Genomic DNA, 246,911 nt, shown 5'->3' with positions numbered 1-246,911 from the left:
TTCCCCAAAAACCACTATAGCTGCTTTAGATATCATTAATTTTTAAGTGATAATAGCGACTTGACTTGTAGAGTACTACAGTTAGAATAATAGAGTGTTGGTAGAGTATTAGTAGACTGGTAGTGTTAGGGTTAGAATAAGTTGACATGTATTTGCTAAGTTACTGATAGTCAGTAGAATGTCTGTTGGGACACCATCTCAAAAAAGAATTAGCAGATATTAATCAGAAAGTCTACTAATACTCTAGTGAGAGTTAGTCGACATATAGGTGCAACGTTACTCATTGTCAACAGAATGTTCAAAAGCAACCATCAAAATAAAGTGTTACCGCATTCCATTCTGAACATAGCCAGTCTTAAAAAGTTTGAAGTGTACTTCATTCAGCACATTTGTTTTTCATCTAGTAGTTTAGAAAATGAATTGTTATCTGCTGATCCCATTCAAAGATTATAAACCACTGTACTAACAAAACTTAACACGTGAGGCTCAAATCATTCAGCCAGCCATCACTTTATTGTGAAGTAGATCCAACTGGTCTTATACAGACTTGAATACAAACTTTGCAAAAGATAAATAGGACAATTCTGAATCTATTCCACTAACTAAAATTCCAGTTTATTGCAGCGACTACATTTTTTTAAACACCTTAGTTCTATAGCATCCAAGGTAGAGATGGCATAGTGCATAACAGAGCAGATATTTATATATGTACACGCATACAATTCACATAGTTCATTTTGACAAGGCTTCAGCATTCACTACAGTCAGTATAGTACACACATTGTCTTTTTTTTTTTTTTTTTTGCTAATCCATTAATCCACTGAGATGAATTCATTTCTGTTACACTTTTAAACCTTTCAATATCATGTTTTTCCCGCATAATTTGTCTGGTGGAAAATGATTATATCCCCACCTATCAAAAAGGAAAAATAAAGAGCAGTGTAGTAAAATATAATTGATCAATCGGACACATCAATATGCTCTTATCAAGTATTACCTGAAGCATTCTGGATCATCATGTTACACGCAAAACAATGTGCTTAAATAGTATCATCCTCCTATTCTATGGATAGATATTATTTTTGAAGGTGTTTATATTTGCAGAACCGCTGACAACATGCCAGTAGTAGCAATTTAGATTATTCATTCAATACAATGTCAAAACAAAAAGAGAGAACTTTAGACATGATGACAGTACATACTGAATATATTAGTGAATGTCGCAAGCTCACCACCTCACAAATAACAGAACACTGAATACACATCAAAGAAAATAACATCTTGCAAGTAATGCAGTTCAAATACAGGTTGATTAGAGTCAGTTGCTCTTTTATAATGAACAGGTCAGTACAGTATGATGTTGATTGCACAGTTATCATATCAGAGCATCTCTACAGATATTATATACACTGTCTCTCTGCTGTCCTTCATGTCGGTTTGTGATTGGACATTTAATATGTCCAAACTTGAATTGGATATTTCAAAAATCTGTCATCTTATTCAGTTTATATGCCAGTTCTTAAAAATGTTTCTCAAAATTAGTGACCAGTCATGCCCTAAAGCTTTTGATAAATGTGGAAAGTAAACATATAATGTCAAGATAATACTGCAATGAAGGAAAAACAATAACTTGTCTACTGGTGCAAAAAATGACAAAATTGCTTCTGAGTGCTTTTAGTACAGAAAACAAAACCATTGTCATCATGTTGTCATTTAGAGGCAAAATGCACTCAGATTCATGTTTGTTCGGGATAAACATGTTTTAACAGCAGACCAGCACTTGATGGATTATTTTTAGCCTGTCCATGATCATGGTTCATAAAACGAGGAGGGTTGCACACACTTCATTTGGCTGTCAGACATTGGCTGTGACATCAGAGCTAAGAGACCTGCTCTTGAACAGGATGCACTTTAGTGGGAAAGCTACATAAAAATGGTGCTCTGTGAAAAGCGGTTGTCGTTGTGTATCCATTAGCTTAACCACAACATTATAAAGCTGAAACATCTGGTATGGAATTGTTTTTTGCATAATTTCTTGTTTCGTGATTTGTGTTTGATCCATACTTGGACCCTATGGAGTCATCAAGATGTCCGGCTATCATGCAAATGGGTTTCCAAATGGGTCTCTGAAAGGATCTAAGCCCACTGTCTTTATGGGAGGGGCACTCTGTAAAGATCAAAGGGAAAAAGAAACAAATATTTAAGAAGGAAGAAGAAGAAGAACAACAACAACAAACATAAATATTCTTGAGGCTCTCAGAAAAACTTAAAATAATGTTATTGTTAGATAAAATGTTTCATAATTTCTTATAAGGATGCACATATACGTACAGTTGCAGGTACAGATGTGCCAAACAGATTTTTTCCAACAGAGTTGTCGAATGGATTCTGGCCTCCAATCTTTAGTTCAACTGAAATCAAATTTAAACTTATTATTAAACATATTTTGTTTCAGCTAGTTGCGAAACAACATTTTTCATTTTAATTTTGTTTAACTTGATGTACTAAAATAATGAATTATACACATATACACATATACATATACATATACATATATATACACACATACATATATATATACACACACATACATATATACATACACATACATATATACATACACATACATATATACATACACATACATTATATATATATATATATATATATATGTGTGTATATATATATATATATATATATATATATATATACACACACACATACATATATATATATACACATACACATACACATATACACAGACTTTAATAAACTAGTAAAATGACAAAAACACAATCAAAATTCCTAAAACTTTAAATAAAATGAAAAAGAACAAAAATAGAAATCTAAAAATAAGTCAAACTATTCATAAAAACTATAATAGTATCTCAATGACACAAAACTATCACTGGTTAATGGTCACATGACATGCAGGTAAACACATTTTTCATGTATATTTAGTTATATCTTTTTATTTGTGATATCATCACAGTCCACATCACATTCACACTGTTTTTAGGAACATAATAATAATAATAATACATTTATTGTATGCATATAATTTTTTAAAAATAATTATAAAAAAATAAAAGACAGAAATATATATATTTCTGTTGCAATATTACAACTGCACAATCATATTTGCTAAAATTACTTATATTTACATCTTAAATGATTTACTTTCAAATATTAAACCCTAAAGCTATTATTTTGGTGTTAAACACTCAAGCTTTTTCTGCAGGGAGACCTCTGTTTAGGTGAGAACAGGTTTATAAATGCTTCTCGTTACAAATCTGGTGAAATGCTGAAAGCTTATTTCTGAAAATTATGCAAATATGAAATAAAATGATGCTGGTGTATGCTGCATTCCCAAATGCACGTTATGAGCAACTCATTATGATATCAGATGCAGAGATGAATTTCATGGCATTGTCATAGATTTTAATTACAAACACATCCATATCTGCTCACCTTTCCTCGCTGGCACATTTGGTGGCTTAGCCATCTGGAAATCCTTAAACATGTCCTTGATATCTCTCTTCTCCTTTTCTCCCAGAGGATCCAGGTCAACAAAAGCATTACTGTCCACTTTTGGAGCTTCTTTGGTGGCTACTGCCCGAGGTGGAACCAGTGGTGGGGGACTGGAACTCTGCTGTTCGTCGGGCACAAGGCTAGGTGGAAATATGCTGGTCTGGAAGGGGTTCCCCAGGGTTGAATGAGGGGTCCAGGATCCATTGGATCCGTTGGAGACTGGGGTGGTGTTCCATGAAGGAATCTGTTGGGTAGCGGTTGAAGGTCCAAAACTTCCAGGAATGTTTCCCCAGGCAGGCGCAGGAGAAGTGGAGAAGGCAGGTGCTTGATTGAAGGGCTGAGAGACACTGGTGGTGCTGGGGAAGATGGAGGAGAGGGGCTGATTCCACAGAGGAGTGGAGACTGCAGGTGGAGCTTGTAGAGACAACCCTTCTTTAAAGAAAATATAGTGTTAATAAAAAGAAGATGAAATATTAAAAAGCTGCACTTATTCAGTGTTCCGCATATGACAAGCATCAAATTGACCATGCATTCCTTTTGAGACAAAGAGCCATTTTCAACATTTTATCAGTTCATGCATTCCCTGAGAACCTTTGGCTCTGCTGTTACAGGAATATACAGGTATGAACAGAACAACACTCATTCTAGACTCAAGCTTTCATTTAAATGAGAATCACTGACATTTTGAAAAAGCATTTTTGGAAGCTCACAAATGTCAAGATATTTATTTATTGTCTCAAACGTCTTACCAAGAGCTGTGAGTGTGTCAGGGGAGGAAGGGCTCCCGCTGAACAGACTGACAGAGTTGACAGGGCAGTTCTCAGGTTGAGGAGGTGGTGATTCTGATTGGTTTGGTGATACAAATGGATCTGTGCCGGGTTTTTCATTGGAAGGGGACTATAAAAGATGATAAAACAAAAATAATTATAAATGGGCTGAATCCCTTTTTCGAACCAAACTGGTTAAATAAAAGTTAAAAAAACAAAACAGTGATTAAACAAGCATATGGTAATAAATTGTAATGTAAAATAATTAGGGGTGCACCGATATGAAAATTTTGGCCGATACCGATAACCGATAATTCTTTATAAATGAAAGCCGATAACCGATATGTTGGCTGATAAATCTAAATACAAATTTTTATATAATTTTTGAGAGCCTGATTACAAAAAAAAGTCTAGTCATTAAATGCCATTAAACACTTCAACATAAATCAAACATAAAGCAGCCTTACAAATAAATAAAACACTGCTTAAATAATGCAAACAAGTCACTGGACAACATTACTTAACGTTATATGTAAAAAATAAAATAAAATCACGTGCCATGGATAAATTAAACGGAATAGCCTCCGCACGACAATTAAATAATTTTAATTAAACCACATTGTTGATGAATATAATAAGATAAAAATAAAAGTGGTGGTTATTATTATTAATATATCAATGATTTTGAAAAAGTATCTTAAATTAATACCACTGTTTCAAATAGCAGCATGCAGTTTTAGCTGTGTGCGCTGCTGAAGAGCTGAATGAACACCGGTAAACTGAAGCGCTTATTATTTATACAACATAAACATAATATTATAACTTATATATGCACAAAAAGACGCAAATGCGCAAGTGATCTTGAACTAAGTTACGTGCTAACCAGAATGTGTAACTTCTGTTGTGGATGCGCTCTCCCCGCAACAACAAGCTGAAACACGACAAATTAAACCAAAGAATTCACAACGTTTTATAATAATATGTCCTCATTATAATATATGATAGTCCCAATCATATAGACCTAGTTATTGATGTTGTGCGCTGCTGTTTGAGCTGCATGCGCTGAGCTAAAGATGATCACAGAAGCGATCTATTAACGCTCTATTAACTCAACCAAATGAATTCTATAGGCCTATGAGATAAATCAGATATATATGCATAAAATAAACACAATATTAAAACCTACAATTGCACAAAAGGCTGCAAATGCACAAGCGAACTTAACTGTGCTAGTCATGAATGTGCTGTTGCCGAAACAACGCGCTAAAACACGGGTGCACAAAGATTCCATTAATTATTTAACAGTAATGTTCTCATTATAATATGACAGACTTGCCCTGCACATGTTGCATTTCACTGTATTTTCCTTTTCGAAGTGATTCCAATAATATTTCAAGCAATTAAAAACCATCATGGCGAACAGTGCGCATCTGAAGTGCCTCTACAGGAAATAATGCATTATTTATCGGCTTTAATATATCGGCCAAAGTTTCTTATCGGTTCAATAACGATAACAGAAAAATGTACATTTATCGGCCGATACCGATATGGTGGCCGATATATCGTGCATCCCCAAATATAATAGATTAAAGGGGTCATGAACTGAGAAATCAAAATCCCCTTGATGTTTTGATATTTAAGAGGTCATCGTGCTATAAAAACATTCTGTAAATTTCAGAACTCAACATTTTCTTGTTAGTCTAAAGACAGCTTATATTGAAGCCAGTCTGCCAAAGCTACAGGTTGTGGAATGTGCCACTTTATGATGTAATAGTGTGGTTAAGCACCCCCTCCGCAGAAGAAGATCAACGCCTGTGTCTACATCAGCGCCTGTTTAGTCCCGCCCACTGATTCACAAGCGTAGTAGGTAAACGACAAGCGCAGGAAATGCAGGTCTACACAGAAACCAAACAATAAACTTTATTTGATTAACTTTATTTTTAATGAAGTTACAGACCGCGTTAGTAAGAACTCTGCCTTTTGTTCACTTCATTTTACTGGGGATTCCTTTACGAACAAGGCACAATTCGATGCAGGATTTTCAGAAAGATTGAAACTAAAAGATGATGCTATGCCGACTTTATTAGATCCAACAGTAATGTCGCACCACACAAGTGTGAGTAACTTACGTGATCACTTTTGCTTTGTCTCTGATTACAGATTGTTTGATATGTACTAAGTATTTATGTGTTTTTCACCTAAAACACAGTAGCATCCATCTGTGAAGGATGTAGGCTGTCAAACATACACAACTGTCAATTATAGTAGTGGGCATTTATGCCTATTTAAACAGAGCGTTCTGATGAGGGGGTCAAAACAGGACAGAAAATTGCATATTACTTCTAAATTATGTTTTCTGATGTAAAAAATCTTGATAACATTACAAGTGGACCTCAGAGAACAGTACAAAATAAAAAACAGAGGTAGTTCATGACCACTTTAAATGAAAACTTTTGTTTAGCAATGATGCATTAAATTGATCAAATGTAACAGTAAATACATTTATAATGTTACAAAAGATGCTTGTTTGAAATAAATGCTGTTCTTTTTAACTTTCGATGTGATGGTATCAAATTGTCATGCTGCGATAATTGCTTAAGCTTTTATCATAGTATAACCACAATATTGAAATAAGTTGGAAAACGTCTTGTCATAATACAGTATAACAGGTTTAATAAATTTTTCTTATATCAAAATGAACAGAACATTTAAATACAATAAAGCAATTCACAAAAAATATATAGAGTAAACAAATGCTTCAAACAGATAGCTACATTTTTTTTATAGAAGTTATTATTCGTAGTTAAAAAAATACAACTTTTAGTTCATATAAGAAGAATAGAATAAGTAGTTTAAATATATTTTAAAAATCTACACATTTTGCCCGGAATACCTATCGTTTCATACCGTCATGTGACCACGATGATATCGAGACAGCTTTGCTATCGCGATACCTTGATATTGATAATATCGTTACATCCCTACTATCTATCTATCTACTTATCTATTCACATGTAGCCTAATGTGATGGGAAAGACATTAGCAAATCCATCCTTACCTTATGAGTACAAATCACTGAAGCATTAAAAATTGAGGCAAACAACATTACCAATCATGAAGTGGTGTTAGATATAGATTAGAGAGCTTAAAGTCACAAGAGACATGAAAGAAAGAAAAAAGAAAGCACTGAGAAGTGAAGTAGAATGTTATTTATCAAATTAAAAAGTAAGAAATAATACAGTGTCATCAATGCAACCGCACCTTTACACTCCTCCTGCCCCTCCCGGCTTTCATGTTGAGTGGTGGAGGGCTTATAATGACCGAATCCTTGGTTTGATTGACAGGTGGCTCTATGCCTCCATTCTCATGTTTCACTCCATTCTGCACCGGCTGCATTTTCTCTGAACCTCCCACAAACGGATTAGGCATCGCTTTCCCATGTCCGTTCTGCTCTTGAACTGGGACAGTATTCTGAGTCCAGCTAGTGGCTTCCGCAGCTCTGCCATCTAAAGGCCAATGGCCATTACTGAGAGCATGGATGATTGTCCTGTTGGAGAGTTGGTCAAACTGCTGGCCTAAGTAGTCAGAGTCACCATTCCTAGGGCCACCATTAAACAAGTTATTAGGGCTGTGGTTGGCTGTGGCAGAGTCGTCTCTGATTGATTGGTCGTCACTTTTGGAAAATGGGTCATCACTGAACGGGTCATGGATAGGGGCGGGGAAGAAGTTGCGTTGAGAAGAGAAGGGGTTCTCAGGCGAGAGGCTGGACGGGGCTCTGGAGACAGAAGATGAGGTGAAGGGGTTTCCTTTAACGCAGTTCTGATTGCTGTCTATCTCAGTGGACAAATCCATCAACAGGATGTCCTCAGACTCCTGAAAGAAGATTTAAGGAATAAAGAATAAATAATAAGCTGATGTCAATAATATAGATGAAGTTACGCATGAAGCAAAATAAACTTTAGGTAGATGCTGTGTTCAAGCAATCAGAAATTTTAACAAGATGGGCATGCATGACCTAAGTGTTGGGCTGCCAACCATCCTGTATGATACATAATTGTTCTGTTTTTAAGGGAAAAAAAATTGCATTCCATTTTCCACACAGGATGCAGTCTGTCCTGAATTTTAGCATCTTATACCCACAAAGTTAAGAACAACATTTTTTCCATCTGAATCAGTTTTACACTACCATTCAAAAGTTTGGGGTCGGTAAGATTTTGGGAGGGAAAAAAAATCAGAAAAGCAGCATTTATTTAAAAATACAGTAATATTGTGAAATGTTATTATAATTTAAAATAACTGTTTTCTATTTGAATATGTTTTAGTTTTTGATCCTGTGATGGCAAAAGGAGAATTTTCAGCAGCTATTACTCCAGTCATCAGTGTCACATGTTCCTTCAGAAATCATTCTAATATGCTGATTTGGTGCTCAAGAAACATTTAATTATTATCTTTGCTGAAAAATGCGGCTTAATATTTTTGTGGTGACTCCACGCTTTTGAATGGTAGGTTACATACAAGTGAAAAAAACAATGAAAAAAAAGTGAAAAACAAATTGCAAAAGATGGATGTGAAACACAGAGCATTGTGAATTACCCTAATAATGGAAATGCTACACAGACGCTACATTTCACAGTAAGCAAAGAATCAAGGAAGAAGAAAGGGCAGCTACTACTAGCTTTTTCTTTAATTCTAAATAAGGAAATCTAAAGACACTTGTCCCTTATCCTCCTCTACTGAAGTTGGCAACCCTGCTTATGCATTTTTCCCCAATATATCATGCTTTTGACAACAAAACACGGGCTGAATAATGGATGACTTAAAACGAATGAATAAACTTGACAGTATATGCACACATTACCTGAACTTGTTCTCTCACAGTGATTGCAGTGTTAGAAGTTAGAAGAATAAGACTCTGCATCAACACCATTTATGAAAAGTTCACCTTGAAAGTAAACTCTAAGCAGAAGATGACGGGCTACGGGAAGACTCATTCTTTTTGTGGAAACTTATATATGTATATATATATATATATATATCTATATATCTATTACATGTAACCTATTTAACACTTTCAAGGGGCAAAAACAGTCTCATACAGCTTTTAAACTTCTCTAAAGAGCAGTGTCTTCAAACAACTGAGCCTTGTTGAGTTTTTAGTGCTTGTTATTTTCGTTGGCCTGAAACCAGGCCTTCTACTCCCCATGACGGCATTTTCTTCATTTGAGGTCAATCAAGCACCAAAGACTAAACAAGGACTATAGCAGGATATGAGACTGAGTGCCACTAGTCTCTTTCAAACAGCGTAATGTCTTATTTGGATAATGTTGCATTGATCTGGTAAATGAGCTGGTATATAAGAGATTTCCATGGAAATAACATTAATAATGTCAGTGTATCTTTTTGTGTTAATAAAGCAGAGTGTTCACGTCAATACAAACCATTAATAAACAAAACTGGAGTGACAAAGTCTCACATTCAGTCTGAATGTGTATGTTTATACATGAGTACGTGTGACTCATTCTTGCCCAACAGTCTTACCGAGGGAGAGTTTAAGTCAGGTGGGGTCGACATGTCTCCAAACAAGTCCAGCTGTTCGACGCCCTGCAGCACAAAGTTGAAAAAGGAAAAACAAGATTCAGACCAGATTATGGAAGCCAAACAGAGTCAGAGTAACCAAAACACCTAAGAGAAGCGCTATTCATACTGTGGGCAGATGAATAGGAGGAAATGAGCAGTGAAGAGAATTGTGTTTTTTTTTTTTCAAAGACTGTGAGTGAAAGGAGTGGAGGAAGAATGGTCAGAGCTGCTATGTGATGCGTCTCAGTTATTTCCTGTCTGCTAACTTCATTAGCTTTCACCCCCTGAGGAGTCTAGTTTAGGTGCTGTGTGCAAATGGTGAACAACAACATGAAGACAAGCCAGCAGGGGGCTTTAGGAACTGGGCCAGAGAGACACAACTCTACTGCTAACTCTGCCTTCAGGTTGGAGACCACTAACAAAATGCTTCCACTGTTGTTTTGCAAGGATCAGAACCATTTGGTAAATGTAAATCATACCACAATAAATCATACTTACTTTTCTGTCATTGTGTGAGCCTTCACTGCCATTCTGTTGAGGTAAGATTGACAGAAATTGAGATACTAGTTGCACTGGCAAAAATATACAGTATGATATGGACATTTGGCAGCTGAATCGTTTAATGTTTCAATACTTACTTCCATCACTTTATTATTTTCATCCTAAAGAGAAAACAAGATCTGATTAGTAGGTCAGAAATAAAAACGGACAAAACACGACAAAAGCAGTATATATACAGAAGAATGCTTGTTTAGGGTGAAAGAGTCACAGAACAAGACTGAAGCACAGCTGAACTAAAAGTCACACTAGATAGCAATCTTCATGTTGTGTCTGAGATAATAGGATTCATAAATTTACATAAATCCTATAGCAAGTATGAAGTTGGTAAGATTTTTTAATGTTTCTGAAAGATGTTTTTTATGCTTAGCAAAGCATTTATTTGACCAAAAATACAGTAAAAACAGTAATAATGTGAGATATTATTACAATTTAAAGTATGTTTTCTATGCTAATATATTTAAAATATATATAATTTATTCATGTGTTAACAAAACCGAATGTTGTTCATCATCTACTACCTCAGTCTGCAGTGCCATGATTCTTCAGAAATCTTTCTAATATGCTGATTTGGTTTTCAAATAAAATTTCTTATTATTTTCAATAATGAATAATATTCTTTGAATAGAAAAAAAGTTCAAAAGAACAGCATTTAAATTGAAATCCTTGTATAATTATAGATGTCTTTACTGTAACTTTTGATCAATTGAATGCATCCTTGCTTAAAAAAACCTCACAATTTTAAACAGTTTGCATTGTTAAAATATTACATTTGATGTACGCATGTGTGTACTGTAAATGTTTCTCAGCAGCTCATACAGCCTAGAATCATCTAAAAATAATTTCAAGAGGTCCCGCACCTTCTTTGAACCCTCAACTTCTTTTTTCTTCATATTGAAGATTAACTGGAAAAGATCCTTCAGGTCAATGACAAGAGGCTCCGCCTGAGTGAAAACACAAACAGTGTGTTAAAAGACATGCTTCCTGCCGGTTTATGGGTGAATGTTTTTAAGTGGGGGGAATGGTTTCTTGTCTTTTTTTTTTATAACAGAGCTACAAAAAAAAGACAGAACGAGTTTGTCTGTGTGTGCCTAAGGCATGAGTGTGTGAGGAAGGAAAGAGCTTTGCTCAATAAAATCTCACTGGACCTGCTGTGCAGTTTTAATGGCGAAGAACTGGTGCTGGCCTTCCGCACCGCACACATAGCCAAACGCTCTGCTGTCAGTGACATCCCGAGCGATGAAGGAGATCTTATTTACTGCATGCTCCAGTATTGTTGCCTGGAGAAGTCAAAACAAAATAACAATGAATACCGTATGTGTATTGAGTATCAAATGATATTTCTGTTGAAGACTTTATACTAGTGAGAAAAACGCACCCCTGTTTTCTCATCAGTAACAGTGATTCCTGAGAGAGAAATGTTCACCCAGACTCTCTGCTTGTGTTTGCCCTGAGACCGAGCTGACACCGCCTTGCCCTGTGATCACAGAGAAAAAAGACAAATCAATGATTACTAAACAATATTTGGACTTCTTGATCCTGGATGTAGTCAGTATCCTGCTAAAAAATGTCTGACAAAGCATTTGGACAATTTAATAAATTGTGTAGGAATAAAATTGGATTTTTCTGTCTCTTAAAGTACCTTTCAGTACAAAGCGAAATAAACTACAAAAGGTCGTAAGAATTACAGTAATATATCTGAAAAACATCGGAAAAACTTGTTGACTCAATTATTCTCTTTCTGCAGAGAAATGGTTCCTTCTGATCTATCTTTCTTCTCAAATCTAACAATCTTGTTTTTTTTTTCTTTTCTACAGTTCACTCTCTGGTGGTATTAAGGCACTATTTTCTATAAAGCCTTAAAACAAGATGCAGTATGAAAGTTTTATATAAATAAGTCCATTTTGTCCTATGTCTCTGACATTAGTTTAGGCTGATGGAATTCACTTAAGATGTGTACTAATAGTTAAACATGCTTGACCTTTCACTGACCTTTAGTTTCATCATGGAGTCTTGGCTCATTTTGTCTCCTCTTGCTTCAGGCACATCATCTACGCCAATCAACTTGGCTTTGTAGCGAACTCCATTACCTTTGAACCTGGCAAGGAGGAACTCATCTGTTTTCTCTGGGCTCGCTGCAGCTAAGAAGAGGAGATAAAGAGAGAGAGATTATAATCTAAAACATAAAATGCAGTACTGTGACAATTAAAAACATTTCATTTAATCATTAGTACAGTGTGTGTTGGCATGTATTAAAGGAGAAAGAATTTAATGCTTTAGAAAAAAAAAGTTAAAATAGTTCAACTGCTATGTGACAGAAGAGTTCTAAATGACACTTGTAGAGAGATTGAGACAACTGATATTAAATTATTATTTTTTATATATATATATATATTTATACTTATATAGTTACGGTAATTCCCAACCAGAGATATGAATACCTTAGAAGGTACATGGACGGATTTTGATTTAGCTTTGTTAAACATAAAACAGAGGCTTAAAAGTATTTGGGCTAAATAACCATAATGACTTTTTTTTTCTTTCAATTCCTGTTTTAAGAAAAGAAAAATATATGTGTGCATATATTTTAATAAATGTGCAAATATACACAAAACATTTTTAAGAAATTAATACTTTTATTTAGAAAGGAAGCATTAAATTGATCAAAAGTGACAATAAGTGCTGTTCTTTTGAACTTCTATTCTTCATCCAGGATTCGGAAATCAGTATCATGGTTTCCACAGAAATATTTAGCAGGACAGAATTTTTTTTTTAGCACCAAATCAGTATATTAGAATGATTTGTGAAGGATCATGTGACACCAAAGACTGGGAAAAAAAAAAAAAAAACGCACGTCTTGGATAGGTTTATCCTTTTGAAAAGAGCTGAAAAAAGCAGGTTCTTCACTCATACATGAAACCACTAATTAAGTGTCCTTTCTGTAGTGCAGGACTAGCCCCTGTCATTTAACCTTTTTAAAATACTGCTCCATGTAATTAACTGATTACAGTTTACAGCCGTCATCACAAATGCAGCTGTCATTCAAAACAAAAGCATCTAAAATGGGAATGAATAGTGCAGTGCAGAATCATTTATGAAATCCTCTATTCTTAGAGGAATGAGAAACGATTCAGCGACATAATTACGGGTGTCACTGGGACCGATTGATGCCATTCGGAAGGAACTGATGGTACCAGCTGTCTGAGAGACAGTTATCTCTAGCAGCTCCGAATCTCAGTCTGAATGTTATTCAATCACTGGAAATGTCAGCAAGTTAGCCAGACGCTCATCAAAATATGTGCGATTGCTCAATGGTGCAAAAAGATCTGAAGGAGGCTGATTAAAACGAACAAAGTGCGTCAGAGAGCCACTGATATGCTGATCATGGTGTTTTATCGGGTTCCTCCCAATGCATGTTTTAATATAACTGTCTGGCCACATTCTAGCCCTGAAATTGTGTTGTTTTGAGTATGTGCCACATTATTTGCACATTATTAGTTTGAGAGTTCATATCAGTCCTTCTTCCTTGGAAGCAACTCCTCTCCTCTTCATTGGGTCTTTTCACTATCATCTAACTCTACTTGCCTTTTGATTCTCTGGAATTTTTGCCATTTATTTTGTCTGTCTGCCCTGTGTCTCAGTTCAAATCCAGAGCTCAGCTGACTATGTGGCGATGTCCCCTTTTGGCCAGTGGCGCTGCTGAGATGGCAGAGGCAGAGAAAGAGGGAGTAAGCCAGACACAGAGAAACAAAAAGAGACTGAGAGAGAACAGCCTGGCGGAGTCCCAGACCTCATGCCTTCTGTGGCCAAGCTGAGGGACAGCATTGACATTCATCCCATGCAGGAACTCTACAGGCTTGAGGTTTCTGCTCTACAACTCCCAACCAACGTGAACATATAATACCTGTAAATATGAGCTTGCTTTAAATAGACACTAAAAAAAGATTGTTCTTTACATGTAGCAACAGTTCTATTTAGAACCATATCATACTGAAGAACCCTTTTACGCTGAAATGGTTCCTTGTGTTAGACTTTTAGGTTCTTTATTCCCGCCTTTTTTGTTTTGTTTTGTTTCAAATCTGTAACTGTTTTCTGGAGCTCAGCCATTCAACTACACAGACGATCACTCTCAACAGGTAAATGATTTCTTTCTTAAAATGGCAATACATTTTAACTTTCAAATTGGTTTCCTAACAATTGTATATTTTGCTCTTTTTAGAACATGCATGTGTGAGCAGCTCTATTCAGTTGAGGATAATTCTCTCTGCTAAGCAAGTAACAGAAATAGTGCATTTATGATCCGTATCGTTAGATTTTTTGCAATTATTACTTGGGTTTATGCATAAACATACCCAGTCACAAATAAACATTAAAGTCATCCCATGACTTTATATCACGTTTACCTTGTTAACAAAAAATGAGATGAAGTGGGCAGAGAAATGACAAACATACTGAAAAAAATGGCTCATTGCTCATAAATGAGCCTGATCATGAAGGAAAGCTATGCCATTTTTGTGCCAGTCTAAATCTAAGAGTTGACTTAAAAGCCAAAAACATATCCATCTATAAAAAAGTTAAAGATATGAAAGAAAAATAGGCCTATACATGAACTGCAATAACGATGGGGTTGAAGGATCAAACGTGATGCTGCAGCATTATATTTTTGTTTCTGTGTCCAACACATGACTATGAAAGACCTCCTTCAACCCCAGATGCACCTCATCACCCAAATCACTGCTGGCTCCTCAGCGTGGGACTGTGGGAATCATTCTGCTTGTTTTCATGCCTGTGGAAAAGGCTCATAAATAGACATGTTAGAGAGTGTCTTGCAGTCGCAGCTGGAAGGTATTGTGGAAACAGCAACAGGACTGTAATGGAATCCATCACTAGTGCTCTCTGTTGGTATGAATGAGCTAGGCAAGACAAACAATACCACTGTGCACCAGGTTCCAGCTTAGAAAAATAAATCCAGAGAAATATTGGGTCAAAGAGGCCCCTGGAGCTCTGGACGGAGGATTTTAAGTTTCTGCAGGTGGCTGTTTGCCAACTTTGCGCTGCGCTACACGACATGTCAAGGAATCTGATGAACTCCAAAAGTCCTCTTGGTGCCTTATTGTACCATAAAGACCTTCATTTGTCAACTGAAATCACTAGGTCATAAATATAATCACATAATCATCATGCTACTACTGCGTCAGCGTTGCATTTAAGTACCAAAAAAGTGATTCAGATTAGGTTTAAATAGAGAATCTCTCATCCAATATCCAAAATTTGCTGAAAATGTGCTAAAGTTACTAGAATACAGAAAACATGGTGCTTGAATTTTGTAATTTGCTTTTACCATTGCAATTAGGCTGCAAATAAGCACAATGTTTCTAACTGTGTTCTATAGAAGAGAAATGGTAATATATTCAAATAGATAAATAAGCTAAACCTGCACATCTGAGATGAGGACATCAAAATATATTAAAATGTCAAAAGGCTTAAAACAATTTCCTGTGAAACTAATAAAAAGCCGACCTATGCTTAACATTCCACAAAAAAAAATAATAAATGTAACCTTCCAAAGAAAGCTAGCATTTTTTAATAAACTGATGAATTTAGGTCAATACATAACTATTAAATCATTTTTATCTGTTTCCAACTGTACAGCCAGAGAACATTATGGCAAATCCTTTGGATTCCAGACTGAACCATAAATCATGGATGTAATCTCAAAATGGTTTTCTTAACCAGCTCTTAACTCCATGTAAATTCTCAGATCAAATCTCCAAACAAGCTGCCTTTTCATTTACAGAGGTGGCAAGTACAATAGAAGTATTTTCAGGTTTCAAAACTCTTATAAGGGCTTAGTTTTACCTCAGAATAGGTTCATTGCATGTTTGTTGTGGATCAAGCATGGTTTTTGTAGGTGCTCTGGAGACGTGGACGCTAGCTCACACACACACACACACACACACACACACACACACACACACACACACAGCAAGAGACTCACAATAAACCTCAGCGGCACACTCACTATACCACTAATGATGTTCTAGTAGACACAAGTAGGTCAGCAAAGACATCTACTAAGTTTTTGTACTTTCTTATAACAATAACATTACATATCATCTTATAATGGAGAAGTTTCACTCACCAATTAAGTAAAAAGAAAAAAAAAAATTGCAGCCTTTTAAACAATGATTGGCAAAGCTGTGCTTGAGAAAAAAAATGATGTAAAAGTATTTGAACCGTTTGAACCCAAGGTCTGGCCTGTATACTAACAAAGCAAGAAACTGAGATGTACCAAGTGAAGACCCCTCCCCTGTCACATACCCTTTTTCTTTTCTTTTTTGGAGGGTGTCTTGAAAGGTGCCTGCTCGACCGTGGGTGTGCTGGATTCCACTTCTGCAGACATGTTTGGAGGCCAGCCTTGTGCAAAACAAGTGTGAAGACAGGATCGGTTGAAGCACTCTTGCTCTCCTCTCTGCAGTGTGTGCACCACAGCTTAACTCAGCAGTGGACCATGCTCAGCTGTGCCCGCACTGAAGAGGAAAGAAAGAGAGAGAAATCAAAACAGGTTTGAAAAGATTTAGTAGCTTTTAGAAGTCCTCAGTAGCTTAGTAGCTATTTTCTACTAGGATGAAACATTTAGGAGCCAGGTTACTTTTTCAGCTGTCAGATTTCAATGATTTAAATTATATAGACTAGTCTATGTTGTTGTATTAAGTATAAATTCATCAATGCTGTGATTCATATGGTGATCCTGATTACATTTGTATCATAACTTATAAACATCACTCTGTTTTGTAAGGGGGGGGATTGTGTGTTTATCATGTTTCCAATATGTCAACCCAACAAAGTTTAAGTTAAAGTCAATTCAACTTTACATTTGGATCACACTGAGCAAACAATAATCAATAGGCTACATTTTGTAAATAATTAAAAGTGTTAAAAAAATTATTTATTACAAAATACATAAACTCTGTTGTGAACATGTATCTTTACTTTACTTTCAGTCAGTAAATAGAATAATTTTCATGGACCTAAAGTACACATCACAGTGACAATTCCTGGTTAATTTTGAATCGTACATAACCGAAACTATAACTTGAGGTTCAGCGATGGAGCCAGTTGTGACGACTCTGAACGACTCGTTAAAAAGAACCAGTTCATAAGAGTCATTTGTTTGCATAACAGCTTGCGCTGTGTTTATTGTTGTATTCAGGAAACACTGGCATGCACTCTAATGACATGATATCTGACGAAAATGCATATGAACACGCATACATTTTCCCGCTCATGTTAGTCACCGCCTGGAGTGCTGACAAGCATTATAGCATGACAACACAATAACTGATGATGAATTCCATGTAAGAAGTTGGTGAATTTTGTTGAGCGTGTGCTGATCACTTGCTCTCTGAACTCGTACTGGTTAGGTAATGTGCTAACTCATACAATACTTTATAATAATATGCTAACCAGCTCTGGTTTCATTCCAGCAAACTGGATAAATACACAGGGAATACTATAAATCAAAGTAGCTATGCTTAAACAGAAGCTGAATAAACATCCTGGACTCTAGAGCATTTTGCTGTGGTGACTGCATTGTTCAGCCATAAATATTATCCGCTGCTGCCTTTAACGCACCACGTGACATTCATGTTTTGAGTTAATACAGATAACTGGCTCTCCTCGAGACTTATCTGAGGTGATAGGTCACTGAGACATTTTTGTATTCTCTAACCTGTCCTTGCTTGGCATATCCATTACAGGACCATAGTACCCTTAGCCTCTATCTCCCGCTGCCTCTGCATTGTAATTATCCTGCCCTGCACCCAAAGACAGGAAGTCAGAGCTTCCCTTCCATCTGGGATCTATTCATTCTCCACCTTCTTCATACCACAGACTGGCTATTTTTGAACATTTGTTTTCAATCAAAAAAAAAAAAAAAAAAATCCAAGCCACTAGTACATAAAAATATTTGGGATGTTTTTACCCTCATCCATCCACTGACTCAAGCTGCCTATAAATATACACACATTTAACAGGCCCTAACACTTTTCCTAGAAATATCTTTCCTGTAGAACATTCAACACAATGTTGCAATAATGTTATGCAATTAAAAACAACTTAGAATGTTAATATTGTTAACAGATTAACCATAATACACTTCTTAACCATCTCCAACTATTAAAACAAACTACTGTTTTTTGAAACAAAGCTGAAAAAATGTAATATAAATAGATGAAAATTTAAACTAAAGGAAAATTTGAAATGTTGCCTTGGCAAATACCTGAAATAAGTTTAAGCACTAAATAAAGCTCTAAAAATTACACATATTTAAGAAAGCACGTGACAAAATTAAGCACTTTACTAAATATTAAACTAAAACGAAAAACTGAAAAATATAAAAAAATAATAGGTTAACTCAATAAATATAAATAATACTAAAATATAAATACAACTAAAAGCTGTCATTTATGAATCAAAGTCCCAAATAAATTCACAGTTTCTAAAACAGGCTACATTCTTTTCCCTGTAATCAAAGTTGTTATCTAGTCCAACACAAAATGCTATGCCTTTGTCTCTCAACATACATAAATAGTTCCTAACCCATAATCAGCTTCACCTCTCACACCGGCGACCCTCATGTGACCCCAGACTTCTGCTGGTCATCTATAACTAGTGAGCAGATTCTATTATAAGAGTAAAGAGTACCAGCTGCCCTTCCCCTGAAAGACAGCTGTTGGCAACTCATGGTAGACAGAGCAACCATGGCACAAAACATCCACAAATGTAGTGTCCTTCCCTTATTCCTGGCAAAAAGGAAGAATGGAAAAAAGGAAGAATGTGTCATGCTGGTGAGCTATTGAGATGTCCTAGACAGGAATAATGTCTTGGTCTCTAGCTGACACCCTGATCCTATTAAGTCTGAAACAGCAGACGAGAGAAAACATACTGTGTTTATATCTAGCACACTGCCACTGTTAGCAGGCACACCTAAATAACAATTCAGATACCAGACTGTGAGAATATCTGCACTAGCTCATACGCTTTTACATCCACATTTACATCCATACAGGTTTAGGAAATATGGTTATACAAAGATATCTTTAAAATTATCATTATCTCAGCATTATCAATTTATGAGCACTAAATTGCTGGAAGGATTTCTAAGCCGTTCAGTACTGAATTCATTCAGGTGTTCAAAGGTGAGTAGTAACAGAAATTGACACAGTTGAGAGATACTGACATGGTGCATCCAATGAAAAGACAAGTGATGGATCATTGTAGTAAACAAGTAATTCTGACTAAAAACTGGAGTAATGGATGGCTACTAAAAATTCAGCTTTGCCATCACAGAAATACATTTTAAAAGATATTAAAACAGAACAAAATCTGACTGGATGATCTGTGCTTCAAGCTGCTGTGAAATGACTGTAAATAAATACTGCAGAATCTAAATGGGCAAGTTGCTACGTTAAGTTAACAGCAAATAGCATAGTTAGGCTACCATTTGTTTTTGTTTTGTTTTCCCCATGTTTTTGAAAGAAGTCCCTCACCCAGACTGCATTTATTCGATCAAAAATACAGTAAAATAGTCATATTGTTTATTGTCATCTCATGAACAGTTGACAATAAACGTGGAACACACAACACTATTATTTACTTAACACACATACTTATTTACATTTCAAATTTGCACATATCATACCTGTACATACATAATTGTCTATATTATATATGTCGTTGTCATTCTGTTGCACTGTGGAGCTTCTGTCACTAAAACAAATTCCTTGTATGTGTAAACATATCTGGCAATAAAACTCATTCTCATATTGTGAAAATTATTACAATTTCAAATAACATTTTAAAATGTATTTCTGTGATGGCAAAGCTAAATTTTCAGCAGGCATTACTCAAGTTTTCAGTGTCACGTGATCCTTAAGAAATCATTTGGATATGCTCATTAGGTGCTCAAGAAACTTTTCTGATTATCAATGATAAATAATGAATAGAAAGTTCAAAAGAAGAGCTTCTATTTTAAATAGAAATCTCTTGTAACATTATAGACTTTACTGTAACTTTTGATCTTGCTGAATCAATGCTTAATTTTTTTTTTCTTGAATGAACAGAAATTCAAAAGAACAGCATACATTTTAAATATACAATTTAGTAACATTGTGAAAGTCTTGGTTTCTTGCTTAATAAAAATATTAATTTCTTAAATAACACCCCAAGCTTAACGGTTTTAACTATACTAAGAGTATAGTTATTTACAAGTGCATTTTGTTGTAATAATTATAATTAATAACATTAATAATAAAACACATCAATTTCACTCAACACGCTTTAATAAACCACACAGTGCGAAAAGCTTTAAAAAGTAAAAGTTGTCACTGTTTATAGTTTCTGCTCATTTTTGGCGCTTGTCCAATGTACAGAAACCATAAGAGAAAAATGTAAACATTTGCAGGAATTAGTGTATCGCTATAGACAGACCTCACACTATGCCTAGTGCAGGGTTTTGTTTTGTTTGCTTTCTACACAAGCAAAACCTCCTAATGTGTTACATCTGAAAAATAAATGTGACAAATTTAATTACAAAAACATATTATCCATTACCACTTCATAAACTGTGGTCTAAATTCTAAAAAGTCTCATTTTACAAAGACTACATGGCCTCAAGCAGAATTGGACCGTTTTGTCTAAACAGACAATCCATGCTCTTCTGCTAGCCAATAAAACTTAGTGAACTCTATATTCCGTCCAACCATATGGTCGCCATATGAGGCATAAGTTGCTGTATATGGGCTCTTGTATCTTGAAAACATTTTTAGCACTCTTCCTCACATGACATTAGTACTTCCTGGTCAAAGCGCAAGAAAAACATCAATATTTGCACTCTCTCGCTGGCCTGAGAAGACCTCTTAGTGTCCATTTTCTCCTCACTGGCATCTCAGCGGGTCTTCAGCGCTGGTGCCGAGAGAGGACTAAGAATGGGTATATAAACACAATCTTTCCTCTTCCCTGTCCCCGGCCCCAAGGCTGTCGCTTAACATAAGCTATGGAGTATGCGTAAATATCCACATGAAAAAAAGGAAAGCCAAGACACATCCTCCCCAGCTCAATGCCAAGAATCTCAGAGCTCCAAGGTAAACACACTGGACAGACAAAATCTCCAGGGGTGTGTTGTCAGTTGTCAACAGGACACTGGATAACTAGACGGAACACACAGTGTACCAGGGACAAAGACCTGATTGTACTCATGCCACATGCAGGACCGATCGATGTATTTAATGTCCTCAGAACCCCTCTGCATTTAAGACTCCTTCAGTTACTGGCTGAGGCTAATGAACTGTTTGAGAATGGAGATCAGAGAAGAAGCAGGAGGCTGAGGTGATAATGATATTGATTCTTGTAACATTTTGCAATTCAAATGTAACATGTGGCTAGCCAATTATTGTATGACCCTTATGGCTTTGGACTGTGAGGGTTGCTATGGCAACCCTTAACAGGTATGGGCAACTCTTTTCATAGCGCTGCACTCGCATGCTGGCTTTGCACAGCAAACACACAATCCATCATCCAAGACACATAATCAAACAAAATGAGGGCAAGGCACACAGTACACACAAAGCCTCCGAAGAAATGTTAACCAATTACAATTCACTTTTCAAAAAGACGAATCAATTACATAGAGAATTCAAAGCAGCACAACTGTTTTCAACACTGCTAATAATATATGTTTCTTGAGCAGAAAATCAGCATATTAGAATGATTTATGAAGGATCGTGTGACATTGAAGACTGGCTGCTGAAAATTCAGTATTTACATCGCAGGATTAAATTGTATTTCATAATATTATGGTTTTTACTGCATTTTTGCAAATAAATGCAGCCTCTGTGAATGTATAGGGTAAACGTACCTACTAAGCTCACCAAAATCTACATCGAGACATCTTTAGTGCACAAAATATTGGTTTCAGTTCAAAAAGTTATGTTAAAATAAAATGCTAATCTCTCACACAAAAATATTAAAATTTTATTTTAAATGACAAAAGCATTTCAATTAAGATATACATCATTAAATTCAAAACGTCTGGCTGTGCTTTACAAGATTTACAGTCTGGAGAAGTTGATGCTAGTTGCCAAAGATCAGAGCCAGTCTGCATATTTGAGTCGACAGAATCCATAGAAAATCGATTAACTTAACTTACAACCATCAGTTAATATTTAAAGTCTGTTTATGAAATATTTACATGGAAGAGCTTAAAGAGAGCACACTGAGCTTAATGGGAGCAGCAAAAATTTTTAATGAATTTCATGTAATATTTATTAAAATGACAGGATTTTTGATAAATAAATAGTCTAGGTCGTGTATTAAGTTCATACATATTTTAATATGAACAACTATTATTAACAATATCTATGAAATTATACTTTTTCTTATTAATGTCACACTGAAGCTGTGTGATTTTCATAGTAGTGCACCCTTTAAGCTCACCTTAAAATAATATGAAATCTTTAAAAATTACAGCACTGTAAAATGAGACCAGCAATAAACTGTTAATTTATAATATTATGGATGTAAACGTACAAGTCAGTAATGCCTGTGAAGTAATATGTTAGCGTAGCACACAATCTTATACAGCTAGTCAGCTAACTGTGTTCTGTAGCATCTGCTCTGTGTTGCTAAAACTATCTTTTGGATCTAATGTAATTATTTCCCACATTCAAGTTCCAGGTTTTAATATACAAAAGTCTGAACATGAATTTCTTAATTTTACAATACGTAGTGAAACTTACCCAAAATAAAGGCTTAAACATCTAAAAAATGCACATTTAAGGGGCTCCTCTTTTGGTGAAAGTTTTTAGACAGATTTCAAAATGGCCGCCAGACAGTGTGAGCACATGGAGACTCATATCTCAGTGTGCAATGATCTGATTGACTTGAAATTATAGGAGGTATATAGTAACAAACATCAATTGGTTAAGACATCAAGTAGGATAATAAATTATTTTTCTCAAAAATGGAAGTGTGCTTAATGGGTATGTGAGCTTAATAGGTATGTTTACCCTAAACCAATCTATTTCACATACAAGTATAAAAGTCTATTGACATTAAAAATTGACACCAAACCTGAAAGCAATAAATTAGTGCAACTGTACCAAATTCCAGTTGAGTACTAGAATAGTACATTATTGTACTACAGGCTAGATACTTTAACTTGTGCTTCAAATAGCACAGCAGAAGGAGACCCAAGCCACTGCTAAAGTGTCATAGAATGATATTCATAGACATCTAGTCAGACTGCCCCTTATTAAACCTCTGGGGTCCTCAAAGTGTAACCGTACTACTAAGGCAGACCCTGTATGTTGATTTCTCAAAATGAAGGTTGAATGTGTCATGTAGGCTTTCCCACAGGAAATCATTATACAATTAATCTTCTCAGCATGAGGTCCCATGATAAGTAGAGGTTTTTAAAAGTAAAAACATTTGAAAAGCGCAGTAACCCATAATTTTAGCTCTCTGCCTGTGTGGTCGTTCAGGTGTTCCAGACCTGCTACAAAAGAAGCATTAAAATGTCTGGTGTACAAACACTGCCTAGCCCATAACACCATAACTAGGGTCATCTAGTGACAAAACAAACACTTTATGGAACACCAAGCAAAGGAAAATCCTCTTTTCACATAATAATTCACTGAAATGATGTTTAAAGAAATGAAATGAAGACAACAGTACAGTAAGCCACAGGATTGCTCAAGAGATACGAAATGAACAGACTACTGTAAATACCTGTGTTTTATACACAAACCTTGGACCTAATGTACTTACAGAGGATTTAAGTATGTAGTTTGTGAAACTATACTGTAAAGCGTTTTGTATAAAAGGTGAAATGGAGTGCTTCAGTAAAGGCAAAAATGCAGCAAAACATCCTAATGATTTCCAAAGTTTCTGTCCTGAACAAGAAGGACAAGGAGAGTTTTTTCTGTCATGGGTCAAAGCCCCTTCCGATAAGCCGAAAGATGGACAGTGTCATTGTAAAAGTCGACTCCATGGAGAAATCTACACCTTATTTATCAGAGACCATGCAGAAAAGAAAGAAAATGGGTTTATAGCCAGATAAGGAAGCATTTGACTCCTGCATTATCTGAGAGGATAAAATGTGACCGTCACACATTTAAAGAGATAGTTCACCCCAAAAAAAACTTAAATTCAAAGTTTTTTTTTAAATTCAATGTTATTCCAAACCTGTATGACTTTCTTCTATGGAACACAAAAAAAGATATTTTAATATCAAATATATAATATATTTGGAGTGTGTAACTTCTGTATATAGATCATACAGAAAATCTTCTGATTGCAGTCCCTGGCTGGCTGATCAGTGCATCTCTTAAATATATCTAATTTATGCACAATTTTTTTTTTTTTTTTGGTGGACTATCCCTTTAAGTGTGTGGAGGTCAAGTGTTATCTCAGCAGATAATGTTGAATGCAAAGGCTTCCACATCTGGCCCTAAACCACTTTTTCTTTCTTGACAAGTATAAAGGAAAAATCCCACTTTCATTCCTTTTTTTTTTTTTTTTTGGAGGGGGAAAGTGCAGTACAAACAAACACTTGGGGCAAAGGTCACTTACCTCAGCATGTGGCCACCACAGTAAAATACCACTCTAAACATAAAAGGGCTGCCATGACTTCTCTGCTGACCTATATATGTCCACAATGAAATACAATAGCAGTCCCTTTTGTCTAATAAAATGTCACAGAGGCAGGAAAAGACAGCAGAGTTAGTGGAGAAGAGTCTTATTGAAGTCCAAAGTGATGGAAAGTTGCCTTTGTTTCTCTCTTTTCTGGACTACTTTCTCCGCTGAAATATGTTGGTCTTTTTATGAAGAGAGAGGGAAGAGGGGAAAGGTGCTGGATAGCATTTGAAGAGTTCGGAATGAGGGACAGAAGAGAAACTACATTGAGTGCCAACATCTGGTTCCAATAAAACAGCACACATTGTACCAACATGAGAAAGAAGAATGTCTTGACGTGAGTCATACCCAGCATCATTTTTAAACAGTAATTCACATTCTAAACTGTTAAAAGAATTGGCTACTCGTCCTTGGTAAAGTCATTTACGCATACTTAAGTAAAAGCACATTTGCTGTTTTCAATAAGATTGAAAGCATCTGTCCATATCCAATGTGAGGAACAAAGATGTTTTCCTTCAACGTTTCAAATAGGTTTTTATTCTCTGACGACATCAAAGTGAGCTCACTATAAAAGAGTTACATGTTCCCTCGACATTTCCAGTTTTGTGAGAGGAACAGGAACGTATTTACTGTGGCATTTCCTCCTCTTAAAGTATTATGGGGGATGGTGAAGCAAAAGAGGATGAAAATGCCATACAGGGAAAGGAAGAAACTGTAGGCCTTACAGTTAAAGTGACTGAAATTTCTCTTGTCCTCTCATCACTCTTACTCTAACGCCACCCCGGCAGTTCTCACGTTTAAAGGCTTAGCTTTTCCAAGTCTTGCACTGTCATTAAGATCTACCAGGACTTAATGATATGCATTCCCTGGAACTGAGATCATACCTGGAACCAAAAGTAAACAGAGTCACCTAAGCTTGTGTGTCGCTTAAAACAGCACAGCATTATTTAAGGTAATAACATAGAAGCCTATATGAGGACATAATCATCCTTGGGCCTCCTGTGATTCTGCTGAGAAGTCTAAAAAATTAGGTTTCAGCGACGATGAAAATACAAAACTAGCCTACTGTATGAGGTTTCACAGTTTAACTTCAGACATGAAGGTGAGGAGGCTGTTTTTAAACATTCAAAACGCTGATTATGCTATTGCATGTTTTATTTTATGCCATAAGCTACACCTCATAAATGCATATGATTGTGGTATCAACATGAAGCTGTTTGACATCGGATGTGGTCACTGTTGATGAATGCAAACATCTGTGAATTAGGTCAGACCAGCAGCCAACATCAGTCGTATAAACCTATTTTTCACGGGATTTTAATAAGAATCGTTTAAAATCAACAGGTTCTATCTGCAAAATAAATAGACGTGGGATAGATTTCATACAGATATTAATAGGAGGTAGCTTATATTCCTCATTTTCCTAAGACCTGTAAATGCCTTAAGATTCAAGAATGTATCGACGACTCAACAGTAAATTAAACATGCAACACTTCTTTTAGGCACGTTAGAATGTCACATTTGTCTGGTCTGTGAGAAAGCATTAGCACGCGTTACTGTGATAACGTTTTCAGTATTTCCGTGGAATCGTAAAAATCTGTAAAAAGCATACAAGACGGCATTGCGAAAGACAATATGAGGACTTCAGACAGTAACAGAGCTCCTGCTGCAGTGAATGGAAACAGACCGCTATTATTAAAAAACATAAAAATGAAATGAAAACCCCAAATTATTTTCCCCTCCCGTTCATTCGTTTGTTTAAAGCACGAGATCCGTTTCGATAGCTGGCAGAAATTGTCAGGTTTTCTGACACAGTAGGCTACTACATTCATTTAGGAAAACGTTATACACACCTACGTTAAGACATTGAGCGGATCCTGGAGCTCGCATACTCCGAACCGGCAGAGAAAACGCGGCTTGACAACAGAGTCGACGCGTGTCCGGTAGTGCAGAAGGTATATTCCCGGGATATGGGGTCTGAGATGTTGACGGTGAAGGTCTTATTCCCGGGATGTTGGCAGCTCTGAGGAATGTGCTCTGATGTTACTGCAGATTCGGTAACTCCCCCTCAAAGTGAAAATTAACCCTCTGAAGACCAGACGGCGATCTCCTTGTATTCACTGCATCACACGACACATGATCGTCTACCAGTGCTTCTAATGCGCTCTCACTGGCTGTTTCTATAGTGCCTAATTCGTCTTTCATCAACTACTGATTCTTTGGAACTCAGACCTATATTTTCGCTAGTCTGTGCACTTTTTTTTTTTTTTTTGTCTTGATGACAAAATATTCATAGGCTGCTTCAGCAGGACATTACACCACTGCTGTTTCCAGTCAAAGAAATTACGCAATAATTTACCGTCAACAAGCTGTACATGCTGTACCATGAACAAAATTCAGTGACCTTTAAAATGTTTATGTAATTTGATTCAATTCATTTAAAGCAATATATTGAGTAATTTGTTCATTTGTGTGTAATGGGATAGTGTAGTTTTTTTTTTAGAGATAGGCCTAAGTCTTACATTTTGTATCTCTTTTCTGTATTTTTTGTTACGTGTTTCAGTTTTTTATTTACTCCCAAAAGAATATATCATGTAAAATATCAGGCCTATCAGAATGCAATTAATATTAGGCTATCATATTATTAAAATAGGCCTATTTATATTATAAATAATACATAGGCCAACTTATTACATATCACCACTAGAAAACATGGGTATTTTAATGGCAATGAAAATGTAGGCTACTTAACAAAAATTCTTATGCCAATTCTTATTTTTGGCCCAACCCGAAATAGCCTAATTGTTTACGATACTCTGGTCCTTCCTTCAATGTAAATCTATGGGTTTTTTACACTTGTATCATCTATGATCATTCACTTTTTGGTTAGTGGGGGATATTCCTACACCATCTGTAGAACAAATTACAGTGTGCCTTGAACAGAGGAGGGCGAGACAGTGATAGTGATAGAGAAGGAAAGTAAGGGAGTATTTTCAGTGCTGCAGATGATTGACAGCTAAATGGACAGTATTTTTAGAGCAGGTTTTGCATTGTTTGAGAGAACATTGCCCTTGTTTTAAAATGGGATCCCTGCTAAAAACAACGATATTACACTGTGAAGTATGTAGAGTCTAACCCTTACGACATGTTGTTTATTCTTTTCAGGTTCTATACATACATTATATATATAGAGAGTGTTTTGTTTCAGTATTTTAGTTTAAAGCATGTTCATTTTTTTACTCCCTATTCAAGTGTCTCTTGAAGAATGTCAGGCCAGGAAACTGTTTACATGTGGCCCAAAAGAGAGCACTGCTGCTTCTGAGGGAATGTTTTTTGTTCCTTGACGTCATATGAATGAACAACATGTACAGTACTACACTGAAAAGAAATGCTTGTGTTCCAGTGTAAGTCAGAGGAAGAAAAAAAAAAACCTTGTTTTGCAAACTAAAATATACTATGTGCCTAAATGTGAACACTGAGAGGAATATATTTCTTGAACCTTGGTGTATAAATTGTAGATATTGTATAGCACATACATAAAGATGCTTACATTGCAAATTTAGACACCGGATTTTGTTAACAGTCATATGATGAACTGTGACACAGGAAAGACACCGAAAGGTGAAAAGGATATGAGTAGTTGTCTCGTTGCCCTTGAAATGACAGACATTCCCTCCTTCTGTCCCTCTCACTTCCCTTTTTTTTTCTGCTGACTCATCAAACATGTGAAAAAGAGCCACATTCATAAAATATTTGGAAAGAGGCATCGAAAAAATAGGCATGTTTGCTCCATATTTGTTGTTGAGCGCAAAACTGTCCTTACTTCGGCTATAGGGCTAAAATAAGGCAAAGGTCTAGATAACTCCCTTATCTAAACAAACTCTTATATAGGGGTTTGCGGATTGGTCCATCTCTAACTAAACTGTCAATGAATAGTAAGATCAGCAGTGGTGTGTTGAGAAAACTGAGCAGATGACACCAGTCGAGAGATATATCATGACATTCTATTAGCATTCAAATAAACAGGCTCTTGTAAACAAAGCAAGTTTAATCCACACCAGACCTGTCTTCAAACACTAAAGCTAAACATCTTCTAAACCCTTTCTTATGGCAGTCTTTATTTGCACTAATATGAAGCTTAGTTACCATAGCGATGGGTCCATAACAGGGCTGAATGCCCAGAGCTTGTTTTGCTATTTGACTTTTCAAATAATGCCAGATATATGAAGGTGTTTTTCTCTGGACAGTATGTCTGGAAAAAAAAAAAAAAAAAGATTTAGAAAGGAAGTGTGGACGGATAAATGGAAAATTCTTTATAGGAAAGTTGGGGGTGTAGATCTTCCGGCTTGAAGTGCCTCGACTCCTCAAAGGCCACTGCGAGCCATTCATCCAAGGCTCCCTGAGTTCAGTGGTCAAATGACGTTACCTCATATTTTACAGGAACCCCTTCAATGGGTTGGGGTTTGCCAAATAAAGGCTACATTCACTGGCTCTGAGGCTCTTGCATTTATGAGAGGAAGAATCCAGTTAATCGTATGTGTGTCGAACAGCCGACACTGATGTGCCTTTGTTGCTGAACTGTATTACACCAAATGTTTGGGTGGTTAAGAATTAAGCAAAACATCAGAGACTTTTCCTTAATAGAGAGGATTCCCATCCCAAAGGATCTATTAATCTCTTATCACTGATCACAAGTTAGCTCTTTGCAGATACTATACTAAGCTTCTCTGCAAACATAGATAAGATAAAACAGATATGTGCAGCACACATTTAATATAAACACAGAAAAATATAAATGTGTGCTGTGTATATCTGTGTTTATATATCATTTATATATCATGTTATATCATGAGACCATTATCCAATTTCAAAGAACTGTGAATATATAGATAGATAGATAGATAGATAGATAGATAGATAGATAGATAGATAGATAGATAGATAGATAGATAGATAGATAGATAGATAGATAGATAGATAGATAGATAGATATACAGTACATACAAAACACTTTAGTAAACACTCTAGTTTAGGGACCAATTCTCACTATTAACTAGTTATTCTCACCATTAACTAAACATTAACTATGATGTTTGCCTGAATAAAATCTGCTTATTAAAATTCTGCTTATTAATCGTTAGGTAGTTAAGTTTAGGAATGTAGAATATGGTCATGTAGAATATGTGTTTTAATAGTAAGAATAAACAGCCAATATGTTAATAACAAGCAACCAGTTAATAGTGAAAATTAGTCCTAAAGTGTTACCCACTAGGCTGTTTATTAGTAGTTACAAAGCACATATTAATGGCTAATTCTGCATGATCGTATTATATCCATATTTTAGACCTTACTAACTATTAATAATAGGAGTTTGTTGAGGCAAAAGTCATAGTTAATAGTTAGTTAATGGTGAGAATTGGTCCCCAAACTAAAGTGTGACCATATACAAGATCAGTCAGTATAGGTCAATAAGATGACAGGATACACATCTAAAAAATAAGGAATATCACAATTTTTATTTTTTATTTTTTTTAAGATGTTAAGATTTCTGACAGTACAGTAGCAGTACAGAAGAGAGCAGAGAAAAAAATACGTAAATAAATAAAATGTATTTACAGGAAATGCCTTTGCGGTTATGCTCTTTAAGAATCAGATAAAAATAAATCCTCCTCACATTTAAGCTATTGAAGCTGCAATACAGTATGTTCTTCTCACTGAGTATTTTGCTTTTCCCAGAATGCTGATTCTTACATTCCAAGAGCCGGTGAGACACAGACATGTGCCAAATTTACACTGTCAGAGTGTGTGTAGGAGGGCGGCAGCTCATAATAAAGAGCGCTTTACATCTAAACACTCGAATCTGACAGTAAACTGCAGTTCAAATCAGAACATGTCATGAAACAATCCCAAGATTGTCAAACAAAGTCATGAACCTTTTCTATTTCGAAGTCTGGCATGAACATGGTAAATTAAAGGACAATAAACAAACTGAAAATCATCATGAGCAATTTGGGTTTTCTTTCTCCATAGTTTTTCCTCCACTTTCAACGTGAGTGACGCAAGCAAGAACAGACCATCATCCATAAACGGACAACAGATGTTTATTCCCCCCACAATGCTCATGATTTTTACAATGAAAGCCTGGAGTGTATTAAATCCCATTCACTGGAGGAAGAAAAAAGTAAGAATGACAGAGAGAGCATTCCCGGAATGTAGGAGTTACATCCTTTCCCAAAATTCAGCTTTCTTACTCATCTCTCAAAGGAGATGTTGTAACAGATGCCTAGAAGTGTTTTCAAACTACTTTTTTGGTACAAGAGAACAGAAAACAGTTTTCCAGTAAATCCAGAGTTGTTTTGCAACACATTTCTGGCATTGTTGTGCATGCATGTGAGTATGTCAGTATGCTCGTGTTTGTTTACCATAGTCTTTCTAAAAAGTCACCTCACCAGTGGACACTGAACAACCACACGCTCGTGCCAAACTGCTGAGGAATGCCTCAGTGGGTTACAGACTTTACATCACAATTTTCCTTCACGAACACGAGCAGAGCAGCACTTTCCAGCCGAAGAGAGGCTCCCCATCTTCACAAGAGTCTTTGAGCGTTCTTGAAGTCACTTAGTGTTTTCATTTCCCTGTCAGAGGAGGAAGCTAGTGGTCTTTGAAGTGAGAGGCCAGGCGGACTGAGAATCCTGGCCCGAGCTCCAGCAGTCTTACACAGCGAGCACAAAGGACTTTAAGCATTTATGTGTTTTTGTGGGTAAGAGTGTGTTCAAATCTAGAGGAGACAATGCTGCCCAAACATGAGCAAAGTACCTTTTTACACCAACTAGTGGCTGTATTAGCGTATTAGGTAGGAAATTCTGGCTTGCTGCCCAAGGTACAACAGAGGCTGCCTTGTCGAATGCTGAATAAAATGTACAACAGTGTGCCGTACCCCTCTCCTTCTTGTCCAGTAAAACATTTCTGTGCTTGATGGAAAAAAAAAAAAAAATCACACAGACCCACATATGGAACTTATTAGTGTGCTAGAAGAAGACTAAAGCCAAGAGAATTGTGGAACTAGGGCACCGATCCACAGAGAGATATTAAAAAACCTGGGGATGTTAACACAGGCTGAGGTGAGGCTGTGATGGTGGTTGGACAAGTGTACATGCACTGTAAAAGATGATTTCATCATTGTGTTTTAATCACATGTATATCGCTAAGTTTAAATACATCTACAGTTAGATGGCTTACTTTCTGAACAACACTGAAACAATGAACTGAAAATCAATACTGTAAAATATACTTTAACTCAAAACATGAACTACAGGTAAGCCTACACTACAGACACTTTCTTAACTAACTTTTCTTATTTAAATAAATTATCGAGTTAATACCCATATGATTTTGTGCTTTCAGGAAGGATGCTGGTTTTCAGCTAGTTCTTTTTTTTTAAACCAATTTATGGGCATATCGGAAACACAGGTCAATCAAGGTTTGTTTTGTACAATTTTAAGTCCATATGGATGGTTTTACAGACAAAAGTGATTAAGAACAACAGTATGCAACAATAAATTTGGTCTGTTTCTCACCCACTGAAGTTACACTCCGTGTTTCAAAGTGTACATTTTTTCCCCCTGTGCTCTTGAGTTCACCCAAAAATGAACATTAGTCATTCTTTACTCACCCTCACGTCATTCCAAACTTGTATGACTTGTTTCTGTGGAACATAAAAGAAGATATTAAGTTGGAAACCAAACTGTTTCAGTTCCCTTTGACTTCCATTCTATGGGCAAAATACAATGGAAATCAAATGGAACCAAAATTTTTCAAAATATCTTCGTTGATGTTACTTTTCTGCAAAAGTAATACAGGTTTGCACCAACATGAGGGTGAGTGAACGATAGCAGAATTTTCATTTTTGGGTGAACTATTACTTTATGTGCATTAGCTTCATTTTATTTTTAAATTTCAAACATATTTATTTACAGAAAGTTATTCCATTTTTTTTAACTGAAGAAAAGCTGGCAGGTGTGCTGTTCGCTTAGACATACTTTATAAATTTTTCTGGACATACATCATCTTCTTGTCAGTGAGTCTTGATGTTAAAACACAGATCAGTTCTGATATGGTGATCACAGTCAACCATAGATATATCGTAGGCCTACCTCAAATAGTTTCTCAAATAGTTTCTGCCACAGATGGTGACAGAGAAGCTAGAATTATATAGTGCATCTTTAAGACAGCAATAAGGGTTCTGAAAGTTTAGTAATTCTGTGGGAAAGGGGATAAAACATCTCTTGTGAAGGTACTCCCATAAATTGCAAATCAAAGCGAGACAGACTGGCTTCTTGTGTTAAGGTGTTCGAGAAATGTGGCAAAAGATTTGTAATGTTTTCTCTGTAGCATTATTGAAAACATCTTGAGCACCAACGTTACCATCTGATTTGGCAAAGAAGCTGTTCAGGATAGAAGAGATCACCCAGAGAGATCTTTGAGACAGATTTATCATCTTTTACAACAACAAGGCCTGCAGCATCATTCAGAACCACATTTATTACAGCTATAGTATGTTCTCACATTCAATCCCAGACACATCTTGCTCTAAAATTGCCCATAGATTCATTAGATCCTGTAAGCAGAATAATGTATAGTCAGCCGGTCATTATTGCAAAATAGACCCTGATAGGTTTGTTTTGCGATAATGATCAGTTGACTGTACATTATCATATATTATAGATTATCATGCTTCTCAAATAATTACATAAATTGCCATGCAATGCTGATTCAAATAGAAATTATTTGATTATATGAGACAAGAGACTGCAGAGTGAACTTTTGCACTCTTGCAAAAATGTTACTAGTCCATAATGGATACACTGTAATCCATATATATCTATTTTTCATTTCATTGAAGAAATGGGAGAACTGCTTTCATGGGAATGATGAAGAACAAATGCTGCATTTGACTCGTCATTAAGTGGCTTTCTGCTCTGGAACACTCTCCAGCTATTCAAAGCCTGCCTGTGTTGTTTGTGGTTAGACTTAGAGTGACATTAAACGGTGCATTGACAATTCGAGGACTCTTCTAACACCATAAGTGGCCCCAGTGCATTCAAAGCAGAAATCTTCATCAAAACCCCCACTTATGTAGTGCTACTGCACTGTTTTCAGAAGGATTATACTCAGCTTGGCAAAAACAGCACTAAATCATAGTGTGAGAAGAAAGTGCATTACTTTTTCTTTTCTCTTGGTGGTCACAATAATTACAGTTTTGAAGAGTCCAAGTGGGATTTATGACACTCTTTTTCTTCATGCTTTCTCTGTGTTTATGACACTCCTTTTCTCCATGCTTTGTATATAATTTTGTCTTGTAGCATTATAGAGTATGATACGATGGAAGCCGGTCATTTCAGGGATGAACTGAAAAAGAAGTTACATGATACTCCAACTTTTTTTTTTCTTTTCTAAAACAGCATGGACTGAATAGTTTTTTTTTTTTTTTTTTTTTAATTGTATGGTCACTTTTGGGAAACAAGGATGTATGTCTCTAGAACATGAAATCACATGAATCACATGCACATGAGTTCCTGAAAGCTACTGACCGCTGATGAAATGGAACATCTTTTTTGTCAGATCAGCTCTTTTCCCTCTCATTCCCTTATCCCTAAAAGAAAAATATGCATTTTTGTAGTGACTCAGTAAAACTGAGTTAGAATGTACAGCCTTTTCTTCAGGATGCACCTGTTATGGTTTCCTGGCACAACTCAAGTTTAGTTTACTGCCCCTTTGACAAAACCACAGAACTTAAGAACTGTATGACCTTACAACACAGGATACTGCCTCTAAAACCTCCTGCTTCAAACATATGTCTGTATAGCTAGAGTAGATGCTGCATTAACATACCAGACAGTGTAATCCCTGTTAAATGTTGTTGTTTTGACTGCACTGAGAATAAAACATTGGTGCTAGTTTCTCAACCAGCAGATTTTGATTGGCATTCCTCTTCGAGAATTGATATGAAATGAAGTATAGATAGGTGGGGACAGAAGTCAGAAGACATCATCTCACACAATTTCAACTTTATTTATAGCACAATTATTTCAAAATTGGACTTTGTCTCACAATGTTACTTTGTATCTCACAAATATGACTTTTTCTCAAATTAAGTAATTTTAAATTTAATCTCACAATTATTAATAAAAATTACATTTTTAAAATGTTTTAAATCTCATATGTTCACTAAGGCTGCATTTATATGTTCAAAATAAACAATAACTGTTTTCTATTTAATATATTATAAATTGTCATTTACTCTTGCAATGGCAAAACTTAATTTTCAGCAGGCATTACTCCAGTCTTCAGTGTCACATGATCATTCAGAAATCCTTCTTATATGCTGATTTGGTGCTCAAGAAACATTTCTTATTATTATGAATGTCGAAAACAGTTGTGCTGCTTAATATTTTTTGTGGAAACAGTGATATATTTTTCAGGATTATTTGATGAATAAAATTTTTAAAAGAACAGCATTTATTTGAAATAGTTGTAACCTTTGACCAATTTATTGCTTCCTTGCTGAAAAAAAATAATTGATTCATTTTATATATATAAAAAAATGTGTTACTGTTTCTTATGAGTCATCAGTTTATAGTCTGAGCAATAGAGGACAAGTCTAGAAAGACCACAAGTGCTGAGTAAGCATGTGGCTAATGTGGGTGGTCCTCCACAAACCCACTCAAACACACACACACACACACACACACACACACACACACACACACGTTTGTTTCTGTGAATTGTGGGGACTTTCCATAGACTTCTATTACTTTTATACTGACCAAACAATATTTTCTATCCCCTAACCCTAAACCTACTCCTTACAGAAAACATGTGTGCATTGTTACACTTTCATATAAACGTCATTTACTATTTTTAATAATTTTTTCCCCCTCGTGGGGACCGAAGGCCGGTCAAATGTCAAAAATTTCAGGTTTTACAATCCTTGCCACAATGTAGCATAAACAAGTACACACACACACACACACTCAGAGTTTCCCCACTGACCTCCATTCCACAGGCTGAATTCATGCAGGTCTGACAGCAGTAACTGTGAACACGTGAGCTTCAGGCAGCTGTAGGGGGGCCAGCTGGTTAAAGTGAAACCGCATGATGGATCCTCGGGCCTATAGAGAGGCATCTGGGAACTATTAAGACTTGTCAAAAACAGTGATGGTGTTTGACAAACGGAAAATTATTCATTATTAAATGCATTCTCAACAAATACATCATTAAACTATAAAAACACACCAAGGGCAACAAAGCAAGAAATATAATTAGGTGACAAAATAAATTGTCTAGAACATGCAATGAAAAACAATACTGGTTTAAGGGAAATTCAATGGCTCTCCCAATACGATTTAACTGTTTTTCAGCTCACAATATGTTCATCATATTTTCCTTATACCATATTTCCTTGATTTATACACAATCTAAAAGCCAAATAAATTGGCTTTCTGTTGATGTATGGTTTGTTAGGACAATATTTGGCCGAGATCTGGAATCTGGAAAATCTGGAATCTGAGGGTGCAAAAAAAAAAAAAAAAGAAAAAAGAAAAAAATGAATAATAATAATAATTTTATTGTGAAAATCGCCTTTAAAGTTGTCCAAATGAAGTTTTTAGCAATGCATATTGCCAATAAAAAAATAAGATTTGACATTTACGGTAGGAAATTTACAAAATACTTTCATGGAACTTGATATCCTAATGATTTTTGGATCATTTTGACCCATACAATGTATTGTTGGCTACTGCTACAAATATATATCCGTGCTTATGACTGGTTTTGTGCTCCAGGGTCACATATGATGAATATCCTGTGGTAATTATAATACACTACCAAAATAGATAATAATTAGCAAATGGAAGAATAGAAAAAAATGTCTGCAAAGGTCCACTAAGTTTGAAATATTTATTCACTTCAGACCATCATTAAAAAGGATGAAGTACAATCCTGTGCCTGGCACTACTGATCAGTGATAGAGTAGGAGCGACATCTAGCGGTAAAAACGAGAAGTGCAGGTTGTGATTGAAAGATGTGTTCATTCGTTTGAGCTTCTGTTCACCTGACTAGCAGACCGTTTGTGGCTGTAATAAACAGTTTTACCAAAGAAATCAGCCTAGCTGAAGGTAAGTGAACTTCAGTTAACTTTCGCTCCTCCTACTCAGGATCACTTTCACACATGAAGAAAAAAAAAAAAAAAAAACATTGTACAGTTGTAGCTTTACAAAGCGTTTGCCGGACAAAATGTGAATTTGGTGGCGTATTTACATTGCAAACGTGGTTTTATCAGTGATTTGAACTGGTCACAATGCAACACTATGCAACATAAATTCACCATTGTGGGGAAAAAAAAGATTAATCTGATATCTGTGTTTTGGAACATGGATGCTGTTTCAAGCTGGTCAGCTGGTCATACCAGTTTAAGGTGGTTAAGCTGGTTTTTGGAGCATGGCTGCTGGTCAGCCAGCTAGAAACTCCCAAAAAACATCGTTTAAATTATGTACATATATTAATACACTGTAAAAGTGTTGATAAGTAAACCAGTGCGTTTAGTTCTTCAGTGGGCTTACTATTCGAGGAGTTCTCGTCAGTCAGCGGCCAATAGATGGCAGTATTGGCCTCCGTCTTCGACAGAGTGACAGGGTCTACGAAATCTAATGAATATTATTATTTCATATGTAACCATATTTCATTACTACAAAATAGTATTATGTTCGGTTTACCTTCAAAATAAAAAATAAATAACGCTATAGTGGCAATTCAAGTAATAAAAGGAGCGCATTCCTCATCATCAAGTAGCTGATGTATTAAATTACAATCTTTAAAAAAAATAATAATAATTATTGGGAATTAAAGGCATGCAACACCATCGCTGTAACTTGGTTCTTGAGGAAGTAAACTTGAAATGCTGCTCATTTGTCGGACAAACCACTCATGTCTCCTACCAGGACAGAGCGAGACGCCAGTCCCTTTGACTGACATTCTCATCAGCCAATCAATTGAATGGATGTGTGGCGAACCTCCAATCACAGCAGAGAAGGGGCGGGGCTTTCTCGGAATAGCCTCTTCACTATTACGTCATGCGCGAACAGCTGGTCCGTTGCAAGAGCTGAAAATGTGGACAAGCGTAGCGATATAAAAATCGCGTCCGTGCCGTCGGGGCGTAAACAGTCAGTTTATCACGATGTGGTGGCTGGAAGGGTTTAGGTCGGGGATGGGCCGCCTGGAGATCCTGTTGCTTGTTTACACCTTGCTCTGCTCTCTCGGAGGTGAGTCGCTCAGTGAGGGTTGAAGTGAGATCTCTATCTTGATGCAGTGGAGCTGTCCTTTGTGCTGGTGCTGAACTACTTCACTGAATGGCTCGGCCGTAGTCTATATCACATTCAATGCTAGTGCACTTTGGCCACACAGCAGGTGGAATGCGTTTCTTCTTTGCGCTGGTGACTTATTTGTGTTGTAGTGTTGTCCTAGGCACATCCCCGAGAATGAAGCACGGACTACAGTGTGCTACATTCTTGAGGAGCTTCGCGCGAGAAGTGGATGCTTCTTTATGTCTAGCAATTATTCTATCATAATCTCGGGGCTAAACTGAGTGCAAAGTAATTATGTATCACGTTCCGCACTTTATTGCCTTGTATCCCAAGTGTACGTTGGCCTATATCGTTTTAACTCAGTTTTATTCTATTGTAGCCAATAATCAGTTTTAGTTCAGCGTGATTCCCATAGTATCGGAATCAGTTGCCTTCGGGAAATATGCCGGCCAATTATCTAGTTATTGCTTTTTAATGTCAGCATGTAACTCTCGAGACTTACCTCTAGTCATCAAACGCTTGATAGCGCTAGAAGAGCGTCGAGTTGTTTCTTGTTTATCTCGAGATGCGTTTGTGTAGATCGCATCGATGAGGAAGTTAATCTGGCTGCCAGAGCAAGACAATACCTGCGCTGCTGTGCCTGAAAGCGCATCTGATGGATGCTGTGCTGCTTTAGTGTCAGCTCTACTTGAGCTCCGACACTGACTTCACATCTCTTGCTGTTCTTAGGAATAACAGGCATTGTGGTCTTCGTGTCTTTTGTGCTCTGTTTTTCTTTAGTCCATCTCGTTATACGAGGGTGATAGTATGATTACGAACAGCACACAAACCTAAATAGTAGCTATTGTTGTATATTTGCTGGTTGGTTTTGGAAGCGTTACAATGTGCAGTTGTTTGTTTGAAAAACAAAAACAACAAAAAAGAGATAATAACTTGTGTTTAGATTTTTTATCACTGTATAATGTGTTGTTGTTATTAAATATTATTATTATATTGTTATAACATTTAAAAAAATTTTTTTTATCAACGTACAATTCCTGTAATTTTTATCTGATTTTCAGAGTTTCAGATTTTTTTTTTTTGAATGCAATGTGGTTGAAAAAGTGTGATGAACCTTCTAACACACACACACACACACACACACATGCACATAGTGGAAAATGTTTTTGTTTTCCTCCTGTGAATATCTTTTTATTATTTGTCTACTTTACTTACTACAGACAAGATTCATAATTCATGAGCAATTCATAAACATCACTTGATTAACAGGGCACCAAATGCGTTGCAAGGAGATACGCCAGTCACAGGACTTGGCTGCGCGCTCGCATTGATCACAGTATTGACAAGCGGCAGGAACGGAGTGATGCTCTGAGGCTAGCACAAAGGAGCAAGACCAATGAGCCATCCAGTCTCATGGGAGAACGAGTCAGAGCACACCAAAGAAAACAGTTCAATGTGACAGACGTAGACAAAGAGCCGGGCTGAGACTCAGTGAGTGAGAGAAGAGTCCCCTAGCCTACCGATTCTGTTTCTGTCTCTGTTGTTCAGTCTGGAATCTGACTGTCGCTCTCACACCCTCTTAATGTTTTGACCGGGTTCGAGCTGATACTCAGTCCCTTTTTTTTTTAGCTGTTACAGTCAATACACACATTTTTCTGGGTCAAAAGAATTAGATAACTATCTATCTATCTATCTATCTATCTATCTATCTATCTATCTATCTATCTATCTATCTATCTTATCTATCTATCTATCTATCTATCTATCTATCTATCTATCTATCTATCTATCTATCTATCTGTCTATCTGTCTGTCTGTCTGTCAACAATGTGTGTTTGTGTGTAACAAACCTTTGTAGTATTTTGAGTATGAGAGTGACTTTTATGTTAAAACGAAGCATGCTTGTGAGATCCCATTATGCTGAGATGTGACCCGTGAAGGGAAGCTTTGCACCGAGTGGTAGTACATTACTTAACACTCACATTTACTGTGTAAGTAGGTGGCGTGTTATTATTGAGTCGAACTCACTTTAACATGAGAATGACAACCATTGTTGAGGCAGCACTGGCTCATCTGAACCAGCAGCTGTAGTTTATATGTTGAATGACCAATTAAGATTTATTCCTGTTGTGAAGCCAATTTGTTGAGATGTTAGTTTGTTGGCCCAACCAGCTAATTTGGGTTGGGAATTTATATATATATATATATATATATATATATAGTTTTACATTTACATTTCATGCATTTAGCAGATGCTTTTATCCAAAACGACTTACAAAAGAAAAAAAAAGTTTTTAGATTGATTTACACATGAATATTAATTGGTTCATAATTATGATTTATGATTTTATTTTATTTTATTTATTTTTTTGGTAAAATATAGTAAAACGTCTGTGGTTAACATTATTTGAAGAGACTTTCATGTTTTGTGTCATACCTAAAATAGTGTAAATTTCAACAAAAGTTGTTAATAAAACAAATAATTTTGGAGTATGTTCATCTGCAAATTTTAGCCATTTTACTTGTTTACTTGCTTTTTCTTTGTAAAATTTACTAGCATTTTCTGGGTGAAAATTGTTTTCTTTTTTGTTTTGTTTTTATCAATGCAGTCATTCCTCATATGTATTATGGAGCCGCTGTGTTTTTAAAAATATAACTTGTTAAACAAAAGCTACAACTACCACAAAGGATGTTAATGTCAATTTATGTGCTTGACAAATTGAACAGTCCTTATGTAGCAAATTGGCTTTCCTTATTGCTAGCAACTTGTTTTTAAATCACACAGCAATTTCAGAATTCCAAACTTTTAGGATTTTTAGCACATATAAAAAAAAGATAGTTTTTATTGCTATGTTGTAAGAAGCCTATTTGTCTATTGTTTGTTTAAAAATACTTTGATATTGCCATTAAAAAGCTGTTGATAATAAAGAAATGAATTAAATGCATGAATTTGTGTCATTTATGTCCCATTAAGTGATGTTAACCACAGATAAATTATGAGTTATTTATTTTACTCAAATAAAAACTACTATTCTAAAAACCCATAGGAAATTCTTGAGTAAACCCATGGCTGTACTGTACAATATTATACAAATATACTATATGTATCAGATATACAAAATTACAAATGTCTCTTCAGTTCTTTTGTGTAAAGCCTCATAGTATATTGACAATGACTACTAACATTTTGTATGCGTTTGAAATAATATTCCACAAATTCTTCACATCCTTGCTTTACACTCCTGTATAACACAGTGCAAACACTGGTTTCATCAGCTGTCCCCATCCAGCAACGCATATCACCTTTACTCACGAGCAAGTCCGAAATCAATTAAAACACTGCAAGATGAACGGCGCCACAACAAACCCACAGGGAGATTTAGGGCTTCATTACTTTGCTCAGTCCGTTGAATGCGCGTCACTGCTCTCTGATTGATGCGACGCCATGGCATAATTCAATATGCGCCGCACCAAGCTGCTAATCTCAAAGTCTCCGGTAACTAATGGAAGTCTGCTTTTGTGATGTCTAAATTGTTGAGCACTGTCAAAAAGTTCTTCAGATGGTTGAGTCAAGTGTGCATCCAAATTGTGGGAAAATTTTACAGTCAGTGATAAAGATGTGGAAAAAATGTTTATAAATAATATATGGAGCCCTGGATAAACTCTTGAGATTTTTACACATGGAAGCCTTCTAGCTTCTCTCTCTGTTCCTTAAGATCTTATGATTGGGGCAGCCTCGTGGCTTCTCCCTTTATTAAGAATATTGTCCTTAGGTGTGTTGCCTTTTATGTAATGAATGCTTAATATCAAATTCTTCTTGCTTTGCCAGAGAAATAGCTAAAAGAACAGCAGTAATCTTCTTCTGAATGTAAGAGCACAATGTGCAGTTGTTAGTTAAAAAGAAAAATCAAAACAAGCTCTTTGAAATGATATTGCATAAAAATATGTTTGCCTGAGAAAGACATATGAAAATGGTCACATGCAATATGAGTGATTTCACTGCTTGTGTTAAAACCATCTTGACTTGATATGTGTATATTCTTGAAAACTGCTGATAACTAATATGTTTTGTGCTTAACACAGCATACAGATGGTAGAGATGCTTTAATCAGGTTGAGTTCAGTACAACAGGATATCATGACTCAAAATGTGCTCCACCGGTTGAGAGGCTTGTTAAAGGGATAAGGAGCTATTTCTACCTGATCTGACACTTAAAAATGAACTACGCTGGTGTATCTAATGTAATCTGGCTAAATTATTTCGATTTTGTTTTTTTACTAAACAAGTTACTTGTTGTGTAGGGATGTGATGTGTTTCCTGTGTATTTGTGCATTTCCTTTTTGACCTCATAATGTTGAATTTTTATATTTATATTTTATATAAATATATTTGTTGTATTTAATATTCAAAAACAGCAGAAAGGTTACTGTATTCACATGTCATAATGTAGATTCATTTAGCTTTATGCTCCATTTTTTGCTCATAACAGGGTTCCTATGCGGTTAGGAAAAAAGAAAGCCGAGTATGAAAAATTATTTGCATTTACAGACTTTTGCCCCTATTTAAGTTTTATAATGAAATAATAAATTTATCATGAAAGAAGTGTGTTTTCCTGGCAGCTGTTCAGTGATCCTTTAGTGATTGTCAAACACGACTGAATAAATTCAAGGTGAACTTTTTAATTATACAAAATGCAGGTTATGAACATTTTAGGTTTCTTCTCACGATATCCTTAGCACCGTTTTACATAGCCTCAAGGACCTCTGCAAAAATGTAAAAAATATACAGACTTTTATGTGTGCACAAGAAACCATTAAACTTTGGTTTCTTGGCCGCCCCTCAGAGTATGTGTTAAAGAGACCTAAGGCCTTGAAATATGACATACTGCCCTAACGAAAGCCAAGTTTTGAACACTTTTTTTACAATACCAGTCTTTTTTATAGACCTTTGAACTTGGCAAATAGGACAATGCACACAGCCGTATTATTCCATCAGCCCATTTCATGTCATGGTTTCTCCGCCGCCACAGAGAATGTGTTAAATTGGACATTAGGTCTTGATATTAGAGGTACTACCTTTACCTACTATCTTTATTAATTCATGTGCATCTTTGCTCTTGTTTTATTCATAGTAAGATGGCAGTGATGCACAAAAGTTAATAGGTTATATAAAACTGTAATGCGTAAGCATGCAAAAAATTCCCATGCGCATGTGAGTAGTTTCTCGAGGGCACAAAAAATTTCTTGTGTGCATGCAGAAGTCTGTATTTTTTATTTTATTTTATGGGCTCTGCATGTTGTCACTTTGAGAAAATGTATACCATATATAAAGCTGAAAATAATGCTGTATGAACTATTTATGTTAAATATGATCTGGAAATCTACTGAAAGGTTTAGAAATTTTAATATAGAAATTTTGAAAATGTGTAGGAACCCTGTCATAACCTTAGTCACAGTGCACTGCTGTTTGCTGAAAATGTGCAGAACAAAATCTGGAACTAAAACCAAGACATTCTCCAGGGTCGCCAATTCATCTTTTTCACTACTATTTAGCAAGGATGAGTCATTATGAATGAATCATCATCGTGGGATAATTTAAGATGCATTTTTTTTATTTTTCCAGTTTGTTTTTAGAAACCTATGAAATAGCTGACAGCTCTAAAGATCAGTTTGGCTGTGGAAATAATGTTCAGCAATTATATACTGTACAAAAATACAGTAGTTCACAAAACATCATTAAAAATGTCCACCAAGTGGGTGAAATGATGTTGTATAACGGAGCTATTGACGTAAAATTTAATTGCCAATCACCTTTCAGCAGTTTGTTCTACCAACATTGCATGTTTGTACATTGCAGTCCTAACATCTATAAAAAACAACCACAAACAAACAAACAAACCAAAAAACATATGTGTGTGTGTGTGTGTGTGTATATATATATATATATATATATATATATATATATATTCAGAGAGGATAAAAACACTCACTGGTATGACTGAGGAAATGCAGCAAGTAATTGATGTAGCCAAAGATGTTCTCGGATTTAGCCTATTGGTGAAGATGACAGTTTTACGACTTGGACTTTATTATATCTGCATCAGACGCCCTGTTTGTCATTTATTACTGCCACACTATCTCTGCCATGAATTACTTTAAGGATCACAAAAAAACAGTCAAAAACAAAATATATTATAAAGCCATCCATTAACTGACACTGACTGCACTTGAGCAAGTGACAGCTGAAGTGATTCTAAACGCTTTTGAGCATAACATCAACATAAAACATATTGAGTAGAGAGGAGGATGGCATTATCAGATTGTATTTGTTTTGAGTGCCACCTTCTGATCCAGCAGCTATATTCAATTTAAACCAGCAATACTCTTCTCTCTGTTGTTGGGATGAGGAGACATACGGTGCGATGTACACGACACCGATGCTTGTGTTCTACTCCAGAGGGCTGGTCTGTCGTCCTCTGCTCTTCTCTGTGTGATTTTGGCATTAGGGCCACTTTGCTAATTGCACTCGGCTCGGCACATCCGTTCCCTTACTGAGACACCAACTGCTACCAGGGGAAAAGAGCTCTCTATCCCTCATCAGGATCTCTTCTGCCTTCTTTTTTTCAATCACACTCTCGCTCCCCATGACACTATATCCTCCAATTCACGGCTTGCTGTGAAAGGTTACCGCGACACATTTCTCTCATCCTCAAGCAAACATTAATTAGCGGAACCGTCTGAAGAGGAAACTTCTCTTTTCGATTTCGAAAGACTCTGTTCTTGATTACAGAATGTGTTGAGTTCAGTGGCTTAGAGAGAAAAAAAAAACACATTGAAAATCGTTAACGAGTGGCTTCGCCTTTCTGTTGTAGAAAAATCAGCCCATAACAAATTTCCAATTCGCGTAAGCTGGGTTTTTGTGATTTCTCTTTCAGTTCTTCATGTTTCAGATGAGAAGGATTGATGGGAATTAGGAGAGATCAGGGCCATTAGGAGCACTAATCCACATGTAATCCAGCACCAGCCAAACTAAAGTTTCCTCTGGGAACTTGTGTTACTCTTGGTGGGGAAAAAGCACCTGCTTTTGGTCTGCATATGACGGAGTTTGTGTGATTATTAAAGTGATAGTTTACCCAACAACAACAACAAAAAAAATGTCATCATTTACTAACCCTTATGTCTTTCCAAACCTGTCTGACTTACTTTCTTCTGTGAAAAACAAAAGAAGAAATTTTGAAAAGAACAACACTGAAACTCGTTGACTTATTGTATGTAACAAAAACATTCTTTAAAATGTCTGCTTTTGTTTTCCACTTGAGAAGTAAAGTCATGCAGGCTTGAACAACATGAGTAAGTAAATAATGACAAAATTAAAATTTTTGGGTCAATTAATCCTTTAATGAAGTAGGAATATGAAGCAAGGCAACCCAAGCTCATTGGCAAAAAATGTCTGTAGCGACATTTCTGGAAAAATACAGAAATTCCCCTCATTTTGTGTCACTTTTAAAGTGAAATGTCTTGTGAGTGGCTTTAAAAGTGTGTTTCGTTTAATTCTAAACAGATGAATGTGATTCTGGCAATGTTTTATTGCGTTGAATGTACAAGTCCGAAATTAAATGTCCGGTGAGGTCAGTGCTCTATTGCATTTGAAAATGACATACACTACACTAAACTCTAAATCCGAAACCGATAGTGTTAACAAAAGCACACATGAGGTAAAACTGCATTTGCTAAAGAAATTATGCAATTTTAGATTTCCTCTACAAGTCTTTGTTGTCTTTTATTGTAACTCATGTTTCACAAGACTCGCAAGGCAATCACAAGGGAAATGCTGTACCGGGTGAGCTACCGAGCAAGTTTACTATACGTCTGAAAAGCTACAAATGGAGCTGGTTATAATGTGAATGTCAAAATGTGTTAGTTTATGAATAATGTATGTACTATAGGAAAAGAGTTTTGGGGTCATAGTATTTTGCTAGGAATTGCACAAATTGTTAATTAATCAATAATTTGCTCTTGCATTCGTAATTTGCGTGAAAAGGAATAATAAGTTGTTGGTATTCTACTTCAGTGTTCATTTCAGTTGGAAACTGCAGTGAATTTTTATGCACTGGTATGTTTTTGGAGTTTTGCGAAAATGTAGGAAGTGGCACGTTTTTCCAATGAGCCTATGTTAAAACCAGTTCCTGTCATTTGACATTTTTTATTAGGATGTCTACGAGCCATACTGTATATTTACTCTGAAACAGCGAGAGAGGAAGCAAGAGGGAGCGTAAATATGAATGCTGAGAAAGTGACAAGGACAGGAGAGAGAAATGGAGAGAGACGAAAGCGAGAGAATGAGGCTGACAGCTGCTTTGCCTGTGGCCATCCAGAGCGGCTGGTGTGCTGAGGAGCTTGTTTGCGCAACTGAGGCCTGACAGATAAAATTGCGGACGGATAGTTTGGATGCCGAGAGGAGAGGAACGAGTCACAGGGAGAAAGAAAAAGCAGAAAACTTTTCTGCTGTGTCTGCTAGCGCAGTAACAACGTCATCCATCATTCCTCTTATTATCATTAATTATTATCAACGCACCAGAGGCCCATTTACATCAAGCTCACAGAGAGGCAGAGAGGGGATTCCTGCACATTCACAGAGCTGCTGCAGTCTGTCTGTGTGTGTGTGTGTGTGTGGGGGCGAGCGTCTTTTTTGTGTCTGCCAACGGTGTTGAGCTTATTTCCAACAGGCCTAGTCTGGGCAGTGACATCTCAGAGTGTGGTATTTTCGGCTTTTTCTTTTTTGATTGCTTATGCAATGCCCAAGTGTCACAGGCATTTTCTGCTGCTCCCTTTTAAAAGGGCAAATCATAATGGCTAAAATGGCCCCACAAGGGCCTTCTGAATTGGCCTGTGTTAAGATAAGGGAAGACCTGCAATATAAATATGTGTGTTTTATTTCTCATTTAATCATTGTCATAATTATAGATCTGTCTTTTGGGCAAATGTCTGGCAGTTTCATGGGGTTTGCTGGTTTTTGTTAACTTTTTTAATACTAATAGTACTAATTAAATTTCAAAAATTTGTACTCAGGTGCAATTGTTTGATCATCAGTTCTAATTATTGGCTGAATATTTTGGAAAGATATTCTCTCCCAGGCTGCATTAATTAAAAAAAAAAATCAGTTAAACATGAATATTGTAAAATATTTTTACAATTTAAAATGAATGTTTTCTATTATAATACGTTATAAAATGTAATTTGTTCCTGATGACAAAGCTGAATTTTCATCTGACATTACTTTAGTCTTCAGTGTCACACGATCTTTAAGAAATCATTCTAATAATCTGATTTGGTGCTCAAGAAACCTTTCTTATTATTATCCATGTTTTTTTTCTTCAGTTCAGTTTAATTTTTTTTTTTTTTTATGTAAAAGTTGTTACTGTCAATTTCATCAAGTTTAATTCATCCTTGCTGAATAAAAGAAAAAAGTATAAAAGTATAAAAAAGTCATATTAATGGTTTCAGTGTTTTAGTTCATTTTTTCCGTGATTTTCATTGCTTTGAAATAAAAATATCTCAGCTAGGCCTAATTAAATGTAAAATTTGTAGTTCAGTAAAAATAGATTGGTACATGCAGACCTGCAATATAAATGTGTTTTATTGCTATAATATAGTACCAGTAATAATGATTACAGATGATATTTGCATATATCTCCATTGTGGGAAGCTTTTGAGTATATTATAAACTTAATCTGGAGACCAGCGGGTTAAACCAGCTTGGCCAGGCTGGGCAACCATCTATAGACCAGTTTAACACAAACATGGCCAGGTTGAGGGACCAGCCAAGACAAACCACCTTAGGCTGGTTGAGGCTAAGTTGTTTGTGTGTATGTTTTTTTTTTTTCTTGCAGGGTTCTCTTCGAATGAATTCAGTTTTACTAAAAGCATTTTTGTTTTTTTGTAAATCCCGTTTTGACAGTTATACAGATATTCCCTTTAAAAGTGGTTTCGGGTGTAAGATCAAAAGTCTGATTCTCCATGTCTTTTTTTAAGCATTTGTACCATACATATCCTCTAAGACATTTATTCTGTGTGCCTAAAAGCAGAGCCAACCTCACTTCCGAACCCGTGCGGTATGTTTGCGCTGCAGTTGCCGTGGGTCTCTATTCAGCAGATGATGCCTTGAATGATTCATGACCTGAGTAAGCTATGGGGGGCACCTGGGCATGAGGAAACTCCCCTCAGGAGGTCTGCCTGTGTCAAAGGAAGGCAAAAAGAAGAAATCAATAGGGGAAGATTTCTGAGCATAAGGGCATTGTAGGCATCAGAAAGTGTCTTAAAATCACTCCAATGCTGCAGTGCACAGCGTTCAGTGGTTTTCAGATGGTAGCGTAGATTCATATTTGATTGTTTTGTTAAAGAAATATTTCAGGTTCAGTTCAAGCTGAGGTCCATCGAGAACACTTGCAGTATGTTGTTTATTGATCTAAGCATTAAAATACTGCTTCTAAAGTATTGCCACAAGGGGTATATGAGTGTTAGCAATTTTATTTTCAGTTTTACAACTTTGTCATCAAGACAACGCAACTCCATAAACTAACTGTAAAATCACTGATTTAAATTTTAATTTCAAAGCTTTACAGCTCAAATAATACTCAAATAATACAAGTAATTCACAAGTAATAACACACAAGTAAAACTACTGTAAAAATGATTTAAAAAGCTTACAGCTCAAATTATACACAAGTAATAACACACAAGTAAATCTGCTATAAAATAATTTTAAAGATTTACAGCTCAATTAATACACAAGTAATGCAAATACATAATAATAATGAAATTAATACTACTGTAAAATGATTTAACGCTTTAAAGCTCAGATAATACACAGGTTTTAACAGAAATTTTTTTTTAGTGCTTTTATAAAATTATAAGCTTTACATTTCCGCATTCACTTCCATTGTAAGTGCCTCCAGTAACCTCTATTTTTTTTGTAGGCAACATTATGCTACAAATTCTGTCAGTTGCTAAACTTGTACTGAGCCCAGAATAATTCCTTTAATATATTTTTAACAGCCTTACATAAAGGCCAAAGCTACATGTCCAATTTACCACATTTGTATTTCAAACACATTTTTATAGCATATTGGATGATTGAAGTGTGTGGGTATTTTTGCACACTTTGCTAGTCCCACAATCTTCAATCAGTCAATAAGACCTCAGCACTCAGCTCACACTCAGAGCTGCACGACCCAGCAGGCAAAGAGTTCTCCAATCTCTAGACCTCGCTGCCATCTCGTTTCATAGCCTCTCTGAGTGCCCTCTCAATTGTTCATACCTGATCCTACGTCTCCATTTTCACCCTTGCTAACATTAATATTAAAACCTCACATCTTCTTTATTACATTCTTTCACCTTTCAGCAAGGCCACACCGAACTTTCACTGCAGCCCTGCCAAGAAGCTGAAATTGGCTCTCGGTCTTTGCCCTGGGTCCTGTCAGGTGCAATATGCCAAACGCCAGAGACATGGCTTCATTTTTGGCAGCAGTAAATGGGCCTGGCAGGCCTGCTCTTTTTATAGGTTTGACAGATGAAGAGAGAACATTAAAGATTTTTTTTTTTCCAGAGGCAAATCCTTCACCTGTGAGCTACTGTAACACTCGAAACAATGCTACAACGCTTGTTTAGAAGGCAATTAGCATACCTCGGCTGAGAGGAAGTGTGCTGTAGAGTGCCAGTGTGCTATTTTGGATTTATGCCGTGCCATTTTCACGCTGGTGGCCTTTTCGTGTAATATATTTGTTCTTTAATGGCTTACAGTTGCTTGAGTTTGAGTCAGCCATTCGTATAAAAAACAAAATTGACATTTGCATGTATATCCAAGTTGAAATCTGTCAAGTACTTTAATTTTTTTTCTTTCAAATCATTACTTAAAGGGATAGTTAACCCAAAAATGAATATTCTGTCATCATTTACTCTTCCCCTTTAGTTTTTCTAAACCTCTATGAGTTTATTTTATCCCCACATGGCAAAAAATATATTTCTTGTGGCCAAAATATACTTGAAATATATAATCTAAGTATATGTTGTAAACAGTGAAGCTCAATGAAATATAATTTTGAAATAGGAGATATATTTAGTTTCAACCTTCATAAAACAAAATAATAATAAATGTATTTCTGGGCAAGAACATGCATTTCCTTGGACTGAAATATACAGAGGTCAAAATATATATTTTAAAATGCTTTAAAAATATAATGTATATTTATATGAAAATATGCAAAAAATGGGCAAAAATAAACTGGCAGAATATATATATATATATATATATATATAAAAGAATTATATATATATATATATATATTTCCATATATATATATTTTTAAATGCTCTATGTGTCTGCTGGACACAAAACAAGATATTCTGAAGAACGTGTATGTGTGCTTCTCCATTTTTCCTCTTAGGAATAAAAACAATAAAATCCTTCTAGAAGAAATGTTGAGGAAGAAATGTTGTCCATGTGTCTGTCGGAGATTAGCAGGTTAGCAGTATATTCAATGAAACCTGTACCACTTTAGGCTACAGAAACTCTAAGAGCAGTAAGCCCCACAACACGGGCAGAGACTTTCCTCATGCTGCTGGAGATCAATGTGACCCCTGGGCTGCTAATCTGCAGACAGCATATCACTGGGCTCTGCAGTGTTTTGTGGGTGTCTTTCTTCCCCAGCAGCTTGAGAACAAATTAGAAAGGCCGTCATAACACCTCTGACAGATCTGCGCCACAGAGACTGATGGGCTTCTCAAGTCATTCGGTTGAAAGCTACTGGATAATAACCAAAAGAAACGTCCCTCATAGTCATCTAATTGCATTTCCGAAATGTTATAAATGCTTAATGACCTGCTCCGAACCCTAATAAAATCCTGTGCTGACCTCCCTCTCGGGAGCTACTTAATTGGATTACTTTTTACCCCCATCATCTGCTTCTCATTTCTGTGAAAAACCCTTGTCCTTGATTATCTCACATCTTATCTTTTAGTCTGCTACCTCGTAATTTTATTTCAAGATGAGATTTGTGCGTCTTTCTGGCGGGTTATTGGCAATTTCATCCGCATGTCTCTACATCAGAGGAGAGAAAGAAATCACACTGTGAGTACCAAAAACCAGCCAGATCTCATTATTCGTTGGTATTTTACAAAACAGTGGATATACAGTGAAATGTACAACATGGACATTTTCACAGAATTTAAAACATATTGCACAGCTTTAGAAATGTAAAAATACTTAGCAATCCTCTATTGTTATTATATATATATATATATATTATCTATATTACAATTTATAAATATTTTTGTATTGTTATATTTTACTGTTTTATAGATATATATATTTTTTAATTTGCTACCAGAAATAGCTCAGAAAGGAATGAAAATTAGATAACTGTGTTGAATAAAATATAGTGTCATCGATTTAAATACAATAAACCCTTTAATTTAATATTCTATTCAATTAATCTAACAGGATTTGTTGACAATTGTATGTCTCTAAAGTTGTTTGTACACAAAATGCTTACATTTTAGATACTGTCAATGCATTAATAATGTATGATTCAGTGTCTATACAAACCTTTGAAAATGCATACACTAAATCTTTACTTTTTCTTTTTTGTAGCTTTAGAAAAAAAAGATACTTCATTAAATTGATCAAAGAAAAATACAATAATAATAATTGGTGAGAATTCGAGACTTCTTTAAAGAATGTCTTACTCCAAAAAATAAAAAATAAAAAATGAAGTAAACTTTAGAACAGTAAAGATGAATGCACACTTTATAGATGAATGCATTACTAATTGAATCACATTTAGGAGCTGCACTTTTGGCTTGTAGAGTTGCCATTCAACCGCAATCACATTAGACAGAAAAGGTTATTGGCTTGTCTCAAAAGTCAAACTAAGGTAAAAGGCTTCTTTTTCCCCACATTTTGATGGTTGCAGTCTATTTTTCAGATGCACAGCTGGAGTATTAAAACCAATTGTGCCATAAAGTTTATTTACAGAGCACTGGGTTAATGCCGGTCATAAATGGCAAATCAAATTTACCCTTGGTTTTACACCAGCTTTGAGAGTACTTATCGACATGTGCTCTCTGCCTCCTCGTTGCAAAGGTATGTTTTAATGAATCACTCTACCATTAGGCATAAAATACCATCCTGTGCTGATCTGTGCATTTAAGGTCTTAAAAAATGTCCTGCCATAAGTACAAATCGATATGTCCTCACCTCCAGTTTTAAACTGTTGCACATCCAATATTATTTCACTGCTTGATACATATTTAAGAAAAAATAACTAAATGACCCTTCCTAACAGCAGGCTTGTGTTAAGTATCTTCTTTGTCTTATAAAACAAAGAAAGGCATTGAAGTCATTTAAAAAGAAGATGTCCTTCATTGAATTGCACATATACTGTAGCAGCTGTTGGCTTTGGAAAAAAAAAAAAAAAGGCTTCCTGTCAAAACATTATAGGTAAAAAGTTTTTTTTTTTTTACAGGTTTTTCCATCTTGTCGATGAGTCCATGTTTTCCTGTGCCCTTATGTTTCCCTTTCGCTGAGTCTATCTTTTTCTTTCATTTAACTCTGGCCATATATCACTACATCAGTTCTGAGCAGGTTGCCATGCAACACAAAGGCACGGATGGTTCCTCTATGTGTACGGCTTTGAGAAACAGGCGATGAAGTGGAGATTCAGAGCTTCTCTGATATGAATGTTGAGTTGTTTCTGTAAGGCCTGCGAACTGAACAATGATGAAGTCATAAACAACTGCGTGGGTGTCATGCGTCGCATCCGTATTTTCATTTTCTTGGCACATGTTTTCTTACTACACTCACTTGCAATTGGCAGTGTTTTGCATATATATATATTTGGATTGTGAAGAAATGGCCACAGTGGTCATAGGACTCAACCTTACAGAATTATCCTGTTATAATTACTCATACTTTTTCTATAATTAATAATATTTATAATAAAATAAAAATATTTATGTGTTTGAAAAGTGTGTAACAAATATGTTTAAGCATATTAACTAATAAATGTAACAATTATACATTTAAGATTAGAAATGATAAATGCCTTAAAAATGTAAGGTTTTATTTTTTCGAGAGAGCAAGGAATCTTAGCTACTGTCTCAACTTTATTGGCAAGTAGAAAAAAAAATCCTTACTGTTGTAATGTGCTTTAACTGTTATGTGCAAAGTTTTCGTATGTTGTAATATGACAAACGTTTTATTTAACAAGCCGAAATTGCATTTAGTGAAGCATCTGTCTTAAAATAAGATAAGATAGAGTTTTATCCTCATTTAAAGATAATCTTTGAAGTCTTGAAGTTTTGAAGTTCTAGTTGCTGAACAAATACAAAGTGAGTTTTTGCTCACTGCTAGGCTGTGCTTTAAAAAAAAAAAAAAAACTCTGTCTCAAAACAATCCGTCTCCAAAATATGATAAAGAATTCAGACGCTGGGAGTGCTTATCTCCTCAACTACTTTGGAACTTCACTTCTCACTTGCCGTTAGTAACTCTCAACTGTTCATCCCGGCCATTATTAATGATTACTTTTCATGTGCAACTTCTTATGAATTTGCATATGCTACAGAAATTCTCCTGGCAGTCACAAACAACTCTTTGTTCTATCATTGTACATCGTTTTTTCTCTCTCTCAATTTATGCATATTTATTTCGATTATTTATTTATTCGATTTTGTTTTCTCTAGGACGATGTTCCAGAGAGAGTAAATTTTTGTCAGTTTTTGTTGTCATTTTATAATGAGCAGACACAGCGTTGATGCCTTCACATTTAATAGAACAGTCTGAATTATTCTACACTGATTTATGGTCCTTTATATATATATATATAGGGTACACACGAAACATGCTTACCGGGCAGATTTTCTATCAGTAATCTGAGCCAGGTGGTGGCCTCGGGCTTGTCCAATCAGAACACTGCAGGGAGACGACGCTGTGTCTTCCCCTCAGCGTAGTGTGTGTTTCTGGGGAAATGGAAACAAGGTTTTGCCAAAGGACAAGAGCTGATATTTGACATATGTTGGCAAGGTCATCGTCTCTCAGGGAAAACGCTGGTGCAAGCCTGGAGTACGAGACAAGCTCGTGCCAAGGTGGAAATGATGTAAAGTAGCTATTTTGGCTTCTGTGCATAACAGGAGCATTCACACTGCCTGACCAGGGATGACACGTGGACTTTCATCCAGGTCCCACAGTTCCTGCTTCTGTCCTTTCTTCTTGTTTTGCTTAATCCTTGTGTGCTCTCTGACCTAGTTTGAAACTCTTGACTCGACTTGATTCATCCCTGCACTCAGTGTGAGCTCCCCTTGCTTGTGGTTTTGTTTATCCTCAAAAAGAGAACAATTTTTTTGGGAAGCAGTGAGAAATAATTACTGGTTTGACAATGTCACTTTTCCTTTCTTTTGCAAAAAGTGAAAATATGCTGCTGTTATTTAAGGAAACGTTTTCTGATTTTCGTTGGTGTAACCTATTGTTGCCAGGTTGTTTCAGTCATATTAAATTACTTTTTTTTAGTAGGAATAAAACCTCTTCAATTAGATGTTCCCCCATGAAGGACATTTTTAGATTACCTGACAAAATGTTTTATGGTAAGATTAAAGACATTCACAATTTACCATTTGGCATGCAAACATCCCCTTTTAAATTAATATGCCTTATAAATTACTCTTTTGTTTCACGCAGCTTAGTGCCATCATTTCAGTCAGATAGTTTGAGCACAGGAATCGAGCACTATTGAGCACACTTGGCGGAATATATCACACCGTGGAGGCGATATTTGCATGATCGATGAGTTCACATGGAAAAAGACTGCCTTTATACTTCTTTGTAGAAATATAACCTCAGGTTTTCAAATTGAGAGTTGATTGGCACATTATTCAAAGGGTTTGCTGCATTACTGTCAGGATTTTAAAGGAATGGTTCACCCAAAAAATTAATTCTGTCATTTACACCCACCTTTGTGCCAAACCTTTATGAATTCTTCCATTTTTTCATTAAACATAAATGTAAATCTCCTAAAATAAAATAATTTAAACAAAAAAACAATACACTCAGTATGTTGTTGGTCTCAAATATTGTAAGTGTAATTTCAGTATGCATTATTCAAATTTGAAAATGTTATCATCCTTTTGAACTCAATTATGGGTGAACTATTCCTTGTGGTGAATAAGGTAAGTTCAGTGAGATAATGAGAAACTACATTATTCAACAGCTGCACTAAAAAAAAGATTCATTGAATTTACTGAATTTTTTTAAGGTAAGTGGTTGCAATCCATTTATTTTAGCCACATTTAAATAAACAAATTTAAATAAATAAATTTTTTTTTATTTAAATGTAGCTAAAATAAATGGTTTGCAACCACTTACCTTAAAACAAATTTGTATAACTTTTTTCAGTGTGTACTGAATAATACTGACAGACTATGAGTCTGTGTATTAGTTGTTATGCCAGATATGATTAAATTATTAAGTTAAACATCAACTTAATTAAATGCATTTTATGCATTCAACAGATTGGTTTAAAAAACACTGATTAATTTAGAATTAATACGCAAAACTGTCTTTTGCTGTCAACAAATTCATTTAAGCAAAAAAAAAAAAAAAAAGTTATATGAACGCAGTAATGATTATTTTAAGAGGAACTCAAACTGAATGAGTTACAGCAGATTTCTAGTTTCCAGCATGCTTTGCTTCAGATTCTGTAAGGAGAGTAAAAGTTGAAATGAAATGTTATTTTAATGCGTTTTTGCACAAGCTTAATATAAGCGGAGATCTGTTGATGTTGGGATTTAAAAGGATTTCAGTTATGTTTGAGTTTTTGGGGGTTACCATTGTGCTATATAGAGTAGAGCCTTTGGTTAGGTTGAGGATGGGCAATGTTAAGACTAACTACTACTTTGTAAGTAGTATTGGCACTTATTGATGCAGCAATAGTCTTGTTGTATTAGCACTGTGTGCCTGCTAGCTAGTAGGTAAATGTAGAAAATAACAGTCAATATTATTAATGTAAGTCATTTTAATTATTACAGCTAGGTTTATATAACGTAAAATAATTGAGTAGAGTTTAAACGTACTTAAGGAAATATTCTTTTAGTGAACTCACTCATAACTATTGGTTTCTAAGCTTGAATGAATCAAGGCATTTAGTTTCCTTAATTTGAAATGAGTTAACTCAGTGGGATTTACAGTGTAGTTACACAATATTAACTTATTTATTATTAATACACGATGTTTACCTTTAATGAAGTGATGCTGAGGTCAGCTATAGTATCTTTATGCTTGGACATTTTGCTTGTCAATAACAAAACCACAACACAACATACTGGCAGAGGCAGCGTGGTGTGTCTTCATGTTTGACTGTTATTATAGTAAGCCACAACCATGGTCATAAATCCTCATGAAGGTGAATATTGATTTGAAGGAGAGATGGAGTGAGACTGATGGCCGTTTTCATGTCAAAGCCCTTGGCTGGGCTCTGCAAGCAGTGCAATAACACGAATGGTCCAGTTTATCAAACCACCCTCCCCCTTCATATCATGGCCTGTTTATCACCTTGGCCAGCCTCATAAAGACAGAGCTTCATCCTCTCTTTCCTGAGCCTGCTCAGTTCAGTGACCTCCAGCTCTCAGCGACAGTCACGTACACTTATCGTCTCATTTGAATAGGTGTTTTTAGAACACTACAGCCAAGCAATCAATGGATGCTGTGTCATATGCACACTTAGATATGATCTTTTACACACAGCAGTAAATACTGCACACGTCACTCACTGTACAAATTTCTTTAAAAAAAGAATAAAATGTTACTGTATTTTTTGTCTGATATCCTGTGAGTAACATCTAAATTGGTATTTATTCAAGTTAAAAACATAGTTAACCTAACTGAATCAACCTTAACACATTAGTGTACATCAGCAAAAATATTTTTCATGGATCAGATCAGGTAGAAAAACCCCCCCAGCTTCTAACAATTTGTATTAGTTATCACCAATTATGTTTATTTTTGGTATCTATATATCAGACTAGTATATGACTATATGGCTGACTTTTATATGAAATAACAATGCATGCACTAGCACTAGAGAATTTCTGTCTCTAGACAACATCTGGTCTGTTTAGGCGGGTTTGATATAGTATACTGTGTTTTATTTGGGTCAAGCAATCCATCTTGAAGTTTTTCAATTCGGGGTGTCTAGCAGTGGTGCAAAAAATCAATTGCTTTTTTTAAGAAGTCAATTCCACCATCCATTTCAGGATATTTGTCGATAATTGAATGGCCATGGACTATTTCCCCACCAAATGGAGGAAGCACTCACCACTAAGTAACCATATAGAGAAGGACAGTCTGTTTGGTTTCTTGTCTATGAAAGCAGATATGTCTGTGCTGCATGATAAGGATATATTAAACCATAGCAACATATTCCAGGAAAGAGCCCCAGCACAGAGACATTACAATCTTATTTTATGTGATCCTCATAATGGAATCACTGTTCAGTGTATGTCTTTGACCACTGGAAAAATTCAACTGCAGGAAAAAAAATATTTTGTATACACTACAAATCTGGACAGTCTTGACCTTTTATTTACTTAATGTAAATGCTTAAATGTTTACACTCTCATAAAAAGGTACAAAAAATATAGATAGCACTTTATTTTAGGGTCTCTTAACTAGTTGCTTATTAGCATGCATATTACTAGAATATTAGCCATTTATTAGTACTAATTAAAGGTGCCAAAGGTGATTGTCTTCAGAAACATTTTTTTGTTATTCTGGTTGAAAGTCTCTTCACATCCTAATAGCAATCATTAAGTTAAGTGGTCTAAATGTATTTATCTGTATTTATATATTTAGTTAACACACTCAGTTCAGATAACCAGCTCGAAGTGAGCTCCATGCATGAACTGTGTTCCCATTGACATGCTCCCTATACAGTGTTCATTGCTCCCTACTCCCTGAGCAAGGGAAATCCGTTTAAGTTTATTTCACTTCGGAAACATTCACTCACGGATTTGCGCTGCGCAGCGTCTTCTCACACAGACGAAACTTACAAGAGAAGTGTGAAGTGTGACATAATATACCTCTGTAAATAAATACAATTTAAATTCACGTCTTGCACACTTTAATGCCTTTTGTATGGAACATACGCTTTGAACTGGAATCATGGCGGAATATCTGGTGATGTCTACTTCGCAGGGAACTTATTACGGTCGAACAGAACAACCGTCGGACGTGATAAGATATACATATGAAAAGTGCAGAGCGGGGAGGGCGCGAGGACTGTAATTGGAAACCGATGATGTAGTAATTTAATGTTGTCTCTGGTATTCTGCTCTTTGAGCGTATGTGTGTTGAGGGGGCGTGGCTTTGGACGGCGATTGCAGGGAGGGTGGGACGTTTGCTTTCAGTGCTATCAGGCTAAAGTTAGCATTTTCCGAGATCTCCTACTGCACCTTTAAGCACATATTAATGCCTTATTCTACATGACCTTATTCTACATCCCTAATCCTACCCAATACCTAAACTTAACAAATACCTTACTAACTATTAATAAGCAGAAATTAGGAATTTATTGAGGGAAAAGTTGTAGTTAATAGTTGTAGTAAATAAGTGTTCCCTATTCTAAAGTGTTACCAAAATATATCATGGGGACAGTAACCTTTCAAAAGGTACTAATAGCCTATATACCATTTAAGTACTAATAATATGAACACTTTAGGTAAATGTACTTTTATGGTACTAATTTACACCCTTTAAAAGTAAATAACTAAAAAAGTGTACCCTATGAAAAGCTACTACCCCAGTAACAATTTTTGTATTTTTTCCCCCCAAGGTAAAATGATTTTTGTAGACACATTGTGGTCAACATGTGGTTGTGTTTAATTACAAAACAGCATTTTTATTATGATTTTAGTTGAATTAATTCCTTTTTATGGATTTATTTACATTTGTGGACTGGATAGGAAGGAAAGCACCCATTTTGACAAGGAATAGTGACTACAAAGGCTAAAATATAAAATCTTTATAAATTAAATTTGTTTCAGTATTGGTCACTACAAATTGAAACCTCAATTTATGTTATTTCATACATTTTTCAATTTACTATTATTCTTAGGAAGTGTAATATATATATATATATATATATATATATATACAGTGAGGAAAATAAGTATTTGAACACCCTGCTATTTTGCAAGTTCTCCCACTTAGAAATCATGGAGGGGTCTGAAATTGTCATCGTAGGTGCATGTCCACTGTGAGAGACATAATCTAAAAAAAATCCAGAAATCACAATGTATGATTTTTAACTATTTATTTGTATGATACAGCTGCAAATAAGTATTTGAACACCTGAGAAAATCAATGTTAATATTTGGTACAGTAGCCTTTGTTTGCAATTACAGAGGTCAAACGTTTCCTGTAGTTTTTCACCAGGTTTGCACACACTGCAGGAGGGATTTTGGCCCACCTCCACACAGATCTTCTCTAGATCAGTCAGGTTTCTGGCCTGTCGCTGAGAAACACGGAGTTTGAGCTCCTCCAAAGATTCTCTATTGGGTTTAGGTCTGAGACTGGCTAGGCCACGCCAGAACCTTGATATGCTTCTTACAGAGCCACTCCTTGGTTATCCTGGCTGTGTGCTTCGGGTCATTGTCATGTTGGAAGACCCAGCCTCGACCCATCTTCAATGCTCTAACTGAGGGAAGGAGGTTGTTCCCCAAAATCTCGCAATACATGGCCCCGGTCATCCTCTCCTTAATACAGTGCAGTCGCCCTTCCATGTGCAGAAAAACACCCCCAAAGCATGATGCTACCACCCCCATGCTTCACAGTAGGGATGGTGTTCTTGGGATGGTACTCATCATTCTTCTTCCTCCAAACACGTTTAGTGGAATTATGACCAAAAAGTTCTATTTTGGTCTCATCTGACCACATGACTTTCTCCCATAACTCCTCTGGATCATCCAAATGGTCATTGGCAAACTTAAGTCGGGCCTGGACATGCGCTGGTTTAAGCAGGGGAACCTTCCGTGCCATGCATGATTTCAAACCATGACGTCTTAGTGTATTACCAACAGTAACCTTGGAAACGGTGGTCCCAGCTCTTTTCAGGTCATTGACCAGCTCCTCCCGTGTAGTTCTGGGCTGATTTCTCACCTTTCTTAGGATCATTGAGACCCCACGAGGTGAGATCTTGCATGGAGCCCCAGTCCGAGGGAGATTGACAGTCATGTTTAGCTTCTTCCATTTTCTAATGATTGCTCCAACAGTGGACCTTTTTCACCAAGCTGCTTGGCAATTTCCCGTAGCCCTTTCCAGCCTTGTGGAGGTGTACAATTTTGTCTCTAGTGTCTTTGGACAGCTCTTTGGTCTTGGTCATGTTAGTAGTTGGATTCTTACTGATTGTATGGGGTGGACAGGTGTCTTTATGCAGATAACGACCTCAAACAGGTGCATCTAATTTAGGATAATAAATGGAGTGGAGGTGGACATTTTAAAGGCAGACTAACAGGTCTTTGAGGGTCAGAATTCTAGCTGATAGACAGGTGTTCAAATACTTATTTGCAGCTGTATCATACAAATAAATAGTTAAAAAATCATACATTGTGATTTCTGGATTTTTTGTTTTTTTAGATTATGTCTCTCACAGTGGACATGCACCTACGATGACAATTTCAGACCCCTCCATGATTTCTAAGTGAGAGAACTTTCAAAATAGCAGGGTGTTCAAATACTTATTTTCCTCACTGTATAAAGAATATCCATTAATACATAAAACCTTTTCACAAACTATATAAACTGTATAATTATTATTTTTTAATTTGTCTTTAAATAAAATGGCACATTACACATCTCATTCTAATTGCTTTTTATGATGGTATATATATATATATATATATATATATGTGTGTATATATATATATATATATATATATATATATATACACAGTATATGCTCTGTACAGACAGATTAATATTACGAGCCTGAACTCGTTTGAAAATTAAACAGGTGTGCTGTGCCCATTTCCACAAATCAATAGGAGACTGTTAAAAATGCATGATCACATTGATCAATAGCAGGAGATGAGAAGAGCTCTCATGCAGGAAACATCATCAATACCTGAGACGAACCAGTTTAATTCAAGAACATGTATGAACACAAATCAAATAGGGTCACTCATTATATTCTCATTTACACAAGGGCTTATTGGCATTTCAAACATAACACAATAGTGCGTATGTTTTGCATCCTGAAAGTAAATACTGTTTGCGGATGGTTACGGCTGGATGAGTCAGTGGCACAATTGTGATTAATGACTACTTCACTGGTACCTATGTATACAGGGCATACAGATAACCATTCAACCCTGAGCGAACAAGCACACACCCACATACACTTGCACACATTCACCCAGACTGAGGTAATAGCTGGGTTTTACAGTGAATGAATACATGTGTGGGGCAGTGTTGTCCATGTCAACACTGCACCGTGGTATGTGATTTCCGTTCCTCTGCAGATGCTCTGAAAGCCTACTCCAAGTTTGAATGCTTTTCCATTGATGCATTATATTTTAAAAGTGACATTTCCTTTAGATTCAGGGACAGTTCTGAAGACCGGTTTTCATGTGAGACTTACATTTAAATGTGTACTTTTAAGTTTACATTTACATTAGTTGAAACTGACAAAGAAAAAAGCTCTTATCAGAAGTACATAGACTTTCTTGTATTATATAAGAAATAAAAATTGAGTGCAAACTTACAATATGCATTTTTTTAGAAGTTACAGCATTCATAAAATGTCAAAAGCAGGAAGAAAAAACATACAAAAATCAGTTTTTTGATAAGAATTACACTTGCACTTTGAGGCCACAATAATTTAGGTTTAGCAGATGGGTGCTCTGTCAGAAGGCTAAACATTAGCTGCCTCCACAAATATCAATCTATCCTATATCACTGCTGCGCCATAATTATACGCTCTGAGTGAGCGCTGCACTATTTTTGGGGTGAGCTAATAAGTAGCACATTAGTAATGATCCATTTACTACCAGACAAGCAAATGTTACTGCGTTAATAGTCGTTAGCACATAGCTGTCGTTTTTAAATGAAATGTTGTTGCTCTGTGTTCAGGGTGAAGACCAGGTGTTTTGTTCTTTTTTTATGTTGTGGCACCATCAGTCATATGACGTTGAGAATAAAAATATCACTAAAAGTGGTTCACACATCAACACATACTGTATCTACATATCATAACAAAATGTGTCCTATAGATGTCATTCAAAAACACATGCAGTTAATGAAAGTAAATTAATTAATTTAAATTATTAGTACCATGCTTTGTGGACATGCTACCATGGCAGTACCATAGTATTTTTTTGAAGTACACTAATGTTCAAAAGTTTTAAAATTGTGAAATATTTGTGCAATTTTAATTAGCTATAATATTTTAATTTATTATAAAATGTAATTTATTCCTGTGATAAATGCAGCCATTACTCCAGTCTTCAGTGCCACACGATCCTTCAGAAATCATTCTAATATGCTGATTATAATACACTGGTGCTCAAGAAACATTTCTTATTATCATCAATGTTGAAAGCAGTTGTGCTGCTTAATATTTTATGGAAACCATGATGGTTTTTATTTCAGGATCATTTGATGAATAGTAAGTTCAAAAGAACAACATTTACTTGCAATAGAATCAATTTTTTGCACTTTTGATCAATTTAATGCATCCTTGCTGAATAAAAGTATTAGTTCTTTTTCAAAGTCTTACTGACCCCAAATTTTTTAATGGTACACTCTTAAAAATAAAGGCGCTTCAAAAGGTTCTTCAAGCGATGCCATAGAAGAACCATTTTTTTGTTCCATAAAGAACCATCTCTTTCTTACCTTTTTATAATCTGAAGAACCTTCTTTCACCACAAAGAACCTTTTGTGAAACAGAATGGTTCTTCAGATGTTAAAGGTTCTTTATGGAACCATTTAGACAAAAAGGCTCTTCTATGGCATCGTGAGGCACCTTTATTTTTAAGAGTGTAGATTTCAAAGTGCCACAATATTATACGATCTGATTTTTAACAGGAAAGTTGAACTCTTTCAACAGAAATACAAGGTATGTCGCGTTATTAGATGGTGTAAGTGGCCTTCCTTTCAAAGTACAACACATTTTTCGCCCTATTTCTCCTCTATTAGACCTGTCATGCCCTTTAAGACTGAAAGTTGTGTGCGTGGAAGAGTTGTTAGCCCACCAGGGTTGCTCCCTTATTCAACATGTGACATTTGTCATTTTGACATGTGCTGATGCCCTTTGGAATTGTGCCATTTTTACTTGCTAGAAGATCTTCATATCCTGACCCCCTTCTGCCACCCTGTAAGACACAAACAAACCACAACAGTTAGGCTCCATCCCCATTGTATTCCCTCATCCCCTGGGATTCTGCACAGGATCGTACAGACGATTACTGAGAAGTTATGGTAATCCCAAGTTACAGGGACCAGTTGTCTTTTCAAGGTTAGTGTGTGAAGCTAGGCATGTCACATTTGCTCAGGCAAGTGTCTGGTTTTGTCAAGGACGGCCTGTGGAAATGCACTGGAGAAAGAGAGTGAGAGACAGAGAGAGGCAAATACCAACCCTGTCTTCAATTCAGAGTCTTGGTCTCTATTCAGTTGCATTAACCTTAAAAGAATGCTCAATAATTAACAATTAAACAGGCTGTTATTCACACATGACATTATCGCTGAGATGTACTATGACCACGAAATGAACTTTAATTACTAGCTTGTTTTTTTTTTCTTTTCAATTCCTGTGCCTCTGAAAGGATATGAAATGGATGATCATACAGCTTAAATTCATTCTAATCTCTCAAATATATCTGTTGTGTTTTCCACAAGCACACATTGTTCCATTTGGATCAATGAAACCATTGTGCATATTAAACCAGAGGAGTCGTGGATACATTAAGGAAATATTGGCTGAAGAGTTGTTAACAGCGGTTAGTTATATCACCCTTCACCCAGTTGCTAGGAAGCTAATTTTAGGTGATTAATCAATTCAGAGAGCATAGAAATGTAATTAGGAGTCTCTTTTGTTTTAAGAGGACGACCTTGAGATGAATGTTTACAGGCAAACCAGTCTCAGGAGACGGTGGTAGACTTAAGACAGTCTGATCTTGAGCAAAGTCATGTTGTATATTTTATGAAGGTTTGTGTATGTGTGTGTGTGTGTTTTTAGGGCTATCAGTTATGTAAATTATGCTAAAATATGTTTTAAGTAAATTAATTTTATGCCAATTAAAGAACTTAATTATACGCATATAAAATTTGTTGGGAAACAAGGACGTGTTATTTTGGCATATGAAAGCATATTATCATTTATTGAATAGATATTTGATGTTTTATGTATAGATTTTAATAGTATTGGCACAGTGATCTTTTTTTCTTTAATCAAAGTATTAACATATCAGCATAATCCACTAACGTTTGACCTACAGTTTGTATGTACTGATATATTAATACATTAACCAATTACAATGCATATGCATATATTGAAGAAGCATGTCTTGGATATTTTAAACTTGAGGTTTGAATGTACGTTCCAGACTCTCTGTCTGTCTGTCTGTCTGTCTGTAGTATCTATCTAAACTTTGCCAGATTTATGGTATTAATAACTCTGGAAACGCATCATCATAGTCTGTGAAAAGGGTCCATTGGACATGTGGACATGCATTTTTTTTCTTTGTGCAGATGTTGAAAAACGGTCTTAAAAATCATAAATTTGATTTGAACTCTGCAGATATCCTGTTAGGGCTAAACTGCCCCCCAAAAGTCTGGTTTACATCCCTGATTAAACACTAGAGTATGACGTCATTATTTGTGGACAGGGCCTTGTCTCGTGGGCCCTGAAATTTGCAGCAAGCTATTATCACATCAGCATAATAAAGAACAGCATGTTACTTGAAAGCTATTTGAGGATGTACGCATATTCTTTTCCTCATCTATTATTAGCGGTGTCCATTTTGCTGTCCATTGTATTTGCCTGATGTTGATAGTAGGATTTGTTTTTCCTCTCTGAGATCTTAGATTGATGAGTGCTAAGATAAGTAGTGAGAGAGAAAGAGGGAGACAGATGCTGAGACAAAGACAGAGACAGAGAGAGTTTGGCAGGCCTGTTTGTTTGCCCTTGCCCGAGCCAAGCCTGGTGTTTACAGCCACTGCTGATCCACTCCACAGCACTGCATAGATGAGCGATATGAGACTCATTAGCCCTGATTGCATTTATCCACTTCTGTGCTCCACTGGCCGGTGACAGCTCAGGCTAGTGATTGATAGAAATACAACAGGGGTCAAAAGCAGAGAAATTAGACCCTGTTGAGTGGAGGATTTAAGTGTTTTGTCGGTACATATTGTGTGGTTGCTGGACTGTGTGTTTGTTAGCAGAATTTTGTGTGAAAAGCCGCTTAAAGTAGTTATTAAAGTCAACATGAAATCAAAATTCACCCTATTTGCATAGTACTTGTTGCTGGCCTTATTGTGCATGCTTAATCTGTACTTGTTATTCTGAAGAACAAAGTATTTTTCATCAAAATGTATGAACTTACTCTCTGAAATGATAAACTAAATGACGTTTGTTTTTTTCTTTGAATATCTTGTTTAACTTTGGGTACTCATGTCACATTGTTGTTTCACAACGACTTTTAAAGACAATAGGGTGAATTCACTAAATTGTTGTTTCTGTTGATTTTCTGTTGATCATGGCAACAATTATTCTTCAAGGTTTGCTACACTTAGAAAAAAAAAAAGGTACAAAAGCTGTCACTGAGGAGGTATCTTTTCAAAAGGTACAAATATGTGACCCTGAAGCACAAAACCAATCATAAGGGTCAATTGTTTGAAACTGAGATTTATACATCACATGAAAGCTGAATAAATAAGATTTCCATTGATGTATGGTTTGTTAGGATAGGAAATTTGGCTGATATACAACTATTTGAAAATCTAGCATCTGAGGGTGCAAAAAAAATAAAATAATAATTCAAAATATTTAGAAAATCATCTTTAAAGTTATCCAAATGAAGTTCTTAGCAATGCATATTACTAAGCAAAAATTAAGTTTTGATATATTTACGGTAGGAAATTTACAAACTATCTTCATGGAACATGATCCTCTCTTAATATCCTAATGATTTTTGGCATAAAAAAAAAAATCAATCATTTTGACACATACAATGTATTGTTGGCTATTGCTACAAATATAGCCATGTGACTTATGACTGGTTTTGTGGTCCAGGGTCACATATGAACATTTTAGGTACCTTATATAGGTACTTTATACCTTTAAGGTACTTTCATTAGGGGTAAATTGGGAATAAAGGTGTACACTCATTGCCAAAAATATCGTCACCCTTGGTAAATATGATCAAAGAAGGCTGTGAAAATTAATCTGTATTGTTGATCCTTTTGATCTTTTATTTAAAAATTCACAAAAATCTAACCTTTCATTGGATAATAAGAATTTAAAATTGAGGGAAATATCATTATGAAATAAATGTTTTTCTCTAATACACATTGGCCACAATTAACATCACCCTTTAATTCAATACTTTTTGAAACCTCCATTTGCCAGTTTAACAGCTCTAGATTTTCTCCTATGATGCCTGATGAGGTCAGAGATCACCTGACAAGAGATCAGAGACCATTCCTTCATCCAGAATCACTCCAGACCCTTTAGATTCCCAGCTCCATGTTGGTGCTTCTTCTCTTCAGTTCACCACTCATTTTCTATAGGGTTCAGGTCAGAGGACTGGAATGGCCGTAGCAGAAGCTTGGTTTTGTGCTCAGTGACCCATTTTTGTGTTGTTTTTGAGGTTTGTGTTTGGATTATTGTACGGTTGGAAGATCCAAACATGGCCCATTATAAGATTTCTAACAGAGTCAGTCACTTATTGATTTTTTTATCTGTTGGTATTTGATAGAATCCATGATGCCATGTGTCTAAACAAGATGTCCAGGAATCATCAAAAATACAGCAGTATATTTCATTGTACACATGGGGTACTTTTTATACCTGTGTTCACCAAACCCATCTTGAGTGTTTGCTGCTAAAAAGCTCATTTTTTAGTTTCATCTGACCATAGAAGCCAGTCCCATTTGAAGTTCCAGTCGTGTCTGATAACTGAATATGCTGGAGTTTGTTTTCGGATGAGTTAGAAGAATTTTTCTTGAAACCCTCCCGAACAACATGTGGTGATGTAGGTGCTGTTTGACAATTTAAAAAAAAAAAGGTTTTCTGACCCCGAGACTCAACTATTTTCTGAAATTCTCCAGCTGTGGTCCTTGGAGAGTCTTTAGTCACTCAAACTCTCCTTCTCACCATGCATTAGGACGATATAGACACACGTCCTCTTCCAGGCAGTTTCGTAACATTTTTATTTTGATTGGAAATTCTTAATTATTGCCCTGATGGTAGAAATGGGAATTTTCACTGCTCTAGCTCTTTTCTTAAAGCCACTTCACTAATTTGTGAAGCTCAATTATCTTTTGCTGCACATCAGAAATATATTGAATATACAGAATATATAGTGCTCAAAATTGTGAATATGAATGAGAATATACTTCAAAGATATTTTACTCATAAGAATTTCTAGGGGTGACAATAATTGTGTCCAATGTGTATTAGAGAAAAACATTTATTTCATAATGATATTTCCCTCCATTTTAAATTCTTATTATCCAATGAAAGGTTAGATTTTTGCGAATTTTTTAAATAAAAGATCAAAAGGATCAACAATACAGATTAATTTTCACAGCCTTCTTTGATCATATTTACCAAGGGTGACAATATTTTTGGCAATGAGTGTATCTTTTGAAAAGGTACCAGCTTAGTGACAGCTTTTGCACTTTTTTTCTGCTGAGAGTGTACTAGTTTGCACGTACACTACTGTTTTGAAAGAATTTAATATTTTTATTCAACAAGGATGCATTAAATTTATCGAAAGTGAAAGTAAAGACATTTATAATGTTACAAATGATTTCTTTTGCAAATAAATGCTGTTCTTTTGTAATTTCCATTCATCAAAGAATCCTGAAAAGAAAAATGTATCCCACAAAAAATATCAGGCAAGACATCTGTTTTTGTTTTCAAGAAATGTCTTAAGCAAAAGCGTAAAGTGCTTTGGATGTACAGCAATACACAATAAAAGCACTATATAAATGCGGCATTCATTCATTCATTCATAAGCAGAAAATAATGGTTGCTAAAAATTCACCTTTACCATCACAGGAATAAATGACATTTTTAAATATATTAAAACAGAAAACAGTTATTTTAAATTTGAATAAGATTTCTTAATTTTTGATCAATGCTTGGTGAACATAAGAGACTTCTTTCCAGAACATTAAGACCCCAGACTTTTGAACAATGACTTATAAGAAGGATGTGCATTAGTGTTGAACTGCATTACATTTTTTGGTGATTTTAAATGGTTTTTTTCCCCCCCCTGTATACATCTGTGGTGTGATGGCTTAACGTTTGGTTTAAGTGTGACCATGTATGACCTCAGAGTAATCCTATATGAAACTCATTAAAACCGGGGATGCGTATTGCATTATCTTGCAAACACTGCTGCAGTACCTCATGGCTTTCAAGCATCTTGACGATGCTCCAGTATTCAAGCTCAGGGCTGGAAACGCATCCTTTCATGTCAGTCTGGATCAGTCATCGCTGCATGTGGAACCTCGGCTGAATGTTGTTATGTCAGGCAGAATGTAAAGGGCAAGTGACAGAGCTGTGGTAAAGAGCTCCAAGGCAGCAGTCTATGCTTTTATCAGGGATACAGGCTCAGAAACACACGCGTGGAAGGAGAAAAGAACTGCTCTCTGCTCACTGCCATTAATTATGGAGCAGACAGCGATGGCGTGTGCAGACAGACTGTGTTTTATGCAGGTAGAATGAGTTGTCAGTCTCGGGGCGGCACATTACCGAAACCCTGGGCATCACTGACAATTCCCAGGATTTCATAAAAAAGCACTTTCCGTTGACTTTAACAAGGAGGTTATATAGCAAGTCGAAAATTGCTGTCGAGGTACAAAGTATCAGGACTGCATGATCAGGGTTCACCAAGGGCAGTGTGACTGATGCTTATGGAGCAGCTTTCATTGCTCTGTCTCACCTTGTGCTCTTCTCTCATTTGGCCTTTAACGAGAGTCTGTGCACTTTTAAAAGTACATGCTGGTCTTCAATATGATAGCCTCCTATTTGACATCTGCTATAGCTTTTTAACTTTGATCGTGTAGGTGACCTGAGACTGACCCATGCCAATTGTAGTCATTTTTCTCGAGATAAACACCCTTCATGTTCCAGCAGGCTTTTTTCTTTCTCACCTCCGGTGTTGACTAGAAGTGGTTTCTGCATCTGGTGAGCCGCCTCGCTGCCTTTAGAAGCATCCTAATTGTCATGGATCATGAATTGGACTGCTCTACATATGCAGCGACTTCACGGAATATTCAGTGTTGCTGACTGTTGACATGACAGTAGATTTCATGCTACGCAAGAGGATCGTATATATAGTCATGGTACTATCGATAATGCGGAGGATGGTAACTTGGAGGTGAAGAATTGTTGAATAAAGTTATACAACAATGATTCTTGTAGCTTTGTAAAATTACGGTTTAACCACTGATGTCACATGGATTATTTTACCAATATCATTACTACGTTTCTGAGCCTGGGAATATTTCAGTTGCATTGCTTTCTATGGAGGGTCAGAAAGCTCTTGGATTTCATCAAAAATATCTTAATTTGTGTTCCAAAGTTTAACAAAGGTCTTACAGGTTTGGAACGACATGAGGGTGAGTAATTAATGACAAAATTTTAATTTTTTGGTGAACTATCCCTATTGAAAAATTTTATACTAAGTATAGTTCAAGTCTATTAACATAATTACTGACATATCACTCGAGACTTACTGATATAAAAATTGTAATTAAACTTTATTTGGAGTACTACTTGTGCACAATGCACATTTCTTAATATTAAGCCTAAAATATGTTTTAATGTCACTATTGATGAAGATTGTCTTTAAATGCAAAATATTTAAAGTGTACCTAAAGTATACTTGCAATAGTTCCACTTCAGCACAATCAGATATACTTAAGTATATCTTTAGCTGGATTTTACCACTACTTCCGTACAATTAAAGTGCATTAAGTACAAAATTAGTCGTTCCAATTTAGCAGACTTTAAATGTTCCAGTTTGGTATACTAAAAGTACAATTGCAGGGTATTTTTATTAAGTGCGTAGTATGTAAATGTATTTGGAGTATACTTAGCATGAAATAAATGTATTTACATATTTATGTGCTTAATAAAAATACCCAGAAATTGTACCTTTAGTATACTAAACTGGTACACTTAAAGTCTGCTAAATTGGAACAACTAATTTTGTACTTAATGCATTTTAATTGTGCAGAAGTAATGCTGAGGTCCAACTAAAGATATACTGAAGTATATTTGATTGTGCTGAAGTGGAACTATTGCAAGTATACTTCAGGTACACTTTAATAAATATCTTGCATTTAAAGACTGATATTATACAGATATCATACAATCCTTATTAATAGTGATATTAAAACATAATATTAAGAAAGTAAGTTTGTGACGATTTTCAGTGAGTCTCTTTCTCTCTGGACAAGAACTGGCACTTAAAATTGATCTCTTACTTTGGTGGCCTGTGGCCATCTCCTTTTGATCTCTGTTTTGAAGTATTTCCTTTCTGTCCAACCACGGGCTAAACAAGCTGCAATGTGTCACCATGATGTATGTGGGTGCTAATTCACAGCTATTAAAACATTTCAAGTAGGGCGATTTCACACAGGCAGATTTTGAGGTCTAAGCTTGCGGTAATTTTCTTAGTCCCCCCCTCTCTGGGACGTGCTGAAATACTAGCGGCCTAGGTAATGATGTTGCCAGAGCAGATTACAGCAGGCTTTGCTTGGAGTGTCTCTGTGAGCATCTCTTTGAAGGTTGTAATCCATGGATTTGGGCACGGATGTGGGAGATGAACGGAGAGGACGCAAATCGAACTCTGAGAAGAGCATCCACCAGGTCAACCTGCCTCGAGAGCTTAGTCTGGGAGATGCAGACATTGCTTGGAGGAAGAGTGTCAGTGTGTGACCCACAAATGCGCGTATTTGTTTGATGCAATTTATAAACCTGATCACCTGGAGCAAAAAGAACAGTTTTGAAAGCACTTTATGTAAAAAATGTAAGTCTGGTGTCATTTTTGGCTACATGCTTGAACTGCAAAGGGAGCTGCTGAGTGTCTGTGACCACTGTTAAAGCTTTCTACATTTTATCTCAGTGAGGTTTCTTTATGAGTTGAATGTTGAATTGGTTCTTGTAAGGCATAAAATTATAATGGCAACAAATTCAATATCAAATCAAATGAAAAGGATGCATGATAATCCACATTGCACTATGGGAAATATGCAGCAAAGAAAATTTGTTTTAACTTTAGCCCATTAAATAAAATATTTTTGTATTTTATGGTAGAGAGTAAATTATAAGAGTCACAAAAGTTTTTTTTCTTTTACAATGCACATTTTTTTGGCTGCATCTCCTCTAGTTGGTTGGGGTTGGTAGGCTTTGCAAAATGTTTTTATGCTGTCCAAGGCTGCTTTGATCAAAAATAAAAGCATTTATATTGTAAAATATTATTGCAAATAAAAAAGGCTCACTTTTTTCACACAATATAAAACTTTTAAACAATTTAATGCATCTGTAATTTAATTACAGATGTAATTACATGCAGGTATTTTAAAAATACAAGTACAATGTAAAAACATGTATGTACACAATAAGTGCATTGTACCAAATGATTAATTTAAATGTAAGTACATAGTAGTTAAGGCCACCTAATATAAAGTGGGACCAAAAAAGTCAGAAATGACCATCGTGGCCACTTCCTGGTTTGATGAATTGAGAAACAGCACAAAAGAATTGCAATTCAGGTTTTTCCCAGTCACTAAAAAGAGCCATGTGCCACCTTTGTCATTTGCACTCAAAACACCAGTTACCTACTTCTCCTTGCATAAATTAGTTATGTTTCTGAATTCTTCTCCACTCTTGTTCCTCCATTACACATGCAGATCCTCTATCCCATATGCTCCCTTAAAACACTTTCTCCTCATCTAGTCTCTGTGTTCTCGCTAAAAGCAACATACTGTAGGCAGTACTGCGGATTCAGGGGTTGGATCACTTTCCCTCTGGAGATGCGATCCGATGGTAATTTTATGATGCACATGTCACAAGTCATCTCTTCATCACAGCATTTCAGCATGATGAAAACTGACGGAACAGCTTCTGCCCTGATATGCTACTCAAGAGATGGAGGAAATTAACGCACCAAAACTGTATAACCTTAGGGAGAAGAATGACGTAGATGCACATATATAGTAGCCTGTCTATGTGTGAGTGGTGTGCAAATGTGTGTGCCTGCTAACTCGCTTTTTCCTGGACTCATTCCCAGCGCGCTTGACTTAAGCAAGCATTTGAGGATTTCTCTCTCAGTCTAAAGCATCCTTCCAAGAACTCCACAAGCTTTCCGTAAAACTCCTCTGCTGCAAGGACACACTCCCTCCATGCTATCCTGATAGCACTAATCCACCTTGTGTCAGCACAGATCACCTCCACTGATGTAGTGAAGCTTCTGGGAGAAACGCTAATGGTTGTAGACATCTGTGCAGGGAGTTTTCAGATTGGCGTGGTACATTGCTTATACACTTTTTCGTTTTTGCTGGAGAGACCAGGTGTGACTGGGAATGACCATGAATATTGTTTTTTTAAAGACTGTATTAAAAAGTTTTTTTTAATATTTATGTTTTTATTTTAATATTAAACAGTAATATTAAAATAATAATACAGTTTGAATAATAATTATTACAAATGTTAAAAAATGTAACAATTTAAAAATAAATATTTATGATAATGAAACTAACAAACTCAGTGGAAGAGATCAATTTTTAAGAAAAATTACAATGAGTTTAGTTTAATGAATAATATTTGTATTTTTAATATTAAATAGTAATATTTAAATAAAACATACAATTTAAATAGTAATTATTACAAATTCTGCAAATAAATTAATTGTAAAAAAAAAAAGAAAAAAAAAAGACTGATAATGAAAGACACAATGTATTTTCTTGTAAAGACACTTTTGTAATAATTTTTTTTTCAATGTGTTTATCATTTCTCAGTAAATATTGTTTTGATTCTAATGAATTTTTAACTGATTTACAGCCCTAGTTTTTTTCCCGCTTCACACTGTGTCCTAATAAGATACAACCGCTATGAGTGACAGGACATTTTGTAGGTCACTTGTTTTTACTTCTGCAGCATCCCAGTTTGTGATATCTCATTGGTACAAAATCACATTCTTCATAACTGTATATCACACATTTTGATTGCCTGCAGTGTTTTACAGCGATTCTGTAGATATGCTTACAGTAGACACCTCATTTGTCTACTCCAGATATGTCAATGCATCCACCACAGGTCAACTTTTCAGATACTGCTCTTAAGTCAAAGTAAACTAATGAATTTTCATTGAAAATGCCACAACATTATGCATCACAGTTGGACAAGCCATAGATATCTAGAGCTTTAACAAGTATTCTTTTCTATTTACCATATGCAGAATTATCTAAAAAAAAAAAAAAAAGGTTAACTAAAGCCTGTGAAAATCAAAGTTAAAGACTGTTGAAGACGAGAACTATACTTGCAAACACACATTCAATTTGCTGCTGTGTTCATTGACAGGCTTTGTCTAATATGGTGGACAGCTTAGATACAGCAGATCTCATATAGATATCTATGGGTTCTGATGCAAACGTAAATAGAGATTTGCTGAAAGGCCTCCATATTTTTGACAAATCGAAGTCTTCAGGCTATAGAGTGTTTTTCATGAAGACATACGGTAAAAGCAATCTGACCTCAATATCTCGGCCTCTCATGTGTAGAAACAATGACAGTGGGGAATATGGGGCTCTACATATGTGAGAGAGAGACATCATTAATTATTGATTCCCCGTCACTGCTGGAGAGGTAACGTGACTGGGAGAAAAAAAGTGATATTAATTTTAATACTCCTCAATCTGAAGGTTAGATTGAAAGAAGGGAACCTGTATTGAGCGGCAGTAAACTTTGTTGTGTGGGGAATATTGACATGAAATGTAATAAAAGGGTTTGTGATTTATTACTTGTCTGGTCCATTGTGAAACATCGTTTGTGGCCTGTGCAGTGGCAGAAAGAAAAAGACACATAGACATGAACAAACTTTACATTCTCCAAAGGACAATCACTTTTCTGTGGTTTCCTTTTAATTAGTGCCCATTTTACATTGTATTTCAAAGATTCCTCAAAGTTATTTAAATACTGATTAAAAACAGTGAGATGCCAGTAATACCAGTTGTTAAAAACAGGGTTTGTGTTCTGTGTGAGAATCAAGAACAAGATGTGCTGTAGGGACAGAATTACTTTATATCCCCATACTAAATACGTTCCCCTTATGTGTTAAAACAAGCTTAAGGTATTTTCTTTGATACGAAGATGTATTCATTGAAAATTAATAAAATAAAAATTGAAATAATAAAAATAATACTATAAAAATAACAAATTAAATCCAATATTTAAAACCAATAAAATAAATGTTTTTCCCTTTTAAAAAAAAAATAAAAAATTTAAAAATATCCAATTTTATATCATTGGCTTGTAGGAGTAAATCACTTTTTTCTTATTCAGGATTATTTAGTGAGATTTCGTGCATAAGTGTCAAGCATGTCTCCAGACCTAAACCCTATTGAGCATCTGTGGGGCATCCTCAAACGGAAGGTGGAGGAGCGCAAGGTCTCTAACATCCACCAGCTCCGTGATGTCGTCATGGAGGAGTGAAAGAGGACTCCAGTGGCAACCTGTGAAGCTCTGGTGAACTCCATGCCCAAGAGGGTTAAAGCAGTGCTGGAAAATAATGGTGGCCACACAAAATATTGACACTTTGGGCCCAATTTGGACATTTTCACTTAGGGGTGTACTCACTCTTGTGGCCAGCGGTTTAGACATTAATGGCTGTGTGTTGAGTTATTTTGAGGGGACAGCAAATTTACACTGTTATACAAGCTGTACACTCACTACTTTACATTGTAGCAAAGTGTCATTTCTTCAGTGTTGTCACATGAAAAGATATAATCAAATATTTACAAAAATGTGAGGGGTGTACTCACTTGTATGAGATACTGTATGCTATCAGTAATATAATGTGTGTGAGTTCACTGCTATTTGACAAGTTTAGTATCATCAAACCCATTACAAATTGTTGCAACAGCAATGGTAATATCAGGCTAAATCATTTAGCACTGAAACATTTTGCTATGTTGTACTAAAATAGATAAATGTTGTTCCCTAAGTGGAGGACAATTGTTACTGAATACTGAGGGAGAATTTCAGTAAAAAGGAATTACGTACACTAATAGTGTTGTTTATTTGCACATGCTGCCTTGTTTTGTTCTCAACCTGTTTCACTTTCATCTGTAAAACACAAAAGAAGATATTTTGAATAATGTTGGTAATTAAACCATTTTGGTGACCAAGTATAGACATCACTCAAAATAAAAAAAACACAAAAGAAAAGAAAGTCATACAGGTTTGGAACAAATTTTCTTTTTGTATCATTTTCATTTGGAAAAATTCTGGTTGCTGATTATACCGTGTGGGATAGCATTGTCTGTTTTTTGTGTATAAGGTTTTAAACCTAATTTGAATAGAAAAGAGGAATGTTTGTGTTGGATAGAATGACACTGATGTGAATTAAATACACATGCCATCGCACAACACTGTATAGACTGCGCCTGGTTAAGCTGTTTGCAAGCTGAGATAAATGTTTAGTGAATTCACCCCACAGTATAAAGGTGTAATTTCTGAACCTTAGTATCCTGCTGCTTTCAAAGCACAAGGATATTCTTGTTTGCTTTGCGGACAAGACATGAGGATGTATTTTGACACACCTGCATTGCATCAGCCAATGTTATGGTCAAACAACATGACACTGCCGTTGTTCCTGATTGACATGAGGGGTAATCAGCCTGTCCACTTCTGACTGGGCCACTAGTAGGGTTTCTATCTGACAGAAATGCTTGCTTGGAGAAGTAAATCACTTTTTGAACTTAGAGTTTCAGTTTGCTGTATAAATTCTGGAATTGTTTACTTTCCTGAAAATTCATTGGATTCATTTTGCTCCTAAGATATTTAAGCTATTAAGGCAGTTGTTATAAATGCTACATTTCAGCCCTGGATGGACATTGTTGCAGTTCATACGGTACCAAATGGTGTGGGTCCATCCGCTATATTTCACTCAGTAATTTTACTCGCACTGTAAGTGATTGCGCGTGAAGCCCATCAGTGGGATGTGCTGTGCTGTCTGAGCTAACAGATGAAGAGGCCATACTGGCGTCATACCTCTGAGAGTCCATCAGCTTAATAAAAGTGTCACAGCGGTTGATTTGTTGTGTCTGTTAATAACAGAAGCAAAGGGTTCGACGGGAAAGAGATTAAACAGACGGCTAGAACTGACATACAGGTGCTGTCATTTGTCTTCACTCATCCGGCTTCCCAACCTTATACATTTCTTCTCATTTTCTCTGTATGTCACACACAAACTATCTCCAGAGATAGTTACACTGCAGTGCTGCTCCTGAGCTTTGGGGATGTACAGTATTGATGGGTATGAGAGTTGAGATCTCCTCAGTCTGGGAGCTTTAGGATGTTCAGGCTCATTCTGGCAACAAACGCAGTATTGAGGGCGACAACTGCATTAATTTTCAGGACTGAATTATATTATTGTTCTGAATGTGTATGGCAATGTTAGGGAAGCTTCAAACTACTCATAATTTAAGTGCTTAAATTTCAGTAATGCTACTCTGTTGAAAAAGTATTTTTTAAATATAATTATATTACATCAGACTGGATCAGGATAAAAATGATTATACATTTATTTTATAATTTAATAAGAAATCTGTCTCACAAACAAAATGGGTTTTGAATGAATCTTGGTTAGGATGAAATTTATACTTTATTCAGCAAGGGCGCATTAAATTGATCAAAAGTAACAATGAATACATTTGTTACAAAAGATAATTATAAATGTTTCTTCAGCATAATAAAATGATTTGTTAAGAATCATGTGACACTGAAGACTGAAGTAATGGCTAATGAAAATACAGCTTTGCCATCACTAAAATAAAATTACATTTTAAAATATGTTCAAATAAAAAGGTTATTTGTAAATTGTAATAATAATTCACAATATTACTGCAATTAATCAATTAAATGCAGCCTTGTTGAGCATAAGAGACTTATTTCAAAACCATTATTTCTGTGGAAACTGTGATACATTTTTGAGATCCTTTGATGAATAGAAAGTTCAAAAGAACAGAAGAAAAACTTACTGACCCCAAACCCTTGGCCATATAGTGTATAGAGAATATTAAGTCTACTGAGTGTCTTGACTGCATAACTGCATTTGCACCTGTGCGTTGAACACACAGGGAATACATGAATATCATGGAAGCAACTGGGCAACTGTTTCCCTCTACAAATCATGAGGAGATTGGAAGCCATTAGGTTCTCTGACGATGGAGCCATAGGAAGCCACGGCTCATTAAGGCAGATTGCAAATGTCATTTTGCTGCTTCCTCCCAGGCCTTGTATTGAGGGATTGCAACGAAATTAATTTTGCATAGAGTCTGGGTTTTTGAATCGAAGCCAAAGCACGCATGACCCACGGCAAGTGTGATTAAATCACTGGTGGAGTTTTCAGAAGGAAGGTCAACCAAACCGCATTAAGACTGATTCCTCCAACCTTCTTCCCACCCAGCTTCTAGCCAATCACCAAAGATCGCCATCTTTTATCTAAATAACTCTCTCCTTGTTCCATTCCCTAGATTGCCTGTTTGTAACTGACTATTTCACCCGGACGCCTCGCAAGCTCAACGCCTACCGCTCTTTTGCCAGCGTGGAGCTGTTCCACTTCAACGTGCCTGAAGACACCGTGGTGGCTGTTTGGAACCTCATCACCTTCAAGGAGCAAGGGGGCACCTTCGGAGACAGCTGCCCAGATCGCAATGTGACAGTGTGAGTTGGCTAAACCTCCAGGTTACATCCATTGAGGGTTGGATGGGGAGGGGGCAGACAAGGACAACAGCGTAATGAGGTCAAATATGTCCAATCAGCATTTTAGATGAGAGGAGGGGATATGTAAAAGCCAAATGTCACATGCGTGAATATAATGACCTTTCTGGCGTGCACACTGAAGAGTACTCGCTGTTTGCCCTGATAAAATAGCTTTTAATCCAAGTCTAAGGATCATTTCCCAGATGCTGATCATTTTCTATGCTCGCCATAAAAAGGCATTTATCAAGTGTGGTGCTGGCAGAATTCACAGCATAACTGCACACTGGAGATCCATAAGCATAAAATACCAAGTGACACAGATAAGATTTAAAATCCAAATCTGACACTTTTACTAATTTCACAGGGTCACATTCAGTAGAATTGTTTTAATCCATTCTAAATGGCCTCTAAAATTAGGATGGCCCTATACTTTTATTAGTCATAAAAGCCATTGAGTCATTTGGTTCTCAGCTCAAGGTTACAAAACAAAAAAATGACCTTTTTTGGTTGATGAGAATATGGGATATTATCAGATTTAGCACATGTTAAGATCAGTTGACAGAATTTGTGGCACAGAAGGTGCACAGTGTCATTCACAAAAATACAGAACACCATTATATTAACACGCATGATTGTAAAATAATGCAATAAACAACAATTTAACGACATTAGATGTCAGATAAAACCCTGATGTACACAACTGATAAGAAAAAAAACAAGTGGACACAGTTATTTCAATGAAAAAACATCAAATGTGAAGTATCATGCAGGGAATTCTGGGAATGTCAATTTATGTCATCCTTGTTGATCCTGGAACGTCATTCCAATCAACCAATCAGAATTGAGGGACAACTTTTCAGGAAATATCTGTTTTAGGCTTATGATCAGGGTTAGGTGCTTCTACACCCTTGTTAATCAGCTATCATTTCACACTGATTTTAGGAATAAATTATGGGTAGGGATTGGGTTAAGTCTATATTTTTGGACAGTAATGTTGATCCAGGATCAACAAAAGATGTTGATCCAGGAACATGTCTTACTTGGCAAAGCCACGGCGACCACCTGATTTTACCAAGTGCGACATGTTCATGGATCAACATCTTTGTTTGACCCTGGAACAACGTTGTGATTAACCAATCAGATTTGAAGAACCAGTTTATAATTTTTGTGAAATTTAGGCTTACAATCAGTGTTTGGTGCTTGTACATCATGTCATTCATTTCCTCTGATTTTAGGGATTACTCATGGTTAAGGTTAGATTTAGGTGTAGGAATAAAATTTTGGATTAAAATGTTGTTCCAGGGTCAACAAAAGCCGCTTTTCCACCGAAATTACCTGGAACAATTTGTCCCAGGAACTTTTTTTACCCCAGACCTGTTGCTGCCTGCGTTTCCATCGCGGTCTAAAGTACCGAGAAGATTAGGCAAATAATCTGGTGATGTAGGTCTGCGCGTGTTTCTCAATACCAAGTACGCAAATTTTGGACTTGCATCCTCAGTAGTTCTGACTTCGCAAGTTCGACTCGGGAGTGTGAACTCCCACGGACGGGGCGACGCAAGTCCGGTAATTCTTCAAAGAGCAGCTTACTTGATAACATCAGTCAATTTACCCTGGCTACTGCAATTTTCCTCACTGCATTTACAATAAGACGAAATATGATATCAAACACCACTGCATCTCTTCGTTTTCATTTAAACATATTAATAGCCGCAGAAATGTAGTTCAGGGAACGTACATTACAATTTAAAATAAATAGGCTATTATATCAAACAGTATTGCCTCTTTTCATTTTCATTTTAACATATTAATAGATTAGTAGAATAAAGACTAAAGATTACCTGTTAGATTTACCCAAAACAAATTATATCTTATGTTTAACCACTACAGAGATACCAGAACCAGCGGCAAATGACAGAAGGACTAGCCGAGTTGAGGCTGCTCTCGTCGGGAAACATGAGCACTGAGTGCCCGCTGATCGTGTGGAGCTCACATCTCCGAAATCAGCGAAGCACATTTTCAAATAGTCACTGTCCTTATAAATAAACTGCAGATTTGAGTTTTAAACAACTACATTCTCGCCTGAAATACTTTTAAAACTACATTTCATGACACAATAACAGTAATATTTTTTAAAATTATGCGGTTGAATGGTTGAAATACAATACTGCTTGAACTCAACCAATCAGCATGCTCAGCTCCCAAGTCCTGCCCCCGAAAGTTCCGGACCTTTGAAAAAGTACTACCTCGCGAGCAGGGACTTTCTGAGGGGCACATTTTTACCCAGAACTTTATTTTTATCCTGGTTCCTGTGGTGGAAACACACTGAGGACCGGCCCAAAGTCGTCTTGGTTACATGGTAACCCTCGTTCCCTGATGGAGGGAACGGAGACGTTGTGTCGAGTGTACGACACTAGGGGTCGCTCTTAGGAGCCCAAACACCTCTGACACCTTTGAGAAAAGGCCAATGAAATTGGGTGTGCAGAATTTGCATAGCTGGCCACACCCGGATATCCGGGTATAAATAGGCTAGCGTAGCATCTGCTCACTCGTTCTGTTCTGAGGAGTCGAGAAGCATCTCAACCCACTCAGAGGCAGTTCGGGGTAGTGGCAAGATGGACACAACGTCTCTGTTCCCTCCATCAGGGAACGAGGGTTACCATACACAACCAAGACGTTCCCCTTCTGTCGTTCACTTTGACGTTGTGTCAAGTGTCCGACACTAGGGGTCCCTATACTAAACTGCCGACCTGCGTCACGAGTCCACAGGGATGCAGATGTTGACAAGCCAGCGTGTCACGACCAAATGCACCTCTCCTCCTCGTAACCTTCCAACGCCCAAGACTTAGGGTGAATCCCATTTCTCTGTCTTACCCCTTCCCCTTACCCCTTCCCCTTAGTTTTGCGCGTTCACATGAGAGTAAGGGCTATCCCAATTCTCGTTTTGATCGAGGGGTAGGGCTAAGGGGAAGTGGTAGATACCCCTTAAAACCAAGAATTTTTGCGAGCTTACTTGAAACCAAGGGGTACCCAGAACACACTGCACAACCGGCAACAATGGCGGCCAGATCATCAAGTATTCAAGTATTTTCGGCTTAAATAATTTATTAAAAAATTACGACAGTCTTGTTTTGTGCTCTAGACAGTCCTGTACATATATATTTGCAACCATGTTCTTAATTGAAACGTTTAAAAAAAAAAAAAAAAAAAAAAAAAAAATCGCTAGATTGCTACGCTAACGTTACATTGCTGATTTGCACAACAGCCCCGCAGACTAGCCTTGAATGGACTCCATGCATGTCTACAGTTTTAACAAGTTTGTAAAACGATCCAAAGTTTGTGATCAACACTTGTCGGCTCTGGTGACGTAGCAGCCAGCTAGCGACGGTGTATGATGACGTAACCGTAACCAAGTGGTGTCTCATTTCATAGGGGTATGTTTTCACCCCTAGCGCTTACATCTCGGTTTCGAGGGACAAGGGCTAGGGGTAAGACGAAGGGGAAGGGGTAAGACAGAGAAATGGGATTAACCCTTAGGACCTCACTCTCCAACATCCGGGAGAGCCACCATAAAGGCAAAGGTCCCCTCAGCCCGGAGCCTTCTCTCTATAGTAATACTCACCATAATATATCAGCTGAAAAGTCTTGGTGGTGAATGTTGGGACAGTGACTATTTCCCCATGGGAGAAAGGCACTACGGAGATCACATCCTACCCAATGGGGAGGTAACGTGAAGATCAACCTATGGACTTACAGAGGAAGTACCACATAGGGAAGATTCTGAGGTGGGCTCACCAAAACTCAGAGCCTGTTGACAGATTGAATGTCTGTCTAGGGGAACACTGAGCCTCAGGGGTTACTCAGTGGAGAATACACACATGGGGCTGCAAGAGGAGCCACTACATGTGGAGTACTAACCCAATACAAGAGTTCACTCGAGGGAACTTAGCAAGTTCCTCCGCCAAACTTGCTAAGAAAAAGTGCTTATGTGATGGAAGGGCAGTCCAGAGTTCATGAAAGGAACCTAAGCTGGACTGAATAAGCGCATAACTACCCTGAGGGGAGTGGCGCTGGTATCAAGCTCTACACTCTGCCAGTCTCCTGAGTTCAGAACTCTAGGAAAAACTGGTTCCATTCGCAGATTATAAATCTAGCAAATGTATTAGGTGTAGCCCAACCTGCAGCTCTACAGATATCTGCTGGAGAGGCCCCGTTTGCCAGGGCTGCTGATGCAGCCATGCCCCTGGTAGAGTGAGCCCTCACTCCCAGTGGGCAAGGTAAGCCTCTGGCCTGATAGGCCGTCAGAATCGCATCCACAATCCAGTGGGAGATCCTTTGTCTGGAGACAGCATTCCCCTTCTGCTGTCCTCCAAGCAGATAAAAAGCGATCAGCCAGGAAATGTGCTTAGGGCTCGCACTGGGCACAACTCTGGCCTGAGTAATGGTAATCCTCGACAGTTTTGAAATGTGTATGAACTAGTCTTTTTGTACTTTTTTGTATTATGTTTTACATTTTTTCAAATAAAACAAACAAACAAACAAACAAACAAACAAACAAACAAACGGAGACAGGTCGGGGTCCCCTTCTTGGAAAGGGATAGCTTGCAATGTCACCACCTGATCCCTGAAGGGAGTGGTGGGAACCTTGGGCACATATCCAGGCTGAGGTCTTAGGACAAGAAGTGAGCGCAGTCAGGAGGGGCGTCTTCATGGAGAGGGCACTGAACTCGACTGACTGAAGGGGCTCAACGGATCTCTCTGTAAGGCCTGTAAGACCACAGAAAGATCCCAAGAGGGAATGAGACGTGGCCTCGGAGGGTTCAACCTCTGGGCGCCTCTGAGGCAGCTAATAACCAGATCGTGCTTCCTCACCGATCTGCCTCCCACAGTGTCATGGTTAGCCGCGATCGCCGCCATGTACACCTTCAGTGTAGAAGCAGACAGGTGCCTGTCCAGGCCTCCTTGGAGGAAGGAGAGTACAGATCCGATGCCACATCTCCGAGGGTCCTTGCCCTGGGAAAAACACCAATTCACGAAAACGTGCCACTTCAGGTCATGCAGCCGCCTCGTCGAGGGGGCTCTGGCCTGAGTAATGGTATTCACCACTGTTGGTAAGAAGGTCTCTGAGTTCCTCCTGGTGGCATCCAGGGACCAACATGAAGGTTCCAGAGATTCGGGCGCGGATGCCAAATTGTGCCCTTCCGATGAGAAAGGAGGTCCTTCCTCAGGGGAATTCGCCAGGGAGGAACTGATGCCATGAGCACGAGCTCCGAGAACCAGGTCCTGTTGGGCCAATAAGGGGCCACAAGCAGGAGCTGTTCTTCGTCCTCCCTGACTTTGCACATTTTCTGTGCAATGTGGCTCACTGGGGGAAATGCATACTTGAGTAGACCCCTGTCCTATCTCGATCCTTCCAAGGCTCAAGCCGTTCTACGGGTTGCCTTCGAAGGGTGGGCATATTAGTATGAGGTTCCTCCCTTTTGGGCTGTCCTGTCTCCTCACATCTTTACCAGAGGCTGATCGCAGAGGCTGTCCTTGCCCCTCTCAGAGAAGTGGGTATTCGCATTCTCAATTACCTCGACGACTGACTGATCCTAGCTCACTCGCGAGAATTGGTTTGCGCACATAGGGACATGGTCCTCGACCGACTAGCCCGATTGGGACTTCGGGTCAACTGGGAAAAGAGCAAAACTCTCCCTTGTGCAGAGTATCTCTTTTCTCGGAGTGGACTCGGTTACGATGACTGCACGCCTCTCAGGATCATGCTTAGTCGGTGCTGAAATGCTTGAGGGCTCTCAAGCAGAGAACAGCGGTCCCTCTCAAGGGGCATATGAGGGGCATACTCCTGACGTGCTTTTGGCCTTGAGGAGGTTTCAACCCTTGATCCCAGGCAAGCACGTGTTGGTCCGCACGACAACACAGCAACGGTTGCATACATCAACCACCAGGCTGGTGTTCGCTCCCATTGCATTGGCATACCAATTGCCTCGAGTTGTTGACGTGCTTTTGGCCTTGAGGAGGTTTCGACCCTTGATCCAAGGCAAGCACGTGTTGGTCCGCACGACAACACAGCAACACGATCCCCCGACGGAACTACTCTCGCTTCCACCTGCTCTCACCCGGCGCACATCGCTGCGGCCTCATATCCGGAAGTAGAAGGACCGGAGCAGGAAGCAGTCGGGGTGACTCACGTTCTTTTAAAAAAGAACGCGAGCCACGAGCGCAACGCGCTTAAGGTCATGTCCTCGCAAGCGGGACATAAACCATCTACGAGCACTGTTTCAGCGTGAGCATGACCCAACGCTGAACACAGCACTCATGCCAGTTGTTTAAGAGAGATGTGAACCCGCACCAGAAGAGGACGGAAAGGTATTTTTGTCAACACACAGTTCCGTCCGTGAAGCTCTTTTAGAGAAATTGCTCTTTTAGAAGAAATTTGCTCTTAAAGATCGCCGCTGAAGCACCCAGGGGTACTCTCACGACACTTATCTGTGTATGAGAGGGAGAGACCGCTGCCTGTGCCGTAGATCCAACGATGAGGAGATAAAGAGATGAATGAGTAATGCTTCTCACGAAGAAACACTGCATCGACTCCAAAAACAGAACAAGTGAGCAGATGCTACGCTAGCCTATTTATACCCGGATATACGGGTGTGGCCCGCTATGCAAATTCTGCACACCCAATTTCATTGGCCTTTTCTCAAAGATGTCAGAGGTGTTTGAGCTCCCAAGAGCGACCCCTAGTGTCATACACTCGACACAACGTCAAAGTGAACGACAGAAGAGGAAACCTAGTTCCTGGGGAAAGTTCCTGCGGTGGAAACGGGGCTAAAATATGTTGACCTAGGAACACATCTAACTCAGCAAAATCAGGACGTGCTTAGACAATGACTTGATGTTTTTCACTTCCAAAAACCGTAATTTTAACAGTGCTTTACTGTAAAATGACATTAAATGTAAGGATAGCTGTATTACAGTTTATTCACTCTATATAGTACGGAAACGTACTGTTGACCAATGTGGCTGTTTTACAGTCTTTTACTGTTAAAATCACAATAATTTTTTTACAGTGAGGGTTTTATGGGTTATCTGTCATGGCAACAAAGTTTGTAAAATTGAATATAACTTTACACAGAAAAGGTTAGTAAGTGATTTTCACACTAAAATATTTGTATTTCTTTGAAACAGTTTTTTTAATGTTTACAGATTTGCTGCATTCACTTGCATTGTAAGTGCCTCACTGTAAACCAGATTCTTGTTTTAAAGAAAAGGACGGTCAAGTTGAAATAACATTTTGTGGTAATCAACACTATGCTGTTGATTAAGCCAAACTTGTATTGAACCCTGAATATATCATTAAACCTGGTCAGATTTTAAGCCAGTTTAAAAAAAAAAAAAAAAAACCCAACAGCATTACCCCATTTCCGCGCTTTGCACAGATGAAGCCAAAAATGTCCTGAAATTAAGTGTGAACACACTCTCTCTTGTACATTTTTCCTCCAATGAGCTCTCAGATACTTCATAAGGTGTTCTTTTAGTCTTTATCTTTCTCTGTCCATTTCTTTCAAGTCATCCTTGAATGATCCCAGTGCACTTTCATAGCCAGCACATGGTGTGCTAGTACAAGAGCTGTTGTTAAAGTTAGTCTTGTCCCTTGGGTAATCAAAATGGAGAATATTATTCACCGAATACTCAGGTCTTCAAATCCCATCACACTGGCTGTCATTAAAGTTCCATCAAAACACTGACCTTGTTATTGCCTGTCACTGAATGTACATCATAAGTGGTGAGAAAGTAACTCCTGGCTTACTTTAATGTGTGACATTATAAAGAGGAGAAGAGACTGTCCTTGAGTCAATGTTCCACTACTGGTTTCTCTGACAAATAGCCCCATCACAGAGGTCCGCTTTTCATGCATTCAGCATTAACATTAGAACATTAGTGTATGCTTTATTTGTTTGCTACTACTTTGCTGCTACCGCTGCTGCTACTTTGACCTTAAAATTAACATAAAAGTAACATTAACTCTAGCATTAAGCACAGGTTATGATGTTTTAAATGCACTCTCTCCACAGATGCTCTTTGGCTCTTATGCTTCTTTGATGTCAGATTTCTTTCAGACTGCACATATAGAAGAACCTTCTCAAGCCTCCTCTTTTATCTTCCAGGGGTATATAATATTGTGAATAAACCTCTCTGGTGGCCTCAAGGGAAAGCTACATGAGAAAGTTGTGGTGTAAACAGTGATCTCAGTGTTTGGGGACGTATTTTAAACTCATAATGTCAGTCATAACTCCAGGGGAACATATTGCCTTTCATAATTACAGTCAGTATGCCTATGTTCCAGTTTGAGCGATAATGAAATATGTGTCTTCGGGGCCTATCAAGTAATATAAATGGCCTCTCTGTGATTTAAATATAAATATATATATATATATATATATATATATATATATATATATATATATATATATTTTTTTTTTTTCCTGCTTTTGACAGGAGTGTACCATATGTTGAGTAAAATAGTGGTATAGATACATCTAACTATCAGACTGGATGGCTGGATAGAAGGATGGCTAGAGAGAAGGAAGGATGGATGACTGGTTGGATGGACATAGATGGATTGAAAGAAAGTTGGATAGATGGATGGATGGACGGACAGAAAGATGGATGGATGGATAGAAAAATGGATGGATGAACAAAGATGGATGGATATATGGATAGGTGGATGGGTGGATGGAAAGAAGAATAGATATAAAGATGGAAACAGAAATATAGATGGATGGATGTATATATGGATGGATGGATGGATGGATGAAGGGAAGATGGATAGAAAGAAAGATAGATGGATGGATGGATAGGTGGATGAATGGATAGAAATATGGATGATAGAATGATGGATAGACAAAGATGGATCGAAAATGGATGCATGGATGGATTTTAGAAAGATGGATGAATATACAGTATATGGATAGGTGGGTGGATGGAAGGAAAGAATGATAGATAAAAAGATGGATAGATAAAGACGGATGGATTTATAGACAGACGACTATGGAAGTTAAGATGGATAGATAGATGTGCCTCCATAGATTGCACTGTTTGTGCGTACAGAACATTTGCCGCACAAGTTTTGCCATGAGGCCCCAGGTCTTCTTGCTGTTTTCATAATGAACAAGGCAGGGCTCCATTCTGTCGATTCAGCTGTCAGATAGCATGCAGGGGGTGCCATAGAGAGATGGTAATTAAAACAGGCTGTACGCGGAGCTGGGGGAGAGATAAAGTGGGAGGATAAGATAAAGAAATGGGAGAAAGCAGGACGACTGGGTCTAGTGGATAACAGCCCTGCGCTACAGCCCGTAGATCAATATGATGCTGCCGGACAGGCTGTGACAACTCTAATTGCGGCCCATACAAACCAGGAGGCCTGGGCAGAAACAGAGCTCCTGAGGTCCTCCCAGCAGTCCCTTTTCGCTGGATCATCCTTCAAACATCAAGCCAATGCTTTTGGGAAGCCTTCTTATGTGAAACTGACACACCACATCAGATAATCAATGTGCAATGTGGGTTTTAGGGATAAGTGATGTAATGTTCAGATTCACATTATAATTGAGGTCACAGATGTGATTCTCCAGTCTGTTTGTGTCTGGCCTCCTGGCTGAAGCCTGGAGTCTTTGCTTTATCTCTCCCTCATCAATAATAAGACAGTGAGTGTCATGCACATTAATGATCTTAAGATCTAATTCATCTCACATGCTCGCTGAGGGACCGGGCACTCAATGCATGAGGCATGGTAATGCGACACAGCAAAACAATGATGGAAATCACCTCACCTCAATTAGTCTCCAGCACTCAATCTGCATTTCATGTCTGTTTGTTTAGACAAATACAAGAACAAGAACAGCAAGATTTATGCCATTCATTTGCATAATGCAGGATCTAGGGGATGAGATTGTCAACAGACCTAATCAAGACATAAACTAGGAGATGAGTGACAAAAACACAAAGGCTGCATGTCAAATTTTTCATTTTAATCTCAAAGTTTACCACAGGTTATATGCAGAAAAAAGTCTGTTTTGAAGACTAAGGCTGTGTGGGTAAAAGTTTTACCCAGCCATCCATTCACAGTGGAGGAGGGACGGGACAGATATCACCAACCATTCACCACGGGTCTAGCTAAACACTTACAAAGTGCTCTCAAGTGCCACAGCTGGGTGTTTTCAAAAGAGCGCCTGGCATTTTCAGCTGGCAAAGAAAAGATTGGACATATGGCCTAAATGTAAACTACTCCTGCTATGTGCCAGCAACACTGAAGTAATGCCTTGATATCTGGAGTATATTAATATCAAGGTTTCAGACCTGCCTCCCAGCAGAACTCTATAACTAAATGTTATGGTGTGCCTCATTTGTCTTTCTGTTCGTCTGCTGTCCATGGTGCTGAAAACAAGGAGAGGCGACAACTCTGATAATTACGTTTTTGTGAAAATGTCACTAAAACTTCATATGAGTGTATGTTCTTTTTTTTTTTTTTTTGGTTACCTGTGAAGAACTTTTTTTTCTTCTTTCTAGGCTTTGACATAGGCTACATGTATTCAAAGGTAGTAACTAGGGCTGTCAATTTAGCATGTTCATTTTGTACACTAAATTATAAAAAGTTTTAAACTATTTATTCTTGCAAAAAAAGCACCTGACATATCAGTGGTCATTACTCATATTTTGTATCCCCAACTGTGCACATTTTAATTGCCTCCTTTCTCTGATGCACTCATTTCTGTTCTTGGAGTCTCTAATATCAAGTTGACGAGTTGAATGAGATGCATTTGATTGAACCCATATTTAAAGATTAAAAAAATATATATATATATATATATATATATATATATATATTGAGTAAAAAAAAACCCATCTAATTGATGTCTATTTAATGTTTTGGGCATGTTACATATCATACACATGATACTTTTCATATCACAATATAATCATTATCACCATATTCAAAATAGCCTTGACCTATAAAACAATAGTGCCATGGACTGAACCTAGATATCTTTTCTGGGCTGGCATGCTTTAGTCCAGATTAAAATGTATAATACAAAAATCTGAATGGCTGTTTAAAAACATGTAAATATTCTTTGACTTCCTTTATTCTCTGTGACAAACTGAGTGTCAGAAACGTATAGTTTTCTTTTCTTCCAGACTATTTTTTCTTTTATATAGAATAAACTTGCATTTGCATTTAGCTTATTGCATCATACACAGTGTTGTAAATATTTGATGAACAAGAAGCTAATTTATGTTCTAAAAGGTAAGGTACCAAGGCTTATTCACTGTATTTTGAAGTGCCTGCGATAATTCTGTGCATAATCATTACCAAAATATACTGTACACGTACTTACAGTATCTTCAAATTACTTTCATGTAGGATCTTTTCTCTGAAAATATTGATAAATGTAATTATTTGCTATTAATTTGATAGATTAATCATCATATGTTTACTTGATTACATTTGTTTTAATGAATTGACATTCATAATACCAATTAATGTCGTTCTTATCTTTGTCTCCCAGCTTTTCTGAGTGCCCATTTGTGTTATTTTTGTAGTCAAACTTGCCTTGTGTTAATTACCAAACCTTGTTTTCACCTTGTTTCAAACTCTCTCCAGCCTAATTGACAACAAGAGATTAATAGAGTGTGACCTTAAACATTGTGAGGAAATGCACTGACTACAGAGCATGTTGATCTGATTATGATGATTTGTTTGCTGAAGGGCCAGTTTACATACAGCTTGGACTCTGATCTTAGGACAGCTCTGTATTGCTTTGATGAGCCTGGCAGTAATATGTTTGGATGTGATTTGCTAACATGTATGGATGTATGACTAATTGGGTCACAACAGAGCACTGCATGCTCTGCAAAGGATAATGAAGCCAGGCCTTTGGAGCAATACATTGCATATGGCATATCATATTTGATATGGCATGTTTTTTTGCACCTTGTGTGAGCTTAAATATTTGAACTGTATAGATAAGAGCGTTAAGGATGCATGGTAGCTTCGTCAAGTAGATGCTAATTTACAGTACATGCTAAGTTAATTAGAAAAAAGTGTCTTTTGCTGTGATCATTTATGTATGTGTATGTAAATCCTGTGTCACAGTATCGCACCATACTCAAAGTTGGCATTGTAGATTATTTTAAGATAAAGAAAATTAAGAATAAAATTGGTAACACTGTACAATAAAGTTCAGATTGTTAATAGATTATTATTAGATTAGAATCATTATTTAGACTCATGAATAACAATGTTTTACTGCTGACTCATTTTTAACATTACAAGATGCATACATTGAAATAAATTACTTAATATATTATAAAAGAATATGAATTAATTTGGAAAAACATGAATTTAGCAGGATTTTATACATTTGAGTCTATATTGTTATAAGTTATATAATAATAGCTTCTGTATTTATATTTTTTTTAACTAACAATAATCAAAATTAATACTGTAAAATTGTTGTTAATTATTGGTAAATAATATCTAATATATTAACTAATGTTCACAAATTGAACCTTATTGTAAAATGTTGCAATTAAAGGCATAGTTTACCCAAAAATGAAAATTTGCTGAAGATTTACTCACCCTCAGGTCTTTCAAGATGTAGATGAGTTTGTTTCTTTATCTGGACAAGATTTTGAGAACTGTAGCATTACATCACTTGCTCACCAGTGGATCCTCTGCAGTGAATGGGTCCTGTCAGAATGAGAGTTCAACAACTGATAAAATGTTGCAGTAATCCACAACATATACACAACAATAATCCTTCAGTTAACATCTTGTGAAGAAAAAGCTGCATGTTTTTAATAAACAATTCCATCATTAAGGTGATTTAACTTTAAACCACTTTTATCGCTTCTGGCCAAAATACAATAATTGATTAACTAGGATTACTTGTGGATTATTGTGATGTTTTTATCATCTATTTAGGCTCTCATTCTGATGGCACCCGTTGACTGCAGAGGATCCACTGGTGAGCAAGTGATGTAATGCTGAATTTCTCCAAATCTGTTCTGATGAGGAACCAAACTCATCTACATCTTAGATGGCAGCATTTTGGGTGATGTTAAAGTTTAACATTAAAAAATAACCTAGCACCATAGCTGACAGTCTGTGCACAGATGTCTTTATAGTTTGAACACTCCCTCAGAACTACAAGGCAGCGTCTTAGTAAAAATCTGGAGCTTCCACTGCCAGCCTCAAAAGAAAAAGTTCATGGCTCAGTGCAATACACAACCCAGATAAAATCATTTCCCTGTGCTGAAAACATCTGTCTGACGGTTCTGAACACAAGCTTGTTCTTCAACAATGTCGTCACATTCACGTAAGCAGTATGGGGTCTCCATCTTGGAATAAGACCCCTGCAGAGCTCTAGCAGAAGTACTTTGAGTTATTACCTGTCAAGGATCCAGGACCTCTGGGCTAGTACGACCATCTCTGAAGATCGCATGTCTGTTTCATGAAAGAGAAACACACAAAGAAATCCAGAGACATTACAAGGCAAGGCCATTCAAAGAAAAATGGGAGAATTTGTAATTGTCCATTTTTAATTGTCAAAATATATTATCGAAACCTTTTCTTGGCAAACAGGTTTCATCCATTCTAGTAGAAGCTCCACTACTACTACCATGCAATAGAAAATAGTTAATAGTTGGCCTTCTTAAAGGAACATATACTGTATAGACAAGAAATCAGTTTTGGCTGGTGAGATTATCTGATATTTTAAAGACTTATGTGTTTTTGTTGAGGTAGTTTATTATATATATATATATATTAGGGGTGTCAATGTCAACGTGCTAACGCATGCGATTAATCAAAACAATTTTACGCGTTAATATTTTTTTAACGCAAATTAATCGTTTGATAAGGTTTGACCCTAACTTCTTCCCATCATCGCAGCGCGGAAGGTTATCTATCATTGTGTGATGAGGGTACAGCGGACCAGTGTTGCCAGGGTAACGGCACAAGTGGGCTATTTTGAAAATACAGTCGTGGGAAAAATTACAGAGCCGTGCATTGCGGTTTTTTGGGCTACTTTTATAATGTACCGCGGCCGCCCAAAGTGTATATAGACAAATATAAAGGAAAATAGATCCTTTTACTAATGTGTATTATACTTGGAATGTATCCCTGGCAACTTAAGAACAGAGAGGCGGTTGTAACATCACAAACAACATGAGTTTCAGCAGAGCAGCAAAAATAAACATGACAACAGCCACTATAGATTATATAAGATAATAAACACACGATTACGATAGATATGGTCTGTATGTGATTTTCTTGAGATGAATGTGTAATATCTGAAATGCTAATTTGTGCAGTGATATAAAAGGCTATAAATTGCATATTTTAACAACAGTAAACGACCAAACTCCACATGTGATCGCAAAAGGAAGTTATCACAAACACACGATGGTGGTTTGAAGTGAGTTCTGAGAAAAAGTGTACTTTTAATCTCATAAATTGTCTTATGAAGCATATGATAATATTAGCTCTAATGCAGCTGCAGAACAGGTCCAAATCTTCTTCATAATGCATTTTGTCAATACTTCACGTAAGGTCGCAAGAAAATGTTTTGTTGTATTTATTTAGAAATACTTTTGATAATAGTTGGGTAAATGTATACTGGGATTGAAGCGATGTGGCTTGGTAAATGTTTTATTGCCAGTATAAAGGCTGATAATGGCTGAATAAAAACAAAAGAATAATGATAAAAGAATAATAAGGATTATGTCTCATACCTAGCAGAAGTGTGAAAGGTTCTGTTTCCTTAAACTAGTTTGTCATGCATTTCTTTATTTCAACACATTTACAGGTAAATCCTAGTATTTTAAATTTGTGATAAATCATGATTAATCACAGCCCATGACTGTGATTAACGCAATTAAATTTTTTAATCGATTGACAACACTAATGTATATATTTATATCTGCAAGGGTCTTGTCCTGTTTTACTTTTTTTTTTTTTTTGTATCTGTAAGGGTTTTCTGTAAAGGTAAAGGATGTGTTTTATCTTTCTACAATATAATTTCCTGTTTTCTAGACATATAAGTGACATTTTTATAACATATTTTCTTGTTTCTTTTCTGTTTTTTATTTCCATGAAATCCAGATGAATATTAATTATAATAATACATTTTTAAATTAAGTGAGGTGTATTCAAGTCATTGTATACATGCCTTTTTTTAAAATGTATTTTTGTGTGGATTAATAGCTACAACAAAAAGTGAGCATCGCATCATTGACCCAGATTTCAAAAGGCATATTTCCGGAGGGTGCTGCACTACCTGAGCAATGGGAAACAGACAGCTTTCTCCAGGTGTTATATTCTTCTTTTTGTGGGTGTTTAGCTAGCTGTGCACAGTTATGAAGATAAATCCATACGTGAACACTTAAAATGTATCAGTGATGAATAAAATATCAGTATTCATCATGGGTACATCTGAATTATTGTGTGACTCTATTACACACATATGTGAATGTGCTGTCTTTTGCCATATTTACTTGTCTCACAAAGCCATTTTTTATCTCTGAAAATGAGAGAAACAGAGAATAAAAGAGTAATTGATAGTCTTTGTTGTGAAACCCTTCATACAGGGGCTTTTTTCCCCACAAGGAGTGTCAGGGTTGTGACTGACAAACTACAGGAGACACAAAGCATTGCATTGAGCAAAAATAATTGCAGACAGTGAAGCCTTTTAGAAAAAGTGTCATGGCATGATTTGTTACAGGCTCCTACAGTCTGCCTGTGTCTGTCTCCTGACTGACAGGCTAGAGACTGAGGGAAGACTTTTTACTTTCATGGCCTTGTGCTCCCATGTCGAAATGAAGAGAAGCACGTTGCGGTTTTGTGTTGAAAATGAGTCTGATGTAAGTGAATGAGTTTCGTCTCTTTCATTCTTCTCTCCTTTACTTGTAATTGCAGCCTAGTCAAGGCGCTGTTCCAAATCAATGCTTCCTAAATTTGTAAGCATTGCTCAAAACATTAACGACGAAGTTAAATGTTAGAATATTTGTATACGATTTACTTCATGCATAATTTATAATTAGTCACAATGCTCCACTTCCTCTCTTGCGATCGAGTGAGAAATTGTTGCATCTTCTCCATTCTAATTGATTCAGGACTGACTTCAGTGTGCTTTCTCTGGCCCTGTGCTTTTCATTACATGGACTCACTTGTTTCCCTATGTTTATACATCTACTCACGCGATATAGTTTTCCTATATCTTGGACATAAATGACTGATGCATTTGATCTCATCCAAGGAGACAGTCTTAAAATGTAACTGTTATCTTGGTTTACAGGTACTTCAGGTCAGGAGCTCCACCTGTAATCAACCCCCTCCAGACACGTTTTCCAAAGGACACCATTGTACCAGGCTCTTTCGCTGTCACTTTGACATGGACGCTGCCCAACCGCACCACAGGGGTTTTCAATGTCACCAGCCCCCTCCCAGGAGACTGGTTCCTGGCTGCACACTTACCAAAGGATGAGGGGAAGATCTCTGTCAAGGTGAGTAAAAACATAAAGGATAAAGCAGTCAGTGATCACAGGGCTAAAAATGAGAGAATCATTTCTGCTTTTAACAAGAGCTAAGCTTGTTGATTATGAAAAATGCCTTATGTTCATGGTTGTGCATGTACGTTCCTCTCGGCATTTATGCATTTATAATTGAAGCTGCTCACTTCCGCACAGTCAGTGGGTGGCCTTCATGGGTAGCAATTTAAAAGTGAGCGCTGTGATTTCAGAACTTGTCATAGACTTCTTTTTCAAATGAGATTATATATGCGTTTCCTATCAGAGCGCTCATTATTTCGCTTGGCTTGTAATCTCAGAGACAATGGCATTTTTCTTTTATATAATGCCCTGAATATTCATTTATATATATATATTACATCATGTTAGAAGTACATTACTTTTTTAAAATGGTTCCTTTTTCTTATTGTTCACAAAACCACACACTTGTCCAAGTCTGACATCTGTCTCTGTGGTATGAAAGCATGTTTCCAAGTAAAGAATAAAGACATTATTGTGAGGTAAAGTGTAGAATTAGAAAGCCATGCTGTGAGATATAAAGAGAGTTTTAAAGTCACATATGAGTAGTCACATTGTGAGATGTAAAGTTAAAGTTATAAGTGGGAGAAATGAAGTATCGATTATGAGAAATTATGTTTTTTAAAAGGAAATAAAATACTTTTTATTCTGGCTTCATTACTGCCTGACACCAAAACCATGTTCATAATGTTTGAAAGTTGACAGAGCTAGTTTTGTTGCACTCAAAAATGGTTGTTGAGTCTTGTATAGACATCCAGTGCTTTTTTTTTTTTTTTTTAATTCCTGCAGCAAAGTGTATTTTAAATTAAAAAAGGCAGTTCATATTAAAACACAAGAGGTCAATCATGCATCATAAGATATGCGTAAGTAACAGCATGTCAGCAGTGGCTAAATTACGGCCTAATAATGCTCCCTGCCAGTAAACAAAAATGTACAGCAGGCTGTAGTATTCTTATTAAGGGTATTACTGCCCAGAGGGAGTATTTAAATAGGGAAAATCAGCCAGTGGAAAGTGTTTAAAAAGCTCATGCTGCTGAGAGTCCACCAGGAAGCACAATGCAATGTACTGGCTCACAGTGGAGACTGAATTCACATAAACAGCTTACATATTTTTAATTCACTAAAAAAAGTGCAATTAGTTTCCAAAATATATAAAACATTTAAAACAACTAAGTCATTCAGGGCAAGTCTCTTTCATTCATGCCTAGTTCTGTTGACAGTATCTGTTTTTCTTTCAAATAGTGGATAGTATTGCATTTTCGTTTAAAAGCATTGCATGGTAAAACCTTAAAAATGCAATATAATGAAGGTGTTATGCTTCCCTATAATTATTTTTGTCATTGGTGTTTCACAGAAATAAGCAGAACCATCAGACCACAACCAAGACTATCACAATCAAAAGCTGAATTATTTTTTACATTTTTGTATTATTATAAATTTAAAAACTGTAGATGCTGTCCAAATAAATTTTCCCCTAGTATATATTATATAGGCCACACAATCACCTGGTAAAAATTGGATATGCCAAGATTCATCTTATGTCTGCCTTACAGAGTTACGACTGGATACATTCCACTGGTTTGTATTTGCATGTAGATACAGAGAACTAGTTTTCTCTGTCTGACTGAGACTCACATCTACTTTAATTGTGCTGTCATGCATAATTTAGCCAATATCTGACAGTTCTGTAACATGGGAGAAAAGTGCTATTACAATCTGGAAAATAGGCCTAAAATATGATTATGTGCTTGCTTTAATTGTATTAGAAAACAACAATAGCCAAAGTGTGTTTTTGGCCTCTAGAACTGTGCACGTGAAACTTATAAATGAGATTTGGTTTTTAAAAGAATAGTTCACTCATAAATAAAATTGGCCATAATTGAATCATCTTAATGCCGTTCCAAACCCTGATTACTTTTTTCCCCCTGTGGAACACAAGTTGAATATTCATGAGAACTGTCCAGTTTGTGAACAATTAACAGCTTACTGTTGAGGGACTTATATATCTGTTCCTCACACCAAGCCATCATGTGACATCAGAAGAATCATATTATATATATATATATATATATATATGATTCTTCTGATCCACAGGTAAATATATATATATATATATATATATATATATATATATATATATATATATATATATATATATATATATATATATATATTTTTTTTTTTTTTTGTATCCTTTTGAAGCTTAGAAGAAGTTTCCCCATAACTGCTTGGAAAAGAGTGATCAGCAAATGAATCGAAACTTATGTTTTATTTTCCATGAAAGAAAGAAAGTTATATTGGTTTAGAACACAAGGGCATGCTAATTCTTTTTAAGTGACCTCTCTGATTAAGATTTTAAACAACATCATTGCAGTGGATTGCATCTAAATGGATCACACATTGGAGTAAACTTCTCGCATCTTAATTGGAATTCTTACGTTCACAATAGCATAACCTCAATCTCCATCCACAATCTTAAAAAGTCCGCCTCAGCTGAGTTTTGTCCTTTGCTGCTCTTACTTATCTCAGAGCCACCAGGCCTGCACTTCAGCCTTTCTCTTTAATTAACTGCAGCAGGTTTGGTCGTGGTGGAGGCCATTCTCCTGGATTAAGAGCAATAATTCTACTCGTGTACTCTGCTTTAAGGGCACCGCTTTCCTTTGAGCCCACAGGGTCACACTGCCAGCCAATTAGACAGAGACAAAGCTTGGAACGACGAAGGCTTCCTCTTTTCTGTTGGCCTGGGGAACGACAGCACCTGTGGAGCAGAAAAGCTCATGGCTGAACCTACTGAGGTGGAGTAATTGGAGGAAGTGTGGAAAGCGAGGCCATGCTTTCCCTGAGGAATACATTTTTTATTTATCATTCTGTGTAGTGTAATGGGGGTTATGTTGTATTGGACTTTTGTTTTGTTGAATGGGCTTGTTGGTAGATTGTGCCACAAACTGTGTCTGCACAGTGAACAATCATAAATTTACTCCATCTTGGTAATGTTATGTGGGCATCAGTTTTTTTATGTGTACAATATGCAGTATGCTCCTATTTAACTAAATCGTTTTGGACATTGCATTCTTTCTCCATTTGTCAGGATTGTTTAAAAACATTATTCAAATCAATCTGTTAAAAAAAAATTAGGCTGGCATTTTAGAGTAAACAAACTATTAAAAAGATGATTGGTGCCTTTAACTGAATAGCTACACCAACACTGAAAAATGCATTTTTTTATTTTATCATTTTTCTGATGGGTGGTCTCTCTCCTCCTTCTTACTCTGACTTTCAAGGAAAGTTGACAATAAAATACAACTGAAAATCTACTACTACTACTATTATTATTATTATTATTATTTTGTTCAAATCCAAGATAAGATTCTAAGAATTTAACAGTTGTTAAATTGTTAAGTCACAAGCAATTAATAATAATATTAATACTGTTAATAATAAAAATAGAGATTGAGTTAACATTGCTCTGAACCTTTGGAACTGCTAAATAATATTATTAATAATACTATTATGATGTAAATACCAAGATGAGATTTGAAGAATTTAACAGTTGTTAAGTCACAAGCATTTGTTGTTATTATTATTGTAACTTAATGGATGTCTTGTACAGCAAGTTAAATTCTTAAATTCTTAAAATCCCATCTTGAAATTCACATCATGATCGTAAACTGCTATGACCCAAGTACAAGCCCGTAACTGACTGTCAAGTAACAGCTTGCAGGATCGAAGCTCCGTGGACACATGGTGCACAGAGGTGAATCTCAGCAGAGCAAAGCTGCAGCGGCCCTCAGCAAAGTGCAAGTCTGTTCTCTCAGCTGATGAGCTCCACAGTGTCTGTGAGGCTAATCAGGGAGCAGCCGGACCCTGCTCTGCAGGCGCACAGTCACACAAGCAGATGGCCAATTGTAGAGAGAGGAAGAGAGAAAGAGAGAGGGAGGAAAGGAATGAGGAAAGAAGGGGGATGAGTATGAGTCAAGCACACAGTAAAGATCAGCCGGCCGTCTCTGCTGGATGAAGCTGCCACAGTGGATAAGCAGCGACCAGAAGCCGAGCATCCTGACAGTTTGCCTTGCACTAACTAAACTCTTGGAGTAAATCAATAAACTAATTGGAAACTGTCAGCACTTGGAGATATGTTATCGTTCAGTGCATCTTTGCTGTTTTGGGGTAAAGTCTACACAAGTGGGGAGGGAGTGGGGGCTGTCAGCTTTGTGATTGTTTATCTCTGTATTGAATTGTTTTTATTTTAAAGATAGTGAACAGGCCAAAACATTCTAGATTTTCTGTGTTATTAAGGTGTGCTAGGTCAGTAGATGCAATTGTTCTTGTTTACTGAAATTCACTATAATGTACACCCATTTACTAGGGTTATTTATAGACAGTGTTTGTTAGGAAGGAGGAGAAGGTCAGCCATTTTAAGCAGATAAAGATCTATGTGTTTACTCAGTTGGTTAATGGTGAGGTGTGGATTTTATTAAATGGTGCCAGTTTAATACACTTAGACTGTAAGGTATTCATAAGTTGACTCCCCTGAAAAGTGAAAATAATATGGTTTTGATGCACCGGCACTCTCTCAATCAATGTGTTTGAGGTTGCAAATCAGTTTGAAACTGTAAATGTTTTTTTATATTCAATTCTTTGACAACAGTCATGGGCAGACTTCATACTTCATACTTCATATCCTTAGCTGTTATAAATTCACTGTAAACCATGGCTTCACGGGGCTTATTGCTTATAAAACTGTTATTCTATATATACGTAGCAAGGTTTCACAAAATAAAAAGCAAATCAAATGTAATGATTTTAATAAAAACATTCTTCCACCAAACAATGTTTTTCCTCAAAAATGGTTGTGGTTGCGACAAAGTTTTTACCAAGCAACACACAGTAACAAAGAAGTGTATGTTTGTAGAGTAATTTACAACAGCTGCGAACGCAGCTCAACCAATCAGAATCAAGAACCAGAACTATCCGTTTTATCCACCTTTTTCTTGATGTAAAAATGGGCACGGCCATTTGTAAATTCTATGGGTCTAGCTTCATCTGCGTCCAGCTATTTTTAGCTGTACAAAACTGCTTGATATTGAAAATTGGTGTGTCTTATTGTCACGATCTGTGCGGGGAGGAACGAGGAGACGTGGAATATACGAAACAATCTTTAATGAACTCCATAAACAGGGTACATCCAACACTGGGAATCGCAGAAAACACACGAACTGAACAAGTAGACCCGACAAACATGAACTAAACAGACAGGGCTTTTAAACATGACAATTAGGGAGAAACGAGACACACCTGGAATCAAATCAACGGGAGACAGAAACTGGGTCACGGAGCACATGGGGAGCAAAAACACAACAAAAACAGTCCAGGGGCATGACATTACTCCCCCTCCTGGAAGGTGCGTCCTCACACCGTAGCTACAACAGAGGGAAGGATGGGAACATGGGAGGAGGCTCGGGAGGAGGCTCAGGAGGAGGACAGACACCCGGGAGGGGGCCGGCTGACAGAGACCAGAGAGGTTATGAAGGAGGGAAGAGCCAGGGAAGAGATAGGAGGGACCCGGAGCAGGAGGAGTCCAGCTGGACCCAGGCCACAGCCATGATGTCGACCCAGGGTGGAGCTTACGGAGGGAGGAGCCATTGAGGAGGGATGGCCGCCGACTCCAGGGGGCCGACTGATGGCGGCGGAGCAGGTGGTGGAGGAGCCTGATGCGGAGACGGAGAGCCAATGAGCCAGGGCAACAGGGAGGATCCGGGGGACCAAGGCGGAGCAGATGGCGCCGGCGACCGAGGCGGACATGGGGATCCAGATGGCCGCGGTGGAGCCGGAGTGACAGAGGACTGAGGAGGAGCCGAAGGGATGAAGGAGCCAGAGGGATGAAGGGACGAGGCGCAGCCGGAGGAGTGGAGTCCCGAGGCATAGGATGGTCGACGCCAGACCAAGGTGGAGCCAGAGGGATGAGGGAGCCCGGCGGAGCCAGTGGACAGATGGGCCACGGCGGAGAGAAGGGAGCTAGGAGCCATGGTGGAGCTGACGGGTCGATAGGCCGTGGCGGAGTCCGGGTCTCGGAGGCTGGAGGCGGAGTCAAGGGGTACTCCAGCCCTGGGGAGGAACGAGGAGACGTGGAATACACTAAACAATTTTTAATGAAGTCCATGAACAGGGTACATCCAACACTGGGAATCGCAGGAAACACACGAACTGAACAAGTAGACCCGACAAACATGAACTAAACAGACAGTGCTTTTAAACACATGACAATCAGGGAAAAACGAGACACACCTGGAATCAAATCAACGGGAGACAGAAACTGGGTCACGGAGCACATGGGGAGCAAAAACACAACAAAAACAGTCCAGGGGCATGACACTTTATCATGTTATTTTAATGTATTATCTTAATTATGAACCCATTGGTTTGTAGTGCAAACAGTTTTACCGTTTACTGCACGTTGTTATTCTCCTCGTTATTTACCAATCCGTAGGTTCCATGTGACGTCACACTGTTTTATCGCCACCATTTATGTGTCCGAGTCACAGCTGCGCGACCTGTCAGTCTATGGTCACAGCAGCCACAACTACCAGAGGAAGATCAACGAAACACTCCCAGAAGGTTCACAAGGTTACAGTATGCCCGGGATATGTTGTGCTGTAACAACAGTCATCAGAAAAACCCTGAACTACAATTTTATTAGATCCCAAAGAGGTTAACGTAGATCGGCAGAATAAATTGTTGGCTTAAATCAGAAGGCACCACTGGCAGCTAACGTACGGTTGCCAACTTCAGAAAATGATAATAATTGACAATTGTGATTCTTTATAGGAGAAATGCATATTTTTAATTAAAGCGAACTTAGTGTGGGCTGCTTTTGGTGCCTGAATTTGTGCTTCAGTAATGAAATCCAGGTTTAAGAATACACTAGAAGTGAACGATGTCTTCCCTCAGGTAGATTGCATGTTTTCTTGGCTTACTGGATGTTGGGCTCATGATCATAATCACGTTGTTTGCATTAACCAAAACTGACTTGCTAAAATCAAAACGCGGACGGACAAGTGAATCGCCGAGTCTCGCTCGCTGCGAAGCAGGAGTGACCAGCTGGGAGAGAATTCTTCAAGGTCTTAAAGCCTTCATTGAGCGGCTATGTTTGCAATTCAAACAGTAATTTGTCCAGAAAGAATGAATAATTATAAATTGTACTAATATTAGCTAAATTGACATTATTCAGATTGTGTAATAAGCTAGCTAATTAATATTATCTATTAAATCTCATATGGATGTGCTGTGCTCGTTGGCACATCGGACACAAATATGGCGGCGAGCATAGCGGAAGTGACGTCTTTGGTACCCATGGATAGCGGCTAATGAACTGGAAGTCTCACCCATAGGCTTACTTCCACGTTGAAGAAAACGGTGGATAAAAAAAAGAAAAATGTGGATAATTATCATTTAGCATGTCAGTGGACAAGTCAGTGTTCTGTTGACATTTTTAGTTTAATTGTATGGAAAAAACAGTTGAAACACTCTTCAAACTTTTCATACAGAACAACATGAGGGTGAGTAAATGATGAGTTTTCATTTTTTTTTTCCTGAACTGTCTCTTTAATGTAATTGCATTTTCTGTAAACAGATCTGAGCTTTACCTTTCTGATAGTATCCTGTCTTTTGACAAATAATAATAATTTAAAAAAAATCTAATTATAGGGCTGTCACGATATCAGTTTATTTACCACACGGTTATTGTGGCCAAAAGAAGTTAAGTAATTAAAGTATTATCACAATATCTATTGAAATATGGAGGAAATAAATGCTATCAGTCAAATTCATCTTTTGCTTTCTTTATTTAGTTTTTTCTCTTTTTTTTGCCAAAAATCTAACTCGAAATATGACTGCAGGGAGGCAGAGAGAGTTTGTAACCATAATATGAAAATAGCTTGCTGTTGATCGGCATTTCCTCCAGACTGGGGTGTCTTAACACCTCAGCTTTTTTTTATTTTTTTTACAGAATCCAAAAACTCCCACACTGATAAGCTATAACTTTTTTTTGGGGTGCAGGTAGAGTTTCTCTTTTTCGTCTGTCATGATTTTGAGAGCCAGTAGCCGCTAAACATTGCATCGTCTGCTGTTTTCTGTGTTATGATGAGTGGCAACCAGCATTAAGGTGTAATACCATCACCTACTATGTACAAGTGTCAACTAGATAGCTACTAGCCTGGATTATTTATGATATTATCATATGTGTAGTATTAACACAATATAAATATTTCAATTTTTAAATATGTTTGTTATTGTCAATACTATATTGTGAATGCAAAGTGAAAAGTGGTAGCTATACAATCACCCAGCTGTTGATCAAAGTATGAAAACTGGACTTTTATGTCGTCACTGATTTATTTCTGGACTTGGGAGCTTAAGCACAGAACAGAAGTGGAGAATTGTGGGAGATGTGCGGGGGAACACCAGGCTTTACCAGTAATGAGACTGTGGATCCCTGCAGTTCTGTTCCTTGACAAATGATAAATGTTTTTCATACCAGGCTGAAATGCCTTGGTGCCTTATATGCTGCGGGTTCATGCTCAAGTATTTTTTTTTAGCCTGTCAGTTGCATTACCAGACACATGTTTGGAGTTCACCATGATCCACCATAAATGATAAAGGAATCTTTTTCTCATTGGCCATATGGACTCCTCCTCGTGGTTCTGCATGAGCAGTGTGTCAGAGAAATTATCCCTCACACAGCTGGAGACCACATTAAACATGCAAAATGCCAACAACAGTCCGCTATCAATTCTGTGTACTGTTTGGCGCTCTGCACGCGTGCACAGAGGGCACTAATTATTTCACTAGTTGCTCAAAGTTGCCAAATTTGTGCTGTGAAAAGGGAAGCAATTATTTGCATCTTTTTCTCTCTCTCTTCCCTTTGTCTGTGCTGGCACATGAGTTGCAAACATCCCCCCTAATCAAATCAGATCAATGAAGAATTGTAAGAAGGCAGAGGCGTCACAAGTTGACAAATCTTGCATGTCAGACACAATGCAAAAAGCACGGGGTGGGGGTACAGAAGCAAGGCCGTGTCTGCCTCCACCAGCACCAGCTGTGCCTGCTTTATGTATGCAGCCATGGACAAACAACAGATGGGGCTCCATCTCAAGTTTGTTGTTTAATGGCCGCTGTTTTGCTTTTCCATCTTTATTATCCCAGCTACAACTCCAATCTGCCATTTTAAGCTAAAAAGTGATGTTTCCATTTACTTACACGTAGATTGTGTAGTAGTAATTCATTACGTTCCGGATAAAACATTGCATCATGGCCAGAATAACACTAATACTTAACACTTACTCACTTAGTAGGTACTTCCATCTGGCAGGCATTATAGATTTTAAGAATAATTTTCTCCCAAAGGCAATCTATACAATCCATTTCATACTTATAGTTTATTTTTTCATATTTACACTATCATTCAAAACTTTGAGGTCAGTAAGCCTTCTTTTAAAAGAAATGATTTTATTCTGCAAAGATTCATGCGATTCAAAGATCAATAGCGACAGCAAAGACATTTACAATGTTATAAAAGACGACGACTTCTTTTTTTTAAGTCAATGCGGTTCATTTGAAATTTCAGTTTTTTACAGAAACATGAAAAAGTCACAGTTTACACAAAAAAAGTGTTTTCTACATCGATCGTAATGATAAATGTTTCTTGAGCACCAAATCAGCATATTATAATTATTTCTGAAGCATCATGAGACACTGAAGATTGACAATTCAGCTTTGCCATCACAGGAATAAATTAAAGTATATTAAATATAAATGTATTAAAGTGTATTTTAAAATATTATTATGTCATGTCATTCTGTCAACATGCTATTCCTTTGCTATTCCTATTATGTTTGTGTGAGCACATTAGAACAATACAAAACAAACTCTGAATACTGCAAAGAAAAAATTTTAAAAATAGTAAAACTGAAACAACTGGAATTATTCTACATTAATTATTTCAACATAGTACATTTTAATCCAATTTTGTGTAAAAAATATAAATTTTTAAATTAATTTTTTTATTTATTTTGGCTATCAAAAAAGACATTTTCAAAATCTGTGCTCATCCATCACACTGGAAATGAAGTTTAAAATGAAGGTTGTAATAGCAAGTTCACCCCACGAGCTCTAGGGTAATTGGTTAGTATTACCCTGGTAGCCTCTACTGGTTGATACCATAAATGCATATTCTGGTGTTATACTGTAGGTATTATAGTCATGTTTTTTTAATATATACATAATATTAGAGCAATAGTAGGAGTAGTGTGCCAGCACAAGCAAACTGCATAGCAGTCTATGAAAAATCACTTGCTTGTGCTGTAATAGGGGAAACAAAGGGTTTATTGAAGCCATCAATGAATTGTTCTTTGCGTGTCCATGTAAATGTCTCACTTATTACCGAGAAGACAAACCCGACGCCTTGAGACTATCTTAGTTCTGGTGTATGGCTGCAGAAGTGATTTGCAGAACAGTTCGTGCTGAAATGAATGAGTCTTCTAATCAAGCTGAGAGCGAATTAGACCTTGATAATACACCAGAGATAATGAGCGACACATGACTCAGAAAACCGACTATGCAGTGACACCTACCCAGTGGTGCAAATCCACCAAATAGACCTTAATGAAATGAGAATGTGTTCTGCCACCATTACAACACATACCTCTAGAGTGTCACGGCTACTTATGAAGGCTCTGAGGTTTTCGATGGTTAGGTGCATTTAGCGTTAAAGCAAATGATGAAAAATATGTGGTTTTGATTAGCTGCTTCTGAAATATTGATATTGATGTTTACTGTCATGATGAGAGCTGCAAAGAATAAATGGTGGATGATTTGCTTGCTTCTTGCATGGGACATTGTCAGTGCGCTGGCCAGGGAGTCAGCTGTTTCTTAGGTGTCCCGTTGTCAAAATCACTTGAATGCACTGAAATGTTCAGTCCCTTGAAAATACCCAGACTGCGTCGGCTGCTCATTATATTCACGAACCAGAAATATCTTCGTAAGTCTTTCAAGTGTAATTATATGAAGACAAATCTTATTTTTTTCTGTCTTTTGAAAGAGATTTTGTTTGTGATTATCTATCATCTCTAAGATGCACGATGGGAACAATCCTGCAAGGTATTTTTATTTTATTTTTTATTTTTTGTAAAGTATTATACAGTATTCAGACACAAAGTAGTTAGAAAAAGATTAAAAAGACTCTTTATTTTTTATTTATTCTTTCATTTATGTGTTTTCTGCCATTTTTTCCCTACTGAGATACTAATATTTATATTGTAATCATGTTGTGCCTTTCTTTGTTGTATGTATTTAATGTCTGAATGCTATTACTAATATTCAGATGTTTTAGGGTTGTTTTTGAAAGAAGTCTCTTTATGCTTACTAAGGCTGCATTTATTTGATCAACCATATTGTAAAAACAATAATATTGTGAAATAGTGTTACAATTTAAAATTGTTTTCTATTTTAATATAAAATGGAAGTCATTTCTGTGGTGACAAAGCTGAATTTTCAGCAGCCATTATTTCAGTCTTACCACATAATTCTTCAGCAATTATTCTAATATGCTGCTCAAGAAACATTTCTTGTTATTATCAAAGTCAACTTTTGCCATTTGTAGCACATCATATAGCAATGTATAAAAATGAAACAGGAAAATTGAAATTATTTTTTTGCAATATATTTTTTATAACAATATAAAACTCTTTAACATTATTTTTGATCAATTTATTGCATCCTTGCTGAATAAAAGTGTTAATTTCTTACTGACCCCAAACGTTTGAGTGGTAATATATGCATATTATCTGCTTTTCTTTTCAGTATAAAAGCTTATGTATTTTATAATGTCATTGTAGTTTTTATCAGCTGCTATAAAGATGCAGAATGATGTGTTTATACAGTGATGTTGCCAGTTATGTTTTAATGCACAATGTTGCAATCATGTCATCAGTGTCCTAGTGTTTAGCAGATGAAAGCCTTCAAATTCTCTGAATATGTGTTATATTGTACTCTTAGCTACTAATTCATATCACAGAGAATTTTGGAAATGACATGAAGCACACACAATTTTTAGTAAAGGCTTTTTAAAGATTTTTATTTATTTATTTATTTATTTATTTCACGTCTTGAAAAATATCTAATTATAGGATGACTATTGAGGCAGTGAATCCCACAGCATAATTAATCACACACCACTGCAAGCCAATTAGCTCTTTCCGTTGCCCCGCCCCCTCTCTTCACGTCTACTGAATAGCATTTCAGCACTGGAAGAGGCCGCCGTTGCTGACGACTGCTCGGTTATTGTTTAACTGCATTGAACTGACAGATGCGCCAGCAGACTCTCGCTCCCTACCTTATGAAGTAATAACATGGCTGACTGACCTCAACAGGAAGCCAGCAGTGATATGCGGTTGACATTCGACAGCGCTGTGGGTTGAAAAAGCCAGTGAAAATGACCCCGCGTCTCAGGCGGTAGTCCAGTACAAACGACGGAAACAGGAACGTGCGCTCTGGAAAGCTAATGTATTCTTTTAGAGTGATTCCTAGACATTTAATACCTCTTTGTTTGGCGTGATTGTATTTCTCTGTGTGGAGATGGTAAGAAAAGACGCTGGCCGAGTAGGGAGGAGGGGTTATACTACCCCGTTCGACAATGATGAATGTGTTTAGGGCAGGAGTACCTGCGTGAGAGAAGCCGAGGTTTCCATGATGAAACGTTGCATTGTAATTTGCCATGGTGTGCCATAATAAATAAAAGCTCTTGGATTCGCCAACCTTCTCTCCGTCTTTAATCCCTCCACCTCCCTTTCTCACACCTCAAGTCTTCATGCAATTGCACTGTGAAAAATTGTCTGCGAATCTATACAGATCTTCGGATCTTTAATTGGAGCATACGCCACAACATCTGTCGTATACTGAAACCAATGTGGTTTTTACAGCTACGCATCTCTCGATAACACTGCCAACTGTGATCCTGTAATGGTGAAAGCAAAACAGCTCAGTTCAAAAAGCCTTAGTATAATCTGTCAAAGCAGTACATATCATATAGTTATCAGTGCCATGTACAAATACATTGTTGTTCAAACGTTTGGGGTCAGTAAGTGTGTTTTTTTTTTTTTTTTAGTGCTTTTTTAAAATTTCGTATGCTTACCAAGACTGCAATTTCTGTATTTGATCAAAAATACAGTAAAACACGTAATATTGTGAAATAATATTGCCATTTAAAGACACTGTTTCCTATTTTAATATATTCAAAATTTGTATTCATTCCTGTGATGGCAAAGCAGAATTTTCTGCATCATTACTTCAGTTTTAGTGTCAGAAATCATTCTAATATACTGAGTTGGTGCAACAAGAAACAATCCTTGTTATTATTAGCAATGTTATTGTTATTGTTATTTATTTTTAATTTTTTTGTGGAAACTGTAATAACTTTTTTCCAGTATTCATTGATGAGAAAGTTAAAAAGAACAGTGTTTATTTGAAATATAAATCTTTTGTATCTTAATAAATTTATTTTCTGTAACTTTTGATGAATTTAATGTATCCTTGCTGATTTAAAAAAAAAAAAAAAAAATTGAATGTGTGTTACGTTTCCGTTTGTTATTTACACCAGGCACACCTAGTGAAAGGCACACCACCTTACACTTTGAGCAAGGATCCAACATTTTTGACTCTTTGTCAAAACTCCCCCAGTGCTCAGTATTAATTTTTTATTCATGAATTTCAATCCCCAACTCTTGTCTTTTTTTATTTTCTCAAAATAAATTGTTCCTGGTACTTTAAGATGAATCATTCATGTTGCTGTGTTCCTCATTTTTAAAATCACTACTAAAAGAAGAACTGTAAATGTAAAGCAGAATTCAAAGAAGACAAGGTTTTGGCTGGATCCTCCATTTGTTTGGAATCAGTAAACATTGCAGACAGTTCAAAATCTTTTATCTGAATTTTTCACCAAGTGGAGAAACGACAATAGTGTTTGATCTTTTTCTCCAGAGTCTGAGGTGAGAGTTGTTGTGCAGTTGGCCATGAGAAATATCACACAGCAAATCATCAGAAGCGATGCAAATGTAATGACAGTTTCCCTCCATTTGAAGTGATCATAAGGCTCTCTCAGTGGGAGTTGCCCCCCTTCCACGAGCATTTCCATATCATAAATACGCATGTATACATTTTTTGTGACACTGTATTTCATGGCTCAGTGTATTTGAAGATGGATACTGAGTGGATTTTAGCCTGTAACTAATCCATCTATTTCCTGTTTGTTTCACTCTTTTTGTGCAGGGTCTTCACGAGGAATGTCAGTACCTCTTTCAACCTCAGCTTATTGTTCAGAGGCTCATTGGGATTTCAGTGCTGTATCCTGGTTACTTCATTGACCAGATGATTCCTCTTCACAATAGATCTGTACTCTACAAGTGAGTGATTATTTATAAGATGAAATTAAGATGCAATATATCCACTTACACACACACACACACACACACACACACGTTTGTTTCTGTGAATTGTGGGGACTTTCCATAGACTTCTATTACTTTTATACTGACCAAACGATATTTTCTATCCCCTAACCCTAACCCTAAACCTACCCCTAACAGAAAACCTGTTTGCATTGCTATTTTTTATTAATTTTAATAAAAATTCCAGTTTTTACTATGCTTGTGTGGTCCCCACAATGTAGCACACACACACACACTAAAATATATTAACTTTAAAATATATTATTAGAAAACAGTTTAAAATATATAAAATAGAAAACAGTTTTGCTGTATTTTTGATCAAATAAATGCAGCCTTGGTGAACACTTCTTTTAAAAACATAAAACAATTTTACCACCCCAAATTCATGAACGGTGGTGTAATCATCCTCATGTGATTCCAAACACTTAAATAAAACCATCTTTCAAGATTGTGAGCATTTCTACTCTATTGTCATCTTTGCAGACTTTCACACATCTTTCCTTATATTAGACACACGAACGCACACACCGTGCAAGTCTCTCGCCTTTTCTCTCCCTCGTTCTGCTCTCAACACTTTACCATTCCACACACATCCTTTTCTCAAGCTTCCCTCCATTTCAGGCTTCTACTCTCATTAGGTTCAGATATTAAAGCTCTCCTCTCAATTAGCAAATAAAGTCTTTCTAAATGAAAAAGAGGAAAATGGAGGAGGGAGAGGTGATGAAATGCATTCATAAACAACAGGGTACACAGTAAAGACCTTGAGCACTGGACATTATGAAGATGGGCTTTTTTGTATTATTAAAAGCTGGTTTTCAGCGAACATTTGAGAGGGTCAGTGTATTATATGCTGTGACACTTAGGCAGCTGCTGTTTAATGGATGTCTGGATATTATTATGCACTATTTTATAGCATATATAGGATATCTGCCACATGAATGTGTAGGAAGAAATAGGAATCATCTTATATGTAATAAAATCTAGTGGACTATGTTAAATATAGTTATTATGCATAGCTCTTGTTATTTAGTTTGTCGATTAAATAAGAATGTGTAGTATTCATAATAGAAAATACTATTTAATCAGTTGTGAAATACAAAACAGTAGTGCGTAAAATTGGAAGAAGGGATGAATTAACCATCCAATAATTATTATAATTTTTTTTTAAATTCAAGGCAAATTTCAAAGACCAAGTTTACGTTCCAAAACAGGAAACAGGATCCAGCAGATCTGTAAACAACTTGTGTTCTGTTTGATTGAGCATTTGGTGTGCTGCTCATATTGTTAATTATCAAAAACCAAAAGACAAAGCCAATTGTGTCATGGCCAAAAATGTAGATATTAGTTATTTATTCTAACTTCACAGTTGTTCTCAATCTCTGTTCAAATTGAAAAGGGCGACTTGCATTTGTTTCCTGATTAGTTGTTATTGATGTAGAAAATTAAGACGGAGAGATATAATTTAATTGCTTTATGCATTTTCAAAAAGTTTGTTACAATGGGCTGAAGTTTAAAGTTCTTCTGAGAGTACAAAAACACATTCCCGTTTAAATGCTTCCTTGGCATTTCGATAAGCATACTAGTATTATTATGTCTCATGAGACAATGTCTACAGTCAGTGTAGCTTTCAAGCAGATGTCCTCTACATTTCTTTCCCTTGTACCTGGCAGAGTGTTCATCCCAAACTACATCTCTCGGGTGAAGGTACAGCTTGTAGACTGCAATACAAAGAACAGAAGCGGGGAGAGCTGTCCGGTTCTGCTGAAGATCCGCTCAAGGGCCCCGCCGGTGCATAACTCCAGCGCTATGGACTGCAGAGAGAACGTTCCCTGTGAGCTGGAGGTCCCGCTGCCATCCTGGGAGCAGTGGTACTACATTTTGGTGGAGCGTTACCTCAGTAGCTCAGATGTCTACTTTCGTATAGGCATTCAGGTTAAAGGTAAGAACTTGTTTTAAATTTAAATTTGTAACACTTTATTTTGATAGTCCACTTGAGACATTCTACTTACAGTAAGTAACTTTGCAACTAAATGTCAACTAGCAGTCATCAGAGTATTGGTAGACCATCTGCTTAATATCTTCTAACACTTTATTTTGATAGGTCCACAACATGCTCACTATGAGAAACTTTGCAAGTATTTATTTACATTTACATTTACATTTAGCAGACGCTTTTATCCAAAGCGACTTACATTGCATTCAAGTTACAGTTTTTACATTTTATCAGCTCTATGTCAACTTAGTCTACTAACCCTAAACCTACCCTAACAGTCTATTCTGAGAGTTAGTAGACATGTAGTTGCAAATGAATGAGAATTAGTTGACATGTCGTTACTTATACTTAGTAGAATGTCTAAAGTGGACTATCAAAATAAAGTGTAACCTTTACATTTGTATTGGATTAATTGTAGTTTCATAATCAATCTGATCATTCCATTCTCCACAACAATCACTCTGTACTGTATTCTCTATTTTTTTCTGATTCTGTTGTCTAGGGCTTTGCAAAGCCTTTAGCTCTGTATGAACATACAATGGCCCCAAAAACTATTTGGGAACTTGTGAATCCTAAAAAAAAAACATAAGAATTTCTGCAAACAACTTTTTTTTTCTTTCTTTCTTAACTCTAATTTTCTAATTCTTTTTTCAAAGTGATTTTAGTGAATGTGTGAAGTTCTCCTAGTTCACACAGATATATCATACTGAATGTGTTCCACAAAATTTGCCAACCAGAATATACATTTTGTATTAGTTTTTAAAAGCATATCCATTGCTTAATGCTTTGATTCAAAATATAATATTTATTATTATTTTATTATAGTAATATTTATGAATGGTTTGCTTAAAAAGTCAAAATATATTATTACATTATATTTCCTTGAAATATATTATTGTACAAATATTTTAGGTCAGTATTTTTGGTATACACTTTACACTTTAGTAAAGGGACCAATTCTCACTATTAACTAGTTGCTTATTAGCATGCCTATTATTAACATATTGGCTGTTTATTAGTATTTTTTAAAGCACATATTCTAAATGATCATATTCTACATCTACAAAAAGTTTATTGAAACAAAAGCCACATTTAATGGTTTGTTAATGGTGAGAATTGAACCTTAAAATAAAGTGTGACCACATTTTTTTAGCAAGTTAATACTGTTAATCAGCAATGATGCAAAAAACACAACATAAGAAATGTTTATTGAGCGCCACCTTCATTTGGACAACTTTAAAGGTGATTTTCTCAATATTTTGATTTTTTTTGCACCCTCAGATTCCAGATTTTCAAATAGTTGTATCTTAGTCAAATATTGTCCTATCCTAACAAACCATACACCGATGGGAAGCTTATTTATTCCGATGATGTATAAATCTAATTTTCAAAAAATTGACCCTTATGACTGGTTTTGTGGTCCACGGTCACATATAATAAATGACGTTTATTCATTAAAACTTACAAGTACATTTCTTTGGGTCCACTGTGTGTATAATTTTTTATCATCATCTGTTAATCTGCAACAGGTAGAATTTAAGGCAGTAATCCATATTATAATGAACCCATAATACAGTACAATCAATGTTTTGGGTTCTGACATATATATAAATATATATAAAATCACACTATGAATAGGCCCACCTGGTACCATATTTTCCAGCCAGTGTTTGGGGGCACGTTACTGGATGCCAATACATTCTCTGATTCATTGATGGCCTGTAGTGCTGTAGGTTGCGACAATCCCAGCAGACCCCAGTGGAAATATATTAGTCCAGCACAAATGAGAGGGCAACAGCTTGCAGATTTGATCCGGGCTTCATTAATTCTTCATTGGGATTTATCATTACAAATGTTACAGGCATATGGCTCCTAGTCATTGTTTGGTTTTAGCATCGCGATGAATTGCATTTGAGCATATTAAAGCTACCTGGAATGCATTCTGACTTCACTGCTGGAAGGTTTTTTACAAAGGCAGGTGTTCTCATGGCCCAGGTGGAGTTGGGAAATTAAAGTGTGTACAGAGAGAGACAGGCTTTGTTATGAATCTCTGTGACAAATTGGAACCTCGGTGGGCTCAGATGAGGACCCTGTCATGGATTGGAGCCTCCGCCTTTTATTCTGCCTGATGTTACAATGAAGTGTTGATGAATTCCGTACTTTTGCGTGTCTTGAGTCGTCGTGATAAATATGGCAATTGGGCTGCTTGCAAAGTGTGAAATAGATGGTGGACTCAATTCGGTCACATGGACCGTAGTATTGCAGCATCGGGAAGTTACACGCTCACTTTAAAAGACTCTCTTTGAGACAGATTTGCTTTGATTCTGCTTAAATCTATATGTTCTTTCAAATTGCACAGCTGTTGTTTATGGTACACTCATATGACCTGATTTTCCCAGAATATCTGATTGGATCTCAATTTTAGAGCATTAAAATATTATCACTCAGCACTTAAATGACTTTTCTATTAAAAAAAACCTCCAGTTTACAAGGTCAAAATTGAATTTCCCTCCTCACAAGAGTAGGCAAAACACTCCCACTCCAAATCTTCCTTGTTCTCTCATTTTGTGTGAGGTTTCTCTGTTCGTCTGTTCCCCCGTTTTGCCTCCACATCCTGCGGTGCAGCAGAATCCCTGCCTTTGTTACAGCCTTGATGCCAAGGGATGCTGGCGCTGATGGCTCGGTAAGAGGGGATGAAGAGGAGGGCCATTGATGTTCAATGAGGCTGAACAGTCTCAGACCAGCTTAGATAAAGCACTCACAGGGGGAAACAATTGGCCATGATGAGACGGTGTACCTGCGGAGAGCATTATCTGTGCGCGTAAGGAGCGGAAAAAGGAAAAACCTGTCTAGCAAGGACTTATTGCAGTGCCGTTCTGTCACATTCAAGGCTGAGAGTCAATTTTGTCACTTCAGACTATTTGCCGCATTCATAAAGGAGGAACAAATCCCTTTTGCTCAATGAATTTGTGCTGTCAAAAGATTAAAACATTACAATAGATTAAAAATATCACAATTTTTTCATCATTTTTTTTTTTGTTGTTGTTGCAGATTTCAGTTCAATTCAATTTGTTTAATAGGAATTGTTATTACAAAGTTATTAGGAATATATTTGCAAGTAATCTCACATTTTCTCATTCCTTTTTAATGCATTCAGTCCTTTTTTTCATGAAATATCAACATAATAAGTACCAAAGATTTGTACTACTAGCCTACAGCAGTCCATGGGTTTTTTCTGCATTAAAGGTGTTTTTGGTCCTAGGTGATTCTTTAATATTTGTTGTTGATTGAATTCTTCCATGAAAAGACTGCAGATGAATATACATTTGTTAAAAAGTATAGCAGTCACAGAGCAGGTAAAGTGAGACAATATTTTGTCCCTGGCTTTGTTCTTAAAACATGATCCAAATGGACACATCAATGCCAATGCACATTAATTTCGGATGAAGTTAATGCAGATTTAAAGTAATGGAAGAATGTACACATAATGATGGATGATTATGATTAAGTATCCCACTATACCTGTGTTCGCCCCTCATTAGTACCGCTTATTATATAACGTAGATAATCCACTGACCCGAGAGCTCTGCAATCAAGGTAACTATTAGACATCATCTAACTCTGTCATTCATTTCTCCTCTATGCTATTTTTCACCAGTTGTGATGGTCTATACTCTGCATCACATGACCTTGTAGTATCACCTGTGTCTGAAGGTTTTGGTCAGCGCTTCTGTCAGCCTTAATTCAATTATTCTGAACCTAGCTCCCCTTTCCTTGATCAATTTCTCTGAACAGCAGATACTGGCTGGCTGCCATCTCTCTCCCATCTCCCAAGGCGGTATGACCCTTCATGTCCTTCCTTTGCCGTTTCTCTACACCATTCAGTTCTCTTGATATTCTTAATGGAGAGAACAGATACGTTTATAAGTTCAACAAGAAACATCTGGTATGTGGAATTAATTTCCTCTCAGCTATTTTTGACAACAACATTTGTATTTATTGATAAGACGGTCAAAAAAAACAAACCCTAAACTGATTAAAATTCTGATTTTATACGGTCATCTGATGAGCCCAACTACTCTTATGGTGTAACCTAAACGATTATGAAATTACTGTACCAGTAGATGTCTTAAAAAAGATTACAAATTGTAACTTTTTATTATAGTCACAGGAAATTTGGCAATAGACACTGAATATTATTCTTGTATGTATGGTCGTTTTTCTCTTGTCATCCGAGTGAATCATATTCAGAACAAAACAAACAGAAACAGACAGAAGTTAGACAGTGAGCGTTGTTCCATAGTGTCTTGTTATTTTGTAGAAATGTTGTCGTGGTCTATATCTGCTAAAAAAGACATGTTGTGGATGTTCAGCTGATCTTTTAGATCAGGCCTGTCAAACACATGACTAGTAGAGGAGTGAAACTTGGACTGAAAGATGATTTGAGGGGGAAAATTTAATTATGCTGAAAACATTCCCGTTCACTTATTTCCATAATAAATATTCATTCATACTCTGATAAATTAGATTTAGTAATTTACATGTGCTCCCTTTTGTTTTACGCCAAGTTCTGTGGCTGGTTGTATAAAGTCTTACAAGGTAGTCATCTAATTTTTTTTTTTTCTTTTAGTCATGACTATTTTAAGTTAGTTACATAAAAACAGATTGTTTTAATTTGAATCTAAAAGGTATATTGGTAACACTTTACAATAAGGGTACATTAATAATCATGTACTAATGCCTAAATTAATAATTAATTCATCAAGTACTAATGATTATTAAAGTTGTTAACTAATCATGAATTAATGAAGAGCTATCCTAAACTACAACTGGAGTCATATGGACTCACGCATCAATAACGGCAGCCTTAATTACATGTTAGTACATGTTTGATAGTTAATGCATTAATTAACATTTATGGGTAAACTAAATCAAACAGATTTATAAACAGCTAAATAAAAATAAAACCTCAAAATCCATAAAGAACATTTGTAGAACAATCCTGAAGAAATGCCGAAACAGTTCACTGTCCATCCAGGCATGAGCCATGATGATACTGTACTACTGTATACTCTGACTTCTTCAAAATCCACACCACATCTCTTAACCGGGCTGAATACTCGCTGTGTTAGTACATGTGTATTTGATAGTAAGTATAAAATAAATCATGAGCTGAGTTTAGTAGGTAGTTAACAGTGAATTAATTACGATTGGGCCCCCTAAAGTAAAGCCATGAGTTAATGTTAGTGTATGGGTAGTTAATAATGAATTAATTATTGTGGGCCCTCTCAAGTAAAGTCATGTCAAAATAATGCATTAACAAGTCATGAGTTAATGTTAGTGTATGGGTAGTTAATAATGAGTTAATTATTGTGGGCCCTCTCAAGTAAGGTCGTCAAAATAATGCATTAACAAGCCATTAGTTAATGTTAGTGTCACGTCCTCTGTCGTGTGTGTCATGTGTTCCTGCCTCTTGTGTCCATATTTGGTCTTGTTCCTGACCTTGTAGTATCACCTGTGTCTGAAGGTTTTGGTCAGCGCTTCTGTCAGCCTTAATTCAATTATTCTGAACCTAGCTCCCTTTCCTTGATCAATTTCTCTGAACAGCAGATACTGGCTGGCTGCCATCTCTCTCCCATCTCCCAAGGCGGTATGACCCTTCATGTCCTTCCTTTGCCGTTTCTCTACACCATTCAGTTCTCTTGATATTCTTAATGGAGAGAACAGATACGTTTATAAGTTCAACAAGAAACATCTGGTATGTGGAATTAATTTCCTCTCAGCTATTTTTGACAACAACATTTGTATTTATTGATAAGACGGTCAAAAAACAAACCCTAAACTGATTAAAATTCTGATTTTATACGGTCATCTGATGAGCCCAACTACTCTTATGGTGTAACCTAAACGATTATGAAATTACTGTACCAGTAGATGTCTTAAAAAAGATTACAAATTGTAACTTTTTATTATAGTCACAGGAAATTTGGCAATAGACACTGAATATTATTCTTGTATGTATGGTCGTTTTTCTCTTGTCATCCGAGTGAATCATATTCAGAACAAAACAAACAGAAACAGACAGAAGTTAGACAGTGAGCGTTGTTCCATAGTGTCTTGTTATTTTGTAGAAATGTTGTCGTGGTCTATATCTGCTAAAAAAGACATGTTGTGGATGTTCAGCTGATCTTTTAGATCAGGCCTGTCAAACACATGACTAGTAGAGGAGTGAAACTTGGACTGAAAGATGATTTGAGGGGGAAAATTTAATTATGCTGAAAACATTCCCGTTCACTTATTTCCATAATAAATATTCATTCATACTCTGATAAATTAGATTTAGTAATTTACATGTGCTCCCTTTTGTTTTACGCCAAGTTCTGTGGCTGGTTGTATAAAGTCTTACAAGGTAGTCATCTAATTTTTTTTTTTTTTCTTTTAGTCATGACTATTTTAAGTTAGTTACATAAAAACAGATTGTTTTTAATTTGAATCTAAAAGGTATATTGGTAACACTTTACAATAAGGGTACATTAATAATCATGTACTAATGCCTAAATTAATAATTAATTCATCAAGTACTAATGATTATTAAAGTTGTTAACTAATCATGAATTAATGAAGAGCTATCCTAAACTACAACTGGAGTCATATGGACTCACGCATCAATAACGGCAGCCTTAATTACATGTTAGTACATGTTTGATAGTTAATGCATTAATTAACATTTATGGGTAAACTAAATCAAACAGATTTATAAACAGCTAAATAAAAATAAAACCTCAAAATCCATAAAGAACATTTGTAGAACAATCCTGAAGAAATGCCCGGAAACAGTTCACTGTCCATCCAGACGCAGGCCATGATGATACTGTACTACTGTATACTCTGACTTCTTCAAAATCCACACCACATCTCTTAACCGGGCTGAATACTCGCTGTGTTAGTACATGTGTATTTGATAGTAAGTATAAAATAAATCATGAGCTGAGTTTAGTAGGTAGTTAACAGTGAATTAATTACGATTGGGCCCCCTAAAGTAAAGCCATGAGTTAATGTTAGTGTATGGGTAGTTAATAATGAATTAATTATTGTGGGCCCTCTCAAGTAAAGTCATGTCAAAATAATGCATTAACAAGTCATGAGTTAATGTTAGTGTATGGGTAGTTAATAATGAGTTAATTATTGTGGGCCCTCTCAAGTAAGGTCGTCAAAATAATGCATTAACAAGCCATTAGTTAATGTTAGTGTCACGTCCTCTGTCGTGTGTGTCATGTGTTCCTGCCTCTTGTGTCCATATTTGGTCTTGTTCCTGTCCTTGTTAAGTGTGATTATTAGTTAAGTCTTGTCCAGCCGTGTTTCAGTAATTATCAGTGATTGTCATGTGTATTTAGTTCCTGCCTGTTTAGTTAGTGTTTGTCTGGTCTACTCGTTATTCGCCGGTGTTCCTGTCTGTCTCAGCCTTGCCTTGTCTTGCCCTGTCCTGATGTCACCATTAAAGACTATTATTTTGAAGTTTATCCTCGTCTGCGTGTTCCTCGTTCCTCCCTGCTGTGTGCACCATGACAGAAGACCAGACCTATACAGTAAGCGGCGCCCCTTCACCACGTTTTGTTTTCTGTTTTTTTAAGTCTTTTATTTTTGTTCCGGTCTGTCTGTCCCGCGGCATGGAAGTCGCCGCTCGTCCTTCCCGCTCTAGCCCACGGAAAGGCGTGGGAGTTCGGCGGGATCGCCGCGAGTGCCGCGAGTCCGTTGGCCGCGAGCCCCTCCTGTCTGCCGCCGTCTGCGGCTCTTCAGCCCGCCATTCGCGGGAGAATCGTCGCCGGATGCCGCTGACTCAAGCCCGCCGGACGCCGCTGACTCCAGTCCAGTAACGGGTCCAAGTGGATCAAGTCCACACGTGACGGCCAGGAGTGCCGTCTTGTCTTGCCCACAGGAATATTTTAATGAAACTTACCTTGTCTTGTCTTGGTCCATGGAGACTCGTCTGGGGCAGGCGGCTTTTCTTGTTGTGGCCATGGAGACCATTCCAGCCGCCTGCCTCCCTGTCGTGGAAGTGGAGGCGGTTGCTGAGGGACCTTGTGAGGGCCCCTGACTCCCTGTCATGCCCAAAAGAAGCCTCAGCTTCCGAACTGTTCCTGTGGGCTGTCCTGTCTGTGTGTCTGGCCTGTCCTGTCCCTGTCCTGTTCCTGTCTGTCTAGCCCTGGAGGGCTATCCGGTCCTGTCTGTGTGTCTGGCCAGTGTCATGTCCTGTCTGTTACGCCCTGGAGGGCTCCTGATACCCCCTGGATTCCCCAAGGAAATTTTGGGGGTAGTAGAGCTCTGGGGTAGGGTGGGCGGGCGAAGAATGTGGCCATGGCCACGAAGACCATCTGCCATGGCCGCCTGAGCTCCCTGCTCCGCCATGGCCACGAAGACCATCCGCCATGGCCGCCTGAGCTCCCTGCTCCGCCATGGCCGCCTGAGCTCCGAGCCCTGCCATGGCCTCTGTCTGTTCCACTCTGGAGGTCCCCGTTCCTGTCCATGTCTGTCCTGAGGGGCCTCCAGAGTGCCCACCCTCCCTGGTGGAACTGTTACGGCGCGGGTTGCGCCTTTCGGGAGGGGGGAGTACTGTCACGTCCTCTGTCGTGTGTGTCATGTGTTCCTGCCTCTTGTGTCCATATTTGGTCTTGTTCCTGTCCTTGTTAAGTGTGATTATTAGTTAAGTCTTGTCCAGCCGTGTTTCAGTAATTATCAGTGATTGTCATGTGTATTTAGTTCCTGCCTGTTTAGTTAGTGTTTGTCTGGTCTACTCGTTATTCGGACTTTAATCCAGAAGAGTATTGTGCATATTCTTTTTCCTTTCTACACCAAGGTTTTTTAAATATAAAAATTGACATAAGCTGACATTTAGTCCAGTCTAAACCAATAAATTCCATCTTGAATGAGTTTGACACCCCTGTCTTAGATAATCCTCTTTGGTATTTCTTTCCTTGTATAGTAGACTAGCTCAATCTAATCGCTAAGCATGATTTTACATAGTTGTACATATCAGTAGTACTGTAGTAGTAGTAGTAGTAATAGCAGTACATCGTAGTAGCTCATGGTGCTGCAGTTAGAGACATTTTTTTTCTTCTCCAAATTGTACTTCCCCTGTTGCAGTTGGTGACACCAAATGGTCATATTGATAGTGTCATTGATTGTGCTAATCACTCATGAGCTCCAGGCTTCAGGGAGTCCTCTTTGTTTAAGAGACATCTACAGAGCCAAATTGAAACAGATCCCAGTCGTGGGATTTCAAAAGCAGTTTCAAAACAATGAGCTGCAAATTTTAGCCCCCAAACTGCACTTCATCACACAGCTGTAATTGAAGTGTCAACAGAAAGGGTTTGGGGTTTTAGCCACACTTGCTATTGCTGCAGACCACCGTTGTTGGGAGAGCTGCAATGCAAATATGAGATTTTACATTTTGCTTGATTTTTCTGGTGCTCATTGGACTCCATTTAGCCCTCAAGGAGACGAGAAGGTTAAAACACAATAAAAGGAGGCTTAATTGAGACTGATGTGTTTTTATCAGCATTAATGATGAGTTTCAGTGTCTTAACATGGTGATATGACTTAATAGATCTAGACCCTCCAGAGCTCCAAGGTCTGGAATGAACTAATTCAACACTGAATGAAATAACTACATTCTCTACAGAGGCATATTTCTCTTCAGTAATGACATCAGCACAAATGTGATTGGGAACCGTAACGCAAAACGGAGAACAAATAACGCAGTTAAACATAATTGTGTTTTCGATGAGCCCCATTGTTATTGCTATTGATTGTTTAGCTGGTCTAATGAATATCTGGAATTTTCTTTCGAGTTTAACTTTGGTTATTGTTAAACAATCTTTAAGCTAGCTGGAAAGTAAATACAGACATATTTTGTATAAAATAATTTGGTTATTTGCACTTACAGCTCAAGTGTGCTATGAAAATGTACAGTTACATTTTCTAAACGATGAATAAAAAGTGCAAGAGTGTGATCAATATTGAAGGGCTTTCTCACTTTGAGGATATTGAAGCTGTGACCTTCTAACACAGCATTTTAAATGCAAAATATAGTGTAATTTGCCTGCCGGTAGCCATGACTTCGCAATGTCCAACCTTCATGGAGCCATAAACCAATTTCACACAGGGAATTGCATTTTTATTGACTTTTACATTCTCTACAATGGGCATGAGAAGGAAAATGTTTCAGATTCAGGGCTTAAAGGGTTAAGTTGAAACTATAACTATTAACTGGTGCAAAAAAACGTGATCATATCACTCCAATTTTAGCGTCACTCCACTGGCTTCCTGTCTCCTTTAGAATTCAATTCAAAATTGTGTTGATTGTTTTTAAAGCACACTCTCAGAAATAAAGGTACAATAGCTGTCACTGGGGCGGTACCTTTTCAAAAGGTACACTTTTGTACCTATTAGGTTCAAATATGTACACTTTAAGTACTAATATGTACCAAAATGGACCCTTTAGGTACAAACGTACCTTTTGAAAAGGTACTGCCCTAGTGACAGCTTTTGTACCTTTATTTCTGAGAGTGCACTTAATGGACAAGCCCCATTATACATTTCTGATCTTATCTCATTTAATTCTGCTCCTAAGTCCCCCAGATCTGCTAATAAAGCTCTTTTATATGTCCCACGGTCACGACTTAAGTTTAAAGGTGACAGAGCCTTTGCAGTAGCTGCTCCACAGTTATGGAATCAGTTGCCACCTGACATTAAGAGTGCTCCGTCTATTTTGTTTTTTAAGTCTAGACTTAAAACGCATCTTTATTCTATGGCCTTTCCTGATTTTTAATTTATGGATTAGTATTGTTATCTTGGATTTTAATTTGTATTTTATTTTATACTTTACTGTATTTTATGATTGTTTTGTACAGCACTTTGGTCAGTGTAAGCTAATTTAAATGTGCTCTATGAATAAAATTTACTTACTTACTATATATTTGTTGTTAATGTTGAAATGTGTTTGAAGACCAAAGCAGGACAAAAAAGTCTCTGAGCAATCAGCATCCTACCAATCTGGCAGGTGCCAACTTGCTTAACAGTTGTTGGGCACAGCTCTCATGGAGAGATTGGGCAAGAATAAGCATATGTATGCGGAGAGATCAAACACCTGTGGAAAGAGACAAACAGCTGCTTATCCTTCTTGTTGACACACTGATGAGAGATAATGGCAGGATATAATGAGGAGAGACATGTTTAAAGTGCACTGTTGCTATTGATATGTAAGCTGTTCTGGACACTTTCCCTCAGACCTCTATTGGGATCAACAGTTGTGAGTCTAATTGGACCAAATCAAAGGTTAAGGGAGTTTGGTAGTGGCCCTACGACACAGAATTGAATGTAATTAGTAAGGCAAAAAATAATATAAAATGATTGTTACATTTCAGAAAATACATATAATAAACAGTATATGCGATATGTAATGTTACATATCTGTACACATACACAGGCACATAATGTCAAATAATATAATAATCAAATAATTGGCATTACATTATCTGGTAAATATGTGCTTTTTTAAAAGTTATTATTTCACAAATATATGCAGGTTTGGCTGTTTAAAACTACTGTATTTCTGCACAACAGTAGATATTGTTGCATATGAAAAACCTAGCTATATATGTATTTTTCATGCTATTAAAACATTATACATTTAATTAAACCATGTTTTTCACTAGTTAGGCTATTGTGTAGTCACCTTGACCTACCTTGGCCTACTTTACACCTTAGAGCTGGAGCTGCACCTGTTGGCCATTGTTTTTGTTTTTTTTAATTTAAAAAAAAAATTTTATAGAGAAAATTGTTTTTCAAAACAATACATTCATTGTCTTGACATGTCAACCAGAAAGCACATGCTTGCATAACACTTTTGTGGTGATTTGTTGTCAGACAATTCAGCAGTATGGTAAGCATTTATTGTTGAAATGCAAAATGTTTTTCATAAATGTTTTGTTTCTGTTGATGTTCTTTCGGGTTACTGCTGATGTCTTGTCAGTGTTTGTTTGCTTCGCTAATGTTACTGAGTTGAGTCCCGTGGGGCCACTGTGGGAAATTTAGGAAATCTTAATCCCAGCTGCTAAAATATAATGGATCTAGAAATGAATCAGAAAAATCAGTCTCATTGTTTGTCATTAGGGCACGTTGTGAAACATTAGTGCATTGTTGTGTATTTAAAACATTTCATGTAAAATAATTTTGTTTGACCTGGAGAAACACATACACGCAGAAGTCGTCTTATTCATATGTTAATTTTACCGTGCCATTAATTTTGTTTGCTTTGATTTATTATTTTTGTTCTAATAAACACTGGGGTTTGTTTTCTTCATTTTACAGTGGCTCTATATTGTGCAGTGATGTGTACGAAAGCACTCATCTCCTTCATCGCTTCTGTGATTGAATGTTTTATTATTTTTTCACGGACACAGTAACCTCAAAAGCCTGCAATCATAATTTCTTCAGGCCATTCATGTGGATTCCTTAAAATCATTTTCATAATTAGATGACATGCCATTGAATAATTAAAATGTGTAATTCTGTTTATTGATGGCAACAAAGCTCATTCCTCTCCATCAGCAGCACAACAGTTTTAGTTGTTAATACTTAAGAGAACATTATTTGCACATCACTGGATCGTCACGCTTGATTTAAGAGAAGGAAAAGCAGTGTGTTAAGTGCAAAGTCAAAATTTTAACACTGAAGCCATGCATATACATTCAATATTGCACTTAGTGATTTTTACAAATAAAGACATCAATAGTTTTTTGACAAGACATGAGATGAAAACTCATATTTACACTAATACTATTAATCAAAATTGTCTTGATGGATTTGTTTATGAAAAACATGCTGCCTTTCACACCAAGATGTTAATTGATGGACTGGAGTCATCAATTATTGTGATGTTTTTATTGGCTGTTTGAACTCTCATTCTGACGGCACCCATTCACTGCAGAGGATCAAGTGATGTAACGTTAAGATTCTCTAAATCTGTTCTTATTTAGAAACAAACTCATCTATACCTTGTACAGCAAATTTTCATTTTTTGGGTGAACTATTCCTTTAATAAGCTAAATGAAGGCATGATGTGTGTCAGTATAACGCTCAAGACCACTGGGACAAATAAAAGTCAATGAAACATAAAGCAAATATTACCGACTGCACCTTTAAAAATAAACATAAACAGACACGATTGATAGTCATTCTCTTTATTCTTCTGTTAATGAAGCAAAAGGCACTTGGTCAGCAGGCCGATATGTTGATATGGCTTCAGATAACCATTTTAATTACTCAGTCAATTAGTGAAGTGAAGCAGGACTTTGGTAGTAACAGAAGACATTAGTTTCAGTAAACTAATTACCTGCTGTACGCTCAACGCAGCGGGAAAAACAAGCTATAACAAAACCATCAGTGGATATTACAGAACTTATTTAATGCGGCAAATGGGGAAGGCCATAATAAATGCTGAGCTTTTCCTATAAAATCAATTGTATTGATGGAAATGTCTCACAATTTTATGACTGTTCTAGCTTATTTTAGACATTGTTTGGTCTTAGAGTTATTGCTCTCATTCTTTCTTTTATCTTATTAAAAGCATAACCATAAACAGGCCACCTGATAAGGGCTAAAAAGCAACATAAACCTTTCTAAAATAGTGAGTGATGTGCCTCTTAAACAGAATAAGATGGCAAAGTCGTTATAATGCCATTACTATTGTATGTCTTGTAATATGACGTCATGCAACAAAAGCGGCATCAGGGCAATTTGTACTGATCAGCTTTATGTTTTACTTATGTATTCATTTCATTTTATAATTTCAGAAATGAATTATGCTTTTGCATCTGGTGTATTTGTTTGTTGACTTCGCTGTATGTTTCTTCATTCTATATTTAGTCAATATGCAGATATAAGTGTGGGTATAAGTTTTGGATTTTACACCAAGTCATCCAGTCATCAATGTCACATGATCTTTCAGAAATCATTCTAATATGCTGATTTAGTGCTCAAACATTTATTATGAATGTTGTAAGTGGCTGTGCTGCTTAATGTTGTTGTGGAATAAACAGAACAGCATTTATAAGAAATAGTTGTTTAAAAAAAAAAAAAAGGATTATTAAATGTCTTTACTGTCACTTTTGATGAACGTAATGTGTCCTTGAGGAATAAAAGTACTAATTAAAAAAAGAAAAGAAAAACCTTACTGACCCCACATTTTTGAATGGCAGTGTGTCATCGCCAAAAATATTGGCACCCTTGGTAAATGTGATCAAAGAAGGCTGTGAAAATTAATCTGCATTGTTAATCCTTTTATTTAAAAAATTCACAAAAATTTAGCCTTTCATTGGATAATAAGAATTTAAAAAGGTTGGGAAATATCATTATGAAATAAATTTTTTTCTCTAATACACACTGGACACAATTAACGGCACCCTTTAATTCAATACTTTTTGAAACCTCCATTTGCCAGTTTAACAGCTCTAAATTTTCTCCTATAATGCCTGATGAGGTTAGAGAACACCTGACAAGAGATCAGAGACCATTCCTTCATCCAGAATCACTCCAGACCCTTTAGATTCCCAGCTCCATGTTGGTGCTTCTTCTCTTCAGTTCACCCACTCATTTTCTATAGGGTTCAGGTCAGAGGACTGGAATGGCCGTAGCAGAAGCATGGTTTTGTGCTCAGTGACCCATTTTTGTGTTGTTTTTGAGGTTTGTGTTTGGATTATTGTAAGGTTGGAAGATCCAAACATGGCCCATTATAAGATTTCTAACAGAGTCAGTCACTTATTGATTTTTTTATCTGTTGGTATTTGATAGAATCCATGATGCTATGTGTCTAAACAAGATGTCCAGGAATCATCAAAAATACAGCAGTATATTTCATTGTACTCATGGGGTACTTTTTATCCCTGTGTTCACCAAACCCATCTTGAGTGTTTGCTGCTAAAAAGCTCATTTTTCATCTGACCATTGAAGCCAGACCCATTCGAAGTTCCAGTCGTGTCTGATAACTGAATGTGCTGGAGTTTGATTTTGGATGAGCTAGGAGAATTTTAGTTAAATGCAGAGCACAAATTCTGCACTGTAAAAAGTGATAAGTTGACTTAACTTAAAAAAATTGAGGAAACCTGTTGCCTTAAAATTTTTAAGTAAATGATAATTAAAAAAAATAAGTTATTTTAATTGTCAAGTTCACTTAACTTTTTTTTTTTTTTTAATTATTATGTACGTAATAATTTTAAGGCAACGGGTTTCCTCAATTTTCTTAAGTTAAGTCAACTTTCACTTTTTAAGGTGTGAGTATGGGTCGTACTTGGTCATATGTCACTTTCACTTTCAATTTCATTAAGGGAATTTGGGCTTTGTTTTCCCTCCTATTTATATTTCTGTGAAACAGAAAGCCATGGCTGGATGATTTCATGTTCATAATCACCCTGGAGTGCTCAAAATTGTGAATATGAATGGGAATAGAATGAGATATTTTACTCATAAGAATTTCTAGGGGTGCCAATAATTGTGTCCAACGGGTATTTGAGAAAAACATTTATTTCATAATGATATATCCCCCCTTTTTAAATTCTTATTATCCAATGAAAGGTTAGATTTTTGTGAATTTGTTTAATAAAAGATCAAAAGGATTAACAATGCAGATTAATTTTCACAGCCTTCTTTTATCATATTTACCAAGGGTGCCAATAATTTTGGCCATGACTGTATGTGTGTATGTGTGCACACATTAGATGATCTTACATAAGTTATTCTTTATTATTAGTATGAATATGGTGTGTGGTGTAATTAGTATAATTTAGGATCCATAAGCAGTGTGATGAATATGGAAGTATTTGAAAGCAGCATAAGCTGTTGTTTGGGAAATATGAGTGCCACAAAGAAGGCCTGTAGTTTCCCCTACTGTCTCTCTTCCCATTTGAATTCAGAAATGAAGTATGTCATGGAAATTTCACCTTAGTGTGACTGGAACAGAAATTCCCAGAATCTCATGATTGGTCACGATATATCCATCAAGTGTGACTTTGTTCAGATTTACACAGAATGTCTTGTTGCTATGTGCTTTCTAGTTTCCACAAAAGAAAACTTAAATGAATTTCATTGTGACACAGTGGTGTCCTAACAACAAGAAAATAGGAATTCATGCCTTGTTTTTTCAAACAACTTACATTCAAAGGAAAATAAGGCGATTATAGTTCATGCTATGCTGATGTGAATGTTTGGCTTGCAGGCTTGTTCGCTGTAAATGGCATTTTATGTGCTGCAGAATACTGAACACATCTTTAAACAGCCTGGTAATTTAAAGAACCAACATGCAACTCATGCAAACTCATGACCACCATAAAAATACACCTATTTTTCATTCTTCCTCCATAACAGGCTCATTTCACCGGAGTACAGATTAAAACGCCTGTAATTAATAAAGAAATTGCTTATCACAGCTTGTGTGTTGCTGCACGACTTTAAACTATTCCAAAAATATAACTCTTAATTTGTGTGCTTTTTCTTTTCTTTTCTTTTCTTTTCTTTTCTTTTCTTTTCTTTTCTTTTCTTTTCTTTTCTTTTTTCCCTTTTCTTTTCTTTTCTTTTCTTTTCTTTAATTTTACTTTCTTGATTGTTAAATTAATTTCACTATTCTCCACTAACAGTAGAATAGTCCAGCTAAAACATACAAATCAGTTAGAACAAGGGCCACTTGCTCCTTAATTAAATATTCATTGGCCGGGGTGCTGAAAAATAAAATTACACATGCCATGAATACAAAAAAATAAGGGCTTTCCAATTTGAGCAGAAAAGTTGATAAAGAAAGCACATGTGTTTTAGGCTGATAAGCCTCCGTTTGACACTGGCCCTCCTGCCATTTATTGTTATGGTGGTGCATGGGTGAGAATTAAAAACAGAAAAGAAAGAAATTTTAATGGCCAAAAGAAGCAAAAGAAAAGAAGTCTAACCTTATACAACCACGTCTCTGCAGGAGCCCGCGTCTCAGCTGGGGGAAAAAAACTTCCATGCGCCTGTTGACCCATCGTTATCAGGACTCTGTGGAATCAAAGAGCCAATTAAAAAGGATTTAGAGTGTGCTTCATTTCCCACTCATGTTAGTGAACAGCATGAGAAATATTGTGCATGCCGTACTGAAGCAGCACAGGCAGACGGGGAGAGCAGCAGACACGGACTGACAGGAGACTGCCTAGCAGCTGAAAAACAGTTGAGTTTTGTTGTAAATATTCAATGAGTAATCTTGTGTCAAATAGCAGATGAAGGTGATTCATCTTCCCAAAATATTCTTGGTTTACTTTTATCTTTTTGCCTCTTTGTGCCTGAACACCTCATGCATTAAACTTTAAAGCGACTCTGTGCAGACAGGCGTCCTGCATTAGCCTGCAAAGATATTTAATAATAACCCCATCCATCTTACGAGATAGAAGATGACCTTGTTTAACATCGTTTTGAGATAACGGTCAGATGTTGGGAAGAGCTTTTCATCCCCTCTGACAATAAAGCCTGGACAGGCATGATTGCTTTTTTCGGTATGGCACAGAAATCCCTGTAAGTAGTGTTGTCAGGAAGATGTCTACAGCGAGAGGAATTGTGTCGGCTACAGAAGGACAGAGCACCTGCCTACGCCCCTGTGTCTTGGTGGATCACATCAGTGCATTTGCTAATCTTCTGGGAGTCGAGAGATAGTGAAAGCAGCAATTTCTCTGTGGATGTACGCAGTGTTTGTCCTAGAAAGCTTGAAAGCGTGTTTTCTCAACCTTTACATTGCTCTGCCTGTGACTAACGTCTTCTCAGCGAGAGTCCCTTGAGGACTGGAGTTTCCAGAATGTGGTAATATGATTTTCATTTATTACACAGCTCTGTGGAAAGCTTGACTCTTTTTGGTCAGTCCTGGTGGTCAAATGACCTCAAATATTTCATATTTCACCATTGTTCATGCCAACATACTGTCACTGCTCTCATATCTCTTGTATCATGTTGCAAATTACTTATATTTAAAATAGGCCTAACATTTTTGTGTTCTTTTTATAAGCAGAAGATTTAAGACGAAGGACAAGATAATAACAAATTTAAAAAATAATAATAATAATTAAACTCGGATCATTTCGATACGTAGTCTCTGCTTTGTTGAAGTCTGTAAATTATCATACATTTTATCAGTGCCCTAGGAATCAATCCTGTTACCTTGGTGTTACTAATATCATCTTGTACATTAGAGCTACAGGAGGGCAAAAACTGTAAAGATGTTTTTGAATGTGGGTTTATTTTTTAGGAAAATAAAAGCTTGGTGATAGAAACATTGATGTTTGCATCAGTATCCCTGCCAGTAGCTGAAGTAATTTGTCATTTTCAATTGTGTTGCTGACAGTGACAGATGCAGACTAGTTTTTACAGAATAAAACACCTGCTATCTATTTATTACACCATTTTTTTTTTTTCAGATTAATGATCATATTGTCTTTCACATGTCCAAAGGTAGTACTCTTGTGTATAATGGATGATTTCCCCCCTTTATTAAGGTTTGTAACTCAGAGTATATAGTCACAGTACACAAGCTTTGTGATAAACTTTGAACACAACAGTAATTTCTGTCTATCTTATGTTAGCCTTCAGTAATGTCTCCATTATGGCCTTCTACTGTAAGAAATGTCATTGCTGTTGTCGTAACTTTATTACTTTCTCCTGTTGCAGTTCAGTATACAGAGACTGTTATTAAGCCATTTGGATGTTTATTCCCCAAAGTACCACAATTGGTTGAAAGTTAAAAATTGTAGTTTATTGATTTAATTCTATCGAATTAGATTGATTTAATTAAAAGTTTCAAACATTATTTTGATGAGTTCTGTTGGCAATAATGTTAATCATTACATTAGCTTAATATTGTGTGTAATTCTAACTCAAATTTCCCTGTTATTTTTTATTTTATTTTAAAAAGTTGGAACATTGAAATAGTCTTGATGACTTTGAGATGTGGGTAGTGGTTTTCTAGTTCCCAGCATGTCTTAGACTCTTTAAAATGCGTCCAAGAGTTTTACACATTGGTCTGTTATTGTGGGGACATTTCCATGCCCCAAAACATGACATGGCGGAAAACAAAACGTAACTGGTTCACTGTAAATAATGAATCATGGGTCTTGTAATTTTCATTAAAACAATTAAGGTGATAATTAAAAATAGTGAGTATATTTCATTAAAGAAATTGTGATTCAGTGTTGTATAGAAAATATTGAGGACTTTATATTAATAAAACCAAGAGATGTGTTTTCCTCATTTTTTTTTTAAAGGAAACTTAAGCAGTTTTGAGGCTTGAATTGTGGAACTGATTAAACTAAAAAAAAAATAATAATAAGGAAAGAAGGCTACCTATTTATTTTAAGAGAATTAGCTCAATTTTCAGTTTTATTTTAGAGGTGATTGTTAGTTCCCAGCATGCTTTGCATATGGCTGGATATGGAGAGTACATTTGAAATTAAATGCTATTTTATGTGTTTTTGAGTGAAGGGAAACATCTATTAATGTTTAATGTTCAGTTATGTTTGCCATTTAAAAGAGTTTCCATTGTGCAGTGCAATCCTTACCATTGTGCAGAAGAGTAGAGATTATGGTTATTATGGATACTACTCCTATAAGGCATTAAGCCTTGTTTAATGAGCAGTAGCTTTGCTAGTGCTAGTGCAGTACTTTCCAGTATTTCTCAAGTATGTTCCTACTTCAGCTGTTTGGCTGTATACAGTCTTTTAAATGTACAAAATAACTCAAAGTCAAATACAAACAGGCCTCGCTCAAAATCACAGATTTTGAGGATCAACTTAAAATAAATGAGCACATTTCACAAATTATATTAAATTCATTGTGTCATAGATTAATTCATTTAGGAGATTTTACATGATTTATTCAAGTAGATTCCATTAAAAAATTCAAGCCTTAAAAACTCGTTCCATTTTTTTTTTTTTTTACAGTGAATTGCTTTACCTGACAGTCATGTGGCCTATGGGCGGTCCTTGGCCATTCAAAGCTGCCAAGGTTCACAGACCTTCTGCCATCAGTCTGGAGGTGTGGGTACACGAGACTAACACTAATTTGACTTCATATCCAAATCCAGTACTACTTGTTCAAATAACTATATTAAGATACATTTATGATACATTTAGTTAAGATACATTTTAACTGAAATAGATCAGATTAATTATTTACAGAACCACAACTCAATTAGTTGGAACAGCTTTTTTTGATCAATCAACTTATTTTATTATTATTATTATTATTATTATTTTGTAGTTTGTTGGTTAAATATAATTTAGATAGAAGAATTTAAACAAACTGTTGTTACTTTTTGTTGAGCCAAAATGTGTGGTTCTGTAGTGCTATCAGAACATGAATCTGCTTGTTTTAAGCATCCCAACCACCCCGTAAGAGCAATATTGACTCATCCAGTGGTGTGACAGGATTATATGGTATATTTGTTGCTACCAATGGCAGACGTGTGGAATGTGTGTGGGATCTCGTTCGAAAACAGCAATTCTGTTTGTGGTGGAGAAATACACCATCAAATTAGAAGGTGGTTACTGGTTACCTGTTTGACAGCGTTATTTGGCACCCTTAGTCATCTCTGCCAGAGACTTGAGGACTTTGAGAAATTGAAGGAGCTTCAGGTTAGTGCAATACTTTTGTGCTAAGATTTCAATGAATTTCTGAATCAAGTTGGCTACACAAGGGTATGTTTTTATCAAAACTCCCACTCACAACACAGAAAGCAAAGGTCTTGCAAAAAGCAAACACTTGTGCTTGTTAGTCACTGGTTGCATTTTTAACCTGTGCTTTTAGTGAGCGTGAATAGAATGAACATCACAGTGGGCCTGACGCATGTCCCACAGAGGACCAGCGCTTCTGTGAGCTCAAGACCTCAGTCACAGTATGTACATACAGAAGAGTTTGTGGAAGGCAGAACACTTCCAATCCACTGTAGCAACTAAGGCTTTTAACAAGTGACTGGGAGCTCAGGTTGAATGTTGTTGTGAATGCAGCAGACAGTTGCTCAGTTTCTCTCTGTTGTTTTCCTCAAGATTGCAGAGGTGTTGCACTTCCTCGTCTTTTGATCTTGATTGTCATGTTCTGTTTGTTACAGACTTGCTTTCATCAGTGGATTGTGTTTTAATTTGGAAATAACAGGAGAAGTGTTTTTCATTTGTTATAGTGTTGCCACATATACAGTGGTTTGAGGTTTTCAGACACGTCCTTCCGTAATACACCTGGTAGCTCAGACACCTTGAACTTGTGAAGTATACTTTGAAGTGCAAGTGTCGGATGTTGTACAATAGGTGCTATCAGTGGAATAAGGGAAGTATTGTTCTCCTTCTCAACAGAAGGCCGGAGCCCATTGTACAGCTGGAAAGGTACATTGGGCTTCCTCAAAATGATTTCTAATGCAAGCCTGGGGCAAGGGCTTTTCATATCCTTTACTCTTGAAGAATATGGAAAGGTCACATTGAAAGTCAGCTTTCTATGCATCATACATGCCAAAGGCAGCTTTTACACTATACATGACCAGTCTTTCTATAGCATAGCAGTAATAGTAAAAAAAAATAAATGGATTATAGCTGTAATTATACCTGTGATGGTAAAGATGAATTCTCAGCAGCCATGCATTTTTTCAGGATTCTTTTATGTTTTTAAAACAGCATTTATTTAATAGAAACAGAAAGACATTATAAATGTCTTTACTGTCCCTTCTGATTAATTAAATGTGTCACTGGTGATTAACAGCTTGTGTGTGTTTGTATATATATATATTTAGTCTCAGAGATGCTTTTGTCTGAATTTCTTTGGTGTTGAGCCTGAGGAATTATTTGAATGATGAATTATCAGGGAGTGTTTGGCAGATTATCAGCATTGCTTGTGGCATACTGCATTGTAAAATCTGAAAATCTTTACAAGTCCTCATTAACAAGCTTTCCTTCTTTCTTTCACAAATTTCTGTGTGTGATGTGCCTGCCAAATCTGTATAGTGTCAAACAAGAACATTTATGTTCTGTTTCCTGTTTTTTATTGATCTTTCCTCTATAAGATTGTACTATTTTCCTGAGCATCAAAGTCAAATGTTGTCAATTTGTGAATTTTTTGTGTGGAACATTGTATGTGTGCTCTTCTGAGACACCTTAAGCCTGACAAATTATGTCTTGCAATGATGCATTGTGGTAATTAATAATTACAACAGATGGTGATAGATCATGATGATGAAATTAAAAACACAGTAAATTGTTCAGATAAGAACATCTGCTATTTCTGAAAATGGCCTCTTCATCAATATTTTACATTTTCTCCCAATGAAGGCTACCATAAATGGTGTTCATTCATCTGTTCGTTTTCTGACTCTCAAAACCTTCAGAAGTACATCAGCTGGAATGTTTTTTATCCCCTTCTATTATTACAGAGTATGTTGAAGCATTTGATCTTGTCTCACATGTTGTGCTATTTGATGAAACCTAAATTGGTTTTGAAAAGAAAATAGATTTACATTTGAATACAGCTTAAGGGTCCTCAAGTTTTGAAATAGTTTGTACCTACAGTATTAATGCAAAGGAATGAATAGTACTTAAGTAAAAGTAGCACCTTTTAATTTTCTGCTGAAGAGAAAGGCATCTGTGCAAGTCTCCTGTTCAATATACTCTCTTAAACCTTTCCCTTCTCATAGAATAGTTACCATAGCAATACAGCAGGAGTTATTTCCTCTCTCCGCTGTTTTACTTGACCTCCACCAGAGGCCATCTCAGAAGAGGACCTAAATCGCCTCTGATTCTGAAGAGAGACTCCTGCATAATTTCTACTGTAGTACAGTCATGTGTATCATAGATGCACCCAGCCTCATGATTGGGGGTGTGACTTGCTCTGGTAGGAGTCTGGGGGAGGAATATGCTTGAGGAACATGTACCAACCACCCACATCTCATCTGTCCACTCCTCTCATTCATCTCCTCACACCACTGTGGGAGTTTAATGAACATCTCAGCTTGTGCTCAACTGTAAGATCTGACCTTTTCCGCTATTTCTGAAACAGCGTACTTTCAATATTATATTATGCTGTGCTTGTGGTTTTCACATTAATCACACCTAGTGGGTGCAGCATTCAGTCAGAGACAGATAGACTGGTTGATGAACCGATAGACAGACGAACATAGATAGATAGATAGATAGATAGATAGATAGATAGATAGATAGCTAGATAGCTAGATAGATAGATAGATAGATAGATAGATAGATAGATAGATAGATAGATAGATAGATAGATAGATAGATAGATAGATAGATAGATAGATAGATAGATAGATAGACGGATGGACGGAGGGATGGATAGGTAGACAGAGGGGCAGATGAACATTTAGGTGAAATGATAGATAGATAGATAGATAGATAGATAGATAGATAGATAGATAGATAGATAGATAGATAGATAGATAGATAGATGGATAGATGGATAGACATGCATAGATGGATGGATGGAGGGACAGATGGACATTTCAATGGATAGATAGATAGATAGATAGATAGATAGATAGATAGATAGATAGATAGATAGATAGATAGATAGATAGATAGATAGATAGATAGATAGATAGATAGATAGATAGATAGATAGATAGATAGATAGATAGATAGATGGATGGACGGAGGGACGAAGGGACGGAGGGACAGATGGAATTGATAGATGCGTGGATTGACAGATGGATGGATGGACAGATACAGATTAATAGAAAGTTATACGGACAGACAGACATAGAGATCGGTGGATGGATGGATGGATGGATGTATAGATAGTCGATTTTGAAAGTATGTAGTTTTTCACATCCCTAATGGATGGATGGATGGCAATATGAAAGAAGGAAAAGAAATGAGTGCTCAGTAGCCCAGCAACCTGTTTCCTCAGTAACAGATATTGGCTTGTTAATCTCAGTGACATTATTCACTCTTTTCACACTGCATTTGAATCAATACTGAGCCCAGCACACTGTCATCAGAAAGCAGCATGTGCACACCAGGCTTTATTGGTGCTCCATGTAGTAAGAGAAACAATGAGGAAGAAAAACAGAAACAATAACATGGTGGACAGCCGTGGCAGAAATGACCACTCGCTCCATCAGAGACGCACAGATAATGGGGTCATTTCAGTAACTCAGCATGAGAGACAAGTTGCACTCTCACTCTGCGTTCAGCATGATGTTTTCTTTGTTTTCTTTGTTTTTCATCATCACTACACAAACATTTTGACCTTTTGTGTGCTTTTACGATCGACTTGTTGCAAGATACTGGGGACTCAAGTGAAGGATGAATTGAAGAACTGATGCTAGAATCAATCCACCAATAATACACCAGCATCATTCATTGAACACTAACATTGAACACATTTCAAACTTCAAGAAATCACTTGAAACAAACACATTTATCAGCAGAGGTGAGTGCAATGAATTCAATGTTACATAAAAGTACAGGTTTGTTCTCCCAGGCACTCCATGTCTCCACTAATTTGTGCAACATTTGATCATACATATTAGCAGTGTCATTAAAATGGTACTTAGCTAAACTGAGCCTGCATTAGCCGTAAGCACTAGTTAAGAAGTGAAACTTTGATCCAACTCGGTCTCAGGGAGGAAATCTCGGGGCCCTAGAAGGCAGTTTTGCATGCATTTACATCACCATATGCTGGGTTCACGAAACGGTCGGAAGCCCAACTTGTTGAAGCTGAAGTTTGTTCCCAGAAAGTGTAATATTAAGCCTTGGTGGTCCAAAGATAACGCCTCAGGAAATGTATTCTAGACACATCTGACAAAAATGCCTCTTCTTTGTTTTGCGTTCGGTTGTGATTCTGACATTGAGTGAGAAATGAACAAACATTTGCTGACAGTCACAAGTGAACAACATGGTGGAGTCTGTTTGCAGTGATCTGATGGTAGTACATTGCTGGAAAAGCTCTGTGCTGGCTTCAGTGTCAGGGTCTGTAGGTCTCCAGGAGTGGATTTCCTGAAAAATACATATAGGCCTACTGCTTGTGCTTTTCCTGAGGATTTTTTCCCTCTGCTTGACGACGTCATGTCAGTCTGTCAGTATCAACACTTTTAACTGTTGTGAGATGTTGTGAGGCCCTCAAGAGAGACGTGTTACTGCAGATGAATTCAGCTTAATCTCTGAGTGAATATCCAGTGGGAGGTGAGGAACTTTTTTCCCTTAGTGTTTAAAGGTACCTGTGAAAAGCTGCACTGAATGTAGCCTCCCTTGACGAATACATCACACGGCTTTTAAATCCTTTATGTGCCCACAGAGCTGTTGATAAAAGCAGCCTGTACATAACAGCCCATATGTGTAGGCTGTGTGTGATTTGGCTAGCATGGCTGTGGCTAACATGGACTGCATTTGACCCTAAAACACACCTTCCATTCCTTCTGAGCATATTGACATGAAAAGAAATGCCTTTTTATTTCTGTTTTTGCTTGTAACTAGCTTGATATACAGTATTGATATCCCTCAAAATAAGACTTGTTCACATTTGGTTATTTGCCGATGTGCACTTTTGACCAAAAACAAAAACAAAACAAAAACAAAAAAAAAAGGAAAAAGAGAAAGAAAGAAAGAAAGAAAGAAGATCAGACAGTGTATGCAGGTGCGTCGGTGCTAGTATTACCCTGGTATGTATTCTTGCTTATTTGTTTTTTGTTTTTTTATGATGTATTTGTGTTTATATATATATACTACCATTCAAATGTCAGTCCTTTTTTTGATAGAAAATAATGTTTATTCAGCAAAGATAAAATTTATATTGAAATTACAGTGAATACATTTAAAAAGATTTGTATTTCAAATAAATGCTGAACTTTTGAACTTTCAAATCACTATTTCCACAAAATGTTTTCAACATTGATAATAATAAGAAATGTTTCTTGATCAGCAAATCAGCATATCAAAATGATTTCAGAAGGATCATGTGACACTGAAGCCTGGAGTAATGATGCTGAAAATTCAGCTTTGCCATTACAGGAATAAATCACATTTAAAAAATATATTCACATAAAACAGTTATTTTACTGTATTTATCAATTAAATAAATATGCGCTAATGGAGCATAAGAGACTTCTTTCAAACATTAAAAAAAATTACTCACCCTAAACTTGGTAGTATTTATTTATTTATGCACACTTAACAAATTAAAGGCTTACAAAATGTATATAAGATGATATTTAATGATTTCCCTCATCCTGTGGTGAACAGTTAATATTATTTGTGTGGAGATCATCATCATCTTGATAACACATGACAGTGTCATCCCATAAATCATCTACAGTTTAATTGGTGTGCAACTACTGTAAACTAATTTAGTGCAAATCCATCATAATCGAAATTGTTTTCCACATTTGTTTTCCTCAAACATCAGGGAACACTGGATTGTGTTGAGCTATTTTCAGAAATGCAAGTATGCATAGAGTTATATATTTTCATGAGAAACTCTTGCCAGGAAAGCCACTTTGACATTGTTATGTGCTTATTGGATGTTTGGTTGCTAGGTAACCATCTCTTGACAAAGAAATCTCTGACACTTTCCCTTTATATTGTTCCACATCTATATCTAAATAGACAATGGTAAGTTAGAGAATGAGTCAGGGAATCCTGATACAGTTATAGCGTTATTTTCGCAGCCTGAGCTGTACATATACAGCTGCGGGGCCTGTGACCAAACAGGTGCTGAATAGAGCACATGATGGCACATCCTCATCCTGAACCAGACGGCATGTGTAAGTGCAAGCCCTCAAAGATGTCACCTTTTGTCCATCATTGCTTTTTGTCAGCAAGTATTATAATGACATTTTATGGCAAAATAGATGTAATTACAGAGGAGCAAAAAGGGTTGATTTGATCAGACGGCGAGGGCTTATAAACACTGCAGGATTTGCGTACTAATCAGGCATGCCAGGTTCTGTTGAGATGTTTCTGCCAATTTCACCCTTCAGTGACAAATTGTTTACTTTAATTTATTTATTTTTTTTGGTGCATGTTTAAGTATGTGTGTGTATATGTGTGCATTTGTGTGTGTGTGTGTGTGCATACAGCTTTCAAATGTTTGGGGTCTGTGTTTTTTTATGGTTTCGAGAGTAGTTTTTTATACTCATCAAGGCTGTATTTATTTGATCAAAAATACAGTAAAACAGTAATATTTTGAATATGTGACCCTGGACCACAAAACCAGTCTTAAGTCGCTGGGGCCATTTGTTGCAATAGCCAAAAATACATTGTATGGATCAAAATTATCAAATTTTCTTTTATGCCAAAAATCATTAGGATATTAAGTAAAGATCATGTTCCATGAAGATATTTTGTAAATTTCCTACAGTAAATATATTAAAACTTAATTTTTGATTAGTAATGTGCATTGCTAAGGACTTCATTGGGACAACTTTAAAGGCAATTTTCTCAACCCTCAGATTCCAGATTTTAAAATAGTTGTCTCTCGGTCAAATATTGTCCTATTCTAACAAACCATGCATCAATTGAAAGCTTATTTATTCAGCTTTCAGATGATGTATTAACCTCAATTTAAAAAAAAAAGACTCTTGACTGGTTTTGTGGTCCAGTGTCACATATTATTTTAAAATGTAATTTTAAAAATTGTTTTCTATGTGAATATATTGTAAAATGTACTATATTAATGACATCATTACTCCAGTATTTATTGTCACATGATTCTTTAGAAATCATTCTAATATGCTGATTTGCTGATCAAGAAGCGTTTCTTATTATCAGCAATGTTGAAAACAGTACTGCTTAATATTTTTGTGGAAACTCTGATACATTTATTTTTATCAGGATTCTTTGATAAATAGAAAGTTCAAAAGAACAGAATTAATTTGAAATTGACATCATTTGTAACATTATAAATGTCTGTACTGTCACTTTTGACCAATTCAGTCCATATTAATTAAAAAATAAAGTATACTACATGGTACTCTCGACCCATAGTATAAATTATTGTTGATTCATATTCAGTAATTGTTAGATTGTGATCTCATTTATTATAATGAACATCAGTGATGAAATGTACATTCTGCACTCCTGTAATGTCATGCAGCATAAAACATTTGGGTCGCTAGAATCCAAGAGCTCGTCAGTGACTGACATTTAATTACCCCACCCAGCAATGATCCACTTTTGAGCATAATGGGCTTTCTCATCAGGACTGGTTTTGGATTGTGGATATGTAAAAAAAAAAAAAAAAAACCTTAATCAAAAGTGATGACTATTGGAAACATTCCCTCATGACTGGCTCAATGGCTGGATGTAAAATGAAACTGAAAGAGTTTTAGTAGGAGAGCAAGATACGTACTGTAAGTGATAACACAGCAAACAGAGCTGTGGGGGGAAAGCGACCTGGCATTTCAATAATGATACCATTTCCACCTGATTCACTGCATTTTGCAATAATCGTGGGTGAGAAGAGAAATATGATTGTAAAACTCCTGAGTCCTCAGTAGCATAACTGAACGTTCACACCCTGAGGCAATCAGGAAACAATGAGATATGTGGAGAATTTCCTTATTGTCCTCATCAGTGCCAATTAGTTATCTCAATTCTGCAGCATTGTTTTGCAAATTTACAAGTGTGTTCCATAATCCTGTCTTAATTTACAAAGTACCATGTTACAACAAAGCCCACAATTAAAGGATGTTAAGAACAATCATGAACTCGTTTTTATGTGGTTTGGGACTTACTGTTTTTGTATTGCAAAAAATCAGTCACTATTTGCATGAAGACTTTAAACTCCAAATGCAAGTGTTTAAACTGTGTGTGTGGCATGAAAGTTGCGTAGAGCTGAGAGACCTATTAAAGGAAATATGATAAAACAGACGTTCCCTCGGCCATTCTGTGGTCCTGCATAAAACACAATACACACCCCACTCAGATCATTTCAGACTACATAGATGCTCAGCAATCATTTGGCCTGTCATCTCACCGCAGACATCTAAGCATATGCATGAAACAGAAAAAAAGTATGTCTCTGCTGAAATGCTAGTTAGATCTAGCACAAAGAGACAGGAATGACAGGAAGATGCTTTTAGCCCCAGAGTAACCTGAGTAGAGAGTTTGAGCTGTCAGCTTCAGTCAAGGGATTCGTCAGAGTTCAAGACATCTTTATTTCACATCTCTCATAACTAGCTCTACCTTCAAGTTCCTCAGTGGAAACGTGCGCTGTCCCAATTTTAAACAACTCCTTTGATCTTTTCTCTGCAGACTGTTCCAAGCCCAGTGTCTCCAAGGGCTCCTCAGCCATGAACATGCCCCAGTCATTTGGCACCGCGATGGGTTTCTCTCTATCAGAGACCTTGCCTGCTGCCAGCCTGCCTAACGTGCCCCAGAATGGTTCGGATCAAGGATCTCTGTTAACTGCTGAAGACAGCATCACTTACTTAGCACCCACGGCAGACACGAATAAATGCTGGCCTATCCGGCCAACACTGCGGAATGAACTGGACACATTTTCTGTTCATTTCTACATCTTCTTTGGGCCCAACATCTCCATTCCTCCAGACCGGGCAGCGATATTTGCCATCAACCTAATGCCGGTGCTGGATAGCGGAGGCGTCCTCAACATGGAGCTCAAACTCAATGTGGTGAGTTGGTTTAAATCTTACCAAAGGAGTTGTTTCTATCTATTGCATAAAATTAATTATTCCATGGTCTGTCTGAATACTGGATTCTGATTGGCTGGCAGGTATGCAGTATAACCGTTTAATGCACAGGTAGTTCCAAGTCAGTTTAATCACCGTTCCATATTAATGCGCTGCTTTAATTGATGCACACTAACCAACACACATCACTCACACACGCACACACACACACACACACACAGAGAGAGAGAGAGAGAGAGAGAGAGAGGTTGGAGATCGCCGATTGTTTTGTTTTTTGCATAAAACTTTTTTTTTTTTCTTTTACAGTCTTCCTTTAACGGACGTTAATATAAGACAATACTGCAAAAACCGTTTACAGTCAAGCTGTTATATATTTATTGTCCAACATTCCTAATTTTTCTGTCATTAATTTAATTAATTTCATATGTTGGTATTAATTCAGTGTTTGTAGTGCTAACACTTGATCTTGAAATATTTTCAGCGAAACTGACATGGTTTCTAGAGAGTAAGGTTTTATGAAAAAAAGGGAAGACTTTAAAATAAAGTCTGTAAAATAAACTGTTAAAAGGATTTGATGATCACTAGTCTAGTGATTGTACGTTATTGTTGTCATCGTTCAGGCTGTATTTCAGTTTTAATGCACGGTTTTTTAAACAAAACAGCTGATATTTGCCATAGCAACAGCTAGAATCTAGTGGACAGCCGAGTCGCTTTCACCCCAAAATGGCGGAAGCGCAGGGCCCCGCTGTTGCAATTGAACATTCTACAGAGTTTCGCCTCTTGGTCTTCTAAACTCTTTGCTTATCCACATTTTTCTTGCCGTAAAAATGGGCGCGGCCAAAAAAATAAAATAAAATGGGCGCGGCCATTTGTAAATTCTATGGGTCTGGCTTCCAGTCTCATCCGCATCCAGCTATTTTTAGCTGTACGAAACAGTTAGTTTTGCCTCTTGATATTGAAAATTGGTGTGTCTAACTATATTATTTTAATGTATTATATTAATTATGAACACACTGGTTTGTAGTGCATACAGTTTTATCGTTTACTGCACATTGTTATTCTTCTCTTTATTTACCTATAGCAGCTAATGGACCGGAAGTCTCACCCATAGGCTTACTTCTGTGTTGAAGAAAAAGGTGGATACTAGGGGGCCGTTGAATGCTTGAATGTGATTGGCTGACGAACGTAAGGTGTGCAGTTATTTTCAGGGAAATGCGCGGCGAACATAGTTCCAGACAGGTCTTGACCGCATTACATGACCATATCACTTTGCCAAATTATTTGCGTTATTTCAAAGGTCCTTACAGCAAAAGAACCAAAATCCACAACGACACTGGCCAAACAAATAAATATAGTAAACAAAAGTATAAAAACGACAGATCATGTTCATGTTTTTGCCACAAAATTACGTTTTATTATGTACGGAAAGGACATACTCTATCTCTCCCGTTCTCTCTCCCTCACAGACAGTTTGCACACACGTTAACATAAGCGCTAATGTTAGCGCTACTCTGACGATTTTATCGTCAGTAACATAGTTTAACAACTTAAAAACTACATGACACAAGCGAGGTAACAACAACGGCGCTGTTCATGAAATTAACTTAAAGTTTCACTATAACTAGAGACATTGCCGAACACTATTGAGAGACGCACAGACTCACAAAGGTAACGTTAATCTCTCTCTCTCTCTCTCTCTCTCTCTCTCGCACTCTCGCTCTCTCTCTCTCATAACTTAATTATTAACTGCATTAATCTGCTATCAATGGCTCAAGCCTCCGTTACTAGGTTTAAAACATTTTGGAATTAGCAACAGAGGCGCTGGATGAGATACGGAAGAAATAATACGCACAATAGAGATTTAAGTAGAAAAACCGGACGAATGCCTTGAAATATATAATCTGATCGATGTCTTGAGGTGTGGTATCCATAGTATAAGTGGAATCGGTCCATTGAATCATTAGAAAAATAATGCACACCCGAGGTGTAACCACCGCATCACCACCTCGGGTGTGCATTATTTTTCTAATAATTCAATGGCCTGTCATCAATTATTCCTTACATAAAAAATGATAAACAATTTGAAAAAGTATCTATTTGTATTTATTTGATAAATGCCACAATTTTGGTATGGTATGCTCTGTAGTTTTTAATTTTTTAATTTATTTTTTATTGTGGGTGGCAAAAATATAATGCAATTCAATACTGTGATGATTGAGAAGCGTTCCTCAAAACCTTGGGAATTGAAGCCATGCCCTTGCTGTTGCTAACACCATGCTCTACAGTTTAAGCTACAAGAATACTGTACATAGACTCTTTTACAGTTTTACTTAGTTTATATCCAGGTAAACATTCAAAGAGCATTATTATTTTTATTTTTTTATTTTACCTTCTGAAATGTGTCTACTTTATGTTAGAACGGATTACCTTGTACCAGCCACCATGGTTCTTGTCAGAGCAAATGCATTCATAATCTGTAATACCCTTAAATCTTTAAGGGTATTACATATACTCGCCTAAAATCCATCAAAAAAGCATGATACCTCCACTCAAAATGGTAGAATAGCAGAGGTTTTGCTTCATTATTTATTGTCCTAAATCTTTCTTTTTCATTAACATAAATTTCTACAATTATCATCTCGCAAGTCTCAGTACACTTCAGTCGTAGTGTAAATTCAGCTTCAGCAAAATCCATTATACAATGGGACCTCGTCTACATTCTGTATATATATTTTTTGATGTTTCTGTTGAAAGAATATCTTTAATGCAGTGTTCTGCTGGAAAGATCAGGCGGTCGGTGAAATACCCATTGGGACTCTGGTACCCAAATACCTTTGATGGAGTCACACAGGCACTTCTAAGGTGTTTGAAGGATTATGAATAATTCAGATCTTTACATTTGTCCTGAAACCAAGAGCCCGTATGGCATTTAACTGAGTCAGGGTTACGACTCAGGAGCTCTTCAGCTAAATTCTTGTGGGTGGCAGAGACTTGATGCACCATAGCCTGATTAATATCAAATATTAGCAAGTGTCAGCCTGTTCTCACAGCATGAGGGGTGTAAAACTAAAAGGGGGATGGTTGCAAATGTCACCATGCTTGTTCGTCTCAGGTGTTTGGTGAAAGTGTTGGCTTCTTGTTGATAATGTGTATCTGCCTTCATCTGTGTGTCACTAAAAAGCCCTTAAAAGTTTCTATGCCAAGTCCACACGTCCAAAGAAACAGAAGACGAACATGGACCTATTTATTAATTGATATCTCCCACCTCCACTGAAACCGTATTGAAGGCCACCGTTCTCTCAACAGCCTCCATTTCTCTCAGATTGAATTGTTGCATTTAATGGATGTTTCCAGTGGCACTGAACGGGAAAAGGAGAGAAGAATGAGCTCTCTGTGGCAAAGGTTACTTTAAAAAGCCACATATGAGGCTTTCAGTGGCTGAAAGGTTGGTTGTTTGGCAGCGAGAGTGAACGCTGTGAGATGCCTGAGCGGTTATGACTGTATTGTTGAGGAGGGAGGGGATGATAGCTGGTGATGAAGAAGGGAGAGTGAGTGCTTGGTAACAGGTTTCTTGACAGCTTAAATGCCTGCGACTGCATTGGTGTGAAGAGTCATCACATAATGGCCCCATTTCCATTTCCCAGAGTCTCAAAAATTCAGTCTCTGAGAGCATAATACGACTTTTATTGAGGAGCTCTTGACATGTTAAATATTTAAGCTCGAACATGTAAACAAAGTATGAAATTGTTATCTTTACTGTCTTGAAGTAATATTCTGGGTTCAATGCGAGTTAAACTCAGTTGACAGCATTTGTGGCATAATGTTGATTTCAACACAAAAAGTAATTAATTAAATAAATAAATAAAATACAATGGGCTTGTCTCTTGTTTTCTTTAAAAATGGAGGTTATAAAAGGCACTTTCAAGTATGTGCCTTTCAAAGGCGCAATGGAAGTAAATGGGGCCGGTATTTAGAGGATTTAAAAGCATAAATGTGAAGTTTATAATTTTATAAAAGCACCTAAGTTTTCATATTTAATCATTTTTGCAGTCATTTTAGGGTTTATGACATTATAATGTTATGATGACGGAGTTGTAAAATTGGATATACTCTATCGTACAAAACTTTGGAGAAAATATTATTACAATTTTAAAATAACAGTTTTCTGTTTAAATATATTTTAAAATATAATTTATTCCTGTAAAGCTAAATTTTCAGCTGCCATTGCTCCAGTTTTCAGTGTCACATGATACTTCAGAAATCATTCTTATATGCTGATTTGGTGCATATTAATGAAACATTTCATATGGTAAAAATTTTTGTGGAAACTCTTATACATTGTTTTTCCAGGATTCTTTGATGAATACAAAGTTACAGCATTTATTTGAAATAGAAATTCTTTGTAACAATGTAAAATGTCTTTACTGTCACTTTGACTAATTTAATGCGTCCTTGCTGAATGAAAGTACTAACAGAAAAAACTCTTACTGACCAAGAACTTGGTATTGTAACTTTTCACAGATGTTCACACTAAAATCATGTTAACTTAGAAATTGTGTTTGTCTTGTGTTTGTAATATTGAAACAGTGAGTATTTTAACATTTATGCATTGGCCCCATCTACTTTCATTGTACTGTAAGTGCCTCACTGTAATATTTTTTATTTTTATATTTTATTTTATTTTATTTTGACTTTATTATTATTATTATTATTAATAATATTGTTATACAGGTTTTTTTTTCTTCTTTTTTTGTGGTAACCAACATTAGGCCACAAACGCTCTTGATTGAGCATTTTTTGGCAAGGAACTAAGCTCCACTTTCGGCAAAAATGGTTTGGATTATGAAGAAGATCAATTTCTCTATTCAGCACTTTGGAAGGTAGATGAAGACTGGTGGTATTTTTGTCTTTTACTGGCCATCAAGGGTATTTTAAAGGGTTTTTTAAAGGTAGACCACAGACCAAGCCTGTGAGTGGGTGCCATGGTCATAAAGTAAATGATTTTCATCTTCTAGCCATATGCTGCCATCAGGGAAATATCTTGATAAGACGGCTAGATGATGGATGTCTGCTCCATTGACATATCTCAGGTTTATGAGCACCACGCTTAATAGGAGCCATTCCTGTTTCTACCAGCAGGCACCTGGCCTCTCCTGGACTCAGGGCAAGTCATCAGAAATTTGGACAGAGCAGACAATGGAAAAGTGAATTGTAGCGCAAAGTATATTACGGCGGAATAGTTCCCGACTGAGTTTTCCTCAAACAGAAGTCAGTAGGGGGGAAATGACATGGCTGCACAGTTGGAAAGGTAAACAACAGGTAAATGTCCTCAGGTTTGCATTATTTCTCTCAGATTGTTAGAAAGGATCTAATCAGTCCTAGATTCACCTCGCTGCCTTTCAGATTCCAGTTTCCACTCCTGATTACATCATTAAGGGAAATCATGCCGTCACCTCAGCACATAACTCAAAGGGAAGAACGAAACAAGAATGCTTCATGAGTCACTACATGTGGGATTTGAACTAAACACCTCGTGAGTTGTGACCTCCAGCAACAACTACATCAGACTGCCACAACTTTGACATTTGCCAAAAAGAAATACCACATTGAGTCAGCACAACCCAGTATAGCTGTAGCTGTGACAGCATGGTTTTAAATACAAAAAAATCCATTCAATTATATTTTGTCATAGTGTTCTTAAGGTCAGGAGCCAAATTTGGTGAGAATTGAACAATTTATAGAAGGAGTAGCTCCCAAACTATGCTAAGAGCATGGAGTGTACAGTGTTGGACCACTGAAAAGGTTCATCCAGTATCAATAGGCCGAAGTCATGATACATTGGCTAGGAATTATAAATGGGGTATTGCTGGAATTCTCATAACCCGAAACAGAAACCTAGGTGATCTTGTTTTATGTTTTACACTGCTTATATGTTTACCGGGGTTACAATTACTCCTGGGTACTGGTAAACAGACATTTCAAACTGTACATGAGCTAAAGGTCCTTTTGAATATTTGTGAATCAGTATCACTGTTTGGATGAACGTGGCACTTGACCCGTTTACAGTTAAGCCAATGTTACCAATTTTACTAAAATTAAACAAAAATTAAAACCACTACAGGGTTTAATTGTCAGACTGCAAAGCTGGTCTGGAGATTTTTCAGGGCCTTTCCAGTCAGCCACATATCACTCTGAACGGTTCTAGTGGCTCCCATTGGGTAGTATAACAATAATAAGAGTACTAGTGAATGCAGTAGCTGTCATAGCAGCTAATGATGAAGTAGTGGCTTATCCTCATGTCAGGATCCACTCAGAATGGCAGCTTTGAAAAAGTTTCAAAAAGAGGAATTTTCTTTTAATGAAATGAAAGTGACAATTACTCAGAGAGCCAAAGAAATCAGCAACAGCACAAGTGGCATTACAGGCTTGTTTGATGAAATGTCTCAATTTAAAAAAACCGATATAATAGCACTGATGCCCTGTACTGCCGAGATAATGGTTTTAGATATGATGTGCCTGAAGGCACTGCATGGAGATTTCCCAAGTCGCTGTGCGTTTGCTCAAGCCTCTAGCCTGTAAGAAGTTGAATATATGGTCACTCAAATGATATTTGAATCAAATACTAAATTCAGACTTTAATTTCATCAATAGACTCAAATTCTCACAACAGCAATATATGCTAGAACTGTTATTACATTTCCATACTAAAAAAGGGGCAATATTTAATGAAACAAGACAGTACTGTTATTTAGTGGTATTTATAAACCTTCAATGAATGACATCTTTGAGTTAAATCTCATATGACTTGTCATTTTTGTTATGAGAGTCATCACTTTTGATCATATTGCATAAGACAGATCTTTCTAGACTAGTTTTTCTTTTCATGTGTCTAGCATATACACTATTGGTAAAAAGTTTGGGGTCAGTAAGATTTTTTTTTTTATGTTTTTGAAAGAAGCTTCTTATGTCCATAAAGGCTGTGTTTATTTAAGTAAAAATACAGTTAAAACGGTAATACTGTAAAATGCTTTTTATTTTTTTTTTCTGTGATGGCAAAGCTACATTTTTAGCAGCCATCACTCCAGTCTTCAGTGTAAAAGAAATCAGTCTATTCTGCTGATTTGGTGCTCAAAAAACATTATTATCGCCAATGTTGAAATCAGTTGTGCTGCTTAATTTTTTTGTGGAAAATGTGACATTTTTTCAGTATTCTTTCATGAATAGGAAGTAAAAAAAAAAAAAGTTTTTTTTTTTGAAAGACTCTTTTGTTCAATTACTGACTTACTGAACCCATACTTTTGAGTGATAATTGGCATAAATATCTTTTTTTAACCTCTCAGAATTTTTGGACCTGCTTAATTGTAATTGGTTTAGCCCACCGCTTTGGCAGTTTTTCGGATATACACATACACAGAGTCCCTTCGGCTCATGAGTTTGTCCTCAAGCAGACATGGACGGCTGACAGAAAGCCAAGAGGTGAGAGCTGAGCCAGTGTGTTGGGCTAATGAGCTGCAGTACAGGCCAGAGGATAGGAAAAGTGTGTATGTTTGTGTGTGAGGAAGCCCACCCTTTGTGAAGGTGAGTCTGTATATCTCTGAGTGTGTGTGTGTGTGTGTGTTGAATCGTCCCCCCTCCGGCTGCTCTGAGTGGCTCTCATGGACAGTTTGAGGTCAAGTCGGACTCAGGCCTGCCGTCAGGTCTTAAGTGATTTCTGCAGGAACCAAGTGCTCGTTGCTCCCGAGGTAATTACGTCCTTCAAGTCTGAAGGCAGGCTGTTAATGCACCAGGTCCCTCAGAAGACATTTTAAAAACAAAGCCTGACAAACAAAAAATGTCAGCCTCGGGAGGACTAACAAAATAGCATATTTGTAATTAGTAAGCAAGGCTATAATATTGCAAACAGAATGTGAATTGGATAGCATTTCAGTAAAAATCCAGTAAGTTACAGGAAATATCAGTTGTTGCAAGACATACAGATAATGTTACAAATTACACTTAGAAGATTATCTTAACTTCTTATTTTACAATGGAATGACAACCAACATGTAGACTGATTAAGTAGCAGTTAATGTATGCTGGACACTTAATATGTAGGTTGTATGTGTGTGTACCAAGCGGCAACCTCCCGCTCCCTCTAGTGAAACCAACACGGAAGTGACTAAAACTGTAATTCATCGACTGGCCGCTGGAGGCTGGCTCCAAAAGGGAGTCAATCACATTAGCTGTGTCTGAAATCGCTCACTCGTTCACTCATTCACTAATCCCTATATAGTGTAAGGCAGTTGAGTGCACTATATTAGAAAGGAGTGAACGAAATTAAGTGAACGGATTCGGACGGTGACGTGTACACTGCGCGTGAGACTTGGCTGTTGCAAAAACATCTTAGATGTACTTTTATATTTCATGTACCTCATTTTAGAAAATAATATTAATAGCAATAACACTTAAAATGACTATTGTAATCAGCTTTGTGGTTTCATTGATGGTATATTATTCATTTGTTCTGTAATATGGTCATAATCATTAAATACTATTAAAATATTGTCAACAAAAATAAACTCACATTAGCACACATTAATAATTGTATGTATTTATTGTTTGTAGTATCTTGAAACTCTCCCGAGCAGCGTTTTTGCACTCAAATAAGATGGCCGTAGAGCGCCCTCAGGCGACCGTTAATTTGACATCAGAATGAATACCAACAAACATTTTTAAAAATCCACCAAATGAATCATTTTTGCAAATTAAACGGCATCTCTCGTTCAAACTCGCTCGCTCCCGCTCGCTCTAACAGCTGGTCGGTTCTCCGCATTGGATTGTGGGAAATAGTGCTTCAGCGAGTGTACATCGGTTGTACACTCGAAATCAGAATGCATTGTGGGTAAAAAGTAGTGAACGAATGTAGGGAATGAAGTCGTTCACTCAGAATTCGGACAGCACTACAAAATGGCTGACACCCGATATAGTGCACTATATAGTGGATAGGGAGCGGTTTCAGACACAGCTATTGACTCTCCATGTTAAAATGCCCAACTTTACAGCAGAAAAAAACATGTTTACAGCCTGGTACAAAAAATTATTTTGATCTATATAGCTAATTTTGCCCTTCGTGACAACTGTGAGGGGGGTGAATTTTTTTATAACTCATCCGTTTAAATTATATTAAGCCTTAAAGTTCTGCATAATTAAGGGCGTGGTCACTTGAGTGACAGGTGGACTGCCGCGAGCTCTGCTCCAGAGTGTGAAACTCTCTAGTGCGAAACTTAGAAAACTGGCTTTAATGATTTGTATTTGTACAGAGAAAATAATTATAGGTAGGACACTGGGAATCTAGCAATTAGATGTTTTAATCGTTATTGCTTACAGTGCTTATATGGAGCAGTTTGTTAGATCGCGGTCTCTCTCATTTGTTTGTCTAATGAAGTGCCAACAGATATAGAAGTAGCCTACACAATAAACGCGGTAGACTTTAATGGACAGTAAAACAAAGGCAGAATACCGTATACACCAGGCTGGCACAGTATTGACGAACGAATGCAAACATATGCAGAGCACTGTAACTTATCTGAGCTTTCCAAAACAAAGTCAAAGCGCGGTAACTGATGTTATACTGTGTTCTGCCTTGGTTTCTCCGGGGCTTTTCTCCATGTTACTTAAACACATGATAAAGGAGGTCATTAATGTCCCAAAATGATCAATAACTCATTTTCGACCAAAAACGAAGTTATGGTGTTTTGTCTTTGCACGGCAGCACTGCTGTCACTATAGAGGGGCGTGGTTTCAGCTCAGCTTCACCCACGTCCCGCCTTTTTGCCCATTTTCGATTATCCGGTAGTGACGCGCGGTGACGCGCTTCCAAGATGGCGGCGGTCGGCTCCGCCCACTTTAGGCTTCAAAAACGCTTTACAGAAACCTACGGGTGACGTCACGGACATTACGTCCATTTTTTTTTACAGTCTATGGTGTGTACTCATTTAGGTGATGCTGCCTCAAATGTTTTAAATTAAATTAAATTAAATTAAATTAAATTAAATTAAATTAAATTAAATTAAATTAAATTAAATTAAATTAAATTAAATTAAATTAAATTATTAAATTAAATTAAATTAAATTAAATTAAATTTTTACTGAAGAACATTTTTATTATTAACATTGTTATTAATAATAATAATAATAATAATTTATTATCTCACCATTTCTCATAGGTTAGTTATGCTATCGGATTAGGCCAATGCAAATGTATACCCTTTTGTATTTATGCAAAAATTTAAACCTGTGACATGCACAGACTCTGCATTATTGCTTTAAAAATACATTTTTTTTAACCAACGCTTTTTTATTCTATCTAGATGATATTGTACAATAGCTTTGCAATAATAAAGATGCATTAGTAGTGTTTATTATGTGTCCCTTTATCCTAATAAAACTACAAAAGTAAGTGGTCCAAGTTGTAATGGGTCACGAGTAGTCAGAGGCTCTTGTCAATTTACAAACATTTTCACAAACAGCTTAGATAACAACGCTATTGGGATACTTGCCATGGAGATTAAGTACTTGCGTGCAACTAATATCTTTCTTAGTGCTTTGGGAAGCCAGCCTGATTCTAATGGCACTACAGTTGAAATACTTTGCAGTTAAAAGACTTTTTTTTTTTTTTATACTCCATTGACTAAAGATAAAAAGTTGAAAGAAGCTCAGAGTACTGTCACATGAAAAGATCTGAAACAGACCTAAATAGCTGGACCCCATCAGCTTTAAAGGAGAGCAGAGACACAGAGTGTTTTTTTATCTGATTTACCTCGATTTTCCTCCCATTTGGGTGTCATTGTTCCTTTCTTGTTCTTCAATTTATTAAGCTCTCTGTGCTTCCCTAAATTAGATGTAATTCAGCCGTTTTTCTCTGGCAGCATAAAATGCTTTCAGTTTGGCCAGTGTTTAAGCGCAGTCAATTAAATAAAATGTGCTACTTAATTTTATGTTTATTTTGATGCTTTGTATAGTTTATCACAAGAGTGCTGATATTTGAGAAAACAACACAATTGTGAGGGTGACATTGTCTATATACAGCTGTTTAATAAACAGAAAATTAAATAATAAAGTATACATTTTAGACCCAATATTGCTAGTTCCTTTTTTTTTGCTCTGCCAATGAAAATTGTTTCAGACAAATTCACAGCATAGCTGTTGCATGTCTGTGAGCGAAAACGCATTAGTATTGTTTTGTTTCTCAACGAATCAGCATTTTTTTAATGAATCAGTGTGTATGATTCAGCGACTCACTCATAAAGATGTGTTTCATTTCTACAAGAATTAGTGTTTCTAAATGAGTCGGTATGAAATTAACATTTACTGTATCTATTTGCTAAATGCATCTTATTGATCTCGTGCGAACAATTCATCCATGCATATGCTTAATTTAACTTTTTTTGGCTTGTAATTTTTAATCAAAATATAGCAAACAACAGGCTTCTCATTCAGAGATGCCTCCATCCAAATAACAACTGACAAATTGAACCCCTACATTTGTTTGTCTTTTTTGATAATCCATTTCATGTGGGTGTATGTCATAACACAAAAGAAAAGATCAGTAAAGTTCAACAAGTATGTTTCTAAACAGCCAAAATCCTTATAATGAATTTAAAAAAAAAAACATTCTCAGTTATTGGCAGAATATTCATTCTTAACAGCAAACACTGCTCATCATTGCTTCTCCTACTGTTGCAATCAATTCTTTCCACGCATCAGGTGTTGCCCTGTCTAATGAATGCCAATACTGCGGTAGATGTGGCTTTTACATTTGACAGTAGACGTGTCAACCGTTTTGTGGTCACTACAGTTTTGAAATGCATGGAGGAAACTTTTGTGGGCTGTTAATTTTTAAACCGTCTTGAATGACAGCCAAGAGCTGCCTTGAGTGAACCCAGCTGGTCATCCGTCATTGTTAAAAACTTACATCCCTGATTGGGGTCTGGTCTGAGGCCAGCTCAACACAGGTGCTTGGCACAGCATTGACATTAAAGCACTCCACGCTGAATATCGAGCAAAAGAGAAGCCAGGAAATTTCAGTTGCTGTTGTACTGATTACTAAAAACACTGGCTTGATAAAAGCCTGTGGTTGAGACGCTCTTGGTTCATTTAGATTACATGGTTGCAGACAGTTCTATGTCACAGACAGTGGCTCTTACTCTTTATTGTCTATTTTCTACAGCTGTCAGGCCTTACGCAGGAAGAGACAATCCCAGAGGTTTACAATGATGGATGACTAAAGCTTGACACAATAGATATTACGAATGTGAACAGCATAGAAATTCTCAGGATATGGTTATTTTGTATATAGTTGATTTTAAATTAGAATATGTATAGATAATGTGTGTCACTGTATATACACTGCCTGGTCAGTTGTATTTAAATAAGCAGATACTGAAGAGTTTAGGATTGAATCATTATTGCAAATAACATGTTTCCGGCAAGTTGTATGTTTTGCAATGTTTATTTTAGCCCTAACAGATAAAGTACATAGCTTTTCACTTCTTAAACAACCATGTCATATTCCAGGATGACAATACTGAGAGTCATCAGAATCAAGGATGAGGAAAGATTAAGGATGAGGAATCATTTGCTTGTATGAATTGGCCACCGCATTGTGAATCCAATTCAAAAGTCTTTGGGATGTGCTGGAGGCAACTTTACAGAGTGGTTTGATTCTCCCATTGTCAATATAAGATCTTGGCCAAAAATTTATCCAACCCTTGATGGCAATAAATGCTGTAATCTTGCATAATAATGCCACAACAAATTCACAATATAATCAAAGCTAAAGGCAGTCCATTTAAATATTTTTAGAGTGTTCAACCTTTTTTGGACAGGCAGTATAAATTCGACTGTATCACATCTCAAAGGTTGTAATGGAGCTGACGAGACGAGAAGTGTGCGGATCCATGTGCAAGCTTTTATTAATAAACATATTCAAAAACACAGGCAGGGTCAAATAACAGCAAACAGGTATGGTATAGGCAAGACAAAAGAGCAATCCTAAACGGGCTTGAGTCAGACGACAGCAAAACGTAATCCAGAGGGTTTGACAAGAGGGGTAATCCGTAAACATGAGCATAAATCCAGGCGAGGAGCAAACACAGTCCGAAACAGCAAGCAAAGGGTTAATCCAAGATACATGGCAAGAATCAGGAACCAGGAAAACAGGCAAGGCAAGACTATGACTATGACTAGACTATAAAAATTAGAGCAGGCTCCGTAATGTAGCTATCAGCTATCACAGTGTTAAAAGCTAAACAATACTCGGCGATCAGAACGAGGAAGTCCAAGGCTTATAAAGAGTGTCTGATTGGTTACAGCTATGTGTATGTAATTGAGTGCAGATGAATCCAATCAGTGCAGTGGAACATGGGAAACATAGTCCAGGGTGATGTGTAACAGTTTGTGTGGTGTGAAAGTCAATGTAATCGGAGGGCGACCTCTGGTGGCAAGTGGACGGAAGGCCACGGACAGGATTCGTGACAAGGTTTTTCAATGGGGTTAAGGTCAGGACTCTGTGGTGGTCAATCTTTCACAGTTTGAGCCTGGTGAATCTTGGTATTGTGATCCTGGAATATGTACATGCACTGAAAAAAACAACTTGTAGGATTTACTTGATAAAATCTTCATAACAATTTGCATAACACATTTTAAGTAAATTTTACTGCTACTGCTCTGTATAATTTATTTGTTATTGTCGAGTAAAATCTACTTGCCTAAGTTAAGATGAACAAAGGAAATAAGTAACTTTAGCTTTGCCAGTAAAAGTTAGAGTAATTTTTACTTAGTCAAAGCTTACTTGGCATTACTTTAATTTTACTTAACCCTTGTGCATCAATAAACAAAAAGTTACACATAGGTCCATAGTGGACAAAAATGTCCATGTCATAAAACAGTCATAAAAATTGGAAGCTTGGGAGCACAGACTTAAGTTTGGTCTCATTTTAAAGAAGACCCATGGCAGATTATTGTTGAAGTAAAAAAAGTTTAAAAAGTGAAACCAAAAAAAAGTTGTACAGGGTTAAGTTTATGAAAATGATTTATGAACAATATTTTATATCAAATATATATTTTATGAAACACGTTGAACTCTAAACCTGCTAGAAAATCAAAGCCATAAATCTAAACAAGTTGTGTTCGAAATTTGAGGTTGATATCTCAAAAAATGAGCTTTCAGTAAGATTTTGTTTGGGCGCAGTACCAAATGTTCCCCATTAGATGCCAGCAAACTTCCGCTGGTGCACACATTGGTTGGATTTGTGATTTACAGTAGAGTTTTTCTTTCTCAAATATTACAAGCACACACACACACACACAATTTTTTTATGACACACATACAAACTACAGTCTGACATTTATACCAACACACCCACACAATTATAGCTGCATTATTTATCCAATTGGCTCTATAATATGCAGTAGCAGAAAACAGGAATAAAGCGAGTATTTGCTTTATAGACCCTTAATAGACCAAACCTAAAAATTCGCACCATCTGGTAAAAAATAGTAAAAAATTACATTTTGAAGCCTTGCCAACAGAATGAAAGCCTATTAGCAAAAATTGCATCATTTTACAGTTAAACAGCACTGCGATTAAAAATAGCAGTTTCAATGGGTTTCAGTGGAGACATTTTTGTCCAAAGGCGCTGAGAGGAACTATTTTTTTGTGCCTAGTGTAAAATAGATTTATTAAAGGAAATGAGGGTGGAATATTAAAATTCCAATAAAAATACATTTATGCATTTAGCATTAACACAGGCAAAATTATAAAAAAATAAATAAAAATTAATAAAATGGACAAAAATGTCCATAAGGTTGCACAAGGGTTAATGTAGCATTGAATTAAACCATGCTTTTAAAGTGTAGGTGTTAGAAAATCTAAGTAAATAATACAATAGATATCATGTAGTCAATATATATACATATTTTGTAATTCAGCACTCCAAAACTTGGTTTTCCTTAATTTTATAACATTTATATTTAAGCTTTAATTTGTACACGCTTGAATTGAGTACTAATATAGAATTTGCTTTGTTTTTTTAAATTATTGCCTGAACTAACTTTTCCATGTAGAAATTACATTTGTTTTTCTGTAGTAGCCTATTTACTTCACCACTGAATCATTTTTTATTAGGTGTGCCAAAGTTAAGGATAAAAGAATTGTTGCAAAAAATACAACATGCCAGAAACATATTAATCACTACAATAATGTAGTAATGTAATCTTAAACTTTAACATATTTGCTTATTTAAATCTAGATGGTTACTTTTTTTGACCATGCAGTGTATATGTGTGTGTATATACACGGATTATATATAAATATCATAATATGTATAATCATATAAAATAATTATTATATGTAGGCTAAATGAACAAATAAATACCACCTGCCTGTTTCTACAAGTTCAGTTCTGTTTGGTGAACCCTGAAATTATACACTTCACCTGTGCAAGGAGTGAATTTATTTCCTTATAAAATTAATTCTGAGGCCAAAACTCAGGAACTCTCCCAAAGACAGATGCCATGCAATAAAACCATAAAACTAATCTGGAGAAGAGATCTCCAAAGAGAACAAATAACACCACCTGACCAAACTTATCTCCTTGATCATTTATGACCCAACTTCCTCCTCCTTCTCCCCCCTGCCTCTCCCTCACTCTTCTTCCCCAAAAAGCAAGAATATCCATATCCATAAGTGTTATATCTTGTCAATGTTGTTTTTCCCTTTCATGTTTGGTATCATTTTAAAGGTCTCTGTGCGATTGGTAAATTGGTCTAAATTTTACAGTAGTCACCTACTCTGTACTTCTGTTGTGGGTGGTCTCCTTTCAAATTCTGATAAACATTGCTCTACACCAGGTGTGACCATTTGGGTGCATGAGAACAGCTCCTACAAGAGGCTTCTCATCCCCCATACACAGATGTAATCTGTTTTGGGGCAGAGAATAAATGTTTATGGCCCTTTTGTTCTGGTAGTATTTAAGAGAAAGTTTCAAATCACTCATCGCGATACTGTAGAATAAGCCCGTAGTGTGGTGTGTCTCTACACTCCATACTATGTATTTTCTAAGGTCTGGTATGCATCTTTTACTCTTAGATTAATCTTTGAGAATTCAATGTTTTGTATTGATATGATTTGACATCTTTGAATTGGCATAATTAATACATATTTACCTGACTGATAATAAAATGTTATGTTGTTTGACTTATTCTGATCTCTTCAGAAATGATTTTTTCAAGTAGATTAATGTGTAATCGAGTGTTTCCACAAATCTGCATCCAGGACAGATCATACTTAAGTACCAATGAATGAAGCGGGGGCTCGTCATTGGGGATCTTCTGATTTCTGTCTGTCACTGACTTAACAAGTTACAGTTTTCGTGATTATAGAAATTCAGAGGTGCAAGTAAAAGACCGAACATGCATTAAACCTTCAACCTGTTTGGGCCAGCAAGTGGATCCTTACACCTGTTTACACTGCATTATACTTTTCACTCTGTAATACATTTTCAAAATTCAGACTCTTGAGCACTATTTTTTCTTGGGGTCCAGATTAGAGAGTAAAGGTTGAGATTTTGGAGCCCCCAGAGGGCATGTTTGTGTATGGTTTCTTTAGGGTTCAGATAGCATCAAGAACATGACATGTAATTGAATTATTAGCCTATCATTGCTATCCAACTGCTTGCTGTCATAAAATGTAATTAATAACTCTGATTAGTCAGAGAACATGATACTTTGCTTCAAAGTGTTATTTTTCCTCTCCCTCTCTCTCTCTCTCTCCCACAATTTGTGCATGTGCGAGAGATCACTAATTTGCCTCATGTCCTGGATTTGCTTATTCATCAGGCCTCTCTGTATTATTTATGAATGGGGTGAAAGACAAGGGCGAACATCTTTATTTTCAGATGTCTGTGGATAAGGGCCTTGCTGTGGGAGATGATTGGCCTTTCGCTTATCTACAAAGAACCGTTTTCCTTTGATATTTCTATGAAATTATCACATCTCCAACAGTTATATCACAGCCTTCTCCTTTGCCTGCCAAACCCTCGTTTGACCCGCTTTGTGTCACCCATTGTCTGTGTTTCAAAGTAACTTGTTAATTAACTTTGATGTTCACTTATCTTTAACAGGATTCAAACCTATTTTGTCTTTTTTTCCCCCCTCCAGTCTTCAGTGAGAGGAGAGAATATTACGATCTTTGGCTGCCTGAATCATGGGATGCCGATGTCCCTTCACGACAACACGTCAGTCTCATGTGAATCTGGTAGGACAGTCTATGATTTAATCTAAGAGGAAGCTCATTAAGCCATATGCAGTCTGTATAGTATCTTCACCATCACATTATTGTTAAAAATCTTAATAAAAAAAGAATGCTTAAATATAATAGTAAAAACCTTTTATTTGTTACTATTAAAAAATAAATAACAGTAATAATAGGCTAATTATAAGATATATCACCATACAGTATATAGTGAAAAATGACTAAAATGAGCAAATATATAGTTATAGTGGTATATTGATTAATAAAAATATTGATAATATATGTATTAAAATGTAAATGTATTAATTCTAAGTAAAAAATCTACTTACTTTTTAGATTAGAATCTAAAACCTCTTATTATTATTTTTATAAAAATAGTATATGTATTTATTTATATATTTATATTTAATAGTATATATATATATGTATATATATATATATATGTATGTATTTATTATCAGTTATGTACCATATTGTGTTTAATGTTAAATTGTATGTTGTTTTGTTAATGTTCATGACATTATTTTAGTGTCATGTGTTTTGGTGAAAAATTGTTGAAAAACTGTTACCATAATTTTTTTGCAGTGGATTTTCTTTATTTTCCAGTGAAAAAAAAAAAAAAAGTTTAGGGACAGACAATGTTTAAATTGATTTCCGTTTGTCTTTTAAATTGCTTTGGGCCAAGGCCCTTTGCTGTAATGTTAATGAAGACAACTCACGTTCCCTAGGGCTTTGATCCAAAATCATGGCAATAAAAACAATGAAGTGCTTTTTTTGGAAACAATTCAGGTGAAACAAAGAAAGATGTCGCCATTTCTATGCAAATGCAACATAAATTGCATTTCATGGTTGCAGGTGAGATGTGGTAAACTTGCTTCTACCACATAAATTTTCTTTTATGGTCCATTTTATGGTTGAGCACATCACTCAGATATGCACTTAGCAGGGTTTTCTTAAGAATGCTCACAATAATAATTGTGAGTTAAGTCATAGCATAGCTAATGGTGGCACTAAGTTTTGTCTTGTCCTTTACCTGTTTGTGCTCTTTCTTTATCAGAATCAGTTTCAGGATTTCATCTCTCCATTAACACCACCGCAAATATCACCAAGCTGAGGATTCCCTACCCGCAAACGGGCACGTGGTATCTGAGCCTGCGATCCCTGTGTGCCACTGAACACGGGTGAGCACATTTATTTGTCTTTCTGTTTGTGTTTCTGCACTAAATGATCAGACTGCAGTTGCTGAGAAAAGGATGTAAAATATTCATAGCGCTCCATGTATTTACCTTCTTCAACATTTAGCAAGTGCAGTAGTAGCAGCATGTGAACTGTGGGATGTTTCCCATTCGCTGCTCTGAAATATAGTACTTGTGAAACAATTCACTTTTATGTTGACCTAGACTCTCATGACCTTACTTTATCTCATTCAAAATGAAAATGAATTTTGACAGTGAGAATTCATGCTAAGCTTGATATCTTCATTCAAAATTGCACACAGAGGCTGTACAGTATGTATTTTCACACTACCATGGAGATTATAGCATCAGTTTCGACTTTCACATATCACGAATATTCAAATATTCACGTCTCATATTATCTTAAAGGAAGAGTTTGCCTGAATGAAGGTTCTGTTATCATTTACTCAACTTCATGTTGTTCAACTTCAAGAAAAGGACACAAAAGCACCACAAAAACATTGTAAAAAAACATTGTGATCTATGCAACTTGTGAGCTCTAATTCTTGTGAAGCCATGCTATCGCTGTGTGTGATAAACACGGAATTTTGGGCTGTTTGTCACACAAAGCTTGAAAGCTTGTGCAACCCTAAAAGCTTCAGTCCACGTGTATTGTAACTGCATTTTCAGAATTCTCAGAATGTTCAAAGAAATTTCAGACTGTTCATTCATTGTAGTTTTCCTAAAAGCTTATATTCGACTTGTCACTTTTTCTTGTCATCTCCACGTACAGGTTTGAGATGTGTACTAATGTAACCGCAGAGGTGTACCTCCGCTCTTACCTGACCCCCTGCATCAATGACTGTGGCACCTATGGCCAGTGCAAACTCCTGCGGACCAACAACTACCTGTATGCTGCATGCGAGTGTAAAGCAGGTGAGCACCTAAAGCCTTCCTTAACCCTCGTGTTCTCTTTTTTAAAAATGATTGGTGTAACTTAGTCATATTTTTAACCCTAAAACAGGCAAGAGTGGAAATTGATCAGCAAAAAAAACATTTAATGTCACTTTTTATATCATCTGGACTTAAGTAAAAATATATTCAAAAGAATTTTTGTAATATTTGATATATTTTGTACATGTTGGCTTTAGGTCAAACATAGATAATATTTTCATGATTTTTTAAAGGTTTTTAAGCTCACTAAGGCAGCATTCGTTTGATCAGAAATACTGAGAAATATTATTACAAATAAACGTATTTGTTTATTGTTTTTTTAAATAACTTTTAAATTGTAATTTATTCAAGGATGAATTATTAGCAGCCATTACTCCAATCCTTCAGAAATCCTTCCAATATGCTGATTTAGTGTTCAAGAAACATTTCTTATTATTAGTGTTGAAAACAGTTGTGTTACGTTCAAAAGTTATATTTATTTGTTCTATTTATTTTAAATAGAAATCTTTGTAACATTATAAATGTTTTTTACTGTGTTCTTGCTGGAAATTTTTTTTTAAAATCAATCAATCAATCAATCAATCAATCAATCAATCAATCAATCAATCAATCAATCAATCAATCAATCAATCAATCAATCAATCAATCAATCAATCAATCTTACTGACCTAAAACTTTTGAAAGGTAGTGCCTTTTCTTCATAATGCTACAATTTCAATTTGTTTTGTTTTGTTTTGTTTCACCAATAATCAACTCATGCACTTGCCATATTAGATGTAATTATGTGTCACAAATCAAAAGTGGCACCGAAATCCCCCAGTAGTCCTTAGAAGTGGTGTGCTGGACAATTTTTGGTTCCTATTCTTATAATGTGACATGTGTGCTTGAAAACTCCTTGAAACTTTATCTTTCAGGAAAATAAAGGAGCAGGAATTCTGTGTCATTTAACTAAGTGAACAAGTCTGTCTTCCCTCCCCAGGGTGTTATCACCCTTGCGGTTAATATGATGATAATCGCAGTAATATTTTATAATTCCATTTATTATCTTTCTCCTCTGCTGTCAGATGCCAATCAAAGTTAATTGGCATGTTAAATGCTTCAATTACACATGTGCCAATCATGTTTCTGTACAACTGTGAGATCACAAATCAAGTGGTTTTTAATTAGAGGACATTTGATGATCCTGAAAAATATGCTAATCACAACCTCTCAATTACAGCGCCATTATAAAGCTCTGGTGCCTCGTTTCCCTTCTCCCCCTGGATTCCTACCCATAGCTTCTTTTGTCATTAGCATAGACAAATTTACCCTTTTAATGAATGTTTCCTGGCAAACAGTTGAGTGCTCTGATACAGCACGCATGCAAAGCTCTTCTCTGTTCTCGAGTGTCTGGTAAAGCTCAATTGACCGTCTTTGTCGACACTCAGCGAGACTTCAATCACGACATGCCTTTGAGGATTTTTGTTTGTGGTTTGGCTAATTAAGGCTTCATAATCAAAGAGATTTGTGGTATGTTTTCTAGCATTTTCTATGAGAGGTTAGAGGTGCAGTACATCTATTTCCTTCATGGTGTTTATATAACAGTAGGCTGCCTGAATCCAATCTATATTTATGAAGCTGTTTACAACAGCTGACAGATGAGGAACAGAATGTGTGTGTGAACGAGGAAGAAAGTACATGTGTATTTCTGTGATGTTTTTTTTCTTTTCTTTGTTAGCTTTACATACATTGCCAATGTGTGTGTTTCATTATTTTGTCTTTTGCTTGCTTAGTTTGCTTTGAGGATATGGACAGGAGTATATTGTATGCACTAATTTTCAAAAACTTGAGGTTGAAATACAGTAAAATTATAAAATATTATTACTATTTAGAATAGCTGTTTTCTGTTTGAATATATTTTACAATGCAATTTATCCCTGTAATGGCAAAGCTGAAATTGCAGCATCATTACTCCAGTCTTCAGTGTCACATGATCCTTCAGAAATCATTCTAATATGCTCATTTGTGTCACGGTGCATACAGCAGGGCAGGCACACAGGCACACAGGAACACCGGGTAGTAACGAGTAGACCAGACCAAAAGGAACTGAACAGACAGGAACTAAATATACAGGATAATCAAACACACACAGCTGAACGAAATCATATTAACTAATCAAACTAAACAAGGACAGGAAAATAACCATAAATGGACACAAGAGGGCGGGAAACACACAAGACACGACACAAGGACTGACAATTTGCTGATCAAGAAACATTTATTATTATTATTATCAATGTTGAAAACAGGTGTGCGCCTTCATATTTTTGTGGAAAGCATCATGCATGATTTTTCCATGTAATTAAAGGGAACTGGGACTGAAGTTTTCAAGATTTATGCTTAAAACTGTATCTTTCTGGTCCATTTTGAGTCCAGCTTAGGACCATTTTGGTTAGTAATGCGTGTGTGCTTTTCTAGGTTGGGATGGCTGGGGTTGCACGGACAACACAGAGGCGTACTCATACGGCTTCCAGCTGCTCTCAACTCTCCTTCTGTGCCTCAGCAACCTGATGTTCGTCCCACCTGTGACCATCGCCATCCGCAGTCATTACCTGCTGGAGGCGTCTGTCTATATTTTCACCATGTTCTTTTCCACTGTGAGTTTGAAAGCCTGGTTTAAACCTGTCAAAAATATACCCAAAATGGGGATAGCATAAACATTTCAGTTGCTACTACTTGCATGTTGACATTAATATTGACAGTAATATTCTTCTGTTTTCATGAATCATCTGAAATTAAATAAAGATATGTATAGTTTCAAACATAATAAAAATGAATCATCCTAACTCTAAATTCTGACTTGATGAGATATGTTCAAAGCCGTTGTAACTTGTAAATCAACTTAATGGACCAGAACTGGAACTAACTGTTGTATAATTTATATGTTATACTAGATCTGCATTCTGTTCCAGTTTTGAACAAATACGCCTAATTAACGCAATAAGTGCTTGAAGACCTGCTGACTATCTCACAAACCCATCATGAGTCCTAATTCAGCATATCAGTGGCAGCTGAAGTATGGAGATTACAGTTAAGAACCAGTGACATGTCAGAGTGTCATATTTTATTCATGCCTCCTCTGACCTTTTGTTTTCTTCTTTCACCCCTGAACAGTTTTATCATGCCTGTGACCAGCCAGGCATTGTGGTCTTCTGCATCATGGAGTATGACGTGCTGCAGTTCTGTGACTTCCTCGGCTCGCTCATGTCTGTGTGGGTCACTGTTATCGCCATGGCCAGACTCAAATCCATTATCAAACAGGTAAAAATCACTCAGATGCAAACTCAGAGCAAATTTAATTTCCATAAACCTTGTGGTTCTTCACTCTGTGCCTCCAAACGTTTTGTAAGTGTGGCTAATATTCAGAATGAATGTGTTTGCATTGAATAAAGAAGAAAAAAGTCAAACCAAACTGAATCTTATACTACCATTCAAAACCAATTCATTTAAATTAAAATAATCTTTTTTTTCAACAAGGTAAAAAAGTGACAGTAAAGAATTATATAATGTCATAAATGATTGCTATTTTAAATATATACTGTTCTTTTGAACTTTATATGTGACCCTGGACCACAAAACCAGTCTTAAGTGTCAATTTTTCGAAATTGAGATTTATACATCATCTGAAAGCTGATGATTTCCATTGATGTATGGGTTGTTAGGATCGGACAATATTTGGCCGAGATACAACTATTTGAAAATCTGGAATCTGAGGGTGCAAAAAAATCCAAATATTGAGAAAATCACCTTTAAAATTATCCAAATGAATTCTTAGCAATGCATATTACTAATCAAAAATGACGTTTTGATATATTTACAGTAGTAAATTTACAAAATATCTTCATGGAATATGATCTTTACTTAATATACTAATGATTTTTGACATGAAAGAAAAATCTATCATTTTGACCCAAACAGTGTATTTTTTGCTATTGCTACAAATATACCCCAGCGACTTAAGACTGGTTTTGTGGTCCAGGGTCACATATTCATTAAAGAATCCTGAAAACATGTATCACAGTTTCTAGAAAAAAATATTTCTGAGCAATCAGGTGACATTGAAGACTGAAGTTAAATTACGCTTTAAAATTGATAAAAAATGTAAAAATTATTTCAAATATTTCAGAATATTATTGATTTACTGTGTTTTATATTAAATGAATGCAGCCTTGATGAGCATAAGACACTTCTTTCAAACGCATTACAAATATTACCGACCTCAAACTTTTGAAAAGTAGTGTGTATATGCCCAAAATTCTCTTTTTAGGGCCACTGTATAAGAACCACAATCTGATAGTTAAAATTACATATGAAGGCCCTTGGGCCCAGAAATGCTGTATATTTCTTGTGTCATCAATTTCTATAAATTCATTTTGTGTGATTCATGGAGGCCAGTAGTTTTTCATGGACTTTATTGCCAAGAAAAGAGCTTTCCAAGATGTGCAAGAGAGCAGAAATTTTGTCCACCTCAGTAAAGCACTCACACAGAGTGTAAATATACGAATGTCAGCAATCTGTCATGTGCTGTCATAATGATGGTGACATTTCGCTGTGGAGCTGACTAAATATAGGTGGACACTTTCAGGTGTGTGCATAGTCTCTGTAGTTCAGTCTTCAGCTGCTCAACCGCAGACGGAAAGAGTGAGATTTAAGGAAAGTCGCACACGGAGAAAGACAGTAAGAATGTGATTAACTTTATGTTTGAGTAATTGAGAATCAGAGAAATACAGTGAGAGGTCTGCTGTTTGTGATGGAAACGTCTAATGGAAAGAACAAGAAAAAATAGCTCTCCTCTAGGGAGAACGCTTCTACAGTATATGCGTTAGGTGATTGCGTGCGTTTTGCTGAGTGCTGCAGTTTGCAGACACTAATCAAATCATCCATGTCACAACAGTTCTGAACTTTAGGAGGGAAGGAAAGAGAGTGAGAGAGACATTTTTAGCACCACCACTCTTTACTTACAGTCTGTCTGACAGAGGGTGGCCGATGCAAGATGGTCCTAATTGGACTGGGGATTCACTGTCGCCTTTAGACATGATGATTTGTCGATGTTTGGACTAATATTTTTCCTCTTTGCCGCTCCCCTACCAGGTGCTGTACTTGTTGGGGGCGATGGCTCTGTCAATGGCCTTACAGCTGGACCGCCATGGCCTGTGGAACCTGCTGGGCCCCAGTCTTTTCGCTTTAGGCATCATGGCCATCGCCTGGGTAAGTAGCATTGTGCACATGCATACATTCCATGTGTTTAGGACTGTAATGCATCCTTACTAAATGTGTAATATATCAATAAATCATGCCAGAATGGATTTCAGTTATATGGCTCAGAGCATAAAAAATTAACAGATGTTGGCGTTGTGGTTGCAAGATAGATGCATTGTTTTTTGTCACAAGTAATTGTTACCTTAGTTTTTTCTTCTAAACCTACACCTGCTGAAACTCCTGGTGTAAACCAGCAAAAGCTGATGTGCTGGACTTTAATAGTCTGGTTTAAATTGGTCTTAGCTGGTCTTCCAGCCTGGCCAAGCAGGTCATTAGATAGTTTAACCGGATAGCCAATTGGTCTCCCATCTGGTCTAGTCGGTCTTCCAGCTTGGCCATGCAGGTTTTAAGTTGCCAGTTGATCTCGCAGCTGGTTTATCGATGCCTTGGCTGGTTTAGGCTTGTCTTGAGCTGGTCTTAGCTTGACTAGGCCCAAAACCCTTTTAAAACTAGCCAACAGGCCAGCAAAACCAACTTTTCAAAGCTTTTCAGTTTTGTAAGTGGATACAATAAATTTTATGATTGTTTGCAAATGTAATGGAAACATCATATTAGAAGGCAATGTGCCTGTGTGTCCAAAAATAACCTTATTCTTTCAGTCTGATGGATCCGGCAGTTAAATGCCAGCGCTATTTTTTTCTTTGGCTGTGAGTGACAACAAAGCACCTTTTCAATATCTATAATTTATGAAGGCATTTCACATTACCTGGTCCAGCATGCACCCCCTCGTTCAAGGCTGCATTTATCTATGCATTAGCATGGTGTGGCATTAAAAGTTTTTCTGTTCTGTCAGTATTAGAGACGCCCTTGCTGTTCCATTACCAGGCAGCTTGTACTTTAGGCTAATTCCTCAAGCGACCACACTGCTTTCCTGAAGTGAAATGATAAAAAATAATGGGTGTTGGACAAGGAAAAGTCTTTGCCAGAGCCTCTGGCAAATTACAGTTGAGTGTGAGAAGCACGTCCTCCCTTGAGTCGAATGTGCTGCTGGATATATACATGCAGAGAGAAGAGGAGCCAGTGAACTTGCAGCTACAAAGATATACTGTATTGTGTGAGAGAGAAATAATGAGAGAGAATAGCAAACGTTCAACAAGACTACGACAAGCGGAGATCATTTCTTCCTCCCGTGACCTAAACTTACATTTGAAGGCACTAATAATGCTTCTAATAGAACAGGATGAGGAAAATCACATCTGAACAGAATAAAAGACACTTTATTTTGTATTTTGTTATTTTGGTTTTGATGTGCTACAAATTTGCTACGCTCAAACCTGATGTTTACATTTATGACAACTGGTGATGCAAAAGAATGTTGTTAAAATTTTTGTTAATATAAATAACTATTATTAACACAGCACTGCAAACACTTTTAATATAAACACTACAGACTAAATACATGAATAAGCTGAAATCTTCTTGCATTTATGAATGTCATATTGAAAGACAAGAGTACAGATTACTCTAATTCTGTCTAAAATTCATTGAATGTGACATTGACTGTCAAATACACACGTCTATCATCTCCATGGCACATAATGGCTTTGTAGTTAAAACATGTCAGTTGACACCTCTATTTCAAAGCTCCCCGAGCCTACGCAAACACAGTACAAAGCGTCCCACTGTGTGATTCTCACATCCTTTTTAGCACTTAGGAAAAAGCTACAATTTATCAAGCTTGTGACATGCTACATCCACACAATTTGTTTACAGTGCAGTTTATCATTATCTTCTGTGATCCTCTTGTTGTGTTTTTGGGCTCTGCATTCTGAATGTACACCAAAAGCTTAAATTAGAGCAAGTAAAAAGTGATTTTCTTTTCTTGTAATTTTCTCCATATGCATACTAATTTTTACAAATACTGTATAATTTCATCAGTGTACATCAAACTTTTAAAAAATGTAATTATTATTTTATCAAATATTAATTTTTGGAATGAAGAATATATATATATTATATACATACATACATACAGGGTGCGATTTGTGAAAAAAGCAGAGGGGGTAGATGCTTTTGAAAACTTTTTTCTCTCTCCATAGGAGGAAGGTAATAGCCTAAGTAACCTAATTTTAGTGTAATCTGTTAATAATGCATATCATAAACACGCCTTTTTAGGCAAGTAATATAGGCCTAATGGGTCATGTCATGACATGTTTTTAATACGACGAAAACTGTATTTAACGTGATCACAATCTATTAAAAACATTGTAAGTTAGGCCTATTAATTGTAATGATTTCATTTCCATGGTTATTCAAGCAACGAATAAATTATATAGAGAAAGCAGGCAAAGTACACAGTATCAACGGAGCTTGTTGAAACTCCGAATCAGTTAAACCATTGAGTCGCAAAATTATTCACTGTTTCGAAGCCCTCTAATCGGATCACGTATCGCGAATCATTTGATTTAGATCAGGACCTCAGAGTGAGATCGTGGGATGTTTTTAAAAATAATTCAGCAGAGGCAGGGATGCATAAACCAGAGGGGGGTTTGATTGAGATTAATTGGAATGCACAATGAAAAAACATGATTTTTGAAAATTGTTAAAACTGGAGTTATCGGTTTTTGCAAATTAACTATTCATATATATATATATATATATATATATATATATATATAAATAGTTCAGATGCAAAAGCCTCTAAATGCCATCTGAAATTTTCTTACAAAAATTAGCTTTTTTTTATCAGGCTGCTATATTTATGTTCCGTTATCTCAATTTAATTGCACAGAAAAGGACCTATACATTGCCATTAGAGTAAAATTACTGAACCTAAACATGGCAGCCTGATACATTTTAAATGAAAATTTCAGATGGCACTTAGAGGCTTTTGCATTTGAACTCTTCATAGATATATACATATACAGTATCTCACAGAAGTGAGTATACCCCTCATTTTTGTAAATATTTTATTATATCTTTTCATGTGGCAACACTGAAGAAATGACACTTTGCTACAATGTAAAGCAATGTAAAGAGTGTACAGCTTGTATAACAGTGTAAATTTGCTGTCACCTCAGAATAACTCAACACACAGCCATTAATGTCTAAACCGCTGGCCACAAAAGTGAGTACACCCCTAAGTGAAAATGTCCAAATTGGGCCCAAAGTGTCAATATTTTTTGCGGCCATCATTATTTTCCAGCACTGCTTTAACCCTCTTGGGCATGGAGTTCACCAGAGCTTCACAGGTTGCCACTGGAGTCCTCTTTCACTCCTCCATGATGACATCACAGAGCTGGTGGATGTTAGAGACCTTGCGCTCCTCCACCTTCCGTTTAAGGATGCCCCACAGATGCTCAATAGGGTTTAGGTCTGGAGACATGCTTGGCCAGTCCATCACCTTTACCCTCAGCTTCTTTAGCAAGGCAGTGGTTGTCTTGGAGGTGTGTTTGGGGTCGTTATCATGTTGGAATACTGCCCTGCGGCCCAGTCTCTGAAGGGAGGATCATGCTCTGCTTCAGTATGTCACAGTACATGTTGGCATTCATGGTTCCCTCAATGAACTGTAGCTCCCCAGTGCCGGCAGCACTCATGCAGCCCCAGACCATGACACTCCCACCACCATGCTTGACTGTTGGCAAAACACACTTGTCTTTGTACTTCTCACCTGGTTGCTGCCACACACGCTTGACACCATCTGAACCAAATAAGTTTATCTTGGTCTCATCAGACTCATACGTCTATTTCCCAAACACAACCTCTGGATATGACGCTGAGCACGTGCACTCAGCTTCTTTGGTCGACCATGGTGAGGCCTGTTCTGATTGGAACCTGTCCTGTTAAACCGTTGTATGGTCTTGGCCACCGTGCTGCAGCTCAGTTTCGGGGTCTTGGCAGTCTTCTTATAGCCTACGCCATCTTTATGTAGAGCAACAATTCTTTTTTTCAGATCCTCAGAGTTCTTTGCCATGAGGTACCATGTTGAACTTCCAGTGACCAGTATGAGAGAGTGAGAGCGATAACACCAAATTTAAAACACCTGCTCCCCTTTCACACCTGAGACCTTGTAACACTAACGAGTCACATGACACCGGGGAGAGAAAATGGCTAATTGGGCCCAATTTGGACATTTTCACTTAGGGGTGTACTCACTTTTGTTGCCAGAAGTTTAGACATTAATGGCTGTGTGTTGAGTTATTTTGAGGGGACAGCAAATTTACACTGTTATACAAGCTGTACACTCACTACTTCACATTGTAGCAAAGTGTCATTTCTTCAGTGTTGTCACATAAAAAGATATAATAAAATATTTACAAAAATGTGAGGGGTGTACTCCTGTGAGATACTGTGTGTGTGTGTGTGTGTGTGTATATATATATATACATACATACATACATACATACATACATACACACATACACACATACACAGACAGAGAGACAAAGAGAAACATATTGTCTGGATTGGTCTTCTCTCTTTCCCTTACAGTGAGATGTGAGTTTCATTTGGTATATCCAATAACAGCCACAATTTGAATTGTAACACGTAAAATCAAATTACTCCTGCTGGAGGAATACACATTTTATTTCTACAGTAGAATAATGCTTGAGATATCACCTACAAACCAAATAAAGGCACATGATGTTTAAACCATAGCATTGTGAGGGGAAGAATAAGAAACCTTTTGGAATTCTCTGGATCATACCACTCATAGCAGTTAGGTATTTTAACTGGTGTTTTAATTGTTAATTGCTTAATTTTTAATTGGGTTTTGGGATGTTTTGCTAAAATGGCCTGCTTTGACTATGTCACAGCAGTTTATTGGAGGTTAACGTTTTAGCAAAGCTATAATAAGAATGTATTTGATGTGGATATACAGCTACATTTGGACTGTCATGTTGCATGACCCTTCTGAGTTTCAGAATCAGGGTCATTCAACACCTTCTGCTGTGGAATTTCCTGATACAACTTTAGTGCAGCCAGGCCCTGATGCAGCAAAGCTGACAAATTTCATTGCACTTCCCCATGCTTCACATACAGGATAAGGTTTCTTTCTCCTCAGATATAAAATATTTCATTTTTTCAGTGATGCTTTGGAACCTGGAGGAGGTCTTTGCAAACTTTCTGTGGTCATCAACAGTAATGTTTTAAAAGAGTTTTGTTTTTCTCTCTGTGGTGACCTCCCATGGCTCTGTTTCATTCTGTACACATTGATCCATGACTCATGCATTTTATTGTTATCAACAACTCCACTTCTCCACTTTACAACTCCACTTTACAAACTCTCTGACAAATATTATGAAATGGTATCTACTATATATACTGTAACCCAATGACATAGGAATATATGGGAAGTTATTTTTGACAGATTTCAAACAGAAATGATATGCTGTAAATTTAAAAGGAAATATTTATGATTTCCCCACTAACTGAAGAAATTTGTCTGGGAGGCCCGTAAAACTTCTACTTTGTACAGTGTATTTATGGGTAGTTGACGTATCAATGGGCCTCATTTATAAAGCGTGCGTACGCACAGATTTGATCTTAGAGTGTGCGTACGCTTAAATCCACGCCAACGCTCATATTTATAAAAACGGTCTTTGACGTGGAAAAGTGCTTAGCGTAACATCAGGGTCGTACGCACTTTTTATTGTCGGAGTAATGCAGATTTTTTCAAATGTAAGCTGTTCTTGCAGGTCGCTGTTCTAAATTATGATGATTGGTGATATTCTATATGTTAATGATATTAATTAGGAGTCGTTTACAAGGCAGAGAGCTGAAACCATTCAATTGCGCGCAAGTTCAAGATAATTTGCAATTCATAGATTTCACATCTGAAAGAGGCGCGTACGCTCGTTTTCTGTTCGTACGTTCATTCTATGAATCGCACGTACGCATTTCTGAGAAACGATCGTAAAATCAAATTTAGGACGGTTTCTGCGCAACATTTTATAAATGAGACCCAATGTGTTCTATGGTGTGACAGAAAAAAAAAAAAAAAACTCTAACATTGAAGATAAATCTCTCATGCTATTTGTAACTCTAAGAATGAAGATACATTTTTCTCATTTTCTCATACATTTTTTTTTTTTCCTACATTTTTGCTATGTCACACCATAGGACACAGTCCAATTTTTATTTGTCAACTACCCATATGTATGTATGTATGTTAATTTATTTATATTTAGCTCAAATTTATTTTAGTTTTAGTAATTTTAGTACTTCAACTTAGATAATTTCAGTTAATAAATAATAAAATAATTAATTAATCAATTAATAATTAATAAAATCGATAATTTTCATTTTTTCTTTAATCTAAGATCTTAAACAGTTTTATTTAACAGTGACAACTGTGATGATTTACTGTTGCTGGGATAAATTGTATTTTTCAGAATACATTAATATTTTTGAATGGGGAAAGATACTCTTTTTGGCCAGATGGTGTATTTACGGCATCTACCAACAGGGGCTACTGTAACTGAACCATGCTAACTAGTTTCTAGTTAATAAGCTTCTATTCTGTGCTGTGAATATACTGCCTGAGCTTCATGCATGATGCAGCATCTCACAGACAGAATGATAAATAACTGCTGAAAACATAAGCAATTATGCTGAGTAGTTTGTGGGCTAATAATACATTTTGCTTTGTATTTCAATGCTCCAGAAGCATGCTAACCAGATTTGAGGCGTGAAGCACCATGTTTCAGCTTGTGTCCAGGCATTATTGATTCATGCGTCATCCAATCAATATCTGAAGGCATATCCTGCTTGACTGATGAATTCTTTATAAATATATTAGTACATATCCCTCAGAGGTGGTTAAATAAGTGTGATTCATCTCAGGAGCAGCCTGTACTGTTTAAGGATGTGGTCAGGACCGTGGGTGTTGGATTCCAGCCCCACTGTCAAAACAGCAGCCTTACAATGGGACATATAAATTACAATCAATTTCAGTGTAAGTCAAAAGGAACATAAGGGAGTCAAGCATATTTTGAGAATAATCCTCATCTATAAATAGCATGCTACATGAAGACCAGGACATCTGGGGTTTACTGTGATGTGCACCAGTATGAAGTGTTGTTTTGTTGTTGGGTTGGTTCAGACTAGGCCCATCAGTTAAGTGTCACATTTAGAGCTCATCCATTTTCCATTCTGTCCTTTTACAACATGCACCTGTTATGTGCCTGGAGATTAATGAGTGAGGAAATGTTGACCGAGGGCAGGATGTTTCTTTCTCCTAATGGTTTAAGCCACAGAACTCATTATAAACTCATAATGATACTGATATTTGCATTCACTGTAAAAATGTTTTGTCATCTGTCTAAATGAACTGTTTTTATTAATTATTTTGTTATTACTGCATTTGTTTTTATTAGGTAAATATGACTGAATGAATGTGATTATAGGTTACACCAAAGAAAGTTATTTTTAGGGGTCAGCACAGGTAGAAATAGCACCACAATAACAATAATAACAAATGCACATTTTCAGCAAGTATGAATAAATAAATAAAAGAAAATATTTGTTTTATTTTTTTTTTTTATGTAGTGTACAAATCAAGTAAAATGTGCCTTTGTTAGATTAAGGACTATTTCAACTTGAGATGACCATTAATGTAGTAATAATAATAATAATAATAATTATTATTATTATTATTATCATCATCATCATTGTTTTTGTTGTTCAATTTATTATTATTATTATTATTATTAATTTCTTTGAAAAAAATGTTTGTGTATTGCAGGAAATATTTTTTTTATTCTCATTTAGAGGAAAACATGGATATGTTATAGCACTATAAAAGAGAACAGTGAATCTGAGGAATGATTCTACCACTTCAGTATCTTCAAAGACAAAACTTTAATAAAATAAATGGGTGTTGGCATAAAATGCAGGTTGAATCACAGCTGAACTGTCATCAGGAAAATTCATCAAATGCATTTTTGACAGAAATGCATGTAAAATAACTGTCAAGGCCACTTGAGCAGTAAATTCAATAAACTTGCACAATCGGCGTAAGAAATGATTCAGTGAGTGCTCTTTCCAATGTATGGAAATGACTAAATATACATAATGGCTTTGAAGGCTTTCCGGGACATTTTCAGATAAGGATCTTCTGAAGTATGTGACTGTAATGTGACAAGAAATGGAATTCCTCAGCAGTTATAAAGTTTCGCAAACTTTAGTAACTTCAGTTTTGAAATTGCACAGGAAGCCGGCAAAAGCTGGAGTCGAATCCGTAATCAGAGGGAATATGCAATGTCTTGGAGGACCCACAACTTTCTTTATGCAGGAGAAATGTGATTGAGTCGTCAGCAGTCATCTGAGTGTGTTTGTGTGTGTGTGTGTGTTTGATTGACTGCTGCACATGCTCGACAGCGGTAACTATGTAGAATCATGAAATTTAAAGCTTCTCGGCCATTTCGGGCCCTTGCTTTCAATCCTGCGGCTTGCTATACTGTCATAGGATATTAAACATTGGCTTTGAATGTGTGCTAGAGCTCCCATTGTATATTCCCTCAGCTGCACAGGACAGTTTTTCACAGTTAAAATTCATGCCATGGCTAAAAAATTGTAACCTTGGGCAAAGTTCTAGTCTTCATGTCGTCAACCAGTGGAACATTATAATTGAAATGTCATGACAGACAGGGAGAAAAGCATAGCATTTCATTCTCTCTGCACTGTCAGGGCAGAAGGAAGGTTAATAATGACTTGGAGAACATGTATAGGTGGTAGAGCAAATCTGATGGACACAAACTAGTGACAACTGTGCAAAAGAGCCTCTCCAGTTCTAACCGTAGAGTTTACATTTGTTAATCTGTGTAACAGTGTTTCTCTACACTCAGCTGGTAGATTAATACCGTGTAATGGCATTAGTAGGAGCATGAGCGGTGTGAAGAGTGTGTGGTGTGAAGTGTGGGAGGACAGCGTGCTTTATGGTCTTCATAAATATCAGGATCCCTACAAGCTGGAGAATTGAATTCCTATGAAGTCTGTAAATTGTATGTCCAACTTTATAACTGTGTGCATTCGGATCCAGCTCTAATAGCAGCAGCTCGTGTATATCAGAGCATCTTTATGGGTCTGCAGAAGCATCATGGGTATTAAATCTAATGGGGTGAGCTCAGATATCTGAGCCAGCTGGATTTTAAAAAATTATGTTGCACCATTATTGTAAGTAATAAAAAGGGTGTTTTAAATACTATTAAAACAGTCATATTTGGGTCAGTCAGTCTCATTTTGGTCAGTCCACTCCAGTTGTACCAGTTTTTTTTTTTTTTTGTATTATTATTATTATTTGTCAATGTCAAATTAAACGTTTGTGTTTTTGCTACTCTTACACTGGGTTAAATCAAGTTACCTAACCTATTTCTGCCACATTAAAAAAAGAAAGCTATACAAGTGTTATATTTTTGAGACAAAGTGTCATAAATGTGACAAAGTACAAATTCTGACATAAAAACTTTAAACTATGGAAGTCGAAAGAAATAAAAAGTCATAATTGAGGGAAAAGTCTAAATTATGAAATAAAAAGTCACAATATTATAATTATAACTTTTTAGCTTTTTCTCATAATTATGACTTAGTGTCTCAATTAAACTTGTCATAATTATGACTTTTTATGTCACAATTAAGATTTACCAAAGCAGTGGCAGAAATGGGCTTCCAGAAGCGTGTTCAGCTACTGACCCAGAAAAATAATTTTATGTTCAGTATAATCTCAGATTTAATACTTTTAAAAAGTTTTTTAAATTAGTTTTAAGTAAACACGGTAATACTTAACTGTTAACTGTACTTAATTGATTAAGTTCAGTCTTTGAGACAACCAGAATCGGTGAACTTGATGATACCCAGTTGGTCCGTGTGTCTTATTAATTCATGCATCTTTCTCTGTGCTGATTTATTCATGACTGACTTTTGTGTTCTTCAGACTGTGCGCACCATCCGCCGGCGCCGCTGTTACCCGCCGACCTGGAAGCGCTGGGTCTTTTTCCTGTTCCCTGGCACCACCATTGCCACATCAGCGGTGGCCTTATACGCCTTCGTGGAGACAGAGGAGAACTACTTCTACATCCACAGCATCTGGCACATGCTCATCGCCGGAAGCGTCGGCTTCCTTCTGCCGCCGCGTGCCAAACCTGACGTGAAAGTCACTCCCCTGAAGCGGCGGCGAGGCTGTGGCTACCAGCTCTGTGTGAACGAGCACGAGGAGATGGGACTGGTGGACCCAGCGATCATTACCATCAACAGCATATGCACCAGCTGATGATGCTTAGCAACATGGACTTTTATTTGCCTTTCTTCTCCTTCCTTTGGATTATAAAAAACACGGAAAACAAAGCCAGAGAACTTACTTACTGATGCACTGTAAATAACTTTTGACCGAAACACACACAGACATACACACGCACTTGCATATACTGTATGTACAAGTTTTTTGTCATCGTTATTTGGATTACTATTATCGTTAATAATATCGTTTGCATTGTTAATATATGGGAATGGTTTGTGTCAGTACAGCGATGCACTGTTATTAGTGCATTATTTAAACCGTCTGAGCTGATTTTTCTGCTGCTATTGACAGTGACTGTAAAATTGAAAAATGTGTCATGTAATTTATTCATTGTTTTCTGGCACTCAGATGACCAAATGTTTTATTGTGTTTAGAGGATGCAAAGGAAGAACATTATGTGGATGTATCAAGGGCACTGCTTTTTTAGTTTTCTTTCTAAACATCTTTTGCACTGAGACACAAAAAATGTGATACTGTACATTTTTTAAATATAAGTATAGTTATGATCCAGTCACAATGTGTACATGTATAGTATAGTTGTTTTTAGTGGAATGTCTGATTGTACTTTGGATTGCATTGTATTGCCTTTGCAGCATAATTGATTGTCGATTTTTAGAGGGTTTAGGAAAGTGTCCATTGCCAAGACCAGGTTTTAATACGAAACCTCAGATAAATAACCTCATATTTCCTGTTGTATTTACCTAGTGAGGATCAGAGGGAGACATTTTAAAGCAAACGCAAATTATGAAGCAAATAAACGTTTTATTTTTTCGGTATCAAATCAGATTCTTTATTTGGCTAGGTGTAAAAAGTAATGTGTTACTACTTGAAATTGGCACACCAGACTGCTGTCATACTCTGATATATTGAAGTAGGGGCCTCTGGGATTCAAAAAAATAAATAATTTACTCCTAACTTCATATCATAACATCATCCTCTGTATGTCAGTTGTTATGAGGATGTGTGTCTTAAAGTTCCCGGCTTATGCGCTTTCATATCACACATCAGTCTTACAACATGGAGCTTAAGGTCTGTTTTTCTGTCTTGACACCAGACAGTGGTACAATATATTCTTCTATCATATCTGCCTATGACTGGGGATGAATCATGTGTCATGCTACTTGTTAATGAATAATTATCATCGTTCTCCAAACTGAACCCCCTTTTAATTGAAAGGACGTCCAGTGATTCTAACTGAAATGAAATCATTGCTATCATTGTCCTAATATGGGCAAAGTTGCTGTAAAGAAAAAACATTTATGCCCGGTCGTGAAGTTTATTTGCTCAGAAACAAACTGTACTTAATTTAGATGTACTTCGGTGTACTTTAAATTGTTTTTGCAATAATAATCTATAAACCTCATTGTATGTACTGTACCTCCCACATCCACAAACAAATCAAGGCCTCTCTAAACTTGATCTTGTGTGATTTTGCATTTTGTGTTGATATTCAGCTTTTTGCCAATGGGCACTATGCTCATTTCTCCTCACATAACATATTCGCTAAGGCTCTGTCATAAGTCGGAGCAATCTTTTGCAATTTTTCTAGTCAAAATGGGAATGGATGAGAGATGTCACGCTGAGATGGGGGACACGGTGAGATTGGCTGCAGTTTCTAGATGGCGAGTAGGTAAACGATTTAGGCCTCTGAGCTAATGAAAACCATTTATTTCACTCTTTTAAAATCAGTTTTGATTCACAGAATGTCCACTATTTGCAGTGTAATTAGAACATGGTATTAAAATTATGATCTAATCCATGCGCTTTCTGTCTGAGTATCTGTATTGCAAAGGAAGTGGCTCAGCAGGAGTCTGGACTGACAGCAACATTGCAAATGGGAGGAGCAGCGTAACGTATTTTAATTAAGATATGCATATGAATTTGTTTGCAGCCACTGAGGGCAGAATGACAGGACATGAATTAGTCCAATGAATGAGCGACACTTAAGCCTGACACCCACTCTGACACATGAAGCATTGTGGTTGAACAGGAAACAAGACTAACAATCCAGAAAAACTGTAAAGCATTTTAATGCAATCAATTCAACACGTACAGTAGGAATAAAGTCATTTTAAACATTTCACCAGTGAAATACATAAAGTGTAGTGCATTTCTATTAATCATTTACATTTTATTAGACATGCATGTTATTCAAGTCTTGCATTTTTGGCATCAGTGCATTTTATAGTATGTATATGAGGAATCATCAAAACCTGCTGGTTTTGTGCGTTCCACACCTTGTGTGCTGTTGTTATTTCAGTAGTAATGACAGAGATGCACAAATACTTGATAAACTGGCCTAGGAAAAAGTATTTAAAGCAAAAAATGAACACACTCCAGCATTAAACAATAATGACAGATTCTGAAACAAAAATGGGGGAGTCTCTTGATGTATTCTGCTCATAATTCCTGGCTCATAACCCAGAGGATGAGGGGAAGAGCAAAAGAACTTAAATCAAAACTGACAGTGCAGCAAATCAACACAAAGACAGACAGACAGACAGACCACCAAATATTTTTTTTTTACAATCACAAAATTAGCTTCAGCGGCAGTGAGATATTTTGCATCGGCACAAAATATTCACCTATTGTAATCTGAACAAAAAATATAAAAATAAATACATCGTATCGTAATTATTTTGAACCTAATTGGTGGTGAATTCGTATGAATTCTCATTCACACATTTTCATAGGAAGTGTTTACACTCCACTTACAGTTAGGTTTTCCCCCCTAAAAATCATACATTTCCATATGATTCACATCGTACAAATTCATACAAAACTGCCACCGCATAAAATAGGTATGTTTTCTTATGAGATTTTACAAACAAAAGCTTTTTGTCCCACAAATTATACACCCTCACACAACTCATAAAAATCTCACATGAATTCATCTAAATAAATCACATAATTCTGACATCAGCAAGCCCAGAAACAAATAACCTTCACATACACATACTAGTAACGAATTTAAAAAAGTGCAGAAAACTACATAAAAACATTTGTAAGTGTTTGTTGGTAACTGACCTTTATCAAAATAACATTATAAAGCAGCAGTCCTTCATCAGGTTCATCAAATCGATTAACCTGTTAGGGTTTGTGCGCACTGCATAGGCTATGATTCACAAGATTTAACATTTAGGATGTAACTTCACTGGGGAAAAAAAGCAGTATTTTTGAAAATAATCAAAAGACCGTCTCTTAAAAAAGTCGTGGAGTGTGAGTGCAACGCTCTTAAAGTGCGTTAAGTATTTTTTTTACATGATATGTCATTACAGTACAGATCTTTCTTTGCATTAGTATCCATCAGCATGGACCTCAATAGCAGGAGCTCCGTAAGCTCCTACATGTTCTGCATTCAGTCGCAGCAGCATGGACAAAAAGCAATCAGAACACTCGCCCACCTTCTCTTCAGGCCTGTCTCCATCTGAAAACAACCGGAAGACAACAGAGCTGTTTGTGACACCAGAAACACAGCCAGACAGAGACCCGGAACCCCCCTGCTCTATATGGAGCAGAGGGCTGCTCAGAGTCTCATGAGCAGACAGTCCAACGTCAGCCAGGTTTCTCAGCATAACCACAGAATGAAGCAGGGCAGAAAGCCCTCCGGTCACGGCAACAAACTGCTTCTCATCTGGATCATCCACCCCATCTTCAGTTATACTTAGCACTAGAGGAAAACTAAAATAAGGCTCCTGAGTGATGTCTGAGGTAAAGTCATTGAGAATCACTCCGCTACTTGGTAAGTATTGCCCAGATCCCCACGTGCTGTTGAGCGAGGTGGAGATTACTATGAAATTGCCGTGACTATCGAGGATTCCTACATGACTGCTTGTGGTATTTAATGTGAACATCTCTCTCTGACTTGTGTTGAAGAATTCATTCGCCAAATTTAGGAGGGCATTATAAGAGGCAAAGGCATTACCGAGATCTCCGTGGCTCTGAAAAGTGAGGTTTTGCTCTCGGACTCTATCTAATATATTGGATACCATTCTACCTGTGAGCTGGTTGGGGGCTGAAAGAATACTGTATTTCTCCTCTGTCACGATAAGGGGCTCATTGATTTCTCCGCCGCTGGCCTGAGCGGCAGCAAGGAAAGCCGGTCTCTCTGCTTCAGAAATGTCTTGAGCCAATTTTACGGCCAGGTTTTCAGGGAAATGGGAACTATTTAGGCTGACGCTCAGCAAAAGTTCTGATAGATGCCCATTGGCAACATGCTCTCCCTCTGATTTCACACTGCCGGTCATATCGCAAAACAGATCGCACAGTCTTGACTGGAGTATTTTGTCCTTGTGGGTTGCTAAAGCCCTGGAGAGAATTCTATCGATAAGGAAACCCTCTTTAGCGAGTTTTGTGGCACCCTCGAAAAGTCGACTCCATTCTAATTGCCCGTATTTGGAATGCAGCAGTCGAAGGCCCTGCAATAATGAGGGAGCACCATATGTAGGCCACTTCTGAGAGGTGTCATGTATCGCTTTAAATGATTTTGTAGTGTGATTGTACAAAATTGCAGAAAACACTCCACCTTGAAGGAAAGGGAAGAATGAATGAATGAATCATTCAGCAGCCTCAAAAAGCAGTTTATGCTTTTAGTAACCTTGTGAAAGGCAAGTGCGGCGCTAATTAGTTGTAGATATTAACAACAAGTAGTATGCATTTGAGAGTCTTAACTGCTTAAATATATTCATGTAGGAGTGATTTTTTTATTGCTAATGGGCTTTTCCATGCTTAATTTCTATAACCTTTCATAAGCATTATTTTACATCTAAAGAGACAGTCTTAAAAACCACTCCCTAAAACCATTTGAAATGTATAACACTTCAACAAGTCTTGATCATGCTATTTTTAGAAAATTACACTCAATATTGCAAGTTAAACATTAAAACCGCAGATTTCAGGAAATTACATCATGCATAAGAAAGAGCTAGAAATCAATGATATATCTCAAAATCAATTATGAATGTTAATAACACTGGCAGTGTTGTAGTCAAAACCAACTCATTCGAGTCCTAGTCAAGACCAAGACTATGTTTGAGTCCACGTTAATGGTTTTGTCATGGACTCAGAACCATATGGACTTATTCTTGACTCAGACTTGACAATTTTCTGGTCTCTGTCTTGGCTCAGACTCCAATGTGCTGGTTTCGACTACAACACTGAGAATTTTACTTTTTGTTCTAACCAACCAAGACTGTGCACTGAAACATTTGATTTGTAGAAGTGAAGTGATGAAAAGTGCATGATAGTATTACTGACCTAATCCAGTGGTGTGTGGATGAACAACTCCTAGGCAGAGTAAAGCAGCAATCCCTGCATCGACCACATTCCCCCTCTCCAGAAGAAGCTCCTTACCAATACTGGAACAGTTTGCTATAAGTCACACAGGAGCCATTAAATATGTTTGATACATATTTATGGATTTTCTGCCACTATACACATATTTGTTTGTATTCTAATTATTAATGAAAGGAGTCTTGCCAGAGTCTGTGATGATAGCAGCATTGTGGTACAGCGATCGACTGTGCTCATGAGTGTGAATATCATGATCATCTCCATCTTTGTGGTCATGGTCGTGGTCATCATGATGATGATGTTCATGGTGGTGTTTGTGGTCTTCATCCTCACAAATCTTGTGTGTCTTGTTAGTGCCTTGATGATCTGAAAGGTCCAGACACTCCTCAATTCCAGGCCAATAGCCATTCCACTCACAGATCATAAATCCGAAAACAATTCCCAGAAGAATCACAGCCACTGTGACCCTGATACAGGTGTCTCTTTTCCTTGTCCTTCCTTCCTGATTGATGAAGGGCCTGTATATTGTAATAACAATAACAATGAGGAGTCCACAGGAGCAGTAGCCTATTCACAAAGCTCAAATTTTTGCTTTTCTGCGATGCTGCTCTGAATTAGTCTGAGTAGACTATATCAGCTGCCGGCGTATCACTTTGTTCTTTGTGGCTTATAACAGGAATACAATGCACAGCTGGACACCGAAAAGTTCACCCAAAAATGAAAATTCTGTCATACCCATGCTGTTCACATCTGAACTGGTGAACCCGTGTTCAGACGCACACAAAACAAGCAGCATTTGCTATCACTTCTTCGGTCTAAAATGCAAACTGCAATTTTCAAGCATAGATGATGGGAATTTGATCAATTCCAGTCTGTTCCTCACACAAAGTTTTTGAATGACTTGTGTTATATTGCAAGAGCTAGGCTACTTTTATGACAATCCCAGATTTCTGAAAACAACAACAACAACAAAAAAACAAAAACATTTCCCTGAATCATTCGAACCATTTTGTGAACTGGTTGGATTTAATTCCTGTAAACATTTTATTTATTTATTTTTTGTGTGTGTGGTTGTTGCTTTTAAATTAATTTGGCATGAAAGCATTAAAAGAGAATTTTAAATAATTATATATTAAATTAATTGTAAAAAGAATATCTATAGCGACATAACAACACTGAGAACATTTATACTGGAATCTACACTGCTAGCGACGCGACACGGTAAAAATCCGGGACACGGGAAAGATCCCATTACAACACGAAGCATTTGCAGGTGCTCTTCGAGTTTGTCGCGTCTTTAGAAGGCTATTGAGCACCTAAAAGAAAATAGCAGCCACGAAATAGGAGAACATGCTCTTGACATTAAAGCAGATTCTTTTGAAATGACATTTAACTTGCGCAACAGACGTCTTGCAAATTTTACTTTCATTTTGTCACTTACGAATGGAAATCTATCGTAATTTCATCGTCCTCATCTTCGGTACAATCGTTGTCGTTTTCATCTCGCACATCGCTTGCAAGTACTTTATATTTAACAGTGCTCTGCGACATTTTCCCCTTGTGCATTTTGGCTCTGTCGTTAAAACATTGATTCCAGCAGTAACCTAGAAATCTCCTACTTCCTGTTTGTCCTGACAGTCAGGCCAGGTAGAAACTGCACAAACCTTGCTGATGGGCGTGCACGTCAAATTTATTGTGTTTCAAGACAACTCGCATTTGTTTGACCACAATTAGTCTATTCAAACTATGTTGTTCACTGTGCAGTGCAATTAAAAAGAGAAACATTGACAAACTAAATAAATAAAGCCAAGACTATAAATGACCTTCAGAAATAAACCCACAATGAGAACTATTCACTGGAGTACAGCAAGTGGCAGCTAGCACTATAGTTTCCCTGATACCTGCTCAAACAGTAGCAAAGGCACATTCTCATAAAGGCGTAATCTACTTTTAAAAAGCTTTTGTAGATGTTTTATTAACGTCTATGAAAGTCGGATGTGTCCACAAAGGCAGAGGCTCAGGGTGAAGCAGTGGGGCTGGTCTGTGCTGATTCTCAATGTTCCAGTGACCTGGAAGCGAGCTGAGAGCATAAGCCTCAATATTCCTTTCAAAGTAGACGGTGACTCCAGATCTCCATCTTCAAGGGAATCACGGTGCATGGCTTCCCACCTTATTTATTTTTTGACATTTACTGGGAGGTTTTCAAACATGCAGAGTGTAATTGAATATAAAATTCCCGCAGAGATGGTGAGAACCGCTGTCATATCAAGATACAGCGAGAGATTGAGAATCTCAGCAATACTGACCGGCTTAAATGTCACTCATGTGGCTATGACTTTATTTGTTTATACCCTCTGTTCTCTGGGTATCACTTGCCCCCCTCTATTCCACATGTACTGTAGCTCTACAGCTGTATTCAAATACGCCTTTATACAGCCCTGAGTGTCAGCACATTAGAAGATTGGGGGATAAGAAGAGAAAAGTATAGTTTCCATGGAGTACAATCTCTTTGATCACATTTATGTGTGCTTGAATAGACTTTGAAGTTAGGTGGTTTGTAAGATACACTGTCTGGCACCAGTTCCTTTGTGAGTTTTGTTTCTTTTTATATTGCCTGGTGCTTTATTTATTTATTTATAAGAAACATGCCATTATTATCCCTGTGGAGGGGGTTTAGGAGATCTGCATCTTTATACATAAGACTATTTATATTGAAAAACAAAACATAGTGTTCTCAAGAGGCACAATTAAAAGGCAAAGATATTGTCAACAGATTCAATCAAACTTTCTCATTCATATTTCTTCATTTGAAACAAATGTTCCAATATTGTGAACATAAAGTGTGTTTGCATATCATTAATATTCTGCAAAACATTAGAATTGTATAAAGGATCATATTGTATTACACACACATTTCTTTGTGATTGTCTTGCTTCAGGTTTACATTTTAGCTTAGCCAATATTTTATTATAGTCCTTTTGCTATACGGCTGTGTTGTACTTGTAAATGAACTGAATATCAACAGAAAACCTAAAAATGCAGTTGTAATATGGGTCCCAAGAAGGAGGATGTAAATGCAGCATTTACTTAAAACCACAATAATCCAGGAACAAGAAAGCATGAGGAAGAACTACTCACCAACAGCCAGTAGTAGTAGTAGTATATATTTATTTAATGCCATGTCAGCATCTTAGGCTATTTTCATGGCAAAAACAATGTAAAAAATACAAGTATAACAAATACAATAAAAACCAGCAAACAAACAAACACAAGTTATATTACACAAGATTTGTTCACCAACAGCCTGTATGAGACAAGACAAAAGAAACTATGACTAAATGCACAAGAAAAGCTGATAATAAAACAAAATGAATTGTTGGCAGATAAATGAACGAGGGCAAAATTAACAAAGACAACACTAAGAACACTAAACTTTAAAATAATATATATATATATATATATATATATATATATATAAAAAATTTTTTAAAGATGCCTGAAAACAAAGAAACAATACTGACCAAATCTGTGCCAGCAGCATGAATTCCAAACCTCTGACACAAACATTTGCAAATATATATCACCTACCTATGACAATGTAGCTTAGTAGTTATATTTCATGAGTTAAATGAAGGCAGGAAGAAAAAGCATGAGGGGAATGAATGTGCATCTAATAATAAATAGGCTACTGTCAGAATTTGTAATTGCTTCTGGTCCTTGAAGTCAGGATTCTGTATCCCCTCTTAATTGGATAGACTTGAAGGCCTCCTCAGCAGTTTATCATATCATAACCCATGGACAGCCCAGAACGGCCTGTTTAAAGCCAGCTGATTTGACCTGCTGTTGCTCCTTAAGCTTTGTGAGGATGCATATGGTAAGTCAAGAAGAATAAGCTCCATGCTACTGGTCCATATGGGGAATAAGGATTTGAAAATTATTGATGGGAAAAAGGTTTGGCATGTATTAAAAATGTCTTTTATTGGCGTTGCTTATTTAAAAAGCACTTAATTTTAAAAGGTTACTATGCTCTTCTGTGATAAGTCTTTTTTTTTTTTTTGATAACACTATTAATGTGGTGGGCAGGCTGTCAAAATAAAGGCGCAGTCTGGCATTTGACAGCACTTTTCAAACTATTCAAACAAATTTTGAGAAATTCTAGAGTCTCCATAAACAGATAGCAGATACTTACTCTATAGATACAGACAGACTGTCTAATAATCTAATGCAGTAGCAGAACCAATAAAATGTTACTTCTTTATAGACAGAGGGGGCAAATGTAAGCATAATTGGTTGTATATTGTGCTCTTATGGCATTAGTCAGCTATTTTCCCTTACTACTGTAGAACTATTTATCCACTAATATTTGATCAAATGCTGTTCTTATTCACATATAAACAAAAATTTGACGATTGATTTCATCATATGGGGGAGAAACACAAGGAGCTATATTGGCTATATTTGTTTTGATGTTTATTCTTTTTGAAAGACACTACTGGAAACAGTGATGTTGTAAAATATTACAATTTAATTTTTTTTCTTTTAATATATTGTCATTTATTCCTATGATGGCAAAGCTGCCATTACTTCCAGTCTTCAGTGTCACAAGATCTTTCAGATCTTTTCAAGATTCTTTGATACATAAAACAGCAGTTATTTAAAATAGAAATCTTTTGTAACATACTGTTTTGCATACCAAAAGAGGATACTGAATGAAATGTCATCCTGGCATGGTACACCGATGGCAAAGCTGATGTTCAAGTCTTAAAAAAAAGAAAAGAAAAACACGATACTTAGACTATATACATAAAGAAAACTGAAAGACACAATATAATTAAAATATAAAATGATGGCAAGCCTTTTTTTTTTTTTTTTTTTAGTTTATGATTGTTCCCCCTTCAGCAGTGGCCCAGATATAGTGGGCCATATTGAACAGGGATGGAGTATGGGTTATGTCCTAGATTTTTTTTTTTTTTTTTCAATCGGGCACCTGTATTTTCAGTCTCAGCACATTTGTTAAGTGCTGACATAGTCCAACCTTCTTTTGCAAAGTAAATTTTATTCTGAAACTGACTTTATTGTAGAGTCACTAAGAAAATGTCAAGTCTCCCTGTAGAATTCCAAAATGAACACTGACCCATTCAGGTCACATATTTATTATATTCTTTCAGAAGCTACAACACAACACTCCACACACTCCATTATACACAGAATTCTCTGTTCATCGACAATTTGACATTGCCACTAAAGCAAATCACATAAATAAAACATTTTTAAAAACTTGGCATTGTCGGTTGTCCTATTTACAGAATAGAATTCCTCCAATTCTTACCCTGTATGGTCTAGCTAACTGCCTTTTCATTTTGCTGAAGTTAAACTGCAGGTGGATCTCCACTGTCAGTGCAGATGTGAGTGCATGAGACTGTGGTGCCCATGTTTCATTATGAAATTGTTCAGAAGTCAGAGCCAAGATGGTGTTTCTACATTTCCATATTTTATTAAGAATCCCATTTCAAATGTATTTCAACCCACCTGATCATTACACCTACATGTCAGAAAGCTTAGTTTTTGTATAATCCCACCCCAGAACTAATTCTAAGCCTTAAAATCAGATTGTGTAGACCTCTAAGTAGCAGTTAATCACCTTTCATTCTGCAACTATCAAGATTTCCTCAGAGAGTCATTCAATTTCAGTTCAAGTTTTATTTGGGGAGAGTTCTCTGTCTCAAAGCAATTACTAAATCACACAGACTTGCCTATCAAACTGTTACTTAGCAATACGAATTTTTAACTGGTTTCCCTAAAGGATAAACAACCCTTAATAATCATTTATTGTTATTTGGAAGTTTATTGCTGTTTTTCAATTGAAAGAGAAAGTTTTGTGTCATTTCAGTAGGAAATAAGATGGCACCATGGGTTAGAGCCCAACAAGAAGCCGATTTTAATGGATGAGAAATATGCTGAAGGATATTGATAAAGTCACCTTTCCCCACACCCCAGCAAAAGAGCACCATAATTAACTTCATGATACACTATGTAACCGTTGAGCATGCCTCATAGCTGCATGCAATGAAATCAATATTTCTATCCCGGTCTTCACTGCACTTATTTTCGTACTTCATTGACCTTCCTATTGATTCTTAAACTATTTACCTCCACAAGCAACAAATGTGTCTCCACCATAAGAACAAACAGTGCCATCTAAACTAGATTTAACTAAAAAATGTCAAATAGAAAATGAGAATACAATACTGAGAGTGGGCACAAACCTCTGAAACAATTTGCAATGATTCTCCCAGCAAACAGACTACTAACAATTAATACTCAATCAGTGTGGATGATGCATTGAATATATGTAACAATGAATAAGCAAGACTACTGTTGTACCAAATTACTGTGAATTACCTATGGCTGAATCACAGCTTTGACAATTTTATTGGCAGTTACTTTCTTCGTATTTGCCAACAGAAATAGTTCTATACAAAGCCAATGCAGAATCAAGAGCTACGCATTTCAGAGCAACTCACAACTGTGGTGTTTTGAATGAAACCATGTATTTAAAATAATTCGTTACCTGTTTGTCCATCAGTCGTAATCAATGAAGACCTCAAAACCACTTTGTGATTGGGTGCAGTGTGTCCGAAGATTCATCCTCCAAAACTGGCTCAAAATGTTCTGACATATATCAGGCAGACCTGTGGAGGCATCATGGTGCATGAATGATTCACTCATAATTTGTTTAATTCCTGAAAGAATCAATGTATTTCAACAAATCGGTTGAGTGAATGAATCATTGACAATAATAACTTTGATTCATTCAACAACTGTTTTTTTTTTTTTTTACCGTCAATTATTTTATCGTCAGAGTATTTAAATGGATTGGTTGAGTAAATGAATCAATGATGATCATAATTTGTTTAGTTTCTGAATGAATCAGTGTTTTTGAACAAATCAGTTGAGTGAATGAATCAATGACTCACCTATAATTGTTTAATTCCCCAATGAAACGGTGTATTTGAACAAAATAGTTGAGTGATTGATTCAATGAGTCACTCATAATTGATTTGTTCTTGAATGTATCAGTGTTTTTGAGCTAATAAGTGATAAAAACAGTCACTTGTCACCACTTACTGGTGTAATGATGTAACCTGCAAAAAGTCACTGAAAATTTCAGACAAGCTGAGTTATACAAACAGTGAAAAGTTAATAATAATAATAACAATAATAACAACAACAACAATGCTGTATTTCATATGAGGTTATTTGAACAAAATATTGGATACTTTCTTGCAGTTATACAATGTATCTTCTCTTTACAAAATCTAAATCTGAAAGAAGTGCATTTATGTGGCCATTTTATTTTCCTTGTTCCCTAAAATATAACAGTGAATAAATAATCAACATGAACAAACAAACAAGGTTTGATACCCAACTGTGATAACTGTTTTTTCTCCATAAATCATTTCCACATTATCAGAGAGCACAGTAAGACCCAGGTGTTCCAGGGAAGAGGGAGAGGGTATAACACATTTCTCATGCTCTTATTCAGGTAGCTGCACTAAATAAATGATTGTCCAGTTCTTATCTGGCAGCTCAGTCTGCCAACCACACTTGCTGAGGTAGAGCCAAATGATTTGAGCTTCAGAACTTGACGCCATGATATCTTCACAAAAGAACATGGAGGCTGGTTCAGATTCTGCCTCTGCCATCACGAGATTAGACTCCCATCCCACTGCCTGCACCGGGGATCTATGTCACCTATTGTGAAGGCCTGCCATTTTGTATAATGTGTAGGTCATTGAAGTACTACTATTTGAGAGAACCCTGCAACATTACAACAGTAATATTAATACTGATGTGACGCTTTTTTCACGTCAAGATGCCACCAGTTTCACTTGTATGAATCAAAATTTCCGTTGTGATTCCAGAGACATGAACATGGATGACAGTAAATATTAGGAAATCTGTCTGCTAAATGCCATGATTGATCAGAATCCAGCATTCCAATGACTCATGCAGCAATTCCTTTAACGCCTTATATTCAGTATTAGCTACTGTCACTCAAACAGCAGAGTAGGATGCTACCTATTATCTTCCTCTCACCCTGTTACTGACCCCTGTAGGTAGCATCATGGCCTCACCCTACCGGGAAGAATTTTGTGCCGAAATAGCTCTGTTAACACAGTGCATGTCAGACTCTGACAAATGCATTTATCAGCTTTGCAGCAGTGCTCATTTTTCACGGCTTTGCTAATTAGAGCACAAAGGGCATCCATGTCTGCCGCACTGGACACTCAATCAATACAAACTCGCAGTTCACGCCGGCATAAGAATCCTGGCAGAACTGCAAGTGGAAAGGTTATTGTGCTCCAGTTTTAGCTCAGCATGTCAAAACGTGTGTAGAACCTCCTTAACAGTGCTATCATGGGAAAAATGAACAATAATAATGATAATAATAATAATAATAAATGTAAAACACCCTTTAAGTGCACTATTAAAATGCAGTATCTTGTAATTCTATCAAATCCTTCATCAGTCTCCACATTTTAATATCCCATGAAAGTACTTGAAATATAAAAGGCACTGTACAAATAAATGTGTTATTCCTAATGGTTTGTTCCACAGGTAATATCAATGCATCAAATGATGAGGGCTTGTTTGGTTTGTGGAACATGACCTTCAACAAAACGGGCATCTGTTGAGTGTTAATTTTGTTCCGGCAGACTGCCTGGCTCATTGATAAGATGCTACAGTTTCAGAGGCTTGTGATATGTGATGTTCATTAAGGGCCTTACAGGTCAATTATGTTTTGAGTCACGATCAGGAGGGAGAGAAAAGCTTTTAACGACGCCGGGCCATTAAAAGGAAAGTGATCCATGGCACCCTGTGGCATTTTTTTCCCCTCTGCTAGCCACTTCCCATTTCCTCAAATTCCTCTAATGGTTAATCTTTCAGAGCCAAGGAGAGCACAGTTTTCCCCTTGCAATTAAACCTCAATGTCTTTCCTCAATAAAAACGCTTCAGCAAGAATGCAAGGCTTTTCACTGCATTTGCAGGGGGTGAATACGTGTCGATGATGAAAGACTTCTTTGCCTTAAAGGAAATGGAGTCGTATTGGGGTAAACTTGAACTGATGTGTTGCTGATGAAGCATTCCCACATACAGCCGGCCCAGCGGCTGAGGATTGTAATGCATTAGGTTTGTATAATGGAAAATGTGTTTCAGTCATATTACCAAGAATATTCATGGCTGAATTTCATGCATGTCAACTAAAACAATTTACAACTGCAAATGAGTGTGCCTGAAATTTTTGCCATTATTTATGGCTGCAGCAAACAGGAAAATACATTTATACATAAATACATTTTTTGACTTTGAAAAAAGTATAATGCTGACTGGTGTAAAAAGGGTTATTCTGTTTAATGTTGTATCATTTATTAGTTGCCTTATTGTATTAATGTTCAGATCAAGGTATTTTTATCCAGATTATGATTATTGTGATTGGTATGCATACCATACATTTATGTAGATCTATATAATGTTTTGTAAAAGGGTTCTTCTGTTTAATGTTGTATCATTTATTAGTAGCCTTATTGTATTCATGTTCAGATCAAGGTTTTTTTGTCCAGATTATGATTATTGTGATTGGTATGCATACCATACATTTATGTAGATATATAATGTTTTGTATTTGAAATGACATAAAATAACATGATAATAGATTTTTTGGAAAAATAAAAAAATAAAATTGATGTACAGCATGGGTCATGAAAGTATTCGTACAAACAAAGCAAAAAAAAATATTATGTATAATTGTTCAAAAGGTCATGTACTTGTTAAAAGGGAAAACTCTTTAAAGATTTGCCAAGGTATATTAGGACCTCTGTGAGTTTGCTGTGAACTGATCTGATGTGAACAGTCTCCATCACTCATCTGTGAAAGGCACAGGCCACAAAGAGAGCAGCCACAGGGTTTGACATTGGACAGAGGAGCTTGTGCCAAATCCATTGGCCTGTCAGCTTGTCTCCCTTTAGTCCTCATTTATTGAAACCTGGGCTATGATGCACAAGTGTTTTTCTCACTAAATGTGATGCATTCATATCCAACAGTCATTGAACCAATAATGTTGAATCAATATAACGAGGCAAATCTTTATATTTTACCTTGTGCACATTCAGTCAATCATTGGGGTGTTGTGACCCTTGAGAGGTTAATTACTCCATTCATAGCTTTCTTTCACAGGAGATCACTCTGTTCGCGTCACCAGTGTGGGAAAACACATCGTACATAATCTGTCTGTCTGTTTGGTAAATAACACAAGTCTATTTTAAAGTGTGTTTAATTTGACATGCTGTTAGCTGCCTGACCCTGGGACCATTGTTTGGTTAAAAGCAGCTGTTCACATACGGCAGAAAATGGGCATTTTACTAAACAAAACGTCATGATATTCAATAGGGTAGAATAAGTCAACTGCTTCTGTAATTAAAAAGCGTCTCACTCTTCACCTAATGTGATGTAGAGGCCACTGGACCAGCCAGAAAATCAATTAACAAATTCTAATTCATCACTTTGAGTTAGGGGCAAAAGTAGATTTCTCACACATCAATTGCATCATTCTGCAGCCATCAGCACTGATGGCCAAATGAATAATAATGATGGTCTGCTCACATCTGAGTCAAGTGGTAATATTGCTTCTTAAACAATTCCACTGATGTGTGACAATCAAAGTCATCTTAACTTGGTACATTCATTTTTCAGTTCATCAACCTTTCCTGTACTGAATATAATATGATCCCTGTATATGTACAGCGGCCCAAATGTGTTTAGACACTTTAAACTGTATAAATGCCACTCCATCAGAATGTAAAACATCCAAGCAAGTGACAAAAATATTAATAGTGAATATTAATATAGCCTGTACACATAATCAGAAAATATTTTGACACTTTTGGTTGACAAACATAGCTGTGATGAACTTCTCTGCTGGTACACCTTTGTAAATTGGGGGGCGGGGGACGACTGACATACACCCACTAAAATCCACTGGGATACCATGCGGCTGGTTTGTTATTTTTGGTTAAAATGCATTTTTTTTCTAAGATTAGTTACAGGAGATGTCATATTCTGTCCTGTCGAGACTGCTTGGTGCTTTTGTGTAGAAAAGGCGATGGTTTTGCAGGATGTGATTATGTTTAGTTTCATAACTCTACATTTCAAAGCAAATGCATTTCATTCTCAAAAAAGTTCCCACAGTGGGGCTTTCAAACTGCGCTCATTACCAGCACACCAACAGTAATACAATAGCAAGTATATTTCAAGCCTGTCTCATTGGTGGTATGAAAAGCATAACAGATGCACCAGATGTATAGGCTTCTATTTCGACTCACTGTACCACATCATTGCCAAACGATAAGAGTGGCTGTAAGTGGAAAGGGATTCATCTGTCCAGAGAACACAAAATATGAGAAAATTGAGTCCAGATTTCTTTTGAGTCCAACAGCAGGATATGTTGGTACACATTTAAAATTAATTTGAGGACTGCAGACCAATGAAATCCAAAATGGAGAAAGAACTAATTGTGTACTGCTTGACATATTGATGGCAGCTATTAAAGGGTGATACACTTAGACCCTCAGCACAATACAGCCAATTAGTGCAATTCAGGTTTTAAACAACAAATCTTATGCTGAAGAATGAAGGGCTCTAAAGTAATCAATATCACTGCAATAGACCTGAATGGCTTTTGAATTGTAGATTGATTGCTGTTTCAAGCTAACTATTGCTCTCCGTACCAGACTAAACACTTTCAGAAACAAATAATGGAGAAAGGAAATCAGTGGTCAAGACACGATATGACCAGTTGTGGATGAAGCTGTTAAAAGTGTTGATTATCTGCTTTTGTAGGACCTGTGAGATGTGGATAATCTTTATGTGACTTTTAGGATTATATGGAAGAACTACCTTTGTTTATTTCATAGAAAGTTTGAGCAATTTGAATAAGAACTGTGGCTTATTTTTATCAGCCAGTCTGTTTCCTGCATCTGAAGTCTGAATAATTAAGACCTGTCACAACTTTGGCTCTATTATTAATCTCTGACACTAAGCTGTCAAGAAGCTGTAATGGAAATCTGAAGTGTACACCTGAGCCAAAGGAATTTCTTTATCAAAACAGCCTGATAAGAAGTTCAAACACACACACACAATCTGACTAAAAAGTCGTTTTTAAGAGACTGATATATAAATTTATTCTTTGCTGAACCGATTGGGATGTCTGGAACATTTTATTACAATTAAATAAGAAAGATTCCTGTTATTTAAATTTTACATTCATAATTAGATGTTTATTAAGCTCTTGTTTATAATCAAACCACACATTTTCCCTCTGATAAAATAACCCAATAATTCAATATAATTTACATATTTTGTTATAAAATGTGTGATGACAATTACCTGAGATTAACAAACTAATCAACATGGTGTTTCAGCATTTCAGAATCTATGATACATTAAATCTACAATAAATTCTGCAGGATTTGTTAAACATGAAGAATTAAATACCTTTCATTTAATTAAATTGTCTCACATTAATTAATTACTAATAAAACATTGCACAGTCACAAATGTGGCTGACTAATTGCAGTTTTTCTGACTTGGTCATAATTATCCTCACGTTTGTTTCCCACATCTTGATGAAATAAATATATAATTGTAAAAAAAAAAGAAAAAAAAAGAAGCCCAGCATGTTTTGTTTACTCAGCCTTGTGTTTGACTAACTTCCTGTCTTTCTATTTGTGTCCCCAAGGTTGATTGAAATTGCATTGCTGAATTTCAAATAGTCAAAAAGTGGCAAATACTGTAGAGCTTACAAACTTAGAGAATGTATGCTGACAGCTCACACTGACAGTCTTAGTGGGAGTGAAGCTGCACACTCACTGGACTGCATAAGTTAAAGCAAAGAAAAGGAATGGCTAGCTTGTTATTTTCAGCTTTTCAGAGCACCAATCTTTGCCAAATGTCATAAAAGGACTAACAAGGCTACAGTATGGGAAGACAACCGGACACCATCAGCACAATCAAGCATTGAGAACGGTGCCTTCAGCAGTGGATGTAAAATTCACAAGGGTAAGATGGTAGATATCTGTGGAACAGAGGCGTTGCAGAATAATAAGAGTAGAGATACAAAGTGTTCAAGAAAAAGTCTGAATTAATGATATCTTCAATGTGAACATGCCCCAGCAGCAAATATCTAGGTTTATAAAAAAAATATTTATTTACATGTGTTTTCAGTGCTTCATCAAAATGCAAAGGTCCAAAGGTCCGAGACCACTAGCAAAAATACTGCTATTTTGCATTAACCTTTTTTTTTTTCTTGAATTAGAAATTATATTCATCCATTCTTCAAAGAACATATTGTGGAGGTCCGACTTTGTTCAAAGGGGTTCACATGGTCAATGTCATATTGATTAACGACCTTGAAATCTTTTGAATTTTTCATATTTTCTCACCATAAGTTTGTATTAATTTATTCAGAAATTTCTTGTTACAGAACTTTTTAACTTATTCAAAACTACATTTTCAGTGCAGAATCAGACTTTTCAGACATTCCTAAAACCAGTTCCACAGCGAGTAAATTCAGACGTCATTGGCAAAGACACCATTTTGTTCAGCCAAAACTGGTAGTGATATCTAGAGGTACATTTATTTACAAAATTTGTATTTGTGTGTAGAGAAACACACAAACACATCTGAAGTGGTTTTACTGACACCTGCTGTTTACTCTCATGAGCCTTTTTAATTTAAAGTGATAGTTCACCTAGAAATGAACATGTAGTCACTATTTACCCTCATGTTGTTCCAAACCTGGATGTTTTTTTGATTTGTTTTTATCTATGGAATACGATAGATGCTATTTTGAAGAATGAATCAACAGTTTTTGCACATACAGTGACAGTCAGTGGAGTCCAAGACAACAAGGAACCACAAAGACCTTCTGTGTAGCTTATATAGACAAAGAAGAAAAAACAGTCCTAAATCGAATACAAGAAGATACTACATTTGGTTTGGAACTTTCTTCACAACCATTAAAAATACTGTATATAGTATGAATGTGTGTAAACGTAATGACATTTCCTCCACGCTGTCACTGTGACTTGGCCTACTTCACTGTTACTTCACTGTCATTCACAAATCATCTCCCGTGGCCTCGTGGGATAGTAAAGTGTCCATCAGATGCAAATTTCAGAATCTTGCTACAAGTAGTTAGTCATCCAGGTACATTTTATGAATACTATGAATTTGGACATACTCTGCTCACATACTGCTTTTCACCCACTATATAGAATGGAAGTAGGCATTTTGAGTCTATATCGTATTTGTGTTCCAGAGAAGAAAGAAAGGTCAAGTCAAGTTTGAAACCAAGTAAATGATGACAGAGCTTTAATTTTTGGGGAACTATCCTTTCAAGGGGAAAAATTAGGTGCAAATTAAATTACCTCTCTTTCTCAAATGCAAGTTATGCGCTTGAGCCAACTTTAGCCAAAAGCATAAAGGCAGCTTTGGACGGTAGGGGTTCCCAATGACAAATGTTAAATGATGAACTGAGATGCTATTGAGAGATAATGTATTTTGGGGCAAAAACACAATTTTGAATCTCCAGTTTTAGACAACCAACTCTGGAAATGACATTTCACAGCAGGTGTCAGATTCATTTCTCTTTACGCCTAGACAGCCTTCCTCCACTATAGTCCCACACCCACCCTCTCGTTCGTCTCCTCCTTTCCTCTCTGCTTAAAGGAAGGTCGTGGGTTCATCAGGCCTGTCACCAGAACTGCACATGCTGAGCTATATGGATTGATCTGTCCTGCTGTGATGACAGTTACAGATACAGTCCCTGCTCTCACCACAAGGTGAGACACAAGGTTGCCAGCCCTACACAATCCCATCCTGTCACTGTAATTCGTTCATTTGCATCCAAAGTGCACAAGTGTCTTTGGTAAGATATTTAAAGGCTGAGCATGTACCGCTGGATTTGAACAGAGGGCATCGGCAGACCTGTTTCTGCTGACAAATACAAAACAAGCACATTGGGGATTCAGGGCTACCTCTGCAAGAGTGTGTTGAAGAATGAGGAAGAAGTTGGACAGTATGTATGTGTGTGTGTGTGTGTGTGTGCGTGTGTGTGGGGTTTGGCAGGTGTTTGGAATGCTTTAGTTGCTTCAGGGCCTCGTATCCCATCATCCGCTGCTGATTGTGATGCTCCCTGGAGAGAAAGACAGATGAAAACAAACAGAGGGGAAACAGCAAAGGGAAGAAACAAGGAGAAAATGACAGAAAGCAGAACATATGGCCCTTATAGAAAATGGTGTCCTATATCAGCGCTACCTGAAAGCAAGTCATTAAGTCATCCAGATACAAGAAAGACATTAGGTGCAGCCCTCTGGAAATTTAACAGCATTTTTCTGCTGAGAGGTCCGTGTGAAGAGGACTCGTTGTCAAAATGTCAAATCAGCAAATCGTTGTTGTGGTATAGTGAATTATTGTGATATCTTGTTTAAAAAAAGCTTTTCTTTACCATTCTCTGCTGTACTAAACTGGTAGGCTATAACTGAAAACACAAAGAATGAGAAATGGTTTAATTTGACCAAATTTAGCATTGGTAATATAATGTGATAGGAAATTTAAAATACATTTATTAAAATATTTTCATTATTGAGAATAAATACACCAGAAAGCAACAATGTAAAACCCGGCAATGAAATTTATTAAATAAAACAAGTTTGTTTTACTCAAATAAGTTCTTTTTTTAACATGAAAAACTCAGTAGCTGATTATATTAAGCAGATCTTATATATATATATATATATATATATATATATATATATATATTATATTATATTATATTATATTATATTATATTATATATATATATATATATATATATATATATATATATATATATATATATATTAGGGGTGTGACGAGACGCTTACTCCACGAGACGAGACGAGACACGAGATTGGGTTCACGAGAACGAGACGAGACGAGATTTTTACACTATTTTTAAGAAATCCTCAATGATGAAATATATGAATGGAAAATAGTATTTTATTCAAATGAAAATCACAAAATGCAAAACAATTTAGGTGCATTTTGAAACCAACTTGTAATTAATGTTATTTTACTTGTATTTTAATGAATTCTATGCAGTAAAGAACATGCAAACACTGCAAAATGTTTTGCTATAAACTCTACCGACTGGCTTCTCCCCTTTACGATTTCACATGACGGTGGAAGAGATGCAAAGGCATTTAGAGTTGTTTGCCCTTTTAATTTTTTCGTCACAGGTGCGGCTGGTTTTAGTAGAGAGCTGTGGTAGTTCTGTATGTGTCTTTGCATAGTGCTCGTGTTAGCCGCGGTGTACGGCATTGTTTTCTTACAATGTTTACATATTGTGTTCGTCTTATCTGTCACTCTTTCGCCGTTTCTTATTTCCACTGGAAAACCAAAATGTTGCCAGTGCCACACAAATGATTTAAAAGTGGCAGGGGGATCTTCAATACTAATTTCACCCTCAAGCTCCATCATGCTGACATCACAATTTACGAGACAACTTTTCACCACGACGAGAAATCTCGTCGCGTTTTAATCTCGCGAGATCTCGTAACACGAGATCTCGTCAGACTAATATATATATATATATATATATATATATATATATATATATATATATATATATATATATACACACACACACACACACACACTGCATGTTGCTTTATTTGACTTCCAGAACAGTGTAAAGCTCTGTTAGTTTTGTTTGTTACCTTAGCACATATACAGTGCCCTCCACTAATATTGGCACCCTTGATAAATATGAGCAAAGGCGGCTGTGAAAATAAATCTGCATTGTTTATCCTTTTGATCTTTCACTCAAATTCACAAAATTCTAACCTATCATTGAAGTAAAACAATTGAAAGTGGGGAGAAAATCTCATGATGACAAAAAAGTTTTTCTCCAATGAATGTTGGCCACAATTATTGGCACCCCTACAAATTATTATGAGTATAATATCTCTAAAGTATATTCCCATTCATCTTTAAATTTTTTAGCACACCAGGGTGACTAGGAGCATGAAATTGTCCAGCCATTATTCTGTTCCTGTTCCACAGGATTATAAATGTAATGGATGATTAAGGAAATTTGGCCTTTGTGTTCCTCATAAGGAGTAAAATAGTTCTGATGTGCAGAACAAGATTGTTGAGCTTCACAAAATAGAAAGTGGCTGTAAGAAAAGAGTTAAAGCATTGAAAATCCCCATTTCCACCATCAGGGCAAGAATTAAGAGGTTCCAATCAATTAAAGATGTTAAAAATCTGCCTGGAAGAGGACGTGTGTCTATATCGTCCTAATGCATGGTGGCCAAAGACTCTCAAAGAATCACAGCTGGAGAATTGTAGAGATTAGTTGAGTCTTGGGGTCAGAAACCTAAAAAAAATATATCTCAAACATCCCCTACATCACCACATGTTGTTCGGGAGGGTTTCAAGGAAAATTCTCCTCACTCATCCAAAAACAAACTCCAGCATATTCAGTTATCAGACACGACTGGAACTTCAAATGGGACTGGCTTCTATGGTCAGCTGAAACAAACAGGGATAAAAATTTAAAAAGTACCCCATGTCCACGGTTAAATATACTGCTGTATCTTTAATGTTGTGGGCCTGTTTTTCTGCCAGAGGTCCTGAACATCTTGTTTAGACACACGGCATCATGGATTCAATCAAATACCAACAGATAATAAATCAAAACCTGACTGCCTCTGTTAGAAATCTTATAATGGGCCGTGTTTAGATCTTCCACCAGGACAACAATCCAAAACAAACATCAAATTAAACACAAAAATGGGTCACTGAGCACAAAATGAATCTTTTACCATGGCTGTCCCTGTCCTCTGACCTGAACCCTATAGAAAATGAGTGGGTGAACTGAAGAGAAGTACTAACATGGAGCTGTGAATCTAAAGGATCTGGAGAGATTCTGTATGAAGAAAATGGTCTCTGATCTCTTATCAGGTGTTCTCCAAACTCTTCAGGCATTATAGGAGAAAACTCAGAGCTGTTACCCTGGGAAAAGGACGTTGCAATAATTGGGTGCCAATAATTGTGGCCAACGTGAACTAGAGAAAGCATTTATTTCACAATGAGATTTTCCCCCCATTTTCAATTGTTTTACTTCAATGATAGGTTGGAATTTTGTGAATTTTTTGAATGAAAGATAAAAAGGATAAACAATGCAGATTTATTTTCACAGCCGCCTTTGCTCATATTTACCAAGGGTGCCAATATTAGTGGAGGGCACTGTATGTATGTTACTGTATTTGCTAATTGCCAAAATTTACTTCAAATTGAATTTATAATTCAATTTACTGAATTAAATTAAGATAACCCTAGTAAAAATAAAATAAAATAATATATTTAAAATACATTTATTTCAGTTCAAATCTGTTAACATATTTACTGACATATCGCTTGAGACTTGATATAAAATTATAATTAAACTTTATTTGGAGTACTAATTGTGCAAAATGCACATTTCTTAATATGTGTTTTAATGTCACTATTGATGAGGACTGTATGATCTTTGAAAAATATTATTTGAAAAGATATTTAAAGTGTGCGTGTCCTGAAGTATACCTGCAATAGCTCCACTGCAGCGCAATCAAATATACTTAAATATATAGTATATATTTAGTTTGACTTCAGCACTACTTTTGCACAAAACCAGTGACTTTTGCAGTCACTGCTACTAAAAATGTATGGCTTCATATAAAAATGACTTCATTTTGAGTAAAATCAAAAAGCATGTGCTTATTTACTTTTCATAATTCTATACGTGAATTTAATATGAAAAAAAATTCTTTGTTGTTTACAGTGATCAGTTACATACATAATTGAAAAAAACTTAACTTAACTAATTGATTTTTTAAGTACATTTTTGAACATTTCTAAGCAGGTACAAAAATGATTACCCATAAAAAACCAGTTGTGAAACAATAGAGATTCTCTTACTACAGAAGATCACTGTATGGCAAATTACATAACAGTTTTAACACAATTCATGTTTGTGTTAATGCGTTAATGGTGGACGTGTTTTGTGTTTATTTCTAAGCAGATTTGTCTGTGAATGACCTTTCCATGTCATTGCTTAACTAACTCAAGAAACAGCAGTATATTTTGATTCGACACAAATGACTTGAAAATGCTGCTGTTATTAATATACAGCAGTCTAGAGAACACCCAGCAAACTAAACTAAAACAATGCTCTCTAGACTGTGCAGATGGCACATTTATCACAGGCAGTTAATCCTAACCAGTGATGGCAACACCAAGCAAAATATGCATAAATGGCTCAGCTCGGAGAAGCGTTCACATAGTATAGCAGTGCACACAAAACACTGCAGCACCAGTCTCAAATGCAGGGATTTACCGGAATGGAGAAGCTCATTATTCAGCGAGGAGTTTTCATGTCAGGAGCAGCAAGGGGGCCTGGGCTTGCCAGGGGCTTTTCTCTCTTGCATTCATCCTTGCTTTAATACTCTATCTTAGCCCCCCTTATTCCCTCTGAGAAGGTGTGGAGTTCATTCTTGTTATTGCTCAGGAGAGTAATGAGAACTGCGCTGCCTATGCAAGTTTGGAGAATGCATAATGATTTTGTTAAACACTATCGATGTTGACCCTCAATGGAAAGTCACTGTTAGCATTTTTAAATGAGTATTGGTACATGAAATTGAATGTCACACTTTTCCAAACCTGACCAGATTTTCAGATCCTCTTTTTCATCTGGTTAATTGAGTTTATATGCGTCACAGAACGATTCTCTGACTGTCACGCTTTCACGAATATTTGCACTTATTAACCTTTAGTCCTCTTGGGACAGATGAAGAAATTAATATTCATAGTGAGGCATTAAATACATTTAAAGACAAACACTATTCGATGATTAGACAAGCCATGAGCCAGTTATTTGCACATTGCACAACACTGCAGCTTACAATAATGTACACAAATCACATTATATCCAATTACAAGGTAGCTGGTAGGCCTGAAACACCAATGCAAAGCCGGCTGTTATTGCAAATTCAATGAACTTCTAATCATGTCACTATTAAGCCAATATACAGCCAGAATGCTAAATACCACTGTGGAAAAAGAACCACCCTGCATAGGGAATATTCAGTGAGTTTGTTCAATAAAGTCTAGAGAATGTGTCATTGTCTGTGTTTGATTAAACCATTAATAATTAATGTAAAATTTACTCATCTTACAGTTAAAGAATCCAAACATATGTTATATAAAAACCTTACGGTGTCAATGCCATTGCATGCAAAAGCAATATTTTGCTCCTCAAAAGAGACTTTGACAAATATTAACTTACACTCTAAGGGCCATAAGCTCTCTCTTTTGTTTCCCTCACTGCTCAATAGGCTTCCAGAATTCTTCTGGTCTCACTCCTTATATTTGTCAAAAATCACAAAATTTCCAATATTTCAAATGTTTTCATGAACACTGCATTAACATTTTGCTAAAGACCGCATCTAGTTACACTAAGTGTAAAGTGTACTGAACACAATGATCAGCGTCTGTGTGTGTGTGCACTTTTGTCGGCTTGTGAATGTTTCCGTATGTCTGTTTAAGAGTGTGAAAAATAAGTGAAAAAAAGCAACAGAGCTGAGAGCGATCCAGTATTTTTCACTTACACATCAGAATCAGAATCAGAATGAGCTTTATTGCCAGGTATGTTTACACATACGAGGAATTTGTTTTAGTGACAGAAGCTCCACAGTGCAACAGAATGACAGCGACAGGACTGAAATATCAATATACAAAAATATACAAAACAGACAATGTACAAAATAGCAAAAAACACAATATATAATATAGATAATTATGTATGTACAGTTAAGATATGTGCAAATTTGAAATGTAAATATGTATGCGTGTTAAATAATGTATTATAGTGTTGTGTGTTCCGCGTTTATTGTCAAGTGTTCATGAGATGGATTGCCTGAGGGAAGAAACCGTTTCTGTGTCTGGTCATTCTGGTGCTCAGAGCTCTGTAGCGTCGACCAGACGGCAACAGTTCAAAGAGGGAATGTGCTGGATGTGAGGGGTCCAGAGTGATTTTCTTAGCGCTTTTGCTCACTCTGGATAAGTACAGTTCTTGGAGACTGGGGAGGGTTGTACCAGTGATTCGCTCAGCAGTCCGGACCCTCTGTAGTCTTCTGAGATCAGATTTGGTAGCTGAGCTGAACCAGACAGTTATTGAAGTGCAGAGGATGGATTCAATGATGGCGGAGTAGAATTGTTTCAGCAGCTCCTGTGGTAGGTTGAACTTCCTCAGCTGGCGAGGAAGTACAACCTCTGCTGGGCCTTTTTCACAATGGACTCAATGTGATTGTCCCACTTCAGGTCCTGAGAGATTGTGGTGCCCAAGAATCTGAATGACTCCACTGCAGTCACAGTGCTGTTCATGATGGTGAGTGGGGGGAGTGCAGGGGGGTTTCTCCAGAAGTCCACAGTCATCTCCACTGTTTTGAGCGTGTTCAGCTCCAGGTTGTTTAGACTGCACCAGACAGCCAGCTCCTTAACCTCCTGTCTGTAAGCAGACTCGTCACCGTCCTGGATAACGGTATGTGTGTATGCAATTATGAGTGTTTGAACTGTTGTAGGTTTTAGCATGCTTCTTTGTTAGTCTTTATATGAATAGGGTAAAATTTTGAAGAATGAATTAATAGTTTGTGACCGCTGACTTTCTATTGCAGTGGTTCCCAGCCTTTTTTTCATGGGCCCCCTCTATGTACACATATGGTAATCTGAGCCCCCCCAAAACCCCCCTTATTATATTTCAAGGAATTCATATAATTATTATTATTATACGCAATAATAATAATATAATTTTTTTGTCTCTTAGAAATGCACATTTGACATTGAGTTGACAGTAGTAGTTTGAGTTAGGATGCAGATGTAAATTTATGTTCATTATCAAAATCAGTAACATCTGTAAAAAATCCCAACAACCTCCTTTTTTATATGGTGAAATTTTATTTTTCTGACTGTTTGAGTTTTATTAAATTTAACCATTGTTCTTCCATAGTAGCATACATTTACATCATGATAACCAGAGTTAAAACCACATATATAGCACCTCAATACTGTGGTAAAAATCCAACTATATGGTTTCTAGGTAGCCTATTTATAGGCTATGTAAAACAGTAGTCTAAATACATTTATTATAAATGCACAAACGCTAGCCTATAGCTTAATCACAAATATAGTGTAATTACATTCCATTACTCCTTTAATACATTTAATAGCCTACACGTCTACATTTATATAATAAATTTGATATATTTAATGCCACACATTTCTGCCACAATACCATGGTGCAGTTAATGTTACTACAGTAAATCCCTAGTAAACGATGGCGATTTGTAGATTGAAAAGCCTTCTGACTGTATCGTTGCACACAGTGTTTTTCTGCTGTTTGTCAGCGCTGTTTTATCTGGATTTAAACTAGTTTATATCAGTTGACTGATATCGACTGATACTAGTTTATACCAGTCATATGTTCTTCGCTGAATTCAAGCGCTTCTCACTGGATCTCACAGCGCTGTTTAGTGGTTGCGTGATCGGTGAGTAAACACATCTGCTCTAGTCTGCTCGCTCTGCGCCGCGCCGCTGTTTGAACCGAGCGGATATGGTTTGTGTGGCGCGGTTCAAATGAGTAGCGCTGTTTTGTTCCGCTTTTCCCGCATAAACATTACATTGAATGTTTATCGAACTAGTTTTATCGATGAAAATTATATCTCTATAATTGTAGTTATAGTTTTATCGCCCAGCCCTACCTCAAAGTATATCTGCTCCCGCGCCCCCGCTGTGAACTCTGGCGCCTCCCAGGTTGGGAACCACTGTTCTATTGCATGGAAAAAAAGATACATTTCTCAACATACTGTTTATTGTCAGATTTGAGCAATTTAATGCGTCCTTGCTTATTAATTTCTTTAAAACCAAATAAACTTAAACTGACACAGTACATACATTGTAAAAGTTATTATGAAGTGTTACTGAAGTGCATCTTGAAGATTTGTTTGAATGCACCTGTGAGTGGCGGCTGGTCTGACAGTTACAGTGAGTTCACTGCACCACTTCTCACATGAAACTGTCACTGTCATTACAGCGGTCAATGTCATGGAGCGCAGAGAGCAAGAGGCATGCCTCAAGAATATGGTAAGTGTGTGGATAAGAAAGCAGTGACCTGTGATTATGGAGACATCTTTAAAGCTTATGCTCAAGCCAAAGCTACACAAAAGAAAGAGTGCAACAACTGTCTGCAGAGACAGAATTACTGCTGGCTCTCAAAGAAAGACCCTGTGGGCTGGATATACGAGTTGAGATCCTGTGGGAACAATCTTTTCCACTCGACATCTCACACAGACTGACAGCCCTCCTCTGTTGCGTGCAAACTAATGGAAAGCATGGCAACTGATCGATTAGGGCACTTTCTTGGGAGTCGCTTCTTCTTTGTAGATTATCGGAGTGAGTTTGGGAGAGGCCATTCTTTGATGGATAATGTGATGGCAATAAGATTTCTTTGAAATGTACAATTTAACCTCAGTAGAGATTCTCTTCAGACCAGCAACTCTCTTTTGCGATAAAGAAACTGTATCCAAGCTCGCCAAGATTCATTAATGTTCAGAATCAATCATTTTAAGTTACCTAGGGGTCGAATTTAAGACGACACAACCATACAAACTCCCTGCACAACCGTAAAAGAATGTATTACCATTAAAGAGTCAGACCGTAAGAATCAATTTAAAAAACTACAATTCAAGCAGTTGCACAATTACCATAAGGACATCACATCACAAGAAATAATCCTCTGCACACAATTTGTTTTTGTCTTTTTTTCTTCCTTAAGTCTCAGAAGTGTTTTCTCTAAGGCCAGTGGATGGTTTGAAGCCTGTGTGACTCCCCGAGAATAAATTACTGACATGCACAGGGTGAATTTGCATAAGCCATTGGCCTATCCTTTGAGAGAAGCGGTTTTAAAACGTAGATACAGACCCTTTGTCACTATACGAAATTCATTGGAGTCACCTGTTCCACTCGGCCTGCTTGTGAATGGCAAACGGGTGGAATTAAACAAACAAGAGGAGGATAATCCAGACAATATTCATGCTTCCTTAAGAAAGTGTTTCTTTCTAGACTTAAAAATGTAGGTCAGACACGACCTTGGCCTTCTTTAAATGTCCTTTTTTTTACATTTATTATATGATTTTAACTTTTGTTTTGTAGTATACATCATTACAAAACTATCACCTCCATATTTCCGTCTATGTGTCATTAACCAGGATATTGATGTTTGTGTTCATTCAATATAGTCTCAATATTTAAGACACCGATAACATTTGGTAAAATCAACATTCCAGCAAATGTATGGAGCAATTTAAAGGAAAATAATTATTTACAACCCTTTCATCTAAGACACAGGAAGCATAGGCTCATTTATTTTAAGTGAACTGAGAACTCTACAGTGTTATGGCCTCAAAATGCACTTTCTGGACCATGAAATTACTAGATATCCAATGGAGATCCTCAGGTCAGCCTGACACTAGACTCATCTTCTTAAACAAGTGTAAGGTTATGAAACCTGACCTGACTTTCACCTCACTTCTTTGCAGTCGCACATGCAGTTCAATGGGCTTACTTGATGCTATGCATCTAAAGTAAACCTCTAAAAAAAAAAACCCTTCAAAATGGGCTTTCAGGATTATTGCTTTCAGTACGATCAGTCTTCTGTGCGGTCTCTCTGTTTTATGTTATCTTGGTTCATGCTTCAAAAATGCATGAGAGTAGGTGGACATGACAAATGTCCTCAAAAACAGTTTTTAAAAATTAAAGAGCATAAAATTTTAAGCGCTGAAAAAAAAAAAAAAGAGATACAGCTGTGCATTCAAGCAGGCAAAGACCATGGATGACACGGTTCCATGATTTCAAACCATTGCACCAAGGGTGCAACCGCAATTTTGTTTGAGTCCATGGGGCTTATTTACACTGGCATTCAAAGTCCAAAACACCCTTGAGTTTACAGGCTTTGTTTGGGCATGCTGAACAATTAGCTTTTCTAAATGAATATGTAAATCCTCCTCAATGGAGTATGAAGCAAATTTACATGCCCTGCTATTACACAGCGATAACATTGACACTAGAGCTCTGACCAGCATGTGAATAACAAAATAATATAGGGACTTTTAAAGCACTGTGTTGATGAGATGATGCCCTACAAAATATGATGAGAAACTTCAAAAGAAAAAAGAAAAATAGAAAGTAAAGCAATATCGCTATATCAAACATAACTTTGCACACACTTCAGTGTAAAGGAGAGTAATAAAAAAAAGTGAATAAAAAATTAAAATGTTCCAGTAAATCCTCATCCTAAACAAAACCCTTTGTTTTACTAATGACCCTTTTTCAGTTCCACAAACACCTCTACTTCCATTTGATAAAATAGATGCTTTCCAGTCCACAAGGGCTTTCAGTTCAAGAGCCTTGCTTATAAACAATACACTAAGTTAGGAGTAGAAGTAGTAGTTAGAGGTAAATAATGTGCCGTACCCAGCAGGTTCGCTATAAATACTCAATGTAAACAAATGCTTTTTGTATAAGTACCCTCTAAGGTGCTGTTTCTATACCACTGTGTCATATTATGTTATTATTAATAGTTGTGCTTCTCTTTTCGGCCCACTAGATGCCACTAGAATGCATTGCTTTTATACAGCTTCTCGAACTGAATCCCTTTATTTACGTTTGAGGGGAAAGCCCACAGACACGGGTAAAACTTTTTTGCTGAAGAAAGCTTCATGTTGTTAACTTGACTAAAATTGCACATTATATTATAATTAGTAATAACATTAGAGACGTACGCGGTAAAAGCCTGTCTTACCTTTTATAGTATGTCGTTACCGTTGCATCATCTTACTGCGCCAAAAATGAAATATCCTGCCTGATGATTGGTTTAAACTTACGTCAATCACAGTGAATCACCAATCACCAATCACGGACAACATTCCAAATTCGTCAAATTGTTGCATCAGCGTTTGCCTCCCCGCAATATCCGGGAAACGTGTATGCCGGTGTCCTGAATAAAGACTGTACAAATTTGTAAATTGTTGGATCGTGTTACTTGTTCGTGCTTGTGATATTTTTGTCTAACTATGGCGGATGAGAGCGTTACAGAACAGATGAAGGATCTGAAAATGGACGAGAAGAAGGTATCAGATGTGCATGCAGTTAGCTGACTAGCTAGTGAACTGAAGAAGTCCTCTGAGACAGTCATAGCATGTTGCTGTCAAAACCCTTAATGCCTTTAATTTTTTTTAATAGTTTTTGGGACCTTTGAAACACGTTGCTCTCCTTATTTGTCTAACAGCTGTGCAATATAGATATTTAATATGCTCTGTTTATTTATAGGTTTGCAGTCAGATTTTGTTTCTGTATCACTTTACAGCGGGTGGAGTGACATGTTTGAACTCTTTTCTTTGTTGACATGAAAAACGAATTGACAGTTGAATGTAATAACCAATGAACGTCGCACCCCTTCTTTCAGAATAGCAAAGATGGAGGAAAGAAGAAAAACAAGAACGCTGGTGGAGATGCGAGTGGCAGGGCTGAGGTTTGTGCTGGTATTATTCTGTTGCTGTGTTGTCTATGATATTGCAACACTTGCATATTCCACAATGGACTTTAAAGATTCCATTCTCTGTATAAACTAATAAATGCATTGTTAAGCATGTGGATAGGATCCATGCACATTATGTAACTATAAAATATTTGGCATATGTGCAATTGTGCATTGATTTAAATTCCTTTGCAGAGGTTGTGATTTATGATGCATGCACTTTTGAAGAACCCTTAAAACAATGGATAGTTATTACGTGATAAAAATACGAGTTTTGTCTCTCTTTTTTTTTTTTTCTCTGTAGTTGAATCCTCTACCACAGTACATCGATGAGCGTCTGTCCGTTTATAACAAGCTGAAGACAGAACATGATGCCCTGCTGTCTGAGAAAGCAGCAAAAGACAGCAAGCCCATCAAGATCACACTGCCCGATGGAAAAGTAGTAGATGGGGAATCCTGGAAGACCACACCTTACCAGGTTGCCTGTGGCATCAGGTTAGTGACTGTCTGAACTAAACAGGCAAGCTTTTTTAACTCTGATGTTGTCAACTCTTGCTTGAACCAATGACATAGTTAGTAATGACACCTGTGAAACATTGGTAAACTTTAATTTCTTTAAATACTTATATAGTCAGTGTATAAACACTGAGGCTTCATAATGCAATCAAAACATTGTTCTGTTTGCGTGAGTGAAATATAGAAATATTGACTGACTCAGGCAATGGCAGGAATTTGGGGTGGGACAAAAGATACAGTCGACAAACATTTACATTTATGCATTTAAATTTTTTTTTTTATCCAAAGTAACCTACAATAGAGGAACATAAGAAGTTTGTCAATATTTATAGTGTAAGCTTCCAGGTTTATTAGAAAGCTAGACTAGGTGCAATGCAAAAATAAATAAATAAAAATAACAATAATGTGTGAATTGTTATGGAGAAGTTTAAGTTTAAGGTAAACGTCTATGAAAGTCAATGAAAGCATTGAAAGGCACCTAAAAAGTGTTTTCTTAGTGAGTTGCTTGTATTATGCTTCCAAATCAAGCAATAACTTGTAATCACAATGTATGACATTATAATGTGTTTTACTTAACAGCCAAGGCCTTGCTGATAACACTGTGATCTCCAAAGTGAACAATATGGTATGGGATCTAGACAGGCCCTTAGAGGAAGACTGCAGTCTAGTGTTTCTCAAATTCGACGATGAAGAGGCACAAGCAGTAAGTTTAGAGTTTTTTTTTTCCCCTCAAGTTTGCATTTGCGTTATTCGTTTTAATGAATGCTAGTCCAATAGAAGTGACCCCACCACATATGAGTGGTGCACAGAGAAAATGTTTCTTATGAATTATTTTATTATATAGATGATTGAAAGAGTGTATTTTTACATATTATTTAAAAAAACTTCTTTCTTAAGGTGTATTGGCACTCCAGTGCCCATATAATGGGAGAGGCCATGGAGCGAGTCTATGGAGGATGCCTTTGTTATGGGCCGCCCATTGAGAATGGCTTTTACTATGATATGTTTCTTGAAAATGAGTAAGTCAGACATACTCTCTGTTGTTGTTTTTTTTTGTTTGTTTTTTTTAATTAGAATGATTTGGGTTGTTCATCAACTGAACTGTAGTATTACAGGCATCAAATTATAATATGCTTCTCACGACTGTTGTCATCCATGCTAATTCAAGTCATTATTGTGCCTGTTTACTATCTATTGTTTAGAACTGTCAGTCAGAGCTTGAAAGTCACATTAATTCATCTGTGGTTAGAAATTATGCTAAGTAGCTGGTCAAGAAATACAACATTTTGTATTTTTTTTCAGGAGTTTTCATTCCTTTTTAACAATTACATGACCTTTTGTTTGACCAGGATCAGTGCAGTGGCTTTAGATAAGCTGTAAGGAGCATGATAAATGCTGTAGTTTACTTGTTGAAAGCCAATATATGCAAATGTATTCATTTTGATAATATCACTGTCAAGCTCTGCCTTATTTATTAGCGTGGCTCTGTCTGGTTCAGAGTAGGTATTTTTCTGAAAGTGCATTGCTTTGTCCTAGAAGATGACTGCTGGAAGACTAAAGTTTCTTTAATTGGTGACATCTGTGAGATGTTTTGTTATTCTTTGCACTAGTTTTATTTTTTTAATGAAACCTGTGCAACTTTGTGTACTTTACTTTCTCTATCCTCTCCCTTCCTCGCCTGCCGATTCTCAGAGGTGTATCGAGTAATGATTTTCCCTGTTTGGAGACCTTGTGTAAGAAGATCATCAAAGAGAAGCAGCCCTTTGAGAGGCTGGAGGTAAAGAAGGAGACGCTGTTGGAGATGTTCAAGGTAGGTGCTTCCTTTCTAAGAGCAATAAATATAAGCTCATGCTATGAATACATCCTTAACACTTGAGCGCCTTGAAGTTCAGAGTCAGATCAGTGAAATCTGCTTCTCTCTTTCTTCTAGTACAACAAGTTCAAGTGCAGGATCCTAAATGAAAAGGTTACCACCCCAACAACTACAGTTTACAGGTATGTAAAACATGTACATTTGAAGTGTTTTGTATTATTTATTTAAAAATAGTTTTAAAGTCTATTTACACTGCCAATAAAAAGTTTGTAGTTTTAAAAGATTTTTATTTCAAATAAATGCTGTTCTTGTGAACTTTCTATTCATCAAAGAATCCTAAACTATTCAACATTGATTATAAAATAATTTTTGTGTGCACCTAATCAGCATATTACAATGATTTCTGAAGGATCATATAACTCTGAAGACTGGAGTAATGGCTGCTGAAAGTTTTGCCTTCACAGAAATAAATTACATTTTAAAATACATTTAAATTGAAAACAGTTATTTTAAATCTTAATATTTCACAATATTACAGTTTTACTGTCTACTTTCAAAAACATTTTAAAAATCTTACCAACCTCAAACGTTTGAATGGTAGTGTATATACAATGTATTTATACCTTAGTTTATTTACACATTTTACTGTTGTTTCTGTAGGTGTGGACCTTTGATTGATCTGTGCAGAGGTCCTCATGTAAGACATACAGGAAAGATCAAGGCCTTGAAGATCCACAAGGTGCACAATTCAGCCCTTTCCTTCATTTTTCGTCAGTGTCCTCGCAGAACCTTTTAACAATTTAAACTAACTCTCAATTAAAACTCCCTTCCACATTCCTCTGTCATATTATCCCAACTTGTACATTAGGCATATTATCCCTACAGCATGATGTATAATCCCAAATATGATGTACATCACAGAATTCCTCTACATATTGGGAGGGCAAAGCTGACATGGAGAGCCTCCAAAGGATCTATGGCATCTCTTTCCCTGATCCTAAGATGCTGAAAGAATGGGAGAAATTCCAGGAAGAAGCCAAGAACAGGGATCATCGCAAACTAGGGAGGGTATGTGTAGATGTGTGAAAATTTACTTGCATACGTGATCAAAGCCTACCACTCATCTGAAATATGTAATGGATTTCTACTATAAACCATTTTACCGTAAAATCAGGTACTGTTTACAGATAAGCCAGAAATGTACATGAAATATGCATATGGCAGCACATCATAAAACCATGAGGAAAATGTATTCATACCATGACCCCCAAGAATACGCAAAATGCAGCGTCAGTTGTAATCCTTGTCTATGGATTATGTAAATCATACCTTATTTAAATGCTTTGATGACAGGAATTAAATATAGGCTACTAATGGTGCATAGTACTGACTCATAAATTTAAAAAAAGTCTTAATCAAATGTTTTTCACTCACTACCGTGCTTACTCACCACCAACTTTTGAATGGTAGTGTAATTAAATCACAAATCCAGCAGCAACATGTATGCGCATCTGCACAACTGGAAGTGAATAATTATAAAAGTCAGCAGTGTGCAAATTAATACAAAAAAGCCACTTTCCACTGAACATTTGGGTGACAAAACTGCTCCCACTGGAGGACATGTGGACACCTCGATGTGCTAATGACTCAGCCAGCATCTCATTTGATGCACTGTGTAGGGAGTCTCAAATCTGTGGTGACTGAAGACAGGTCTGATAGGTGGGCTGGGTTGGAGAGAACGGGGACTGTGCCTATAAAGAAGGCAGATGTCTGTCTCTTTAATGTGCCATCTGTTCATGGGCATGCTGATGGGTGCACCGGGAACACTTTGTCACAACAAAAGCAAGAGCATAATCAGCCATTTGTCCTATTTTTTTGGTCGCTCTTGCTCATTTAAACTTCTCGTTCTTTTCCTTTGTATCCTCCTGTATTCTCGTTTAGATTTCTGACTTGTATAATAATTGTTTCTCTCACCTTTAATGTTTTACACACACTCTCTCTCCCCACTTTTGTCTTTCCAGGAGCAAGACTTGTTTTTCTTCCATGACCTGAGCCCAGGAAGCTGTTTCTTTCTGCCTAAAGGAGCCTACATCTATAATACTCTGATAGAGTTTATTAGAGTGAGTTTCCCCCCATTTTGAATTCATAGTTCATTCTGTTACTACAGAACCAATATCTTCCATTTAAAAAATTACAATAGCTGACAAAACAAGGGTGTGATGTGGAGCAGGGTTTGCAGAGGTCTATTAGGATATGCTAAATTGCATTTTATGGATGTCATGGTTCAGTAGACCATGTAATGGATAGGTTGGTCCACTTCAAGGACCCCGTTAATGATTGTGAGCCAACCACTTGAATATTTATGCATTTTCACAGACCATTTTTGTTGCATTGTTCTAAATTTTATTGTGTAGAGTGAATACAGGAAGAGGGGATTCCAGGAAGTGGTCACACCGAACATCTACAACAGCAAACTATGGCAAACTTCAGGACACTGGCAGCACTACAGCGAAAACATGTTCTCCTTCGAGGTGGAGAAAGAGATCTTTGCTCTCAAGCCCATGAACTGCCCTGGACACTGGTACAAAATCTTTCTATATTCACTGCAACAGAAGTTTTGAAGTGTTGTTAATTGTAACAGGCATTGACCGTATCCCTGAATGGAAAACGTTAAGCAAGGATAATTTTACATTATGTAAACATGTTTCTTATTTGCCAGTCTGATGTTTGACCACCGGCCACGCTCTTGGAGGGAACTGCCTCTACGTTTGGCTGATTTTGGGGTCTTGCACCGTAATGAGTTGTCTGGAGCTCTTACTGGCCTGACCAGAGTCAGACGTTTCCAGCAAGATGATGCACACATCTTCTGCTCTATGGACCAGGCAAGTTACTTTGGAATGAGTGATGCTTTTTTGTGACTTGCCATTTAGGGTTCCCTTTTTACAATTTCTGTTGTAAAAAGGGAAATGTGAATGTAAATGTGTCGGGTTATGCTCTTTAAGCCATGGAAATGTGTTGGTTTAAAGATGTGGAAGCACTACATTTTTCAGTGTGTTAAAGGTCTATGTTCGATTCATGAGCCTATTAATGATTGCATTTAAGAGGTCATTATTCTCCTCATCTTACCTCCTTACCCATTTTCCTATCTAACAGATTGAGTCTGAAATAAAGGGTTGCCTGAACTTCCTACGTACAGTGTATGATGTGTTTGGCTTCACCTTCAAATTGAACCTTTCCACCAGGCCAGAGAAGTTTCTAGGAGAACCTGAAGTGTGGGACCAGGCTGAGAAGGTAAAATTTGACACTTTCCATAAACACAAAAAGAGCATAAGCAAATAAATGCACATACAGTACTGTTCAAAATTTGGGTTGGTAAGAATTAAATCATGCATATCTTGTCTAGTTTGACTTCATTAAGCCCTTTTTAATTGTTTTAGCAACTGGAGAACAGCCTGAATGATTTTGGAGAGAAATGGATTCTGAATCCTGGTGATGGAGCTTTCTATGGACCAAAGGTGCAACTGGATAAATAAAGCATAATGTGAAATATTGTACATTTAGGAAATGACTTTACACTCAAGTATTTTTTTATTTTGTGATTCAGATTGATATTCAGATAAAGGATGCCATTGGCAGGTATCACCAATGTGCCACCATTCAGCTGGACTTCCAGTTGCCTATTCGCTTCAATCTTACATTTGTGAGGTATGTTTACTCAAGTAAACATTACATGTTATCCTGAATAAAATAATAAGAAAAAATGAAAACCAGAGAGAATATACAAAGCAATTTCTATTTCCTGTACAACAGTGACATTTTGTGGTAATATTTGATTACTACACCCCTCCTGCATTTTATCTGCTTTGCTGACTTTGTAACTCAAACTTTGTCTCACTTCAGCCATGATGGCGATGACAAGAAGAGACCTGTGATCATCCACAGAGCGATCCTGGGTTCAGTGGAACGCATGATTGCCATCCTGACTGAAAACTATGGGGGAAAATGGTACGGCTTAGGAAGGGACTTTCACATGATAATGTTTAGTCACACACCATATGTGCGCATACCAAATTCTCCTGCTTTTGTTTCCCATAGGCCACTGTGGCTGTCCCCACATCAGGTGATGGTGGTTCCTATAGGACCCACTTGTGAGGAGTACGCCCAGAGAGTACGTTCTGCTCGCTGTTTCCCATACACTAGTAGCTGTTAGCTCTGATTCCAGCATAAACGTCATCAAAACAATCCCATGTCAATCTTAGGTACAACAGGAGTTCCACAGGGGAGGGTTGATGACGGATGTGGATCTGGACCCAGGCTGCACCCTGAACAAGAAGATCAGGAATGCTCAGTTGGCTCAGTACAATTTCATTTTAGGTGAGTGATCCATAGTAATGTTTAAATTATAAAGCCAGTGTCATTTCGATAGATCATTTCAAAATCATGGTTTGTTCCTGTTCGCTACTATAAATTATTTTTGTGTATATATTGTTACTTAAATGTGCGAGGCTTCCAGTTATTTTACCTGTACAAAAAAGCACATTTTAAAAGAGTCTTAAAAAGCACACTTATTTTTAAAGCAAGTAGTTTTACTGTTTACTGCGATTTATTTTTCTTGTTATTTACCTATAGCAGTTAATGAATAGTCTTGCACATTCAAAGAAAACAGCATACGTTGCAAAATAAGGTGGATAATTGTCTTGTTTTCATAAAGTCGTAAACGGCACAAGCAAACTGTGAGTGCTTCTCAGTAGCTTAAATTAAAATGCCATTCGCATTTGTTTTAATAGACAAATGTCAGCTGCAGATATGTTAACATAAATTCATTGTGATTCTAACTTTTACGGTTGATTCAATGACAGTGGTGGGTGAAAAGGAGAAGAGCAGTGACACAGTAAATGTTAGGACTCGTGACAACAAGGTGCATGGAGAGAGGAGTCTGACGGACTGCATGGAGCGACTCAAGGAGCTGAAGGCCTCAAGAACCCGTAACGCAGAAGAGGAATTCTGAACTCCCTAAACATCCTTCCAAGTCTTCCTTCATATGCCATATGCTCAGATGCTACTGGGCAGCAGCGTGCTGCTATTCTTCATTGATGATCCATAACTTCTCAACTGGAACTGTGTGGTTCAGGGGCTCAGGTTTTAAAACAGTGACATTATTTTATAACTAATCATTCAGTTGTCCAAAAGTCTGAAGATATGATTAATTGTTAATACTTTGCTTAAAAAAAAAAACTGTAAGAAAAATATCCTGGGAATGTTTATTTGTCAGATATCCATTATACTTTGTTATAGGAAAGGGTCTTTTCTATCAATATATGTGAATGGGTAAATGACAGTAATGTCTGGTAGCTTGTCTGATGTTGTTGGGGGTTAAATAAAACGGTATATCTTTCCATTGTATGCCTCACTTTTGCTATAACGACTTAAAATGCAGTCGAAAGCTGTTATTGTTGGAATATTTATAATCAACGTGAATAGTGGTGCAGAACACTGTTGCAGTAGAGTAGACGTAGTTGTTTACGTGTTTAAGCCCAATGTTACTTTCACTTTCACTTATTGTGCTGGTGATTTATTAGAAATCGCCTGCTTGCAGTTTGCATATCTAACCGGACAAACGAGCGAGTAGTAAACGACAAGCAGACTTAAAAGTGTTAATATTATTGGATATATTTTAATTGCTATAGTGGAAGAATGTATGTTTTTTCCATCGTGTACTTCTGCAGTCGGGCGTTTCAACCATAGACTGTAAAAGGTTTCGACAGCTGAGGTTGGTTTTGTCCGCAGGATGTTTATTCACAAATAGACTTCTGTTTTAGTTTTTTTTTTTTGTTTGTTTTTTTCTCTGTTAACTCCTAAACAGTTACAGAGATGCTCTTTAGCTACAATTAAACGGAGTTCGGCGCTGCTTTAAGGGGAAAAAAGGATTTTTTAAATGATTTCCCTTAAAAGGTAAGTCAAAATCATATGTGTGGGAAAGAGTACATTATTACTAGTATCGTCGATACTGGGCATAGGCTGACCCTGTATGTCAGGATTTGCATACGTTAATGCCGATCTTCTAAAAGACTGGCTATAGGGCAAAGGAATCAATCTAAGTTTTTAATTTGAAATGTTCCTTTTTCCTGAAAAACTACGTTATTGTAAAGAGAAACAAGATAGTAGACTTTAATTTCACTTTCGTTTATGCACAGTAAAATCTTGCTTGCTTGGCAAAACGTACTTTTGCTGTTTTTCTTTAAAATCATTGACATTTGATACGATGTTTTTCTGTCTAATGCAGACAATAAGTGTAATTTTTTTAGCGTCTGAAAGCATTTTTGGGCCACTGTATAAGCACATAGACCCGACAGGCTTAGACAGGCCGTCAAAACATACATTAAAGTTTACCTTTCATGCAATGTCTAATATCTAACAGAACTTCTTTCATTAATAATAGTTTGCTATTGTTAATTGAGAAATTATTTACTGGTTTCAGTTCTGCGATGGAGTTTACAGACGAGGAGAAAATATGGCTGCAAAGAGTGTCTGCTGAAGTAAGAATACTGATTTTCCTCTTTTTTAAAATATATTTGTTATATATTTATTTTATTTATGTTATTTTTTTATTATTATTTTTTTACATTGTCAAAGTCTAAAAGTAAAAAAAAAAAAAAGAAGCAGTTTAGTCTATGCCATGCGATGGCAGTATAGACCAATTTCATGTAGGCGTCACAGTTACGTCACTCGCAGCTGCGCGCGCATTGTGGTGGCAGAAACAGTAACAAGCGGAGTGAAACGGGAAAGAGCCCGTTAAAGTGTACTGTTGTACCTTTGGATGTCAGAATCGGAATGCAAATAATTTTTTATAGAATACTGTCGTCAAAAACGCCATTTGAAGCTAAACGCAGACGTTTAAACGGACTAATGAAACCTGCTATGATTACTCGACTTTTAAAGCATAAATTTGATAAATCACATTTCAACATAATATTCACATATACAGTTCATAGGGAATATATTATATTTGTCCTACATTTACAGCATGACATAGTATTTAAACCTATACCAATTTACATCACGTTACCTAATTTATCCCACAATTATTTTTTGAGACTTTTTTTTTCAACTTTATATTTCGTATTTCGGACTTTATAACTCGATTTAGCTCAACAATAGCGAGTTTGTCCATTCTGAGGGGAAAAAAGCCAGATGTGTGGGATATAACTCGAAAGAGAGAATGAGTTGATTTTTCTTATCAGACTTGTGAGATATAATCTCAGAATTTTGAAATATTGAAATTGAAATTTTAACGCTGCTGCCACTGCCAGACAAAATAATAATAATAATAATTATTAATTAAATAAATAAACGACGACAGCTGTGGTTAAACGAGATAAAGAGCGGACTGGACAGAAACAATCATCAGAAAAGCTCGCGTTTGCAGGCGCACACTTCTTATCAGAAAAGGTTCAATAAAGTATTGTCTTTTGTTGTTATGGGCGCGTCTAAAGATTTCTTATGGATCTCAGTACTATGTCGTGTATGAAATAATGTCTGCGTGCATGTGTGTAAAACAACAAACTGACGATTTATAAGCTTAATCATGTGTAATTGTATATACATTGTTATGAGTAATTGTGGCTGGAATAATAATGTAGCTGTAAAAATAGTTGCCTGCTGAAATTGAAATATATATTACATCTTCATAGATACACGGTGAGTTTGTCTTTACTATACATGTTATTTGTGATCACTCAAGCGGAGGTAATCCTGTCAGATCATCCATCCTTTGAGTGAGTACAGGTCGGCCAATTTCGTCCGTTAAAGTTAACCTTTTCAAATAACGCAGTCCCGGACAGCATGCAGCCCTTACATATGCAGGTAAAATCGGAATTGCTCCAGTTATTGTTAAAAAGAAAAACAAGCTAACAGACTTCATAGCTAGCCTTAGTGAAGCGGTCAGGGGGATCTTTCTGCCACCACCGAAGCTCCGCCCACAGAAAAACGTCACAATGTTTACTAACAGGAAATTGGTCTACAGGTGCTGGTCATATAATTAGAATATCATCAAAAAGTTGATTTATTTCACTAATTCCATTAAAAAAGTGAAACTTGTATATTATATTCATTCATTACACACAGACTGATATATTTCAAATGTTTATTTCTTTTAATTTTGATGATTAGAGCTTACAGCTCATGAAAGTCAAAAATCAGTATCTCAAAATATTAGAATATTTACATTTGAGTTTGAATAAATGACCATCCCTACAGTATAAATTCTGGGTATCTCTTGTTCTTTGAAACCACAATAATGGGGAAGACTGCTGACTTGGCAATGATCCAGAAGACGAACATTGACACCCTCCACAAAGATGGTAAGTCACAGAAGGTCATTACTGAAAGGTGTGGCTGTTTACAGAGTGCTGTATCAAAGCATATTAAATGCAAAGTTGACTGGAAGGAAGAATTTGGGTAGGAAATAGTGCACAAGCAACAGGGATGACTGCAAGCTTGAGAATACAGTCATGCAAAGCTGATTCAAACACTTGTGAGAGCTTCACAAGGAGAGAACTGAAGCTGGAGTCAGTGCATCAAGAGTCACCACGCTCAGACGTCTTCAGGAAAAGGGCTACCAAGCCACTTCTGAACCAGAGACAACGTCAGAAGCATCTTAACTGGGTTGTGGAGGAAAAGAACTGGACTGTTGCTCAGTGGTCCAAAGTCCTCTTTTCAGATGAAAGTAAATTTTACATTTCATTTGGAAATCAAGGTCCCAGAGTCTGAAGGAAGAGTGGAGAGGCACAGAATCCATGTTGCTTGAAGTCCAATGTGAAGTTTCCACAGTCAGTGATGATTTGGGGTGCCATGTCATCTGCTGGTGTTGGTCCACTGTGTTTTCTGAAGTCCACAGTCAACGCAGCCATCTACCAGGAAATTTTAGAGCAATTCATGCTTCCTTCTGTTGACAAGCTTTATGGAGATGCTGATTTCATTTTCCAGCAGGACTTGGCACCTGCCCACACTGCCAAAGGTACCAAAAGCTGGTTCAATGACCATAGTGTTACTGTGCTTGATTGGCCAGCAAACTCGCCTGACCTGAACCCCATAGAGAATCTATGGGGTATTGTCAAGAGGAAGATGAGAGACACCAGACCCAACAATGCAGATGAGCTGAAGGCCACTATCAGAGCAACCTGGGCTCTCATAACACCTGAGCAGTGCCACAGACTGATCGACTCCATGCCACGCCGCATTGCTGCAGTAATTCAGGCAAAAGGAGCCCCAACTAAGTATTGAGTGCTGTACATGCTCATACTTTTCATTTTCATACTTTTCAGTTGGCCAAGATTTCTAAAAATCCTTTCTTTGTATTGGTCTTAAGTAATATTCTAATTTTCTGAGATACTGAATTTGGGATTTTCCTTAGTTGTCAGTTATAATCATCAAAATTAAAAGAAATAAACATTTGAAATATATCAGTATGTGTGTAATGAATGAATATAATATACAAGTTTCACTTTTTGAATGGAATTAGTGAAATAAATCAACTTTTTGATGATATTCTAATTATATGACCAGCACCTGTGTGTATATATCATATACAGGGCTAAGTTCATCATGTCCTCAGTTGTTCTACTTTATGATTTTCACCTGTACTTTGAATAAAATCATCTGCTGCAAACATAAATGTAAATGGAAAAGTAATAATAAAATAATAATAATATTTCACCTATTTAGATACCTGAAGGAAATGAACTCACTCCAAAGGAGAAGCAATTACAGGAGAAAGCGAAGCCAGAGACTGAATTTCAGGCCCAGCTCTTCCAAACTATGGCCTCCATACGATTTGCACTGAATGATCTAATAAAAACCAACCAACCAACAATAGAGGTGAAAAACCCCGTCCAGCAGAAGAGCAGCATCTCATCACAATGTGGATAAACATCAAATACCAAGATGTCGCATTTAGGCCTACTTTTTCTTTTTGGTTAAATAATGGAGAATAAACTAACCTAAAACAAAATCTTCTGTACATAACAGTGATGTCAAGTGAGAATACAAGTTCTTCTTTTTCATGATCTCAACAGGGTATTCTTACGTCATTAAATGATTTATTGGTGGATTTCAGGTTTAGATCATCAGATTACACCAGACAATGCAGCAGCACTGAGATTTAGTGACCTCAGCTCATGAAATGTTTCCTCAACTGTGAACAACAGGACGCTTCATTATGCTATGTAATGCTGACTTGGAGAAAATAATGCTATTGCTATTTGCTATTTGTTTTTTGAAATATTACTGGTGCTTTTTTCACGATACACATTGATGCTTTTGAAATGTTTGCCATGCAAAGTTCTCCAAAAACTCAGTATGCATTGTTTTTATCATGTTTGCAGGGATGATAACATCTCTACCTCAAATACAATAGTAAACCGTACAATACATTTTTTCTTTTGCACACATGTATAATAAATTGGACCATGGCATTTTGGACAATTGCAGAGTTCTAATTTTCAGATGTTTCAAAATTGTTTATTTATATGATTTCTATCCATGGCTCACACAAAGCTTATACAAATTTTATTTCCAAAATGTCTGTGCATTCCACACTTTCAATTTTAGCCTAACGTTTTGAAAGAATTTGACTGTATTTTAAAATGAATAAAAATTAAAATGAATCAGTGGAGTGTATTCTTATATTTTTTTTAATATAGTAATTTATAAGATCTCAGTATACACAATTTCAGCATATTTTTTAGCTGTTTGTGTGCAGAAAATATGTCAGTAGTTGCTATTACTCTGACATCCACATGGTGGTGTTACTCTGCAAGATTACAAACGCCACAACAAGAGAAAAACAGACCAAGTCAAAGAGACCGAGACAGACTGAAGTCTAATCTTCTCTTCAATTGACCCCTGGCCCCAAGTGATATATAGCAGAGAGCCAGTGAGCACTCCATGAATCTGCCCGGGGTAGATTCTCACCATATGTTTCATCGGGCACCTGGCCATGCGGGTTAGAATGCTCCATTGAGCTAAACAAACCAAGCAGCTTCTGCACACAAAACTCAGTGCAAGTGGACAATGAGGGCTGCATGAGTTCGGTGTTCTGGATCAAGAGTCTCCAGCACACGTGAACAACGATATGGCTCATCAGATAACCTCTGGAGAGAAACTTTCAGAGATCTGCTGATAGTAAACAAATAAATGAACTTTCTATTCATTAGAGAATCCTAAAAATAATAATAATAATTAGAATAAATGTTTCCTGAGCAGCAAATGAGCATATCAGAAAGATTTCTGAAGTATCATGTAACACTGAAGACTGGGATAATGATGCTAAAAAAACACAAGAACAAATTGCATTTTAAAATATATTCAAATAGAAAACAGTTATTTTAAATTGTACAAATACTTCACGATATTACTGTTTTTGCTGTATTTTAGATTAAATAAATGCAGCCTTGGTGAGCAGAAGAGACTTCTTTTAGAAACATTAACAAATCTTCCCAATCTAAAACTTTTAAACAGTTATGTATGTGTGTGTGTGTGTGTGTTTGCACATGCGTGCATGTGTATTATTACAATAAACAGTATATTTACAAATTGACATTTAATCTAGTTTAATGAATACTGCAAAAGATTGTTGTTCATTATGATAACTAATGTGTTAACTAATGCTCACAAAATTAAAATTATTAAATGTTACCAAAAGTATTTCCCATTTTCCATGTGGTCTTGCAGTTTATTTAGTTATTATTTATTCATTCATTCTATTTTATTTTATTTTATATTTAATTAAAAAAAAAATATATATATATATATATATATATATATCCCACATTTTTCCCACTTCTCACAACAACAAATATGGATGTGAAGAAATCCCTAAATTATGGTGAGTTACCCATGAAGTTTTTGCACGGGAAACCGAACTGCCATCTTTAATATCATAATGTCACAAAATCGCATGGTTCTGCTTATGCATGTTTGATGATATTCTGGCACATCTGGAAAGATTGTTTGTGACCTCAAGCAAAGCCTTCCTGCAAAATCACAAGTATGACCTCTGCACATGACCCAATGTAAATTAAGCAAACCGCTTTACACAGGCAGCTTGGCTGAAGAGGGGAGCGTCGCACTCCGCGCATGTGCAAGTACTTTTCAACTTTGAAGTACATAATATGGGTTTAACCCCAGATAGAACATAGTGAAACCAAATATTTGCTTTCAGGCACACCACATCATAAATGGCATATATAACTGCAAGGGACTTGGTCTCGCAAAGCTTCTGACTGAAGAATTAAAAAAGAATGTTAAATGCAAGATATATAGCGACGAAAACAAAAAAAGAGCAATATGTGTTTTCAGTGTAGCTTCAATTGATGTTTTCTGATTTATTTTATAAAAGGAAAGAGCATGTACATTTTAGTTATAAGGTTATAGCTTTACCAAAATATGTTACATTGACTTATGCTGTGAATTACTAAAAAGCGAACCAAATGAATGGCCTGACCCTTTACACTGTTAAAGACTTATTGTGTAAATGAGCCTAGTCTTTGTTGCCCGTGGCCTGGGCATTTTGGAAACTACCCCCTTAATTTGTGCCTTGTGGCTACAGAGGTCTGACCAATGACATGACATGAATAAATCATCTGTCAAGAAAGCCTCCAATCAGAAAACACCCCAGGTGCTCAGCAACAAGCCTCCAAAACCTCCTCCACACAACATGCCACATAATGACCATCTGGTGGCCAATTAGTGAGTACCCCGTGCTAGTGCTAACACCTTCCTCATAATGAATAGAGAAAAGAGACATGTGTTCTTCATAGTGTTGCTGATGTTTTATATTACGCTGTGGTGAGATCAGGGCGTTATTTTGATTGGTGATTAAGGCAGCATTGAGCGACCGAGAGTTTTGTGTTGCGCATTTTCCCACATGTAAAATAAAGGGAGGAGGGATGTGAAATGTTTCTTCTGTTGACACTCACTTGTTGACTATGTTAAAGAGCCACTATGCCAAAAAACAAAAACAAAAAAAAAGAATTTACTAAACTGGTATTTTTCTATAATGTGTGCAGAAAGAGTTTGTCTAAAAGCAGAAATTTGCCTCTTACTTTATACATACAGCATTGGTTGTGGCATATGGCTGGCTGGAACTTGACTTGTGCTCATTCACACAAATTACTGTCATGTCTCAGTCAGTTAAGTCATATGTCAATGTAAAGTGTTTGGACTGACAAAATGTTTAAGGCCTGTGGTGCCTTTAAAAGGGATAGTTTACCCAAAAATAAACATTCTGTCATCATTCACTCAAGTTTACCCAAGTTACTGAACATAAAAGACATTTGTAAGAATGTGGGTACCCATTCTATGAAAGTTTCATGCTATGAAAGTCAATGGGGATCAGGAACTATTTGTTTACCCACATTCTTTATAAATGTCTTTGTGTGTGTGTGTGTGTGTGTACGTTTTTAGCAGCAGAAAAATAAAAAATACAGGTTTTGAAGTTGAGGGTGAGTAAATGATGACAGAATTTTCATTTTTTGGGTGAACTATCCTTTTCAAAAGTGTTCCTTGACTGACATTTAAATCTAATACTGATTTAAGACACACATATATGAGATTAAAAACTGAGTTATTGCTATTCAGTTAAGCATACCTACCAAGGCTGCATTTCTTTGATCAAAATTACAGTAAAAACAGTAATATTGTGAAACATTACAATAAAAAAAAGTTTTCTAATTTTATTTTTTTTTTAAATGTAAAATACTACTGTGGCAGCAACGCTTCATTTTAGCAGTCATTTAGTGTCACGTGATCCTTCAGAAGTCATTCTAATTTGCTGATTTTGTGCTCAAAAACATTTCTGATTATTATCAACGTTGAAAACAGTTGTGCTGCTTAATACTTTTGTGTGAACTGATACATTTTTACAACAACATTATAAATGTAACATTATAAATTCCTTTTACTGTCACATTGTATCAGTTTAATACTGTATGTTCGTGCTGAATAAAAGTATTAATTTATTTTCTTAAAAAATAAATAAATAAAATAAAACAGGGAGCATTTGCTGAAAATGAATGCAGAATGCAAGAGGGATACCAGATTACAGGAAAAAAAAAAAAAAAAAAATCAAGACTGCTTGCTGCAAATAAGAACATATATAAATGTTACTCTTATTCTTATTTAAACAAGAAAAATACTTTTCACCGCCAAAGTCTTGAAATATTAATAACAGATGCCCCAACAGAACATATAGCCAGGAATCCAGATCAGGATAATTGATTGACTGTAAGGATTATAAGTGTGGCGCCAGAGCTCAAGTCATGATACCTGGTTTCTATTCGAAGACTGTCTTTCTTGGCTAGCCAATGCAACCAGTGATGTCCTGTTCTGATTGGTTACAGCTGAAGAACAGCATTTAATATCTAAGACATTTTAATTAAATTTTTTTTTTGTAGTTTTTAGTTTAGGAACTATAGCAAATATAAACAGAGCTAAAATTAAATTATTTTATGCAATTTAAATGCATTTTTTATTCTGCAGTTTTACTTAATTCTTTCTTTCTTTCTACACCTTGGTCTAAATACAGCTGAACAAATTAAATAATAATTTTACATGTTCATTTTCATTTGATATTATAATCGTTATGTAAAGAAATAGTAAACAGGAACTGAAATGAATTTGTTGTAAGTTCTGCGACTTTATTTTTGATTCATCGTGGTCGACATGCAAAGTACAAAAAAGTTGTGAAAGTGCTAGCTCTCTGTGGGTATAATGTCAACAAGCATGTACATAAACTTACTTGGCTACTAAACACAATTATCACGCTCGATTTCAAACATCTTTTTTCAACTCTCGCTCTCTCTCTCTGTGCCTCTCAATAGGCCAAACATTCAAAAGGGGACATATTTCAGAAGGGAGACTGAGCAAGACAGAGGTATGCACTCAGTATTTTCCTCTCATTTTTTCTTCCTTCTTTCGCTCTGCTTTTTCTCCCTCCCTCGAAGGAACGTTTACTTTAGCTCCTTAAGAGAGAGGCCAGGAGGCTCGGGTCCCGATTTGGGTGCCCACAACTCACCAGGGCCTGCAAGCCTGATGAAGTTCAAGCTGACAGCTGCATAAATCACAGCCCACTGGAGCTAATAGGTGGCAGTATTAAAATCCAGCCCCCTGCCTCGGACCACCCAGGTAGCCTTTACAGGAATAGGAGCATCCAGTCATATCTAACACAACTGAAACTGTACAGCCATCTGAGGCACTTAGCCCCCTGCTCGCCACCCCTCTGGCTGCTCCTCAATGGGTGGGGGGGGCTCTCTTAGCAACACAGGAGAGGCCCGTTTGGCATCCGGACTACAATGATTCATATTTGGCACTTCCATAAAGGCTTCAGTTTCAGGCCCAATATGGCATAGTCTGTCTCGCTAACGTACTTTTTCTCTTCTTCTGGAAAAACCTATAAAAATCTAAGCCAATAACCCAACAGAAGTTACTAGCTTTCCTCTAAGAAAGAACTTGTGATGTTTTTGAGCCACTGTTAGTCTTTTAAAAGATGCAAAAGTGCAAAAATACCATGTTAAGCTATTGGCCCCCATTGGGCCAATTCATAAACGTTAAAATACATTAATAAAATAACAAGACACAAACAACATGGGTGTTAAAATGATTATAGGGTGAAAAAAGGCCTTTATTCATCCCCCGGAGCCATGTGAGGTACGTTTTATTATGGATGGATGCACTTTATTGCACTTCTTTGGACTGTTGAAAAAAAAAAAACACCTATCCAGTGCCATTATAAAGCTTGGAAGCGCAAGGACAATTGTTAACATAAATCCAATTGGATTCGACTGAAAGAAGAAAGTCATATACACCTTGGATGCCTTGAGGTTGAGTAAAGCATGGGCTAATTTTAATTTAGATTACATAACATATAAGATAACATTAACAATGAAAAGTATAAAGCATTTAGCAATTTTAGTTTAATGTTAATTTTAATATTTACTAATACAGTATTATAATCTAAAGTTGTATCTGTTACTATTATTTAATGGACCTGAGCTTACATGAACTAACAATGAACAGGGGTATTTTTATTAACTAGGGTTAACAAAGGTTAATACATACTGTACTGCATTAATTAATGTTATGAAGCACTTTATTGTAAAGTGTTTCTATCCAGTTTTGCTTTGTTGCCATGAAAATCATACCACTATAAACACTAAAATGATTTAAACAGCTTTCATCTCAAATAATACGTTTTTACCTTATTTATTTAATAAAGCTTTTTATAAAATGTTAGGCATCACATTTCTGTCCTTTTTTACTTTCATTGTACGTCCCTGACTGTAACCTCAAGTTTTGCTTTTTTTTTTTTATAAAAAGGGGGGACAAGGAGTACCCCTTTAACCTCTGTTACTTGAATGAACCAAAACAGTATAGCCAGAAAAAAGCAAAAGAATTGAGTTGCATAGTTACCGTATTGTCCGGCTACAAACAGTGTAAAAATGGGCCTCACCTTCCCTGCAGGCCCCCCACATGGTGGCTTGGCCTACACTCACTTCAGCTCTGTTTTCCCCATTTCAGAGGGTGAATCCCACATTCTGTCATGCTGAATCTGAAATCAGACTTGACAGAATCACTTCTGTCCCTGGAAAGAACTCCTAATCCTCCTGCTGTTCATCAGTGCACTGCTCTCAAAGATCAATTTAGATTACACTGGGGATGTAAGACTGCTTAAAGATGACACCATGACTGACGCACATATTTTGTGGTTGTCATTAGTTACAGCATATACTTACTGTTCACTATAAGCACATTAAGCCTTATTAAAACTAGTTCACAAGCATAAACCACACTACAACATGTTTATTTCCTCTCATGTTGGATTGTATGAAACATTTAAACAACTTCGAGCTGTTGTTTTGGCCTAGGGTGACCTCGTTGTAAACTGTTTTTCTAGTCAATTATTGGGGGATTTTAGAATCATCTTGAAACATTTCAGTACACATTTATCATATGACACCTGGGATTCACCACACACACACACACACACACTCACTACCACCGCCACACACGATTATTTACCTTACAGGCAGCTTGCTCTGTTCTTGCCTTTTCACAAGATGCATCATCTTAAAATGATTTGTAGTTGCTCTTTTTACAGTGTGTGGGATCTGGAAGCAGTACAACTGATTAAAACAACCTTAAATTATGAAGCCCTCAGAGATGGCGGAAGTTGCCTCTAGTAATGTGTGAAGTGGAGACAAAGAAACTATGAATGAAACCTTGTCATTGCTGAACTACAGACATTGCCCAAAGCTAGCAAACTTCACCACAAAAAAGCTCATGAAACACATGCCCTGTTATTATTATTACTACTATAAATGATCTATTTTAAAATATGGAAATGTAATAGTAATATATTCTTTCATTAATTTAGATATATTCATAGTTCAAGTAAAATATTAAATAGTTCTTGTAATATATATATATATATATATATATATATAATGTATATATCAAATGGAAATGTGTCTGTTATCAAAGTTGTCCTAAAACCTAAAACCAAAATGCGTTCTTGTCTTAAGACAACTTTGATAAACTTTTTTGATCCACTTCAAATGTTGACTACTACTGTATATGTGTGTGTGTGTGTGTGTGTGTGTGTGTGTACCTGGTATTCATCATGTTATGGGGACCAAATGTTCCCACAAGTATAGTAATAGCAATAAATTTTGACCTTGTGGGGACATTTTTTTGGTCCCCTGAGGAAACAAGCTTATAAATCACACAGAATGGAATGTATAGAAAATCTGAAATAGCAGAATGTTTCCTGTAAGGCGTAGGTTTAGGTGTAGGGTGATAGAAAATACGGTTTGTACAGTATAAAAACCATTACGCCTATGGAGAGTCCCCACAAAAAATGGAAACCAGTGTGTGTGTGTGTGTGTGTGTGTGTGTGACAAATTTGTACCCAAAAGTGAACTAAACCTGACAAAATCTCCAAAAATGTCCCTTTGGGGATGTCCTCATTTGTAAAACTGGTATAAAAATAAAGTAAACAGTTTTTTTGTAAACTGTAAAAATGCAGAAAGTTTTCTGTAAGGGGTAGGGATAGGGGTGGTTTAGAATTAGCTAATAAAATCTATAAATATCTGTTTATAAAAACAATAGAAGTCTATGTAATGTCCCCATTTAAACAACACATTTTAGGTCCTGCATGTTATATCTTAAAGAGGACAATCCTTTTTATCATTCTTGTAAAACAACAACAACAAAATAATAAATAAATACAAATAATTGCAAGATAAAAATGAGAGTGCAAGACGAAATAATGTATGTAATATTATTTTATTATTGTAATATTCATATGAGTTTAATAAAAAAAATAGGAATATTACTTATGTTTCAATACATTCAGTATTTAATTCTGAAATCTACCACTTTTTCATTACACTAATTTCATAATATGAATATTTTCTTATGCATCTACCACTAAAATATGAAAAATGATAAATACAGTAACTGAGTCTCAGCAGGTTATTGCTATTTTAATGTCACATCCAAACAAAATTCAGCATGCTGGTAAGTTGATGGGAGGAATGTTGCCTATATGCATGTCAAAGCCTGTCAAAGCACAGCAGTGAGTTGCATTTCAATGAGAATCTGCGTGCATTCAGCAGTCCCTTCAACTTCCATTACAGTGACACCACTCCACCCTTTCACACCATCAATACCACTCTTGTGCTCATGTCTGAAAAACAAAAATAAATAAACTCACTCAATTCAGTGCTAATGACCAGGCTCTTAGGTCATTGCTTTGGCGACCTGAGGATTTGGCCTGTTACAGGCACAGTATGTGTGTGTTTTACAGTCTGTAAAGTGTTTGAGGTCATAGTCCATTAATGACATTTACAGTAAAAGCTGTCTATGGGCAGTTTGAACATTTGATGGAAAAAAGAGAAAACACAAACACTGTTCCAAACAGTGCTCACCCCAGGGGAAAATGAGACCCTCTCCCTCCTTCTGTACACATAAACACATTCGAGGACGACAACATATCAGAAAATGTGACAGGCCAAAGGAACTGAGCTGCTGTAAAATAAGAAAAATAATAAATTCTTGTCAAGCAAACAGTTTCAAAGGAGCACCGTTTTACTTCTCAAGAGCATAGTTTTTCATGTCACGCACCATGACAAATTGTTTTATGTCTTGAAGTGATGCTATAAGACATGAAGAATTCAGCACTAATAATTTACCAAAGTACATATCCTTGAGAATTTTCACAGGTCTATTCATTTTTTTCCCCCAACAAGTTTTAAAATTTAACGAAAATAACTAGGTTATAATAAAATATATAATATTTTAAATTTATGTATTAAAAGACACCACCGTTCAAAAGTTTGGAGTTGGTGAGATTTATATATATATATATATATATTTGAAATAAGTCCAAATTTTCTAAAAAAAAACAAAAACATGATATTGTGAAATATTACAATTTATAACTGTAACATGTTTAGCATGCTTTAAATTGTCATTTTAAAAGCTGAATTGTTCAGCAGCCATTACTCCAGTCTTCAGTGTCACATGATCCTTCAGTAATTGTTCTAATATGATGATTTCTGCTCTAGAAATATGGATTGTAGATGAATAGAAAGCTTTTGTAACATTATACAGTACTGTTCAAAAGTTTGGTGTCAGAAAGATTTTTTTTTTTTTTAAAGAAATTAGTGCTTTTATTCAAGAAGGATGCATGAAATTGAGTAAAAGTGACAGTAAAAATCACGTACAAAACTTTTTATTTCAGATAAATGCTTTTCTTTTGAACATTTTGTTTATGAAGGAACCCTGAAAAAAAAGCAGGCTACATAATATGAACATGTTTCATATTATTTTAATAATAATAATAATATATGTTTCTTAAGCCACAAATCAGCATAATAGAATGATTTCTGAAGGATCATGTGATGGTGAAGACTGGAGTAATGATGCTAAAATTCAGCTTTGACAACACAGAAATAAATTGTATTTTAAAATATATTCAAATAGAAATCAGTTGTTTTAAATTGTAAAAATATCTCACTGTTTTTACTATATCTAAAACTGAGTGGCAGTGCATATGATTAAACACGTACACAGTCCCTGATCAGTGATGACTGTAGCAGTATGCTGGACATGAAGAGCACTGCAGCAGCAGTGTTGTGCCAGGGTTCTGTGGTGTTATTCTACTGTGGTTGCGGAGCAGGATTTGAAAGAAACTAAAACAGGGCTCTCCTGCAAGTGGCCAGTGAAAGCACGTAAGGCTGACCAGGGTGACCACAGATGAAACCTTAAGTGTGGTAATAGTTTTGAATTTTAGGGGAGTTTTTCTTCTTTGGGTTAAGAGGTTTTGCAGCTTTTACCCACCTGCTGTCTCTTTTTAATGAGGCACAGTGTCCGTATTCAGTGTGACCAATATGCATTGGAGAGCCTTTTGAGGAGATTCCAGTCTTTGCTTCTTGAAAGCTTCAAGCTGATTACAATCCCCGTCGTCAGCGAGTGCTGGGTCCAAGTATATGTCTGTCTTGAATCCTGGATTAATTAGACTTCTGTGATACGGGCGAGAGGCCAAATTAATTTTGTAATCTGTCTTCGAATAAACAAGAACCTTTAGGGAACGCTGCATTCCTCGGTTTTTGCTTAATTAGGACCATGCAGTTCTATTGAGAGGTTTATAATAGGATTTCTATGGACTGAGAAGCACCCCGAGTGCTGTAATGTTTAGTACCGGGTGCATTATCCCATTCTAAGCACTTAGAAAAATTCACTCAACTTTTTTTTTTTTTTTCGACGCTAATGTCTGTTTTTCATGATCTCCCATTGAATACTTATGACCCTGTGACCGAATGTTAAATTTAATGCCCAATTTAACACGGGCTTTCTTGTCAGATGCCTCTTTGTAGTCGTGGTCCTTCTAATCCGCCAGCAGGAAGCTGGGTGTTGTTGATGTCTGAGCTACACCAGTGGAGCTCTATTGTGCGGCTGTGACAGTACGTCCCTGGGTCCGGCCCCAGAGCTGTCAGGTCTCGCTGTCACACCTCTCAGCGGGCACGCCACGGCCAGCAGTCAGGGGTCCTAAAGCCAGGTCCTGAAGCAAGATGCCAGGCTTGGCTGAGTAGCAACAAGCCGTGTCAGGCTCCAGGTTTCATGGGTGAAGTGCGGCTTTGTCTGTGTGTCAGTGTATCAGCAGACGTCTCGGAATCAGAGGTTAAAGAAATCTGCCTTTCATTTGGACCACACCACACAGCTCAAGTGTTACAGTAAGGTTTGGATAAATATCAACATGAGTCCCTGGAAAAAAAAATTAATGCCAACAGTTGATTGTCAGATGACATGACATATCACAGCATGTAATTGTAAACAGTTCAGGCAGCTCTCATGTCTCTCAAAATGTCTTCAGTGAGAAAAGTAACATACAATACTGTTCAAAAGGTGTTGTTTTTTTGTGTGTGTGTGTGTGAAAGAAATTTCTTTTCAACAAGAACACCTTAAATTGGCACAGTAAAGACATTTATAATGTTCTAAAATATTTCTATTTCAAATGTTGAAATTATCTAAGAGTCCTGAAAAACTGTTTTCAACATTGATAATAATAAGAAATGTTTCCTGAGCAGCAAATCAGCATATAACAATGATTTCTGAAGCATCATGTGATGCTGAATTCTGGAGTAAAGGCTGCTGAAAATTCAGCTTAGCTATCGCAAGAATAAATTATGTATAAATATATATTAAAATAGAAAACAGTTCTTCATTCTATTCTATTCTATTCTATTCTATTCTATTCTATTCTATTCTATTCTATTCTATTCTTTCAGGAGTGAACTGAATGCCCATCAGCCACCTCCTCTTCCATTTCCAATTCTTCAGGAATCTTTTCTGGTTGACAACAGCCGTTCCCAATTCTATTTTAATAAAAATAAGTTTTTCTTTGTAGAGAAAGAGCAAGCAGTTTCTACTTTGCAAAATGCAGAAAATAGCAATTAACTCACTAATTATTTAATATAAAATATGGTGCATAATGTAACAGTAAAAAAAAAAAAACGTTTTACTGTTTTACAAGAAACTAATATCACTGTGATATGAATTTATTTGTCTGTTCATATCAAAATTTCTATTTAACTTGGTCACCCAATCTCATTCTCATTAAAAACATTGCAAAAGAGTTAGCTTACACTGATGAAAATGATTTTGTGGTGAAGTAAATACTACAGAAAAACAAATGCAATTTCTACATTAAATAATTTAGTTCAGGCAAGAATTTAAATAAAAGAGTAAATTCAATATTAGTACTCAATTTAAGCTTGTAGAATTTAAAGTTTGAACTTTTTTGAATTGTTTGTTATTTTTACAAATATTGTTTAAGTAAATATCAACGTCATTATTCCGTTGTTCCCATCATGCACTTGGGCATGAATAATTAATAAGGTAATTTTTTTTTTTTTTTTGCTGTTTTCGAGATGTATTTACACTGTTTTGTGGTTGCTTTTGCTGTTAGGTTAAGTAACTTGCTGTTTTGTGACATCTGGAGTTCATTTTTTACTCAAAATTGCCCATTCATACTCAAACACTATTCACTGATTGTCACCGTCATTGTGTATCATGTGCCAAGTATTCAGGTCTCTGTGTTCATTCAGTTAATAACTATATTGAGTCAACATATTACCTTAAAATGAATAACGAGAAGTCTACATGCTTACATATGTGCTTGCAACTTAACCACATGCTTTATAGGCTTTTTTTTTTTTTTTCCAGTGCTATGTTGTTTGAGTAAAGTTTACAAACCGTGAATGAGTGAAATGTACTTGAGTATTGTAGGGTAAACTTAAAATAATTAAGTAGAAATTACTCATCAAACTCTACCTGGTCACGTTACATTTACTTCCTTTAGTAATTTTAGATAACTTAGTTAAGTAGATTTTACTTAATTCCTTATTTAAATTTACTTAAAAAATATTCGTGCAAAAACTTGCAAAAGAAAAATTAAGTAAATTTAACTTCTTATTTTTTTCAGTGTATAGTTAATATAAACCAAAATCATAAAATCTCTATAATGGATCAACTTTTCTTACTGTCTCCCAGGGATAATGGGAATACACCTTCTAGACATCTTCAGAGCATAATATTAAAAATAAGAAAATACTACTATTTACTACACTCTAAAAAATGCTGGGTAAAATATGGACGAACCCAGTGATTGGGTTGTTTAGACCCAGCAGTTGGGTTACTGCCCAGAAGGTTGGGTTAAACATTTAACCCAACTGTTGGTTGAAAACAACCCAGCATGTGTTCTGTCCAATATTTACCCAGTTTTTTAGAGTGTATGAAGGAACCCTGAAAAAAAAGTAGGCTACATAATATGAACTTGTTTCATATTATTTATCATATTATTTTAATAATAATAATAATTCATGTTTCTTAAGCCACAAATCAGCATAATAGAATGATTTCTGAAGGATCGTGTGATGCTGAATACTGGAGTAATGATGCTAAAATATACTATACTATATCAATTTACTCAACTATAGACTGGCCTACCTGCAATGCCATTAACATTCACCAAAAAAAAAAGGAGTGTGTGAGCAAAATCCATAATGATTATCAACATGACATGCAATCACATGGCAGCCACAAAGTGTACGACCCTTTTGTCACTCCATCCCTTGACTGCACACACAGTAGCACACATTTCATTCAAGATAAATGACTAACTGTTTTCCTTTCCTTTCATCTTTCACCTAATCCTTTGTTTGTGCAGCTCTTAGTCTTGTCATCTTGGTTTATTTAGGTGCTTTGCCAATCTTAACAGAAGTTGTCTCTCTGCACTGTTACAGTCCTTGGACAAGCCTGTTGCTGAGAGATATGAAAGGCCAAGCATTTGCAGCCAGAATCTTATTTGCTTTGTGGTAATGATTATGTTAAGCTTCACTTTTACACACCTAAACTAAAGGTTAAGAAAAGTCTCTTGGGTAACATGTTAGGTAAACTACACTCAAATCACATAAACTACACTGTATTAATTTAATTTTACAGGTGAGCCTATCAAAATGCTGAAATAGAAAAACAGTAAAAGAATAATGAGACGGTAATAATTTAAAATGACTTTTTTTGACAACACATGGTGACAGATTAAAGTAAATATCAAATATTCACTTTTGTTGAGAATAATGAAAAAATTATTATAAGTTGTATAAAAATATATAAATATAAAACAGAATAATTTTATTTTAATATAAATGATGGGATAAAACAAGCTGTATAAAAAGTTAAGTCATATTTCATGACAATAGAAAACAGGGCCCGTATTTATCAAGCTTCTCAAAGTGCCATTTTAGTCTTAAGTGCTGAGAATTCATGAAATTTACTCCTACTTTCAAACTTAAGTATAAAAGCAAGTTATCAAATTTCTTAAAGCTAAGAATCACTCTTACTCTTCCAGTTATTTAAGACGGCTCGAGAGGTCTCTGAAGTGGTTAGGAGTTGCCAGCAGGGGCTTGTGATGGCACTGAAGAGACAGTGACGTGCGCGAATCTTTCAGGAGATGAAGAATGTTCTTGAAATGTTTGGCAACGAGCAATTAATCAAACGGTTACATATCCTCAGTTATTCAAAACGAGCAAAGAACATTTACAATACCAAAGAACATCATTATTGACTTCAGTCTAGCGCGAGTGTTATGCGATCTACACTGTATGTTCTACACAAGTTTCTGAAGCGGCTCTCCGCGCTGCATCACTAAAGATAAGCACCTAGTCTATTTTTGACGGATAATAATAATAATAATAATCGTCTCGCTGTCGTCAAAGGCATCAGCAACAGGCGATATCTTTGACTATCGTCGATACACTATACTGAAGGAGTGGATGCCGAGCTGCCATATCCTTCATATTGATATTAATTATATTATTATATTATTTCTTGTTTGACTATTAATCAAGTTATGGCAAGAGTGAAATGTGTAACCTTATGTGCGCTTATGAGATATTAAAGAAACCTACTTTATGCTGTACTTCTACTCTCTAAGATGATGACTTCATAGTGTGTGTGTAACGAAGGCAAGGAGGCCTTGAAGTTCTGATAAGTGCTCTGTGTGTATGTATGTGTGCTGGTAGCTCTCTCTCTGTGTGTTAGAAGACTGTCTCTGTCAGCTGCCGCCATCCTGACCACAAATAGGTGTCCGGAAGACACCTATCTTGTATGATCCCTGATCGCTGACGTCTGCCCAATCTGATGGAGATATGTTTGAAGCGTTTACGTCCATATGTGGAGATTGTCTAAGTTTATCTAGGTTTTAGAACCTATCAGAATTTTTATGACTTATGCATTGACGCAATTAGCAGCCTCTGTTAGGGTATAATTGCTGGTGTTTTTGACATGTACGCAGAGCGGCCTACGAACTCGATTGTGAGTCTTGAAGCTGACTTCTGCTGATGAAACTGCAAACTGTCTTCAGTAAATTTTCTTCATTTTTGATCGAATCTCTTGACTTCTGGTCTTTATTCAACACACCTGGTCCAAGGGTCTTTACTGTAAATTCCCCTACAATACTATTGTCTATCGGCACCCTAAATTGAGTTGTGATGATGCTTCGTTTCCTTGCCATTATGTATTCTCTTGAAAATTCAGTAACACTTTAGAATAGGGAACACTTATTCACTATTAACTACGACTTTTCCCTCAATAAATTCCTAATTTGCTGCTTATTAATAGTTAGTAAGGTAGTTAAGTTTAGGTATTGGGTAGGATTAGGGATGTAGAATAAGGTCATGTAGAATAATGCATTAATATGTGCTTAATTACTACTAATAAATGGCTAATATTCTAGTAATATGCATGCTAATAAGCAACTAGTTAAGAGACCCTAAAATAAAGTGTTACCGAAAATTCTTTATTGTTAAATGTGTGTTGAATGTAAACTCCTATTAGGAATTTAACCATTCAAAGTGAATTTATATGAGAATATTCTTAATTAAGGAAATCTATTCAGTGATTGGTCCATGCGTATGTCGTCATCCAAAATCCCGTTTGTGGCACAGCAAAGTGTCGTGAATCATCTCTAAGACTGACACTTAAGATTTATGACTGAGATGATTGATAACTAACTTTTAAGTGCAGCTTTGAGCCAAGAATTTTTTTTCACTTAAGTCAATTCTTAGCAGTGTTCTTGAGAGCAATTCTTAGAGGCTTGATAAATACGGGCCCTCTTCCTAAAACTTTTAGAATATTTATAATTTATAAAAACAAACTGTATAAAAGTTAGTTTTCATTTATTTAAAGTCACTGGGTTGACTTTAATTGAGTAAAACCATCACCAAACTCAGCAGTCTTAGATTGATGGACAAATTATGCTGTCACATCTGGAAACATAATGGACGTTAATGACAAAATGAGGCAGGACTCAGAGCTGAATTGGTAAGTTGACAAATTTGGTCCATGAATATGACTTCATCTTCTCTGTCCAGAGGTTATATGGATGGTGCAAGAAGGAAAGAGTTTTTATTTTCTCACAGCTGCGAAGAGCAGTGACTCATACCAGAGCTTGTCACAAACGGTTGAGTTTTGACAGTTTAATATATAGGCTGTCAAGTCTTCAGACAAGACCTGTGTAGTCACAGAGGTGGGGAGCATAGGTGGGTGTATGGAGAGACAGAGTACCTTTGTTTTGCTGGATGAAGCCATGGAATTACAACATATTTTTAGTAGTGCAACTCCATTACCTTCACCAAAGTGATGTTAATAATAATAATAATAATTTTTTTTTTTAAATCACGCAGACTGTGAGCTAGTCCAACATGTCTTACTTTAACATTTGTGCAAAGGACACATTTTAAATAATATTACAGCATGTTTTAGAACTAGTTTGTGTTGGCAGAATGAATTTGAAAATAACTTTGGACTAGAAAAAGGGGGAAATATATAAAGCACTGCATTTTACACATTTTTTGAAGGGCAATACTATTGTTTTCACAATATATTAAATTACTTAATTTCCCTAAAGCCATAAAGTAAATTTGGAATAAAAATGCAAAAAAAAAAAAAAAACCTTCATGCATGGAAAATTGCATTTATATAAAAATATAAAAAAGCTATCCAGTATAAATTCCAAAGCCATCCAGTATAAATTCTTTTTGATAATAATATGGAAATATACCTCTAATTAAATATATTAACAAACTAATTAGCACCCCTAAACCACTTTGCAGTGGCGTCTTGCCAGATAAGAGAGTGAGGTATCTGCCGAACACTTCACCTGCCCTCTTCAAATGGAACCACTGGTGTGTACTGACATTTCTTTTAACGACATGATTATAAACACAGTGAAGGCCGCGGGACAGTGGGGGTGGGGGTGGGGTCGAAGTTTCCAGCGCTCGCTCAAGAGAGGGGCGTTCCTCTGTGCTGCAGCCCAGAGCGCTGAAGGTGGAACTGGGTAATTACAGGGAGACAAGACCTGCGCTGAAATCACCACTTCCACCTGAACCATGTCATATCAGCCCTGATTTATTCAATAGTGAAAGGATTCCTTGTAAGCCTTAAATAAATTTTAATTGCAGTAAGCTGGTTAACACAGCAGCTTTAACGTTCTCACTGTCTCCTCCCCTTCTTCCCTCTTCTTTGGCTGGGAACTTTGAGGGGATTAGGAATTGGTGGTGGTGACGGAGGGGGTTGTTGGGAAAAATTGTGAGCGCAGCATGGCTCCCACAAGTCACAGAAAACTCATGCTGGATTGTTCTAGCTTTCAATGCAGCTGTCGGGAAAATTGCCATTAATGTCCTGTATGTTTCCTGCATAAATGCAAAAGCAAACTGAAACACATACCAAAAAATTCCACCTTTAACACGTATGTCAGTCAAAAAGCTCACATTATAGCAAAACTGACATGCAGTTGTATGTGTTCAGACTCTATAAGGACTCAACAAAGGCTGCATCTAATTTGTGAGTAATTAATGTAAGTGTGGCTCTGACAAAACAAATCACTGATCAACATACTTAGTAGATATACATTTCCTCAGTTGTACCCTTCAGCTAAACTGCATTCTCAAGGTTCTTGTCTCGCTTGTTAAGTCATGTTGTGGCATTTATGGGGTTGGAGTCTTTGTTTTTGTTCCTATGGGGTTGAAACTGCTTAGCATCCCAACTATTTCTGAAGTCAATGGCAACCTTAATTGAAGTGGAAAGGAGATATCAGAATGACTCAGATCTGCCATGATCAGAAAAAAAAACCTATGATCTCATATCAAGCGGTGTTCAAAATCTCCAGACCTTCAGTTTAGATTATAAATATGCCAGTATTCTAAATATCTAATATCTATAGGTTAGTATTTATACTCACATAATTATTTATTCTTTTTGCAGAGGCTTTGAGCAGAAGATGCAAGAGCAATAACAGCCATTAAGCGAATAGCAACGCAAACCGAGATTCAGCTTGTACTGTGCAGATCTTCAAATTCCCAAGTGATTCTGAGGGTGAGAAAGAGCATTTGGTTTCTGAGAAAGCATGTTTTTGGCTGGCCTGAAGGAGGATGCATTTCAAAGAGCTTCAGTACATGTCCAGGCCTGCTGGAGGGGCAGATAGAAAAGAGAGCGAGAGAAAGAGAGCAAAAAAAACAGACCCAATTACTGACCTCGGGAGGGAGTCAGAATTCCTCAGATTAGAGTCACTGGTAGTTTGCTTCACAAATGCATTTCTCGTAATTGAGTACACAACCTGGCTCCATTAATCTTCTGTCTTCTGCCAATCAGTGAGATCAACCCATCCGAGCAGGCTAAAGTTATTAGCAAGGACTGTTAGATTCAGTGCTAATTTGGTACTCTTTCTGAAAGATAATGGGGTGGGGGAAGCTGTTGCATTTGTTAAATTTCATGTATGATGATTGGCTTACATGCTGGAGGCATTGTATTTTTTTAAGTTAAGGTCTGGTATTTATTGCCTCAAATTTTAATTATGTCACTCTCAGCAAAAATGGTGCCAACTTATTTTCATTTAATACATCTACTTCACCTAATACAGGAAGGCGTTGACTCGCATCTGCTTCCAGTTTAAATCAAAGAGCATTTTTTTTCAACAGCATATATATTGTTCAGGCCATATTAAGAGAGCTCCCTGTGTTGCAGAGCCAGCAGATATAAAATGTAGTAAAACTGCATATGATGGAAAGCTTCATTTACCAAAAAGTAAAGTTATGATGTTGCAAGCAAATCCATATTTAACTCAGCGGCGCATAATGTAATATTAAATGACGCAGGAGAGAATGTGTTACAGAGCATATCGCACCATGCTTGGACATGAATAGAAGCATAACTTAACATTATAAAAGGACTCGATTTACAGGCCAATATCCCTGCAAATTGTGTAAAAAGCAATTATTATCAATTCTGAAATGATAAACTTCTCTGAGCTACCACAACACAGAATGTGCACAACCATAATCCATTTGGACATCAGTCAGCACTGTGACCCGTCACAGTGACATATGGCCCAGCATTAACCTTTGCTCGTATAAAGGTGGGATAGTGTCGTGCGGGGTATGCATGGCTCTCTGCCATTCTGAGATGAAGCCATCGATCCATGCCTTTTCAAAGCTTCTTCTTTCAGCCAGACCCTCAGGCCACAGTCTTTAACAGATGGGCCATTCTTCAGAGGCAGCCTTCCCTCAGATGGTGATACAGTCACATAGTTGGGTGTGAGCCCTTTGAGGCAACTGGCTATACCCTCTAATTAGGCAACTTGATGGCTTCTTTCACTCATTCTGCAAAGAGCTTGAGAAACCCAGTGAAGAAGACAATAGGAGCAGGTAATTAATTCATTTCACAATGATATTCATGGGAATGTCTGAGTGACTAAGATTGAAACATAAGCCCTTTTAAGACGAACACCCAATACCCAGATAATAAATGTGTTTCAAGAAAATTTTACTAATGTTCTCATTCTCTGAACATTCGAAACATCCATTTTTAAACTTCTTAATTGGTTATGCACACATTGGAGAAAACATTAAGGGAATGTTCTGTTTTATCATTTTGCAAGCATTATGGGGACGCTACTTTAGAATGTTCTCTGAACATTCTGAAACAAATAGTAAGTGCAATACATGTTACAATAGTAACATCCCATGAGTGTTGTATAAATAATGTTTTAATAATTTTTAAAGCAGTCATGAATTGAGAAATCAAAATTTCCTTGATGTTTTGACATGTAAGAGGTCATACCTATAAAAACAACCTTCTGAGTTTTAGAGCTCAAAACTTCCTTGTTAGTTCAAAAACAGCTTTTATTGAATCCAAGATCAGAACTGAGATGTGATTTTGTCACATTTTCACGTAAGAGACCTTTTTCTCACTTCCGTGTGAAAAGCAGAATCTTCGAATAGTTGTGTAAAATCATTTTCGCAGTAACCTGTATGAATGGCAATGCCCATAGAACGGTATTATTCGGATTTACTGATGTACAATTTTTCATAGATGTTTCATCAAAACATATTAACCACAGTTTACAATCATTAATCGGTTGTGATGAAACTAAGTAAAATGTTGTCATGTTATTCCGAAGCATATTTTATGATTTAAAGTGCCCCTATTATGGGTTATGAAAGGTTCATATTTTGGTTTGGGGTGTCCCCAACAACAGGTTGACATGCATGCAAGGTCAAAAAACACTTTCATTTTCTTATAATATGCATTTATTTTTACCTTATTTGCTCAACGACTCCCAAATGATTCGCTCAACGATTCATTTTTTGAAACCCCTCCTTTGCGTGACGCTATCTGTGATGATTGGTTCGATTGCTTTGTGTACAGCCGTTACCGGGAAAACAGCTATTTTTAACGCTCCAAAAGTGGCACCTAGTGGCAAAGAATGAATTTGCATTTTCATTCAGACCAACGCAAAAATCAGTTTTCCCAGGTCTGCGCGCGTGCAACAAGTGGGCAGGCAATATGCTAATGCTTCATGTTGACATCAACATGAAACAGCTTGGGATTCATTTTAAAAACGACTCGTTTCAATGATTCAGAGTCGACTCTTTCTTTTGAGAGACAATAACTTTATACACGGTGCACTTTCAGATTTAAAACTTTGCAGGATGTTTTCATTCACTTAGAGCTGTGTTACACACTGCATGAAAGGTAATTTTCATAAATCCATACTGGGGCACTTTAAATGGGAGCGCACAAGTCATGCTGTTTTGGTATGCACAATACTTCATAGTCAGACCAGCTTTAAATGCAAGAATAGCATACAAACAACATATCACATTAAAGAGGAATAAAATTGGACACGGTTATTCATCTCATAAAACATTAACCATGAGTAATGACTGTACAAATTAAACAGTAATAATGTTAGCATTGCGTTCATGCACCTACTTTTCTTTCTGATACAATAATCATGTATTAGATCAAATTGGGGCTATTCAAATAAATGTATAGTTTTCAGAGTTGATTATTCAAAAATAACTGGTTTTACCATCTTAAACTAAAACCTGCCTCTGCAGAATCAGATCAGTGCCTACTGCTACATCATCATGTCTTTGACTCCGCCCACTGGAGCATTCGTGAGATGCAACTGTTTCTGTGGGCTGCTATACATAAGTCTTCTGTCATATTGGAACAGTCAAAGACGGTTCTTGAAGGTGAAGTTGCATGTGTGAATGCAACTGTAGATTCATGCATGTATGAATATCTATTTCTGCAATAAATTTCAGCAGATGATTTTGCTGAAATAACACAATACAAAAAGATGAAGCCGCCAGCTAACACCACATTTAAAAGTTAGTTTAAAAAAGCTGTAATACTAGTTAATACGTGTTAAAACATGCACAAACCAACACATTCATACAAGTGAGACTTAATTCAATTTCTTTGGGAATTTAAATAAAGGCAGTTTTTACAACCGGAGGCTGCACAATGTTGTGGTATCTCACTGATTGACAAAGCTCATTGATTTTTATTGTGAGTGGCCACATTGACTTTTCCAAGATGGCGGATGCGTAAACGTGTCTGAAGCGATCGAATGTGGCATCTACCTATACACTCTCCATGATAAATTAATTACTACAGCTGTAATAGTAAAAACATAGAAAAAGTTTTTGAGAGAGCTCCACATGTAATACTTATTTCATATGCAAAGATGTTAGACAATCATAGCAATGGGCTTTCCATTGAAGTCTCACAGCAGACACACCCCTTCTAATAGAGGGTACGAATCAGAGGGCTTTTGATGTAAAAGTCATACTAACATTTTTTAGTGCACCTCACGAAACATTATCAAATAATTAAAAAATGCAGTTCATGACCCCTTTAATGATTTCCAAAAATATTAAATACCAAAACTTTTAACAAATGTTCTATTAATGTTACCAGAAGAACATTTTTAAATTATTAAATTCTTAATTCTTCTTAATTCTGTTTTTTTTTTTTTTTTTTTTTTTTGGAACTGAAATGTCTCAAATTTTTACAGTTGTAGAATGTTAGGCGATATGTTGTCATGGCAATGAAAAAAATGAATATAACTTTAGATTTAGCAGTTTTTCACACTGAAATCATATCACATTGTGGCTATACTATCATAACTTTTGTAAATAGAACTTTTGTAAACTTTAGTTTTTTACTGTTTTCAGATGGGTCTCATTCACTTGCATTGTAAGTGCCTCACTGTAACCCAGATTATTGCTCTTTTTTTTTTTTTTTTTTAAAGAATGTGTCAAAAGACTTTATCAACTGTATCTGTAAAAGTCTGGTTAACTGTGCATTGCAATAATACAAATTAAAAAAGAAGAAGACAGAACGAAGAACGAACAAAAAGAAACTGAAGCCTGTACTTGTTTAAATGCTAAAAGAAACTTGCATGACATCTTTATGACAGATAATTACTGGACAGTATGCATCAGTCAATGATAAGCATGTAGAAACAAAGTTGTGCTTTTTTAATGATCAAGAGGAGACTAAACCATGCCAGAAGGAAAAACAAATCATATTTTTGAGCATTTTGAGTTTCTGCCAGCCAAGTGCTTCATTTGAGCTATTTCAAGACAGTTTTCTGCCTTTCCAAATTCACTAAGCCCAAGAGATGCAGCGTACCCTGAAAAATATGTCTGAACAAAACCAGCAACCTCAAGCAGTGATTGCAGTCTAACAATGTAACCTAAGGCCTACCCGATGCACAGTGGGCCAGCTGGCACTGCAGAAAAGTAACACCACTCAGAGTCATGAGTAACTCCATCTCCACGCCGCTGCTCAGCAACACTCCCGTACTCCAGATTCCATTTCAGTCAGCTGCGTGCTGGCTTCCCAGAACTCTATCTGCTTAAATTACTCCTCACAAGTCTCCACAGCATGGCACACGTACAAAATGATAGATCATACCTCAAATCCTAGCGTCTTTTCTGTCATCCTATATCATTCTTCCTTTCAGAGGTTTGAAACATACATTGTTCAACAGATCCCCACAGCAGTGATATGTCTGCAACCACGGTGTCACCTTAAGGTTGTTACGTTGTTATACACAGGGTGAAAAGGTGGTTTGGCTGAAAGTGAGTGTTTGGGAATGGAAAACCTCAGTGCATACGTTATAAGACATCTTAACATGGCTCAGTCTCAATCCTAAAGAACAATAGAGAGCTTTGATTGTGAAATCCACTCTCTGGTAATGGATGCCGCAGCCAGTGCCTTAACACTTCCCTTTTTGCTGTGTGGGGATTAGGGAGTATGTTTTTGTGAGAGTGCTTGTTCTGTGTCAGTACACCTCATGAAGAAAGTCAATGGTGGGAACAGTCCCACAGAGCAATATCACCTTCTGCTGTGCATTACATTTACATTACATGGATCACAAAGTTACACTTTTTTTGAATGCACAAATTCGCATGCATTTGAGAAGCCCGGAGAGAACATTTGGATCGCTAGTATACTTACATTTAACCCTCTACGGTAAGGTACAGACTCTAGGCAACAATGAACACATTTGGCTTGATGTAATACTTCACCAAGAAGAAAGGATCCAATACTAAGAAAGATACATTGATCATATCATCCACTTACAGGATTTTTGGTTCCTCTTTCATCCTTTCCCCTGTGAAACGTGTATTTTTATATCCAATGTTCTTGAATAAAATCATTAATTCATTCAGGATGTTCCAATGTTCCTGATAGAAATGAGATAATTTATAAAATAAAAGTGTTTTCTGATCATTTTAACATATATAGCCTACTGTACATACTGTATGTATAATATATATATATATATATATATATATATATATATATATATATATATATATATGTGTGTGTGTCTTTGATAGGAAAATATAAAAATATTCACATTGCCTTGAGGTCATTATGCATTTATGTATAAATATATAAAGTAAATTAATATTAATATATATATATATATATATATATTTAGTGTACAATTTAAAATGCATTCAAAATAGGTAGGCCTATATTTCTGTTGTTGACTATTAAAATAATATTTTAAAAAGTGTTACATTTTTAGTAAAACTTTAGAAAAAAAGGGTCAAATTATAGCTTTAAACAAACCATTAACTTCAACTTTTGCATCAATAAACTCCTAATTTGTTGCTTATTAATAGTTAGTAAGGTAGTTTTTATGTTTAGGTATATCGATGTAGAATATGGTCATGCAGAATATGTGCTTTATAAGTACTAATATAAAGCCAATATATTAATAATAGGCATGCAAATAAGCAATTAGTTAATAGAATTAGTCCCTATACTAAAGTTTTACCGAACTTTTTTTTTTTCCAGTGATTGTAATGTAAACCACAGAAGGTTTACAGGTCCATTACACAGTTTTTACAGACGAGTAGACCAGTAAGTATCTTAGTTAAACAAACCCAGACTTACTGTAGCCAGACTCTTTGCATTGCCACTCATCTGCCAAGAGAGTAGAGTAGAACAAGTTTACATCACGGCCAAATGGATTTATACATATATCTACTCATCTCTCCACTTTTAACTTTACATACTCCATTTGACACTTGAGCGGTAACAGAAATGTTGCCATTTCTCACACTTGATATTACATGGCTATCATTTATTATCCAAAACAGCTGGGAGGCCTTTAACCAAGGAATAACAGAAATGTATTACATTGAACTGTCAGATAGATGTGGTCTTGACTTTAAAAATGAATTTTAATTCATTTGTAAACTCTTCTTTTCAGTACAGCCGAGCACAACCAGTGAAAGCATGTATGAATCAGTAACCAATATAATGAATCACTCATACCTGTAGCAAAACATCTGATATACATTAAGGTAAAATTGTATTGAGTCTAGAATAAAAGCAACAGGAGCTTGTAAATGTGAAAGGAAGGATTACCCTCAGGAAAGAAGGACTCCACTTTAATGGCGCCTATAAATGACTCAACAACAGTCATCCAGCTGCATGGACATGCATCATATTTTCTCTCCTGTTTCCCCTGAGTTTTCTTTCCCCCTTGGTGTTCCTTATGGGGTAATAGGGAAAAAAAAATAAAAATAAGAAAAAAAAAAACTTTAAGCAAGATGCAAAAAGGACTTGACACTTGAGCAAACCTGAAAAAGGCCTAGCCTGCCAGTTGTCAAGATAAATAAAGCACGCATGCACTAAAACCTGGCCATGTCAAGCAGAGTAGATTAGGTTGGAGGAATCAGGTCATAATTTTAACACATGACATCTTACCACTTTCCACAGCCCAGGCAACTTCAAAGGGAGAATATGGTATTTATTGATGGGCCCATAACTCTAATGAAACCTGACCGTTTTTAAAAGATCTAGACAACGCAGTGAAAATAGAAACCAGATGAGAGTTAGTCCACTGGACTCAACTAAGCCTTAAAGCAGATAGGGTAAAGGTAAAGAGAAAGTAGATCTAAAAAGTAAATATATAGAGAAGCTATGACCTATATTTTCAACAAAACAACTTTTTATATGAGTAATATTACAAGTTGTGTATGTAAACACAAGACAGAAGCAGAAATGCTACCTTGTGTATCAGAGCACATATTTGGTTTCATTTTGACCCTTA

General features: G+C 36.5%; 4 protein-coding genes across 8 annotated transcripts; 2 read left to right on the top strand and 2 right to left on the bottom strand.

Moving 5' to 3' along the window:
• Positions 1 to 491: 491 nt before the first annotated feature.
• Positions 492 to 27,315, bottom strand: si:ch211-204c21.1 (disabled homolog 2). Of its 2 annotated transcripts, none has more exons than XM_058774490.1 (14): positions 26,982 to 27,315; positions 16,756 to 16,964; positions 12,427 to 12,575; positions 11,813 to 11,911; positions 11,583 to 11,714; positions 11,295 to 11,378; positions 10,515 to 10,538; positions 10,375 to 10,407; positions 9,838 to 9,900; positions 7,561 to 8,172; positions 4,282 to 4,429; positions 3,473 to 3,964; positions 2,333 to 2,412; positions 492 to 2,168 (listed from the first exon to the last, which is right to left on the bottom strand). In XM_058774490.1, the coding sequence occupies exons 2-14, from the start codon at positions 16,835 to 16,837 to the stop codon at positions 2,100 to 2,102; spliced, it is 2,067 nt and encodes a 688-aa protein (XP_058630473.1). In that variant the 5' UTR covers positions 16,838 to 16,964; positions 26,982 to 27,315; the 3' UTR covers positions 492 to 2,099. The 2 variants fall into 2 exon arrangements, with proteins under 2 accessions (XP_058630473.1, XP_058630474.1); XM_058774491.1 differs by having other exon boundaries at positions 26,986 to 27,315.
• Positions 27,316 to 38,276: 10,961 nt separating this feature from the next.
• tmem8b (transmembrane protein 8B) lies at positions 38,277 to 178,140 on the top strand. 2 transcript variants are annotated; one of them, XM_058777690.1, is made up of 13 exons: positions 38,277 to 38,447; positions 78,522 to 78,711; positions 95,103 to 95,310; positions 109,672 to 109,805; positions 111,521 to 111,789; positions 141,150 to 141,529; positions 158,747 to 158,843; positions 159,898 to 160,021; positions 160,809 to 160,951; positions 163,427 to 163,605; positions 164,123 to 164,269; positions 166,100 to 166,216; positions 176,142 to 178,140. In XM_058777690.1, the coding sequence occupies exons 1-13, from the start codon at positions 38,363 to 38,365 to the stop codon at positions 176,475 to 176,477; spliced, it is 2,409 nt and encodes an 802-aa protein (XP_058633673.1). In that variant the 5' UTR covers positions 38,277 to 38,362; the 3' UTR covers positions 176,478 to 178,140. The 2 variants fall into 2 exon arrangements, with proteins under 2 accessions (XP_058633673.1, XP_058633674.1); XM_058777691.1 differs by lacking the exon at positions 38,277 to 38,447 and adding an exon at positions 63,982 to 64,044.
• A 396-nt stretch (positions 178,141 to 178,536) lies between these two features.
• si:ch73-337l15.2 (glutathione hydrolase 6) lies at positions 178,537 to 207,827 on the bottom strand. Of its 2 annotated transcripts, XM_058774603.1 has the most exons (5): positions 207,796 to 207,827; positions 188,368 to 188,488; positions 181,983 to 182,314; positions 181,761 to 181,874; positions 178,537 to 181,029 (listed from the first exon to the last, which is right to left on the bottom strand). In XM_058774603.1, the coding sequence occupies exons 3-5, from the start codon at positions 182,218 to 182,220 to the stop codon at positions 179,801 to 179,803; spliced, it is 1,581 nt and encodes a 526-aa protein (XP_058630586.1). In that variant the 5' UTR covers positions 182,221 to 182,314; positions 188,368 to 188,488; positions 207,796 to 207,827; the 3' UTR covers positions 178,537 to 179,800. The 2 variants fall into 2 exon arrangements, with proteins under 2 accessions (XP_058630586.1, XP_058630584.1); XM_058774601.1 differs by lacking the exons at positions 188,368 to 188,488; positions 207,796 to 207,827 and adding an exon at positions 183,238 to 183,442.
• Positions 207,828 to 207,930: 103 nt separating this feature from the next.
• Positions 207,931 to 221,523, top strand: tars1 (threonyl-tRNA synthetase 1). 2 transcript variants are annotated; one of them, XM_058777190.1, is made up of 21 exons: positions 207,931 to 208,123; positions 208,459 to 208,524; positions 208,835 to 209,025; positions 209,626 to 209,749; positions 209,944 to 210,065; positions 210,739 to 210,856; positions 210,977 to 211,041; positions 211,520 to 211,598; positions 211,781 to 211,927; positions 212,881 to 212,979; positions 213,274 to 213,440; positions 213,579 to 213,741; positions 214,013 to 214,150; positions 214,297 to 214,374; positions 214,464 to 214,564; positions 214,760 to 214,864; positions 214,955 to 215,027; positions 215,119 to 215,233; positions 215,719 to 216,629; positions 217,338 to 217,395; positions 220,583 to 221,523. In XM_058777190.1, exons 1-19 carry the CDS (start codon positions 208,067 to 208,069, stop codon positions 215,865 to 215,867), a joined length of 2,157 nt encoding a protein of 718 aa, XP_058633173.1. In that variant the 5' UTR covers positions 207,931 to 208,066; the 3' UTR covers positions 215,868 to 216,629; positions 217,338 to 217,395; positions 220,583 to 221,523. The 2 variants fall into 2 exon arrangements, with proteins under 2 accessions (XP_058633173.1, XP_058633172.1); XM_058777189.1 differs by having other exon boundaries at positions 215,719 to 216,811.
• The last annotated feature ends 25,388 nt before the right edge of the window (positions 221,524 to 246,911 follow it).

This window comes from Onychostoma macrolepis, chromosome 05 (assembly GCF_012432095.1).
Source record: "Onychostoma macrolepis isolate SWU-2019 chromosome 05, ASM1243209v1, whole genome shotgun sequence".
Taxonomy (NCBI): Eukaryota; Metazoa; Chordata; class Actinopteri; order Cypriniformes; family Cyprinidae; genus Onychostoma; species Onychostoma macrolepis.
This window is presented reverse-complemented; position numbering and strand designations above follow the sequence as displayed.

Excerpts from the sequence above, each read along its gene's own strand:
- si:ch211-204c21.1 (XM_058774490.1), bottom strand. The coding sequence starts at position 16,837 with ATGTCTGCAGAAGTGGAATCCAGCACACCCACGGTCGAGCAGGCACCT. Across the intron at positions 10,539-11,294 it reads AAGTTGAGGGTTCAAAGAAG|GATGAAAATAATAAAGTGAT; the intron begins GTGCGGGACCTC and ends TTTTCTCTTTAG. Across the intron at positions 3,965-4,281 it reads TGACACACTCACAGCTCTTG|AAGGGTTGTCTCTACAAGCT; the intron begins GTAAGACGTTTG and ends TTTTCTTTAAAG.
- tmem8b (XM_058777690.1), top strand. The coding sequence starts at position 38,363 with ATGTGGTGGCTGGAAGGGTTTAGGTCGGGGATGGGCCGCCTGGAGATC. Across the intron at positions 95,311-109,671 it reads AGGGGAAGATCTCTGTCAAG|GGTCTTCACGAGGAATGTCA; the intron begins GTGAGTAAAAAC and ends CTTTTTGTGCAG. Across the intron at positions 166,217-176,141 it reads GCATCATGGCCATCGCCTGG|ACTGTGCGCACCATCCGCCG; the intron begins GTAAGTAGCATT and ends TGTGTTCTTCAG.
- si:ch73-337l15.2 (XM_058774601.1), bottom strand. The coding sequence starts at position 183,362 with ATGCACAAGGGGAAAATGTCGCAGAGCACTGTTAAATATAAAGTACTT. Across the intron at positions 181,875-181,982 it reads TGCTATCATCACAGACTCTG|CAAACTGTTCCAGTATTGGT; the intron begins GCAAGACTCCTT and ends TGTGACTTATAG. Across the intron at positions 181,030-181,760 it reads TCCACACACCACTGGATTAG|GTGGAGTGTTTTCTGCAATT; the intron begins GTCAGTAATACT and ends CTTTCCTTCAAG.
- tars1 (XM_058777190.1), top strand. The coding sequence starts at position 208,067 with ATGGCGGATGAGAGCGTTACAGAACAGATGAAGGATCTGAAAATGGAC. Across the intron at positions 208,525-208,834 it reads ATGCGAGTGGCAGGGCTGAG|TTGAATCCTCTACCACAGTA; the intron begins GTTTGTGCTGGT and ends TTTTCTCTGTAG. Across the intron at positions 210,066-210,738 it reads GATATGTTTCTTGAAAATGA|AGGTGTATCGAGTAATGATT; the intron begins GTAAGTCAGACA and ends GCCGATTCTCAG.